Raw genomic sequence first — 209,707 nt, 5'->3', positions numbered from 1 at the left:
TACCATACGCTTACATTGTTTTAGTTACCAACTATTATGCAAGTGACTCAACTCTGACATTTGTTTACTGAATGCCTACTGTGTGCTAGCATGCCTACCGTGTGCTAGGCATTCAGTGATGAATAAAACAGACGTGATTCCTGATGTATCTTACAGGTTCTTTCTGCAGCCCAAGGATTTTTTGTAAGCACCATAACTATGGACATCTACCTGCACCTTAATTTTCCAGAGGTACCTTAAACTCAACAAATCCCCAAGTCTATTCCTTTCTCCCCCTCTTTATTATTTTAATAGGTACCACATAAAATACGCCGTAGGCAACTGCATGGCCTCAGTTATTGGTCTATTTCACTTTTTAAATCTCTAAAATTTGACTGCTATTTTCCATCTCCACTGCCAGACAGCTAGTTTAGGGCTCACCTAGATTATTCAAAGCCTACAATTGCCTCTCCACTACCAATCTCCTCATAACTCATTCTTCATAATTAAAATGATCTTTCAAAAAGGCACACCTGATTATGTCAACTCACCAAGTCCCATCGTGCTTAATATTCTTCAGAGGCTCCTCGTTGCCCTCAGTGAAAGCCCCAAACCCTTTAACATGACTTTCAAACCCCTCTGCTTGAAAAGGACCCTGCTCATTTCTCCAGCTCAGTATTTTACTACTACAACTTACATTCTATTCCAGACTCTATTCCAGCCAAACTGAACTTTTCAGGTCCTGGAACACATAGATGTTCTCTTTCATTTTTAGGCTTCTGTATATTTATTCTCTTTTCCTTTTCTCTTTTACCTGGTCCTATTTTTTATGAGTGAGAGAGATCACTTCCCTGACCAACAAAATTTGGGGTTAGATCCTTTCCTATGTGTTAATCCCTATCATAGCACTCATCATTCTCCAACAGAGTCTAAACACGTGAGGGAAGGGACTGTATTTTATCTTGTTCATGACAATATCTCCAGTGCCTCGCATAGAGTATAAATTTTTAAAATAAATTTAAATGATTAAGTCTCAACTCAAAGAGGAAGAAAAAAAAAGAAATTCATTTGAAAACTTTTTCAATTTTCTAATTTAATAGAAATAACCAAAACAATGTGGCTTTCAAACAAAGCTTTAAACTAATCTAATACAACTTCTACAACACATTCCAGAGCATTATAACAAGAAATATTTACAGGCAGCTAATGTATTAAATAACCATGAAAAGAAAATCTTGCTTTTATTACACACCAGCAAAAAACACAGGAACGGAACAATTAGAAACTGCAACCTTGTTTAAAAAAATTAAATATGATTATTTAGAGAATACAATACCACAGAAACAGCACTTTTTCTTTCAGAATCATATTGACGGGTAGTTAACTATGTGCAAAAATAATAGTAATTGTAATATTAGTAATAATAATAATGAGGGGAGAAGTGTTGAAATACTGGAAGCAAGGAACTAGTAAGGATGTGAATTTAACCCTTTCGTGTGTAGGTATGTCTACATAGAAAATCAACAGGCTTTCAGATTGCACAAATCTTTTTGTTATAGGCTTATATACATGTTTCACTGTGATTTAAAACATAGTTAATACCTACATTTTTCAGACCAGGAGCAGACATGCATTTCGTTCTTAAGATTGAAATTTAGGCCACACTTGAAAGGGAGTATTGCAGTGGCACTTACAAAATCATTTCAGTGCCTTCCCACATACAAATTTGGTGAATTTAAAAGAACAGCATTTTTAATTTTAAAGATCACTTGCTTTCTAGAAAAGGGCTAAACTTAATTTTGTACATTTTGTAGTTTGATCATAACAAATATATCCAAATTGACTTATTTTCGAAGATAATTTTGTTTCTCAGATACAATAAAAAATATATAAAAGACCACGAAGGCAAACACAAGGAACTAAATGGAAGAAATGCTATACATGCATTTTGACCAAGTAAAAGAAACCATTATATCCAAGAGTACATGTTGAAATCTGAAAGGTCTATGTAAACTGTGGCATATAAATTTTTTTCTTAAAAAAGTACCTTCAATTCTTTTACTCAAATGCCTACTTTTAAAAAAATATGCAACTTTCCCCAATTTTTAAAATAAAATGCCACAATATATTGTCATTAGCTCCAGCATACATTTAAATTCCTTAATTTTTAAAAGATAGACTGGGTGATATGCATACAAACTTTCCTATAAAATCACCATCCAGGAGAGAATTATGACATGCTATTAGGCAACAGACTTAAAGCAGTGTTATTGCTTTATCAAGGAGGAGATAACTGTGAGAGAAATAAAACATCCAGGTCTGGTATATGATCAAGCTGTAATACACCTTAAACCTTGGATCACCTCCAGCAGATTATTAATATAGATGGTATAAGAATTCATGGTATGAATTAAGAACTTGATTGTTTTAACTAGGGAAGTTGGGGAGGTTGGATTTTATAAAACTACTCACTGATCCAAAGTTAAGTATGCAAATAAGCTGTGCTGACCTCAAGTAATGAGATTTTTATACTTCATGTGTTGTATGTGAGTGGGCATGGGTAAGGGACCTTAAAAGGCCAAGAGACAGGGGGCCACAGCATCTACTCCCATTTTGAATACTAAGAGACTGTTCAATAACGTATGGTAGGCCACAACCCAGGAGCATAGTCAGAAAATCTAAGTCTACTGGCTTATTAAAACTAATCACTAATAGTTACATGGCAGGATACCTGCTGAGGTAATTGGTACATCTATAATTTGCACACCATAAACCTTTTGCTTCTATTTAAAAGCATTATTTCTTTGGATTAACTAAAAATCTCAAAGTGTTACAACAAAAAATTAGAATTAACTAACTTTAAAATTTATTTAAAATTCCCTTATATAAGAATAGAAGTCAGAAAGTACCTTGTTGATTCCAAAAAGAATAATTTCAACAGTGGATTCAATGCCTTAACCTTTCTCTGTGGTAATGATTTGATGTTTCAATATAGAGCATGACCTACAATTTAACCATACTTTGGAACACATACATGCTTCACCTTGCAAAGCAACTCCTTCACTCGGTGCTAAAAAAAAGACAAATTTAAGCCAGAGGAACAGACTGAGGAACACTTTGTTCTTAGTGAAAATGAAAAATGAACTGTGGTGAAAGTTTGCAAGCTTTTAAGGAAACATTTAACATCTACAAATCAAAAATACTGCCTTTTAAGAAAGAATACAAATGTAAGGGAGTATCAAAACAAACTGCCTTCAGGGATCAATATTCAATGTTTGCCTTTTTAAAACATAAATGAATAGGAAAACATGTAAGATATCTGAATATCAATTTAAATTTTTATACTTTTTTACAGTCATATTAGTGCTGAACAAATCAGCTTAGAAACACAATGATAAATGTGCAAGAAAAAAGCTTTAATGAAATCTAAAGTGAATACCTTCACTTAAACGTGGTTTGTTGCTAGCTATATAATTTAATAGTAATTCCTCAGCCATATGAACTACCTTCTGTTAACAGAAATGAAGCCTGTTAAATGCTGGCAATAAGTAGCTCTTTAAGAACTAATCTTAAATTAAAAGAAAACAAAAACCCAAAACACCATCTAACATGGAAATGTTTTGAATGAAACACATTACCATTTAAGGCCCCAAATATCAAGAAATAAATATTTACTTAAAATTTTTGTTTCTGCCCCCGTTGGTAGAACCTATTATCTAAGACTCGTGAAAAGGATTCATATGAAGAGCAAGCATAAAATATTAGAACTCAGTGGCTTGGCAAAATGAAGTTATACCGTTACTCATCACTTTCCAAAAATGTGCCCTTCGGTAAGTCTCCTAATAAACTGAAATCATAAATGTTGTGGGAAAGAGGAAAATGCACACAGATAAAGGCATTTTTAAACAATTTTCTCCTTTTTATAAGAAACCTGTTCTTAAGAACTTAAAATTTGTGTAAAATGATAAAACAGTTTGGTATATGTTTTGAAGTTTAACTTATAACGACACTGAAAAAGCAGCTAAAAGAAAGCCACAGAATGAAGTCAATAGCAATAATAAAACCAATATACCATCAGAAGGCTTGAATCATATTCATTTTTACCCCCGCCACTTGTTAAGAAAAGAAAAACAACCCAAAGAAATCTGTATAATAACTTCTTTAGAGCACTTTATTTGATTCAATACGCACTAAAAAATATTTACCTCTTAGACAATTATGTCAAATAATTTTTTCTGAGTAGTCTACTGTCTGAACTGTTCAAGCTGAATTTTTAAAAAGGCAAATGATTTGCGACAAATCTGCTGATGTCTGAAAAATATCTAATGGCAAGTCTTCTATTTTGGTCACTTTACATTCTAACATGTCCATACAAAAGTAGGACTAAAATTTTTAACTCAACAGAAGAGAAGCCTGTACACAGTCTAGAACACGCATCTTGGATCTGAGCATCACAAATGAAGAGAAGAAAAATGAAACAGAGCCAAGGTGGTTTATCTGCCTCGGGTGCTAAAATCAGAGTAGTAAAGGTGGGTTTACTCCAGTAGCCATTCAAGTGGGGATTGATTGGCTCATTTTCAGGATATACTTACAGGTCTCTTCTACGTCCTTTAAGCCCCCAGTCCATGCAAATGTCCCACTTGGTGGACGGATGAGTACTCTAACCCCACCGGGTTTATTTCAATATTTTGTTATTTTAATAATAAGCTGCTTCTGAAGATTTTCTGAGAAGTCTGTTCTCTATTAAAATAAGATAGAACCTCAAAATATGAATGTGAACATTAGAAATAGACAGCATATATTACAAATCCATTCTTGATAGGAACATTAGTAAGAATACATATTAGCTTAAAAAACAGGCTCAGCAAATGTTGCTGATCTGCCAGAAGTTTTAGTTCACTATTTACAAATAAGACAAAGTGAAATACAGAAAATTTTACACATTTGGTAGTTGACAGATTACTGTTTGCCAATAGTGGTCTATCAGAAAACCGATATGAAGGAAGACTGGATAAGAGCCAGCTGTCACCTTCTCAATCAAATTTTAAATGTACAGAAAACTAGATTAATTTTCAAACAAACATTCTACCTTTCACGGGAATAGCTATGATCAGATGATTTGATTTGGAAGTGCAATTCTGTGGAAGTGTCTTCTGGAAATGACTACTGTAAATGATCTGCTACTGAAAAGTTAACATATTTATTTCAGTAGAACATTAAAGTTGATTACATGATGATCAATGGTCATGTTTCCTAGACTCTTAAGTATGAACAGAAAATAAACTACTGTTGAGTCCTTTAAACCAATATAAAACTAAGGCCCAACAGCATAAAAATGAGAGAAAATATAACAGCATGATGCAATGCACATCTGCACTGACATCAAAGTGGAATCTGAGCAACTTTGATTTTTAACTAGAAAATAAGCCAGTATGTATATGTGTGGAGGGGGAGGCATAAAAGTTGGTTTAATAATTGTGCACTCTACTCCAAAGAGACAATTTAACCAGTGACATGACCCTTAAGTACCTGAACACTCAGTATCCTGCACCAATCAATACCAAGTGATCATCAACATCTGCCCATTCTAACAATCAGAACCATTCTCTGTGGTAACAGAAATCTTCAAATCATTTTACTTTCGCTTTTGTTTTTACTTTCAAAGTTGCAAATAGAGTCCTTCCCCCTTTCTTGACAAGAATGTGTTTTCTGTCCATTATTTCAATCTAATACTGTGTAAAAGCTATCAGCTTCTTCAAGGAGGTGCCCACTGTAGGCAGGATATTCCAGCAACACTTAAATAAACGTTTTTCATTCTTTTCTTTTTTTAAACAATTGATTTAAGTTCATGTCATTTTACTTTATATGTACTGGTCTCTCATCTGACTTTAGGCGTTTTCTGCGGGGCTGTATAAAGTCTTCATCAGAGTCCTCAGTTACCTCACCATCATCCTCTTCCTGCTCAAACTCTGGCAAAGGTGCGAAGGTCCTGTCTGAGTAGATCTCTGTGAGTTTATCTTCAAAGTACAATGCAACTGCTTTCCCTGCCTGAGCTACTTCTGAATCAGCCTGCAAGCAAAAGATAGGAATATTCACCTATTGGTAATGCATATTCCTTCACCAAGTTTGCATGGTCTGAAAAGCTTACCTTCAAATTAATCTCTTGTGTTTCTGCATAAACTTGAACAACTTTCATCATCTAAAAAGGATACCAGAGTCAAAAAAAAAAAAGGGAAATTATAATCCTTTCTAAAGTTATAAGACTGCATAGGATTGGCGACGAAAGTCAGCCATACTAGGAGGAACAAATTGCTATGACCAGATCAAGTGCTTTCTAAAATTATACAGAACATGGACCCCCTTTCTTAACAAAGCTATTACTAAAGCTACTGCAAAATTGTCTCAATTTCTGAATTAGTGAGGTCAACCTGAGTAGGAGTTGGTTTGAATACATCAATATATTTAAGAGAAAAATATTTGTGAAAAAAATGATATAAGAAATATTTTTTTAAAAACTGCCAAACTTTCAACAACCCCTAAGTCAGAATTCTATCTGTATGGCAATTTGTTAATCATAATTTAGTTAACTATTATTAAAGCAGATAAAACGAGTCTTCTTCCTGGCAAATGTCAGCTATGGTTCATGAAAGTATACTTATTTGAAAATAATCTAACTGAATTAGAAAATAAGACAAGCAACTTGGGACTGTATTAATTTAACTTCGAGTGAGTAAGGTTTTACTATATTCTCTGTGGCACACTGCTATAAAGGTGACCAGAACTTGTCACCTAATAAGAAAATTTTTTTTTTTATTTTAAAAAGTCACCTAGATGCTTCCAGAGGCAACTATGAGTACACTTTAAATGATTCAATTTTATTTTTTAGTAACATTCATATGGCACCCAAATTTTATCAGCAATAAAGATTTTAGTAGTAGAAGATTTTGTGGATTCTCATCCATTTTCTTCTCTTATAATAATGAAAATATTCCTCAACAATAAGAGACTTGAGCTTCCCAAAGATAACAAAAATTTCCTTGAAGGAAGTAAATATCTATCACATTTCTTCTAAAGGTATGGATAGCTCATCTTTATTCTCAAAAAAAAACATAACCAAAGTTAATGAAAGTCACATTGCTGAGATCAGATAACTCAACATTATACACTCTGGGCTACTATTCAAGATGAGCCACGTGAGTTTATAATTTTAAGGTTCTACATTTATATGGTCAATAACAAAATCAAAGGACACTGGCACAAATGCCTTTCCTAAATGTACCCAAAATGTAGGCTTGTCTGTATTCATTTCCCACAAAATATACTTAACTACAGACTATCTTCTATACTTATCTCAACCCTCAACATGTACAGAAAGGGATATCCAATAATATTCTTAATTTATTACATTATATTTAAGTATATACTTCAAATTATACACAGTAAACTTTCTTCTTTGGAGCTGTGGACGCAATCAAATTTTACTTTTGACAGAACTGAAGCAGAATAAATTTAAAAAATCAACTTAGAAAAATCTCTTGGCAGGAAAAACAAAATCCAATAACCAAGTAAGCAAACAAATAAAAACTACTAATCCAAGACTCTATAGTTTGGAAGCTAACATACTTCATTAAACCTTTCACAGTTCTTGAAGATCAAACGAACATCAGCCACAAAGTCATCTGGGATTTGGTAGTGTTGGGAATGTTTTTTCTGAAGCTTCTTTTTCACGGTGGATAAATCCATAGGTTTCTTTATAATTTTATAGTAGTTTGGTATCTAAAGAAACAAATAAGGATAGATAAAGATTCTCAAAAAAATGCCGAAGTGTTTAATTTGAAAATGCAAAGCATATTAATTTTAGAGAAAAACATGTGTAGATCGAGCCAGCTGCATGCAAATTTTGAGTATAATGAATTGTACTTTAAATCTTCTGCCAGAAGCAGCACATCATGAAAATCAAATCATATTCAGAATATGTGGCAGTGTCCATGGTTAGTGAAGGACCCAAAGTTCTATCTTTAATAAGAAAATTTGGAAAAAAAAGCAATCAGCAAGGGTAGCCAACCAGTAGTGTTAAGGACAAATCTAGCCCATCAGAATTGTATGACTCCTGTTTTTTTTTAAAAAAGGGAAAAAGATTACAAAATGTATTGTTATTATTAGAATACGGTATCTTTTAGAGGATAAAACCTTGTATCACAGAGAACTCTGGACATAGCAATAGAGGGGAAAAGACTGTAGTAACACAAGATATATTTTTATTAATCATTTAGGATTATACATGGGAGTTCTGGCTGCAACTCTTGGCCAAAAATTTGTATCCTTGCAAAATAACTGCACATGGAGAAACTATTTAAATAGTTCATGAAAAGAAAACATTGGAAAGTAATCTTCTACTGTAAAGTCCCTAAACTTGAAGAACAGACAGACTTCCTGGTATCAGATGATTACTATCTGAACAAAACATCTTCCTTGTATCTAGACCTTTTGTACTTTAAAATCCATTCCTGAGCCTACCCAGTAAACAAATTACTATTCAATACTCTACAACAGGCCTGGTATTCAATATTATCTTAATTCAACAACTGATGGCAAGTAAATATGTGTTGCATATTCTTATCCCATTTATAAGGCACTGAGCATCCCTGATACTCCCTTTTACTATGGAATTTTAGAGCCTTTACTCCTTACAAAAATCTCCTGTAAGATAAACAAAGGGCATTGGCTTGCAAATTTTCCCACAGTCTTCTCTTAATCTTGAATGTTCATAAAAGAGGGCTTATGAAGCAGAACCAGTGAGCAAGGTTCAACTTTACACTTTTATTCAAATTAATACTTATATAGAGTTATTTTCTCCCTAAGATATAGATCCTAGAATCAATCATAGGACTGGAACCTTAGAAATAATTTAGTTCAATATTCCCACTGTACAGTTAAAAAAGTAGAGGCAGAAAATTACGTAATTTCCCCAGTTATAAGGCTGGTTAATGGCAGAACTAGGAAAAGTTAAGTCTTCTGATTCCTAGTTCAAGACTCTTTCCATTGTACCTGTACCTGTATCCTTTATGTCCATTTTAAAAGTATTGGGTTGTAACATCTTATGGAAAAACCCAAATGAACTTTTTGGCCAACCCAATAAAAGAGGAAGTGGAAATTAAATTCATTAAGTTTTTATCACAGCAACAGTCTTTAAAAACAAACTGCAATTTTAACAAGTGAATCTCATAGCCATTTAGCCCTAATAACATCACAAGTACTTCTTATTACTCAGAAATTTTATCAGGTACTATGCTAAAACATTTTACACAAGTTATTGTACAGAATCCTTGAAATAACCCAATGAGGGAAGGAACAGTATTAGAAAAGAGAATTTGAGCACCTTGGTTGAGGAGATTATTCAAGACTGAGTTTTAACATTAGCAGTCTACGGCCAGAGCCCATACTCTTAAGTATTATACTAAAACTTCTTCAACAGCAAGGTACTAAGGTAAACAACTCACCGAAGCAGGAACTGGCTCCTGGAATTCAATACTTAATTCATGGCAATAGAGGTAAAGCAGGAGACGTTCACATTTCTGGCCCAAGAAAAGAAAGGAAAACCCATGAAATGTTTTCCCTCTAAAAAGATATTCTTAAGAATGAGAATTTTATCAGTACAAAGTATTATTACAACACACTGAAGATAAGCCTCTTACATACTAGCTATCCAACTAAATATATACCCAAAGAAAACTACCTTGTTTTCTATTTAGGTTTGAGACTATGACTATCTTCTGTCCTACTTTAAGTGAACTTATCAAAGACAGAGTGCCTTTGTTCTTATCTGATAACTCAGGTAATTTACCTACTATTACCTCTTAACTATTTATACAAATAGAAAGGAGTCATTAAAGCAACATACAGCATTTTGTACAACAATTTATGATTGTTGCTACTCATATTAATTCCCTGAGGCAGGCAAGACACATGCTATTATTCCCTTTCTTGAAAAGATTCTGCTCAGGCTCAAAATTAAGTAAAAACTGTCTGTGTCTTCTCAGTCCAATTCTAGAATTTTGTTATACAATCAGAAGTAAATTGATATGCATTTTTACATTTACAGTGTTTATATGCTTAAACTTCTTATTAATATCTGTTTGTATACTCTAAACACATACCTTCTCCTCAAAGAGAGTGGAAGATGGATTTTGCAAGTTTATACATTAGATCAAAGCCAAACATAACTGTAATGACCACAGAAGTATGTGAAAGATATTTTGTCTTTGGAGATCAGACTATAGACCAGATCAGCAGAAATCTGAGTGAAATGAGAGGATTTTGGATTTCATTCTTAATATGATGGGATGTTATTAGAAGATTTTAAGCAAGGAAGTGATAGACTTGTTTACATATTTAAAAAAGAACACTATGTACTGCGTAGAAAATGGACTGTAAGGGGGCAAGAGTAGAATCCGGGAGTTCAGCGAAGAGATATTACAATAGTGCAGATGAAAAATTATGATGGCTGTCTCAGAAGGTAATGGTGGAGAAAGTGAGAAAATGGTATTATAGTCATTCCTGATTCTTCTATTTCTAACAGATTTCTGGCTTGAGCAACAGAGATGACCGGTGGTACCATTTGATGATGGGAATTACTGAGAGAGGGATGCAGGTTTTTATGTCGTTATTTTCTTGCTTTTATTGCTTTTGCTTTTTAAAAAAAAAAAAATAAAAATAAATAAATAAATAAGTATATTTATTTATTTATTTTTGTCCGCATTGGGTTTTCGTTACTGTGCGCGGGCTTTCTCTAGTTGTGGCGAGCAGGGGCTACTCTTTGTTTCGGTGCACAGGCTTCTCATTGGGGTGGCATGTCTTTGTTGCAGAGCACGGGCTCTAGGCATGTGGGCTTCAGTAGTTGTGGCTCACAGGCTCTAGAGTGCAGGTTCAGTAGTTGTGGCGCACGGGCTTAGTTGCTCCACAGCATGTGGGATCTTCCCGGACCAGGGCTTGAACCCGTGTCCCCTGCACTGGCAGGTGGATTCTTAACCACTGCACCACCAGGGAAGTCCCCTGCTTTTGCTTTTTGAAGGAGAGGATTAGAAATCAAGATTTTGGCTGGGAAATGTTAAGTATGAGGAAGCTAGATATAAGAGCCTAGAGCTGAGGGCTACAGATAGAGATTTCAGAAATTATGAACATACCATCAGATAATGAGATTAAAAAATGAAAATTTAGCAGGTTATATGTATATTACACTGAAGAAAAAAAAAAAAGATGTATAGCCACACAACTACAGAATCCCTAATAATAAATCAACTTATTTGACACTTACCCTTTGGTCCACGGGGCTTAACCCCTGTGCAGTTTTCCCCTTCTTACTATGTTGCAAATTATCACAATCATATTCAACTTCTGGTTTCCCAATATCTCTGCAAAATGTGCATATCCAGTCCCCACTAAAGAAGGAAATAGGCAATTAGTCCATGTAATTATAACAAAACCCACTCTAGGGAAGCTAGTTCCCTAGAGGTAAGTCTCCAGTTTCTTTGTTTTCTTTCCTTTCCAGTTTTTGTGGAAAAGAGAGGTACTATTTTTGCCACATCTCATAAAGTGAAGTTATGTGATAAAAGCTTCCCCAAATGTTTCCATTCTTCAACTGATTACCTTCTGGAAAGCAATATAACCAACCCCACTATCTCTATTCAAAAGGGGTCTGTCTCTTCATAGCACAAAGCTGATGATCAGCACTTGCAGCGTAAGACCAATTCGCAATACCCCAGTATGACCATGACAGTGACCTCATATGCATGAAGAAAGGAGTACACGATACAGTCCCTCAGGTATCTTGTACTGTTTTGGCATGTATAAAAGATGCCAAAAATATAACAATTACTTTTTCATGGCCAGTCTTTTAAATCTGCTCAGTCAATAGTTTTTTGTATCAGGATTTCTATCAAACCATAAACTCCAATTTGATTACTTCAAATGCATTCTCCCCTTTCTCTCCCCCATCATATATATATTCTAAGTCTAGGGATTATACTAAAACTGTGTCAACAGTTTCAATTCCTTCCAAAGCATCTGCCTTTGAGAGAAAGCTTTCAGTGGCAAAATTCTAACGTTCCAGCAGATGTTACTATCCAACGGAAACAAAAATATGAAAAGCCTTAATTTCAAGACCAAAATGCCAATGTTTTTTTCTAAAAGAGTAAAGAAAAAGAAGGTCCTTAATACATCTGTGGCAAAGGACTACACCTTCTAAGATTTAGGTAAGAATTACAATGCTTCAGAAAAATATTCTGGCACTGTTCATATATCCACTACTTTTCTAATACTAAAGGCTGAATTTTTCAGAAAGGGTAGCATTAATCAACTAAAATCATTACTTCTCAGGAATCTGAGAAAAAATGTGAATCTTTCATCTATAGGCAGAAAGAAGCTGGGTTTTCCCAAGGACACTGGTTTACTTTCACTTAAAAAACCAGGGGGTTAGGGTAGGGGAAGAAGGAAGGCTTAAAGAAATAAGTATGATTCTACTATTTTATGGTCTCTGAAATCAATTGGAGACGAAATACCACGAACATAAATATGTTAAATGGAAGGGAAGAAAAAGAGCTCTTCTAATCCAAACTCTACTACTCGTAGATGCAGAAACTAATCCCTGAAAATCAGTGAACCGTCCAAGCTAATTAAGTTAGTTCACTACAGAATTACAACCAGACTACAGGTATCGTAACCCAGCCCAGCACATTTGTTCTGTTGTATTAGCTGGAATCATCAGCTTGCACTGGATGCTCATCAATGAATGTTTTAATGCTTGAAATCAGACTTAGCCGCCAAGGGGGTCATATAGTCTGAGGACAATGCTCATATGTTGCCCCAATCTTTATCTTTACCGTACGATCTTCTCTTCTAAATAACGAATTCAGTAACTGTCCATTCCAAAGTTAATGACTAAAAGACATTCCAACTAGGAAAAGTTGAGAAAGTTGAGAAATCTGCACACTGTGCTTCAGGCAGGCGCTACCAACTAACAGCTTCCAGTGGTCAAGATGAAGCTATTCCTCAAAAAATTCAAGACATTAAAGGTATTTTTACAAAGTACTTGTTTTTTTTTTCTTTAAAATGCCTTTCAAGAGCTTTCAAACATTAGAAAAGTAAGTTTTTGGTAAGATCCAATAGAGTTGCCTCAAACTGAATACTATTCATAAATAAAGCCATTATTATAGACCCTATTAAAATTGATGGCAATAGATTAAAAAATTATCTTCAAGAGGAAATCAACTAAGTTTCTCTTGCACCTCATAATTTACAGGTTTATCTAATTTGCTTATATTAAGTATAAACTGAAGGCCAGGAAATAGTCTATTTTTTTTTTTTTTAACATTAATGCACAACTTAGATCTTGGACATTTCTTCATTCAGCTGTTAATTTCTCTAGAAGGTAATGGAGTAATAGGCAGTCATTAAGAAGGCTATCTGCCCTGAATAATTTTGTTACTTCTTTAGCTTATAAAAATAAACAACAAAAAATCAGTTATTTCACTTGTACCTTGGAAAGCTAAGAAGTGTTGGAACATGACAAGTTAGATGAAAGACCTTTGGACATTTTTCACAGCACAAGAGATCCCCTCCATTTTGGCAGACAGCACACCAATCTTCATTTGGGTCATCATCTTTGCTGCTGCCATCTCCTCCAATCCTTGCCGACCTGTGCATGAGACTTCGAACTGGGGACTTTCCATTAACAAGGCTGTTGAGCCCTGACTGTTTGCAGCTTTCATTCACATCTGCAGGTTCAGTTTTCACGTGGTTTTCCAGGCCTGCTAATGCGTCCAACTCACTCTCTAGATGCAGGCTAGTTGAAAGAGGTGGTGTCAAGCTACTCTCAGGACTGCTCAACTAAAACAAAGCAAGGACAAATTCTAGAACAATCATTTAATCCATACTGTTTGCAGTGTGTGTGTGCATGCATGTGTGTCTCTGTGTGTTTAAAGTTTTGTCAACATGTATAAACAACATGATATACTGACATAACTTAAAATTATTTTGGAATTTACTATTATTTATTATAAAATTATTTGAAATCATATTAGTAACATAAAAGAATGAAAATAACCCCAAAGTTATTCAGGCATGTTAATGTATGATTTTAGGGAGCAATCTCTGTAATATTGGTTCACTTGGATAATAAAGGAATTAATTAAACTGTTAAGCACATTGATTGTGAAGTGAGCATAGGGTTATACTTTTCCTGTAGAGAGCTGACTATGATACACTATTTTTCACTCAACAATCTGTCTCATAGCTTTTTCTTCCCCTTTATATTGGGTTTTTTAACCATTTCTTTTAATTGAAGTATAGTTAATTCACAATGTTATGTTAGATACAGGTGTACAGCAAATTGATTCAGTTATATATATATATGTGTGTGTGTATATATATGTGTGTATATATATACACACACACACTTTTTCAGATTCTTTTCCATTATAGCTTATTACAAGATATTGAATATAGTTCACTGTACTACACAGTAGGTCCTTATTGTCACATAGCTTTTGAAAAGCATTTTGAAATGTTCTTCCGCCCACTTATCATTCTACCAATATAGGAAGATTGTGACAATGTTAAATCTTTCACCACCATTTTGCACTGTTTTTGGGGGGTACTTTCCAAACCAAGTTCTGAGTGAAGAGATTATGTAGATCAGTACTCTCTAAATCTACATAGAGTTGAAATTTCTATGTGCCAACCATGTAGAAAATGAGACATAAGCGTAGGTAGGAAGAAAAAACCAAGATCAAAATTTCTAAATAAAGAGGGACTTGGGCCTTCCTTCATTCTATACTATAAATTTTATAAAATGTTCTACCTGAGGAATTCTAAAATGGTTAATAATTCATAAGCCAAAGGCAATCTTCTCATCACAAAACTCTGTGAGCATTAAACTTCTTTCATGTCAGCAGTCGTAATCCCGAGCTCACCGGTCCAGGGAAAATAGCCAAGGATTTTTGTGGCTTGAGTCTCAATGTGACTACTGAAATTATTAATAAATTTAGAACAAGCTAGAACCCAATTTAGAATCATGGCAAAAATAATGACCGATTATAAACTAAAATTTGAAACGAGTCCTTAATACAAGTAAGTCTTTTCTCATCAATTACAGTTGACACTTAGATGAAAAAATTCAGTTAGAAAAAGAGATATCTGGGTTATACCATGCATAAAAATTCAGAAATGAATACAGGTCCACAGGACCACTAACCAGACTAATACATGCAGAGATGGAAGAATCAGTGAAGTGACCTCCTTAAATCCCTGACAAGATTCCACTGGGAACTTACCATGCAGGCACTCCTCCTGCCATCCTCTGTCTTTTCCTGTTTCACAGCTCCTGAAAAGCTACATATTTCATCTTCAGTGCCAGGTTCTTGCTTGACCTTCACTTGATCAGACTTGAAACTAAGACTTGTCTTCTCAGCAGTTCTTCCTGACGACCCACAGCTAACAAAAACAACAAATAAAGGTCACACATGTTTGTCTGTATGGTGTACATAAAAACAATTATATGAAAAGCTTGTTAAGTTATATGAAATGTTCATTAAACTGAAAACAATTTATTAACTTTATAGCAGATAAGGATACTTCATAATGCAATTAAGAGGAGTGTATTATAAACTTGGCTTCAAATTTTTAAAAAACATAGGTCAAACTTTCAGAGGACCTGAAAAATACATTTTATGGTCTGAGGCACTTATATTACATCATTTAAGGAATCTAGTAAACAATCATTTGTCTAGGCTATTAGTATAGTGATTGCTTCTCTCTATAATAAAAGAAGTTTAAATTCTTCTCTACCCCCAAACATCTGAAGGAAACCTCAATAACAGTGGTTCATGAAGTGTCCTCAAAGGAATCACTGTTTCAGCTTTTGAGTCCTTATCTGAATTAATGGGATAATAGGCTAAGAGGACAGGTACATGACTAATTGTTTCTATCTAGTCCACAAACCAAAACCACTGGCAAGAGAGTGAATAACTAAGACTGTATTACTGTCGAAAATGAAAATCTTTTTCACTCAATTTGTACTTTTCTTCTAAAAGTACTGATTATTTAAAGTATAATTTAAAAGCCAAGCAAGTATATAATATAGAACCAGTCTTCAAAATGCATATACACATATATATACAAATACAAAACATTCATATATCTGAAATAAAATCTTTCTTACATTGCACTGAATTATTCAAACTAAAGAATAAAAGTCAGTCGACATTTATTACATTTACCTTTAACACACACACACACTCTTCCACACTACCATTTCTTTTTCTTAATTCTTTTTTTTTAAAAAAGATTTATTTATTATTTATTTATTTAATTTATTTTTGGCTTCCTTGGGTGTTAGCTGCGGTACACGGGATCTTTCGTTGTGGTGAGCGGGCTCTTCGTTGCGGTGCATGGGCTTCTCCCTAGTTGGGGCACGCAGGCTTCAGGACACGTAGGCTCTGTAGTTTGCAGCACACAGGCTCTCTAGTTGAAGCACACAAACTCAGTAGTTGCGGCACGCGGGCTTAGTTACCCCACGGCATGTGGGATCTTAGTTCCCTGACCAGGGATCAAACCCACGTCCCCTGCATTGTAAGGCAGATTCTTTACCATTGGACCACCAGGGAAATCCCCCACACTACCATTTCTTAGCTCTCTGTCCACCAAAAAGGCGTAAGAAACCATGAACAATTCAGTAGCAGTGAGTGCCCCTAGTACCCAGAAGATTGTCTTGAAGCACCATTTCCCCACTAACATGACCAGGATTTCCTAGAGAAATCTCTGATTTCAGGCCTGAGGCAAGAAATGTAAAAGATGAACCTGGAACATCAGGACAGGAAACAAGAATGCTTTCAACAACTACTGGGGTTATAGCAAAAGAACTATGAAGCCAACTTGGAAAGGTTCTGATAGGACAAATATGGAACAATTTAAGCATCAATAAAAATAACAACTACAATTTTAGAACATATAAGGTATGTTTAAATATATAAGCCCATAAAGTTAATAACATTCATTGGTCACTGTTGGAGGGTGCTGGGAATCAACTCATTATTATAAAAATAGGTAAATAAAGAGAAAGAAACAATTTATTCTGCCTTTCCCATAATCAAATAGCTGATGGCAGAAAATTTCTCTTTACAGAAGTATTCTAAACTAATAAACAAAGAAGGTATGATACCATAATTAAAATATCATTTTTAAACTAGTAAAAAAAAAAAAAAAAAAAAGAGCTAAGGCAATGATCATTAATGGGTGCTATCACAAAAAAAATCAACAAAAGTGACCATTTTGTGACCCTGAAAGAAGTACACATCACCACAATGAAGTATTCTCCCTACCCCTTTCCCTCAAATCAAACCTGAATCTAATCAAACCTCCTGATCTAAATACCAATATAGAGAAAAAAACAGAAGGTAGTGTATTTAAATGACAAGATGGGGAAATGAGGAAAACTCTGTAAGAAAAACAATACATTTCTTCAACAAATACACTGAGTTTGACCTCAACATATGTGTTGATGGCAATGTATAGCAGCGCCTATCTGAATCTGATTCAAAGAAACAAAAAAAAAAAGCATTTATGAGAAAAACTGGGAAATTTGAACATTAACTAGAGCTCTACTGATGTTAGAGAGTTAGCTATTAAATTTTTTTTTTAGGTGTGATAATGGTTCCATAGTTATAAAACTTTTAAATCCTTACCTTTAAGTGATATATACTGAAACAATCACAAGTAAAATGATAAAATGTCTGAGATTTATCTCAAAATAATTTAGAATGGGGGGAATGGGTAGGAGTATAGAAGAAATAAGACTGGCCATAACTTGATCATTGTTGAAGATGGGTGAAAAGTATACGGGAGTTCATTATAATAGTCTACTTTTTAGAATACGTATTTGAAATTTTTCTCGATAAAAAGAAAAAATAAAGCTATTAATAATGTAAATACTCACCTGCCTCGACTACCAGTACTAGAAGTACTAGGGGGTCTCACAGGTGTGTGAGAATTGGATAAACCTGAAAAATAATAAGTCAAAATGAATAACTATGCAGGTAAGAAAATCCAGAATTCTACCTACTAATTACAGAATTCAAGTATCATCATAAGGCAATTCAGCAATTCCTGGAAAATCAGCCCTTGTCTTAGTCTCTAAGTCAAGGATTTCATGTGTTATTGTTGGCAGCTATCAATCAGTTTCTCTCAGCTGAGCCCAGATACCATTCTCAGAATCCTCTCAGAGCAACACTATTCAATCAACGGAAACTACCGTATCAAGAGAAAGCTATTTGCCATCCCACGCATTTGGTAAATATCTTACCTAGATTCCTATTAATTATTCTTCCTTTTAAAAGTCCTGGAATACTTATATTAAACCTCAAAAATAATACGATGCAAAAAATGTATTAATGATGCATCTCATGAAAAACCCACATTTAGAGTTGAACTACTCTTACTGTAGAAATAATGAGGTGGTATGTTTCAGTAAGAAACCATGAATATATCCCATAACCACTTCTGCACTGTCAATCTATTTGGAGATGCTTTAATCACTCATTCATGTAATAGGGTTAATAAAACTGGGATTTTGGAAGAGATCTATAGCTCAGGACCTGATTAGTCACATTTTAATAGTTGCCAGTAAATTTTAAGTTTTTAACTGCAAATTGAAAATTCACTTGCCCTTCCTCAATTCTTGCTTTTTAAACAAATTTTCAATTTTTTCATTATTTAACAAAGTGTTTTAAACTTGGATTTAAACCAAAGAATTCTTCAACTGACAACCTGTATTGTAAAATAGAAGACACAGAAATTAAATTCATCTACAAATCCAGCAAAAACATGAATACAACTGGGGGTTGAGGGAGGGGTACATTAGAGCTCTGAACAGTGTACACTACAGATATATATTATTATTTCAGTTCGCTGAAGCTTGCCCACAGTATTGAAAGAAAAATAATTAGAACAATCAGGAATAAAAAAATGTTACTGTGATGGTTAAGTTTATGTCTCAACTTGGCTAGAGTATGGTACCCAGTTGTTTGGCCAGCAGCATCCACATGCTGCTGCAATGGTATTTTTTAGATGTCACTGACATTTAAATCAGTAGACTCTGAGTAAAACATAATGAGGATGGGCCTCTAATTAGTTGAAGACCTTAAGAGAAAAGACTGAGGTCCCGAGAGCAAGAAGGAATTTTGCCTCGATTCAAGACTAGCATCAATTCTTCCCTGTGTCTCCACTCTGCTAACTGCCCTGCAGGTTTCAGACTTGCCAGCCCTAACAATCAAGTGGACCAATTAATTCCTTAACCTCTGTCTCCTCTCTCTCTCTCCACACACACCCCTCTCCTATTGGTGCCATTTCTCTGGAGAACCCTAATACATATACTGAGAGATACTTTTTTAAGGTGTTGAAGAAATGAGACAGTACCTCAGTTGACTTTACCTGATGATCCTGGTGATAGGGCAGAGGGTCCTGGGGAGGGATTCATGGTGCTTGTGGGCTGTGGGGGTAGGTGACTGCCTGAGATGTATCTACTTAGTAGATTATCTAAACTACTTGAACCAGCATCTTCCAACTAAAGAAAAAGAACAAAAAGATAAATTTGCTTTGATTAAAGCAGAGGAGAAGTTATTAATTTCATTAGTATAATCATTTATGCTCACAGTTTACTAATGAACAGATTACCTTATATCAAACTTGGCTTAACTGTTGCTTCCTTATGCTCCCTCGAGGACCCAAATAGTATATAGTTTATGTGAATACAGCTATAATTAATATGCTTCAATAAATGATTGGGAGCTCAAGACAAAACCCAATAACCCACTAAATCCTTTGTGTTTTACTATGAAAATACCTCTGACACACTCTTACATTTTTGCCTTTCTTCAAGGTTGATGCAGGATCCTGTTTTCAGCATCCTGCCCCTAGTATCAATATCCATGGTCCTGCCAGAATCATTCAACTAAACAGGTATCGAATCATGTCAGTACCTAATTTAAAAGCTTTGAAATGTCTGTATACTCAACAGAAAGCCTTTAGCCTGGGATATAAGTTCCCTTATTACACACAAAAAAGCCAGCAGTCAACAGGAAAACTGAGCCTTTTTCGCACTTTATATGCAGAAGGTTAAAGCCAGAGGAGCTCGCACTGTGACTGTGAGCTGGTTCCCAATTTGAATATCAGTCCCCTATTTTTAAACATCCCACCCACAATGAAGAACTGTGATGATGAAATGAGAAAATATTTATGTAAGAAATAGTAACAAACACTACTTAATTATGAAAATTACCTTAAGAAAAATTTTACACTATTCCATATCAGAGATAGTTAAACTACTCTTACTTAAGTGACTGCTTATCTTCTTGCTTACTGATCTACTTTTACCCACACCTGCCTCTTTTAATCTTCTACTAGAGGCAAGATTACTTTGTAGGCAAATGTACTTCTCATTCAAAACAGAAAACTGGGGGACTTCCCGAGTGGTCCAGTGGTTAAGAATCCATCTTGCAATACAGAGGACACCAGTTCGACACCTGGTTGGGGAACTAAGATCCCACATGGCATGTGGCAACTAAGCCTGCGCACCGCAACTACAGAGCCCATGAGCTCTGGAGCCCACGTGCCACAACTAGAGAGCCTGCGTGCCGCAACTACTGAGCCAGTGCACTCTGGAGCCCAAGCGTCACAACTAGAGAGAAGCCCGCGAACCACAACGGAAGATCCCACATGCCCCAACTAAGACCCAATGCATCCAAAAATTAAATAAATAAATAAATATTTAAAAAAAAAAACAAAAACAGAAAACTGAACATATACATTTACTTCTCACTCTCCTCTCAAAATCACACTAATTTTCAAGGCTATAAAACAGGAAAGAATGGCATCAAAGTAGAAACTTTGAAGAAAACTATAGATACAAACCAAGGTAGGATTGGATTGATATAAAAATGATCAGAATAAAGCAGCTCACAACACATTACAGGCAAGGGAAGACTCTCCTAAAGTAAATAGTTTTCATCATAAATATAAGTTGACCCTATCAACAAAGTGGGTACAGAGGGAATGTACCTCAATATAATAAGGGCCATTTATGATAAGCCCACAGCTAACATCACACCTAACAGTGAAAAGCTGAAGAAGTGAAAGCTTCTCCTGCAAGATCAGGAACAAGACAAGGATGCCCACTCTCACCACTTTTATTCAACATAGTATTAGAAGTCCTAGCCAGAGAATTAGACAAGAAAAAGAAATAAAAGGCATCCAAATTGGAAAGAAAGAAATCAAACTGTCACTATTTGCAGATGACATGATATCATATACAGAAAATCCTAAAGATGCCACCAAAAAACTGTAAGAATAAATGAATTCAGTAAAGTTGCAAGACACAAAATCAATATATGAAAATCTGCTGCATTTCTATACACTAATAATGAACTATCAGAAAGAGAAATTAAGAAAACAATCCCAGGAGAGTTCCCTGGTGGCCTAGTGGTTAGGATGCCAGGCTTTCACTACCAGGCCCAGGTTCAACCTCTGGTCAGGGAAATGAGATTCTGCAAGCCACGTGGTGTGGCCAAATAAATAAAGTGCATCATACACACACACACAGAAAAAGAGAAAGAAAAAAAGAAAACAATCCCATTTAAAATCACATGAAAAAGCATAAACTACCCAGAAATAAATCTAACCAAGGAGGTCAAAGATATCTACACTGAAAACTGTGAAACACTGATAAAAGAAACTGAAGAAGACACAAATAAATGTAAAGATACTCTGGGCTCATGGATTAGAAGAATTAATATTGTTAAAATGTTCATAGTACCCAAAGCAATCTACAAATTCAATGCAATCCCTATCAAAATTCCAACGGCATTTTTCACAGAAATAGAACAATCCTACAATTTCTATGGAACCACAAAAAAAACCAAATAGCCAAAGAAATCTTGAGAAAGAAGAAAGCTGGAGGCATCACAGGCCAGGATTTCAAACTATATTACACAGCTACAGTAATCAAAACAGTATGGTGTTGGCATAAAACCAGACATACAGATCAAAGGAACAAAATAAAGAGGCCAGAAATAAACCCACACCTATATGGTTAATTTAAGACAAAGGAGCCAAGAATATACAAAGGGGAAAGGACAGTCTCTTCAATAAACAATGTTGGACAGTTGGAAAACTGGACAGCCACATGCAAAAGAATGGAATCAGACTACTATCTTACACCATACACAGAAATCAACTCAAAATGGATTAAAGAACTGAAATGTAAGACCTGAAACCATATAACTTCTAGAAGAAAACATAGGCAGTAAGCTCCTGGACGCTGATCTTGGCAATCATCTTTTGGATCTGATTCCAAAAGCAAAAATAAACAAGTGGGACTACATCAAACTAAAGAGCTTCTGCACAGCAAAGGAAACCATCAACAAAATGAAAAGGAAACTTACTGAATGAGAGAAAATATTCACAAATCATGTATCTGATAAAGGGTTAATCATACAACTCAATAGCAAAAAAATCAAACAATCCAGGGACTTCCCTGGAATCCAGTGGTTAAGACTCCATGCTTCCACTGCAGAAGGTGTGGATTTGACCCCTGGCTGGGGAACTAAGATCCTGCATGCCGCAAGGCACAGCCAAAAAAAAAAAAAAAAAAAAAAACGAAAACAAAAAACCCCCCAAACAATCCAATCAAAAATTGGGCAGAGGGACTTCCCTGGTGGTCCAGTGGTAAAGAATCTGCCTTCCACTGCAGGGGACGCAGGTTCGATCCCTGGTCGGGGAACTAAGATTCCACATGCCGTGGAGCAACTAAGCCCACGCGACACAATCACTGAGCTCACGCACCTCAACGAGAGAGCGGGCATGCCGCCATCTACAGAGCCCTGGCACTCTGGATCCTGCGCATCACAAGTACAGAGCCCACGTGCCCTGGAGCCCGCACGTCACAACTAGAGAGAGAAAACCTGCATGCCACAACGAAGAACCTGCGCCACAACAAAAGACCCCGTGTGCCACAACTAAGACCCAACGCAGCCAAAAAAAAAAAAAAAAAAAATTGGGCAGAGAATCTGAATAGACATTTTTCTAAAGAAGACATAGAGATGACCAACAGGTACATGCAAAGGTGCACAACATCACTAATCATCAGGGAAATGCAAATCAAAACCACAACAAGCTATCACCTGATGCCAGTTAGAATAGCTATTAAAAAGACAAGAGATAACAAGTGTTGGTAAGGATGTAGAGAAAAGGGAACCTTGTGCACTGTAGTGGTAATGTAAATTGGTACATCCACTATGGAAAACAGTATAGAAATTTCTTAAAAAATTAAAAATAGAACTATCATATGATCCAGCAATTCCACTCCTGGGTATTTATATGAAGGAAAAAGAAAAACAACACACTAATTAAAAAAAAAATTTTATGTTTCTGGCTGCACTGCACAGCACGCAGGATCTTAGTTCCCAGACCAAAGATCGAACCCACGCCCCCTGCAGTGGACGTACAGAGTCTTACCCACTGGGCCGCCAGGGAAGTTCCCCAAACACAAATTTGAAACATATATGCACCCCCATGTTCACTGCAACATTATTTATAATAACAAAGTTATGGAAGCAACCTAAATGTCCATCAACAGATGAACAGATAAAGCTACAGATGAATGAATAAAGAAGATGTGCTATATCTAAATAAACAATGGAATATTAGACATTAAAAAAAAAGGAAATCTTGTCACTTGTGACAATATGGATGGACCTGAAGGCATTAAGCTAAGTGAGATAAGTCAGACAGAGAAAGACAAATACCATATGATCTCAGTTATATGTGGAATTTAAAAACAAACAAACAAACATAGAATCAAGCTCGTAAATAGAGAGATAGATCTGTGGTTGTCAGAGTTGGTAGGTGGGTGAAATGGGTGAAAGGGATCGAAAGGTACAAACTTCTAGTTATAAAATAAATCATGGGGAGGTAATGTACAGCATGATGACTATAATTAATACTCTACTGTATATCTGAAAGTTGCTAAGAGAGAAAATCTTCAAAGTCCTCATCTCACACAAAATTTTTACACTATGTATGGTGACTGATGTTAACTAGAATTATTGTGATAATCATTTTGCAATGTATACAAATATCAAATTACTATGTTGTACAACTGAAACTAATATATGTTACATGTCAATTATAACTCAATTTTAAAAAAGGTAAATAGGCCTTTCTCAGAAAAGCCCTTTAAAAATCTCATCTCAAAGACATAAAAGGCTAAAGGTGAGAGTTTGCTGTGGGCTAGCTAGAGGGACGATTAAGAGATATTAGGAGTTGCGCCTGCTCAGTGGTCAGAGCTATTGGCCAAGGATTCACTTGTAAGCTGTAACTACAGGAAAATCCCTAGCTGCAACTAGAGTTAACTAGAGGATTTGTGAAGAGGGGCAGTTCCTAACATGGGCCACAAAACAGACATGAAAGTCGCAAGTTACCTACTTCTACTCCCACTCCTTTTATACTCTCCCACCTGCGATTTATATCTCTGGCCAGAGAGACAACCTTAAGGCTAGAAGAGTGGAAAGATTAGGAAGAGGCAAACCGCCAAGTACATAAAAGGGCTTCCCTGATGCCACTACAGCACCAACATGGAAATGCTAGCTGAAGTATTTACCTCGATATTTCACCAGACATGGATGAAGAGTCACTATAAATAAAGTTAGAAGTCTAACGGGAAAAATATTAATTCACGTATTCATTAAACCAATGTTTTTTAAGCATCCTTAAATAACTGCATGGAATAGGTAAGTGTTATATAAATAATTTCTATGAATTCAAAGGAAAAAGACAATCCACAAAAAAATTCAAATAATCAATGAACCTGAGAAAAGATTAACAAACCACATGAATAAAAGAAATATAAATGAAATAACCAAACATCATTTTTACCTATCATATTGGTAAAGATGGAAGACAGCCAGTACTTGGAACACAATACAGAAATGGGTATTCTATAACATTTAAATTTACATGTGAATATCTGAAAGACACACATGGTTTTCCCAAGACTTCATATTATCCAGTATAGTATCCAGATAAATTAAGTACATATTTTCCAAATATGGAAAATTGTTTACAAAGAATTTAATATATCATTAGAATATGACATCTATTAATTATAATCTAATCTGAACAGATTCTAATATTCATTTAGCTATTCAAAAAGTATTCAGGTTCATCATGTATCCCCTCAAGGTCAAAATTACTACCACATATTATAACTCCGCTGGAGATGGATAGTAGAGTGAAATAAAAAATAATTCAAGTTGAGAGAATTCTATTTAAATCAACTTCTACTCTATACTGGATAGCTGTAACGATCAGTATTAAGATATATCAACAAATACCTGAAATTGTTTTGTATTTATTTCCTGTCTGCGTTGCACAGTTAATGCTACTTTGTCTGCTTCCTGTGTAACCTCCCCCAGGATTCTTTTCTTTTCACTATACCACGGAAACTACAGGATAGGAGAAAAAGTAGATGATTCTTCAAGAGATGATAGGTTTGCTTCCTTTTCTGTTTTTGATTAATACGGTTAACTACTTCTTACTGTGGTTGTACTTTTGTGGTACCCACCTCTAATTGCTCTTAAAAGCAGGTGACAATAATGACTGTTGGCAAGGATGTGGAAAAATTGAAATCCTCATACACTGACACTGTTGGTGGGAATGTAACATGGTGCACCCACTGTGGAAAAGAGTTTGGCAGTTCCTCAAAAACTTAAACATACAATATGACCCTGAAATTCCACTTCTAGAAATTTACATAGAGAATTGGTAACCTACAAGTTCACAAAAACTTACACACAAAAGTTCATAGCAGCATTATTCCTAGTAGCCAAGAAGTGGAAACCCAAATATCCATCAACTGATGGATGGATGAACAAATGTGGTATATTCACAGAACGGAATATTCAGCCATAAGAAGGAATTAAGTACTGATACATGCTTCAACATGTTTGGACCTGATAAACATTATGCTAAGAGAAAGAAGCCAGACACAAAAGGCCACATATTGCATCATTCCATTCATACAAAATGTCCAGAATAGGCAAATCCATAAAAACAAAGTAAATTTGTGATTTCCAAGGGCTGGGAAAGAGGGAAATGGAGAGTGGACTGCAAATGGGTAGTTTCTTTCGGGGTGATGAAAATGTTCTGGAATTAGACAGTGGTGATAGTTGCACAATCTTGTGAATATACTAAGAACCACTGACTGAATTGTAAGTACATTTTTTAAAGTTGGATTTTATGGTATGTGAACTATATCTCAGTTTTTTAAAGCAGTCAATACTTGAATAAATCAGTAAATAAAAATAAGGTTAGGCATTATGTCTGCAAGGAAGAGGAGGTTCATAAGAGAAGGTATGGATTCTGCTCCTTCTACCCCACCTTAAAAAACTAAAGATGGGAGGGGATATATTCTGGAGCTTCTTGTCTTGATTTCAAAGTTCTTCTGCAAAAGATGACAAGGAAAATCTAATAAGGACCCATTTCCCTTATGATGCCCAGCTTTTCAAAGATGTGGAGCATCCATCCTTCCTCTACCTGCTCTCTGTGAGAGTGGCCCTTGCAGATTATGTTAAGTTTGACATAAGCAACCTTTCTTTTCCCTTTGAAAGTTTCTTAAGAATTGGAACAAAGTCTTGTTTCTTTTTATCTTCGATGCCCAGGCACTTCAGCATGGAGTGCTTAGTAAAACTTAAACGACTCCTTTAATACTGTACCTACCTCTCTCTGGCTGCCCAAAGGCCCTTAATACTCTACCTTTCCAGGCCTACGATCTCAAACCACCTCCTTGCTATCTCTATGGACAGAAGTGGGGAGAGAACTGGACTTTCTCAGTTTAGTAATCAGGAGCTGGGCTTTGAATTTCAACTTACCCATTCACTGGGTGACACTGAGAAAGTCACTAACCACCCTTACTCTCTTCCATGAAATAGGGATATTATATATCATATGAGATGATTTCAAACATTAAACTGAAAGTTTATAAATTATAAGCTTACAACTTATAAATTTTACTTTTTATTGATATATTCCAAATTTCCCATTCTATACAGTAGTCCAGTACTCTCAACACCACTACAGGGACTTCCCTGGTGGCACAGTGGTTAAGAATCTGCCTGCATTGGCAGGGGACACGTGTTCGATCCCTGGTCCGGGAAGATCCCACATACCACAGAGCAAGTAAGCCCGTGTGCCACAACTACTGAAGCCCACGCGTGCCGCCAACTACTGAAGCCCGTGAACCTAGAGCCCGTGCTCCGAAACAAGAGAAGCCACTGCAGTGAGAAGCCTCCACACCGCAACGAAGAGTAGAGAGTCATGGGTCCTAGTGTCTTGGTAATTTCACTGCTCCTTGCTCCCATGGTGACCCGACTCTGAATAACTCATACGATGCTTGAAATGACCCAGTACAACCTTCAAGTTTTATATTTACATTTAAAAATAAAATGCTTCTAATTCAAATGAATTTATGAAATTTCCGAAGGCACTGAATGATATTTTTCTTCAGGAAAACGCTACAGGTGAAAGGGACAAAACAGCTCAGAGGCCTTTCCCATTCCATCTTCTACTCCTCATTATTACTTCCTCTCTCAGTATACACCCCCCCTTCCCCCTCCGCCACATGCCTAATATCTAGACCTTCCAACCTCTTCCTTTCTCAGTCCAACCTGTTTGCACCCGGGGTTGACTATCCCTTTTGCACCTAACAGAAGACTGACAAAAATTTAACTGTATTTTGGTACTGGGCCTCCTCTCTGGATCTAAACCTACATCAGAAGTGTTTCATTTAACACAAAGTTTGCCTGCTAGCAGATGACAGAAAGATCAGCAAAGCTGACACTCTGTAGCTTTAAAATACTGAGGAGTGCTAGTTTTAGTACACAGAACTTTTTAAAATTCAAATTATTTATACTCTACTTTTTGGAAATTTCAAAAAAAATATTGCTCCTGAATTAAAAAAAACAAAAACAACCAGAAATATATACTCTAAGTCCCTAATTAACACAAGGTTTTAAATCTCTCACTCAACTTAAATACAAACCTGTATGGGTGGAATATCTGGCAGAGACGGAAGGTTTTCTGGATTGGTAACTGAGGGAATTAGTTCTATTGCTGTAACAGATGGGCTGGTGGGACCTCGATTTGCATTTGCCATAGTAGCTGTAGTAGGGCTGGTTGGATTGACTGGGTTGTTGTGCACCGACACAACAGGAAAGGGTCCAGCATGCCCTGGGTTTGAGTGCTGTTAGGAAAAAAGATGTTATCATTACTTGATCTGCCAGGATATCCAAATATGAACAATACCTTGACAACAAGTTTCAGTTTAGGAAGGATACACAAGTTCAGAGTTTGATACCTGTGGCTGAGAGACAAAGAAGTAGGCCCTCTCAAACTTATGCAGGAAAAATAAAATTCAAACTTATCATTTTTCTATTCATTTTTGTGTAGTATTTAGAAAAAAAATAGACTTGCCAATAATTGTACCCTGTCAGACTGGTGATATGATTTTACTTCATAACAAAGATATATATAAATAGATGATCTGGAAGCCCCTGAAGTTTTCAAACATCAGACCAGGAAAGCCACTCTTCTGCCTATATTTTACTTTGACACTTCTGCCTTTTTAAAATAAAGATAATTAATTGTATAATTGTGTATTATGTAACTGATATGGTAGAAAGAACAAGGAATTTACAAATGGAAACGTGGTATCAATTCCTGACTCTTAATACTACGTGATTTTAGGCCAAATCACAATCTTGGTAATTTAGAAATGTGGATAATGATGAATGAAAATGGATACCTGTCTTTATGAGGAGTGTTATAAGGATCATTTAAGATAGTACATAGATTAAAATATTTGGGAAATAAATTACTATACACATATAAATCATTTGAAGTATTTAAAAACTTAAAATTCTAACATTCAGTGATTTCTGTAGGGGCCCAAAAGTCTAAGGACAATGTTCTGAGATGGTTGGTTAATCCGATTATGTAGCTTCTGCACCTTTCCAAAGGGTGTACCTGCCCCCTGGTAATACTTGAAGGCTTTCCAAGTACACTAAGGGGTACATGGGTATGTGAATATTTTTAAGGAAATTAAAGTCTAGATAGTCGACCTTCATATATACTTTTTTCCTGAAGAAAACCCAATTTACCTATGAATGTGCCATGGTCTGTGAGTTCTTTTTTCCAACTACTTCTTTCACAACTGCCCTTCTCCTCCAAAAACAAAATACAAAACAGCGTATCTCTAACTCATTCCCAATCTTATCTAGCATATTGCCCCAGGGTGAAAAACAAAACAAACAAAAAATCTCCTGAAGAGACAGACAAAGGTACAGTTGAAAATAAAGGTGTCAAGTTGCTGACAAAGTGCCTGACTCTGAAACCTGGATAATCTCTGAGTGGGTTCTGATACTTGGTGATCAACAAAAACAAAGAAAGACCTGAAGAAGTTGTCAACTGATAAAAAAAGATTTTAAAACTCGTTTTGAATTCCCAGATACATATTTTTGTGAACAAGTTTCCTGAGCATCACATGAAAACAACAACAACAAAAAAACTAGTAATAAAAATCGGCGTTGAATTCCGACTTACTCTATTACTGTTACAAGGTAACAGACATACAAACGTGCATAAATGAAGGAAGGGGCAAGGCTCCATGTATCTAATAAAGAAATGTATATTTAAAAGAATTTTATTTTTGTTTCCTAATAATCTTAAACCATGTAAATATATTGTTTAAACAACTGTATAGGAGTAACTGTAATGAAAATTTGGTCTAAAGAAAAAGTTTTAAAGCTTAATAACTGCATTATAAACTGGAAATTTAAGAATTTTCAAATTGCAACAGACATCTTTCCAGCAGAAAATTACAACAAACTGATTCACAAGTCTATCAGATTTGTGAATATCTTAAATCTATATCTTAAATATATTAAGATAAAATTCTGTAAAAGTAGAAAAGAAATTCAAGTCCATGGGGAAAAGGGAGTATATAATTTTGACTTTCAAAAAAGAACTTGCCTCTGTATTTGGGACTCCAGTGGATCCACTTACAAGAAAAATGTAAGGGTTTTACTTTATAATGTCAATATTTACAATATGCTAAACAGTACGTCCTTTGCAACTATTTAAACTTAAACTTGTAATGGAAGTTTTAAATGTCAACCTTCAAATGTGAGGGAGTGTGTATTTTTCAAAAGTCTTTCTGGAGGTAATTGGGCCAAAAAGTTGAAGGATCGCTGATCTAGGACTTCAGTATGCAGATCGATCTGAGTCAGTAAAAGTTCACATATTTATGAGTACTCTCCTCCTGGAAATTTTGATTCAGTGGATATGGTTCAGAATCTGTTTCAGACATGGTACCCCAGTCATTCTGATGGTCTTTAAATCATGCTTTGAGAAACATCACTCTGACAATTATAAAATGACCTTTATTTTTTATGTAACTAGAAATCCTATGCAAAAGTAGCCTCAATTTTATACTCATACCTCCTATACAAATATAATCTACTATTCAAGCAAAGATTAGAAAACATGCCTCTAAACACACTTATTTTTAAGAGTAGGTATATCTATCCTAAAAGGAACAATACTGAGTGAAGAGAAAAAAAAAAAAGTCAAAATGTCACATTAAAAGAGCAGAGGAACAATTTTAGGAAATTAAAGTTTTAATCTTAATTCTACCATTGTCTCTTATGATTGTGGGTACATAACAAGCTCCTTTGTTTTTCACTTCTGTAAAATGAATTGGTTGGACTAGATCAGAGATTCTCAACCCAAAGTATACAATGGGTTTAATGACATCAAAGAAACTGTTAAAATTTAATAAAAATTTAGACATTTCTCCTAAGAAGACATACGGATTGCCAACAAACACATGAAAAGATGCTCAACATCACTAATCATTAGAGAAATGCCAATCAAAACCACAATGAGGTATCACCTCACACTGGTCAGAATGGCCATCATCAAAAAATCTACAAACAATAAATGCTGGAAAGGGTGTGGAGAAAAGGGAACCCTCCTGTACTGTTGGTGGGAATGTAAAGAGATACAGCCACTATGGAGAAGAGTAGGGAGGTTCCTTAAAAAACTAAAAATAGAATTACCATATGACCCAGCAATCCCACTACTGGGCATATACCCTGAGAAAACCATAATTCAAAAAGAGTCATGTACCACAATGTTCACTGCAGCACTATTTACAATAGCCAGGACATGGAAGCAACCTAAATGTCCATCGACAGATGAATAGATAAAGAAGATGTGGCACACACATACAATGGAATATTACTCAGCCATAAAAAGGAATGAAATTGAGTTATTTGTAGTGAGGTGGATGAAGTCTGTATGAGTCTGTTGTACAGAGTGAAGTAAGTCAGAAAGAGAAAAACAAATAGCATATGCTAACACATACATATGGAACCTAAAAAAACGGTACTGACGAACCTAGTGGCAGGGCAGGAATAAAGATGCAGATGTAGAGAATGGACCTGAGGACACGGCAGGGTTGGGGGTGGGAAGCTGGGATGAAGTGAGAGAGTAGCACTGACATATATACACTACCACATGCAAAATGGATGGCTAGTGGGAAGCTGCTGCATAGCACAGGGAGATCAGCTCAGTGCTTTGTGACGACCTAGAAGGGTGGGATAGGAAGGGTGGGAGGGAGGCTCAAGAGGACGGGATATGGAGATATATGTATACATATAGCTGATTCACTGTGTTGTACAGCAGAAACTAACACAACATTGTAAAGCAATTATCCAATAAAGATGTGAAAAAAAAATTTAATAAAAATTTTATGTGTATTTTTCTGGGACAAGAAGATACATAGCATTAATCAAATTCTCAAACGTATCAATGACCACCCCTCCCTCCACCCCACAACTGATTAAGAAAACTGTTGTCTTTTAGTTTTAAAATTATATGATTCTTACAAATGGAACTCTAGGCATACTTGTCTTTGGAGGTGTGGCTGCATCATGGAATACTGAGGGCCACTGTGCCTGGGTATCCCTGGTATTCGGGCAGCATTCTGAGCCAATCTCATCTGATGGGCTTGGAAAGCTCCACAGTTCATGTTGCCTCTTTGCATTGCTTGCACACTGATCAATCTTGGAGGCTGCAAAAGGCAGAAATTGCATTTATGTAATAATATTTATAAATTTATCTTTCAATTATAAAACGTTATGATAAGAATAATTTTGTCAGGATAGAAGGGCATAAAGTAAAAAGTGTAAGTCATTTTCCTCATCTCTTGCCCCAATCTCCTTCTCTCAGTATATGTGTGTTTTAAAGCCTATCAGCATTAACTTAATCAACCCTGGATTAATAGTTTTGATTTGGATGGGAGAGAGCAGGAAAGATACAGGGATGGGAATGATTTGAACAAAAGCCTAAAGAACGTGTCAGATCTCAGGAGGAAACAACATGGCTCTTTGGCCCAAAACCACGTTTAAACAAAAAAGATCTGGTATAGAGGGATAAAAACGTGTATACCTCCACAGTACTAGTGAGTTAATTTTGTTTCCCATCATAAGTATTTACTTCTTGTCCTTCCTCACACCTCCCCCACATCCCTGCCATACCCAAGGGCAAATGTTTAAACTGACCTTTGAGCTCTGTCCCCATCAGTAACTTTGAAATGTGTAACTCATCTATATAGGACAGAGTGTAGTCTCGAGGTCTTCATAATTTGTATCAATAGTGCAGTGATATAATAATACTCGCCTGTTGTTGTAACATCTGAGGGGCTGCTTGTCTAGGGTGCTGCTGTGTTGTTGCTGTTGTTGTTGGTACAGGTGCAGGTGGCTGCTGCATCCTCATCTGCTGCAACTGCTGATGTTTCTGTGCATACACTTGTTGTTGCATGTGCTGGAGTCGAAGCTGTGCTAAGTTAATCTGTCCAGGGGTTTTACTAATGTGGTTTGTCCCTGGCGGAACTTGCCCAACTACAACATTAGGAGTATAACCAGGAGTTGGTTTACTCTCTATTACTAGATTACCTGAAGGATTTAAAAAATGAGAATAATTTGCATGTAATCAACTAACATCTACTTTGTGGGTTAATCATTATATTTTCCTCTTTCCTCTGACAACTATCACCACTCAAATTTTCCAACAGAACAGCAGGGATGGGAGCTAGGTTTAAAGATGATGAAGATCAGAAACCTAATATAGTCCAAAGCCAATTAACTGACTTTTGATTACTCAGAATAATATATTATCTGCCCTTATTTTTGACACAGATGTACAGAAAATTAAAGAGCTGAAAGAGACAGTATTAGAGGAGGCCCATCTAGGCAGTCTAAATCATCTCTCCCCTGAGAAGATTCAAGGATACTCAAGATTGCTAATACTGATTCCACCTGCCTTTGGATGGTCAAAATGTGCAGGGCAGAGTACTATATTGCTACAAAACTGTCTTCTGTGGAAATGTTGAATGTTTTAAACTACTTATACCCTTGGAGATGACAAATTCTCCTTCCTTTTTACAGAGCCAGGTACTTTCTAGAGATAGAAGGCAAATTTTAGTAAGGTTTGGTCTAAGGTAGAGTTCGCAAACCTTTTTCCTGTAAGAAGCTAGATACTTTAGGCTTTGCAGGCCACATAAAATCTGTCATATACTCTTTGTTTTTAACTTGTTTGCTTTTACAACCCTTTAAAACGTAAAAACCAAACTTAGGTACCACGTCACACAAAAATAGTTTGCCGATGCCTGATCTAAAGGTATAGCCAAACGAATATACACAAAGATTACATTTTTTTACAAAAGGCCACCCACCTCTGCTTTTACAGCTTCCAATGGTGAGGACTTGGAGTATTCTGAAAATGAGTTTAATCAATCTGTAGACAGCTCTAATTGTTGGTTAGTTTTGGGAGGTTTTGTTTTACTTTAAATTGAGCTGGTTTTGTATGCCTATCTGTAACTTTCACCTAAGGCCCTTAGGTCCACACTGTGGAGTAACAAATGCAAAGACCATTTGTCTTCCATGTGAAAAGAGCTGCTCTTATCTTTCAAACATTCCTCAGAACATGGCATTCGGACACACCAGCATACTGGATGGAGGTCCTCCTCAAGTGGGCAATTTTGTACAATTAATACATAAGCTACTAAGCATGTAAGAAATTCTTCCAAAGACTAAAGACCCATTTGGTAAGTTTCTCATATTTAACAGTCAATATCAATTTTAAAAGATGTGGGGAAAAAGTTAGAAATGATACATAATTTAAAAAACTATACAGAGGAGACCCTCAACATTCTTAAAGATGTAATGAACATAGCTGAAGTAAGTTTCCAATGAAGAACATATTTTCCAAAAAGTTTACATGTTAGAATGAAGTTTAAAAACTTTAAGTATCTAAAATTTGTTGTAGATACTTTCTCCTCCTAATTCAGTGTTCCAAGTTATAGCCATAAAACGAATTATTTCTCACCTAAATTGACTACGTTCTTTGCCCAGAAGGTGGGATCACAATGGAAACGTATTGCTCCATTAGCAGCAGGGACAGGATCACACCGTGCTTTCAAAATATGGCGCAATTGAAAAGTAATCTAAAAGGGAAAAAATTCACATTAGTCTTAAAATTAAATATCACTTGAGAAAACATACAAGATAAAGACATGAAAGCTCATGTAGCCCCACAGTGTCCATCTCAGATGAGATAGTATCAGTGTTTAAAAAACGATATTAGCAATCGAAGGCACATGCTTGAACTTCTGCCATTTCTGGTGATAAACTACATTATACTACTAGGTAGCTCCAAAACCTATGATTGACTCAAGACTTACTGTATGATTCCATTTATATGAAATTCTAGAAAATGAGAGAAATCAGACTAATGGTTGCCCAAGGCCAGGGATAGAGAAAAATAAGAAAACTTTTGTGGGTGACGGAAATTTTCTGTATTTTGATGTGATGGTGATAACTTTTACTAAAATTCAAAGTCTATACTTTAAACAGGTGCAGTTCACTGAATGTAAATAATATCTTAATAAAGTCAATTTAAAGAAAAATAAGATACTATGTGTCTCACCAGTCGCTTGCTGTACAGTAGTGCCGTGCTGCTACCACTAGCAATTGCCCAGTTTGTAAAGTTCATAACATGCTTCACCTGCCGGGAAAGGCCTGTGATGTCGTTCTGTTGCTGTAGTAACTTCATCTGTCTTTCTTTTGTAACATTCTGAAACAGAACAAGAGGTTCACTGAAGAATTCTGTATAAAAAAATCAACTCATAATTTCTATTGCAAGTGAACACAATACCTGTATTTCTTTTTAAAAATGGGATAACTTAATAAGTTCATTATTTAATGAGTCTATGATCAAGGAAAAAGTCACTAACAAAAGTGGGACCAAAAGTTAGTTCTATAGTCCAAAGTAGACATTCCACATACAGAAATTAATGTTAGTGATATCTCCCCTTTCCTTCAGAAGATGAAGAGCCTTTGTTAAAAATAGTGTCTATTAGGCTAATCTAATATATAGAGCCTATGACATATGAGCTGACCTTTAGAAATAATTTTATATGATCTTAACACACTTCTCAGGCCAAAGAAAATTCTGTGGTGCATGGCATGAGGCTGGAGTTAAAATCTCTTATTTTCAACATTTAAGACAAAAGGAGAAAGATGAATTCCAGAGCTCTAAGAGTAGAGCTAGGGAAGCTTCTTATATGACAAAAGTTCATAAAGAACAAGGGAGTAAGCGAGGGTGGAAGGAAAGTGCTGCAAAGGAAAAATAAACTGCTTTCTGGGAACAAAAATTCCCAGAAGGGACAGGTGATATCCTATGTCCTTTGACATTCAGCATACTGAACAACTTGCCTCTTCATTCTTAACCACTTTCTTACAAAACTGACTCAACTGGGTTTACTGAACAATTTTTTCCCTAAGGAAATAAGTTACTCATTTTATAATGTAAATCAATGGATAAAAATATTCAAATGACAGAAGTTTCATTTACAACTTCCCTGGAAATCATCCCTTTTATAAAGCTTATAGGAAAACCTCTATCTTACAAAGTTTAGAAACACAGTGCACTAGAAAACATCTACTGCTTAAATCATTAGCATGTTAGAAATATGTGGCAGATTTATCAGTAGGTATTTGTGTATATTTTAGCATTAAGAGGCATCTTTTAATTCAAAAGTTCTTGAAATGGTTTCAGAACATTACTTTAGACCTATAATTAAAATGTATTTACTGTAAATTAAAAGGTATCAAAAATAATTGCTTGCTCATGCTCTCCATTTACAAGGTCCTTCTGAAAACAAAAATCTATTAGGGTTAACTGCAACTCGGCTGGATATACAACAGTAGCAAGAGACCTCAAAATTTAACAATATGTGTGAGAGTACTTTTAATTTCACAATTGTGTCTCAATGGCAAGATGTATTTCAAAAGACAGAAATTCAGAAATAATTCTCTGTTGACATTTATTTTATTTATATATAACTGTGTCTAGTATTTCAACAATTTTCTATGAAGGAATGGAACAGAAAAAAAATCTCCTATGAAAAATTTGAGATTAATAGTAATTAAATGTTAAATAATCAAATATTCATGTAATTTAAATTGTTACTATTCAATGGTGCTTTAAACGTAACCCCGTATCATCGAAGCCAACTTAAAAGCACAAAATTTTGAGAACCAGCCAACTATGGTCAGTAGAGTCTTTGATTAATACTTAATTTAGATTTCACAAATTGACTGGATTCTCATCTAGAAATTTACATTCACATATTAATCTCAATATACAACACAAAGACCTAATATAACAAAATTATGAGTAAATTTAAAGTTTAAGTTTCAAAATGAGCAACATTTTTAGCAAAACTATGGAACATTTAAAAAATAAAGTGAAGAACACACATGAGTCAGTAAGACTCCCAATATACATTCATATGTAAAAGTTAAATTGAGGACCTATCCTGTGGGGAGGAGAAGAGGGAATGTGGCAGGTCAGCTTTGTCTTCATTTATATCACATTTTAGTAATAATTCTTTCATTCCTAAGAGAACAACACTATCTCCTAATTGATACATCTAAAGTGTTAAATTGGGCTGCAAAGTAACTAACTTGAAAAAGGCCTATTTTCCAACAAAAAACACACAAAAAAATTTTTTTAATTGACTTTACTTTCATACCCACCCCCAACCAATCTAAAAGAGCTTTCAATAAACATTAGAAACAGCTAAAGAGCAAGAGAAGCAGTTTTTGTTTTATTTTGGCTTTGAACCATACCTCTAGCTGCTGTAACAGAGATTTTCCTTTCTTATTAATTTCATTGATTAGGGTGAAAATGGCCACTTTAATTTCCTGTTCTACTCGTTTGTTAGTCTCATTTACTTCTTTTATCCTGAATAAGAGAAATGCATCATTAGGTTATAGACTTATCCTATGTCTCTGAATTACCAACTGTTACAGAAATTCATCCAACTGGGCACTTAACCGAGTAAAATTAAACCTTTGTCAAATGTACAACTTATATTTTGGCAGACCTGACCACTCAGTTTGGTCCAAACAAGGTATGTATGTAGACAAAGAATGGATTAAATATTTATTAATTTTAAATTAAGTTCATAAAGGACAGTTTATTAATCTAGATGGTAATCTCCTTTAGTTTCTATGACATGAATGTGATACACAAACAACTGACATCAGTGATTGCTGGTTAGTGTCAAATATGGCACATTGTTCTTGAGAAGCATTAAGATTAAACAGAACCAATGTGCAAAAAAAAATGCTGCAACCAATACTATTATTATCTTTTGAAACAAGAGGAAGCTTAGACGCATTTAGTTTCACTAAAACTACTTCAAATGTGAATTCAGATACACCCCTTCCATAGGTTCTTCTCAAAATGATTTCCTACTGTATATGGTTAAGGGAATAAAACATTTTCATTCCTTTTTTAAAAACAGCTGTTAGATGTTTTAGAAACAGGTATAAGCTCCCATGTAGTTATGAAAGTTTTGGTTGTAAATATGAAATAGCCAATACCTTGCTATTTATAAAATAGGAAGAGAAGAATTCTACTAGTATAAATACATATAATGTTAACAAACAATCATAAGATGGTAATCTTAAACTTTTATACATTCTACTTCTGTACAAACTATAACTGACACTTTCAACTGCTAAAACTGCCTTTCATTTACCAAATTCAAATTTGAATAACTTGAATACACCGGGTCAAAAATGTAGTTTTCCCTCCTTTGTGCTTCAGGCACTGATTTAAAAATTTTACTCAATTTTGTCCTTATCTTATTAAAATGAGTGGAAGACATTTTTAAAAATGAGAATGCTGATCACTAGTGGTAAGAACACACGACCTTAAAACGATTCAGCCAAAGGTTGAAACCATTAAGCATGCTGAAAGCAGAGTCAAACTCCCCTGGATTTAAGCATGTATAATATATGTTCAATTGTGAAGGCAGCAAAAAAAATGAAGGTACATTAAAGAATGGAGAAAGGTCATCGAAGAATCTGTCTAACAGGAGAAGTATAGACATTTTATTACTTTAATACTTTTTTTTTTTTTTTAAGCTTTCTGGAGATGAAATAATCTCCCCAACCCTTCTCAGTCTTGTAATACATAAACTTCACTTCTCTACACAGATTCAGGAACATATATACAAAATATATGTATAAAAATATGGGATTGCCATATGAGTTATCTCACTACCCTTTCTCTGGAAAGAACATCCATCTGTAATTTATGAGAAGACAGTTATCCTCTCCAATATCATCTACAATATATCAGCAATATAAAAAACATCCTGACATATCCACGAGAACTAACCATGACTAGTGTATATCTATATATTTACATATTATCTACAACCTCTTGAGGAGCCTTTATTTTCCTCTGGTATCACTTTTTAAGATGAAAGTTATAAATTCTTACTAATGTCTAATGTACTATTTTCTAATGTATCAATAATATACAATGTACTATTCATTCATTCATCTTCAATACTTTTTGAGTATTTACTATGTGTCATTTTAAATCATCATAAATTAATTTAAATATTCTAGAAGTCTCAATATTTGTGAATCTGAAGAATAAATACATATCAACCCTATTCATACCTCTAGGAACATATATGGGTTTTAATTATGCCAGCTCCAAGTGTTTGTCTTTAAGGACTCCTTTAAGAGTCCTAATCTTCTTAACCTACTCACTATAGAACTTAGTCCCACTTTGCGGCATGCAGGATCTTAGTTCCCCCACCAGGGATCGAACCCGTGCCCCCTGCAGTGGAAGCATGGAGTCTTAACCACTGAACAGCCAGGGAAGTCCCAGTCCCCCTTGCTTTATGAATAAATTTAGTTTATTCAGAAATGAACGAAAATAGGATTTTTAAAAACTGATAGTGTTATTGATAAAAATAACAACAGCTACAATTTGAGGGTTTACTATATGCCAGAAACTGTGTTCTCATAATAATACCAGTAAGATAAGTACTGTTTTTAATGTTTGTTTTACAGATGGAAAATTAATTTGTCCACCACTGTTCATACTCTCTCCTGTCTTCCACACAGTCTCTAGTTAAAATTTTATAATTCAACTCTCTACACATTAATTGGTTTTTCTACATTTAACTAAGGCTGACAAAGACTAGAGTCATATTAATTTTAAAACAGTCAAAGATGTATCCTAAAAGAGTATTCACAATTTGAAGCAATTAAATTCTCTTTAATTAACAATTATCATAATCCAAACTCAAACATACCATTTACCCCTCCAAAAGAATGTTTTCTATATATGCTTAATATACTACAGAAGGAAAACAAATTTAAACTGGACCCATCGTGTTTAATAATCCTTAAACAGAAATTATGGTTTTAAGGAAACACACTTACCTATTCTGCACCTGAGTAGCTGCAAAATGAACATAATTCTTCTTCTCAAGAAGCTTAGCCAGTAGATTCTCAATTGCACCTTTCTGGTTTTGAAAAGCTTCTTCTAAAAATTGATACCTTTAAAACAAAAACAACAATTACATTTAATGGAAAATTTACGATTACGATTTGGAAATGAAAAACTGCTGCATGAGTCAATCTGGAAACCTTACTTAAATGATCAACATTCTATGCTGGCCACACACCCCCTATGTTACCAGCAACTTTTAACTACCAATCCCCCTTCCCTCTTAACCTGACACTGTGAAGCCACTATTAAGACAAAAAAAATTACTCAAAACTGTTCAAGTGCTCTTAAATTAGAGTTTTGATTCAGGATTGCATTTTTATAAAAATCTAAATACTGGTGTAAGTTGTATACATATTAAATCATAAAGTACAACCACATTACACAAAATACTTTCAAGGTGGGAAAACCACCAACAGTTCCAACAACATAAAATCATTGCTACTATTGTAATATCTAGTTCCTTAGTCTTTTCAGTCACAATGTATGTGCAACTCTGCATCTGACTTTATTCTTTATCTTGTCTTTGCAATCACCACTTGAAATAATTTTTCAGTTCTAGACTGTAAATATTGTCAAACTTTTCCAAAAGGGTTATATCAATTAAAAATATGACCAACACCAGTTTTATTTTAACTCTGTCAACAAAGTGGTATATGTTAAGATTTGCTAATATTAAAATAGTGAAAATTAGACAGTAAAAGACTACAGTTCTTTGTTTGCTAGGAAGGCAGAATGGTTTTCTTTGCTAGTTTTATTACCTCTGTGTAAATTGCTCATTAAGTCAACAAGTATTTTAGGGCTTCTTCTATATGCTAGGGATACATGGGTAAAAAAAAATCCATTATTGTTCATATTTTCATAATAAATAGGCACAAATATGAAATGATACTACACTGTGAAATGAGCTATACTGGAGGCATACATAGTCTGCAATAAGAACACAGTGTCTCTGATGAAAGAAATCAAAGACAATACAAACAGATGGAGAGATATACCATGACTATACTACCCAAAACAACCTACAGATTCAATGTGATCCCTATCAAATTAGCAATGGCATTTTTCACAGAACTAGAACAAAAATTTTTTACAATTTGTATGAAAACACAAAAGACCCCGAAGAGTCAAAGCAATCTTGAGAAAGAAAAACAGAGCTGGAGGAATCAGGCTCCCTGACTTCAGACTATACTACAAAGCTACAGTAATCAAGACAGTATGGTACTGGCACAAAAAGAGAAATATAGATCAATGGAACACAATAGAAAGCCCAGATATAAACCCACACACATATGGTCACCTTATCTTTGATAAAGGAGGCAAGAATATACAATGGAGAAAAGACAGCCACTTCAATAAGTGGTGCTGGGAAAACTGGACAGCTACATGTAAAAGAATGAAATGAGAACACTCCTGAACACCATACACAAAAATAAACTCAAAATGGATTAAAGACCTAAATGTAAGACCAGACACTATAAAACTCTTAGAGGAAAACATAGGCAGAACACTCTATGATGTAAATCACAGCAAGATCCTTTTGACCCACCTCCTAGAGAAATGGAAATAAAAACATAAATAAACAAATGGGACCTAATGAAACTTAAAAGCTTTTGCACAGCAAAGGAAACCATAAAAAAGATGAAAAAACAACCCTCAGAATAGAAGAAAATATTTTCAAACGAAGCAACTGACAAAGGATTAATCTCCAGAATATACAAACAGCTCATGTACCTCAGTATCAAAAAAACAAACAAACCAATCCAAAAATGGGCAGAAGACCTAAACAGACCTTTCTCCAAGGAAGACATACAGACTGCCAACAAACACATGAAAAGATGCTTAACATCACTAATCATTAGAGAAATGCAAATCAACACCACAATGAGGTATCATCTCACACCAGTCAGAATGACCATCACCAAAAAATCTACAAATGATAAATGCTGGAGAGGGTGTGGAGAAAAGGGAACCCTCCTGCACCGTTGGTGGGAATGTAAATGGATACAGCCACTATGGAGAACAGTATGGAGATTCCTTAAAAAACTAAAAAGATAACTACCATATGACCCAGCAATCCCACTACTGGGCATATACCCTGAGAAAACCATAATTCAAAAGGAGTCATGTACCACAGTGTTCATTGCAGCTCTATTTACAATAGGCAGGACATGGAAGCAGCCTAAGTGTCCATCGACAGATGAATGGATAAAGAAGACGTGGCACGTATATACAATGGAATATTACTCAGCCATAAAAGGGAACAAAATTGAGTTATTTGTAGTGAGGTGGATGGACCTAGAGTCTGTCATACAGAGTGAAGGAAGTCAGAAAGAGAAAAACAAATACCGTATGCTAACGTATATATATGGAATCTAGAAAAACGATACTGATGATCCTAGGGGCAGGACAGGAATAAAGATGCAGACGTAGAGAATGGACCTGAGGACACGGAAACGGGGAAGGGTAAGCTGGAACAGAGTGAGAGAGTGGCATGGACATATATACACTACCAAATGTAAAATAGATAGCTAGTGAAAAGCAGCCACATAGCACAGGGAGATCAGCCTGGTGCTTTGTGACAACCTAGAGGGGTGGGATAGGGAGGTTGGGAGGGAGGCTCAAGAGGGAGGGGATATGGGGATATATGTATACATATAGCTGATTCACTTTGTTGTACAGCAGAAACTAACACAACACTGTAAAGCAATTATACGCCAATAAAGATGTATTAAAAAAAAACACAGTGTCTAAATCTGCCTCAACACCAAGGAATGCTTCACAGAGAAGTCAGAACAGAATTATCCTATGCTAACTGCAGAGGCATATTTGGAGAACAACAAATACTTCAACATACCTAGAGAAAGCCATGCAAAGATCAGAATGTGAGAGAATAATAAAATCCAGAACCAGACTGTGAAGAGCTGGGTATACCATGCTAATTTTTGGATTTTCGTTTTTCAGTAACAGGAAACCCTTGAAGAAGTCCAACCAAGATGTAATAATCAGATTTACATTCCAGGAAAATCATCAGAGAGAAATATAAAAGATCTGAAGAAGAGAGATGGGGAAGACTAGCTGGAACTCTAAGACAGTAGCTCAGATGAGTTATCAGGGTATGGTACTAATTGGTATAGCTGAATAAACAAACTTGAACAATGGACTCTGTCACAGAGATCAGCATCTTTGGTGATTCGAGAGTTTAACTGGAGCCATATAAAGTAACATCCATGGTATAACCTAAAAACTGAATGCCTAGCTAAGGCAGAGTCAAGAAAAGATCACCGGAAATGAGATGCTCAAGGTACTGACAAAGTTATAATTGTCTTTGTGGACACAAATCATTAACGTAAAAGCAGAAATTGAGATGAAGAGGAAAGCTATGAGCATCTAGTGTTTGGGCCTTCAGTGAAGGTCTCAGTTAAGGTAAATACAGGAGGAAAGGCTATGAAGTTGTTAACAAAAGGAAAGTTTGCTAAATGGAGGGGTTCAAGAGGTAAAGGAAAAACTGAGAGAATTAGAAGGCAAAGTTTAGAGCGACAGGGGGATTGTTGTTATAGAGAACAGCTGGCTAATGAGGTTTTTATTTTGTGTATTAAGAATTTTTTATTGTAGTAAAATACACATAACAAATCATTTTACGTTTTTAAGAATATTTTTAAAGCAAAAAAAAAAAACCTGTCTACTATGTAAAGTCTAGCACATTATAACTTGTATGATATATTAATTAAACAGCACAAAAGCATGTGAGTATTTTAATTTAAAAGGCTCTTAAAAGAGGTTCTACTGTTACATAGGTGAGCAAAGACTATTCCTTCATTGAAGAAACACTGAAGGAATAACATTTGATTTATTTCCTATACCATAAATTCTCTGTGTCCAAAATGAAATACTTTGTTTCATCTGTACAGATGAAGCAGGAATATGAGATTACCATGCTAACCCTTTTGACATAAGCTTTACCTTGTGAGGAAGAAAAGATCTTCTGACCCAGAGTTTAATTATGTCAGCAAATAAGAAGACATTTGGCAGAAAGGTCAACTAGTATCATAACTCACAAAATTTTAATTCATAAAATTTAACCCTGCACAATTTTATTTCTTTTCTCAACTCAAAATAAATGTTTCAGAGTCCTGTTTCTAGAAATGCCTTGTTGTATTCATATGAACAAGTAGCAAGCAAACACACCATGATACACCTAGGTGAAAGTATGTGTCTGTCCTTTCCTCCCCTCATACAGGAGTTGACATCTGCACTGGATGTCAAAGGATGAGTAAGAGCTTTCTCGGTAAACAAACTTGGGAGGAAGGTAAGAGCTTTCACTGGGGGAAAAAATCTGAATGTACAAAAGAACACAGTTCTGAGGCCACCTGTCATTTTCAGGGCTAAGGAAAAGAAGACAAAGCTGGAAGAGTAGGGGAGGTACCAAATGTTAAAGAGCACTGTACATTTTGCTGAAGCTGGACTCAGATAATAAATAATAGTGAACCATCAAGAGACTGATAAAACAGTGATAATCAGGCTTGTTTCTTTTCACTTGAATAAACTTCAACTGTATTATTAGAAGAAAGATACTAACTAGAGCTTGAAAAACAAAAGAACAATATGGAAGTAGTTTTGGCTACAAGCTACTTCTGATTCTCTTAGCTAAAAGAATAAACTAACACTGAATTTTCTTTTTTGAACTGATCAAAGTAATAGTTGAAATACTTCAGAAATGGGGGGAAAGAATAACCAATAAATGGATTAAGTATAATTTTGTTAATATGTAAATATATCAAGCAATTTCTAGATTTTAATCCTGCATATGAAGCAGTGATTCTTAACATGGAAGTCTTAGCCACATTGAGCTATTTTCAGTATTTCAAAATGTCTAGGTAAAAATTATGCACGCCCATGATTTACTTATGATGGGCCTTATAAGTAAGACTTTCTGTGCTTCTGGCTAGAATTATAGAAACTCAGTATAACATATATACCACTGATTATCATGTTTTGGAGAGAATCATCATGCTTATATATGTGTGTGTGTATGTGTGTATAATTTATTGAGAAATAAATTATTATTTAATGTAGTTTGCTAAAAAGTTTTTGAAGAGAGGGCTCTCATAAGTATGGGAAATGAATAAAAGGGTATTTTTTTTTCAAGTTGAGAATCACTTAGCTATTAACTGCAAACTGTAACTTTTAAATGCACATTTACAGTCTTATTAGGTTCTGAGTTGTACAAGGATGCTACTCTATTTGCCAAGTAATTACAGCATTATTCTTAGTAACTGTCAGAGTGTTTAACAATTGATAAGATTTTACTCTGGCACTTCTAGGGAAATATATCATCTTAGTTTGTATCCAAATTGACTATCTAGGGAAACATTTTTTAAAGCTGATATGTAGTAATTCTGACTCAGTTTCTTTCTTAATTCAGTTATTCCATAAAATTTCATAAATATGAATTACATAAAATTACATAAATTTTCAAGCATATATTAAACTACAGATTCAACCCCACTGAACCTATCATCCACTTGCAAAAAACATCCATCTATAGCCAATTTTGTCAATATACCCACCTACTCTATCCTCAAGATTACTCTTAAAAAATTCCAAACATCATATTTTATCTAAGCATTTATCAATCTAGAAATGACAGCAATTAGCCTGCTTTGAGAACTTACTGTTTTCAGGCACTTTGTGAAGTATCTGACATGGATTCTCTCATTAAATCTTTAGAAAGACTTAATGACTAGGTACTATTACTGTCTGCACAGTAATAGATGATTTGGACAACTTTCTATGTCTCAGTTTTTCAGAAAAATGTGTAATATTCATCGCATTTATCTTACAGGACTATTCCAAGAATTAAATTGATCAAAACAACACAAAGCACTTAATCAACATAAGTACTTTGCTCACTAAAGCACAGTAAGAGCTTAAAGCCAGTTATCACTGTTATTTTTAGCAATAATTTTAAATGATTTGCATTGTTAAAGTAAAAAACTTCAATCCTTCAACAACAAAAAGCCTACAATGTATATAAAGACCTCATAAGAGTGTTTTTGAGAATTTTTAAATGAGGCTATCTATGTTCCTCATTCAAGACAATATATGAAAGGGAGATGATTATGCCATAAAGGTTCAGCAAGAGCTGCAGAGAGCACGCACTCTGAGCAACCATGATGAGAACCAAAAGGGCAGAAATCTCAAGAAAGCTTCAGGAAGATATCAGGATTCTCACATAAATAGAACAAGAAACAAAAGCCAACTTTAATTAAATTTCAAAAGGAACACAGTGACATCAACTGATGTTTCAGTTACTTAAGACTTCATTAGTAGAACAGGCTGTTAACTTTATATTGCTGCCTTTCTTCAAATTCACTAATCTTTTCTTCTGTAACATCTAATCTGCTATTAATCCCATCTGAAATCAAACAGAGAAAAAAACTGGGGGGAGGGGACAAAAGAGGAACAGTGAGTTTTAGGACAACTGTAATAACACTAATATATGGATGAGTGGCATCCCCAAATGGGAATGGAGAGGGAACAGGGAAAAAATATTGGAAGAAATTATAACAATGGAGTAAAATTTCCCAAATTTGATGAAAACTATAAAACCTATATAGATCTAAGAAGCTCAACATCCTCCAAGCACAAGAAACATTAAGAAAATTACACAATGGTATATTATTTCCAAACTGCTTAAAGCCAATAATAAGGGAAAAAAAAATTTTAAGTTCGTAGAGGGAAAAAGATACATTAGAACAGAGGAATAAAGATAGAACAGTAGACTTCTCAATGGAAACAATGCAAGCCACAATAGAGTAGAGCAACATCTTTAAAGTACTGACAGAAAACTGTCAGCCTAGAATTGGTTACACAGCAAACACAGCTTTCATATATGAAGGTGAAACTTTTGGGAATGATAAATATGTTCATTATTTTGATTGTGATGATGGTTTCACAAGTGTATAACTATGCCACCATAAGGCAGAGATCTAAAGGAGCTATGAGCTCAATGTAAGGATGTAATAAGAGTAACCTGCTCCTCTACCAACTCTACAGGACTAAAAGAAAGTTACAATAATGCTGTGGAAGAAGAGAGGGAAGAACCCTTAGAAGTAGCAGTCATAAAGCACCCGATGTGGATTTTTAGACAAAGTGCACATCAACTGGTTGTCTGAAACAACTTCATTCTGGATATTTAATGGTCCCAACCTGGCAGTGCTTGTATGCACTGGCAAAAGGAAATTCAAACCTTTACTGAAGAAAGCATCGTAATTCTAGACAAAGTATGTGCATAAATAATTTTCAAGGAAAATGAGAAGTTCATAGTTTAAAATAGCCATATATATATAAAGAAACAAAGCACCCTGAGCAACAGAAAAACAAAGAGGAAGAGAAGACCCACTAACAAAAGCAAAATATCTCTACTTACTATATTTAAGGAATGAAACACAAGCTACAACTATTTTTAAATGGGGTAAAGAATACAGAGGACTTCTAACTTTTTTGGGCAACTCCCTGTGAATCTCAAAACAAAAAAAAATATCTCATATCTCAAAATATAATTTTTTTAAAAGGGGGAGTAACAGATTTAAATTTTTTTAAGTGCAATGAATGGATTTTAATGGAAGCTTAACATAACTAAAGAGAATATTCATAAACTGAGACTGTTCAGAAGAAAACGCCTGTTTTACATTTAGAACTAAAAAAAAAAAAAAAAAAAAATGGGAAATACGTAAGTTAAGAGACATGGAGAATGGTACAAGGGAGTCTAACATACAGATGTTAGAGTTCCAGAAGGAAAGACAAGAACACAACAGATGCATTACTTGGTGAGATTACTGATTGAAAGACACAGTCCAAAGATTGAGAAAACCAAATCAAAAGAGGTAATCCTAAAAAGCAGTCAGAAAATGAAGACAGGTTACCTTCAAAAGAATAACAGGTAGAATGTTTGCTGAACTCTTAAGGGCAAAAAGGCAATGTACTTGTACAACCAATGTGCTAATAACAAAAAAAAAAAAATTGACAACCTATACATAAAATGCTATACAAAGCAAAAATATATTTCAAAAAATGAAAGCAAAATGGAGATATTTTTAGACAAACTAAAACAAAATTCACTGCCAGGGGACGTTTAGTGAAGATTCTAAAAATAATAAACTTCAGGCAAGGAAGATGAATCAAGGTAGAAGGTCTGAGAAGGTGGAAGGAAAAAAACAGGAAGTGGGAAAAAAAGTGAAATAAGTCTGTGAAACACTATATTGTACACCTTTAACTTACACAATATTGTACATCAACTATACTTCAATTAAAAAACAATTTTAGAGAGTAAAAAAAAGTGAAATAAATCTAAAACACTATATAAAATCAATAATAGTGTATTCAACAGGGGTAAGAAAACAAAGAATTAAAATACATTATAATTACAAGGAGAGTAAAGGAGAGAGAGGAATAAAGTTTTTAAAAATTTTTTGACTGAGGTACAGTTGATGTACAATATTTTGTTTCAGGTGTACAACATAGTGATTCACAATTTTCAAAGGTTATATTCCCTTTAGTTATTATAAAATATTGGTTATACTCCCTGTGTTGTACAACATATCCTTGTAGCTTATTTCTTTTATACCTAGTAGTTTGTACCTCTTAATCCCCTACACCTAGATTACCTCTCCCCACTTCCCTCTTCTCACTGATAACCACTAGTTTGTTCTCTATACCTGTGAGTCTGTTTCTTTTTTGTTATATTCACTGGTCTGTTTTAATTTTTAGATTCCACATATAAGTGATATCATACAGTATTTGTCTTTCTCTGTTTGACCTACTTCACTTAGCATAATACCCTCCAAGTCTATCCATGTTGTTGAAAATCGCAAAATTTCATTCTTTATTATGGCTGAGTAATATTCCTCTGTGTGTGTGCGTGTATACACACACACACACACACACACACACAATTATATCTTTTTCCATTCATCTGTTGATGGACACTTAGGTTGCTTCCAAGTCTCTAGCAATTGTAAATAATGCTACTATGAATGCTGGGGTGCATGTATCTTTCCAAATTAGTGTTTCCATTTTCTTCAGATATATTCCCAGGAGTAGAACTGCTGTATCATATGGTAGTTCTATTTTTAGTTTTTTTGAGGAATCTCCATACTGTTTTCCAAAGTGGCTGCAGCAATTTACATGCCCACTAACAGTGTTAAGAGGGCTCCCTTTTCTCCACATGCTCACCAACATTTATTATTTGTAGTCTTTTTGATAATAGCCATTCTGACAGGTGTGAGGTGATATCTTATTGTGGTTTTGATTTGCATTTCTCTAATGATTAACGATGTTGAGCATCTTTTCATGTGCCTGTTGGTCATCTGTATGTCCTCTTTGGAAAAATGTCTATTCAGGTCTTCTGCCCATTTTTTAATCAGATTGCTTTTTTTTTTTTTTTTTTGATGTTGAGTGGTATGAGCTGTTTATATATTGGACATTAACCCCTTATCGGTCATATAACTTGCAAATATTTTCTTCCATTCAAGAGGTTGTCCTTTTGTTTTGTTGATGGTTTCCTTTGTTGTGTAAAAGCTTTTAAATTTAATTAGGTCCCATTTGTTTATTTTTGCTTTTGTTTCCTCTGCCTTAGGAGACAGATCCAAAGAAATACTGCTACAGTTTACAACAAAGAGTGTTCTGCCTATGTTTTGTTCTAGGAGTTCTATGGTTTTTGGTCTTACATTTAGGTCTTTAATCCATTTTGAGTTTATTTTTGTACATGGTGTTACAGAATGTTCTAATTTCATTCCTTTACATGTAGCTGTCCAGTTTTTCCCAGCACCACTTACTGAAGAGACGGTCTTTTCTCCATTGTATATTCTTGCCTGCTTTGTCGTAGATTAACTGACCATAAGTGTGTGGGTTGATTTCTGGGCTCGCCATTCTGTTCCATTGATCTGTGTCCGTTTTTGTGCTGCTTTGATTACTATAGCTTTGTAGTACACTCTGCAGTCAGGGAGTGTGATACCTCCAGCTCTGTTCTTTCTCAAGATTGTTTTGGCTATTCAAGGTCTTTTGTGTTTCCCTACAATTTTTAAAATTGTTTGTTCGAGTTAACTCTGTGGAAATTATCTTTGGTATTTTGATAGAGGTCGCACTGAATCTCTAGAGTGCCTTGGGTAGTATGGTCATTTTAACAGTACTGACTCTTCCAATCCATGAACATGGTATACCTTTCCACCTGTTTGTATCCTCTTCAATTTCTTTCACCAGTGCCTTATAGCAGGGTTTGGTCCCCAACCGGGCCGCACAGCAGGAGGTGAGTGGCAGGGGAGTGAGCAAAGTTTCATCTGTATTTACATCCGCTCCCCATGGCTCACATTACCACCTGAGCTCCACCTCCTGACAGATCAGCAGCAGCATTAGATTCTCACAGGAGCACGAACCCTACTGTGAACTACACATGTGAGGGATGTAGGTTGCGTGCTCCTTTTGAGAATCTAATGCCTGATGATCTGAGGTGGGGCTGAGGTGGTGATGCTAGCACTTGGGAGTGGCTGCAAATACAGATTATCATTAGCAGAGAGGTGTGACTGCACACAGACCATAATAAATCAATTGCTTGCAGACTCATATCAAAGCCCTATCAGTGAGTGGCAAGTGGCAAGTTGCATCTTAAAGAGTAGACTGGACATAAGCAACACACTTCAGGTGTCACTGTCTCCCATCACCCCCATATGGGACCATCTAGTTGCAGGAAAACAAGCTCAGAGCTCCCATTGATTCTGCATTACGGTGAGTTGTATAATTATTTCATTATATATTACAATGTAATAATAATAGAAATAAAGTACACAATAAATGTAATGGGCTTGAATCATCCCCAAACCATCACCCCACCCCCACCCCCGGCCCAGGATTGAGGAAAATTGTCTTCCATGAAACTGATCCCTGGTGCCAAAAAGGTTGGGGAATGCTGCCTTATAGCACGGGCCTTTTATCTCCTTAGTAGGCTTATTTCTAAATATTTTATTCTTTTTAATGTGATTATAAATGGGATTGTTTCCATAATTTCCCTTTCTGATAGTTCGTTGTTAGTGTATAGAAGTGCAACAGATTTCTTTTTTTTTTTTTTTTTTTTAAATTTTTTTAAGTCTTTATTGAATTTGTTACAATATTGCTTCTGTTTTATGTTTTGGTATTTTGGCCACGAGGCATGTGGGATCTTAGCTCCCCGACCAGGGATTGAACCCGCACCCTCTGCATTGGAAGGTGAAGTCTTAACCCGCTGGACCGCCAGGGAAGTCCCGCAACAGATTTCTGATATTAAATTTGTACCCTGCAACTTTACTGAACTCACTGATGGGCTCTAGTAGTTTTTTGGTGGGGAATGAAGTTTTAAAGTGGTCTGAAATTATTAGGCAGTGGGTGATCATATTAAGTACAGACTTTGATAAGTAACAATTAAGAGAAAAAAACAGTATGAATAACTTTGGAGCTAGTAAAATGGGGGGAATGGAATTATGAAAAATACTTAGCCAATCCAAAAGAAGAAAAAAAAAGAAGGAAAAATAAAATGGGAAGGAAAATAAGAAATGATGAAACAGTAGATTTAAATGAAAATATAAGTACAGTTGAACCTTGAATAATGCAGGAGTTAATCTGCGTATAACTTACAGTCAGCACTCCCAATTCAGTGTACCTCTGCATGCAGGGATTCAACCAACCAGACTGTGCAGTACTGTAGTATTTACTATTGAAAATATCCACGCATAAGCGGACCTATGCAGTTCAAACCCATGTTGTTCAATGGTCAACTGTACTTACATTACATTTAAGTCACTAAGTCAGCTAAAGGATAAAGATTCTTGGGCTTAATTTTGAAAAATCCAACCATATTCGTTCATAAGCAACAAATCCAGAACATAAGGATAACAGCAAAGTAGAAAGTAAAAATGAAAGGAAAAAGGTATACCATGCAATTCACTAACCAAAAGAAAGCTGGCAAACAAGACAAAATTCAAGGCTAACATAAGAGACAGGTCAACTCAAATGGCTCAATTCACCAGTAAAATCATTTTAAGTATGTTCCTGACAACATAGCTTAAATGTATAGAGAGCAAACAGTGATAAAACAAGAAGAATTTAAGAAACTGAGAATCATAATTGGAAATTTTAACACATCTCTTAGTAAAAGAACAAACAGAAGACCTGAGGCTATAGACAGAACACAACATACTTGAGGACTACTATACTTGAGTGTAGAACACTACCTGAAGTACAATATACATTCTTTTCAAATACACACAGAACCTTCAAAGAAAGCAATTTTATACTAGGCCAGAGGTCAGCAAACTTTTCGTGTAAAGGTCCAGACAGTACATATTTTTAAGTTTGCAGACTCTAAGGCCTCTATCACAACTGCTCATCTGCTCCTCTGCCTTCACAGTAAAGAGAGAAGCCATGGTAACATGATTGGATTTGGTCTATAGGTCATAGTTTACCAATGGGTGGGTGCACTAGCCCATAAAGTGTTAACAAATTTCAAAAGACTGAAATAATACAAGCCACATACTCTAACCACAATGAAATAAATTAAAACTCAAAGGAGGGGGGGAAAAGATAAGTTTTCCATGTGTTTGGAAGTTAAAAAACAAAAAACTATTCTATAACCAATCCACTGTTCAAAGAAGAAATTATAATGGAAACTAGAAAATATTTTGAATTAAACTGTCAAAATTCCATGTAACAAACTGTAAGATAGGACTATGGCAGTACTTAATAGGAAATTAACATTTATTAGGAAAAGGGATGATATTTAGTAAGCCAAGCATTCATCTCAAGAAGGGAGAAAATAGGGACTTCTCTGGTGGTGCAGTGGTTAAGAATCTGCCTGCCAATGCAGGCGACACGGGTTCTATCCCTGGTTTGAGAAGATCCCACACGTCGTGGGGCAACTAAGCCCATGCACCACAACTACTGAGCCTGCACTCTAGAGCCTGTGAGCCACAACTACTGAGCCCACGTGCTGCAACTACTGAAGCCCGCGGGCCTAGAGCCCATGCTCCACAACAAGAGAAGCCACCGCAATGAGAAGCCCGCACACCGAAACGAAGAGTAGCCCCTGCTCGCCACAACTAGAGAAAGACCGCACCCAGCAACAAAGACACAACGCAGCCAAAAATTAATTAATTAATTAACTATAAACAAAGAATGGAGAAAATAAACTTAAAAGCTTTTTCACAGCAAAGGAAACCGTAAACAAAACAAATAGACAACCCTCATAATGGGAGAAAATATTTGCAAACAAAGTCACTGACAAGGGATTAATCTCCAAAATCTACAAACAGCTCATGCAGCTCAGTATCAAAAAATACAAACAACCCAATCAAAAAATGGACAGAAGATCTAAACAGACACTGCTCCAAAGAAGACATACAGATGGCTAAAAAGCACAATGAAATGATGCTCAACATCACTATTAAAGAAATGCAAAAACTACAATGAGGTATCACTTCACACCGGTCAGAATGGCCATCATCAAAAAATCTACAAACAATAAATGCTGGAGAGGGTGTGGAGAAAAGGGAACCCGCCTACACTATTGTTGGGAATGTATAATAAATTGGTACAGCCACTATGGAGAACAGTATGGAGGTTCCTTAAATAATAAAAAATAGAGCTACCATGTGATCCAGCAATCCCACTCCTGGGCACATATCTGGACAAAACCATAATTCGAAAAGATACACGCACCCCAATGTTCACTGCAGCACTATTTACAGCAGTCAGGACATGGAAGTAACTTAAATGTCCATCAACAGAAGAATGGATAAAGAAGATGTGGTGTGTGTGTGTGTGTGTGTGTGTGTGTGTGTGTGTGTGTGTGTGTGTGTGTGTGTGTGTGTGTATAATGGAATATTACTCAGCCATAAAAAAGAACAAAATAATGCCATTTGCAGCAATATGGATGGACCTAGAGATTGTCATACTGAGTAAGCTGGACAAAGACAAATATCGTATGAAATCGTTTATATGTGGAATCTAAAAAAAATGGTACGAATGAACTTATTTACAAAACAGAAATAAAGTCACAGGTGTAGTAAACAAACTTATGATTACTGGGGGTAAGGGAGAGGAGGAATAAATTGGGAGATTGGGACTGACATATACACACTACTATATATAAAATAGATAACTAATAAGGACCACAACTACTGAGCCCATGTGCTGCAACTACTGAAGCCCGCGTGCCTAGAGCCCGTGCTCCACAAGAGAAGTCACCGCAATGAGAAGCCTGCGCACCTCAATGAAGAGTAGCCCCCGCTCGCCACAACTAGAGAAAGCCCTCACGCAGCAATGAAGACCCAACAGAGACAAAAATAAATAAACGAAATTTAAAAAATTTTTTAAAAGATATTAATAAAACCTGGTATCAAGAAATTTGAAATTTTAGACAAAATGGACAAATTTATAGAAAAATAACTTTGCAAAACTGATAGAAGAAACAGAAAACCTGAACCACAGAGAATCTGAATCTATGTTAAAAAATAAATATAACCACAAAATTCCTATCCAAAATACATATCCTAGAGAAACAAACACGCGTGTATCTCAGGAGACGGGAAGGAATGTTTTTATTTTTTATACTAGCCAAAACTAGAAACAACCCGAATTACTATCAATAAAAGAATGAATTAACTATAGCCAAGAGGTTCCCAAACTTTTTCAGATCATGATGCCATTTAGCATCTCAGCAGTTTTTTTTCACAGAACTAAAAGAAATACCTAACAAAAGTTCAGATTTTTAAAGATATTTTAGTTATTCTTTAAACCGTACTTTTAGATACTTTTCTGTGTGTGTGTGTACGTGTGTGTATATATACATATATATATATATATATATATATATATATATCTTGTGATTTTTAAAGACTTTTTAAAAGTATCCAGTCAATGAATTCTTCTATTTGCCCTAAGCATTCAAACGGTAGAAACACCACTGTAAACAAGACAAAATAGGGTCCCCTTCTTCATTTCCTTACATTCTAATTAATCAGAAAACCAAAACTTAAATAGACTGATGTGACAGAGAGGATATGGATGTTTAAAAATTCTAGATTGGGTATAGAGAAAAAGGTTCTTTAAGAGTGACATTTATGCTAAGATCTCAAAGATAAGAACTAGCCATACCGAGATCAGAGATGAACCATAAATGATGAGAGGCAGGTTTGCACTGCTGCAAAGAAAAGTGACCAACCAATACTTTTCTTACTTTTGTAATAATTTTACCAATTAACAACATTTTTACCAACAGACATCTCAACCTATCTGTCCCTTTGCCAAATGGATAATTGATGACTCTGAATGTTTCTTTCTCAAATCTTATCTCCCGATATGCCTCTTTTTCAACCTGTCTTAGCCATACCCAGTTCTTTTTCTAGTCATAAGCAATCAATCTGCCAGGTGACTGACTTACTGAGCCTATGCATTCCTCAGATAGTTTGATAGATCCACAAACTATGATATTAAAATTAACAAGGTTTTTTTCAGCAAAACCAAAATGAATTAACTGTTTTTGGAGGTAACTGCTGAAATGAACTACTATTGAACTATATACTCAGTCTCAAGTCTCATAAAGACTTTAAGACTCCCAAAACAGCAAGGACAGTCTCAGTTTTTGTATTACTGTACAGTCATCACCTAGCATGGTACCTGGTACATGGTGAGCACTCAAATACCTACTGAACAAATGAGTTGAATGAATACTGAACTTGAGTTCAATAAACAAGCTGCTTTTTCTCTGACAATAAATGCACCTCATGAAAACAATATGTTTGGATAGGAAATCTTGATTTGTTGCCATAGCCCTTCCTGAGAAGACTGATGGTAGATACGAATTTGTATGTCATTTCTACTAGCTAGTTGGTTCACATCTGAAAGGCTTTTTTGAACTTTAGGAGAATTTACAGCAAAACTAAAAACCCAGTTTGGCAAAAGTTCTTCTGAAGTAGTTCTCAATCTTCACTGAATAACAAAAACCATCTGGGATGATTTACCAGTATTCCTAATATACTGTAAAAAAAGTTTTGATACCCAGGATGTAATTTAAGATTCTTATTTAACCAGTCTAGAGCCAGACTAAGGCATCCGTATTTTTTTTAAAGCTCCATAGGTAGTTCTAATATTACATACAGGACTGAGAATATATTCTCTAAACCTAATCTATCCATTCATTTGTCCTCACATTTTTTTTTCCCCCCAGTACCAGTAAGTCTTTATTAATTGAATTTTCCCGGGGAAAAGAGGGGGAAGGGAAAAGGATCAGCATGTGCGTTACAAAATGATAGCAAATGGGAAACGAAGTATCTGGCACAGCAAAATCAACCATCAAATAGAACACTCCCCAGATGGAGTTGCCAAAGCTCAAACGGGCTCAGTCTCCTGCAGTTCAGGAATGTGGGGAAGGGATGAGGGAAAGAACAGACAGGTACGTGCTTTTCTACACTCCTTCCCTCCCCATAAATTCAAGATTTCACACAAAGCTTTGGTTTCTAGCAGTAAACATGGAATTACATTCATCCGTCTCCTATTAAACAATCTTGTGGCCACTTTACATAAGTTTCTTTCACCTGCATAAAAGTTCCTGAGTGACATGGATATACATTCATCTTTCCTTTTGTGGTCTCCCAACCCTACTTTCTACATGGAAGGCCCCCTCATTGTTTCTCTCTACCCTAGGATTAGAGATTAAAGTAGGTTTTAATCCATCCAAAGACAACAGTCTGTTTGGCATGAATCACATCAAGGAATGGTCATGATTCAAGAGACTGGGAACAAGGGATGGAGAGTTCTTACTTCAGGATTTGTGCACAAATCATTTAACTGCAGATACTACACAAATTAAATGTATGGTGTATGGGCTGTTTGTGGGGGGAGGAGGGGCATGACGGGGAAATAGAGGAGGGGGTAGGAATCTAGTTTTTAGGACAGAAGCTCGTGTTCGAAATAGGAGAAGGGGAACACAAAAGAAAGTGTGGTTCAAGACCCGCCCCCCCCCCCCACTTCAAGAAGAGAGGCCCCCAAGCTTATGTTTCAGATCTTTCTGCTTGGTGCAGAACCTTTTGTCAGAGATGCTTTGGCTATTTTTCTCAATATAAAAAGAAGTTTGTAAACAATAAAATCCCAAAAGAACATGGAAAAGATCAACACATTATATTTACACAAACTAGGCCACCTAGCAATCACCAAATCAGCTACTTGTGAAGTCCTACGAAGCCCAAATACAATAACTAGAGGGGGGCAGCAATTGGCGGAGACAAGAACCCAGGATCAGACGTACATCACCCAGTGAGTTCTACTGCATTTGCCCCGTTACAACAGTGAGGTGGGTTTGCAGTGATCTCACAGCACGTAAACGACACCCACTCTCCTTTAGCTACCATGACACTAATCACTGCTGCAGCAGGGCAGGACACTGGCTCTGGGAACCACAAAGAAGCCATCGCTGATGGTCTCTCTGGAAGCCAAGGAGGAAAGGTCCAGAATTGTTAAAGGTTAAGGATCTTGTCCTTGCTTCATATATCCATACCTGGGCAGCCCAAGATGAGTACAGAGGCATCGTTCTTAAAACCTATCCTTACCAACTCACATTTTTTTAGCAAAACACACACTTATACCCTGTTGTGCATATAGGCCTAGCCTAATCCAGTGAAGGATGGATCTAGTATGTAAAGCGAGTCCTGTGCCCTGGGATTAGAGGTCTGGAACAGGAGCCCTTTATCACACATACAGACGGGCCTTCGCCTAATCTTGGTTTCCCCTCTCTGCGCCTTTTACCTGGCCCAGCCTCTCCTAACCTCTCTGCACCACCTTTTCCTGTTCAGACCAATTTCCAGTCTTTCAGTAGAAGGAGACCAAGTCATGGGGCAACCCAGTTAAAACCTAGTCTCCCATGAAACACTTAAGGTGGAGGAGTTTCAAGAGGACACTATGGCAGAAAATCTAGCTCTAATTGGCAAAAATGAGGTAGCTCAATAGGCTATACACTCCAAATAGTTGTTCTCTCTGGTGATACAGTAACAAAAAGGATTCCTGCTGTGCAGACCCGGAGCTGCTGCCAACTTATCCCTGAGACTGCTCACATACCTCCTAAGAACACAGTGCAGGAATGAGGGCCTTAGATTAAAATACACAAAAATACAAAACTAGAATATTTGTATTATGGAAAAAAAAGTTAAATGCACAAGATACGTCATCCACAAACAGCTAGTGCAGTTGGCATCCTGGAGGAAGTGGGACACAAGGTACAGTCATCTGAGGGAGCAAATAAATAAAATTGTATTGGCCCAGAATGGGGTAGGAGTGAGCTTAGAAACAGCAGGTCTGCAGCTGTTCCCTCAACCACCCCTTTCACCTATCATCACACAACCCACTACTTGGGACAGTTCTCAGCACCCTATCCCAAGAGGGGGTTATGAGAGACAAGATGTGGAAAACCCTGCCTTACCCCTGAGATATTCCCTCCCAAAGAATGTAGTGGCTTGTGGTTTGGGTCCATCAATCTGGTCTCATGCTTAATCTTCTCACTTTGGCATGGGAAATATTATTCCATACCTTTCTTTAAGAGTACAACAACTTCCTTATCCAGGCCACTTTCAAAACCTGGAGATTCTGGGGGTGGAGACTCAGATAAAGCATGCAGGGAGGGTTACCAGATAAAACATGCAGGGAGGGTTACCCCGCAAAGCCCTCACGTGCATCTGGATAGAGCATGATTGGAGTTCCTTTGCCTCACCCCTTCCCCCCAACCAAGAGGGAAGAGGGGGTGATGTTGTGGACCCCGGCCTGAGATACATGGCAGTGCTAGCTGCCCCTACCCACCCTGTCCCCACTTTCTCCACTCTGCCAATTGATGCTTGCTCCTCAAAACTTCCTGATCACAAAACGTCCATCCATTTTTTTAAATTTAAAAGCCTAATTCCAAGAAAAGGTATTTCTTTAGGAAAATATTTTAGAGAAATTTCACTTATATAGTTCCAGTCAAGTGACCGTCACTATAAACTATACTTCTGTTACTCTTTAACAAAAATGTCTGATATTAGATTCTAAGCAACCACACTCTCTTAAACCATATTGATCCTCAAAAACAATCTACAAACACCCTTCTCTAACTATACAGAAAACTGCAATCAGGGATTAAAAAATATTAAGGTGGAACAAAGGTGACTTCCACTATTAACCATGACAGATTAACTGGCACCAGACTAGCCCTGCCACCAAAAACTATAAAATAAGACAGAAATACATGATACAACTATATTCAATCATTGGACTACATGCAGAAAAATTCTGCAGTTCCTTAGAGAGCACCTGTCTGTCTGTAGACAATTACATGATAACAGCACAGAGGGCTGGAGACCAAGCAGAACACAGAAGTCTCTCTGAGCTGAGGAGGCAGAAACTAGGGCTTGGGACAACCTGAGCCACTGGAATCCATGGAGCAAGGCACTAGAATGGAAGGAGCTGTGTGGGGTGAGGTTGGGGAGTGGGGGTGAAGGGAGAAGGAAAAGTGAATTCCTCCTTCCTCCCAAGTCCTTAGCCAACATCTGGGTTGTACATACACAGGATGAGATTATGCAAGGATTAACAGAGAGCAGCTGCTATAAAGTTGACACTGTAAGACAGAAACTAGAAGTCAAGCAGCTCTGGGAGACAGAATTCCAGCTGAGCCAGAGGAGGAATTGATTTTGTTCAACTCCGCAGGCATCTACCTGAGAAACCAGAAAGCCTACACATTAAATGAAAGGACTATACTTCGAATAATTTCTATCCTAGGCCTATCCTGTCCTAACAAAGCCTAAAATAAAGCCTTCACAAGATCTTCCAAGAAATAGATTTTAGAAGTTTAGAGGGGCTTGGGAAATACCTTGGCTTTCCACAGATCCTTCCTAACAAAGGATAAAACCAAGCTTACACATGATCAGCCAGTAATTTAACTGCCTGCTAGAACAACAATCAACAGTCTGCAGAGGAAGATAAAAGAATTCAGAGTTTCTATAATATATCATCCACAATGTCCAAATCTCAATTAAAAATCACTAGGTATTCCAAGAAACAGGAAAGTATGACTCAAAGTAAAGAAAAACATATTCAATAGGCACTGTCACCAAGATAGTCCAAATGCTATATTTAGCAAAGACCTCAAATGGGCTACTGGATATTTATTTAAAATTTAAATGAAAACAGGTTCTTAATGAATGAACTGATAATAAGTCCCAGCAGAGAAATAGAAAGTATTTTAAAAAATGGAAATTCTAGAAAAGTATAATAATTGAAATGAAATAACTCACTGGATGGGTCTGGTAGCAAATGGGAGATGACTGAAGAAAGGGTGAGTGAAAATGAACACATATGAAAAGTTATAAAATCTGAAGAAGGGAGAGAATAGACTGAAGGAAAATGAACAAAGCCTCAGGGACCTGTGTGACAAAATCAAGGGTCTAACATACGTGTAACTGGTGTCCCAGAAGACAGTAAGAATGTGGAGAGAAAAATTTTTTTAAATGGCCAACCTTCCAAATTTGATGAAAACCATAAACTTATAGATACAAGAAGTTCAGTGAAACACACACAGGATGAACAGAATGAAATACATACCTAAAAACATCATGGTTCAAATGGTGAAGACCAAAGAAAATCTTGAAAGCAGCCAGAGAACTGTCAAACAACATTCAGGCAAGAACAGTATGAATGATATAATTAAAAACAAAGATGGCCAGAATACAAAGTAATGACAGCTTTTAAATGTTGAAAGAAGAAACTGTCAATCCAGAATTCTGTAAACAGTGCAAATATCCCTCCAAACTGAGGATGTTCCAATGAATGGAAGCTAAGAGTATTCATTGCCAACAGACCTACAAAACAAGAAATGCTGAAGAATATTCTTCAGGACTAAGGAACATGATAAAAGATGTAGAGAAACAGAAATTGTAATAAATGGGTAAATATAAAAGACTGGGTTTTTATTTTCTCTCCTCATAATCTCCTTAAGAGTCTAAACATTAAAAAAAACACTGGAAGGTAGGGTTTATAATGCATTTATGAATAAATGATACAGCATTAGTACAAAGGATGAGGATTTGATAAATGGAATTATTCTTTTGTAAGGTTATTTGTGAAGTGAGAAATAGTACAATATTTTAAGTAGGCTTTAAGTTAAAGCTGCGTATCATTAGCCCTAGAGCAATCACTGAAAATAATAAAGAGGTACACCTTAAAAAGCCAAAAGTGAATACAAAATGAAATACCAAAAAAGTTTTAACTTAAAAGATGGCAGGAAAGAAACAACAGAACAAAACACAAGAGAAAATAAAAAACAAAAAGTTAAGCCTAACCTTATCACTAAATACATTAAATGTAACAGGATTAAACATTCCAATTAAAAGAGCAAGAGCTTCCAATTAAAAGAGAGAGCAAGGAGCCCTCAACTATTTATGCAATAAAAATACACAACATGGGCTTCCCTGGTGGCGCAGTGGTTGAGAATCTGCCTGCCAATGCAGGGGACACGGGTTTGAGCCCTGGTCTGGGAAGATCCCACATGCCGCGGAGCAACTAGGCCCGTGAGCCACAACTACTGAGCCTGCGTGTCTGGAGCCTGTGCTCCGCAACAAGAGAGGCTGCGATAGTGAGAGGCCCACGCACCGCGATGAAGAGTGGTCCCCGCTTGCCGCCACTAGAGAAAGCCCTCGCACAGAAACGAAGACCCAACACAGCCAAAAATTAAAAAAAAAAAAAAAATACACAACATATAATTGATAATTCCTATATTCAGGCAGCTCTACTACCTCTTTTTTTCCTCTATCTATATTAACAAATATTTGTTCAATAGATGAAATGTCTAAATTTGTGTCAAATACTGTTATAGGCTCCTGGGACTTAGTGAACAAAACAAAGACACCTACCCTCATGAAGCTTACATTCTAATGGGAAGAACACAAAAAATAAAAACAAGCTATAAATTATAGAATATGTTTAGAAGGTGATAAGTGCTCTATATAAAAAAATACAGAGCAGGATAAGGCAGATTAGGAGTGATGGGGCAAATTGCAATTTTAAATACAGTGATCAGAGTAGATCTCACTGGCAAAGTTACATTTAAACAGAGACTTGACGGATATATGAAAGTTAGCTATGCAAATGGGTGGAGCAAGAAAGTTCTAGTTAGAGAAAATAGGCAGGTAACAGCATCTCTGGCATGTTTTAGAATCAGCAAGAAAGCCAGTGTAGCTGTAGCAGAGTGAGAGGTAAGAATAGTAACAGATGAAATGCGTGTATATAGGCCTCTATAAGGAATCTGACTTTTACTCTTATTGAACAGGAGAACCACTACTTTTGGGCAGGAAAGTGACACAGTCTGATTTGAGATTCATTCTAGTGGTTCTGTTAAGAATAAACTGAAAAGGGACAATATGAGAAGCATGGGGATGGTTTAGGAGACTACTGTAGTAATCCATACAGGAAATGATGGTGGCTGAGACCAGGCTAGTAGCAATGGAGCTAACAGCAATGAGGTAGTAGAAGTTGTGGGATCTGGGGATATATTTTAAAGGTGGAGCCAAAAAGATGTTCTGATATGTTTGGGTTTGGGTTTGGGTATGAGAAAACAGTGGAGTCAAGGATGATGCCAAGATTTCTGGCCTATGCAACAGAAAAAATGCAATTGCAACAAATTGAAATGGGGCAAGGCTGCCAGGGAAAAAGGTTGGGAGAAGGTATCAGTTCAGTTTTGGATAAACAGTTGACCCGTGAACAATGCAGAGGTTAGAGACCCCAACTGACAGTGCAGTCGAAAATCCAAGTACTGACTTTGCAGTTGACCTTCTCATCCATGATTCCACATCTGCGGATTCAACCAACCTTGGATTGTGTAGCACTGTAGTATGTATTTAGTGAAAAAAATCCACATATAAGTGGACCCACACAATTCAAACCTGTGCTGTTAAATGGTTCACTGTATTATATGAGAAAGCAGACACTCATGTAGAGATGTTACAGTCTGTAGAACAGACAAATCTGAAAGTTCAGGAGAGAGTACTAAGCCAGAAATAGGAATTTGAACATCACCAGCATATGGATGGTATTTAAAGCCATAAGACTGTAGTTGTAGATCATGGAGTAAGGCCTGGCACATTCAAAATTAGGAATCCAGAAAAATGAGCAAATGAGACTAAGAAGTAATCAGCATGGTAAAAGGAAAACTGAAAGAATGTGGTCTCCTGGTAGCAAAGTAAATGAAATGTATTAAGGGAATGATCAGCCATGTCAAATGTTGCTGATATATAAGGTATTAAGATGATGACTGAGAAATGACCTCTAGGTTTGGTAATGCAATGGTTATTGGTGACCTTGAAAAGAACACTGTTGGGAAAATGCTGATAGTCAAATATGTATATTTAAGAGAATGGGACAGGAGAAAATGGAGACCATGGTTATAAGCAATACTTTCAAAAAGTTTTGCTGCAAAGAGCAACAGGGGCCGTTGCTAGCAGGGAAAGTAGGTTAAAGATAAATTCTTGTGTTTTCCTTCATTTTAAAGATGGAAGAAAAAATAGCAGAATATTGAAATACTGATGGGAGTGCTGCTAGAGACTGAACAAACTGAAACCGGCAGAGAAAAGGCCAAACTGCTGAAGCAATGTCCCTAGCTACATAAAATGAGATGGAATCTAAGTGTGTATTAATTGGAGCAACTGGCTTTATAGAGGAAGAGAGTTTAATTAAGATAAGACAGAAATGTAGAAATGTGGGTACAACTGTTTACAGAAAAGTAAATGTGGTAGAGGGAGTCTGCACAAGTACTCTTTTGATTGTTTCATTTTTCTCAATAAAGTAGGAAGCAATACGAATATTTGGGAGTGAGAATAGAGGGTGAAAGTTGGACATTTAAGACAGAAAAGGTGTGAATGCACAGTACGATTGCCAGGCAACATTAGGGTCTATCTGAGGTTAAGTGGTCATGAATTGAGAGTGAGGCCAGCTGGGGTCATTATGTGTTTTTTCTCCTGTGATATTCAACTGCATAAGCGAAGCATGATAGAAGTTGAGTTTAATCAGGATGGTGGTTTTGCCAAGGGAGTTCAACCAAGTGGGATATGGGAGTCAAGGCTAAAAGCAAGGGAGTGAAAATGATTAGCCATTAAATTAAACTGAAAATGGGTTAAGTGAGAATATAAAGAAATGAGGTAAAGTGAAAGGGTAGTACAATCAATGGATTAAAATAAGTCACTGTATGGTGAATAACTGCTGAAGTCTGGTACTGAGCAGAATGAGCTAGAATGATGGGATATGTGTTTACAAAGAGGAATGCTTAAAACTGAACATAATTATTGGAAATGTCAAGGTCTAGTATATGGTCTCAGGTGTGAGTGGCAATGTAGAGGGCATAAATCTTAGAAAGGAGTTCAAAAAACAAAGACCAGAGTGTCAGAAGGATCGAATCTAAGTATATTAAAATTGCCAGGAATTAAGACAATAATAGAATACCACAGATTGCCACTGCATTAGGAACTAAAATCTGTAAGAGATAAAGTGGAATGACCCAAGGGTTTTATGGGACAGTATCAATGAGGGACAGGAACGATGGCACTTGAGATTAACATTTAGAGATTTTTCAGGGAGGAAGGAGGAAGAATGGTCTAAAAAATAGCAAAGAGAAGACCTACCTCACATCTCCAGGCCTAGTAATACATGGGATGTCAAACAAAAAACAGCCACCAGTTAAAAATACTGCAGAGGAAGCAATGTCCTAGAGCCCTGTTTCCATTACAGCAAAGGAGGTACAGAAAGGGATCAAAAAAGAGGTTGAAGATATAGAAATCCTGCTGATGACAAACCATGAATCACAGAGAACAAAGTAGCAGAAACTGCCACGTGGGAGCCTTATGGGAATTAAAGCATGGCAGATGAGGGGAGACCTGGGAGTGTGGGGCTTTTCTTGGATGACAAATAGGGATAAAGAACATAATAATATTAGTCCTAGCAGATTTAAAGCAGAAAATAATGGAGAAATTGCAAATATTGGTGGTAAACAGGGGTGGGGCCTAGGGCTTTCTCTTTTAATCTGTTAATGGAGAAGAAATTCTAGTTCTAGCAAGTCAACCACATCTTCACTCCAGATGAGGATAGAAGAGTCAGAATTGTGTGGTCTTAGAATGTGAAGGTTTAGTCATGACCCTCATTTCGGGAGACGCAAACTCACTCCAAATGTATATGTTACATCTTGCCTCATGATGACAGAGTGAAGGGAACAGAGAAGTTCTGAGAAGGTACACTGAGTGTGAGGACCTTCTCCATTTGTGATGAGGGGGGCAGAAGGTCTATGGGATGCCTTCCAAAACGACAGGCCTTTACTAAATAGCTTTATCAATTAAACAGTTAAGAATTCAACACATACCACCATCCTCCCTACTTCTATCAAGCCCAATCTGAGTTTATCATAAAATAGTCAGTGTTTATATTACTACAAGGTCTCAAATTTAATATGGCCAAAACTTAACTATCAACTCCCTAAATACACCTAACAAACCATGTCTTCCCACAGTCTTCCACACCTCAGTAAATTCAATCCTAATCGTCCATTACTCTTGGTAAACTGAAAGCCAAAACTCTTGGTGTTATTGGTATCTCATACAACCCATATATCAGCAAATCCACATTATCATTTTCAGGCATCAAATCCAAGTTCAAAATATATTTAGAACTGGATTATATCTTAATATCTCCAGTGTTAGTCTAAAACACCATTATTTCTTGCCAAAATTATTGAGAACAACCTCCTATCTTAATCTCATGATTCTGTCCTTGCTGTTTCTTTAATCTCTCCTCACTAGAGCTAGTGCGATCCTTTTAAAACAATCAGTCAAATTATTCCACTGCTCAAAAGCCTGAGCATTTGACTCAGAGTGAAAAGCAACATTCTTACCATAACCTACAAAGCACTAAATAATTTGGCCCTTCCTGCCCCTGACCTCATCTGATAGCAATCTTCCCCTTGTTAACTGCACTCAGACCATACAGTTACTCAAAGATGTCAAATATGCTACTATCTCTGGCCCTTTGCCCTTGCTTTCTCTCTACTTGAAGCATGCTCCTCACTGCCAAATTTAAGCAAGTCCTGCTCCCATTCTTCCTTCAGTCTCTACTCAAATCCCACTTCATCACCGAAGCCTTTTGAAACCACCCTAATTTAAAACAAAAACCTACAAACCTGCATGCTCACATGCTCTGTTCCAAATTCCCAGCTTTATTTTTCTCTATGACAATTACCACCTGATATATTCACTATTTGTTTGACTCTACCATGAAAAATTAAGTCCTTGGGGACAGTGACTTCACTTTGTTCACTGAAATATACCATGCCTGGCACTCAATAAGCATGCAACTATTTGTTGAATTAATAAATGATTGTAAACATTGTCCAACGATGAGCCAAGGAGTATAATAAGAGTAATTTCTTTTCTTGAACTTTGTTTCTTTTGGAGTTGACTTAATTCTCAATGTACTGATTCCTAATGTTTCTCATGTTCCATCAGGTATGTCAAAAACTTGTCAATATTATTTTTCAAATGACCTAATATAACAAATTTAATAGAAGTGGTTCCATTTTTTTTCCTGGAGACATCCTTAATGGGGTCCTTAGTCCTCATGCTTCAGTCTAAACTAGCTCCTGCACAGCTGTCATTCTGGGCATTCCCATTCACTTTCTTGGTTTATTAACATTTCTGTGGATCACATTCTCTAATAGCTCTCCAGAAAGAGGTGTATGGGAGGCAGTTTCTGAATCCTTGCATGCTGAAGAATGTGTACATCTTACTCTCACATTGATTAATAGTTTAGATATAGAATTCTAGGTTGAAAATCTTTCCCTCTCACCCCACAACTTTTTTTTAAACATTTTTTTTTACCACCCCGCAACTTTTGAAGTTACAGTTCCAGCATCTTCTACCTCCTAGTATTACTATTTTTAAAGATCATATTTAGCTTTCCAATTCATTGCAGGTTACCTACTTCGATTCTTTGGAGACTCTGTTGATCTTCATTTTAAACCATAGCATATCGCCATTTTATGATGATAATACACAGCTTTGATAGAAGCCTTTTACTATCAGCATACTGGGCATTAAATGGGTCATTTCAGATTGGCAATTCTAGGTTCGTAGGAGAATTTCTTGAATTATTTATTTGATAATTTCTTTCATTTCTTTTTCTATAATTTGTACTAGCTGGCAGTTGATCTCTTGTAATTTTTAAATCTTTTTAAAATCTTTTTGTCTTATTTTCTAGGAGACTAAATAGAATTTATCTACCAAACCTATTGATTTTTTTCACCTATCATACTTCCAAGAGCTCTTTCTTATTTTAATTTTTTTTGGGGGGGGGGGTGCCGCATTGCTCGGCATGTGGGATCTTAGCTCCCTGAACAGGCATCAAACCCGACCAGGGATCGGACCTGTACCCCCTGAAGTAGAAGCAGAAGCGTGAAGTCTTAACCACCTGACCTCTGGGGAAGTCCCTTCAATTACTCCTTTTGTGGAGATTCTGTCCTTAATTTGTGACCAATAGCTTGCCATTTTTCAGAACATCATAATTTTTATTTCACACTTCCTTTTGCTCCTGTATTATGTTATGTCCTTTCATGTGGGCAGCTGTGTCAATCAGAAACATGTACAGCTGTAGGGACTAATAGTGGCTCATATAACAAGACCAAATGTAGGCAGTTGATGGTGTTAGTTTAACAACATCAAAGTTAGAATCACTGAGATGATCTTGGCTTTATCCTCATGAGTATATAATGGTGTCAGAATTCCAGGCATCCCATCCAAATTCAAGGAAGGAAAAAGGAGGAAGATGGATGACACCAGCAACATCTGTCCCTTTTGTCAGGAAGGTAAAAACTTTCAGAAAATCACCCTCTAAACAGAATTCTGTTTCTATTTTGGGGGCATAAACTGTGGATCAGAGGTACCCTAACGCCAGGAATGCTGAGGAAGGAAATACTTAGCTTTTATAGTCTCTATATTTGAAGCCAGACAAGAGATAGAGAAGTTGAGAATTCTCAACTATCCCACAATGGATGGCATATGACAGTGGCTCTCATCAAATGTCAGATGATCCTTCCATCCATTCATATCCTTTTATATTTAAATATACTTTAATATTTTAGTATTTACTTATTTATTTGGCTGCACTGGGTCTTAGTTGCGGCACACAGGATCTTCTTTTTTAAATACTTTTTAAAAAATATTTATTTATTTATTTTTAAAATTTTTGGCTGTGTTGGGTCTTCGTTTCTGTGCGAGGGCTTTCTCTAGTTGTGGCAAGCGGGGGCCACTCTTCATCGCGGTGCGCGGGCCTCTCACTATCGGCGGCACACAGGATCTTCGTTTCGACATGCAAACTCTTAGTTGAGGCATGTGGGATCTAGTTTCCTGATCAGGGATCAAACCCAGGCCCCCTGCACTGGGAATGGGAGTCTTAGCCACTGGATGACCAAGAAGTCCCTAAATATACTTTAAAACTGCTCAGAATCACTTGTGAAAGAGAGAGCAGAACTTATGAACTGATGGGCTTCACTGTAAGGCAATCTTTTTCATCAGAAATGAACCCCAAATGGCAACATTAGGAGGCCTCTTCTAATTATTCACTTTCTCCAGAGAGTGACAAAGCCTCTAATTCCAGAAAGCAGAGTAGGGAAGAATAGTAAAATGGAAAAGTTCACTACTGGCAATCTGGAAGCAAATCGAGGTAAGTGAACGTCTCAGTTTATTGTGCAGATTGATCCTTTAATCTCCCCAATTTCAGCCAAGTACCTCATCCCCACCCTCAATCTAGACCTAATATCCCCAAGTCCAGGGCCTCTGATTTTACTTATCCAGAGAATAAGCCCAACTTTTGTGATACCTATCACCTCTAGATCCTGAGCCACCATAGGTTTCTGGGAAATAAATCAAGTGGCTTCCTTTATATCTCATTCGCATGCCCTTGGGTTGTAGTTGGCTCAACTCTACTAGGTAAATTATCAGATCCAACGAATATTCAATCCATTTCCCTGGTTTTGAAAAATTAACTGAAACCTCTATTGGTGTCTCTTCTCTCATTCTTGTCCTTTATAAGTCTATACATTTTTTATTCATTTACTGTGAAGAGAATTACTAGAAGGAGGAGGGATAACATCATGGTTTAGCTAGAAACCATGAAGTGCTTTGAGGTACAAAATTTCATAAAGTTCTATAGATGCTTTCCTTTTTGAAAACAACTTACGAGGCCATAAAGAAAACCAAAGATCTCAATAAAGTGTTTTTTTTAAAAAGAAAAGAAATAGGGAATTCCCTGGTGGTCCAGTAGTTAGGACTCAGGGCTTCCACTGCTGAGGGCCCAGGTTCAATCCCTGGTCGGGGAATTCCCACAAGCCGCCCAGCATGGCCATAAATAAATGAAATGTAACAGACTATTATTGAGCCCTTACTGTGTTAAGCACTTTACAGGTACAATTCTCAACTCAGTCCTCACAGCCATCTTATAAGGAAGGTACTACATTTTCTCCGTTTGAAGATACACACTCGCACACACACACACACCAAAGTTTGTTATCTGTATCACTATACTATGCAACAATCACCTTTAAAAGGGTAGGTGGGTGGCAGGGGACCCAAAATTCTTATATAGAGTAGGTAAGTCAATAATGATTCTGGAATGAGGCTAAATTTTAATCAAAGAAAAATTCACGGGCTTCCCTGGTGGCTCAGCGGTTAAGAATCCTCCTGCCAATGCAGGGGACACAGGTTTGAGCCCTGGTCCGGGAAGATCCCACATGCCGCAGAGCAACTAAGCCCATGAGCCACAACTACTGAGCCTGCGCTCTAGAGGCCGCGAGCCACAACTACTGAGCCCACGTGCCACAACTACTGAAGCCTGTGTGCCTAGAGCCTGTGCTCTGCAACAAGAGAAGCCACTGCAATAAGAAGCCTACGCACCGCGACGAAGAGTAGCCCCTACTTGCCGCAACTAGAGAAAGCCTGTGCACAGCAATGAGACCCGATGCAGCAATAAATAAATAAATAGATAAATAAATAAATAAATGAAAAATTCACATCTTTTTGATAAAGTCAAGATTCAACATAAACTAAAAGAAGTACAACGAAATAAAGCTAAGCAAAGAATAAAAATAAAAGAGAACTCTGAGAGTTAGAATACTTAAAAAAAGAATAAACAATTTCAAAAACTGGATCACTAAAATGACCAATAGGGACTTCCCTGGGTCCAGTGGTTAAGAATTCACCTTTCAATGTAGGGGGTGCAGGTTCGATCCCTGGTCAGGGAGGTAAGATCCCACATGCCTCGTAGCCAGAAAACCAAAATATAAAACAGAGCAATATTGTAACAAATTCAGTAATGACTTTAAAAATGGTCCACAACAAAAAAATCTTAAAAAAATAAAATAAAATGACCAATAAGAGACTCAAATCTATGGCTAGGCTAATAAAGAATAAGGAAATAAACTCAGCTATTCAACATTATAAACAAGAAAGAGATAGAAACACAGATTTTTGTAAAATCTTTATGGTCTATTTCTAAGCAAGTATGTTTTTATTTTTTTTATTTTTATTTATTTTTAAACTTTTCTTAATGGCTTTTTTAAAAAAATTATTTATTTATTTTATTTATTTATTTTTGGCTGCATTGGGTCTTCGTTGCTGTGTGTGGGCTTTCTCTAGTTGCAGCGAGCGGGGGCTACTCTTCGTTGTGGTGGGTGGGCTCTAGGCGCATGGGCTTCAGTAGTTGCGGCACACGGGCTCAGTAGTTGTGCCTCGCGGGCCCTAGAGCACAGGCTCAGTAGTTGTGGCTCACGGGCTTAGTTGCTCCGCAGCACGTGGGATCTTCCCACACCAGGGCTCAAACCCGTGTCCCCTGCAATGGCAGGCGGATTCTTAACCACTGCAACATCAGCGAAGCCCGCAAGTATGTCTTTAAAACCTCTACTAAATGGTGGGGTTTTCTAAGAAAATATATATTATCATAATTGCATGAGTGACTCACGAAGAGGTGGGAAACCCAACTTGATCAATAAGCATGTGAGAAGCTAAGCCCCTTAAAGAACTAGCCCTAAAAGGCCTGAAGTCCAGACCGGGAAACGGGGTGGGTAAGATGGAACGAAAGTGTTAGGGAAGACAAGACACAGAAGTAAACTGGCTTTTAGAAATAGTTCTCCTGACAGTGTTCTGTAAGTTAAGAAATAGCATTTGTAAAGGCAGAGAAGTTTAAAACAGGGGGTTACATACTGTAAGAGTGCAAATAGGAGATAACAGATTGTGTACTAAAGAATTTAACCTTGCCCAAAGAGAAGTCTGGCCTTTGCCCTCAGCAGCTGGGAGGGCATCTCTAAGCCCTTGAAATGTACTGTCTGACAAAAGTATCTTTGTTTACTTGGGGCCTTAGGCCATATGCTAATGATATGATTTATGGTAGGGTCTTCAGGTCACACAGTATCAGCTCAACCTCAGAAGGGGCTGGAAACCAGTCAATCACGTGGCCAGTGAACTACATCTACATGACAGAGTTCCAAAAAAAATTCTGGACACCAAGGCTCATGCAAGCCTCCTTGGTTGGCAATATTCTCTTCATGCTGTCACACATCATTGCTAGGAGGAGTTAACTACATTAAGAATTCCACTGAGGGGGCTTCCCTGGTGGTCCAGTGGGTGGGACTCCCCACTCCCAGCACTGGAGTCCCGGGTTCAATCCCTGGTCAGGGAACTAGACCCTGCACGCATGCTGCAGCTAAGGGTTGGCATGCCACAACTGAAGATCCCATACGCCGCAGCTGGGACTCAGCGCAGCCAAAATAAATGGATGAATAAATAAATATTAAACAAAAAAAAAGAATTCCACTGAGAAGACACAACTGGGAGTTCCACATTTAGAACTCTCCTAGACTACTCTGCTCCATGTCTTTCCCTTGGATGATTTTAATCTGTATCCTTTCACTGTAATAAATGTTAACTGTCAGTATACATCTTTCAGTGAGTTCTAAGAAATGAATGAATCTGAGGGTAGTCTTAAGAAATCCTGAACTTGCAACTGGTGTCAGAAGTGAGAATGAATAAGATAAATTAAAAAAAAAAAACAAAAAGGAAGCGCGAATGGTTTTGGGGACCCCCAAATTCTGCAGTTGGTGTCAGAAGTGAGGGAGGACCCGTGAATTGTTCCCTAACTTCATAGTTGGCGTCAAAAGTGAGATTCACTAGAACCATCCTGACTCATTGAAACTTTTGGTTGGGAAGAGGAAGGAAAAGATGACAAGGGTTATGAACCTTTGATTCCTGGATGACTATCTAGTCACTCATGGTATGGAACTACAGCTGCAGTTATTAGAGGTAAAAGTTACCAACAGAAAGAACTTAGAAACTGTAGCTCCAACTCCCTAGGAGCTGACTCCCTGGATAAACAAGGAAATGCAAACTAATAAGAAACAAGGTAATTAAACAATTCCTTGGTTACTGTTATCTGTAGCAGCTAAAATGAAGAGTGTACTGGGACAGATCCTGACACTGGCAAAGTTTAGATTTCAGCCAGTCTGAGCTACAGCCACTAGCCTCAGGGCCATTCCAAAGGGAAAAATTATGCTGGGCAAATAGACAGCACCTCTATGACTTCCAGTCACAAAGTAGTCTGGTTGAGGAAAGACAAAATCAAGAAACTAATGAAACCAGAGTTTACAATGCTAAGGAATTATCTCATTTTGTGGATTGACATTGTATGCTTCCTGAAAAAAAACCTTTACTAAAATATTGTAAGAGTGACTGATTACTTAGAGGCAGTACTGTTGATTTTGAATGCTGCAGAATAGAACGGCAATGTTTGAGCTGATGCAGGACCCACAGCTCACTACGGAACCACAGATGGCTACACATAATCTAGACACACAGCAGGTGATTCCTAAGGGGACAGCTAGCTTGGTGGACTGGATAAAAGCCCCTGTGAAGTTTTTTTTACCCTCACAGGTGATTGCCCTTCTCCTATAAATGCCAAATAGAACTCCCCAGAAGAAGTGGCTGATATGCTTCTTACGCAAGCCAAGCCTGATTAGCATTATGCAGAGCAGGATGTTCCTCTACTGAGGATTAGCATTATGCAGAGCAGGACGTTCGTCTACTGAGTATGCCTCCTACTAAGGTCAAGGTAAATAATGTGATTAAGGGGGACCCTTGTACATGGGCACCCCCATGTAATTTTACTGCTGCAAAACCTAGCAATAATCTGAGAAGCCTTATTAGATTTGTCTCAGCTTTATGGGCCTTACAGATGTTAAGAAAACTATAGTGATTTATGAGAAAATAGGGAAAGACAAAGGGGAGAGTCAAGGGATTTACCCCAGCAGGATGGAAATCTTTAGGTGGCTGTTAAAAAGGGGGGGGGGGGGAGGGGAGGTGGTGAATAAAGCAGACAATGATGGGATTGAAACAAAGGTCTTAACGTAGCACTCTTGGAAGTTGGGTGGACCAATGGGAGCCACTGCTGGTCCCCAACATTAAAGGGCATTAAACAACTGTTGTATTTACCCCAGTATGAAGAAATTTTAAAAGCTGGGGGGCAAAGATGACAATGAGAAACCTGACCTTGTACTGCCTGGAGCAACGATTCCATGGATCAATCAACCTGAAAACTGAAGGAGAGGCCAGGATCTTCTGGCTCAAACCCCAGCTGGAAAACACAAGGCAATATGCACTTGTGTGGGTAAAATAGCCAGGGGGTGGATAAGAGACATTTCCGGGACTCCCTGACATGGGAGCCCAATGTGCTATGATTCTAAAACCTGCTGAAGACCTAATGGGAGCTAAGGTTAGACTGGGAGGAGAGGGATGGTTGATAGGATTAAGGTGATGAAAGTTGGAATATATGAACAGACTTTATGTGAAGTAGTTACATCTCTCCTTTATGTGACTATGTCATTGGAATGGATATTATGTCTGACTGGTACTGTAAAACAGAAGACATACAAGTTCACCTTCAGGTGAGTCTTGATTAGACATGGTACATGGAAACCACTAAAACTGTCCAAGTCCAGGGACTTCCCTGGTGGTCCGGTGGCTAAGACTCTGCGCTCCCAATGCAGGCAGCCTGGGTTTGATCCCTGGGTAAGGAACTAGATCCCACATGCCGCAACTAAGAGTTCGCATGCTGCTACTAAAGATCCCGCATGCTACAACTTGAAGATTCCCGCATGTCGCAACTTGGAAGATCCCACGTGCCACAACTAAGATCTGGCACAGCAAAATACATACATACATAAATATTTTTTTTAAACAAAAACTGTCCAAGTCCACAGAAGTTGTAGACCTGAGACAGTATAGGATACCTGATGGATAAAATGAGATTACAACTTTAATGACAAATTAGAAGCTGGAGTGCTAGTACCAATGAATTCTTTGTACAATAACCATGTGTAGCCTGTGAAAAAAGTAAATGTTTCATCAAGAGTAACAGCAGACTATTAAAGTTTGAATAAAGTAGTGCCACCATAGCATCAGCAGTCCTTGATATGGTTTCAACAATACAAAAAATATATACAGCAGACTAAAAAAGAGTGGCACTCAGTGACTGAACATGCAAATTTTTTTTTCTAACTCTGAAAAAGAGCCAACAGCAATTTTCCTTGATGTGGAAGGACCCTAATTTATGTTTACTATACTGCCACAGGGTTATTTCAATTCACCAGCTGACTGGTATGATTTGTTTAGAAGAGATTTAGACTTGATGCAGGTCCTGAGTGTAATAATATACTATTAATTTCATGATAATATCAGAAACTAAAGATGAAGGTAAGACTGACTCAGATGCAATGGCGACACACATGACCAACAGAGGCTGTTGCTAAATATAGCAAAAGTGCAAGGACCTGTCCAAACTGGTGAAATTCTTAGGAATAACCTAGGCAGGAGCCACCCATGACATTCCACAGGTGAAAAAAAATAAACTGCTTCTGCCACCTACCCCTAGAACTAAACAAGAAGCCAACATTTGGTTGGTATATTTGAATTTTGAAGAACACACACTCCATATCTGGGAATATTACCAGCACCAATCAATACAACTACCCAAAAGAAGGTCATATTTGAACGGGGGCCTAAACAAAGGCAGGCCACGTCTGAACTGCAAAAAAGCAGTCTTTCTCATGATGCTTTTGGGCCCCTGTGATCCACACTCGGACATGATTTTGGAAGTGTCAGCAACACGTACCTACGCAGACTGAAACTTATGGCAAAACCTCTCAGTGCCACTCAGCACAGACCCACCAGGATTTTGGACCAGAGAAGTTCTGGATACCATGGTAAAATATATGTCATTTAAGAGAAAATTACTAGCTTGCCATTCGGCACTGAGACTGACTCTATGATTGAAGGACACAAAATAACCATGAAACCTGAAATACTCATAATGTTTTGGGTGACAGGGGAACACTCTAATGAGGAAGGCAAGGCCCAGAAGCGTTCCACATAAACAGAGATGGTTTGTGCAGAACATGCGACCAGGAGGATGCAAAGAAGTATTTATTGTATGTATAAGCAGGTAGCTGGCCTCTTTTCCTCTAAATATAACTTTTGAACCACAGAGGAGCTGCTGAATGCTATGATCACATAGGTGGTGCTCTATAAAGTCTATTAACTAACAAAGAGCTGCTTGGTTTATGGATGGTGGTTCCAAGGTGAACAGAAAGCATCCTGTTTACAAGGCCACCACTCTAACTGAAGAAGGTATAAGTAATAACAAATCATATTAATGAGGTGGACTGCATGCTGTTATCCCCTATGTTTGGGTTTTTATTGAACTCTGCAGCTGGTATTAGAAGAGAGAGTGGTCTTGTGGACTGTTTCCTAACTTTTGTACAGATGATAAAGAGAAAGAATCTGGTAAGACTCAATAATGAAAACTTTGAACTTTGACTATGGGGTATCTTTGAAGGGTGTTTTTAAAGGGGGTGGGGTGGGTGGGGCTTAACTACATGTTAGCCAAATGATACTGGCAGCAATGTGGACAGAATGAATTTGACAATATAAAACTCAAAGTAGGGAGACTAGCTGTAAATGTGTTGTAGTAACAGGAACCTAAGCTTTTACGTCCAGTGCCATTGGTTCTGCCATAGTCTATCTAGGAAAACTACAGTGTGAACAAACGAAAGAAAAGGGAATAACATTCAAGAGATAATTAGGACTTGGATATGAGTAGTAAAGGAAAGTGGTGAAGGAAAGGGAAGAATGGATCATGGTTAAACTTTGAGAGGAGTGGTTGAAGCTATTCGTTCACAGGATATAGGATGTCATGTTCCTATTCTTTTTGTTTCGCACCATCAATGTAAAAAGCCATAAGAAATCTAAACGCTCAAAGATCTGACTGCAGCTGTGAGAAAGTAATTTAATGTCTTACTGAGATTACAAGACAAGGGTAACATTTGGACCTCAGGTGAAGGCATTCACAAGATTAGTCACCTCAAGCAAAACATTAGCCAATTCATAAGTAAGATGAGACATTTTGTAACAAAGGATACAAAAGTTTAAAGTAGCATTTCTACACAAATGTTCTGTAGAACAGTAAGAGGTGTCTTGAAAAAGAAAAAAGAGCATTACCTCTATGAGGTCAAGTTTGAAAGATTCCATACACTGTATTCTATATTCTGAATACCACATGGGAGAAAATGAGCATATGGGCTAAAATAGATCTAGAGTCCAAATGCCTGTGTTCAAAACCTGGCTCTACCACTTATGGGGACACCTTGTACAGATTACTAAAGCTTTCTGTGAGAACTCTCGTTCACCTTTAAAACAGTCAGGATATCAGTACCAACACTGCATGGGTGGTTGGTGTGAATTAAACAAACATGCACCATTAGGCAAACTGCCTGGCACAAACTACAGATGCAGTACTTGTTAGTGAACAGAATTAATGCATCCCCTTCTTTTAGAGGATTCCAAAAAATTCCAATGGCTCTAATGAACTAAAAGCTCTAAGACATCCTAGAGTTAAAAAACAAATATTTAAGTGTGGTTAATCAAACTTAACACCTGACTAGAAATTTCAGTACTTTCCAGAACAGTTCAGATATAACAGGCTGGTGATAAGTGAATACTATTGTATCCTGAGGGTAAAAGAAGGTTGAAATACAAAGCTATGTATTAATGAATTAGTAACTATGCTACTTAGATGCTTATAAATCCCTAGTTTTTCTACAAACTGTATATCCAATATGAAAGTATATTTATGCTTTGATGTTAAAATGGGTATCACTTAGCCACACGCATGGAAATATTACCTTTTAAGACGACAGCCCAGAGCCTAAATCCCATAGAACACTTGAAAAAAAGTATATCTGAACCAGAGGCATTGCATACAAAGAAATAATATAACTCCATTCTTGCAACCCAAATCCATGTACTTATACATTTTCAACAAATATCCATAAAACAATTAGATATGAATATGGAAACAATTAAATAATTTATCAAAAATATATCTTGCTCTAAGACATAAAACACACAAAACTGATAATTTTAAAATGCTAACAAAACTATAGAATAAATACTTGCTTTAAGAAAAATAATTTTACAAGAACTTTTTATAATATTTCTTGATAAGCAATTATGACTTCTGTACCTATGTTCTTTGTGTTCCAATAGCTGACAGTCTCTACATGTCAGCCTATCACATGTTTCACAGAAAAGTTTCAACTGTTCTTGTTTGTGTACAGGGCAGAAAACAGGGCGCTGACCAGATGCTCCAACAGACTCTGCAGTAAAATAAAACACATATTTTTAAACTAAACAAAATTTTTGTCTAACTTTCTAAATTCTTACTGATATTGGTATCAAAAGCTTATAAAGATAAGTAGAAATGCTATAGAGGCAAAAGAGGAAGATTAATAGTAATCATTAAAACTGCTTCTATCTTACCTGAGACATCTTCTTTCTTCCTGATCAAGTGATCTTTAGTGAATTTTACTCTTTGATGTGCTTCAATACATGTCTTACATAGCCACTCTCCACATTCTACACAAAAGCCAACTGCACTTGCATTGTCTTCACAACTAGTACATACCTAAAGGAGGAAATAAATACTAAGCTACATTAAATTTACAAAATACAGATCCACAAAATAAAAAGGTGAAAACTTTCTAACTTGCTCTCAAATATACTAATTCACTGTACCTAGAATAAAATTATTTTGTTATCCATTTCTCTTCAACAAAATCCTTTCCCATCCAGATCAAACATTCAGGTAGGTAAAAAAAAGTCTCAGAACACAAAATCTATACAAGATTTGAATCTTTAAGTAATGACTTTTAATCTCATTTAACCAGGTCTGAGGGTGTAGAATAAAGATATCCTTCATTTTCAATTTGAAAGATGAAACTAAGGCATAACTACCCTAAATTATGTAACAATTCAAGCATGTTTTCTTATAATTCATATTTTCATATCAAGATAGGAATATAAAGAAAAATTGAGAAGCATACCTGTTCTGATTTCTCATCAGAACTGCTAGGAGCTTCAGATGTATCTTTCACAAAATAATTATCCACAAGGTCTATCTGTCTGCATTCTTGGCGGCATACTGGGCACCGTATTACACCAACTACAACACAAAACAACAACATTAAGAAATATTCTTCAGAAAAAATAAGGAAATTGTACACGATGCCTACATGGGAACTACTCATTCATATATCATAGACAAGAACAAAGAAATGAGCATTAAGAGCTGAGTAAAATAAGTTATTCCACTAAGTTATTACATTGGGGAAAAATGATACCTTATTTAGGAAGATAAAATAAGCATTAATATGCAAAAAAACTTTAAGGTGCTTCGTTATTACAATATGTGGTTGCAATAACGGCCCCCAAAGATATCTAGGTCCTAATGCTTGGAAAACCTGTGTCACTTTATACAGCAAAGGAGATTTTGCGAGTGTGATTAAATTAAGGATCTTGAGATGGGTATGCTGTCCTGGATTATTTGATAGGCCATAAATGTCATCACAAGTGATCTAACAAGATGGAGGCAGAAGAAGATTAGACTACAGAAGAGGAGAAGGCAATTAACAATGAAAGCAGAGATTAGAGTAATGTGCTTTGGAGACAGAGACACAAGCCAAGGAATGCAGGTGGCTACTATAAGCTGGAAAAAAAGAAAAAGAAAAAGAAAATGGATTCTCTCCTCAGAGCCTCCAGAAGGAACAAGACCTGCCCACACTTTGACTCTAACACAGTAAAACTGGTTTCAAACTTCAGCTTTCAAGAACAGTAAGAAAATAAAATGTATGTTGTTTTAAGACACAAGTTTATGGCAATTCTGTTACAGCAGAAATAGAAATACACAATCTATCATCTTACAAATTGTGACTTTGTTCAAAACTACTTGAATTCATGCTAAAGTGGGAAGAAAGATCATCTGTGACTTAATCTGCTAGTGTTCTAGCATCTATCAGAATAAACCTGCTGAAGTTAACATATGGAAGTTAAACTTAAGAACTATAAAATAGCATCACAGTCAACACAACAAACTGACTACTATATGTCAGCCATAAAATTGAGAACATAGCATGACTCAATCCTTGCTTTTAAGAAAGGGTTCAAGACTAGGATATAATTTTTACAGTTTATACTATGCACAACTATAGAAAGCACCATACAAAGATAAGGATATAAACAGTCCAAAGAGCTGTGCCTACAGGAGGTACAGCTCAGTGGTAGTGAGACGTAGGTGGTGGGAAGAAGGAACTATATACTCTTCTTACTACTGTGTGTGTGCGTGTGTGTGTGTTTGTGTGGGCGTTCACATTTGTGTATGTAATCCACTCCATTTTCTTTGAAACTTCTAAAATTAAAATAAGGGAAAATTCCTCTATATGCAATGATAAAATTTCTGAAAATTTAGAAAATCAACAATTCTCCAGGCTCTCCACCTTGATTGATACTTGAGTTATGTGCTATATCTCCTTTGAAATCTTTGGTTATCAGTAGTTTTACTAAAATTTTGAATAATCCACTTTCACCTGCTTTCTGGATTTCTTAATATAGGTTCTTAAGACACAGCTTGTTGACAGCATAGTCTTTTTTTTTTTATTAATCAGACATCAATTTTATACACATCACTGTATACATGTCAAACCCAATCGCCCAATTCAGCACACCACCATCCCCACCCCACCGCAGTTTTCCCCCCTCGGTGTCCATACGTTTGTTTTCTACATCTGTGTCTCAACTTCTGAGCTGCAACCCGGTTCATCTGTACCATTTTTCTAGGTTCCACATACATGCATTAATTTACGATATTTGTTTTACTCTTTCTGACTTACTTCACTCTGTATAACAGTCTCTAGATCCATCCACATCTTGACAAATGACTCAATTTCGTTCCTTTTTATGGCTGAGTAATATTCCATTGTATATATGTACCACAACTTCTTTATCCATTCGTCTGTCGATGGGCATTTAGGTTGCTTCCATGACCTGGCAATTGTAAATAGTGCTGCAATGAACATTCGGGTGCATGTGTCTTTTTGAATTACGATTTTCTCTGGGTATATGCCCAGCAGTGGGATTGCTGGGTCATATGGTAATTCTGTTTTTATTTTTTAAGGAACCTCCATATTGTTCTCCATAGTGGCTGTATCAATTTACATTCCCACCAACAGTGCAAGAGGGTTCCCTTTTCTCCACACCCTCTCCAGCAACTGTTGTTTGTAGATTTTCTGATGATGCCCATTCTAACTGGTGTGAGGTGATACCTCATTGTAGTTTTGATTTGCATTTCTCTAATTATTAGTGATGTTGAGCATCTTTTCATGTGCTTCGTGGCCATCTGTATGTCTTCTTTGGAGAAATGTCTATTTAGGTCTTCTGCCCATTTTTGGATTAGGGTGTTTGTTTCTTCAATATTGAGCTGAATGAGCTGTTTACATATTTGGGAGATTAATCCTTTGTCCGTTGATTCATTTGCAAATATTTTCTCCCATTCTGAGGGTTGTCTTTTCGTCTTGTTTATGGTTTCCTTTGCTGTGCAAAAGCTTTGAAGTTTCATTAGGTCCCATTTGTTTATTTTTGTTTTTATTTCCATTACTCTAGGAGGTGGATCAAAAAAGATCTTGCTGTGATTTATGTCAAAGAGTGTTCTTCCTATGTTTTCCTCTAAGAGTTTTATAGTGTCCAGTCTTACATTTAGGTCTCTAATCCATTTTGGGTTGATTTTTGTGTATGGTGTTAGGGAGTATTCTAATTTCATTCTTTTACATGTAGCTGTCCAGTTTTCCCAGCACCACTTATTGAAGAGACTGTCTTTTCTTGTGTATCCTTGCCTCCTTTGTCATAGATTAGTTGACCAAAGGTGCGTGGGTTAATCTCTGGGCTTTCTATCTTGTTCCATTGATCTATGTTTCTGTTTTTCTGCCAGTACCATATTGTCTTGATTACTGTAGCTTTGTAGTATAGTCTGAAGTGAGGGAGTCTGATTCCTCCAGCTCCGTTTTTTTCCTTCAAGACTGCTGTGGCTATTCGGGGTCTTTTGTGTCTCCATACAAATTTTAAGATGATTTGTTCTAGTTCCGTAAAAAATGCTATTGGTAATTTGATAGGGATTGCATTGAATCTGTAGATTGCTTTGGGTAGTATAGTCATTTTCACAATATTGATTCTTCCAATCCAAGAATATGGTATATCTCTCCATCTGTTGGTATCATCTTTAATTTCTTTCATCAGTGTCTTATAGTTTTCTGCATACAGATCTTTTGTCTCCCTAGGTAGGTTTATTCCTAGGTATTTTATTCTTTTTGTTGCAATGGTAAATGGGGGTGTTTCCTTAATTTCTCTTTCAGATTTTTCATCATTAGTGTATAGGAATGCAAGAGATTTCTGTGCATTAATTTTGTATCCTGCAACTTTACCATATTCATTAATTAGCTCTAGCAGTTTTCTGGTGGCAGTTTTACAATTCTCTATGTATAATATCATGTCATCTGCAAACAGTGACAGTTTTACTTCTTCTTTTCCAATCTGTATTCCTTCTATTTCTTTTTCTTCTCTGATTGCCGTGGCTAGGACTTCCAGAACTATGTTGAAAAATAGTGGTGAGAGTGCACATCCTTGTCTCGTTCCTGATCTTAGAGGAAATGCTTTCAGTTTTTCATCGCTGAGAATGATGTTTGCTGTGGGCTTGTCATATATGGCCTTTATTATGTTGAGGTAGGTTCCCTCTATGCCCACTTTCTGGAGAGTTTTTATCATAAACGGGTGTTGAATTTTGTCAAAAGCTTTTTCTGCATCTACTGAGATGATCATATGGTTTTCATTCTTCAATTTGTTAATATGGTGTATCACATTGATTGATTTACATATATTGAAGAATCCTTGCATCCCTGGGATAAATCTCACTTGATCGTGGTGTATGATCCTTCTAATGTGTTGTTGGATTCTGTTTGCTAGTATTTTGTTGAGGATTTTTGCATCTATATTCATCAGTGATATTGGTTTGTAATTTTCTTTTTTTGTAGTGTCTTTGTCTGGTTTTGGTATCAGGGTGATGGTGGCCTCATAGAATAAGTTTGGGAGTGTTCCTTCCTCTGTAATTTTTTGGAAGAGTTTGAGAAGGATGGGTGTTAGCTCTTCTCTAAATGTTTGATAGAATTCACCTGTGAAGCCATCTGGTCCTGGACTTTTCTTTGTTGGAAGATTTTAAATCACAGTTTCAATTTCATTACTTGTGATTGGTCTGTTCATACTTTGTTTCTTCCTGGTTCAGTCTTGGAAGGTTATATACCTTTCTAAGAATTTGTCCATTTCTTCCAGGTTGTCTATTTTATTGGCATAGAGTTGCTTGTCGTAGTCTCTTAGGATGTTTTGTATTTCTGTGGTGTCTGTTGTAACTTCTCCTTTTTCATTTCTGATTTTATTGATCCTCTCCCTCTTTTTCTTGATGAGTCTGGCTAATGGCTTATCAATTTTGTTTATCTTCTCCAAGAACCAGCTTTAAGTTTTATTGATCTTTGCTACTGTTTTCTCTGTTTCTATTTCATTTATTTCCGCTCTGATCTTTATGATTTCTTTCCTTCTGCTAACTTTGGGTTTTGTTTGTTCTTCTTTCTCTAGCTTCTTTAGGTGTAAGGTTAGATTGTTTACTTGAGATTTCTCTTATTTCTTTAGGTAGGCTTGTATAGCTATAAACATCCCTCTTAGAACTGTTTTTGCTGCATCCCATAGGTTTTGGGTCGTCGTGTTTTCATTGTCATTTGTCTCCAGGTATTTTTTGATTTCTTCTTTGATTTCTTCAGTGATCTCTTGGTTATTTAGTAACGTATTGTTTATCCTCCATGCGTTAGTGTTTTTTACGTTTTTTTCCCTGTAATTCATTTGTAATCTCATAGCATTGTGGTCAGAAAAGATGCTTGATATGATTTTAATTTTCTTAAATTTACTGAGGCTTGATTTGTGACCCAAGATGTGATCTATCCTGGAGAATGTTCCGTGCGCACTTGAGAAGAACGTGTAATGTGCTGTTTTTGGATGGAATGTCCTATAAACCCCAGTTAAATCTATCTGGTCTAGTGTGTCATTTAAGCTTGTGTTTCCTTATTAATTTTCTGTTTGGATGATCTGTCCATTGGTGTAAGTGAGGTGTTAAAGTCCCCCACTATTATTGTGTTACTGTCGATTTCCTCTTTTATAGCTGTTAACAGTTGCCTTATGTATTGAGGTGTTCCTATGTTGGGTGCATATATATTTAAAATTGTTATATTTTCTTCTTGGATTGATCCCTTGATCATTATGTAGTGTCCTTCCTTGTCTCAACATTCTTTATTTTAAAGTCTATTTTATCTGATATGAGTATTGCTACTCCAGCTTTCTTTTGATTTCCATTTGCATGGAATATCTTTTTCCATCCCCTCACTTTCAGTCTGTATGTGTCCCTAGGGCTAAAGTGGGTCTCTTGTAGACAGTATATATATGGGTCTTGTTTTTGTATCCATTCAGCAAGCCTGTGTCTTTTGGTTGGAGCATTTAATCCATTCACGTTTAGGATAATTATTGATAGGTATGTTCCTATAACCATTTTCTTAATTGTTATGGGTTTGTTTTTGTAGGTCCTTTTCTTCTCTTGTGTTTCCCAATTAGAGAAGTTCCTTTAGCATTTGTTGTAGAGCTGGTTTGGTGGTGCTGAATTCTCTTAGCTTTTGCTTGTCTGTAAAGCTTTTGATTTCTCCATCAAATCTAAATGAGATCCTTGCCAGGTAGAGTAATCTTGATTGTAGGTTCTTCCTTTTCATCACTTTGTAAGTATATCATGCCACTCCCTTCTGGCTTGTAGAGTTTCTGCTGAGAAATCAGCTGTTAACCTTATGGGAGTTCGCTTGTATGTTATTTGTCGTTTTTCCCTTGCTGCTTTCAATAATTTTTCCTTGTCTTTAATTTTTGCCAATTTGATTACCATGTGTCTCGGCGTGTTTCTCTTTGGGTTTCTCCTGTATGGGACTCTCTGCACTTCCTGGACTTGGGTGGCTATTTCCTTTCCCATGTTAGGGAAGTTTTCAACTATAATCTCTTCAAATATTTTCTCTGGTCCTTTCTCTCTCTCTTCTCCTTCTGGGACCCCTATAATGCGAATGTTGTTGCGTTTAATGTTGTCCCAGAGGTCTCTTAGGCTGTCTTCATTTCTCTTCATTCTATTTTCTTTAGTCTGTTCAGCAGCAGTGAATTCCACCATTCTGTCTTCCAGGTCACTTATCCGTTCTTCTGCCCCAGTTATTCTGCTATTGATTCCTTCTAGTGTAGTTTTCATTTCAGTTATTGTATTGTTCATCTCTGTTTGTTCTTTAATTCTTCTAGGTCATTGTTAATCATTTCTTGCATCTTCTCAATCTTTGCCTCCATTCTTATTCTGAGGTCCTGGATCATGTTCACCATCATTATTCTGAATTCTTTTTCTGGAAGGTTGCCTATCTCCACTTCATTTAGTTGTTTTTCTAGGGTTTTTTCTTCTTCCTTCATCTGGTATATAGTCCTCTGCCTTTTCATCTTGTCTATCTTTCTGTAAATGTGGTTTTTGTTCCACAGGCTGCAGGTCTGTAGTTTTTCTTGCTTCTGCTGTCTGCCCTATGGTGGTTGAGGCTATCTAAGAGGCCTGATGCGTGGCTCTGGTGGTGGGTAGAGTTGACTGTTGCTGTGGTGGTCAGAGCTCAGTAAAACTTTAATCCACTTGACTGTTGGTGGGTGGGGCTGGGTTTCCTCCTTGTTGGTTGTTTTGCCTGAGGCAACCCAACACTGGAGCCTACCTGGGCTCTTTGGTGGGGCTAATGACAGACTCTGGGAGGGCTCACGCCAAGGAGTACTTCCCAGAACTTCTGCTGCCAGTGTCCTTGTCCCCACGGTGAAACAGAGCCACCCCCCGCCTCTGCAGGAGACTTTCCAACACTAGCAGGTAGGTCTGGTTTAGTCTCCCCCGGGGTCACTGCTCCTTCCCCTGGGTCCCGATGTGCACACTATTTTGTGTGCGCCCTCCAAAAGCGGGGTCTCTGTTTCCCCCAGTCCTGTCGAAGTCCTGCAATCAATTCCCACTAGGCTTCAAAGTCTGATTCTCTATGAATTCCTCCTCCCGTTGCCAGACCCCCAGGCTGGGAAGCCTGACGTGGGGCTCAGAACCTTCACTCCAGTGGGTGGACTTCTGTGGTGTAAGTGTTCACCAGTGTGTGAATCACCCACCCAGCAGTTATGGGATTTGATTTTACTCTGACTGCGCCCCTCCTACCATCTCATTTTGGCTTCTACTTTGTCTTTGGATGTGGAGTATCTTTTTTGGTGAGTTCCAGTGTCTTCCTGTCGATGTCTGTCCAGCAGCTAGTTGTGATTCTGGTGTTCTCACAAGAGGGCTGCAGCATAGTTTTTTAAATGCTGCAGGTTTGCAACCATTACCATTTCAAAGAGGTTTGAAAGAGGGAGCATTATTTCCTTGTTAAAACAGTTCCTGTTTCTATAGAAACTTCATTTTTAGATTAACCTGTGATGAATGCATTACCATAATTCAAGTATACAGTTCGTTTTTTTCTATCAACTACTCATTGTCACCCACTAGTAAAGACATTAAAGATGCAGCAAGCATCCAGAGGGCAGACAGCAGAAGCAAGAAAAACTACAATCCTGCAGCCTGTGGAACAAAAACCACATTCACAGAAAGACAGACGAGATGAAAAGGGAGAGGGCTATGTACCGGATGAAGGAACAAGATAAAACCCCAGAAAAACAACTAAATGGAGATAGGCAACCTTCCAGAAAAAGAATTCAGAATAATGATAGTGAAGATGATCCAGGACCTCAGAAAAAGAATGGAGACAAAGATCGAGAAGATGCAAAAAATTTTTAACAAAGACCTAGAAGAATTAAAGAACAACATACAAGAATTAAAGAACAAACAAACAGAGATGAACAATAACTAAAATGAAAAAAGCACTAGAAGGAATCAACAGCAGAATAAATGAAGCAGAAAAACGGATAAGTGACCTGGAAGACAAAATGATGGAATTTACTGCTGAGGAACAGAATAAAAAAAAAAGAATGAAAAGAAATGAAGACAGCCTAAGAGACCACTGGGACAACATTAAATGCAACAACATTCGCATTATAGAGGTCCCAGAAGGAGAAGAGAGAGAAAGGACCCAAGAAAATATTTCAAGAGATTATAGTCGAAAACTTCCCTAACATGGGAAAGGAAATAGCCACCCAAGTCTGGGAAGCACAGAGAGTCCCAGGCAGGATAAACCCAAGGAGAAACATGTCGAGACACATGGTAATCAAATTGATAAAAATTAAAGACAAAGAAAAATTACTGAAAGCAACAAGGGAAAAATGACAAATTACAAGGGAACTCCCATAAGCTTAACAGCTGATTTCTCAGCAGAAACTCTACAAGCCAGAAGGGAGTGGCATGACATACTTAAAGTGATGAAAGGGAAGAACCTACAACCAAGATTACTCTACCCTGCAAGGATCTCATTTATATTCGATAGAGTAAACAAAAGCTTTACAGACAAGCAAAAGCTCAGAGAATTCAGCACCACCAAACCAGCTTTATTACAACAAATGCTAAAGGAACTTCTCTAAGTGGGAAACACAAGAGAAGAAAAGGACCTACAAAAACAAACCCATAGGGCTTCCCTGGTGGCAGAGTGGTTGAGAGTCTGCCTGCCGATGCAGGGGACACGGGTTCGAGCCCTGCTCTGGGAAAATCCCACATGCCGCGGAGCAACTGGGCCCATGAGCCACAACTACTGAGCCTGCGCGTCTGGAGCCTGTGCTCCACAACAAGAGAGGCCACGAGTGAGAGGCCCGCACACCGGGATGAGGAGTGGGCCCCACTAGCCGCAACTGGAGAAATCCCTCGCACAGAAACGAAGACCCAACACAGCCAAAAATAAATAAAGAAATACATAATAATTTAAAAAAAAAAAACAAAAAAAAACAAACCCGTAACAATTAAGAAAATGGTAATAGGAACATACATATCGATAACTACCTTAAACATGAATGGATTAAATGCTCCAACCAAAAGACACAGGCTTGCTGAATGGATACAAAAATAAGACCCATATATATGCTGTCTACAAGAGACCCACTTCAGACCTAGCGACACATTCAGACCGAAAGTGAGGGGATGGAAAAAGATATTCCATGCAAATGGAAATCAAAGGAAAGCTGAAGTAGCAATACTCATATCAGATAAAATAGACTTTAAAATAAAGAATGTTACAAGAGACAAGGAAGGACACTACATAATGATCAAGGGATCAATCCAAGAAGAAGATAAAACAATTATATATGCACCCAACATAGGAGCATCTCAATACGTAAGGCAACTGCTAACAGCTATAAAAGAGGAAATCGACAGTAACACAATAATAGTGGGGGACTTTAACACCTCACTTACACCAATCGACAGATTATCCACCAATGGACAGCTCATCCAAAATGAAAATAAATAAGGAAACAGAAGCTTTAAATGACACAATAGACCAGACAGATTTAATTGATATTTATAGGACATTCCATCCAAAAACAGCAGATTACACGTTCTTCTCAAGTGCGCATGGAACATTCTCCAGGATAGATCACATCTTGGGTCACAAATCAAGCCTCAGTAAATTTAAGAAAATTAAAATCATATCAAGCATCTTTTCTGACCACAATGCTATGAGATTACAAATGAATTACAGGGAAAAAAACATAAAAAACACTAACACATGGAGGATAAACAATACGTTACTAAATAACCAAGAGATCACTGAAGAAATCAAAGAAGAAATCAAAAAATACCTGGAGACAAATGACAATGAAAACACGACGACCCAAAACCTATGGGATGCAGCAAAAGCAGTTCTAAGAGGGAAGTTTATAGCTATACAAGCCTACCTAAAGAAATAAGAAAAATCTCAAGTAAACAATCTAACCTTACACCTAAAGAAGCTAGAGAAAGAAGAACAAACAAAACCCAAAGTTAGCAGAAGGAAAGAAATCCTAAAGATCAGAGCAAAAGTAAGTGAAATAGAAACAAAGAAAACAATAGCAAAGATCAATAAAACTAAAAGCTGGTTCTTTGAGAAGATAAACAAAATCGATAAACCATTAGCCAGACTCATCAAGAAAAAGAGGGAGAGGACTCAAATAAAATCAATAAAATCAGAAATGAAAAAGGAGAAGTTACAACAGACACCACAGAAATACAAAGCATCCTAAGAGACTACTACAAGCCACTCTATGCCAGTAAAATGGACAACCTGGAAGAAACGGACAAATTCTTAGAAAGGTATAACCTTCCAAGACTGAACCAGGAAGAAAAAGAAACTATGAACAGACCTATCACAAGTAATGAAATTGAAACTGTGATTTAAAATCTTCCAACAAACAAAAGTCCAGACCAGATGGCTTCACAGGTGAATTCTATCAAACATTTAGAGAAGAGCTAACACCCATCCTTCTCAAACTCTTCAAAAAAATTACAGAGGAAGGAACACTCCCAAAGTCATTCTATGAGGCCACCATCATCCTGATACCAAAACCCGACAAAGACACTACAAAAACAGAAAATTACAAACCGTATCAGTGATGAATATAGATGCAAAAATCCTCAACACAATACTAGAAAACAGAATCCAACAACACAGTAAAAGGATCATACACCATGATCAAGTGGGATTTATCCCAGGGATGCAAGGATTCAATATATGCAAATCAATGTGATACACCATATTAACAAATTGGAGAATAAAAACCATATGATCATCTCAATAGATGTCCAGAAAGCTTTCGACAAAATTCAACACCCACTTGTGATAAAAACCCTCCAGAAAGTAGGCAGAGAGGGAACTTACCTCAACATAATAAAGGCCATATATGACAAACCCACAGCCAACATCGTTCTCAAAGGTGAAAAACTGAAACCATTTCTTCTAAGATCAGGAATAAGACAAGGTTGCCCACTCTTGCCACTATTATTCAACATAGCTTTGGAAGTTTTAGCCACGGCAATCAGAGAAGAAAAAGAAATAAAAGGAATCCAAATCGGAAAAGAAGAAGTAAAACTGTCATTCCTTGCAATGACATGATACTACACATAGAGATTCCTAAAGATGCTACCAGAAAACTACTAGCGCTAATCAATGAATTTGGTAAAGTTGTAGGATACAAAATGAATGCACAGAAATCTCTTGCATTGCTATACACTCATGATGAAAAATCTGAAAGAGAAATTAAGGAAACACTCCCATTTACCACTGCAACAAAAAGAATAAAATAGGAATAAACCTACCTAAGTAGACAAAAGACCTGTATGCAGAAAACTATAAGACACTGATGAAAGAAATTAAAGATCATACAAACAGATGGAGAGATATACCATGTTCTTTGATTGGAAGAATCAATATTGTGAAAATGACTACACTACCCAAAGCAATCTACAGATTCAATGCAATCCCTATCAAATTGCCAGTGGCATTTTTTACAGAACTAGAACAAAAAATCTTAAAATTTGTATGGAGACACAAAAGACCCCGAATAGCCAAAGCAGTCTTGAGGGAAAAAAAACAGAGCTGGAGGAATCAGACTCCCTGACTTCAGACTATACAAAGCTACAGTAATCAAGACAATATGGTATTGGCAGAAAAACAGAAATATAGATCAATGGAACAGGATAGAAAGCCCACAGATAAACCCACGCACCTATGGTCAACTAATCTATGACAAAGGAGGCAAGGATACACAAGAAAAGACAGTCTCTTCAATAAGTGGTGCTGGGAAAACTGGACAGCTACATGTAAAAGAATGAAATTAGAACACTCCCTAACACCATACACAAAAACAAACTCAAAATGGATTAGAGACCGAAATGTAAGACTGGACACTATAAAACTCTTAGAGGAAAACATAGGAAGAACACTCTTTGACATAAATCAAAACAAGATCTTTTTTGATCCACCTCCTAGAGAAATGGAAATAAAAACAAAAATAAACAAATGGGACCTAATGAAACTTCAAAGATTTTGCAAAACAAAAGAAATAAAAACAAGACGAAAAGACAACCCTCAGAATGGGAGAAAACATTTGCAAACGAATCAACGGACAAAGGATTAATATCCCAAATATCTAAACAGCTCATGCAGATCAATATTAAAAAAACAAACAACCCGATCAAAAAATGGGCAGAAGCCCTAAATAGACATCTCTCCAAAGAAGACAGACAGATGGCCAAGAAGCACATGAAAAGCTGCTCAACATCACTAATTATTAGAGAAATGCAAATCAAAACTACAATGAGGTATCACCTCACACCAGTTAGAATGGGCATCATCAGAAAATCTACAAACAACAAATGCTGGAGAGGGTGTGGAGAAAAGGGAACCCTCTTGCACTGTTGGTGGGAATGTAAATTGATACAGCCACTATGGAGAACAGTATGGAGGTTCCCTAAAAAACTAAAAATAGAATTACCATATGACCCAGCAATCCCACTACTGGGCATATACCCAGAGAAAACTATAATTCAAAAAGACACATGTACCCCAATATTCACTGCAGCACTATTTACCATAGCCAGGTCATGGAAGCAACCTAAATGCCCATCGATATGTCCAAATGGATAAAGAAGTTGTGGTACATATATACAACAGAATATTACTCAGCCATAAAAAGGAACGAAATTTGGTCATTTGTAGAGACGTGGATGGATCTAGAGGTCATACAGAATGAAGTTAACTCAGAAGGAGAAATACAAATATCGTATATTAAAGCATATATGTGGAACCTAGAAAAAAATGGTACAGATGAACTGGTTTGCAGGGCAGAAATAGAGACACAGATGTGGAGAACAAATGTATGGACACCAAGGGGGAAAGTGGTGGGGTGGGGGGTGGGGGGGTGATGAATTGGTCGATTGGGATTGACATGTATACACTAACATGTATAAAACGGATTACTAATAAGAACCTGCTGTATAAGAAAATAAATAAAATAAAATTCAAAAATTCAAAAAAAAAGATGCAGCAAGCTTATAAAGCATTATTTTCAAAATGAAATAGGCATTTTCGTATTTATTATTGCACTTTTGGTTACGCAAACACTTCGATGATATAAATGTTTATGTCCCCCATAAATCTGGTCAGGAATCACTTTAGATTTTGTTGATTAAGTTAAACAATCTACAGTAGGATAGAGTACTGGGTATAAGCAGTACAAACTAAAATAAAAGACTACAATAAAAATGCTAGATCTTAAAAAAGAAACTGGTTTATGCACTAAACGTTTTGTGCTTTGGTCTAATAACATGTGAGGACTTCCCTGGTGGTCCAGTGGTTAAGATTCTGGCTTCCACTGCAGGGATAATAGGTTTGATCCTGGTTAGGGAACTGAGATCAGTTCCCTGCATGCCGTGCTGCACGGCCAAAAATTTAAAAAATAAAAATAAAAATTCTGTCATTAAAAAAACGAGTTTATTATAAAAAAAAAAAAAACGAACAAACATGATGTCTGTGTAAAATGACAAAAAGAACCAGTGTTGAATCACGTTATATTTCTTGTCATTCTGCATTATCCCAGATTGCTAAATATGTTCTTTCCAAGAAGTTTGACTGAATTATTGTATACATTTACTGTCCTATGTGACAGTTCTGTCACTGTTAGAGATTTCAGTAATTAAGATGGGAAACAGAAGCTTAGGTTATTTTCCTTATCAAAACTATGTTCCCTGGAGCCACACTGTTATGATGGTTTTCATGCTCCTGTATACTGGATGTCTTAAGGTGAGTGCAGTTCAGGGGATCCTTTCTAATTACAGGAAGGTACTTCTTTCCTTCAACACTGTGATCTGACCTGTGACAAATCTGTACTATACACTATGTAAATGGCTAACAAGTCAATTGCAAACCAACTAAATGTACAAAATCTTAGTGCTGGTGCTGAAATCTCTTCAGAATAGTCATCATGAACTCAAAGTTTCAAAATTTGAAAGCATCAAGTGTCAATCAAAACTAAAGATGAAACACTAGTACATATTGAATTCTCATCCTTTAGGTGTACTTCCTTTTTAGATTTTTTGGTTCTCAGCTATTTCTACCACACTGTTTCATTTAAATTTCCTATATACTTTGTGCGACTGAAATAAAACTGCAGTATATTAAAAAAAAAAAGGGTTCAAGACTAGTATATGATTTTTATAGTTTATACCACACACAACTATAGGAAGCAGCATACAGAGACAAGGATATAAACAGTCCAAGAGTTGTACATATAGGAGGTATAGCTCAGTGGTAGAGCATTTGACTGCAAAGAGTTGTACATATACAAACTACAGTACCTTATATAGTAATTGTAATGAAAAATGAAAACAAAATGTCATGCTAAAAGCAGGAATATCAGTCCCTCAGCAGACATACGTACATTGGTAAAACAAACTCAAATTTACCATTACATATGAAAACAAAATATTGTTTTTATAATACAAAATGCATACAAAGATCCTGCTCAAAGGAAATGCATAAAAACAATTTTTCGAATCAAAGGTAAAAACAGTATGGTCAGGAGAAAGGGGAAAATGAATATAAATATTTTTACATCTAAGATGGCATGAATTAAAAACCATCGTAGAGCAACTTCCCTGGTGGGCCAGTGGTTAAGAATCTGCCTTCCAATGCAGGGGAAGCAGGTTCAATCCCTAGTTGGGAAACTAAGATCCCATGTGCCATGGGGCAACTAAGCCCGTGTGCCTCAACTACGGAGCCTGCAAGCCACAACTAGAGAGCCCGTGTGCCACAACTAGAGAGAAGTCTGCGCACCACAATGAAAGATCCTGCATGCCACAACTAAGACCCGATGCAGCCAGTAAATAAATAAATAAATAAACAAACAAACAAATAAATATTTTTTAAAAATCCTGGAAACATACAGCAAAACTACAGAGGAGATGAGGATAAGTAACTTAGGAGCAAAAATACGCGAGCAACTAACTTCTTACAGTGCATAACGTAAGTTTTCACTGAAGAGGTGACATTTATACATGGTCTTGAAGGATTAACATGCATTCACTAATGTGCAAGAAAGAGTATGCTTGGTTAGCCTGGGTTCATTAAACCCCGCGTATTCCTAAGGAAGGCCTTCAACACTAGCCCTTGATGGGCATATGGGAGATGGCCTTTGAACTCTTGGAATATTATGCCTGATAAAAGCATTTCTGTTTGCCTGAGGCCTTGGGCCATCTGTATTCAGTTTGACCTGTGGGGTCAGCTGGAGTCCAAGCAGGTGTTATCAGTTCTGTGGATGCTGCATCCCTATATGACTGAGTCTCCAATAAAAACCCCAGACAAGGGCTTCCCTGGTGGCGTAGTGGTTAAGAATCCAACTGCCAATGCAGGGGACACGGGTTCGACCCCTGGTCTGGCAAAATCCCACATGCCAGGGAGCAACTAAACCCGTGTGCCCCAACTACTGAGCCTGCACGCCTAGAGCCCGTGCTCCGTAACAAGAGAAGCCACCGCAATGAAAAGCCCGCACACAGCAACGAAGAATAGTCGCCACTCGCCAAAACTAGAGAAAACCCCACGCGCAGCAACGAAGACCCAACCAATGCAGCCAAAAAATCAAATAAATAAGTAAATTTATTAAAAAAAAAACCCAGACACAGAGGTTCATGTGAGCTTCCCTGGTTGGCAATACTCCTCCTGCATATTGTCATACATTGTAACTGGGAGAATTAAGAATCTCCCTGTGCAACTCCACTGAAAGGAGACACCTGGAAGCTTGCATCTGCTTTCTCCTGGATTTTACACCATGCACCTTTTCTCTTTGCTAATTTTAATCCGTATCCTTTCACTGCAATAAAATCAACCATGAGTATAAGAGCTTTTCTTAATTCTGTGAGTCCTTCCAGCAAATCACTGAACCTGAGGATGGTCTTGGGGACCCCCAACAAAACTAGGAAAGGAAGAAACAGCATGCAAACCAAGAAGAGCAGGTGCGAAGTTCACAAATGGAAAAAAAAATAGGAGTCTACAGATAGAAAACTATATGTATATATAACTATATGTATATATAATTATATATATGTAAAATATTGAGAAAGTTCTTAAGAAATTTGTAACATCTTAATGAAGGAATATCTCTGAAGGAATATCTCTGAAGAGACATTCTGTTCTGAGCAAGAAACATTCAATATATAAAAGTATCCATTATATACTTTTATGTATGATTTGATACAAGTCATACCAGGTTTTGTTTTTTGAACTCAATAAGCTGATTCTCAGATTCTTACAATTTCTACTTCTACCTGGCAAGCTGACATCACAGTTTGTGACTTTTTATCTTTTTCAAAAAATGTAGATGGCAAAAGGATACCTAAACACTGCAGAACAAATACAACCCAAAGCACAGGAGGAATAGAGGGATACATTTGAGAAAGACTCTTATTTGCCATAAAGGTTTTCAGAGAAGCTTGGAATTCAGAAATCTAAGGCATGAAAGAACCCCCAGTGAGACACAGGAAAATTTAAGTCTGCAGACATCAGCCAAACCCATTCCTATGCTGACTACTTACTTCTGTCAGATTACCCAGCAGCCAAGGTGTCTTACCACCAAAACAAAAAGAGTTGAAGCTTCTTTAGGGATCTTTCTGCTATTTACTTCTATATTTATAAATAAATTTTTAAATTATATAAATGTTTGTGTTGAAAATGTGAGTCATTTTCCATTTGAGTTTATGAGTAACAATGCCTTTGTAATTAGTGATGAGATGAGTGTGCTCCTGACTCAATCACTCAGTACTAGTTGTCATGTTGAGTTTTGATTACTATACAAAACTGAAACCCAAACTTCAAAGCCAAAGCTACTGACCAATTTTTACGCATAACGTCCCTAGAACTGATTTCATTACTTCAAAGTTCTGAGAGACTCATTCATACCTATTAGATTAATTTCTTTTAAGTGTCAATTTACTAAAATGTATAATTTATTGGGGGGGGTGTTTAAAGGCTAAAATAGACAAGTCTACAAACTAGTTTATCTCCACAGTGTTGTTAACTGGAATTTAGCTTCATTAAATTGGTGGACTTCCATTCAAGATGGATCACTAAGCAGATCTAAGACCACCTGACCCCCAACTCAAACACAGAAATGGCTAACATATAACAAATTAAAGGTCTAAAAATATATAACTGAGTCTACAACCAAGAAGTCAAAATTTGAAGTGCCAGAAACAAAAAAGGGCACTCAAAGCCTAAGTGGTAAGGCAGTGATGCAAATGGGCCACAGGGGTTATCGTTACCACCGTTGGGAATAGGAAGACAAAGCTTAAAAGTTGAAACTGAGCTCCCTCAATAAAGCCATAGGGCAGGCTTTAAGTACTCTAAAACCTAAAATCCTTGCCAGCCGTGGAGTCATCCACAAGAAGTCTGAACACAAACAAGCTTCCTGCATAGATACATAACCAAAGTGTGTACTATCTGCACAGTACATAGAAAGGCCAAGTCAAGAAACTAATAAGAAGCTTGTCTAGGAGTAGCTTCCAGGTTGGTGAACTTGGGGATATTCAGGAAGAGTGACATACTTAGTGAGCATGGAAGCTCCACACCTCTTCCCACATACCTTGGCCTATGCATCTCTTCCATCTCGTCCAGGCTGTTCCTGAGCTATATTCTTTTATAATAACTGGTAATCTATCCAATGCCGGATGACTTAGGGGAAGTTCATGTAGTGATGCAATCTCCAGCCCTGAACCTTCATGTCCTGGCACCAGTTTTTCTGAGATTTCAGAAACACTGAATGGAAAATTGGAAGTAAATCTATTATGAACCAGAAGGAACCCAAGGAAACCAGTCCATCATACTAGTCATCTTTCCCAAGGCTGAACTCAATGTTTCTCTTCTGTTCTCTATCCTAAGTTCAAGTTCTTATTTAAAATCTCCTTTTTAATCAACTCAGAACTCCAAACAAAATGTCCACGAAGCAGAAGTCATTATTTTTGCCTAACAGCTACTTTTTTCCTGGGATTCCTCTTTAGGTAAGTAAATTCACATATTCTTTCAACAACAACAAAAAGAAGCTTGTCTGGACCCTTACAAACACAAAACCATCTCATTAGAACTCCTCCCAACCCAAGGCACAAGTTGAACTCCCACTGAAGATAAGCTCATAAATAAAACTACAATGCATATGAAGAAATTTCAGTACTATTAGAGTCAACAAATACAATAAACCAAGAAGTAGAAACCTAATCCACAGAAGACAAATCAGTCTGATAAAGACTTCAAATATGTGTAAAATTTTTACAAAGTGACAAATGGGATCTATGAAAATGGGCAGATCTGGAAAAGAATCAAGAAAATAAAATTATTGAATAAACTCACAACACAAGTCAAATAAGTGATAACTGTAAAAAAAATTATCAAGGTAGAAGATAGATATGAAGAAATCACATAGAATTCAACACAGATAAGGAGAGATAGAAACCACAAAAGAGAAGAAGCAAGCTAAAGAACTGAATGAGCCTTTCTGGCGGTGACAACCTCCCCACAAGAACAAGCCTCTCACAAAGGATCTCCTTCATCCCTCTCCAGAAAAGAAGAAGAAACATAAGAAGAAGCACCTGGTGCAGAGCCCCAATTCCTATTTCATGAATGTGAAATGCTCAAGATGCTATAAAATCACCACTGTCTTTAGCCATGCACAAACATTTTTTTGTGTTGGCTGCTCTACTATCTTCTGCCAGCCTACAGGAGGAAAAAGCAAGGCTTACAGGAGGATGCTTCTTCAGACAGAAGCAGCACTAAAATCACCCTGAATCAAGATGAATGGGAAACCATCCTAATAAATACATTTTGGATACTAAAAAAAAAAGGGGGGGGGAACTGAATGAGAAACTCCAGCATGTGTCAAATAGAAGTTCTAAAAGTTCATGAAGGAGCTGAAGTAGAGATGCTAAAGAGATAATAGCTGGAAATTTCAGAACTAAAGAAATGAACCCTCAGATTGCAATCCAAGTCCTGAGCAGAGTAAATAAAAATAAATGTGCGCACATAAACATAGCAAAAATGAAGAACTTTTTTTTTTTTTTTTTTTTGGCCGTGCCGTGTGGCTTGCAGGACCTCAGTTCCCTGACCAGGGATTGAACTCAGGCCATGGCAGTGAAAAGCCCAGAATCCTAACCACTAGGCCACCAGGGAACTCCCGAAAAACACTCTTAATAACTACTAGTAATAGAAGAAAATCAGACTTACAGCTGACCTCATCAGTTAAAAAAAACTGTCAAAAGATAACAGGAATGTTTATCTTCAAAGCTGTTAGAGAAAATAACAGTCAACCAGCAATCTGTATCCTGATTAAGCTATTATTCAAGAATAAAAGCAAATCAAATTATCAGACATATAACAGTACTTATTCATTGCTGTAAGAATAAAGCATTAGACTGAACCATATAAAACTGCCAGTATTTGACCACTCGTGACCTGCAAATATGGCAATTTTATACAGTTCAACCTGATATTTAAGAACATGGAAAAATACTTAGAAGATGCAAAAATTAATTAGCAAAGGCATCAATAAAACATATTGATATCTAAATGCATGGGCTAAAAGTAAATATTATATAAAAGAGAGATTAAAAAATTAAATTAAAATAACAAAATATAATAATCTGTTCTATTATAATTAAACTTCAGCTTTAAAAAATCATTCTAATTACAATATGAAGGGAAAATTGAGATATGATTAAAATTATGTCAATTAAAATAAGGTAAAAACCTTGCCTTAACAAAATAAGCAAAGGCCTTGAAATTCAATCACACAAACCGGAGAGTCAAATTTCAGAAATTCCAGGCATCTCTATTAGTTGGCAGCTTTTTTTCCAGTCTGATTCACATAAATTGGCTCAGGAGACACTGGGGACACAGGAACTCTCTGCCACCCTACATTCCTTGTCAGATGTTTCCCAGCCCAACTTTGCTCTACCTTGTACTTCTGCCCTTATCCCAATAAGAATTTTAACCTGCCCATTTGAAAACAAAGGCTGTGTTGGGGACAGGAAATAATCAAATTATATCTGTATTTGCATTAGTACAAGGTTTCACTGTAAGATCAGGTAATATTTACTGGGAAATTTATATGTATTAGTTCATTCAGTCCTCATAACAGCTTTGTAAAGTAGGTTCAATTACTATCCCCACTTCAAAGGTGAAGAAATTGAGGTTCAGAGAGATTAGATAATGTTCTCAAGCTATATGACAATGTAAATGGAGGGGAGAGGAGACCACGGTCTGAAACCTAAATGTCTGAACCTACAGTCCATGCTCTTAAAACCTATGCTAAACTAGCCCCCTAATTAAAAGGCTGGTCTATTAGTAACAAAATAAGAGACCAAACTAAGGCAATCATAAGAGAAATGTAGATGATAAATTAGAGGCAGAACTGATTTACTTAATGAATGAATATGTGAAGATGGAGAGGTAACAGTTACAGCGAGGGAAAAAATTTGAAATTCTAGATGATTTGCAAGTTTCTGGCATGGGTAATTCATGGATAATTACACAATTACTCAAAATGAGGGAAAAGTAATTTTAGCCAGAATGTAATGAATAAGTTTCGGATAGACTGTTTAGCATAGTTCTAGAACTGAAGAGTGTGGACCACCAGCATATAAGTATTTCAAATCTGAACTGCAGTTATGATTAGTGAAGGGAGAATAGGATCAAGGACAATACCCCTTTGTACACCAATATTTATGGGTTAAGCAAAAGAAAAGGAGGTCTCAGATTTAGGAGACAAATTCCAAACATTTTCAACTGCAAATCACAGTAAGTACATTTTACATGAAACACATACATGTAGCTGAAATAAATGAGAATCAAACAAGGATCAACTACTTTTTCCATTAACCACTCATGATCCTCTCGTGCCTGTAGCAATTTACTTTTAGAATCACACACTATCCTTAAATATCAGCTGACTCTTGGCATAATCTAACAATCTTTTTATTCAGCCCTAGTTCTCTTTCCCATACCGTGGAGTAGTTAGTCCAAATCTTCAATCATCAATTCCCCTCCTTTCCCTTAGAAAGTAATTATGAATGAAAAAATACAGACATGTTTTTCAGGTGGAGAAGGGAGTGGAAGGGAATTTACACCTGTGGCCTCTAATTACCTAAGTGGGAGGCCAGATCAAGTGATGAGGGTGAGTCTTGTGAGTTGACTGTTGAAAGTTGGAATTGAATAATTCAGGGAACAGGAAAAAGAGGCTGGAGAGAATAAGATTAGTGGGTAGTGTCAAGAGCCCCAAATTTGAAAGATATAACCATTCCCAATGCTAATTCCTCCCTTCACCTTGCACCTATCTCCCGTTCATCTCTATTCCTTCCCTGTGTGCACACAATAGTAGGCACCTAGGAAGAAGTACATATTTGCTAAGAAGGAGGAAGGCAAAAAATAACTAGATTCTGAAGCAACAAGTCACTGATCTTTTCTACAGAAATTTTGTAACAGTGGAGGTAGCAGCACAAAGATTTGTATATGAATACGGGGGAGCTGGAAATATGGAATGTTAAATATGTTGCCCATTCTTACACAACAATCTGTCAATAAAGAGAGGGAAAAGAATGGAGAGGCAGAATAAAGTAGTATACTGCTTTATACAGGAAAAAATTGGAGATATAATACAGAAAATAACTAAATTAATTTATAATCAAATTGGCTTAACCCTACAAACTAATACCATACAGAATGTGTATTTAAATTATTATTAGTACGTATCCAGTAAGTCTGCACAAGTCAGTTTTACCACTGTGGTGATCAGTTTGTAATGTATAAAAATATTGAATCACTGTGTCGTACACCTGAAATTAATGTAATACTGTAAGTCAATTATGGAAAAAACTGAACACTCGTCATGTACAAAAGAATATTTATAACACATATGCAGGCTGAGCACAATAAAACAAAAACTCGAAAAGCCAAAAAACAATTTTTTTTACCACTAAATATAGAACTGGTTTAAGCTGAAGTCATAGTTATATATGACCACTTATGTGCACAAATGATCATATAAGACCTAACACTGATTATCAAACAAACAAAATATATTTAGGAAATACAGTAATTAAGCATGGATGTTATCATAAAGCTTCTTGGTATTATTTAAGCTTCCTAATTCTTAAAGATAGATCTCTAAATTAAAATTCAAAAACCTAACATACTCAGAAAATTATGAGGAAATTCAAAACCAAATATAGCAATCTAATTCCAGTACTCAGCATTGTTTGAAATAAGGTTGCCGAAGTTTGTTCAATATTAACAGAAACTTGTGTAAAAAATAACATACTTTTAAATTGGTAATGTGGGCAAGTTACAGCCTGCTAGCTACGAAAAAGCACAGTTTAAAAAATAATAAACAGTTCAGCCAATAACTTATTAAGAATGATTTTTATACTTCTAAAGGAAAAGAAGAAAGAAGGAAAAAGCTATAGAGATAGTATTTGTACTACAAAGCATAAAATATAAACCACCTGGTCCTTTACAGAAAAAGTACTGAACATCTAGTTTGAATGAATGATTTTTCACTAACTCACGAACTTCAAGATAGTTCTTGAATTCAAGTATTCAGATCCAAAACTACAGGAATTCTGAGTCTTCTTTGTGGATACAGCTCACAGGAGAGACGGCTTCAATCTGTGTATACATACATGTGCTTACTTGCATGCACCTAGGTTTTCTTTACTCTCTTTTCATGGGGGAAGGAGGCATGGAACTGAAAAGTCCCAGTGGAAACTGGAGCCTTGACTAGGAAGAGCCAGGATTCCATGGCTGCCTGGTTCACCACATCTACTTATTCATTGCCTCCTTTAGGAGGCCATCTGAATTTTGCACTGATAGGCTCAATCAGTCAGTCAGTCCCTGGACCGTGAGGACTGTTCCAACCCCAGCTGTAAAAGCTGAGCAGGGAAACAGTAAGGCTCTGCTACTCTTGGAATAAGGTAATTAATTTGAAAATGTATTCATTAAAGGGCAGCTGAAACAAAGTTTATCATGTCTTTCATGGTCTACTAGTTCACCACTGACCAATAAAACCATCCCCCACAAAACTGACCCTGTAAAGGGAGCCATACTCATGAATAGGCAAAGAATAAGTATATTCCATTTGAGGACGTTCAGTAACTTGAGGGAGACCAAGGTGAACAATCAGAACCACCTGACTGGCTCCTACTGAGGCAAAACTAGTGGAAGAAACAAAAGAGAACTTGACTAGAAAAAAAAAGCTTACTCAAGAGAAATGCAATTAGAATATACATTGCAAGTACAAAAAAAAGAGCTCTGCTAAAATTAAATAAACGTGATTTTCATTTATAAAAACAGAAGACCTGAAAACAGGTAACTTCTAAGAAGCAAATTAATCAAATTAAGAAACATACCTAAAACAAAAGAAAGGTTTAAAGAGAAAAGGATAAAGAAATAAATATCAGCAAATGGGGGTGGGTGGAAGGAGGTAGAACCAACCCAAAAAAAAAGAGGAAAAACAGTATAGCATTAGATAAGTCTTATTTGACCTCAAAAAGCATTAAATAGAACAAGGAGGAATTTTATTTAACAGTGAAGTATACAATCCATAACTGTCATAAACTTTTATGCAACAAACAGGATGGCAGCCACAAACAAAAAGTAAAAATATGTGAATATACACAAACCTAATGGTAAAACATAAAATTTAGTGGCTCTTGAACTCATATTTCCTTATCCAAATTCTCAAATCCAAAACATTTTGATGAAAGTTTAGTTTCAAAACACATTTAGGGAAAAAGACCTGACCTGAACTGGCATGAAACTATATCTTTATGTCCCTACTAAGTGTAAATACTGCAGCAAAATACTAAGGTATTTCATTACAAGGATACTACCACAGACCCTGCTGAAAGGTTAAGTACCATCTTTCCTCTCTAAAATGTGAAAATTTATGTATCCCAAAAGGCACTTGACGCCAAGCTGAATCCATGAATGGAATCTTTTAACATAAAAATAATAAAATATTTTTGTTTTCCTATGTCCATAAAACTTTAATCATGTAACCTGGCCATGATAAAAAAAAGTAAAAGGTTTTACTGACTATATATACGGACATAATCCAATAACTCTAAAAATAAATAAATAAATAAAAGTATGACCTCCCCACCCCACAAAAGAACTGAAATGATTCCTAAATAAGAAATGATATTCTGGCTCAAACAGGAAATTTTTAAGTGAAAAAAATTTTAAATTACCAAAATGAAAAATATTTTATAACTTTTTATTTTATAATAAATTATCACTCAGCAAAATACAAAGGGAGGAAAATATTTGTCCTTTGTGCCTTTTCTTGTAACAATTAATGAACATGAACTTATCTTTTAAAGATACACATAGTTACAGTTAAACTACTGAAGTCAAAGAAATTTTTGAAAGAAGAAAAAAGTGACTCCTGATGTACAAGGGAATGACAAGATTAACAGTAGACTTCGCAGAAACAACAGAGGCCAGAAAGCAAAGGGATTACATTATTCAAGTGGTGAAAGAAAAAATTACCAACCAAGAATTCTATACTCATCAAAACTAACCTACAAAAATGAAAATGAAATAAAGAAATCCTCATATAATCATGGGTTGAGAGAATTCATTTCAAGTTGACCTGCCTTAAAAGAAGATCCTCAGGTTGAAAGAAAGTGTCCTCAGACAGTAACTCAAATGCCTATAGAAATAAACAGCACAGGTAAGGTTAACTACGCTGGTAAATGTATTAAAGAATATAAATCTATTTGTTCTCTTCCCTTAACTGATTTTTTTAAAGTTGCATAAAACAATAATAGCACAAAGGAGGAGAGAGGAAATGGAGTCACACTGGCTAGCGCCAGGACATAACACCAAACCATAACCCAAACCCCCAAAGAAATTAAAGAGTACCAGAAATGGTAAATATATACAGGTTAATAGGAAAGACTATGTATTTTTTTCTTTCTTCTCTTAACTTCTTTAAAAATCATAAAAGTGTGTAAACTATGACTATAACAGTATTGCTGGGTTTATAGCATATAAATGGAACATATGTAACAACAGTAGCACAAAGGAAAGAAAAGGTAAAGAAGCCATACTGGAGAAAGTTTCTATATTTTACTGAAATCAAGTTAGTAGTAATCTAAAGTAGACTGTGATAAACTAAGAGACATACTGGAATCTCTAGAACAATCACTAACAAAGGAATTAAAATGGAACACTATGAAGTATCTATGTAATACAAAAGAAAGCAAATAAGGAAGAACCAAGGAACAAAAAAATACATTACATAGAAAACAACTAGCAAAACAACTAACACAGATTTGATCATATAAATAATGATAGTAAATGAGAATGAATTAAGCACTCCAATCAAAAGGTAAGATTGTCACACTAGATACCAAAAAAAAAAAAAGATTAGATATATGCTGCTTACAAGAGACACACTTTAGAGATCAAAGACATAAATAGGATGCAAGAAAAAAAGATGCAAAAAACATGTCATGGAAACTGTTACTATGCAAGAGCTGGAGTAGCTATACTAATATCAGATAAAATAGTTTTCAAGAAAAAAGTTACTAGACACAAGCTGAACATTTTATAATTATAAAAATGTCAATTCTAAGGAAGATAAAATTATAACCGTATGTGCACCTAACCAGACTGCTTCAAAATATATAAGAAAAACCTAGTAAAACTGAAGGGAGACAGACAAAACGAAGCACAAAGATGAACAAAAGAGTGGGGGAAAAAAACACATAGGCCCACTACCTGTGAAACATTATCAAGTGGTTTAATATATGTGTAACTGGAATTCCAGAGAGGCTATAAAAAAAGATCAGAAAATATTTTAAGAGAAAATGGCCAAATTTTCTCCAACTTTAACAAAAATAACCCCAAATTTAATAATCTCTGAGGATTATACCTCTAAATAAAACCATGCCAGGAATTCCCCAGCAGTCCAGTGGTTAAGACTCGGCGCTTCCAATGCAGGGGGTGTGGGTTCGATCCCTGTTCAGGGAACTAAGATCCCACATGCAGCATGGTGTGGCCCAAAAAAAAACAAAACAAAAAAACAAACAAAGAACAACCCACGCCAAAGCACATCATAAAATCAATTGCTAAAAACTAATAATAAAGAGTAAACCCTAACAGCAGAGTAGGGGGAAAAGACACATTACATACAAAGGAATAAAGATAACGATGACAGCACAACTTTCATTAGAAACTACAGAAGCCAGAAGTTGTTAATGGAATGCCATCTTCAAAGCAGTGAAAGCAAAGAAAACAGACACGTGAATAAACAAACCAACTGAAATTACAAGCTACAAGGGGGCAAACAAACAGCAGAGATTACAGACATAGAATTATTGTATAAATATAAAATGTTTAATGTAATAAAAACAAAATAGCATTAATTATGACCAAGGGAAAACAATACAAATATAGATTGAAAAAAACCCCCAGAAATTTAGAAACAAAAACAACTAAGTAATAAATTTAAAAGCATTAAAATGAATGGAGACCATGACAAAGATAAAAGTATAATGAAACTTTTCAGTATACTTCTGAATGGGATTTAAAAACAAAAACAAAAACAAGGAAGTAAATAACACAATACATTCTGGAATAAAAACATACGTCTTTAGTATTAGTGTAGAATACTGACAAAATTTAATCTTGTATTTAGTTACCAAAAACAGACAAGAAAAAAACTTCCAATTCAGAAGGTACTGATTTGTACAGTCCACATCTTGATTATGACCCAATAAAAATGTTTACAAAGTAAAAATAAATGAAATGGTCACATACACAAAACCCAAAAGAAAAATGGATTCCAGTTGGAAATACAAACTAAAATTACAAGCTCTCCAGATAACAGTGTAGCAGAAACAGCTAATACTCAAAGACATTAAATCTATCCTATCTTTCAACCTAAATGTCTATCAACAGGTGAATGGATAAAGAAGATGTAGTATATATATACAATGGAATATTATTCAGCCACAAATAATGAAATAATGCCTTTTGCAGCAACAGAGATGGACCTAGAGATTATATTAAGTGAAGTGAGACAAAGACAAATATCATACGATATCACTTATATGTGGAATCTAAAACAATGATACAAACTTATTTACAAAATAGAAATAGACTCACAGACATAGAAAACAAACTTATGGTTACCAAAGGGGATGGGGGGGGGTAAATTAGGAGTTTGGGATTAACATTACTATATATAAAACAGATAAACAATGGGAATTCCCTGGTGGCCTAGTGGTTAGGATTCTGGGCTTTCACTGCCATGGCCCAGGTTCAATCCCTGATCAGGGAACTAAGATCCTGCAAGCCACACACCATTTTTTAAATTTCCAAATCAAGATGGTTTTACAGAAGAGTAATGTTTAAATAACAGACCAGCATTCCATTATTATTTAAGCTAATCTAGAAAAAGAGTGAAAAAGGAAAAATCCCAATTCATTTTATAAAGTCCAACATTACTTTAACGTTAAAAGTTGGCAAAAACAATGCAAAAGAAGAAAATGGCAGACTATTCTAACGTATTGATTAAAATATTGAATAAAATATAAGTTGAGCATAATATTCTTTTGACAGATTACCAGATAGATTACTAAACTTCATATAGGAATTCAAGGATTATTCAACAGCAAAGATATTAACAAAATAATCATATTAAAACAACTAAAGGAGAAAACCATACGGTTATTTAAGTAGATGCTAAAGTGGCATATGATAAAATTCAGATAATAAAAACTCTAAGAAATAGAAGCAAACAACTTAAATATGAAAAGAATCATTTCCCCCAAACCATCAAATAGCATTCAAACATAGCAAAACATAAAAACCTTTTCAAGTCAGAAACTAAGCACGACTCATCAAAGAGGCAATACAACAAAATAATGCCCCAAACTCTGGAACCAGACTAATTAGGATTAAATTCCAAGCCCATCCCCTTCTGCACTGTGTGACTTTGGGTTAGCTCATTAACCTTGGAGTCTAGGTTTCCCATTTGTAAAATAAGGATCATAATAGTACCTATCTCAAGGGGTGTTGGAAGAGCACATGGATTAATAAATGTAAACTCCAACACACAGTGAGTACTCAGAAAATGGTAGCCATTATTATTAGTTACAATTTGTCTCAAAGATTTTACAGCATCCCTGTGTAACAGAACTTTCTATAATAATGGAAATGTGCTATATCTGCACTGTCCAGTGCAGCAGCCAATACAAGTGGCAACTGAGCACTTCAAAAGGTGCTCAGCGTAACTAACAAAATAAATTTCTTAATTTAATTTTAGTTAGCTAAAATTTAAATAACCACAAGTAACTAGTGGCAACGGTACAGGACAATTCAGACCTAGAAAAAATATCTGAGATATGACTTATTTTTTTTTAAAGACTAAAACTTATTCAATTTTTGAGAAAATAAAATTTAAAAAAAAATTGACAGCTAGCCAACTTCCACTAACGGAAGAATGAAAAGTGAATCCTCGGGACTTCCCTGGTGGCACAGTGGTTAAGAATCTGCCTGCTAATTAATGCAAGGGACACGGGTTCAATCCCTGGTCTGGGAAGATCTCACATGCTGTGGAGCAACTAAGTCTGTGCGCCGCAATTACTGAGGCTGCGCTCTAGAGCCCATGTGCCACAACTACTGAAACCCGCGCGCCTAGAGCCTGTGCTCTGCAACAAGAGAAGCCACCACAATGAAAAGCGCACACACCACAATGAAGAGTACTCCTCTGGCCGTAACTAGAGAAAGTCCATGCACGACAACGAAGACCCAACGCAGCCAAAAAAAAAAAAAAAGAGCGAATCCTCCCCTAAAACTTGACAAAACTGTCACACATGTCACACACAAAGAACCCACCTATTTCAAAGCACTGGGAAACAACCATTATGAGACAAAATGCAGTGCTTATTCTACAAAAAACTGCTAGAGTTTCTGGTAAAAACAGTGGAAGGCACTGGTCTTCTTGCCTGAGGATGATCCTAAAAACAGCAGCTTTGTTCCCGTACCATATACAAAAATAAACTCAAAATGCATTAAAGACCTAAGTGTAAGACCAGACACAATAAAACTCCTAAAACAAAACATACAACACTCTTTGACATAAATGGTAGCAATATTTTTTGGATCTGTCTCTTAAGGCAAAGGAAACAAAAGCAAAAATAAACAAATGGGACCTAATTAAACTTAAAAGCTTTTGCCCAGCAAAGGAAACCACCAACAAAACAAAAAGACAACCTACTGAATGTGAGAAAATATTTGTAAATGATATGATCGATAAGGGGTTAATATCCAAAATATATACACAGCTCATATAACTCAACATCAAAGGAAAAAAACCCAATTAAAAAAAATTGGCAGAAGACCTGAATAGACATTTTACCAAACAAGATATACAGATGGCTGACAGGCACATGAAAAGATGCTCAACATCACTAATCATGAGAGAAATGCATATCAAAACCACAGTGAGGTATCACCTCACATCTGTCAGAATGGCTATTGTGAAAAAGACCACAACAAATGTTGGTGAGAATGTGGAGAAAAGGGAACCCTCCTACACTGTTAGTGGGAATGTAAATTGCTGCAGTCACTTTGGAACACAGTATGGAAGTTCCTCAAAAAACTAAAAATAGAACTACTATATGATCCACCAATTCTCCTCCTGGGAATATATCTGAAGAAAATGAAAACACTAATTTGAAAAGATACATGCACTCCAATGTTCACAGCAGCATTATTCACAATGGCCAGGATATGGAAGCAACCTAACTGTCCATCAATGGATGAATGGATAAAGAAGAACTGGAATATATATATACACACACACACACACACACACACACACACACATACACACAATGGAATACTATTCAGCCATAAAAAAAGAAAAAAAAAGAATGAAATCCTGCCATTTGCAACAACATGGATGGACCTAGAATGTATTATGCTTAGTGAAATAAGTCAAACAGAGAAAGACAAATACTGTATGTTATCACTTACATGCTGAATCTAAAAAATAAAACAATGAATGGATATAACAAAACAGAAACAGACTCACAGATATGGAAAACGTATCAGTAGGGAGAGTGAAGGAGGAGGAGCAAGATAAAGGTAGGTAATTAGGAGGCACAAACTACTATGTATAAAATAAATAAGCTACAAGGAGATATTGTACAGCACAGAGAAAACAGCCAATATTTTATAACAACATTTTTGTTTTTTTTCTTCTTTCTTTTTCTTTGTATAATAACTTTGAATGGAGTACAATCTATAAAAATATTTATTCACTCTGTTGTATACCTGAAACTAATGTAACACTGTAAATCAACTATACTTCAATTAAAAAAAACAAAGCAAAATAGCAGCTTTGCTGCCATATGAAGCAGGATCAATTAGGTCAGGAGGGCAAATATGAACAGAACATTTGCCAGCTATAAGTAGGTATCCAAGTTAGGAAAGAACAGCTTCCCTATACTGTGGCAGCAGCCCATTCAGAAAATTAATATAAGACACTTAAAATGAGAGAGTCACAAAAGATCTAAGACAAACTCTCCACACATAGCTGGTTAACTAAAAGGGACACCCAAGAAAGCGAGCAAAAACGAAAGGCCAAGTGAGACTAAAAACTGGCTGCAACTTTTAGTGTGTTTCCCAAACTAAACAGAGGCGGATCATCAGTGGTGTGAGGCTGATAGGCTCAAGGTATTTGACCACAACTTCCACCCAAAGCACTGGCTGAACACCAAGCTATGCAGATACAGAAGCGAACCCTAGGAAGCCAGGCTAAAGATTAAAGTAAAAATACTGAAAAGGAGACATCAGTGGCTGTAAGCTGTACAGACTCCATACTTTAAGCAAGTTACTAAAAAATACCAACAACCCACAGAAAAATAAAGCAGAATTCATAGTTGCTACAATATAATATAATCTAATTGACAAAATATACAAAGAAACAGAAAAGTGTGACTGAACCTGATGGTGGGGGATGGGGGAGGGGTGGGGAATCAGTCAACTAATCAACTGAGTCCAGACATTGGAGTTCGAAGACAAAGATTTCAAAGCAGCTAAGAATAAAGGTACTAAATAAAATGCAATGGCAGTACTCAACATACAGGAAGTCTCAAGAGAGAATTAGGAACTATAATAACAATCCATAAGATGAAAAGTACAACATCCAAAATAAAAATTTCATCATACAGCTATGCTCAATAGTAGACCTGAGCGACTTCCCTGGTGGTCCAATGGCTAAGATTCCGCACTCCCAATGCAGGGGGCCCGGGTTCGATCCCTGGTCAAGGAACTAGGTCCCACATGCATGCCTCAACTAAGAGTTTGCATGCCGCAACTAAAGATCCTGCACATGGCAACGAAGATCCCACATGCCACAACTAAGACCCGGCGCAGCGAAATAAATAAGTAAATATATTTTTTAAAAACTGTTAGAAAAATTGCAGACTTGAGTGAGCCTGTAGACAGATGAAAGTATCCAGTCCTTAAAAGAGGGAAAAGACCAGAAAAAAAAAAAAAAAGGAAACGGCTTCTCAGAGACCAGGGAGACAACATCAAGAATCCCAACATAAATGTAGTGGAAGTCCCAGGAGATGAGAGTGAGGAGTAGGAAAAAGGTTTGAGGAAATAATGGGCCAAAAACATCCCAAACTTGATGAAATACATTAATCTGCAGAGTCAAAAGGTGGAAGAACTCTCAAGTATAATAAAACAGAGACTCAAACCTTGATTTATCATACTCAAACTGCTGAAAGGCAAAGACTTTCAAAGAAAATCTTGAAAGCAGCAAGAGAAAAACAATTCATCACACACAGAGAAACAATAATACTGACATCTGACTTTTCATCAGAAACAATGGAGACCAGAAAGCAATGAAATGACATATTTAAAGTAAGTGAAAGAGTGTAAAACCAAGAATTCTATATAAATCAAAAATATTCTTCAATATGAAAGCAAAATAAAGAAATCCTCAGATAAACAAAAATTAATAGAATGTCGCTAGCATATGTGTACCACAAAAAATACTAAATGAAGCCCATTCAGGCTGAAAAGAACTGAAATCAGACTATAACCTGAATCCACAGGATGGAAATGAGGAACATTAGAAATGGTAAACATGGAAAACATAAAAGACTATTTTTTCCTCTCAATTTCTTTAAAAAAAATACCCATAAGATTGTTTAAAGCAATAATCAGAATAATGTACTGATAGTTTTTAAACATACAAAAGAAATAATATGACAATAGTTACAAAGAAGAGGAATGGATCTATAGCAAAGTTGCTACGTTTTAACAAAATTAATACCGTATTACCTTGAAGTGGCTTGTATTAAATTAGACATATAATTGCTAGAGCTAAAACAAAAACAAAGTAGAAACAAAATGAGAGAAAAAATTAAAGAGCGTTGAAAATACTGGTGAACACGAAAGATTTAGTAAAAGGAACCAAAAACTGACATGACAAAGATAGAAAACAAACACCCTAAATCCAACCACATCATTACTTACATTAAATATAAATGAACTAGGCACTCCAATAAAAAGGCAGAGATTAGACTCGGTAAAACACAACTATGTGGCATCTTAAACATTCAGACCCAGAGACACAACAGGATGAAAGGGAAAAAAAAGGAAAAAGATATACCATGAAGATAATAACCATAAGAGAGGTGGAGTGGTTATATTAACATCAGGAAAAAGACTCTCAGATGAGACGTATTACTAGACACAAAGATAAACATTTTATATGCTAAAGGACCAATACATCAGAAATATCTAACAATTATACATGTATATGCACCTAAAAAATACACAAAGCAAAACTAATAGAATGCAGGAATTCCCTGGTGGTCCAGTGGTTAGGGCTCCGAGCTTCCAGTGCAGGCGGCACAGGTTTGATCTCCGGTTGGGGAACTAAGATCCCACATGCCGCACAGCGCAGCTAAAAAAAACCAAAACAAACCCAAAAAAACCTAACAGAATGAAAGGAGAAATGGACAATTCAACAATGTCAGATGGAGATTTCAATACTCATTTCTCAGAAACTGATAAAAGCAACTATCTTAGTAAGATATAAAAGCCTTGAACAACACTGTAACCAACTTGATGTAACTGATCTACACAAACACTCCACACAAAGACAGTACAATACAAATTCTACTAAAGCACAAATGAAACATTCTCAAGGACAGATCATGTATTAGTCTAAAGATGGGCACTAATATTAAGGCCCATGGGCCAAATCAAGCCGAGTCATTTTCTGTACGGCCCACAAGCTAAGCAGTAGTTTACATTTTTCAGAGTTCTGAGAGGTTTTTTATCTCCTGACACCAAATACCTGGTATCTTTTCTAACACCACTTCTCCAACTCTCTGACACCAACTGGGTGTCTTACAATTCAATTCAGTTCCGACCCTAACTACCCGTAGTTAGCATTAAACTCCACAAATGAAGGGCTGTCTCACAAGACTACCCCTACTACAGATGCCAGTCACAATTCCTAGGTTGACACCAGTACTTCTGACCAACCAGTGATAAAATTCAAAGGGTTTCCACAATCCCCTCTTCTGGTTCAATAACAAAATGACTCAGAACTCAGGAAAGTGCTTAACTTACTATTACTGATTTATTATAAAGGATACAACTCAGAAACAGTCAGATAAAAGAGATTCATAAGATAATGAATAGGGAGGAATGAGCACAGAGCTTCCGTGCCCTCTCCAGGCATACCACTTTACCAACCCCTGGATGTCTGCACCAGCCCAAAGCTCTCCAAACCCCATTGTTTAGGAGTTTTTTATGGAGGTTCCATTACATCAGCATGACTGACTAAATCACTGTCCATCTGTGACTGATCTCAATCTCCAGACTCTCTGCCCTCCCTAGAGGTCCAGGAATTTCAGCCCCACCCTCTAATCACATGGTTGGTTTCTCCTAGCAGCACTCATCCTGAAGCTATCTAGTAGGCCTACTTAGTTGTTTTCTTACCATAACTTCAGGTATGGTTAAAAGGGATTTTTATAAATAATGAAAGAAGCACCTATCCTCCTTATCACTCCATCTTAAGTTCTGTGTCAGGAACCAGGGTCAAAGCCCAAACATATTTTTTTTCTGTGGCCGCACAGCTTGTGGGATCTTAGATCCCCATCCAGGGATTGAACCTGTGCCCTCAGCAGTGAAAGTGCTGAGTCCTAACCACTGGACAACCAGGGAATTCCTACCAAGCACATAATTCAAATTGTCTGGGGGGAAGAGGAAGTAGGCCACAACAGAGACCTTGTATAGTATACAAAGCCTGAAATACGTATTATCTGGCCCTTTAAAGAAATACTTTGCCAACCCCTGTGCTGGTTAATAAGACAAATCTCAATAATTTGAAAGGGTTTGAAATCATTCATAGTATGTCCTCCTACCACAATTAAATTTAATTAGAGAGTAACAACAGAAAGAAATCTGGAGAGCCCAAATTTTTGAAAGCCTAACAACCAAATTCTAAATAACTCATGGGTAAAAGAAATCACAAGGACTATTACAAAATATACTAAATTGAATAAAACTTAAAATTAATATGTATAAATTCACAGGATGCAGTCAAAGCGCTACTTAAGAGTCCAACAGAAATTCTGGCAAATGTTCTATACCTGCAATGTCCAATGGGGTAGCCACTAGACACATGAGCTTAGTGAACACCTGAAATGTGACTAGAATGACTGAGGAACTCAATCTACTATTTTATTTAACTTTAATTTTAATATTAATAATCACGCATGGGTGTTAGCTAACACATTTGATGGCACAGGCTTAGAGAAAAATTTTTTTCATTCATTCATTTATTTATTTATGGCTGCGTTGGGTCTTTGTTGCTGCGTGCAGGTTTTCTCTAGTTGCGGCAAGTGGGGGCTACTCTTCATTGCGGTGCGCGGGCTTCTCACTGCGGTGGCTTCTCTTGTTGTGGAGCACGGGCTCTAGGTGTGTGGGCTTCAGGAGTTGTGGCTCGCGGGCTCTAGAGTGCAGGCTCAGTAATTACGGCGCACAGGCTTAGTTGCTCCACGGCATGTGGGATCTTCCCGGACCAGGGATCGAACCCGTGTCCCCTGCACTGGCAGGCGGATTCTTAACCACTGCGCCACCAGGGAAGTCCCGAGAGAAATTTATAGCTCTACAAATATACTAGAGGACTTCCCTGGTGGCAAAGTGGTTAAGAATATGCCTGCCAATGCAGAGGACAGGGGTTCAATCCCTGGTCTGGGAAGATCCCACATGCCATGGAGCAACTAAGCCCATGTGCCACAACTACTGAGCCTGCGCTCTACAGCCTGCAAGCCACAACTACTGAAGCCCGCGTGCCCTACAGCTGGAGTGCTGCAACTACTGAGCCTACGCGCTGCAACTACTGAAGCCCACACGCGTAGAGCCCGTGTTCCACAGCAAGAGAAGCCACCGCAATGAGAAGCCTGCGCACCACAATGAAGACTAGATCCCACTCACCGCAACTAAAGCCCACACGCAACAACGAAGACCCAACACAGGCAAAAAAAAAAAAAAAAAAAAACTAGAAAGGCAAAATAATTTTTAACCAATAATCTGAACATGTAAATCAGATTCTGCAAATCAACCCAAATTAAATAGACTGAAATAAAGATCAGAGTACCTATCAGTGGAGGGAAGGAGGATAAAACCAAAAGATGGTTCTTTGAAAAGATCAACAAAATTGATAATTAGCTGGATGGTGGGGATAAGGTGCAGGTAAGGAAAGAAAGGGAGAAAGGGAAGGGAAGAGAAGAAAAAGAGGGAGAGATTTGAGGTGCAGGTACAGAGACACACACTAACATAGATTGATTTAGAGCTAAAAATAAAAAAAAGAAAAAAGATTACCAAAATCAACAGTGTTACGAGTAAAACAGAGGAGTTAACAACAAACCCTACAGAAATGAAAAAAATTAAAGGCATATTATTAAAGTTTTTATACCAAGTTAGACAATTTAAATGAGTCAAATTTCTAGACAAATACAAACTAGCAAAACTGGCTCAAGAAAACCGAAAAACTGAATATACTAATATCAAATAAAGAAACTGGATTAGTAATTAAAATCTTCTAGAAAAGAAAGTCCAGGCCTGGTTGGTTGTTTCAATGGTAAATTTTCTTAAGGAAGAAATAATACAAACCTTACACAAACTCTTTAAGAAATAAAGGAGTCACAACTAGGGCACCTACCAGGCACCAGTGGGGGACCATGGACACCTTAGGAGATGGGAAGAACCCCCAGTGACCGGGTAGGACATGGGGCTTGGGGGGAGTGAAGGGGGAGGAGAAGTGGAGGCAGAAAGGGACTGGCGCACCTGAGGGGTGGGTGGTGGAGAGGAAGGGATCCCACGCCCAAAGGGGGAAATTGGGGAACCACTGGGAGGGCAGAAGATCAAAAGGGAGCATGGCCACGTTTCCCATGCCCACTTGGACCCCCAGGAACCTGCTGAGATCCCGAGCCTGATCCTCTGCCCACCTAGGCTCCCTACAGCCGCATGGGTCCTGAAGGAGTGGGGAGGGAAGAAGGAGCAAAAGTAAAGGTCAGAACTCCGGGACCGGCACCCCTGAGGGGTGGCTGGGGGAGGGAAGGAGTTCCTACACTCAGTGGGACCCACCCACGGTTAGGGGATCCAGCGGCCCAGGGGCAAAGGGAGACCCTGGGGGAGATGGTGGGGGACAGGTGAGAAGGAATGGAAGGGAACGGGGTCCGTGCTTTCCCTGTGCAATTAGGCACCAAGAAGGCTGTTGGGCTCCCAGACCTAATCCTCTTCCCTCGGAGCCATGCTCCTGCCATGTAGAGCCCAAGCCACACCACTACACCCCCACCAAGAGCCCTACCACTACACTAGGAGACCCCCTCCAAGGAACTGGGCCTAAACCCCACCCACACACCCTCACTCAGGGCCCTACCTCCAAACTCCAGAACACTACTCAAGGGGCCCTCCTTCCCATGTGCTACCTCTCCCCTTCTGGGCAGATCCTAAGGAGAGGCCCCGCCCCATGCTTGAACATCACCCTGCGCTAGGCCCCGCCCAGGCCCTGGCCTACACTCAAATGTCACCACCCCCACCCTGCCTAGGTCCCGCACCACTCAAAATCCCACCCCTGCCTAAGTTCTACACCCCCCTCTGCCTAAACTCCGCCCCCAAAGACAAGGTTTTTCTTTTTTCCTCTTTTAGATTGGGGTTTTGTTTTACCTTACTGATTCAACGTTGGTGATTCTTTTAAATTTTTATTTTTCCTAATAAATCTTTTATTTTTCTAATTTTATTTTATTCTTTATACTTTGTTAGTGGTCTCTCCTTTTGGCTTATCCCCCCTTTCTTTCTTTTTCTGTTGTGGTTTTATTTTACCTTGTTGAAATTGTTTCAATTATAGTTTTATTTTTCCTAATACATTTTTTATCTTTCTAACTTTATTTTGCTTTTTATTCTTTGATATCCTTTTTTTTCTTGCTTTCTTTCTTCTAATCTTGCGGGATCTCGGTTCCCAGGCCGGAGGTCAGACCCAAGCTCCTGTGGTGGAAGCTCCGAGTCCAAACCACTGGACTAACAGAGAACCTCAGACACCAGGGAACATCAATCAGAGTGAGGCCTCCTGGAGGTCCTCATCCCAGCATCAAGAACCGGCTCTATCCAACTGCCTGCAACCTCGAGTGCTGGACGTCTCAGGCCAAACAACCAGTAAGACAGAAATACAGTGCCACCCATAAAAAAAAAAAATTAAACAGCAAAATAATTTGTTACAGACGAATAAGCAAAGTAAAAACCTACGAAACCAAATAAATGAAGACGAAATAGGCTACCTACCTGAAGAAGAATTCAGAGTAATGATAGTAAAGATGATCCAAAATCTCGGTAACAGAATGGAGAAAATACAAGAAACATTTAAGAAGGATCTAAAAGAACTAAAGAGCAAACAAACAGTGATGAACAACACAATTACTGAAATTAAAAATACTCCAGAAGGAATCAATAAAAGAATAACTGAGGAAGAAGAACGGATAAGTGAGCTGGAAGATAAAATGGTGGAAATAACTGCCAGGGAGCAAAATAAGGAAAAAAGAATGAACAGAAAGGAGGACAGTCTCAGAGACCTCTGAAACAACATTAAACGCACCAACACTCAAATTACAGAGGTCCCACAAGAAGAATAGAGAAAGAAAGGGTCTGAGAAAATATTTGAAGAGATTATTGTCGAAAACTTTTCTAACATGGGAAAGGAAACAGTCAATCAAGTCCAGGAAGCACAGAGAGTACCATACAGGATAAACCCAAAGAGAAACATGCTGAAACACATATTAATTAAACTATCAAAAATTAAATACAAAGAAAAAATATTGAAAGCAGCAAGGGAAAAAGCAACAAATAACATAAAAGGGAATCCCCAAAAGGTTAACAACTGATCTTTGGGCAGAAACTCTGCAAGCCAGAAGGGAGTGGCAGGACATATTTAAAGTGAAACACCTACAACCAAGATTACTCGACCCAGCAAGGATCTCATTCAGATTCCACGGAGAAATTAAAACCTTTGCAAACAAAAGTTAAGAGAATTCAGCACCACCAAACCAGCTTTACAACAAATGCTAAAGGAACTTCTCTAGGCAGGAAACACAAGAGAAGGAAAAGACCTGCAATAACAAACCTAAAACAATTAAGAAAATGGTAACAGGAACATACATACCAATAACTACCTTAAATGTAAATGGATTAAATGCTCCAACCAAAATACATAGACTGGCTGAATGGATACAAAAACAAGGCCTGTACATATGCTGTCTACAAGAGACCCAAATCACACCTAGGGACACATGCAGACTGAAAGTGAAGGAATGGAAAAAGACATTCCCTGCAAGTGGAAATCAAAAGAAAGCTGGGGTCGCAATTCTCATATCAGATAAAATAGGCATTAAAATAAAGACTATTACAAGAGACAAAGGAGAACACTACATAATGATCAAGGGATCAATCCAAGAAAATGATATAACAATTGCAAATATTTATGCACCCAACATAGGAGCACCTCAATACATAAAGGAAATGCTAACACCCGTAAAAGGGGAAATCAACAGTAATACAACAATACTAGGGGACATTAACACCCCACTTTCACCAATGGACAGATCATCCAAGATGAAAAATAAGGAAACAGAAGCTTTAAATGATACATTAAACAAGATGGACTTAATTGATATTTACAGGACATTCCATTCAAAAATGACAGAATACACTTCCTTCTTAAGTGCTCATGGAACATTCTCCAGGTTAGACCATATCTTGGGTCACAAATCAAGCCTTGGTAAATGTAAGAAAATTGAAATCGTATCAAGCATCTTTTCCGACCACAACACTATGACACTAGATATCAATTACAGGGAAAAAAACTGTAAAAAAATACAAATACATGGAGGCTAAACAGTATGCTACTAAATAATCAAGAGATCAGTGAAGAAATCAAAGAGGAAACCAAAAAATACCCAGAAACAAATGACAATGAAAACACGACGACCCAAAACCTATGGGATGCAGCAAAAGCAGTTCTAAGAGGGAAATTTATAGCAATACAATCCTACCGAAAGAAACAAGAAAAATCTCAAACAACCTAACCTTACACCTAAAGCAGTTACAGAAAGAACAAAAAACACCCAAAGTTAGCAGAAGGAAAGATCAGATCAGAAAAAAATGAAAACCAAATAAAAGAAACAATAGCAAAGATCAATAAAACTAAAAGCTGGTTCTTTGAGAAGATAAACAAAATTGATCAACCATTGGTCAGACTCATCAAGAAAAAAGGGAGAAGACTCAAATCAACAGAATTAGAAATGAAAACGGAGAAGTAACAACTGACACTGTAGAAATACAAGGGATCATGAGAAATTACTGCAAGCAACTATATGCCAATAAAATGGATAACTTGGAAGAAATGGACAAATTCTTAGAAAAGCACAACCTTCCAAGACTGAACCAGGAAGAAATAGAAAATATAAACAGACCAATCACAAGCACAAGAAATTGAAACTGTGATTAAAAATCTTCCAACAAACAAAAGCCCAGGACCATGTGGCTTCACAGGCGAATTCTATCAAACATTTAGAGAAGAGCTAACACCTATCCTTCTCAAACTCTTGCAAAATATAGCAAAGGGGGGAACACTCCCAAACTCATTCTATAAAGCCACCATCACCTTGATACCAAAACCAAAGATGTCACAAAAAAAGAAAACTACAGGCCAATATCTCTGATGAACACACATGCAAAAATCCTCAACAAAATACTAGAAAACAGAATCCAACAGCACATTAAAAGGATCATACACCATGATCAGGTGGGGTTTATCCCAGGAATGCAAGGATTCCTCAATATACTCAAATCAATGTGATACAGCATATTAACAAATGGAAGGATAAAAACATGTGATAATCTCAATACATGCAAAAAAAGCTTTCAACAAAATTCAACACCCATTTAGGATAAAAACTCTCCAGAGAGTAGGCACAGAGAGAACCTATTAGGTAGAGAGCCTACATAATAAAGGTCATATATGACAAACCCACAACCAACATCATTCTCAACGGTGAAAAACTGAAACCATTTCTTCTAAGATCAGGAACAAGACAAGGTTGCCCACTCTTGCCACTATTATTCAACATAGTTTTGGACGTTTTAGCCACAGCAATCAGAGAACAAAAAGAAATAAAAGGAATCCAAATCAGAAAAAAAGATGTAAAATTGTCACTGTTTGCAGATGACATGATACTATACATAGAAAATCCTAAAGATGCTACCAGAAAACTACTAGTGCTAATCAATGAATTTGGTAAAGTTGTAGGATACAAAATGAATGCACAGAAATCTCTTGCATTGCTATACACTAATGATGAAAAATCTGAAACAGAAATTAAGGAAACACTCCCATTTACAACTGCAACAAAAAGAATAAAATACCTAGGAATAAACCTATCTATGGAGACAAAAGACCTGTGTGCAAAAAACTATAAGACAGTGATGAAAGAAATTTAACTTGATACAAACAGATGGAGAGATATACTATGTTCTCAGATTGGAAGAATCAACATTGTGAATATGACTATACTACCCAAAGCAATCTACAGATTCAATGCAATCCTATCAAACTACCAATGGCATTTTTCACAGAACTAGAACAAAAAATTTCACAATTTGTATGGAAACACAGAACACCCCGAAAAGCCAAAACAGTCTTGAGAAAGAAACACAGAGCTGGAGGAATCAGGCTCCCTAACTTCAAACTATACTACAAAGCTACAGTAATCAAGACAGTATGGTACTGGCACAAAAACAGTAATATAGATCAATGGAACAGGATAGAAAGCCCAGAGATAAACCCATGCACATATGGTCACCTTACCTTTGAGAAAGGAGGCAGGAGTATACAATGGAGAAAAGACAGCCTCTTCAATAAGTGGTGCTGGGAAAACTGGACAGCTACATGTAAAAGAATGAAATTAGAACACTCCCTAACACCATACACAAAAATAAACTCAAAGTGGATTAAAGATCTAAATATAAGGCCAGACACTATAAAACACTTAGACGAAAACATAAGCAGAACACTCAATGACATAAATCACAGCAATATCCTTTTTGACCCACCTCCTAGAGAAATGGAAACAAAATCAAAATTAAACAAATGGGACCTAATGAAACATAAAAGCTTTTACACAGCAAAGGAAACCATAAAAAAGACGAAAAGACAACCCTCAGAATAGGAGATAATACTTGCAAACCTAGCAACTGAGAAAGGATTAATCTACAAGCAGCTCATGCAGCTCAATATCAAAAAAACAAACAACCCAATCCAAAAGTGGGCAGAAGATTTAAACAGACATTTCTCCAAAGAAGATATACAGGTTGCCAACAAACACATGAAAAGATGCTCAACATCACTAATCATCAGAGAAATGTAAATCAAAACTACAATAAGGTATCACCTCACACTGGTCAGAATGGCCATAATCAAAAAATATACAAACAATGGTGGAGAGGGTGTGGAGAAAAGGGAACTCTCTTGCACTGTTGGTGGGAATGTAAATTGGTACAGCCACTATGGAGAACAGTTTGGAGATTCCTTAAAAAACTAAAAATAGAACTACCATACGACCCAGCAATCCCACTACTGGGCATATACCCTGAGAAAACCATAATTCAAAAAGAATCATGTACCACAATGTTCACTGCAGCACTATTTACAATAGCCAGGACTTGGAAACAACTTAAGTGTCCATCGACAGATGAATGGATAAAGATGTGGCACATACATACAATGGAATATTAGCCATAAAAAGAAACAAAATTGAGTTATTTGTAGTGAGGTGAGAGGACCCAGTAGAGTCTGTCATACACAGTGAAGTAAGTCAGAAAGAGAGAAACAAATACCGTATCCTAACACATACGTATGGAATCTTAAAAAAAAAAAAAAAAAAGGTTGTGATGAACCTAGAGGCAGGACAATAATAAAGACACAGATGTACAGAATGGACTTGAGAACATAGGGAAGGGGAAGGGTAAGGTGGGATGAAGTAAGAGAGTAACACTGACATATATACACTACCAAATGTAAAACAGATAGCTAGTGGGAAGCAGCTGCATTGCACAGGGAGATCAGCTCAGTGCTTTGCGATCATCTAGAGGGGTGGGATAAGGAGGGTGGGAGGGAGACGCAAGAGGGAGGGGATAGGGGGATATACGTATGCACATAGCTGATTCACTTTGTTATAAAGCAGAAACTAACACAACACTGTAAAGCAATTATACTCCAATAAAGATGGTAAAAATAAAAAAATAAAGGAGAAGAAAACAATTCATAATTCGTTTTAAGAGGCCATGTTATCAAAGACATAAGATGACAAAGACATCACAGACACTATATCCCCAGAAAATTAGACTGGAGAACAGAGATGTAATAGAAGAGGAGACAAGGATCATTCCCAAGTTTCTTGCTTAGGAATAAGAAGAATAAGAAAGGGCTTACAAGAGGAGATCGAAAAAATTTTGACACAAGTTCAATTTTAAATATGGTAAATCTGAAATGCATCTGGGTCATTCAAGAAAAGGCAGTTTTGTTAAAACTGTGCTTGAGTGAGATTGCATGATGATAATATAATGTTTTATTCTGAAGTAATGGCCTACCTAACAAGATTTCCTGTACTCTTAATAGCTTCTTGGCTAATATGTATTTTTACATTTCCTGGTAAAAATGATATAACTAGTATTTAATATGTTAGTAATTTGTGGGTTTAAATGAGCTACCATTATATAACCATTTATCTTGTTCAAAATTCTAATCATGTCTATGTTCTAGTATTTCAAAATAATTACAAAAGACGAAATGGTGGAAAAATATTATAGCCAAATACCCTTGACCAAGACTCTCTGACCTGTAAATTTTCCCATTTGCGAAAATAAATTATATCGGGAATTCCCTGGCGGGCCAGTAGTTAGGACTCCGAGCTCTCACTGCTGAGGGCCCGGGGTTTGATCACTGGTTGGGGAACTAAAATCCCACAATCCATGTGATGCAGCCAAAAAATAAATAAAAATAAAAATAAGTAAATAAATAATAAATTATATTGATCATCCCTTCAATTGTTAAAATTAAGTGCTTATTCAAGTCTCCCAAACCCAAACATGATACCCTGAGATCAGAAATCATCTAACACTGCCTTGCACAGAACAGGAATTGAAGCTAGAATTCAATGAGTCATGATTCTATAATTTCACACCTATAAAGTGTAAAATGTCAGGACCTAAAGAAATCCTCAATATATCCACTTCAACAAATAGTGTTGGGAAAACTGGATTGCCACATGCAAAAGAATGAAACTGGACCCCTGTCTTACACCATACACAAAAATCAACTCAAAGTGAATTAAAGATATAAATTTAAAATCAGAAACTATAAAACTCAAAACATAGGGGGTAATAAGTTCCTTGACATCAGTCTTGGCAATAGTTTTTTTTAGTTTGATGCCAAGAGCAAAAGCAACAAAACAAAAATAAACAAGTGGGACTACATCAAACTAAAAAGCTTCTGCACAGTAAAGAAAAATATCAAAATGAAAAGGCAACCTACAAAATGGAAGAAAATATTTGCTAATCATATCTGATAAGTTAATATCCAAAATATATAAAGAAGGCACACAACTCAATAGCTAAACTACAAATAATCCAATTTAAAAATGGGCAAAGAAACTGAACAGACATTTTTCCAAAGAAGACATAAAAATGGCCAACAGGTACATGCAAAGGTGCTCAACATCACTAACCATCAAGAAATGGAAATCAAAACCATAATGAGATATCTCAAATCTGTAAGAATGGCTTTCATCAAAAAGACAGATAAGTGTTAGTGAGGATGTGGAGAAAAGCAAACCCCTGTGCATTGATGGTGGGAATGTAAACTGGTACAGCCATTATGAAAAACAGTATGGAGGTTTCTCAAAAAATTAGAAACAGAACTACCATATGATCCAGCAATCCCACTTCTGGGTATATATCCAAAAAAAATAAAAAAGAAAACAGGATATCAAAGAGAAACCTGCACTCCCATCCATGTTCATGGAAGCATTATTCACAATAGCCAAGATAGGGAAACAACCTAAGTATCCATCATCAGATAAATGGCTAAAAAAAATGTGGCATGTGTGTATACATACATACATACATGCATACAAACAGTCTCACTCACACACAAAATGGAATAGTATTCAGCCACGAGAAAGAAGGAAATCCTGCCATTTGTGACAACATGGATAAACCTAAGTGAAATAAGCCAGACAAAGACAAATACTGCATGGTATCACTTATATATGGAAGCTAAAAAAAAAAAAAAAAAAAAAAATTGAAGTCAAACTCAAAGACAGTAGAAAAGTGGTTGCCAGAGCCCGGGGTGAAGAATACAGGAAGAGAGAGAGGTTGGTAAAAGGATACAAATTCTCTGCTCTAAGATGAATAAGAACTGAGAATCTAATGTACAACATGGTGACTATAGTTGCTAACACTGTATTATATAATTGAAATTTCCTTAGCAAACAGAACTTAAATATTCTCACCTATAAATATAAAAACATGAGGTGATGGATGTGTTATTACTGAATAGATGGGGAGGAATCCTTTCACGATATATATGTACATCAAATCATTATGATGTACATTCTAAATATCTTACAATTTTGTCAAATATACCTCAATAAAACTGAAAAAAAGGGAAAAAATCCTCATTATCTCCACTGTCGTGATCTTAAACAAACGACATTTTAGTTTAAGCAGATATTTTTTCTTACCTAAACTACTAAAAATAACTCCTACCCTCCATGTCAGAGGGCAGTAACAGGGAGCTGAACTTCTACCCCCACTTGGCAATATCAAGAAGGAATAAGACAGTGGAAGGGGAGGCAAGTCATCACTCTACTTCCAGTCTCTGCTAGGCTAAAGTCTCAGGGGAGTAGATGAGATTCCACCCTTACCCTGCAACAAAAAGGTGGTGTGAGTCAGCCCTATGCTTCCTCTTTCCCTTGTGTCAGTGGGGCTCAGTGGAATTGAGCAGACATGGCAACAAAGTTGTATGAGTTCATATCTCATTTTTGGGAACTGAAATTTCACCTCACCCATTTGCAACAAGGCAGTGAAAGTCAGCACTCCACTTTTGCTGGAATGGTGACAGTAGGGCCCAGTGAGAAGCTGAACATACACATCCATTTAATCATCGTGTCCTTCCACAGGAAGACTACCTGCTTAAAAAGATTAAATATGACCTTAAGTATCAGAATATAATATCCAAAACATCACAATACACTAAAAAATCAGTCAAACTAACAATGAGAAATACCCTAATTTAAATCAGAAAAGACAACTGATGTATGCTGCAGAGAATCAGATGCTAGAACTATGTGACAAAGAATTTAAAGATATCTTTAACATAAACACATCTTAAACATAAAAGGGCTTCAAAAAGCAATTACAAATTCTCTTGAAACATTTTAAAACAGACCAAAGAAACAGAAGTTATAGAAAGAGCCAAATGGTAATGATATAACTAAAACATACAATAACCAAAACTTGATAAACAGCCTAAATAGTAAAGTGAAAATGACAGAGAATAAAACCACTGAACTTCAGACCAAATCAATATAATTTACCCAAAATAGATGAAAAAACATTCAACAGTCTCGGGGCTTCCCTGGTGGCGCAGTTGTTGAGAATCTGCCTGCCAATGCAGGGGACATGGGTTCGAGCCCTGGTCTGGGAAGATCCCACATGCCACGGAGCAACTAGGCCCGTGAGCCACAACTACTGAGCCTGCGCGTCTGCAGCCTGTGCTCTGCAACAAGGCCGCGATAGTGAGAGGCCCGCACACCGCGATGAAGAGTGGCCCCCACTTGCCGCAACTAGAGAAAGCCTGCAGGCAGCAACAAAGACCCAACGCAGCCAAAAATAAATAAACAAATAAATAAATTTATTAAAGGAAAGAAAGAAAGAAACAACAGAGCAACCAGACCACGATTAGCAGAGCCTAACAGCTTGGTATGATATCAAGAGAGATAGAGAGCTTAACAGATCAAGAAAATAAAGAGTCCACCTAAAATCATGATATCCCAGGGTGACTACACATGAACAAGATTAAGCCCTCTGACAAGAGATAGCAGAGGCTTCACACTGTAGTGGAAAATAAAGTTGACTTCACTAAAACGAGTCACTAAACAAATAAACCAGTTGGCAGCCCTGGGGGTGAGGGAGATTAGTATCACAAAAGGCAGAAATGGAAAAATGGAAGAACAAAGGATATGAGAAAAAGCAAAATGGCAAGCATAAATCCAAGTATATCAACAGTAACATTAAGTGTAAATGGATTAAACAATCCAACCAAAAGACAGTGATTGTTAGGCTGGATTAAAAACAAAAACAAAAATAAGACCCAACTACACACTGTTTACAAAAGATACAATTTAGATTCAAATGCATAAGTAGGCTCAAAGTAGAAGGGTAAGAAAAGCTATCATACAAACAGCAACCATAAGAAAGATAATGGCTATACTAATTACAGTACTTCCTAATCCCCAGAATCTGTTGAAGAATGAAAGACCAATGTACAAAACTCAATTATATTTTTATGCAGTGAATGAATAAGGAATATGAAGTAACAGACAATTCAAAAAAAAAATGAAATCAAGAAGACAGTTTCACTTGCAAGAGCATTAGAAAGAACAGTTGACCCTGAACTGCATGGGTTTGAACGGCACTTATACATGGCTTTTTTTTTTAATTGTTTTAAAAAATTTTTTTGGCTGCATTGGGTCTTTGTTGCTGTACATGGGCTTTTTCTCTAGTTGTGGCGAGCAGGGGCTACTCTTCATTGCAGTGTGCGGGCTTCTCATTGCAATGGCTTCTCTTGTTGCGGAGCACGGGCTCTAGGCGCGTCGGCTTCTGTAGTTGTGGCTCACAGGCTCTAGAGCACAGGCTGAGTAGCTGTGGAGCACGGGCTTAGTTGCTCTGTGGCATGTGGGATCTTCCTGGACCAGGGCTCGAACCCGTGTCCCTGCATTGGCAGGCGGATTCTTAACCACTGCATCACCAGGGAAGCCCATGGATTTTTTTTCAGTAGTAAATACTACAGTACCACACAATTCATGGTTGGTTGAATCTACAGATGCAGAACCGTGGATATGGAGGAAACAAACTGCTTATACGGAGGGTCGACTGTAAGTTATACACAGATTTTTGCCTGCTCAGAGGATTGGCACCCCAACCCCCATAATGTTCAAGGGTAAACTGTACTTAGAAATAAATTTCTTAAAGCATAAAACCTGTATTCTGAAAACTATAACATATTGTTGAAAGAAATTACAGAAGACCTAAATACAGGCATACCTCGAGATATTGTGGGTTTGGTTCCAGACCATCACAGTAAAGTGAGTACCACAATAAAGCAAGTCACACAAATTTTTTGGTTTCCAGGTGTATATAAAAGTTATGTTTATACTATACTGTAGTCTATTAAGTGTGCAACAGCATTACGTATTTAAAAAAATGTACATACACATACCTTAATTTAATAATACTTTACTGCTGAAAATGCTAACCATCATCCGAGCCTTCAGCAAGTCATAATCTTTTTGCTGATGGAGGGTTTGAAATACTGCAAAAATTACCAAAATATGACAGATACACGAAGTGTGCAAATGCTGTTGGAAAAATGGTGCTGACTGACTTGTTTGATGCAGGGTTACCACAAAACTTCAATCTGTAAAAAAAAGCAGTATCTGCAAAGCACAACAAAGCAAGGTATGCCTGTAAATGTAAAGATGTCCCAGATTCATGAATCAAAAAACTTAATATTAAGATGGCAAAACTCCTCAAAACTGGCTTAAAAATTCAACACAATTTCTATCAAAATCCCAGATGACTTTTTTGTAGAAATCAACAGGCCAATATTTTTGACTTTCCAAATTTATATAGAAAGTCAAGGGACCTAGAATAGAACAGCTAAAATAATTTTGATAAAGAACAAAGATGGAGACTTACTACCAATTTCAAATCTTACTACAAAACTACAATGAGCAACACAATTTGGTTCAGGCATAAGGATGCACACAGTCATCCCCCAGTATTCATCGGGGATTGGTTCCAGGACCCTCATGGATACCAAAATCCACAGATGCTCAAGTTCCTTTTATAAAATGAAATGATATTTGTATATAACCTACACACATCCTTCCATATACTTTAAATCATCTTTTGATTTCTTATAATACCTAACACAATGTAAATGCTATGTAAATAGTTGTAAATACAATGTAAATGCTATGTAACTAGTTGCCAGGGTGATTTTGCTCTTTGCAACTTTCTGAAAATTTTTTTCCAAATGTTTTCTACCTACAGTTGGTTGAATCCATGGATGTGAAAGCTGCAGATATGGAGGACCAACTGTAGATGAATGCAATGGAATTGAGAGTCCCGAAATAAAAATTTACTTCTATGGGTGCTAAGACAATTCAACAGGGAAAGAATAGCCCTTTCAATAAATGGTACTGGGACAGGTGTTCCCTGATGGCCGAGTGGTTAGAATGCTTGGCTTTCACTGCTGTGGCCCAGGTTCAATCCCTGGTCGGGGAACTGAGATCCCACAAGCCTTGAGGTGTGGCCAAAAGATAAACTAATTAAAAAAAAAAAAAAGTACTGGGACTATGAATAAGCACATTAAAAAAAACTGAAGCTGGATCTTTATCTCACACACAAATTTTACATACAAAAATTATTCAAGTGCATCATGGATCCAAAAGTAAGAGATAGAACTGTAAAGTTCTTAAAGAAGAAAAAAAGTGTACATCTTCATGATCTTGGGTTAGGAAATGGTATTTTAGATACGACATCAAACACAAAAGCACAGGAAAAAAATATTAAATTGGACTTCAGCACAAAAGTTTTTGTGCTGCCAACACTATGAATGCAATTAATGCCAAAGAGTTGTACGCTTAATAATGGATAAAGTGGCAAATTTTGTTACATCTTTTTCCACAATAAAAAAGTTTAAAAAAATAGCAAGATGTTAAAAAAAAATTGTGTGGCAAATGGTATCATCGAAAAAGTGAAAGACAGAAGATACATGCAAGTCAGATATAAGGGTTTACTATCCAGAATATATAAAGAACTCTGACAACCTAATAACATCAAATAATCCAATTAAATAATGGGCAAAAGTCAGAACAGACATTTCCTCAAAGAAGATATACTAATACAGTAAGCACTTGAGAAGATGCTCAACATTATTAGCCATCAGGAAAATGCAAATCAAACCACGATGAGACACCACCTCACACCCACTGGGATGCCTCTAATAAAAAAAGACAGAATAACAACTGTTAGGAAGATTACGGGGAAAAAAAATGGAACCTTCACACATTGCTAATGGGATACTGCAAAATGTTAGACACTTTGGAAAACAGGCAGTTCCTCAAAAGATTAAGTATAGAGTTACAATATAACCCCAAAATTCCACTCCTAAATATATATGCAAGAAAAGTTGGGAATTTCCTGGTGGCACAGTGGTTAAGAATCCACCAGCCAATTCAGGGGACACAGGTTCGATCCCTGGTCCGGGAAGATCCCACATGCCGAGGAGCAACTAAGCCTGTGTGCCGACTGCTGAACCTGCGCTCTAGAGCCCACAAGCCGAAACTACTGAAGCCCAAGCGCCTAGAGCCCGTGCTCCACAACAAGAGAAGCCACCTCGATGAGAAGCCCGGCCTGCACACCACAACGAAGAGTAGCAGCCCACTCGCTGTAACTAGAGAAAGCTCACCCAGAGCAACAAAGACCCAATGCAGCCAAAAAAAAAAAAATCTGTTAACATTTAAAAATAAAAAAAGAGAGCTTCCCTGGTGGCGCAGTGGTTGAGAATCTGCCTGCCAATGCAGGGGACACGGGTTCGAACCCTGGTCTGGGAAGATCCCACATGCCGCGGAGCAACTAGGCCCGTGAGCCACAATTACTGAGCCTGCGTGTCTGGAGCCTGTGCTCCGCAACAAGAGAGGCCGCGATAATGAGAGGCCCGCGCGCTGCGATGAAGAGTGGCCCCCACTTGCCGCAATTAGAGAAAGCCCTCGCATAGAAACGAAGACCCAACAAGAAAGAAAGAAGGAAAGAAGGAAGGAAGGAAGGAAGGAAGGAAGGAAGGAAGGAAGGAAGGAAGGAAGGAAGGAAAGAAGGAAAGAAAAGTTAAAACAGGGACTTCCCTGGTAGCACAGTGGACAGGACTCCGAGCTCCCAATGCAGAGGGCCCAGGTTCAATCCCTGATCAGGGAACTAGATCCCACATGCATGCTGCAACTAAGAGTTTGCATGCTACAACTAAGGAGCCTGCGAGCCACAACTAAGGAGCCCGCCTGCTGCAACTAAGACCTGGGGCAACCAAATAAATAAATAAAATTTTTTTTAAGAAAAAAGGAAAAGTTAAAACATATGTTCATGCAAAAACTTGTACAAAAATGTTCACAGCAACATTATTCATAATAGTCCAAAAAGGGGAAGGAACTCAAATGTCCATCAACCGATAAATAAACAAAACACAGGACAGCCATAAAATGGAGTATTATTCAAGCCTAAAAAGAATAATGTGGGACTTCCCTGGTGGTCCAGTGGCTAAGACACTGCGCTCCCAATGCAGGGGGCTCTGGTCAGGGAACTAGATACAATACGCCACAACTAGAGATCCCACATGCCGTAACTAAAACTAAAAGATCCAGCTTAAATAGATAAGATAGACAGATATATTTTTTAAAATATTAAAAAAAAAAGAAAAGAAAATATTGTAAAAAAAAAAAACAGTAGGGAGTATGGAACAATAGGTAAATGATTGAATAAATTATACTCTAGGCCAGAACGCCATGAAATATTATGCAGTTATGCAGGTTTTTTTAAAATTATGATTCTAGAGACCTTGGTAAACATGAAAGAAAAAGTCATTATCCTAAGTGGAGGTAAAAGATATAAAATTATATACACAATATTTACAATTATACAATAGTCACAAACCAAAAATTTTTTAAAAGCATAATTTTTAAAAACTTTATTGAAGTATAGTTGAGTTAAAAAACAGAATTTTTAAAACTCTGAAGCAAATAAAAAATAAAACACTAAAAATATATTAACAATGGTTGCACTAGAGACTATTAAAAAAAAAAAAAAAAGAATAATGTGCTAACACTGCTACAGCATGTATGAATCTTAAAAGCTTTGTGCCAAATAAAAGAAGCAAGTTACAGGGATTCCCTGGCAGTCCAGTGGTTAGGACTTGGCACTCTCACTGCCAGGGCCCCGGGTTCAATCCCTGGTTGTGGAACTAAGATCCTGTAAGTCAAGGGACGCAGCCCAATTTAAAAAAAAAAAAAAAAAGCAGCAGCAGCCAGTCACACAAGACTATATACTCTATGATCCCATTTATATAAAATGTGCAGAACAGACAAATCTATAGACACAAAAAAGTAGATCAGTGGTTGTCTAGATCTGGGAGTGGGTATTATGGGTAAATGGGGAGTGACCATTAATGGGTACAGGGTTTCTTTTTAGGGTGATGAAAATGTTCTAAAATTGACTGAGGCGATGGTTACACAACTCTGTGAATACACTAAAAACCACTGAGCTGTACACTTCAAATGTATGAATCAGCGGGTTCCTCATCTGCAGATTCAACCAAACACGGATAAAAAACATTCAAAAAGAAAAAACTTCCAGAAAATTCCAAAAAGCAAAACTTTAATTTGCCACGTGCTGGCAACTATTTACATAGCATTTACATTGTGTTAGATGTTATAAGTAATCTAGAGATGATTTAAAGTACATAGAAGAACAGGTTACATGCAAATACTATTGATTTCAGAACAAAAACTAAAATATCTCCAAGATACAATTTTAAATGAAAAAATTGGGGACCTCCCTGGTGGTCCAGTGGGTTAAGACTCCGCACTCCTGATGCAGTGGGCCTGGGTTCGATCCCTGGTCGGGGAACGAGATCCCACATGGATGCCACAACTAAACATGCTGCATTGAAGATCCCGCGTGCCTCAACTAAGACCCGTCCCAGCCAAAATGAATAAATAAATCTTTTTTAAAAAGTAAATGAAAAATTTTAATGTTTCCATTTACATAAAACAGAAAAATGGGGCTTCCCTGGTGGCACAGTGGTTGAGAGTCTGCCTGCCAATGCAAGGGACACGGGTTCGAGCCCTGGTCTGGGAAGATCCCACATGCCACAGAGCAACTAGGCCCGTGAGCCACAACTACTGAGCCTGCGCGTCTGGAGCCTGTGCTCTGCAACAAGAGAGGCCGCGATAATGAGAGGCCCGCGCACCGCGATGAAGAGTGGCCCCCGCTCGCCACAACTAGAGAAAGCCCTCGCACAGAAATGAAGACCCAACACAGCCAAAAATAAATAAATAAATAAATAAATATTTAAAAAAAAAAAAACAGAAAAATGATTTTGGGTTTTGTTTTATTTTTTATTCTTTTTTTTTAACTTTTTATTTTATATTGGAGTATAGCCAATTAACAATGTTGTGATAGTTTCAGGTGCACAGCAAAGGGACTCAACCATACATATACACGTATCCATTCCCCCACAAACTCCCCTCCCATCCAGGCTGCCACATAATATTGAGCAAGTTTCCTGTGCTATACAGTAGGTCCTTTTTGGTTATCCATTTTAAACACAGCAGTGTGATTTTTATTTGTATTTACATAGGGTCAGGTCTCATTATTCACAATAATTATGTTTTATAAAGTTGCTACAAAAAGGAATTAGTGGATACTGAACCATCACTAGGAGAAACACAGGGTTAGGTTCCTGCGAGACTCTGGTCAGAAAATTTAAATCAACCAATCAATACACTACCTTGTTTTATGTGTATTTCTGTTTTATATACTTTAGTTAATATATTGGGTCTGCCAAAATGTTTGTTCGGTTTTTTCCATATGATGGCTCTAGTAGTACTTAGTTGTTTTTAACTTCATTCGAAACAGTTTTGTTAGACTGTATTGTGACAGCTGTCATATCAGCATGCATTTTAAAAAAACTTATCAAAATTGGTGCATTTTTCTGTAGCCATTTTAATATTGAAGATGGAAGAAAAAAGCAACATTTTTGGCCTATTATGCTTTATTATTTCAAGAAAGGTACAAACGCAACTGAAATGCAAAAAAAGATTTGTGCACTGTATAGAGAAGGTGCTGTGACTGACTGAATATGTCAAAAGTGGTTTGCGAAGTTTCATGCTGGAGATTTCTCGCTGGATGATGCTCCACGGTCGGGTAGACCAGTTGAAGTTGATAGCGATCAAATCAATACACTGAGAAACTCAACGTTATACCACGCGGGAGACAGCCGACATACTCAAAATATCCAAATCAAGTGTTGAAAATCATTTGCACCAGCTTGCTTATGTTAATCGCTTTGATGTTTGGGTTCCACATAAGTTTAGCGAAAAAAACCTTCATGACTGTATTTCTGCATGCAATTCTCTACTGAAACGTAACAAAAACTTTCCATTTTTAAAACAAATTGTGATGGGCAATGAAAAGTGGATACTGCACAATAATGTGGAATGGAAGAGATCGTGAGGCAAGTGAAATGAACCACCACAAACCACACCAAAGGCCGGTCTTCATCCAAAGAAGGTGATGTTGTATATATGGTGGGATTGGAAGAGAGTCCTCTATTATGAGCTCCTTCCGGAAAACCAAACGATTAATTCCAACAAGTACTGCTCCCAATTAAACCAACTGAAGGCAGCACTCGACGAAAAGCATCCGGAATTAGTCAACAAAACGCCATCAGGATGACGCAAGACCGCATGTTTCTTTGATGACCAGGCAAAAACTGTTACAGCTTGGCTGAGAAGTTCTGATTCATCTGCCATATTCACCAGACATTGCATCTTTGAACTTCCATTTATTTCGGTCTTTAAAAATTCTCTTAATGGAAAAAATTTCAATTCCCTGGAAGACTGTAAAAGGCATCTGGAAGATAAAAAGCATCTGGCTTAAAAAGATAAAAAAGTTTTGGGAACACAGAATTATGAAGTTGCCTGAAAAATGGCAGAAGGTAGTGGAACAAAATGATGAATATGTTGTTCAATAAAGTTCTTGATGAAAATGAAAAATGTGCCTTTTAAAAATATATTTATTTATTTATTTGGCTGCACCGGGTCTTAGTTGCAGCAGGTGGGCTCCTTAGTTGTGGCTCACAGGCTCCTTAGTTGTGGCATGCAAACTCTTAGTTGCAGCATGCATGTGGGATCTAGTTCCCTGACCAGCGATTGAACCCAGCCCCCTGCATTTGGAGCACAGAGTCTTAACCACTGTGCCACCAGGGAAGTCCCAAATGTGTCTTTTATTTTTACTTTAAAACCAAAGGAATTTTTTGGCCAACCCAATATAATCTTGGTTCATTAACACTGAATTCAAGCCAAAAGCACTTTAACTCCAATAATACTATAAATCTCTGAAAAAAGCTTATCTAGCATGTATTTTCTCAATAAAGCACACAGTCTTCTTGCACTTAAGAACACTAGAGAGGGAATTCCCTGGCAGTCAAGTGGTTAGGACTCTGTGCTTTCACCGTCAGGGCCCAGGTTCAATCCCTGGTCGGGGAACTAAGATCCCACAAGCTGGGGATGTGGAGTGCAGCAAAAAAAAACAAAAACAAAAACAAAAAACCCTCAAGAGCACTTCCCCTCTATGCTTGGGGGCCATTTTAAGCAGTGAAATCACCAACCAAAAAAGCACAAAAATGAGAAAAGCATGGCACAAAACAGACCACAAGAAGGACCGGAGTTTCCAGCATAAAAGCTGAAAAGAAGGCAGAATATTACCATGTTCTCCCTAAGCTTGGAACACGTGCATGGAACAACTGGAATTTTTTGCCACTTTGCACGTGTCACAAATGAGAAAGTGCCACAATTACTGATTTGGGGGTTACAAATAAATTTTAGTGAGTAGATAAATTCTAAAATACAGAATTCACAAATACTGAGAATTGAGTCTATACAGTTTTTAAATCTCTGGAAGGAAAAACAAACATTTTTAAAAGTACTTTTTTAATGTGGTAAAAATGCATATACATAAAGTTTGCCATTTTAACCATTTTCAGGTATCCAATTCTACAGCATTGAACTACATTCACAGTTATGTAACCATCTAACCATCACTGCCAAACTGTTTTCCACAGTGGCAGCACCACCTCACATTCCCACCAGCAATGTACAAGAGTTCTAATTTCTCCATATCCTTGCCAACACTTTGATTTCTTTATTAGACACACCCTAGTAGATGTGAAGTGGTATCTCATGATTTTGATTTACATCTCTAATGACTAATGATCTTGAGCATCTTTTCACGTGTTCATTGGCCACATGTCTTCTTTGGAGAACTGTCTATTCAGATCCTTTGCTCATTATTTAACTGAATTTTGTCTAAATTATTATGTTGTAAGCATTCTTTATATATTCCAGGTACTAGATTCTTATCTGAGTCTCCTATTCTTGTAGATTGCTTTTTCATCTTCTTGATAATGTCATTTGATGTACAAAATTTTAATTTTGATTAAGTCCAGTTTATCAACTTTTTCTTTTGTTGCTCGTGCTTTTGGTGTTATATTAAGAATCCACTACCAAATCCAAAGTCATGAAGATTTATCTCTATGTTTTCTTTTGAGAGTTTTATGGGTTTAGCTTTTTTAGGTTGTTGATCCATTTTGAGTTCATTTTTTTAATATGGTGGGAGGCAGGGGTCCAACTTCATTCTTTTGCATGTGGAAAATCCAGTTGTTCCAACATCATTTGTTGAAGAAACTATTCTTTCCCCCACTAAATGGATTTGGCACCCCTGTCAAAAATCATCTGGATGTACTGGGAGGACAAATAGACTATTACCACATGTTATATATTGGGGGAGATAGGAATTGGATGAGGACAAAGAGTGGAAAGAAGGCTTCTCACTATTTGGCTCTGTATACTTTTTAAACGTTTGAGCCATGTGAAAGTACTACTTATTCAAAAGCTAAAATAAATTCAAGTTTTAAAAATACAATTAAATAGGCAAGCCACAGAATAGGATGTATATCTGGCAAAGGACTCATGCTTGGAATATATAAAGAATTCCACAAAAGCATCTGGGAAAAGGCAGACAACCCATAGGAAAAAAAGTATGGGCACAACTTGAACAGGCATATCACAATAAAAGATATCCAAAGGCCAATAAACATAAAAAAGCGTGCTCGATTTTACAGTTTATCAGGGAAGTGCAAATTAAACTGCAATGCTATCCTACTATACTACACACCCACCAGAATGGCTAAAATGTCAAAGACAGATAATGTCACGTCTTAGTAAGAATATAAAGCAATTAATCTCAAACACTACTGGCAGAAGTGTAAACTGATATAACCACTTAAGAAAACTGTTTGGCAATATCTAGTAAAGCTGAACTCATGTGCAACTTATGACTCGACAAGTCCACGCTAAGATACGTAATCAACAGAATGTGTGCATGTTTCCCAAAAGACATGTTAAATGAACACATTCATAATAGTAAAAAACTATAAACTCAAATGTCCACCGACATTTGAATGGATGAATAAATTTTAGTATATTTATACAATGAATGCTGTGAAGACAATGAACAAACTACAATCATAAGCAATGTGAATAATCTCACAATGTTGAGCAAAAGCAGTCAGTCACAAACTAGTACATACTGTTTAGTCCTATTTAAATAAAATTTTAACACGGGCATATTAACCCATGGTGTTAGAAGTTAGTTAGGTTCATAGGTAGTAACGGGAAGGGGACACAAAGAGTACAGGCTTATAGGGTGCTAATAACGTACTTTCTCATTCTGGTTGCTAGATTTACAAATGTGTTTATGTGTACTTACTGAACTATATGCTTTTGATTTTTATACTTTCATTTATGTATATTTCAATAGCACATTTACTTTAAAAATTGCACACATCATTAAAAATAAACCAATATTTTAGTCTCCCATCACAAAACTACTCTGTATCAGCAAATCTGTTTACTACCTTGACCATGCTCTCTACTGAAAAGGCAAAGTTTTCATACAACTTTTCTTTGGCATGAGATTGCCTTTTCCCAAGCTTCTGCAAGGATTAAGCAAATTGTGTCATGTTTTATGTCACATTAAATGACCCACTGGACTCAACAGTTACATCAAACAGACATCAAATGGGCCATTGTAACAAAAATTAATTTCACACTGTTCAGAATCTGGCAGTAGACCTGTGAAGTGCTCAAGTGTAACATGCTGCTATGACACATCAACTGAGAACCATTCACCTAATTCCATTCTGAACATGTAAAAACTTGAGTGTTTTTAGAAGTGGGAAGAACAGGTAGGTAAATTTCAGAAGTATATTATAATATGGGTTTGGAACAGAATTAGTAAAATTCTGAAAGCACCTATACCATCAGTTAAACAGACTTCTGTGAACTTGCTAATCACCATTTTTCAGCATTTCAATCACTTTACCAAATTTGACTAGACAATTCTCTTACTTTTTTTGCTCTTACTAGTAAAAATATTAGTCATTCTAATGATGTTTAATTCTTTTTTTTTTTTTTAAGGCAAGGAATACGACTTTATTTGGGAAGCTGGCAGACCGAGAAGATGGCAGACTAGTGTCTCTGAAAAACCATCTAATGATGCTTAATTCTTACTAAAATATTACAATATCACTTACTGAAACACTCTAAAGGAAAAAGTTTACATAAATAGTTAAGCTTTCAAAACTATGACTTCTAACTAATTATAAATTAATTATATCCGACTCAAATAAAAGTAACTAATCAGATTCCAAATAAGGGCAAAGGTAGAAAACTGGCAGTCTGGTATCATCTGATCAGGAAGGAGTATTTTTTAAGTTTAAATTTTACTGCTTTTAGGCAAGGCAAGCTTTGATGCTCCGTAAGCCTTACACTAGCTGCCCCTGAAGGCATCTATCTGAGGCTGGTCTATTCTCTCCACACAGGAGAGCCACATTTAGGTGAAATTTTACCTCTCTGCCTCAGTTCATTTGTTTAAAAAACAAAAGAGAATAATATTACCTGAAAAAATTTTTATAAGCAAATAAAATAATGTAAAAAAAATTTAAACTGAAGCTGATATTATCCTACAGGTAAGGAACATGAAGTCTAGTCAGATTCAAATAAACGTACCCTTATCTAATTCTCTCCTGCCATTACTAATTCAGATACCCCACCCTGAAACCATACAACAAAGCAGGGAATGGAAAACAGAAAGAAAATTGGATAAAAGTTAAAACAGCCTGGATTACAGCCAAAAGCCTAAGAGCCAAAATCAGTCACATTGTATGCACATGAGAAGGGAGACCATCACCTGCCAATCAACATTAGGAGCGAAAGCTGTGAATTTCAGCCATGACTAATCTCTACTTCTGAGCCATATTTCAAAGTAAAAAACCATGGTTTCATTTTTTTATTTTTAAGAAATTCTGCCACGATGAGATATTTCATTCTAAATTTTCTAATTTCTCTGTCCATTGCTTTCCTGTGAATTGGGAATATCATGTCCCATACTTAGTCTGGTATTGTGCACATACGTTACACTTTTTTAGCAAAGCTATATGGTAAAAGTGCATAATAAAACACTTTGCCATTAAAGGAAAATAACCCACATTCCACTGTGTCTTAAAAGTGTGACATTTGAAATCCACATTTCTCTTTTCTTGTTTGAAAAGATAAGTATGCACTGGTAACAAATATTTTTGTAAATATCATGCTATACTTATACATATGCCTATCAAGTTAAAACTATTTCACTGCAATTTGTAGTGCACCAAAAGTCATTACAAAGCAATAAATACCACATACAGTCTTTGTCACAACTACTCATTTTGCCATTGTAGCATGCAAGCAGTCATACACAATACATAAACAAATGGGCTTAAGTGTGTCCCAAAATTTAACATGAAAACACATTTGAATTTCATAAAATTTTCACATCACAAAGTATTCTTCTTTTGATTTTTTTTCAATGATTTAAAAATGTAAAAATCATTCCTAGCCCATGAGTCATATAAAACCAGGCAGCAGGAAGGTGGTGTAATAGGAGGACGCGGAATTTGCGTCTCCTCACAACTAAGGCACCTACCAGGAACCGGTGGGGGACCACAGACTCCTAAGGGCACAGGAGGAACCCCCAGCGACTGGTTGTTTCAATCATAGTTTTACTTTTCCTAACCTATTTTTTATCTTTCTAATTTTATTTTGCTTTTTATTCTTTGATATTGTACTGCTTTTTTTCTTTCTTTTTTTTTTTTTTTTTTTTTAACCATGCCACGAAGCTTGTGGGATCGTGGTTCCCAGGCCAGAGGTCGGGCCCGAGCTCCCGTGGTGGGAGTTCCGAGTCCAAACCACTGGACTAACAGAGAACCTCAGAGGCCAGGGAATATCAGTTGGAGAAAGGCCTCCTGGAGGTCCTCATCTCAGCACCAAGACCCAGCTCTATCCAACTGCCTGCAAACTCCAGTGCTGGATGTCTCAAGCCAAACAACCAGTAAGACAGGACTACAGCACCACACATAAAAAAAAAAAAAAAAGTTACAGAGAAAGGACCAAGGTAAAAACCTACAAGACCAAATAAATGAAGACAAAATAGGCTACCTACCTGAAAAAGAATTCAGAGTAATGATAGTGAAGATGATCCAAAATATTGGAAACAGAATGGAGAAAATACACGAAACATTTAACAAGGATCTAGAAGAACTAAAGAGCAAACAAACAGTGATGAACAACACAATTACTGAAATTAAAAATACTCGAGTAGGAATCAATAAAAGAATAACTGAGGCAAAAGAACGGATAAGTGAGCTGGAAGATAAAATGGTGGAAATAACTGCCAGGGAGCAGAATAAAGAAAAAAAGAATGAACAGAAAGGAAGACAGTCTCAGAGACCTCTGGGACAACATTAACTGCACCAACACTCAAATTACAGAGATCCCAGAAGAAGAAGAGAAGAAGAAAGGGTCTGAGGAAATATTTGAAAAGATTATAGTCGAAAACTTCCCTAACATGGGAAAGGAAACAGTCAATCAAGTCCAGGAAGCACAGAGAGCACCATACAGGATAAACCCAAAGAGAAACATGCCAAGACACATATTAATCTAACTATCAAAAATTAAATACAAAGAAAAAATATTGAAAGCAGCAAGGGAAAAGCAACAAATAACATAAAAGGGAATCCCCAGAAGGTTAACAACTGATCTTTCGGCAGAAACTCTGCAAGCCAGAAGGGAGTGGCAAGACATATTTAAAGTGCTGAAAGGGAAAAACCTACAACCAAGATTACTCTACCCAGCAAGGATCTCATTCAGATTCCATGGAGAAATTATAACCTTTACAGACAAGCAAAAGTTAAGAGAATTCAGCACCACCAAACCAGCTTTACAACAAATGCTAAAGGAACTTCTCTAGGCAGGAAACACAAGAGAAGGAAAAGACCTACAATAACAAACCCAAAACAATTAAGAAAATGGTAACAGGAACATACATATCAATAACTACCTTAAATGTAAATGGATTAAATGCTCCAACCAAAAGACATAGACTGGCTGAATGGGTACAAAAACAAGGCCCGTACATACGCTGTCTACAAGAGACCCAAATCAGACCTAGGGACGCATAAGGAATGAAATTGAGGGCATGGAAAAAGATATTCCATGCAAATGGAAATCAAAAGAAAGCTGGAATAGCAATTCTCATATCAGACAAAATAGACACTAAAATAAAGACTACTGCAAGAGACAAAGAAGGACAATACATAACAATCAAGGAATCAATCCAAGAAAAAAACATAACAATTGTAAATATTTATGCAACCAATACAGGAGCATCTAAATACATAAAGCAAATGGTAACACCCATAAAAGGGGAAATCAACAGTAACACAATAATACTAAGGGACACTAACACCCCACTTTCACCAGTGGACAGATCATCCAAAATGAAAATAAATAAGGAAACACAAGCTTTAAAGGACACATTAAATAAAATGGACTTAATTGATATTTATAGGACATTCCATCCAAAAACAACAGAATACACTTTCTTGTCAAGTGTTCATGGAACATTCTCCAGGACAGACCGTATCTTGGGTCACAAATCAAGCCTTAGTAAATTTAAGAAAACTGTAATCGTATCAAGTATCTTTTCTGAACACAACACTATGAGGCTAAATATCAGTTACAGAAAGAAAACTGTAAAAAATACAAACACATGGAGGCTAAACAATACGCTACTAAATAACCAAGAGATCACTGAAGAAATCAAAGAGGAAATCAAAAAATACCCAGAAACAAATGACAATGAAAACACGATGACCCAAAACCTACAGGATGCAGCAAAAGCAGTTCTAAAAAGGAAGTTCATAGCAATACAATCCTACCTCAAGAAACAAAAAAAAAATCTCAAATAAACAACCTAACCTTACACCTAAAGCAATTAGAGAAAGAACAAAAAAACCCCAAAGTTAGCAGAAGGAAACATCATAAAGAACAAAACAGAAATAAATGAAAAAGAAATGAAAGAAACAATAGCAAAGATCGATAAAACTAAAAGCTGGTTCTTTGAGAAGATAAACAAAATTGATCAACCACTGGTCAGACTTATCAAGAAAAAAGGGAGAAGACTCAAATCAACAGAATTAGAAATGAAAAAGGAGAAGTAAAACTGACACTGCAGAAATACAAAGGATCATGAGAAATTACTACAAGCAACTATATGCCAATAAAATGGGTAACTTGGAAGAAATAAACAAATTCTTAGAAAAGTACAACCTTCTGAGACTGAACCAGGAAGAAATAGAAAATATAAACAGACCAATCACAAGCACTGAAATTGAAACTGTGATTAAAAATCTTCCAAAAAACAAAAGCCCAGGACCATATGGCTACACAGGCAAATTCTATCATTTAGAGAAGAGCTAACACCTATCCTTCTCAAACTCTTTCAAAATATAGCAGAGGGAGGAACACTCCCAAACTCATTCTATAAAGCCACCATGACCCTGATACCAAAACCAAAGATGTCACAAAAAAAGAAAACTACTGGCCAATATCTCTGATGAACATAGATGCAAAAATCCTCAACAAAATACTAGCAAACAGAATCCAACAGCACATTAAAAGGATCATACACCATGATCAAGTAGGGTTTATCCCAGGAATGCAAGGATTCTTCAATATATGCAAATTAATCAATGTGATACACCATATTAACAAACTGAAGGATAAAAACTATATGATAATCTCAATAGATGCAGGAAAAGCTTTCAACAAAATTCAACACCCATTTATGACAAAAACTCTCCAGAAAATAGGCATAGAGAGAACCAACCTCAACATAATAAAGGCCATATATGACAAACCCACAGCCAACATTGTTCTCAATGGTGAAAAACTGAAACCATTTCCTCTAAGATCAGGAACAAGACAAGGCTGCCCACTCTCACCACTACCGTTCAACGTAGTTTTGGAATTTTTAGCCACAGCAATCAGAGAAGAAAAAGAAATAAAAGGAATCCAAATCGGAAAAGAAGTAATTGTCACTGTTTGCAGATGACATGACACTATACATAGAGAATCCTAAAGATGCTACCAGAAAACTACTAGAACTAATCCATGAATTTGGTAAAGTAGCAGGATACAAAATGGATGCACAGAAATCTCTTGCATTCCTTTACACTAATGATGAAAAATCTGAAAGAGAAATTAAGGAAAAACTCCCATTTACCATTGCAACAAAAATAAAATACCTAAAAATAAACCTACCTAAGGAGAGAAAAGACCTGTATGCAGAAGCCTATAAGACACTGATGAAAGAAATTAAAGATGATACAAACAGATGAAGAGATATACTATGTTCTTGGATTGGAAGAATTAACATTGTGAAAATGACTATACTACCCAAACCTATCTACAGATTCAGTGCAATCCCTATCAAACTACCAATGGCATTTTTCACAGAACTAGAAAAAATTGCAAAATTTGTATGGAAACACAAAAGACCCTGAATAGCAAAAGCAATCTTGAGAAAGAAAAACGGAGCTGGAGGAATCAGGCTCCCGGACTTCAGATTATACTACAAAGCTACAGTAATCAAGACAGTATAGTACTGGCAGAAAAAGAGAAATATAGATCAATGGAACAGGATAGAAAGCCCAGAGATAAACCCACGCACATATGGTCACCTTATCTTTGATAAAGGAGGCAAGAGTATACAATTGAGAAAAGACAACTTCTTCAATAAGTGGTGCTGGGAAAACTGGACAGCTACATATAAAGGAATGAAATTAGAACACTTCCTAACACCAGACACAAAAATACTGAAAATGGATTAATGACATAAATATAAGGTTATAAAACTATAAAACTTAGAGGAAAACATAGGCAGAACACTCTATGACATAAATCACAGCAAAATCCTTTTTGACCCACCTCCTAGAGAAATGGAAATAAAAACAAAAATAAACAAATGGGATCTAATGAAACTTAAAAGCTTTTGCACAGCAAAGGAAACCATAAAAATAGATGAAAAGGCAACCCTCAGAATGGGAGAAAATATTTGCAAACGAAGCAACTGACAAAGGATTAATCTCCAAAATATCCAAGCACCTCATGCAGCGCAATATCAAAAAAACGAACAACCCAATCCAAAAATGGGCAGAAGAACTAAATAGCCATTTCTCCAAAGATACACAGATTGCCAACAAACACATAAAAAGATGCTCGACATCACTAATCATTAGAGAAATGCAAATCAAAACTACAGTGAGGTATCACCTCACACCGGTCAGAATGGCCATCATCAAAAAATCTACAAACAATAAATGTTGGAGAGGGTGTGGAGAAAAAGGAACCCTCTTGCACTGTTGGTGGGAATGTAAACTGATATAGCCACTATGGAGAACAGTATGGAGGTTCCTTAAAAAACTAAAAATAAGGGCTTCCCTGGTGGCGTAGCGGTTAAGAATCCACCTGCCAATGCAGGGGACATGGTTTTGAGCTCTGGTCTGGGAAGATCTCACATGCCACGGAGCAACTAAGCCCGTGTGCCACAACCACTGAAGCCCACACGCCTAGAGCCTGTGCTCCACAATGAGAAGCCACCACAATGAGAAGCCCGTGCACCGCAAGGAAGAGTAGCCCCCGCTGCTACAACTAGAGAAAGCCCACACGCAGCAACAAAGACCCAACTCAGCCATATATAAATAAATAAATAAATTTTTTTAGAAACTAAAAATAGAACTACCATATGACCCAGCAATCCCACTACTGGGCATATACCCTGAGAAAACCATAATTCAAAAAGTCATGTTCCACAATGTTCACTGCAGCACTATTTACAATTTCCAGGACACGGAAGCAACTTAAGTGTCCTTCAACAGTGGTATAGATAAGGAAGATGTGGCACATATATACGATGGAATATTACTCAGCCATAAAAAGAAACGAAATTGAGTTATCTGTAGTGAGGTGGATGGGCCTAGAGTCTGTCATACAGAGTGAAATATGACAAAGAGCAAAACAAATACCATATCCTAACACATATATATGGAATCTAAAAAAAAATGGTTCTGATGAACCTAGGGGCAGGACAGGAATAAAAATGCAGATGCAGAGAATAGACTTGAGGCCACGGGGAGGGGGGTGGGTAAAGCTGGGACGAAGTGAGAGAGTAACACTGACATACATACACTACCAAATGTAAAACAGATAGCTAGTGGGAAGTAGCAGCATCGCACAGGGAGATCAGCTCTGTGCTTTGCCACCACCTAGAGGGGTGGGATAAGGAGGGTGGGAGGGAGAAGCAAGGTGGGAGGATATGGGGATATACGTATGCATATAACGGATTCACTTTGTTACATAGCAGAAACTAACACATTGTAAAGCAATTATACTCCAATAAAGATGTTGAAAAACAACAACAACCAGGCAGCAGGCTAGATTTGGCCCATGGGCAGTATTTTGCCAACCCCTGATCTAAAGTAAGGTCCAACAATTAACAAGCACAGAACTTCCAATTAGAATTTTATTGCCTCACTCAAATAGGAAAAGAACCAAAGATTATCCACTGTTTAAGGAAGCCTTTGAGACAAGAAGAGAGAAAGATAAAAAGAAAAAAACAAAGTTAGAAAATAAAGTCAAGGACTTCCCTATTGGCGCAGTGGTTAAGACTCCATGCTCCCAATGCAGGGGGCCTGGGTTCGATCCCTGGTCAGGGAACTAGATCCCACATGCATGCTGCAACTAAGACCCAACACAACCAAATAAATAAATAAACCAATATTTTTTAAAAACAAAGAGAAAGGGAAGAAAGAAAATAAAGTCAAGGTGATCTTTCAGAATGTCAGTTGAATAAGAAAGTAAAGAGAAAGGGAATTCCCTGTCGGTCCAGTGGTTAAGACTTGGCACTTTCACTGCCGAGGGCCCCGGTTCCATCCCTGGTCAGGGAACTAAGATTCCACAAGAGGCGAGGTGAGGCCAGAAAAAAGAAAGAAAGAAAACAAAGAGAAGGAAAGCGTAAGAGAAAACGTAGCAGAGAGTATGAACCCAGGAGCTCCAACATTCAAATAGAAACAGTTCCAAAAAGAGTGAGGGAAAGGCGGGCTTGAAAGGGAAGGGCATAAAGAGAGAGGGTCCTTATGAAAAAATGTTTTAAGTTTAAACTTTTTCTTACTATAAATGAAAAGTAGAAGACTAACAGAAAAAGCACAGTGAACTTTTAAAAACGATGAAAGGAATAAAAACAGAAACCATCACTATATTCCAGAAAAGGATGAAGAAATATTAAAAGGTTCCAAGAAGAGGTAAATAAAACCCAATTGGGGTTGTACAAGGGAGCAAAATCAGACTAGCATAAGCAACGCTGACTACTTTAAAACACGGGAAGAGATACCTTCAAAGTTCTGAGAAAAAACAAATTTTAACCTGGAATTCCATATCCAGTCAAACTACCATTTAAATAGAAGAATAAAATAAAGAGCTTCAAAAATGCAAAGGCTCCAAAATTTTACTCTTAACGATTCTTTCTTAGTATGTACAAACAAGGGAGTAAACAAAGAATGGAAAAGCCTGTGTAAAATAATTAGAAGACTCTCCTCATAAGGCAGGCTTGAAAGATTACACCCTGAGTTAGCAGGGTGCATAAGCAAATAATAATGATAGTAAAACTTAAAAAAAAATAAATCAGATAATTAGCATAGAAAAAAAAAATGTCACTCCCTGGTTCCAGAGTGAGGGAAAAAATTTTCTCTTGAGAAGTTTCAAATACAGGTTAGCCTATAAGGTAAACTCTAAATCAACATCCGCCAGTTCTAAGAAATACCAAACTAAAAATTAACATCAGTGACTTTTCACTGGTGGTACCTGACAGAAGCAAGGGCAAAATACGCTTTGGAGGCTTGTTTCCAAAAACCAGGTCTGGCAGGGTTCATAGTTAAAGCCCTAGTAAACACACTCAAACTCCAAAACTATAAAACATTGGAGGACACCATCTACAATAATCAGGAATAGGCAGAAGCAACAAGTAATAGTAAAATAGGACCTCAAGAACTCTAGATAATGGAATTATCAAATATAAATATAAAATCAGTACACTTCAGATATTTAAAAAATAAAAAGTAAAATGAAAAACAAGAAAACAAAGCAAATACAGCTAAATGTAATTTAAGGAAAACCATTTATAGTAAAAACAAAATATAAAATATATCAGAATAACTCATAAAAGACGTGCAAGACTTTTCTAGGAAAAAAGCTATATAATATTCAAAAATAAAAGATTTAAGCAAATGGAAAGGCATGCAATGTTTCTGAACAGGCAGATACCATATTGTAAAGATAGCATTTTCTCCCAAATTAATCTATATATTCAAAGCAATTCCAACAAAAATGCTGACAAGTTTTTAAAATGAACTTTCACAACATGATTCTAATATGTTTAAGAGCTAAAAGCCAAGATCAGTCAAGATAATCTTTAAGAAGAACAAGGTATATGTGGAGGGGGATGAAATTATCTTAATGAATAACAAAGTTTACTATAGCTTTATAATAAGCAATAAAGGCAGAAAAGTGGGGGGAAAACTGATTTTTAAAAAACCTCTCATATATCAAAAGACAACTCTCTAAAGAGTAAAAAGTCAAGTGTATTAGTTTATTGCTGTGTAACAAATTACCCCAAAACTTAATGGGGTAAAACAATAATTCCTTATCTTTCAGTTTCTTTGAGTCAGGAATCTGGGAGTGATATGGCAAGTGGTTCTCTCTGAGCCTCTAATGAGGCTGCAGTCAGATGTCAGCCAGGACTGCAGTCATCTGAAAGCCTGACAATGCTGGAATATCCACCTCCAAAGTGGCTCATTCCCATGGCTGGGAAGTTGGTGCTGGATGTTAACAGACCCCAGTTCTTTACAGAACTGTAAGAGTGATAGTTGTTTTCGCCTAGAACAAGGAATCCAAAGAGTAAGGAAAAAGCTGTATACCTTTAATGAAGCCTCAGAAGTCACTGTTAATTCTGCTATACTCTCTTGGTCACCCAAACAAGCCCTGAGTCACTGTGAGCAGAGACTAAAGAAGGGTGTGAATACCAGAAGAGAAGAACACTGGGGCCACCTCAGAGGCTGGCTACCACACCAAGCCATAGTAGGCTAAGAATAAATCTTCAATTTACATAACCAACAAAGGATCAGTATGTAGAACTTACCAAGAATTCTTGTAAATCAAAACAAAAAAATGTTAGCAAACTAAAAAAATAGAAGACATGTGGACAAGTAATTCACAGAAGCAACAACATAAATCGAATGTAACAAGCATTCAAAAAGTATTTTTCCCTAGAACCACGTAATTCATGCTATTTACGTATCATAAAGGCATAGAATTTAAATATTTTTCTAAAAATGATGCATTTATGTTCATTCATCCTTGTTTTTTCCCACTTCCCCTTGAGACCAATGTCCATTCTAGAAGCTGGCTAAGGATGAAGGTACAACTTGTGGCCACAGAGGAGACACAGATTAATGTATCCAACACCATGATCCCAACCTCAGAACTTGTCCTCTGGAAAATAAAATGAAAGAACTCAGTCAACCAGTAATAAATATGAAAAAAAAAATCAGCAGATCTACAGCACACTATTTACAAAAGGTCAATTTTAGTTATTAAGTACTTTCTTCCTCTTTACATTTACATTTGGGGCAAGCTCTTTATGAACTGTGATGGGTACGAACTGTGATGGGTACCCCAAAATGAAGGACTATAAATGCATGAATCTTCCACCTTCTACTATTCCATGGTCTGACACTCTTCCTAATGACTTTACATTATCACTTGGTTATAGCCCCTTTAAAGAAGCAGGTCTCAAACTTTTTGGTCTCAGAATTCCTCTTACATTCTTAATCATCAAGGACCTAAAAAGCTTTTGTTCAGATGGGTTTTATCCATCCATGTGTACAGTATTAGAAATAAAAACTGAGGATTTTAAAATATTTTATTTAATATTGCAATAAATAATTGTTAATAGCAAATCAATAATCTGTTTCATTAAAATTAAATATTTTATTAACTCATTTAAAAATAAACACATTGCATGTTTAAATAACATTAACAGAAATAACTAATTTCCAAAACCAAAAAAATTTTTTAGTAAAGAGTGGCACTGATTTCACTTTTAAATCTCTTTAATGTTTAGTTTAATAGAAGATGTCTGTATATATACTTTTGCATTTAATCTGTTGTGAGAGATTGTTTTGTTTGAAGACTATAAAGAAAACTTGGCCTCATATAACCATCCATGTACTTAAGAAAAGGGAAGAGTATTTTAATAGTCTTTTCAGACAATCTGTGGATATTCTTCGATACATTCAAAAAATTTAAAGTGTTTTTATTTATTTCTTAAACATCAGTTGCAATGTGAAATTTCAAACTACGGTGATGAACTTTTACTACGCCCTTACATTAAAATCTATTGGTCTATTTTGCACTTTGAATCTTTTTCCTACGTCTGATTTTGTAACATGATGCATTGGTCATTTGGGAAATACCGGTTCACTATGTAGCTCTTCCAAACGCTGACATTTCATTGCATAATACCAAAAAAAAAAAGTGTTAATATCACTACCAATCTCATCAGAAAAGCCTTTAAATATTGAGAAGCTGTCAAGCTCATGGTGGCATATACAAGTTTCCCAAAAATCCTAATTTTCATTTAAAAGCTCCATTTTTACCATTGGCAACATATAATATCAGTTGTTTCTCTTGAAATGACAAGGCTCAATTCATTCATTTTTAAGAAAATATCTGCCAAATATCCATTCTTTTTTTTTTTTAAAGGCTCTTTGTTTACTTCTTGGTATTGCATTTTTTTTTAATTAATTATTTATTTACTTATGGCTGTGTTGGGTCTTCGTTTCTGTGCGAGGGCTTTCTCCAGTTGTGGCAAGTGGGGGCCACTCTTCATCGCAGTGCGCAGGCCTCTCACTATCGCGGCCTCTCTTGTTGCGGAGCACAGGCTCCAGACGCGCAGGCTCAGTAATTGTGGCTCACGGGCCTCGTTGCTCTGCGGCATGTGGGATCTTCCCAGACCAGGGCTCGAACCCGTGTCCCCTGTACTGGCAGGCAGATTCTCAACAACTGCACCACCAGGGAAACCCCCAAATATCCGTTCTTGAAAACCACAGTTTGTTACTCATTCTTTCAAGTAAAAATTATTTTCCAAGAAAAAAAGCAGCTAATTCAACTTGGAATTCAAACAACTGCACAAGTACTTTTCTTATTGCACTTCAGTCTGCAGCAGAAGCACTTTATGCATTATCCCATTTCATCGCACAGAATATTAAGCATAAAGATTTTAAAAATAGGGACGTCCCTGGTGGTCCAGTGGGTAAGACTCCATTCCCGATGCGTGGGGCCCGGGTTCAATCCCTGGTCGGGGAACTAGATCCCGCACGCCGCAACTAAGAAGTCCGCACACCACAACTAAGACCCGGTGCAGCCAAAATAAATAAATAAATAATTTTTAAAATTTTTATTTATTTATTTATGGCTGTGTTGGGTCTTCGTTTCTGTGTGAGGTCTTTCTCTAGTTGCAGCAAGTGGGGGCCACTCTTCATCACAGTGCGCGGGCCTCTCACTATCGCGGCCTCTCTTGTTGCGGAGCACAGGCTCCAGACGCGCAGGCTCAGTAATTGTGGCTCACGGGCCTAGTTGCTCCACGGCATGTGGGATCTTCCCAGACCAGGGCTCGAACCCGTGTCCCCTGCATTAGCAGGCAGATTCTCAACCACTGCGCCACCAGGGAAGCCCTTAAATAAATAATTTTTTTAAAAAAATATTTTAAAAACAATTTTCACTGCTTCATCAAGGACATAAAAGTAAAACTAACATAATTTTTGTTGGTGGTGGTGGTTTTACTCTAAGTATGTGATGGTAAAGTTACAATAACTTTTAGAGTGCTTCGGAGGCACTATCTTAATTCCTGCTAAGGCGCCAAGCAGTCTTACCCATCATTGCTTTTGTATTATTAATACAAACGTCAGGACAGTGAATAAGGCAAATAATGAATCAGTGTTACAATGAAAACAGTTTCAACTTTGCCAACACCTGAAAGGGTATCAGAGACAATCCCCCCCACTCCCCAACTCAGAGTTTCATGGACAACTTTGAGAATCTACTTTAAGGTACTATTCTCATTTAGTGTCAGCTAAGAGGCGTATATATAAGGAAATGAAAAGCAGTTAGAGTCCCCTAACTGAAATTTTTGGTGTACAGATATTAGACCTTGTAAAAACTTAGGATTTAGAACATTAGTTTACAAGTTTTAACACTAAGTTTTAGGCAGCTGAAGAGAGGTTTGGAACACAAATGACTTTGTTTGGTGTGCCATACTTCATTAGATGTCAGAAAAACCTAGAAAAACACCAACAATTTGCCTTCCTGCCTCTTCTTTTCTGCTTACTCTGAGATAGAGGTAATCACAAAGGCAACAGCAGTACAACTTATTGGGGGCTTACCAGGCGCCAGGCACTCTATGAAGCAATTTACAATGTATTAACTCATTTAATCCTCACAATTAACACTATGAAATAGGTATTATTATTATTACTCTCAACTTATGGATGTTAAGTAACATATCCACAGTCATTCTAGTAGCAAATAAAGCTCAAAAATGAATGCAGGCAGTTTGACTCCTGAATTGTGTGCATTTCACCAACCACCATGCCATAAAATATTAAAAAGTGTTTTTCTTTGATACGTCTTTAATGACTGATTGCTGATGACTATGTTATCATTCAAAAACTCAAGCATGTTTATGTCAAACAGAGCATTAGAGAAAGTAGGACCTAAAAAAATCCCGAAACAGATAAGCCACACCCAGAACTAGCAAACTGCCAAATATTACATGTACTCCTGGGACAAGAACTTCCAAGAGCTCAAACAGAAGATTCCCCTGCGTGGCTTGCCATGCTCAGTGATAAAACACAACCACTGTGAGGAGGTGCTCTTCACACTATACCCAGAGGTATTCCCTCCCACTTACCACATGACTGTTGCCATCTCAGACTTTTCACAAAAAGTTGAAGATTCATAAACAGAATCATTTTTCCACGTTGATTATTCCCCACAAAAGATAAGAATATTAAACTTATGTAGATGTAAAAAGTTAGCATAAAAGACAATAACAGAATCACACAGAATTTTACTGGATAGGAACTCAACTTCATATTGCAAACCTGGAGAGGCTGTCTAGGTGACTTGCCCAAGGCTACACAGCATATTAACAGCAGAACCCAATGCAAGTTACTCCCAATCCAGATAATCATCCACATCACCATGCTGTCTATGCCTTACTACAAAAGTCTTACCTCCTTCAAGAGTTCATTTGAAAGGTTGTTCAGATGCATCAATACATATTTGTATTTTTACTGATACATTATAGATTTGTACATACCCACTACTGATAGCTATTCTGACTGAATCTGAAATAAACCTAAAAAAATAAAAAATAAAAATCACAAAAGCACTTTAAAAAGCTCACAATTGAGATTCAACAAATATTAACTAAATTATCTATTTTGATTTTCCAAATATTCCAACAGCACATAAATCAGTCTTTCTCCTCAAAATATTTAAATCCATGTCTCTCAAAGTGTGGCAGGTTCCAGAATCAGAATCACATGATACTTATAAAAAATTCAAATCCTAGTGTCATCCCCAAGTCAATTGAAACAGTCTCTGAAACTCCCAAAATGGTATTTTAAAAAGCTCTCCAGATGATTCTTATTCATCCAAAAGCTATTTATTGAACATTCACTCTACAATATTCTAGTGGGAAACAAGGAACAAACGAGTACACAAAAACAAGTAAACATTCTGGATTTCAGCTGTCCTATGAAGAAATAAAGATAATATGTCAAAGAGTGACCTGGAAGACTACAACTGTCCCTCAGCAATCTCAGGGGATTGGTTCCAAAACCCCCATCAAATACAGAGAGCCAACTGTACCTTAAAAGGAGCAGCCAGACAGAATTTTCAGGGCAGTGAAAATACTATGTATGATATTACAATGACGAACACGTCATTATACATTTGTTCAAACCCTTAAACTGTACAACACTAATAGCGAACCCTAACATAAACTGTGGACTCTGAGTGATTATGATGTAGGGCCATCAACTCTAAAAAATGTACCACGCTAGTGACGGATGTTGATAATGGGAGAAGCTATGTAGGTCTGGGGAGAAGGGATATATGGGAAATCTCCATATCTTCCGTTTAATTTTGCTGTAAACCTAAAACTGCTCTTTAAAAATAAAGCCCTAAAAAAAAAAGTGATCAAGAGAAGGTCTTTCTGCAGAGGCAACATTTGAAGTGAGGAGCCCTTCACTTAAGAAAAGTGGTTCTCTTGGGGTTTCCCTGGTGGCGCAGTGGTTAAGAATCCGCCTGCCAATGCAGGGGACATGGGTTTTTAGCCCTGGTCCGGGAAGGTCCCACATGCCACAGAGCAACTAAGCCCCTGTGACACAACTACTGAGTCTGCACTCTAGAGCCCACGTGTCAGAACTACTGAGCCCACGTGCCGCAACTACTGAAGCCCGCATGCCTACAGCCCGTGCTCTGCAACAAGAGAAGCCACTGTAATGAGAAGCCCGCGCACCGCAACGAAGAGTAGCCCCCGCTCGCCGCCACGAAGACACAACACAGCCATAAATAAATAAATAAATAAATAAATAAATTTTATATATTAAAAAAAAAGAATAGTGGTTCTCAAACTTAGTGTGCATCAAAATCACCTGGAGGACTTAATAAAAATGATTTCTGGTTAGAAGGTCTTGAGTAGGGCCCAAGAATTTGCAGTCCTAACAAGACTGCAAATGATGCTGATGCTGCTAGTCCAGAAACCACACTTGGAGAATCATCGATCTAAAGGGAACAGCTAAAGGGTTTGAATAACTCTGGTGTGTTAGAGGAAGAGAAAAAAAGTCCATTAGAAGGGAGGGTAATGTCATTGTTTCGGGACCACTTAAGATGGTGAATTAAACTACCAACTATGGATACCCAGACCAGAAATGGAATCACAGGTTGTTCAATAATACCTTACATTTGCAAAGCTTTTCAGTTTATAAAAGCATTTTCACTTTCATTATTTAATATGATTTAGTGAGATATAAGTGAAGAACTATTAGCTACATTTAGAGATAAAGAAACTGAAGGACAGAAACATTATGAACCTGAGGGAACCAGAAAACAATTAAGGGGCAGAACTATGTCCCCTGACTCCAAATCCAGTGTTACTTCCAGAACAGCATGTTCGATTTTTTTAAACAGCAAAGCAAAGGATACATACAGGAGTTACTAATAAGTTACTTTCTAGACTCCCTGCCTAAAAACATGATGGCTTCCAGACTTAGTTTGTTTTAGATACCACTTAAAAAGCAACACTGCCTTAAGATTGACAGTATTTAGTCCCATCTACTTATTTCTCCTAGTTCAAAAACAAAAGATGGAGAAATGAGGAGGGAATTTACACACTATTATTCTCTCTCCTGCATAAGTAATACAGAGCTAATTTCATAACCTCAGTCCCTCAGCCACATCAATCAAACACAATTTTCATCTTGTGTTTACTCTAAATCTCTCACCTATTCCCGGTTCCCACAAGAACACTGAATCCTACATGTCTTACTATACTCAGTGAGGCCATGAGCAGTTAGTTATACACCCATTATCCACCCTCTATATACCCATTATCATTTAGAATCTTCTCCATCAATCAAACCGTTACTCTTAACATTCTTACCTGCAGATCTCAATAATACTTCAAACCCAAAACTGAAATCATTATATCCTCCCTCCACCCCACACACACCTGCTTCTGTACCTGAATTCTTTTATTTGCATTAATAACACTGCCACCCACCAAACAAGAAACCTGGAACTTGGCCTAGACACGTGTGTCTCTCTCACTCCAATCTCAATTAGCCTCTCATATCCATTCCCACAGCTACTTACAATTAGTTACCACTATTAATAAACTAGTTGCCATTTCACCAATAACTACCATGTACTAGTCACTTAACACACTTCATTCTATCAATAACTCTATGAGGTAGGTAATTTTGTCCTTGTAAAATTAATCTGTCCAAGTAACAAGTAGGACGTGACAAAGTAGGCATCCAAACTCAAATGTTTCTCCCAAAGTCCATACCTTTTGCCCATACCAAAACACTTCCTTCTTTAACACCTTATATCACTCCTTTACTACCTACTCCAAATGCTAATTTCTCCCCTAGATTACTGCCAGGATTCTCCTAACTGGCCCTGCCTTGGGTCTTTTCTTCCCTTACCCTTCAATGTGCCCCCAAGTGATCTTTCTAGATCACAAATGTGATCCTTTTATCTTCCTGATACAAAAATCTGTTAGGGACTCCCTTTAATCTATCTACACTGTACAGGATACATTCTACAGGATGAATCCCAAACCCTTTAGTACAGGTCCACAATCCCTTCCCTACCTGAAGTTCCAAAATTCAAAAGCTTTGAAATTTTAAAGTTTTTTCATAACTCTGCAACAAAACCCACCCTGAATTGCAGGAGGTTATTGGTCTATCCCATTAGAATAATATTCACATGCTTCACTGCAGAAACATTAATATTTGATAATGAGCTGTTAACCCAGACCCCGCCGGAGTGTTAGAGACCTTACCAGGAAAAAGAAAAATTTCCAACCTATTCTGATGTCTAAAACACACCTGGTCCCAAGGGTTTCAGATAAGGCACTGCAGACCCCCTACCTATTCAGCCCATCAAACCAACCTAATTTCCACCAATCACCTTACACATCGCTTAGCTCCAGGGATGTGTAAGGTGCCCTGTGCCCTGAAAACTCTCCAACCCAGGGAGCTACTCACCCTTCAAGAAACCTACTCAAGGGTTTCCTTTTCAGTGAAGTTTCCTTGACCTTCTCTTGATTGTGCCACAACCACTGTACCAAGGACCCACCTCCACTGCTGTACCTTATATGTTTGTTTCCCCTATGCTGGACTATGAATGAGCTCCTCATTGAGTATTTTATCCAATTCTAGCACAATATCCAGAACACTAAGTGTTCATTAATGTACAAGGAACTGAAATTCATGCCCAGCTCTCCCTAACTCCCAATTCCCTTCAAAGTTCATTTCTCCTTCACCCCTAAACCTTAAGATTTTTCCCTATCCATGTAGGCCCCTCACAGCTATTTTGCTTCCAGAGTTCCTCCTTCTCAATGTCATCCTAAAACTACTCTCTACCAGACGCCTTCTCTTAGCCCCAAATTCTGTAATGCCCTTTAGCCTCCCTAGTCCTTCTTGCCCCTAGCTTTGAACAGATCAAATCCTCTCCCTCTAAGGCAATTCATCCTCACTGCCCTTATCTCTTAACTACTACCTCCTCAACACCTCTCGCGCCTGGGCCTTCCCTCCAAAATGCTTCTCACAAGCGGATTCCCAGACTCCCTCTTCTCTCACAGTCCGTTCCACCCGCTCCCGAACCTGCGCTTGGCCAGAGTCCACCCCTTCCCGGCCCGTATCCGCACATCGCGAACCTCCCCTGCAGCCGGTGTCCCCTCCCCCAGCCTCTCGCAGCCGGCACCCCTCCCTTCACCCTCCCCGTATCTCTGGAGGTCCAGCTTCTCGGGAAACTGTCCCAGGAGCCGTGTCTTTCACCTCAGACCCCTTAGGATTACGCCGGTCCGAGCAGCCCCGGGCTCGAGCACCTCCGTCCCCAGATCCTCCTCGGCACCGCAAACCCCCTTCGGCCCAGACCTCGGGCCAGGCCTCCCGCTCACCTTGCTGGATGTCGCCGTTGCTGCCCCCCGGGATGGGCACGTTGAGTTGGCGCTCGGGCTCCGGCAGACAGCGCAGGCAGAAAGAGTGAAGACAGGGCAGCAGCTTGGGCTCCGCCTCACGCCGGCTCTGCAGGCTCTGCTGACACACGGCGCAGGTGTCCAGGAGCGAGGCTGGCGGTCCAGGAGGCGGCCCCGCCGAGGGACCCGGAGCAGGAACCGAAGCCGGAGCTGGGGCCGGCGTCGATACCGCCCCCCCGGAAACTCCAGGGCCCACTGAGGCTGCAGGGGCTGAGGCAGCCGGGGCCGAGCCCGAGGAGGCCGCGGCCACCCCCCCGTCGTCGGGCCCGGCCGCGCCGCTCTCCGCGCCGGCCCTGCCGCCTTCCTCCTCCTCCTCCTCCACCAGCACCGCGGCGAGAGGCGGCTCCGCCTCCTGCGCCGCGGGCCCGGCGGCCCCGGCAGTTACCGGCGCGCTGCTGCTGCCCCCGCCGCCGCTCTCAGCCTCGCCACCGCCTTTGTTTTCCGCCATGTTTTCCTCTTTGAACCCGCCGGACCGCCCCGCGCCGCCCGCCGCCGCCGCCGCCCCCAGCCCCAGCCGCAGCCGCAGCGAGAGCGGCCGCCGAGAGCGAGCAGGCAAGCGAACGAAGGTACGAGAACGCGCGCGCACGCGGCGCCCCCACCCTCGCGTCGCGCGGTTGCAGGAGGGCGGGCACGGCGCGCGCACGTACGCACGGACGTCCTCCGGAGGGAGGCGGGAACTCGGGGCGTGGGCGCGTAGACGTCCTGGCCGCCCTTCCTGACCTCCGTGGCCGGCGTGTGGAGTCCGCCCCGTTGCAGTGCGGCTCGCAGTGAGCGTTTAAAGTCAGAGGCTCTTGACGCTGAACTACCTTTGGTCGGGGTGGTTAAGAGCTCGGCCGCGGCGATGGTGCGGGGAAGAGCAGGCAAGGGTGGAAGCCCGGGGCTGGTTCCTGCGGAGTGAGTGTCTCTCGGGCGGCGAGGTCCCCAGAGGCGGGCGCGTCTCCTCCGGAACCTCACTCGGCGCGGGGTCAGACGCCTTGGCCTCCTGGCTCCGAGGTGCCGACCTCCTGGGTCTCTGTGCTTTAACTGGCCGCGTTCCTTTGGATGGTTGTGTCTCAGGGGAGCAGTAAAGTGAGGATTTTTGGTTTTAACTGGTGGCGTACCAGAAATAGGCTGAAAAGACCCAGTGAGGAAAAACAGCTATTTTAACAGCTATTTTTAGCTTCTTAAGGTGATTGATTCTCTGACGTTGCTACGCTTCAGAAAACCAATCAACTGAGAAGCTTTTTCAAAGCAGAGCTGTTCCAGGACCACACCCCAGACCTACATCAGGAAGTGGGGGAGAGCTGATGAATGTTGAAAGCGCTTTGGCTGATTCTGACGTGCGTCAGTTTGGGGAGTCACGATCTAACCAATATTATGTCCTGAGAGTCTCACTTAGTGCCCTGGCGGGAGTTGGGTTGCAAATGCCTTAACAGTGTCGGTAATAGAAGCTTTCAGGAAGAGTCTTTATTGAGAAACAAGTACTACGGCTGTTTTAATGTTAGGATTGTGAAGTGCTTTTCTCTTCTGACAGTGTTCCCAAGAAACCGTTATTCTTGAGCTGGTAAAAGTCCTTAAAATAAACCACCTCGAAACATTTTTCATTTATTCGTTCAAAAATAGTGACCTCTTACTATGAGTCAGGTAGTGTTTTAGAGATGCTAGGATTACAGCAAAGAACAAAGGAGATCCTTACTTTCAAGGAGTTTGCAATCTGGAGGAAGATTGACATAAATATATGGAGAGAGTGATAAATGCTATGAAGAAAAAAAAGCAGAGTAAAAGAGATTAGAGATGATTGGGGAAGGCCTCAGCTGATAGGTGAACAAGCTTGTGGTTCTCTTGCCGAAGAGTGTTCCAGGCAGAGGGACGAACAGTAAGTACAAAGGGCCTGAGGCAGTCTTGGCTTGTAAGTGGAACAGCAAAGAGTCTGTGTGGCTGGAGTGGCTTGAAGGGGGAAAGAGTAGTAGAATATGACATAATAGAATTAAAGGAACCAGGTCATATACAGAAATGGCCTTCAACTTTTTAAACTTCTGTGCCCTGGAAAAGAACTTTGAAAAACTATTTTCTCCCTCGAACATTATAAGTTGACTCTTAACATTTTTCGTCAGGAGTGTAAATAGTTGCAAAGATTGCCATTTCTGACATTTTGAAATACCAACATTTTTTAATTGTCACATTACTTTTAAATCTATCCAATAGAAAGGTAAACAAGTAGTTTAACAAACATCGTCATCCATTTTAAAAGTACATGATCAAAAATGTTCTATTTCATTAAATAAATATTAAACATGAAAAGTAAAATGTTAATTGGGACTGTCTTAATGAGATGACGTAGTTTTTTTTAGTTTGTGTAGACATGGATGTATATAACATTACTAGGAAGAGATAAAGTCCTGTATCAATTCCATTTTTCATTTTTATTGACATAAGCACTGCATTAAAAAATGCATGTATACATATGTGTATATATATGAATTAATATAAAATTAAATCTCTTAAAACTATCCTTGTGTACCCTTTGGAAAAATTTCCTCCATTGTAGTACCCGAATACTCATACTCCAGTTTTAAGATGCTGAGTGAGATAGGAAATCTTGGATGAGTTTTGATCCAAGACTCAAAGTTGTTAAAAGAGTCACTGTGGCTGTTTACTGTAGAAATCACTTGTCGGGGGTCAGAGTGGAAGAAGGAAGACCAGTTAGACTGCTAATAAAATAATATTTCAGCCAAGGAACAATGGTGGATTGAACCAGGGTGGTATCTGTACAGGTGGTGAAAAATAAGGTGTATATATAATAAAGATCAAATAAAGACTTTTCTCCAAATTCACTTCAAAAAAACAAATTAGTGGGCCAAATTTCTCAACCAAAATCTTTGTTTCCTTGCATTTTTCTTAACCTTTTGATGCCTGCTACCACTTGCCTTTATTAAAATCTAGTACAAGGGAATTCCCTGATGGTCCAGTGGTTAGGACTCCACGCTTCCATTACAGGGAGCATGGGTTCGGCACATGCCACGCAGCACAGCCAAAAAAAAAAAAAAACTATAAAAATCTAGTATAAAAGTGCTTGGTTTTTTTTAACACTTTTTAAAAAATTTTATTTATTTACCTATTTATTTTTGGCAGCATTGGGTCTTCATTGCTGTGCACAGGCTTTCTCTAGTTGCGGTGAGCGGGGGCAACTCTTAATTGTGGTGCGCGGGCTTCTCATTGCAGTGGCTTCTCTTGTGGAGCACGGGCTCTAGGCACGTGGGCTTCAGTAGTTGTGGCACACGGGCTCAGTAGTTGTGGCTCACAGGCTCTAGAGCGCAGGCTTAGTAGTTGTGGCGCACAGGCTTAGTTGCTCTGCAGCAAGTGGGATCTTCCCGGACCAGAGCTCGAACCCGTGTCCTCTGCATTGGCAGGCGGATTCTTAACCACTGCACCACCAGGGAAGCCCAAAAGTGTTGTTTTTGAAAACGATATAATTTTATAGAGAGCAAACTGTCCCCCCACCAATATAATTTACTGTGCTCTGAGAATGCAGTGCCTGGAATTAAATTGTCATGGAGTACTTGGGGACATTGAATCAGCTGCATTCTCGATTTGCAATGGGAACCCAGAAATCTTGCAGGAGAAATTGTGAAATTGAAAGACTGACGTATGATATGGACAAACCTGTCTGATGGAGAGACTGCACTGCATGGAGGTTGAGCCTGTGCTGGAGCCAGAATGTCTAGTTTGAAGCCTCGTTCCACCACCTACTAGCTGTGTGATTTGGGGTAACTTACTTAGCTTGCCTCAGTTTCCTCATTTGTAAAAGGGCTTTTTTTTTTTTTAAACTTTGTTCTCATAGAATTTTTTTTTTTTTAATTAATTTTTGGCTGTGTTGGGTCTTTGTTTCTGTGTGAGGGCTTTCTCCAGTTGCGGTGAGCGGGGGCCAGTCTTCATCGCGGTGCGCGGGCCTCTCACTGTCGCGGCCTCTCTTGTTGCAGAGCACGTGCTCCAGACGCGCAGGCTCAGTAGTTGTGGCTCACGGGCTTAGTTGCTCCGCGGCATGTGGGATCCTCCCAGACCAGGCCTCGAACCCGTGTCCCCTGCACTGGCAGGCAGACTCTCAACCACTGCGCCACCAGGGAAGCCCCTGTAAAAGGGCTTTTGTTACCAGTAGGATCTACTTCAAGGTTGACAATTAAATATTTGTAAAGTGCTAACCGTACCTGGCGCATGGTAGACATGAAATGAATGTAAAAGTAGACAGACCTAAAGGTTCATGAAGGGAACAGAACTGGAGGCAGAAACAAAGATACCTCAGAGAAAAATCTCAAGAAGAGAAACCATGCTGTGGGCTGAACTGAGCAGCGAGTGTAAGGATCCAGCCATTTCCCTAACCTAAGCTATCTTTTACCCCTGACCCACTTGCCCAAACATTATAAGAAAAACACAGAAAAAAAAAGAAAAGAAAAGAAAAGAAAAACACAGTTCTGAAATAAAGGAGAGCTATCAGTAGATGCCTAGTAGCTCTGCTGTGGAGAAAACTGCCCTGATATTGCTGGTAACCAGAAGTGAAAAGAACTTTACAGTTGTCCAGAAAAGAGAAGGAGCACTGGGAATGACATAGCTAAGTGAGCAATGGTGAGAGCACAGCAGGTTGGCAACAGTGAGGCAGAGTAGCCCAAGAATAGCATGAAGGTTTGCAATGGCTGGTTCTGCCACTCTTGGACAGAGCAACTACAGTCATCAGCAGGAGTGGAAGAGGTCATGAGGACCAGCAGAGGAATGCTGAGCTGCAGTTAAGATTTGGGGCGTTTCTGGGGAATTCCAGTGGTTAAGACTCCACGCTTTCACTGCCAAGGGCTCAGGTTCAATCCCTGGTCAGAAAATTAAGATCCTACAAGCCACGTGGCGCAACCAAAAAAAAAAAAAAAAAAAGATTTGGGGAATTTCTGTTAATGTGCCGTATTAGCAATCATGAGTGGGTAAGGCCAGGGGATATAAAGGGGACATCTTGTGATTTAAAGTTCACTTCTCTAAACACAGGTACATAAGCACATGTACCTTGGATTAGCATATCCTTGGACTTAGCAGGAAGTCCAACTTCAGAGCAAGGACCTTCCTAAAGCACATGTCAAAAAACCAAAATTAAAATGGGTGATGTGGAGAAGAGCAAGATTTTTGTCCAGAAATATGCCCAGTGCCACACTGTGGAAAAGAAAGGCAAGCATAATAAATGGTCCTGGATGGAAGACAGGTCAGGACCCTGGGATTCTCTTACACTGATGCCAACGAGAACAAGGGCATCACCTGGGGAGAAATATATTTGGAGAATCCTAAGAAGTATATCCCTGGAAAAAAATGATCTTTGCTGGCATTAAGAAGAAGACAGAAAGGGCAGACTTGATAGCTTATCTCAAAGCTTCTAATGAGTAATAGTTGGCCCACTGCCTTATTTTCTTACAAAACAGAAATGTCTAAACTTCTTTTATGTGTAAGATATTTAAATTGATCTCATATACCAGAATTCAGATCATGAGTGGCTGACAGAATATTTTTTTGGACAGTCCTGATTTAAATAAGATTGGCTGTGGTTAAATTAATGTGATCAGCTTTTTGAATTTTGACAGTAATTCCAGTTCAGCAAGTACTGTCACTGTTTCCCTCTTCTACAGATATAATTAGACTTGACTGTTAATATCAAACTTTTCACAAAGACGGTGAATGCCATCTCAAAACCTATAGAATATTGGTTTTAATTTGGGTTTATAGAACTGATTATATGAGTATAACATTTAGATACTGGGAAAATCACTTTGTCTCATACAATTGAGCAAGACTCACCTGCATTTCAGTTTGCGTTCATTAGGCTGTAAAGGGCTGAAGACAAGGTAGAAATATCCATTTTATCTTTTTGGTCTTAACTATGCCAATCCAAAATTCCCTGTATCCAAAATGTTGCCTTTTGGGAATTCCCTGGCAGTCCAGTGGTTAGGATTCCGCACTCTCACTGCCGAGGGCCCAGGTTCAGTCCCTGGTCTGGGAACTAAGACTCCACAAGCCACGCAGTGCGTCCAAAAAGAAAAGAGAAAAATAAGTAAAAATAAATAAGTAAAATGTTGCCTTTTACTTAATGAAAGGCATTTTAGTGTGGTTTATGTAAAATATCAAAGAATATTTAACACTTCTCACATTTTATAGATGATCTATAAGGTCAGAGGCTTTTAAAAGTCAGTGTGACAAGATATAATAGCAAGTTAAACTTTGCTTTTAAATCCTTTACTATCTGAGTGAGATTAAGTTATAATTCAGGATTGTCTTTAAACAGCTATTCAAAACGACATGAAACTATAAAACTCCTGTATATATGTGATTGGTAATGGTGTCTTTGCAAACTCATTAGAGGATTAAAGTAGAGGAGATACACTATCAGCACAAATTTGTAGATTTTGTGACCATAAGGCTTAAGATAATTAAAAACAAGATCTTAGAAAAAATAAAGTTCACTTCTCAGCATTTCATGATGTTGTGCAAAGCGCTCTTTGACTTCCAGGTGCCATGTTATCTGAGTTTGAGAACCACTAGTACCAAGAAAAGGGGGACAAATGGCAGAGTTCTGAGTCTAATTGCTAGCTCTTTGGCTTTTCTATGTTTCTAAGGCCTTCCAGGAGCACATTGTTAATCCCAGTAATAAACAGGACATTTGAACAGCAGTTTACAATTTACAAAGTGATTTCACACACATTATCTCTAATTCTTGCAACCAGTAAGATACATTCCAATTTAGACAATAAACAGACTTCTTAATGTGAGTGTACTGTAATATATTAGCTGTCTGTTCTTACACAATAAGGTTGTTTTCAACTTTTTGCTATTATAAGCAATACTGTGATAAGCATTGTGATGGATAATACTTTGCATGTCTTTAGTTATTTTTTATGACTATTTCTAAAGATAGAATTGCTGATTCAACAAGTATACCCATTGTAAAAAATTTTAATATATAAATTCAAAGCGTTCTTATTAGGTTATTAAATAACTAGATTATGTTTGATGTATTTTGCTACTATAAATAAAGGTAAATTAACCTGTAATCTTTTTCTTCAAATTTGTTTCTCTGTGTAAAGTTCTCTGCTTCCTCACATCCCACTTATTCCTCAATCTACTCTGGCCTGGCTTCCATTTCCATCACTCTACTAAAACAGCTCTTGCTAAGGTCATCAAGGACCTCCATGTTTTTTAAATCCAGTAGACATATTTTATTCCTAACCTTACTTGTTTTCTCCATGGGATTTCACACCTTTGACAATTCCCTCTTCTGGAATCACTTACTTCCATGGCTTTCATGACACCATACTCTGGTGGTTTTCTTCCTACCTCTTGGACTGCTGTTTTTCTTTTACATACTGTGTCAGGGTCCCCAAGAACAGACTAGAAGAACTCACAGAACTCAGAAAAGTTGGTATGCTCATGGTTATGGTGTATTACAGTGAAATGATACAGATTAAAATCAGCAAAGGTAAAAGTTCCATGGAGAAAATTCCAGAAGAAAACAGGCACAAGGTTCCAGGTGTCTCCTCCCAGTGGAGTTGCACAGGCAGTAATTCTCCCGGCAATGATGTGTGACAACACCTTTGTGCAGTGTTGCCAAACAGGGAAGTCCACCCAAGCCTTGGTATACAGGGTTTTTATTTTGGGGGAAGGTCTGTCCCATACGCATGGATCACCCACATAACTGACCTCAGCTGCTCAAATTCCAGCCCACAGAGGTCAAACTGATATATCATGGTCCAAGGCCTCAGGCATACTAAAACAGATGTTCAGCATAAATCACATTGATAGCTTAAACTATTCAGTCAAAGTGATACAGTGTGGCGCAAGGCCTCAGGCATACAAACCATTCTTATTAGGCAGAGTATTCCAAGGGCTCAGAGGTTATCATCTCCCAGGAGTCAGTCAAGAACAGTTCTAAAAACAAGCCTTTCTTTGGAATATGCATGGTTTGATCAATACAGGCCTACAAAGTTAGCACTTTGCTGTACTCAGACTTATTCAATGTTGGGCTTTCTGAAATATCAGCGCTAGACCCCCTTCTCGTCTCAATCAATTTTCTTCCCCTAGGCAAACTCATCCATGCTTCAGCTTCATTTGCCGTCCATACAATGATAACTCCCAAGTGTATGACTTTAGCCCAGGTCAATTAATATCTCCACGTGAATGTCTCAAAGGCACTGCAAAGTCAGCATGTCCAAGACTCAGTAATCTTTTCCCCAAACCTCTTCATCTTCTTCCACATTCCCTATCTCAATAAATGGTGTTTTGGGCTAGAAAGAAAGATATTTAGAAGATACATTAACTGATTTTATTGACAGATTACATACAGGAGGGGGCCGTCCTTAAAACCTAACAACTTCTTACCACTCATATCTAATCTTTTACCCAGTCCTGTCAATTTGACTTTCTAAATATTTCTCCACATCCCTCCATTTGTCTCCATTTCCACTGTCACCACCCTAAGTCAGCTTACCACCCTCAAGATATCACAAGCCTCATCTCCATATGTACTGTGACTCCCCTATAATTCACTGTCTAAACTGGAGTTGAGTAATCTTTTCAAAGGAAACTGATCCCTGCTTCCCCAATCCTTATCTTCATGGCTTTCTCTTACTCTTAGGATGAAAAACAAAATCCCTAAGGGCCACTAAGGCCCCGTTTCATCTGGCCTAGACTACCTCTCTAGCCATATAATGTCTCACTTTTCCCTTGCTTTCTACATTCTGGCTACATTGGCCTTTCAATTTCTTCACTGTGCCATGCTCCCTCTTGCCTCAGGGCCTTTGCACGTTCTGCCCTCTAGGTGAAATGATTGCTTCTCCTACCACCACTACCACCTACTTTGCAGAGTTAATGCCTACTCAAACTTGAGGTCTGAGCTCAAGCAGTACTTCCTCAGAAAGCTCCTGTCTAGATCAGTTTTCTTTGTTGTATATCCTCATTGATCCCTCTTTCTGGGACTTCCCTGGTGGCGCAGTGGTTAAGAATCCGCCTGCCAATGCAGGGGACACAGGTTTGAGCCCTGGTCCGGGAAGATGCCGCGGAGCAGCTAAGCCCGTGTGCCACAACTACTGAGCCTGCGCTCTAGAGCCCGCGAGCCTAGAGCCCGTGCTCTGCAACAAGAGAAGCCACCACAGTGAGAAGCCCACACACTGCAACGAAGAGTAGCCCCCGCTCACTGCAACTAGAGAAAGCCTGTGAGCAGCAACGAAGACTCAAGGCAGCGAAAAATAAAAAATAAAGTAAAACTAAAAAAAGATTCCTCGGGCTTCCCTGGTGGTGCAGTGGTTGAGAATCCTCCTGCCAGTGCAGGGGACACGGGTTCGAGCCCTGGTCCGGGAAGATCCCACATGCCGCGGAGCAGCTAAGCCTGTGTGCCACAACTACTGAACCTGCACTCTAGAGCCCACGAGCCACAACTACAGAGCCCACGTGCCACAACTACTGAAGCCTGTGCTCCTAAAGCCCGTGCTCTGCAACAAGAGAAGCCACCACAAGAAGCCCGCACACCGCAACGAAGAGTAGCCCCTGCTCGCCGCAACTAGAGAAAGCCCGTGCGCAGCAACAAAGACCCAACGCAGCCAGGAACAATAAATAAATAAAATTTTTTTAAAAATTAAAAAAAAAGATCCCTCTTCATAGCTACTTGTGAGGACCAGTATAGCATAATGGTTAAGAGCAGGGGCCAGACTATTTGGGTTTGAATTCCAACTCTATCACTTATTGGCTGTATGACCTTGGACAAGTTACTTAACCTCTCTCTGACTCAGTTTCATTTCTGCAAGTGCGTATAATAGTGGTGGGCATAATAAAACTATATACATATTATAGTGCATATAATACATTATTTATGATTAAATTAATGCATGGAAAGAGTTTGGAATAGGGACCAACAAATATGAGTACATAATATTTCATTTTATCATTAAGGTCTCAATTTGCAGTAATGCATTCATTAGTGTGATTATCTGATTGATATTTGTCTCATTAACCTCCATGAAATCAGGGATGATATCTGTTTCTGCTTATCATTTTATTAATGGTACCTGGCACATGGGTGCTTATAAATATTCAATAAGTTAATAAGTGATTTTTTTAAATTAATTAATTTATTTTGGCTGTGCTGGGTCTTCGTTGCAGCGTGCAGGCTTCTCTAGTTGCGACACACAGGCTTAGTTGCAGTATGTGGCATCTTAGTTCCCCAACCAGGGATCTAACCTAGGCCCCCTGCACTGGGAGTGTGGAGTCTTAACCACTGGACCACCAGGGAAGTCCCAATAAGTGATTTTTAGAAGTAGAATTACATTGGATCCAAAAAAATGTACATATTAAATGTTTTCTAATCAGAGGAAGGTTTATCTTTGTTTATAAGAAGGGAGAGACTTGGCCATTTTTCTGCTTAAAGAAAAGAACTAATAATAATCCAGAATTTGAAAATAAAGGAAATAAAGGAAACTTTTACCAAAGCAGACTCCCTAAGAATCTGGGAGAAAATAGGAATATAGAACACATGATGGGTAAATTAGCCTTGGAATAAGAGAAAGAATATCACTGCCTGGAAATTATGGGAAAGAAGATAGAGTACTGTGGAGATGTAGGTAATTTTGTGCCTTAGGGGATGTGGATAGAAGAGTAGGAAAAGCCTGTGTAGCCTCTGAGAAAGAAGCAAGGCTGTATGCTGAGAGAGGGGCATCAGTAAGGTTAGTTGGGCAGTTAGAATTCTTCTGGCTGCAAGTAACAAAAGATGGTGGAAAGAAGGGTTATTGTGAAGGCAATCAGCATTGTCTATTATAACTGATAAATATTAAAAATAGTCACTGAGCTCTTCTTCTTACCTGTTTCTTTTCCCTTCCCCAGCGATTCTGCCCAGAAGCCATTAAGCGGGATCAACAATGTGGGTATTTGTGCCTGAGAGGGAGAGCAGCTGTGCTCCAGGGCAGAGTCAGAGACTAAGCAGGGTTTCCCCCTGGGGAGAGGGGTCAGCCTCTGCAGGATGAAGAGAGAGGCTTCTACATCGGAGGGTGGGCCATCAGGAGTTTGGAGAACAAGCAGGGTGAAGAGTGTGTCCTTGCAGGGGATTATCACCCAGCACAGACAGTCAAAGCCAGAGAAGAGTGGGGGCACCCAGCATGGGACATCAGAGCCAGCACAGGGTGAGGAGGGTGGCCAGCACAGGGGGATGGCCTGGCCCTGGCATCAGAGCCCATGATGGATGGGGAAGGCATCTGTGTAGAAGGAAGGCCCGGTGTAGGGCTTTGGTCTCTGAGCAGGGTAAGGAAGACATCCAATGGGAGAACAGCTTTGCATGGGCAGGGGTTAGCCCAGCATAGGGTAGTCTGAGAGGGTTAAGAAGGGCATCAGTGCAGGAATGGAACCCGTCATAATGTGTCAGAGCCTTGGTGGGGTGAGGACATCCTCCTCAGTTACAAATATGGAAAGAGAAAACTAGAATAAACTCTGCAATGCTGGGTTGGAATTGTGGTATCTGTGTCCTCATGGGTGTCAACATATAGAGATAGTTATAGAAATAAATACATAAATGAGACATAAATGTATAATTGTATATGTATGTATATATAATGGAAGCAAAAATTTTACCTCTACCCTCTTAAGGTCTCTGGCTGGGCCTGAGAATTAAATTGACATAAGACAGATTAAGGGACTTCCCTGGTGGTCCAGTGGGTAAGACTCCATGCTCCTAATGCAGGGGGCCCGGGTTCAATCCCTGGTTGGGGAACTAGATCCCGCATGCATGCCACAACTAAGAGTTTGCATGCCGCAACTAAGAGTCCACATGCTGCAACTGAGTCTGCATGCCACAACTAAGAAGTAAAGATCCTGCATGCCGCAACGAAGACCTGGGGCAGCCTAAATAAATAAATAAATACATATTTTTTTAAAAAACATTAAGAGGAGAAAAGCATACAGATTTATGTAATATAAGTTTTACGTGACTTGGGAGCCCTCATAAGGAAATGAAGACCCAAAGCAATGACAAAACCTAAGGGCTTATATATTAAGTTGAACAAAGAGGCAATTGTGGAAGAGTAACTAAAATATATGGGGAGACTAAAGGAAGATAAGAGTTATTTTAACAAGATCTGTTGTATACAATTTTCTCAGCGTCGACTCCCTATCTCTGGTGATAAGAATGTGTCTTTCCTCCTGGTATAAGGAATACATCTTTTACATGGGGGTTTCATCTCCTGCTTTCAGGTAGAAAAGGGGAAGTCAGAACACCCTTCCTGCACCTGCTGTTTTTTAAGAACATTTTGTTCAAAATAATCCTTAGGCCATAGTAGCACATTTTGGGGTGGCATATTCTGCCACCCTTTACATATTTATGTGGATGTATATGTGTGTACAAAGAACATATATTCCTTAGGTCTCCACTGAGAGGCTTGAGAGCAACAATACCCCAATAACAACAAATACACCTAGCACATATTGTACATCAACAATACTTCAGGAAAAAAATTAAATTAAAAAAATAAAATTAAAGTAGATGTTACAGATTCACAGCCCCTCATTTACAATTCTAAAACTTCACAGGTTTTAAAAATCAGAAGTTTTTTGTTTTTGTAATTTTTGGCAGTAAAACCTGAAGTCTGCTAAAAATAATAATAATAATAATAATAATACACCTAGCACCCAGATCCTAGCTCTTAAATACTCTTCTCTTTTAAAAAGAACTAGAGCCCTTTGGTGAAATAGCTGATTCCAAGCCTACAGCAGAGAAAACAGAAGATGAGCCTGGAATATTTTATTGTTGCAGGTAAGGAAGTCTTCATAAAATGATGGTAACATGTTAAAAGGTAAGAAAAGCCAGCTTTAATGAGTTTTGAGTAGCCAAATCTGGAACAATTTGAGCATCAAAATAAGTAATGATAGGAACAGATTATAACACACAATAAAATAGGAAACCATGAATCCAAACTGATGAAAAGAAATAAATCGAAAGTTTGTTGAGGAAATTTTATTAACATAGCCTCAAAGTTTACATATTTGCATAATTTAGTATCTCATTTATATACTTAACGTAGTGTCAAAATATTACTCACAAAATATTTATTAATTACAAAGAAAAAAGGAGTAACTTTTTAGTGGAGAAGAGTAGCAGACACTACCTTAATCACGAATTGAATTTAAGCCACCAGTAATGAGACAAATCAAAAGTATATTAGGATGGCATGAGAACACAGAACACAATTCTTTTACATTCCTGCTAAAATTGTATAACCTGCATCTAGTCATGAGGAAACATCAGATAAACACAAACTGAGAGATATTCTACAAAACAGCATGTCTCCAATCTTCAAAATTTCAAGGTCATTTGGAAACCACGTTAAGAAGATGGCAAAGCTGCAAGATGGAAGAAGCATGGGATCTTGAATCACTATCTACTGATCAGAACCACTGGTTTTGGAATTTATGGGAGTGATAATTAAACTTCTGCTTGAGCCACCATTCACTTGGAGGACCAAAAGAAAAACTATCAAGGTCACAAACATCAAGGAGAGACTGAGGAACTATTCCAGATTGAAGGAGATTAAAAAGACTGACAAAATGGAAATCAAAACCACAATGAGATACCACTTCACATACATTAGGATGGCTATTATCAAAAGAAAAGAGAAGAAAAAAAGAAAAGAACAAGTGTTGGCTTTTACGTAGAGAAATTGGAACCCTTGTGCATTGCTGATGGGAAAGTGAAAAGGTGCAGCCACTCTGGAAAACAATATGGCACTTCCTCAAAAAATTATGCTTAGAATTACCATGCGATCCAGCACTACCACTTCTGGGTATACACCCAAAAGAACTGAAAGCAGGAACTTGAAAAGATATTTGTACATCAATGTTCATAGCAGCATTATTCAGAATACCTAAAAGTTGGAAACATTTCGTGTCCACTGATAAATGAATGTATAAACAAAATGTGGTATATACATACCATGGAATATTATTTAGCCTCAAGAAGAAAGGAAACTCTGACACATGCAACAACATGGATGGAACTTGAAGACATTATGCTAAGTGAAAAAAGCCAAACACAAAAAGACAAATATTGTATGATTCCACTTAAGTGAAGTACCTAGAATAGTCAAATTCATAGAAACAGAAAGCAGAATGGTGGTTGCCGTGGTATGGGAAGGAAAAAAAATGGAGAATTATTGCTTCATCGGTATGAAGTTTCATTTTGGAAAGATGGAAAAGTTCTGGAGATAGATGGTGGCAGTGGTTGCACAAAATGTGAATGTATTCATGCCACTGAGCTGTATATTTTTAAATGGTTAAAATGATAAATTTGTTTTGATACAAAGGACATTTCTGAATCGACTGGTAAAACTTAAATGGGTCTGAGGTAGTAGTGATGTATGGTCTTTATAGTTGTGCTGTGGCTACTTAGGAAAATATCATTTGTAGGAAATACATGAAAATGTTTGAGAATGATGGGGCATCTCTGTTTGCTCTCAAATGATCCAGGAAAAGAAAAATACATTTTTCTGCTGTGCTTATCTTATAACTCTTTAACATACTTAAGATTATTTCCCAAAAAAATTTAAAGGTAAAATTAAAAGTGGAAATTAGCAGTGGTCTGTTAAATAGTTGAGAATAATGAATCCTGGGTTAGTTTTAGCATCAGGATTTAAGCACAGGTCTCCTAGATTATAGCCTTGGACCACTTTCACATAAAGTCAGTACGATGTTAATATAATAAAGACTCCATTGTAGTATGTATTTTTGTATATATGGTGTTTTATTTGTTAAAGGTTGGCTTTTTCTAACTACCTAGCACATTATTGCGTTATGAATCACCATTCTCCAGACAATGTATCCTTAGGAAAGATAGCCATAAGTTAATAATAAGGAAAAGAGAATGGAAATAGGAAACCAAGGCTGATGGACAAAAAATTGTGTCTGTATTCTAAAACTAACTACAAATGATTAAAAATTTTTTTTTTGTTATTTTGTATTATACTTGTCATAGAAATGTGTGGGTTTACTAGAGGAAGTTAGTTACAACTAACTTCCCTTAGTTGTAAGTATACTATGGTCAATAGAAAGTGCTGCCTACTTTTATATTTTATTTGGCCTTAAAAAGGTTGTCTTTTATTATGTAAATATACAAATTAATCACTGAAAGGAATGGTCCAGGGATTGGACCATTTGGAATTGGAATAGAATTGCTAAGTATATTGATGGCTAATGTTACTGAAAAAGCAGGGAAGAATTGGGATCCGGAAATGGCCTTGGATAGGTGGGATGCTCTGGGGGCAATTCTTCTCAAGTTAATGGACAGAGGGAAGATGTCAAAGGTCAGGGGCCAAATCTGGCCTGCTTTTGCATGGTCCCAGAAGGTAAGAATGATTTTAATGGATTAATATTTGCAACTGATCAGAGCCCCCAATTAATTAATGTTATTCCTAAAAAAAAAAATCATTCTTCTCATTGGTAGACCTTTTATATAAAAACCCATGTAATATCCTTGATTTTGCCTCTTGGCCTTCAAAGTCTAAAATATTTACTATCTGCCCCTTTACAGAAATGTTTGCTGAGCCTTGTTCTAGAGGTAGAAAATGGTCTATGTTCATGTGAAGAATGGAGTTGCAGCAAAAGTTGGAATTCTTGACAGACTCAATTATTTGTGAAGAGGTGTCTGCTGAGAGTGATGGAAAAGTGGCTGATAGGGAATAAAATAGTTGAAAAGTTTTGAAATAATTGCTGTGGGAAGTGCCCACATATGATAAAGGGACAGTTCAAATCATGGGGAAGAGTTAGATCTTAAGTGATGTTTGTGCAACTGGCTAGTCATACACAGCAAAAAGAAAATTAGGTCGTTACCTCACTCCTTTGCCAAATAACTGTGGATAGATGAAAATTAGAAATGTGAAAGAATGAAAACATTAAAGTACCAAAAGGAAGTTTGGGTAAATGTCTTTTATAAATGTGGTATGAGAAATGTCTTTTGAATCTTGATGAATATTTAAGAAATAAAAGTTGAGGCCATACCTTTGACTACATAAAAAATTTAAAACAGATATAGTCCTCCTCCCTTAAAAAAAAAAAAAGATATTCAAGGCTAAAAAGCAATTCACAAATGGAAAAATATGTACACAACATACATGATAAAGGGTTAAGATCATATCTCTTAACAGTATTTTTTATTGTTTATTTTTAAAATTTTAATCAGATGAAGTTGATATTCTTTGTTCTATGAAGGCTGTCTTAGTTATGCAAATGTAATTGGTGAAGGCACCCACTGTCCTGCAAGAAGATTCTAACAAAACTTTTTGGTATGTTGGACTTACCTGGTGGCGCAGTGGTTAAGAATCCGCCTGCCAATGCAGGGGAAACGGGTTCAAGCCCTGGTCCGGGAAGATCCCCCATGCCACAGAGTAACTAAGCCCATGTGCCACAACTACTGAGCCCGGGTGCTGCAACTACTGAAGCCCACGCACCTGGAGCCCGTGCTCTGCAACAAGAGAAGCCACCGCAATGAGAAGCCCGCACACCGCAACGAAGAGTAGCCCTTGCTCGCCGCAACTAGAGAAAGCCCGCGTGCAGCAACAAAGACCCAACACAGCCATAAATAAATAAATTAAATTTAAAAAAAAACAACTTTTTGGTGTGTGTGTGTGTGTGTTTCTTTCCAATTAGCAGCTGCCTCACCTTAGTTTTACCTAGTGGGTCACTGGAGAGGACGTGACTCAGTTTGCCTTAGAAGCCTAGTACCCATAGGGAAGAGGAGACCAAAAACCCTTTATGCTCACCAAGATCTGAAGTTAAGGAAAATTTATGTGGATGTGCAAAGACTCAGTGGCACAGGAGGACTGAGTAGACACCAGTTCTAGTTCTCTCTGTATTTGGCTATTAAAAGAGGAATCTATTGCCCTTTGGGCTGAGTAAGCCCCCCTCAGTATTCTTGGACAATCAGTGGAGACAAGGGAAAACCACAATGGAGAAAACTAGACTTTCTTCTAATAGGGCATGTGGCAGGCCTTGAAAATTAATGGATGTACTTGACCACATTTGTACCTTGAGTTTGTGGAGCAGATCATACTAGTTACACTAGTATAGAAGGAACTCTTTTAAAAATCAAGAATAAAGGTCCTACTGAATAGCACAGGGAACTATATTCAATATCCTGTGATAAACCATAATGGAAAAGAATATAAAAAAAAGATGTCTAAAATAAAAAAAAAAAAGCTACTGAACCACCCCCCCAAAAAAAAACCAAGAAGAAAAAAGTATTCAATATAGAATAAACAAAAAGCATGACCAACCAATCATATGAGAATAAAAATAAATGCATATTAAGTGCATGAAAATGTTAAAGGTGCACTGGTAATCAAAAGAACTATACAAATAAAAAGTGACATTATTTGTCACAGATCAGATGGTTCAAGAAAATATTATTCAGTGTTGTAGATGTGAAAAAATATATATATTCCCATGTACTGTAAGTTAAGCGGTGTAACACATTGTCATTATGTATTAAAAAATAATATGTATATTTGTTTAATTTTAGAAAATAAATAGAAGAGGGATTTCTAAGGAAATAATTGGGCAAGCACCCAAAGATATGAGAACATTTGTTGTAGAGTTGTTAGATAATACATACAATTCATGAGTACAATAAACTAATTTGTGCCTCGGAGTAGAGTTCAGTAAAAGAGATTGGTGCAATGCCTTCCAAATTTATAGGAGTCCTACGATTTCCCTTTTTTTTAATGTCTGTATTATTGAAAGCTCATTCACTGCCCTCCACTACCAAGTCCTACCCCCAACTATGCCTAAGTTGCTGGAAATTCTGTCAGCTATTCTTAACAAGAACAAAAGAAAGCAGTATCAAAGTTGAATGAGAAGGAAAGAAAAAGAGGGTGAAACCGAGAGTAACCATCAGATCCATTAAACTATAACTTGCTTAAAAATAGTAAACTGTAACCTGCTTTCACTGATCAAGCTTGCTTTGTTTTTACAAAAACTTGCATATCCTCCAAGCGTCATGTAGCCTAAACAATGTCACAAATCTTAAGATGTTTGCCCAAGTTGTTTTTCAGGAATTAGTCAGCTGTTGTCCATTTCGAGGTGGTTAAGACTTGCTGGGACCATGGACCCTCCAACTGGACACGCACAACTGTCCAGTTGATGACCTTTTGACATCAGAGAGCCAAAAACTCCACCCTCAGCACATGGCTAATGCCGCCATTTTCTAAAAATGTGTCCAGGCTTCCCTGGTGGCGCAGTGGTTAAGAATCTGCCTGCCAATGCAGGGGACACAGGTTTGAGCCCTGATCCGGGAAGATCCCACATGCCGCGGAGCAACTAAGCCCGTGCGCCACAACTACTGAGCCTTTGCTCTAGAGCCCACGAGCCACCACTACTGAGCCCGTGTGCCACAACTACTGAAGCCCGAATGCCTAGAGCCCATGTTCCGCAACAAGATAAGCCACAGCAATGAGAAGCCCGCGCACCACAACAAAGTGTAGCCCCTGCTCGCCACAACTAGAGAAAGCCCGTGCACAGCACCAAAGACCCAAAACAGCCATAAATAAATAAATATAAATAAATTATTTTAAATAAATAATAATGTGTCCAATGAAGAAGCATGTAGCTTAGTTTCGCCTGTGTGAAACTTTACCTCATCTTTTCCTTATTTCCAGTCGCAGTGTTTGGCTTGCTGTGTGTCAGGCAAAGGAACTTGGCCTGGTAACAGGAAGTACTGGGATTTCCCAGTCTACAAAAATTTTGACTTTGTCTATGGCTATAAGGAACTGAAGGATGCCTCCTGGTCTTTTGTATTAGCACGAGGGAAATCCTAGTGGGCTTCACATGAAATGTAAATATGATTTAATCATTTCTAGAAAGCAGACTATTTACCGACCCTTTCCAGGTCATTACTAACAGCTCCACTTGGACCAATTCATATGCACTTGTTCTTTATGTATAATGGAAACCATATAACTTATCATCTAAACCAAAATGCTTGAGAATGAAAGGGGATGCTGTTAATAATTATGCTGCAATTGTCCTAGGAAAACCAGGGCAAACAGTCACCCTATTTACATACCATATGATTTTGCCATGCTGCAGGGGGAAAACAGATCTAATTGAGTTCAGATATTAGTAGATGTAAATTGAAGTAAATTGAAACACAAATCAGATAGATAGCTACCTAGCTAGAAAAATAGATACTGATTTGTGAAAGATGTAGAGACACATGGCACAATGATTTTAATAGATATCCATTTTGTAGTATAATACAGTCCACTAAATTTTCTTTTTACCTGGCTTCTGCTTCACAAATATGCTGATTTTATTACAACGACTTTAACAATTTTGAAAAATGCTGTTGCTAGTTCTTTAAACAGTATTTTTTTTTAATCCTCTTGGGCTTTGTTTTTGTTTTTTTTTATAAATGTATTTATTTATTTATTTATTTTTGGCTGTGTTGGGTCTTCGTTTCTGTGCAAGGGCTTTCTCCAGTTGCGGCAAGTGGGGGCCACTCTTCATTGCGGTGTGTGGGCCTCTCACTGTCGCGGCCTCTCCCGTTTCAGAGCACAAGCTCCAGACGCGCAGGCTCAGTAGTTGTGGTTCATGGGCTTAGTTGCTCCGTGGCATGTGGAATCTTCCCAGACCAGGGCTCGAACCCGTGTCCCCTGCATTGGCAGGCAGACTCTAAACCACTGTGCCACCAGGGAAGCCCCTGTTGCTAGTTCTTTAGACTCTTGTCCTTTTGTTACCGAACCAGGTTCACTTGCCCCATAGACGCCAAGGTTTGCAGCAGAGATAGGGTTTATTCATGAGACAGCCAAGCACGGAGACAGGAGAGCAAATCTCAAATCCAGCTCTCCCAAAGGCGAGGGGGTTTGAACATTTATGGGTAAAGGGCATAGAGTGGTCAGAGGTGCAGGGGAAGGTGACTGGAGGTAAGAAAAGAAGAAGTGAGGTAAGTGTTGCTCTGTGCAGGTGCAACTGGGCTTCATGCTCCTTTGTAGGATGTATGTTCAGAAAATGGCGGTGTTAGCATGATCTAAGGGTAGAATTTTTGGCCCTCTGACTCAAAAGGTCACCTATGGAACACCCGAGCAGGCCTGGTTAATGGGTCCATGGTCTCAACCGGCTTGATGTGGACAAGAGCTGACTCAGTTCCTGAAAAACAGTTTGAGCACACATCTTAAGACTCACATCAGAGATGCTATCTATAAGGGGGTGGTGAAGGGAGTCTTGTGATACATTGTCTAAGCTACGTGAAGCTTGAAGGGCATGCAGTTTTGCAAGCTTGATCAGTGAAGACAGATTACAGTTTAGTATTTACTAGACCAGGAAGTTAGTTTAATGGATATAACTAATGACCATCCTCAGTTTCACTTTTACATATTTTAAAATCGAAAAGGTAAGGAGTGGCAGATACAATAGATAGGCTCATTCAGCCTTCATTTCAAACCCTTTTTTGCTTACCTTAATCTACCATAGAGGCTTGTGCTCCCAGACCCTCTTGTTGCTAAGTGTGACCATGTGACTCAATTCAGGCTAATGAGAGTTAAGTGGAAGTCTGCTGCTGCTTATTCCTTTTCCTTCTTCCTGTTTGGAATGTATAAAATATTTGATGCACAGCATCCATTAGCAAGAAAGCAGAACAGGACTGCTAACGAACTGGTTTCTTCTTACTGTATGTGTGTGTTGGGTTTTTTTTGGAAAAAATGTGTACATATTTGTATTTCTCCTTTTTTATTATACAAAACTCAGCACACCATATATATTATTTTGTGGCTTACAATTTCACTCCTCATTAGTACACAGAGATCTTCCTTCTTCTTTTTAATGGCCACATAGTATTCCATTCTGTGAATTTTAAAATCAAACCTCAAATTTGAATAAAAAGAAAAACAAATAAACTTCCAGTCCTTCCCTCCCCACCCCCAGAAGGACTATGAGTTTGGGATTAGCAGATGCAAACTATTATATATAGGATGGATAAACAACAGGTCCTACAGTATATAGCACAGGGAACTATATTCAATATCCTGTGATAAACCATGATGGAAAAGGATATGAAAAAGAATATATGTATGTATAACTGAGTCACTTTGCTGTACAGAAGAAATTAAACACAATATTATAAATCAACTATACTTCAATAAAATTAAAAAAAGAAAAACAAATAAACTTAATTGTATATAAAATGATATAACCTCAGGGACTTCCCTGGTGGCGCAGTGGTTAAGAATCCACCTGCCAACACAGGGGACACATGTTCGATCCCTGGTCCGGGAAGATCCCACATGCCGTGGAGCAACTAAGCCCATGCGCCACAACTACTGAAGCCCACGCACCTAGAGCACGTGCTCTGCAACAAGAGAAGCCACCGCAATGAGAAGCCCACGCACCACAACAAAGAGTAGCCCCCGCTCGCCGCAAGTAGAGAAAGCCCATGTGCAGCAACAAAGACCCAATGCAGCCAAAAATAAATAAATAAAATAAATAAATTTTTTAAATGCTTAAAAAAATACTTTATAAAATGATATAACCTCAGAGAGAAAAATAATTAATTCAAATAATTTTGAGTACAGGTTTCTCCAGTACTGTACACATTTAGTGGGGTATGATTTGAAGACAAACAGAACTAAAATGAAATCTTAAAATTCTACTTAGGAAATTTGTTGTTGGTAGTGATATTGGTGTTGCAACTCTGAAACTCTTGTGCATAATATAGGGAAGAGCAAATAATTGATATTGAGACCCGGGGTTTTCTCTGTGGGAGAAGGAAAATAAAATATAGAATGGTGGAAAGTGAGGAAAGACCTTGTGATGTTTGATTTGAATTGGAGGGGTCACTGTATACTGATGGTTTTTGTTTTGTTTTATTTTTAAGTGCATTTCCTAGCTTTGTCCACTGAAAAGGCCTAGAAGCAATGACAACCCAGAACAATTTCTAAATATTATTCTTCACTATAAAGAATCAGAACTCCTTAAAGAAATGGCTGAAACCAGCTCTGGGGCAGAGAAAGCACAAGGTAAGCCTGCAGTGTTTGGCTGTGCCAGAAAGCAAGGAACTGTTCAAAGACTATTGGGAACAAAAGGACAAAGGAGCCAATGTGAAGGGTCTCCCACTGTCCAAATTTGAGACAATATGGGAATCAAACAGCATAATGATGGTAAAGGATTATAACATGCTGGGATTTTTTTTTTTTAATTCCACAAGTTCACAGTGACATCAGAGAGACAGGGAGAGAAGCAGATGCTGTTGATGCCTTTTTCCACATTACCCTCAACCCACTTGAATTCTTTTCTATCCACAGTTCCCATCATTCTGACAGATGCCCACCTTCCTGCTCTGCCTGAGGTCTTTCTCAGGAACCACTTAGAGTGTATGGCTGCTGAGGGAGGCAATGGGAAAGTGCAGAGGGTTAGGAAGCGGGAGGATAGTTAATACATCCAGGGCAGCTCTTAACTAACAGATGTTGGGATTAGCAGCACAATTCTAAGGAATTCAACATCGTTTCTCAGTGGGACTGAGGTCCAATTATCCACAGCAGAACTGTTCACTGATAAACCGTTTACTGGCTTTTCCTCCTTGCCCTGTCTAACTTTCCCCATTTCCTCTGTTCCTCTGGTATCATCTCCCAAATAAACTACCCACAACCAGGTTTCTGTGTCAGGGTCTACTTTGGAAGGACAAAAAGTAAGAGTTAAAGAGACTAGATAAAGGGGGAAAGGGTAAGCTTGTATTATAGAAGAATGCCAGCTAATACATATAAAAGGAATGATAGACTTGGGAAAATCACCATTTTGCAACCTCGAATTAAAATTTGATTCAGGCAAGAACTATTAATTTATGCTAAAATTATAATGAAAGGTTAATGGGAAACAAGATATTCACATGGTCTCAAAGTATCACCCACCCCTCAGATTACTTAATGATTACAAGGAGATATACATGTTAAGTGGAAAGACTGGTCACCACCTCTGCCAAGTTGTATTAGTCAGCTCGGGCTGCTATAACAAAATACCATAGATTGGGTGGCTTCAATAACAGGAATTTATCTTCACAGTTCTGGAGGCTGGGAAGTCAAGATCAAGGTCCTGGCCAATCTGGTTCCTGGTGAGAGCTCTTTTCCTGACTTGCAGATGGTCACCTGCTTGCTGTATCCTCACATGACAGAGAGAGAGAGAGAGGCAAACTCTTTGGTGTTTCTTTTTTTAAGGACACTAATCCCACAATAAGGACTTCATCTTCATGACCTTATCTAAACCTAATTACCTCCCAAAGGCTTCATCTTCAAATACCATCATTTTGGGGGTTAGGGCTTTAACTTATGAATTTTGGTGGGACACAGTTCAGTTCATAACACCAGAGATCACAATTAACATCACAATAATTGGGTAACCTAACATTATGTGCCTTCTGATTTTATGCAAAAAAAGTGTACAACATGTATTTTTGCTAAAATATTTCATTTATTGCACTAATGGAGAAACAAAGGAATAAATCCTGGGACTTCCCTGGTGGTCTACTGGTTAAGACTCTGCGCTCCCAATGCAGGGGGACGGGTTCCATCCCTGGTCAGGGAACTAGATCCCACATGCTGCAACTAAGACCCGGCACAGCCAAATAAAAATAAATAAATAAATATTTTTTAAAAAAAGAAAGAAAGAAATCCTGAATGTGGAACATTCTACAAGAAAACTGCCCCAGACTCTTCAAACAGCATAATTAAACATTTTTAAAAAGCCAGGAGAACTGTTCTAAAAATTTAAAAGAGTAAAGAGACATAACACCAAATGTAAATTGTGAACCTTGAAAAAAAAAGCAACTATAAAAAAGAAAGACATTTTGCAGACAATTGGGAACATTTAAATATGAACCTAATATTAGATGATTAGACATTATTGTTGATTTTCCTAGATATGATAAAAGTAATGTGGTGGTAGGAGAATATCCTTATTCTCAGGACAAGCATGCTTTACCCCATTTACTTAGGGGTAAAGTAATATAATATCTGCAACTTACTTCCAAAAGGTTTAGCAATAATAAATGAAGTAATAAACAGTTTAAAAAATAATAAATAGATCAAAAATTTAAAAATAAGGCAAGTGTGACAAAATGTTAGCAACTGGTGAATCTAGGTGAAAAATGTTCATTGTGCTATTCTTTTAAGTTTTCTATAGGTTTGAAATTTTTTAAAAAACTGAAAAAACGTAAATATTATATAGAAGCCATATAAATGTTGTTTTTGTTGCCAAAGTGGAAAAATGCATCCTTGTGAATGCCTTTATTCCAAGTCTCCCAGGCCAATGTGTCATCTCTTTCATGCTCTATGATGCTGAATTCTAGGGCTTCAATAAAAAGCTTCTCTGGGACTTCCCTGGTGGTGCAGTGGTTAAGAATCCGCCTGCTGAATCAGGGGATAAGAGTTTGAGCCCTGGCCGGGGAATATCCCACATGCTGCGGAGCAACTGAGCCCGTGCGCCACAATTACTGAGCCTGCACACCTAGAGCCCATGCTCCGCAATGAGAAGCCACCGCAATGAGAAATGAGAAGCCCACACCGCAACGAAGAGTAGCCCGCGCTCACTGCAACTAGAGAAAGCCCGCGTGCAGCAACAAAGATCTAATGCAGCCAAAAATTAATTAATTAATTAATTAATTTTTTTAAAAAAGCTTCTCTAACTCTTGACCACTCCCCTTAAAAGGTACTAGGTCATTTCTAATGTTTCAGTATTATGAATATATTTTACGTATTATTCCTTTTATATCCTTAAATACTTGCTTAGAATATCTGCCATTAATCCTAAGAATCCTTAATTAAATGATAGTTTCTACTTCAGAAGGCAATCACTACCACAGGTCCATGGTTACCAGTTACATGGTTCCTTCTAGACCTGGTTCTGTGCAGATTCATGTTACCCAACTTCAAGTTCACTTTCCCTGCTATTCAGCAGTTCTCTAGTCAGCTCCTTTTAACTTACTGTAAAGCAAACAATATGTTTTTTTAAGACATCAGTTTCTTAAGCCCTCATTACACAACTATGCCTACCTTTTCCTAAAATTAATATTTATTGACAAGTAATACAAGAACATGTTATCTTTATAAAATGGTGGAACATTGCAAGTTTAACTGACTTGTGACCATTTATATCTTCTGCTTATTCTGTGCTAGGCACTGTTCTAGTAATAAATAAAAAAGACAAAAATCCTTGCTCTCATGGAATTTACATGCTAACATGGGGAAGCCAGACCCCAGATTATTTAAAATATATAACTCATGATTGTTCTAAGAGCTATAAAGAAAATAAGGCAGGGAAGAGGAAAAGGGACTGCAGAAGAGATTATTTTGTGCAGTGTTCTGTAGTTTCGCCTTTCACCTCTTTGGTTAAATTTATTCCTAGGAATTTTATCCTTTTGGATGGTATTATAAATGAAATTGTTTTCTTAGTTTTCTTTTCAGATTGTTTGTTGCTAATATATAGAAACACAACTGATTTTTGTGTATTGATCTTGTATCCTGCAACTTTACTGAATTCGTTTATTAGCTCTAATAGTTTTTCTGTGGATACTTTAGGGTTGTCTACGTATAAGATCATGTCATCTGCAAATACAGATAGTTTTACGTCTTCCTTTCCAATTTGGATGACTTTTATTTCTTATTCTTGCCTAATTTCTTTGGCTGGAACTTCCAGTACAAGGGTGAAGTGACAAAAACAACTATCCTTGACTTGTTCCTGATCTTAGAGGGAAAAGCTTTCAGTCTTTACCATTGAGTATGATGCTAGATCTCACACTTTTATAAATGTCCTTTATTAGGCTGAGGAAATTCCCTTCTATTGGTAATGTATGCTCTTGAGTTGGATTATTTTGTTATAAAGTATATTATTGGGACAATTGGTAAAACTTGAATGGGGTTTGAGGTTTACATAGTGTTAATTTTCTGATTTTGATGATTGTAATGTAGTTATATAGGAGAACAACCTGTTTGTAGGAATCACACACCAAACTATTCAGAAGAGTTGTGCATCATATGCTCAAATGAAAGTTCTCTGTACTATTCTTGTTATATATCTTGAAATATATTTTTCTGTGAGTTCAAAATTACTTCAAAATAAGTATATTTCTTAAGTAAACATTTTTGTTCAAAGAAATCCACCATAGACAAAGTTTAACAAATGACTGAATGAGATATTTGCAATCTAAATTCAATAAGGGATTAATATCTAGAATACAAGTAAACTCTGGTATATTAACAGGGAAAAAAAATCAGCAACCCCTGCAGAAGAATGAACAAAGGATATGAAGAGATAATTTAGAGAAGAAGAAACTCAAAAAGCTACCAAGCATATGAAGAAATGCTCAGATTCATTGATAATCGGACACATTTAATTTGGAACAAAACTGATATGTCATTTTAGTTACTGTATTAACTGGGAACCTTCATGCCCTGCTAGTGGGGAATGTAGCCAGGTGCACCCTTGTGGAAAGCACGTTTGCTCAAATTAGTCAAACTAAAGGTAACCGTCCTCTATGTCTGACAGTTTCCCTCCTGGGTATATATCTCAAATTCTCCCATGGGCCTATGCAAGGAAATATATAAGGATATTCACTGCAGTGTTATTTGTGATCATGAATAACTGGAGGCTGTCTGGGTGTCCCTGCCTGGGAGAGGGGGTACTCACCATGGAAATCCATGCAGAAGTTGGTAGCAACAGACTAGTTATACAGCTAGCAACATGGATGGTTCTTAAAAACATGTTTTTAAGTAAAAATCATAAGAAAATGATACTGTACATTTTAAAATGGTGAAGACAGTAAATTTTCTGGGGTTTTTTTTTTACCACAATAAAAAAAAAAACCAAATGAGAGGTATTACAAAACATGATTTTCCATCTTTGTTAACTAAAAATAAGTCATACTAAAAAGCTGTATACATTTTGTAAGAACAAATACAAATAAAAAGATGTACTTTTTAAAATAATTATTTAAATTATTTATCATCTGTTTTAATTCCTCTGCTTCCTTTTATAGATGTGATTTCCTCCCCTACTTTTTCTTCCTTTTTGGCTAGTTCTACTCTCTTTACTTTAACCCGCGAGTGCATGTTTCCCTGGGTGTGGTGGCCAGTCTTTTGGGCACTGCCTATTGGGGAAGGTTGGAAAGCCAGACCATAGTCTTTGTCAACCCAGAGAAATTTAAGTAGAGAGAAGGGGAGGAGTCCTAGGTGCTACAAAACTAGTGAAGCACACCACCTCCCCTTGCTCTAAGCAGCAATTCAGCATTTGGACTTCACTGTCAAACCCTCTGGGAGAAGAACCACTAGGAGGAAGTACTCCCTGGATCGTCATCTACCAGCCATGGTGGTTTGGAGAGTAAGAGAGCAGGAGTAGTGCCCATGGCTAGCCCACCCCCACTGCTTTCCTAACCCTTCACTCTAGCAGGGTTTTGTACTGCGGTAAATTCATCCCTGGACCGGAAATACTGGACAGTAGAGATTTCTGCAATAAAGGTTGGCAATGATTGTTCCAATGCCAAGGGGATGGACAGGCAAGAGGAATGTAAGTTGTTTTTCTCCAAGTTACCCTCTTAGAGCCAAGACAACACTCTCTGTTCTAGGATGCACCAGCACTACCACCTAGATCCCCCCAACACACACATATACTATTTCAAAATAACCTTTTATCTGCTCAGGGGGTTCTTATGGTTTGCTTGTTATTTCCTGGAAACCTATAGTTTCTCCAAGGTTAATCTCAAGGGGAGGAGCCAGCAGCCTATCTATTTCACCATATTGGTCAAAAGATGCCATTAAACACATTAGAATGGGAAAGAAAGGGAGTTGGGACTGGGCAATGGAGTTAAAAGGGAATGAATGAATAAACAAACAGGAGAGGGGCCCTGAATGGGGCAAAAAGCCACATAGTATTCACGGTTTTATTATAAAATATAATTATAAAAAATAGTAATTCCTTGCCCCATCACACTCTACTCTGATTTCCACAACCCCAAACATTCAACTCTTTCAGATTTTTCTTTTGGTACTTATCTTGTATTTCTAAATAAAGTTTTTAAACTCTTCTTTCTTTCTTTTTTTTAGAAATTCTTTTTTTTAGGGGGGGGGGGGCGCCACGCTGTGAGGCTTGCATTATCTTATTTCCCCAACCCGGCCCTTTGGCAGTGAAAGCGTGGAATCCTAACCACTGGACTGCCAAGGAATTCCCTAAACTCTTATTGCTTGATTTTCCAATTTTAGATAGTTTCCATTGACCATAGAGGGAGATTTTTTGTGAAACTAACACGGCTTGTGTTTCAGAGTCCCTCACTTTCACAGGCCCTTTTCAAGGCCCCATTCTTAACTTCAAACACATAACTTTGTATTACTTTTCTTAAAGACCATCCCTCGAATCATATGTTCCTCTGGCCCTACAAAACTCGAATCCATCCCTGATTTACTACCGAATTTGCACAATGAGGACTTAGCTAAGTTATAGCCCACTCCCTTCAACACACACCAAAACACATACTTTTCCCTTCCTCAATCTCACACAATTATATTATGTTTTTAAATTTTAGGCCATCTACCATGTTTTAACCCACAGATGCTCTTCCTTGTTATCTTTTCCACATTATCTTATTTTGTCTTATGGGTGTGAAACCGAGCAGGTCCTGGTGGGGCTCCTGGGCACGGAAGCCTTTCCGTGTCCCCCGTTCCTTGTTTGTAGGGAACAGACTCCAGCCTCCATGACCTTCCCTGAGTTCCAAAGGGCAGATTCGAACAGTTGCTAATCAGGGAAGGGAGGGGATGCAGAGACAAGGGAGGAGCAGCCAAGAAACAATAGTGCAGCCTTGAGGCAGCGTCCTGGTTCCCCCTCAAGTAATACACATAATATCTTTGAGCTCTTTATAGAACTAAAACCCAACAAATGGAAGTTGTCAGCATTCTTCCTACCAGAGAAGACCACCTGAGGCCAGATTAAAGGAACCAGAGAAGCTCATCAAGAGATTATCTGAGACCAGATTAAAGGAGTGCAGCAGGCCCAGTACACACCCTAATCTTGTCAGCAACCCCACACTTGTACTATTGCTATACAACTCCTCACCAAATCCTCCCAGGTTGGGACACAACAGTTTATGAGGACAGGAACCTGCTGTGTCCCCTTTTGCCTGGCAAAGCAATAAAGCTATTCTTTTCTACTTCACCCAAAACTCTGTCTCCAAGATTCGATTTGGCACTGGTGCACAGAGGCTGAGTTTTCGGCATCAGATGCGATATTTTTATCTCTCTAGTAATATTGCAGGGTTTGTTTTGTTTTGTTGGTTAGTTGGTTGGTTGGTTTTATAGTTTAGTTTAGTTTAGTGTAATTCCCTAAACTGTCTCTGTTTCCTCTAAGTTCCTTCTTTCTTCATGGTCTGTTTAGCCCTCTCTCTTACACTGTAGACTTCTCTTAAATGGGCGGTAATCCAATCAGATTTAAGAGTGAGGTACTTAAAAACTGATCAGGAACTCAGATGGGGGAAGTTTTGTAAATGGTGGGTGTGGTAGGCAGGCTCTAAAATGGCTCCTCGTGATCCTCAGCTCCCAGTAGTCATGCCTTTGCAGTGAAGGATTATTCCAAAGAGAGGCTGGTCTTTGCCCTCAGTTCCTGGGAGGTCAGTTCTAAGCCCTTGGAATATTCTGCCTGATGAGGGTATCTTATGTACTTGGAGGCCTAGGGCCACGCGAGGTAGTCTGTGCTAACAATGTGATTTATGGTGGTGGCTCTGGACCACACAGGAACGGCTCATCCTCCAGAGGGGCTACAGACTAAGGTTAGCCAGGCAGGCAGTCAACCATGTCTACATGCCTAAGCCCCAGTACAAATTCTGGACACCAAGGCTGGGGAAAGCTTCCCCAGTTGGCAATATTACATGTGTATTGTCACACATCGTTGCTATAAGAAGTAAGCACTTCTTGCACAACTCCTTGGGGAGAGGAAGACTGGATGTTCCGCACTTAAGCTCTCCTGGACACTGCCTTATGTTCCTCTTCCCTTGGGTGATTTTGATCTGTATTTTTTCACTATAATAAACCTTAACCATGAATATGACCACTTTTAGTGAGGACTGTGATTCCCAGGAAATTATCAAACCTGAGGGTGGTCTTCAGGACCCCTACGTTTGCAATGCCTTTGTGTAATCCTTTCCCTTTGAATGTGGGCTGGACTTACTGACTCACTTCAAGCCAACAAAATATGACTGAAGTGATGGGATGTCGCTTCTGAGATTAGTTTATAAATAGGCTGAGGCTTCCATCTTGGGTACTGTAGACAGTAGCCTCTTGTATTGCTTGCCCAGGGAGAAGACAGCTGTCATGCCCTGAGCCAGCTCCATGGAGAGGCCCACTTGGCAAGAGTCCAGCAACCACATAAATGTGCTTGTAAGTGGATCTCACTTCAGTTGAATCTTCAGATGAAACTGCAGCCCTGGCTGACAGCTTGCCTGCAATCCCACAAGAGACCTTGAGCCAGAGGTACTCAGCTAAGCCATGATTCTTAACTTAGAAACTGTGAGATAATAAATGTTTGCTGTTTTAAGCCACTAAGTTTTGGAGCAATTTGTTACACAGTGGGCTACAATGTAAGGTGATTAGGAGGATCCTATGTATTGAGTATCCAGAATTGTTTTTATCTGTAGGTATTTTTCCTGAGGCCATTCAATTCCTTTGAAGAAGAACTCTCCAATCTCCCAGAGAATATATGCCTGGCTGCCTGAGTTGAGGGGCCAGAGCTGGAAAAGGGACCAAACTTTCACTTATTCCCTCCATTTTTAGCCCCAAGGCAAACCCCTGCCCTCTAGTGTGTTTGGTGTGCCTAATTCTGAAGCCTTTCCCTTGTCATCTGTCTGGAGAAGTTGTTGTAGCTACACCCAGGTGGAGAAGGGGCCTGGTGGGGCTAACGGCTCTGTATGTAGACTTTCAAAATTTTTCCTTGTTTTCAGCCCAGATCCTTATTCTCACCTTTTAAAGTAACTAGTGTCATTCACAAAAATCAACCCCACAAGAGTTACGGATCTACCATGAAAAACAAAACTATAAAACTTTTAGGAGATAATATAGAGGAATATAATACCTTTATGACCTCAGGAAAGAGAAAAATACCTTAATATAGCTTTAAAAAATATAAATTATAAAGGAAAAATATTATAAATTGGTCTATATGAAATATAGAATTTTGTTCATCCAGAAACACCATAAAAAGAGTAGAAAGACAAGACATATATAGTTACAACACATATGATCCACAAGAGGCTTATAACCTAACTATATAAAGCTATCTTAAAAATCAGTAAGAAAACAAAGGCAACCCACTGCAAAAATATGGGCAAAAAGCCCTGAACAGGCAATTCGCAAATAAGGACATTAACAAACATATGAATAAGTGCTTAATGTGGTTAGTAATTGATGAAATGCAAATAAAAACCTAAGTGAGGTACCACGACACATCCATTGTACACAATGCAAATATCTATGAGCAGAAGTGTGATTAGTAAATTGTTGTTATGTTCAGACAATAGAATACTATCCTTCCAAGAAGATGCACAAACTAAAGATACATGTAACATAATGAATGAATCTTGAAACACATTTTTAAATAAAAGAAGCAAGATATGAAAGGATAAATATAGTAAGATTTTATTTATATAAAGTCCCAAATCAGGCAAAACTAGGAATGTCTACATAGATTGTAAAACTACATATATATTTTATGTATATATAAAATATATATACAGGCATACCTCAGAGATATTGCAGGTTTAGTTCCAGACCACCACAATAAATTAAATATCACAATAAAGCGAGTCACATGAATTTTTTTGGTCTCCCAGTTATATAAAAGTTATGTTTACACTATACAGTAGTCTATTAAGTGTGCAATAGCATTATGTCTAAAAAAAGTACATACCTTAATTAAAAAATACTTTATTGCTAAAAAATGCTATCATCTGTGCCTTCTGTGAGTCATAGTTGTAACATGAAAGATCACTGATCACAGATCACCATGACAAATATATTGTGAGAATTGCCAAAATGTGATACAGAGACACAAAGTGGGCAAATGCTTTTGGAAAAATGGGGCTGAGACATTTGCAACAACACAGACATGGAGGGTATTATGCTAACTGAAATAAGTCAGACAAAGACAAATACCATATGACTCCACTTATATGTGGAATCTAAAAAAACAAAACAAATGAACAAACGTAACAAAACAGAAACATAGTCAGATACAGAAAACAAACAAGTGGTTGCCAGAGGGGAAGGGGATGAGGAGAAGAGAGAAATAAGTGAGGGAGATTAAGAGATACAAACTTCCAGTGGGCTTCCCTGGTGGCGCAGTGGTTGAGAGTCAGCCTGCTAATGCAGGGGACATGGGTTCGAGCCCTGGTCTGGGAAGATCCCACATGCCACGGAGCAACTAGGCCTGTGAGCCACAACTACTGAGCCTGCGCGTCTGGAGCCTGTGCTCCGCAACAAGAGAGGCCACAATGGTGAGAGGCCCATGCACCGCAATGAAGGGTGGCCCCCGCTTGCCGCAACTAGAGAAAGCCCTAGCACAGAAACAAAGACCCAACATAGCAATCAATCAATCAATCAATCAATCAATCAATCTTTAAAAAAAAAATGAGTCATAGGTATAAAATGTACAATGGGGGGAATATAGTCAATAATTATGTAATATCTTTGCATGGTGACATATTGTAACAGGTGATCATTTTGAAACATATAGAAATGTCGAATCACTATGTTGTGTTACAGGAACTAACATAGTGTTGTAGATCAATTATACTTCAGAAACAAGCAAACTCAGAAAAAGAGATCAGATTTGTGGTTACCAGAGGTTGGGGGAAGGGGAAGTGGATGAAGGCAGTCAAAAGGTACAAACTTCCAGTTAGAAGATAAACAAGTCCTAGGGATGCAATTTATGACATGATAAATTAACACTGCTGTATGTTATATATAAAAGTTGTTAAGAGAATAAATCTTGAGTTTTCACCACAAGGAAAAAACATTTTATCTATTTCTTCAATTCTGTATCTATATGAGATGATGGATGTTCACTAAACTCACGGTGGTCATCACTTCATGATGTAGGTAAGTCAAATCATTGTGCTGCATGCCTTAAATTTATACAGTGCTGTATATCAATTATATCTCGATAAAGCTGGAAGAAAAATTTTAAAATAAATAAATAAATAAAATGAGGAGGAAAAAAATGGGGCTGATGAACTTGCTCAACACAGGGTTGCCACAAACCTTCACTTTGTAAAAAACGCAATATCGATGAACCACAGTAAAGTGAAGTGCAATAAAATGAGGTATTCCTGTGGAAAAAGGCATGTAATTACCATAAAAGTCAGGATAGTGGTTATCTGCGTGGGAAAGAGATTATGATCAGGAAGGAATGCTAGTAATGTTGCATTTCCCGACATGGGGAGTGTTTAAGGAGCGTGTGCTTTATAGTGATTGGTTATTCTGTATATTTTATATATTTTTCTGTAGGTCTGTTATACTCAGTAACCAAAAGTTTAATTCTTTTTTTTTTGTCTTCTCTACACTTTTTGTTACTGTAGTTCTGCTATTTAAAATGCTCTGTTTTATTTTTCTCAAGGTTACCTTTATAATTACACCTTTATATACTATCTTTTCCCCCTTTTTGTTTAAGCAATATTTATTACTTTCCTGCCATGCACAACGTGAGCCTGTATCTTCTTCCTCCTCTCTCACCTCCTTCTCTTCATCCAATTTCAATCAGTAACATTACATGACTCAGGGCATATTTGTGTGCCATTAAACATGCTTATCCTATTCCTACTTGATTTGTCACCCTTAAATGATACCTTTTGATTTTGAGCTCTTACAGATGAAGTTTTTCAAAACTTATTCTACTTCCAAAGTGTTTCTCTCCTCCCATTTTCTGATGGTTCTAGTTTTCTTACACTGTCAGAGCCTGTAACATCGTGTCACCCTCAATCACACATTTATTTTTCTTACCTGTACCCTTATTTTTGCTTATTTGTTTTATATCTTAATTGACTCTCACTGCCAGCCCTTTAGCTAAAGTTTGCCCACGTTCTCTGCTGGCTGCTGTTAGTTCTTGAGCAGTTTCCTCAAGAAAGATTTGTATAATCAATGTCTTTTGGGTTCTTGCTGACTTAAAACTGTTCATCTGTAACCTTTATGTGTGAAGAACAGTTTGGCTGAATAAAAAATAATCTCTGGCTTTCTTTACTTGAGTATATTGTATGTATCGCTTTTGTGTTTTCTGGCATTAAATTTTGCTGTTTTGGGAAGTCTACGCCAATTTGTTTTTCTTTCCTTTTAAATGACTTTATCATTCTACCTGGCTCACCAAATAATTCTTCCTTGAAATTTGGATAAATTCACTTTTTACTTGAATTTGCTTACTGATCGTTGGTTCTAGTAGTTCTTCTGATAGCCACTGAAATGACTGGACAAAGGTTATGCCAAGAACAAAGACAGAGGCCAAGGGCTTTCTTTAAGCAGTATTATCACCCTGGTCAAAAGTAATCCTGCCCCTGTTAACTCTATTTTTCTAGACCTTTGATAGGTAGCAACAAGAAAAAAAAAAAAAAGAGGTATAATTCACATGCAATAAATGCACATATTTAAAGTGGACTATTTGATGAGTTTTAACATAGACAGTTTTGGAATACATAGGCACCCTAGGTTTGGCTCCCAGAGTGTGTGAATACACATGATCCTCCTTGACAGCCTGATTTGACCACTAACTCTCTGAGAAGAAAAAGAAATTTCAACCTTCCTCCAAAGGAAAACTAAACAATACACACAAAAGGATGCTAAAATCCCCCAAACACCAGCCTGAGGTTTTGCCTAAATTTTCTTTAAAGTCTTTTTTTTTTTCATTTTTTTAAAATAAATTTATTTATTTTATTTATTTATTTTTGGTTGCATTGGGTCTTCATTGCTGCGTGCGGGCTTTCTCTAGTTGCAGCAAGTGGGGGCTACTCTTCGTTGCGGCACGCGGACTTTTTTTGCTGCAGTGGCTTCTCTTGTTGCGGAGCACAGGCTCTAGGCATGTGGGCTTCAGTAGTTGTGGCACATGGGCTCAGTAGTTGTGGCTCATGGGCTCTAGAGCGTAGGCTCAGTAGTTGCGGCGCACAGGCTTAGTTGCTCCGCGGCATGTGTGATCTTCCCGGACCAGGGCTCAAACCTGTGTCCCCTGCATTGGCAAGCGGATTCTTAGCCACTGCACCACCAAGGAAGTCCCTCTTTAAAGTCTTTTTTTGGGGGACACTAGTGTCTTTACTTGTATTTCATCCCAAACACCTTTCTTTTGAAATATTAATTTGTTTAAATTAATTTGTTTAAAGTGTTTGGATAAATAATATATAATTATTATTAACATATGTTAATCATTTATTGTGTGATTACCAGATAGTCCAAAAGGCTCTTTAAGAATTCAGAAAATACAACCCACCACAATGATAAAATAATCATTACCATCCTTTAAAACTGTGCATAGGGCTTCCCTGGTGGCGCAGTGGTTGAGAATCTGCCTGCCAATGCAGGGGACACGGGTTCGAGCCCTGGTCTGGGAAGATCCCACATGCCACGGAGCAACTGGGCCCGTGAGCCACAACTACTGAGCCTGCACGTCTGGAGCCTGTGCTCTGCAACAAGAGAGGCCGTGATAGTGAGAGGCCCGCGTGCCGCGATGAAGAGTGGCCCACGCTCGCCGCAACTAGAGAAAGCCCTCGTACAGAAACGAAGACCCAACACAGCCAAAAATAAATAAATTAATTAAAAAACAAAACAAAACAAAACTGTGCATATATATATATTTTTTATAAAGGACCTGAACTTCAGTAAGTCCTGAGACTTAACTGTGCAGTTTCAGTGGGAAGATTGTGGGTTCGAGTCCCATATGCGGTGTGGTTTTGAGACAGGAGGGAAGGGGGCAGGGCACAACCTTTTTTTTTTTTTTTTAAAATAAACTTATTTATTTTATTTATTTATTTTTGGCCGCATTGGGTCTTCACTGCTGCGCGGGCTTTCTCTAGTTGTGGCAAGCGGGGGTCACTCTTTGCTACGATGCGCAGGCTTCTCATTGCAGTGGCCTCTCCCATTGCGGAGCATGGGCTCTAGGCGTGTGCGCTTCAGTAATTGTAGCACATGGGCTCAGTAGTTGCAGATCGCGGGCTCCAGAGCGCAGGCCCAGCAGCTGTGGCACACGTGCCCAGCTGCTCCGTGGCATGTGGGATCCTCCCAGACCAGGGCTCGAACCCGCGTCCAAGGCATTGGCAGGCGGACTCTCAACCACTGCGCCACCAGGGAAGCCCTAGACCCATGTTTTTATAATGTTAGTGTCTAGTTTCTGAAAGAACCAGCTCATAAAAGCTACAGCATATAAATTATACTACATCTAAGTTATAATTTTATGTTCACATTACATACAGATATTCCCCAATATATTCATAAGTGATTCCCAGACATTTTTGGTTCATCACTAAGGTTTTTATCCTCTTACAAAACAAATACTTTATAGTGGAGAATCCTGGCAGATACCAAGTGATCAAGGTTAACATCACCAGTAATATAGAAACATCATGTTGTACCCCTGAAATGATGCACTAAGAAGGGTACATCACCTTGTAGTAGCCTTCCCAATAATGTAGAACCTCAATAATTACAGGAAAACATCAGATAATTGTGGGATAATTGTCCCAATTGTGGGATAGCCTATAAAATAACTGTCCAGTATTCTTCAAAAGAGTCAAGCTTTGGGAATTCCCTGGCGGTCCAGTGGTTAGGACTCTGTGCTTTCACTGCCAAGGGCCTGGGTTCAATCCCTAGTCATGGAACTAAGATCCTGCAAGCCATGCGGCATGGCCGAAAAAAAAGGATGTCCAGTTTTGCATGTTCATTATTTTTAAGAGTTGTAATATATTTAATAGTATGAATGTTCCATAAATTACTTAATCAGTTCTCCATTAACACACACTTAGGATAGTTTTTCACTACTACAAACAATACTTCTGTGAATACTATTCTACATGTATTTTTGGGTCCTTTTGCAAATAAAACTGTAGAGTTCATTCTTGGATCAAAGAGTATATGCATTCAGAAAAAAATTACAGGTATTATCAAATTTCCTTCTTAAACAGCTATAATGGGACTTCCCTGGTGGTGCAGTGGTTAAGAATCCACGTGCCAGTGCAGGGGACACGGGTTCAAGCCCTGGTCCAGGAAGACCCCACATGCCTCAGAGCAACTAAGCCCATGTGCTACCACTACTGAGCCTGTGCTCTAGGGCCCTCAAGCCACAACTACTGAGCCCACGTGCCACAACTACTGAAGCCCAAGTGCCTAGAGCCTGTGCTCTGCAACAAGAGAAGCCACCACAATGAGAAGCCCGTGCAGCACACTGAAGAGCAGCCCCTGCTCGCCACAACTAGATAAAGCCCACAAGCAGCAAGGAAGACCCAATGCAGACAAAAAAAAAAAATAGGCTATAATAATTTATAATACGTTTTGTTCCAACCTTGCCCTCAACATTATGAAAGTTCCTTTTCCCCCAAATCATCTGCAACACTATTATCAATTATTATTATTTTTTTTTTTTTAAGCCAGCATTTTATTTATTTATTTATTTATTTATGGCTGTGCTGGGTCCTCGCTTCTGTGCGAGGGCTTTCTCCAGTTGCGGCAAGCGGGGCCACTCTTCATCACAGTGTGCAGGCCTCTCACCGTCGCGGCCTCTCTTGTTGCGGGGCACAGGCTCCAGACGCGCAGGCTCAGTAGTTGTGGCTCACGGGCCCAGTTGCTCCGCGGCATATGGGATCCTCCCAGACCAGGGCGCGAACCCGCATCCCCTGCCCTGGCAGGCAGACTCTCAATCACTGCACCACCAGGGAAGCCCCAATTATTTTTATATTGACCAATTTTTTTTTTTTTTTACTACACCACACAGCTTGTGGGATCTTAGTTCCCCAACCAGGGATGAACCTGGGCACTCAGCAGTGAAAGCGCAGAGTCCTAACCAATGGACTGCCAGGGAATTCCCTATATTGACCAATTTAATAGAATAAAAAGTGATGTATTGGAAGGAGGATTCTGGGAAGATAGTGAAATACAAAGCACCAGAAATCTGTCTCCCTACCTACACAACAATTGCACTGGCAAAATCTGTCTGGCGTAGCTACTTTGGAACTCTGGCATCTATAGGAAGTCTCACAATTTCCAGGGGAAGGCTTGGACAGTAAATTGTGGTTAATTTTGGTCAATTTAAGCTCTTAGCTCAGTAGCAGCTAGTTATCCCCTATATCCCAGTCCCATAGTAGGCAGCTGTGCAGGTGTTTCAGGAGCAATGTGTGGAGCCTGTGGGAGCCAAGGCGGGCAATAAGGACCTTGTCCTCTAAATACTGGGGATCTGTGTTCTGATTGATGATTGCTGCTTCTGATCATGGAAGTTCAGACACAGATATGGGCAGCAATTGTTACGCCCTGCCCCACATTGTTACAAGCCTCTCCAGCTCTGCCTGAAATGACTTCCAAGGTATTTAAAGGACTGATGCCTTTTTTCCTTACTCTTTATTTTTTCTTGTTTCACTTTTGGGAGCCAGACTAGGACATTTAAGGACTAGGATATTCCAAAACAACCACATATACAAAGTCATTGTGCATGCCGAGGGGAAGGTGCAGGCTCAGAAAAGACTTGAGAAAACCCTAAGTTTACACTTCAGGTTTATTCCTAGCACAGAGATATCTAAAATAATCAAAAATAAAAATAAAAACAAAAGCAAAAAACAGCAAACCCTGGGGAAGAAGGAGAATCTGATTTCTAGAGTTCCCATATTACTAGTTTCAAAAGTTCAGTTTTCAACAAAAAATCACAAAACATATAAAGAAACAGTAAAGTATGGCCCACTGAAAGGAAAGAGAGAAATCAACAGAAAGTGTCCCTGAGAAGGACAAAATGGCAGACCTATTAGACAAAGACTTTAAAATAACTGTCTGAAAGATGTCCAAGGAGATACAAAGTATAAAATGAAACCAAAAAGAAATTCTGAAGCCAAAAGTTACAATAAATTAAATGAAACATTCACTAGAGGAATTCAATAGCAGATTTGACCAGGCAGAGGAAAGAATCAATGAATTTGAAGATAGGATAATGGAAATTATGATGTCTGAGGAATAGAAAGAAAAAGAAGAAAACTGAACAGAATCTAAGGGACCTAGCTGACAACATCAAATGGACCAATATAAACATTGTGGGAATCCAAGAAGAGAGAGAAGAAGGCAGAGATATTATTTGAAGAAATAATGGCCCCAAACTTCTCAAATTTGAAAGACATAAATATAAACATCCAAAAAGCTCAATGAATCCAAGTACAATGAACTCAAAGAGACCCACACCAAAGTACAATTATAATCAAACCGTCAAAAGATAAAGACAAAGAACGAATGTTGAAAGCAGCAAAAAGAAGTGACTTGTCCCAAAGGGTCCTCAATAAGATTATTAGCATATTTCTCATCAGAAACTTTGGAGATCAGAAGGCAATGGGCCAATATATTCAAAGTGCCAAAAGGAAAAAACCGTAAACCAAGAATCCCATACCTCACAAAACTGTCCTTCAAATGTGAGGGAGAAGTTAAAACACTTCCAGATTTAACAAACAAACAAACAAACAAACAAACAAAATACTGAGGGAGTTTGTTATCACTAGACCTACTATAAGAAATGCCAGAGGGGGTCCCACAGGTTGAAATGAATGGACAGTAGACAGTAACTTGAAGCTGTATGAGAAAGAAAGTTCTCAGTAAAAGTAAATACACGAGCAATTATAAAAGCTAGTTATCATTGTAACTTTGATTTGTAACTTCACTTTTTGTTTTCTACATGATTTAAGAGACTTTTTAAAAAAATTAATTTATTTATTTATTTATTTTTGGCTGCATTGGGTCTTCGTTGCTGTGCGCGTGTTTTCTCTAGTTGCAGCGAGTGGGGGCTACTCTTCGTTGCGGCATGCAGGCTTCTCATTGTGGTGGCTTCTCTTGTTGCGGAGCATGGCTCTAGGTGCATGGGCTTCAGTAGTTGTGGCATGTGGCTCAGTAGTTGTGGCTTGTGGGCTCTAGAGCACAGGCTCAGTAGTTGTGGCGCACACGCTTAGTTGCTCCATGGCATATGGGATCTTCCTGGACCAGGGCTTGAACCTGTGTCCCCTGCACTGGTAGGTGGATTCTAAACCACTGTGCCACCAGCGAAGTCCCTTAAGAGACATTTTAAAGAAAAAACAATTACTTGCCTAAAAGCTAGTATAAGTGTAACTTTGGTTTGTAACACCCCAAGTTTTTAAGTAGTTTGATTTATTACTATTTACCTTTATGACTTGTGGGTTTTTAGATGTGCCTTTTAACAAAGCATTCATCACTCCAAGAAGTTAAAATAATTCACCCATAGTGGTGATCATTTTGTAAAGTATAGAAATATCAAAACACTATGTTGTGCAGCTGGAACTAACATAGTGTTGTAGGTCAATTACACTTCAATAATTTCTTAAAAATCACCTATACTTTCTTCTAGTGCTTTTATTCTTTACATTATAATTTTTAATTTATCTAGAATTTATGGTTATACAAAGAATAAAGAAGAAATTTGGTATGCATATAATTTTTTTTCAAAATGGCCTTACAATTTTGAGTAATCTATCTTTCCCCACTGATGTGAAAAAAATAAGTTAATGCATACTAAATTTTACATGTATTTCAGTCTATTTTTTCTACTTTCAGTATTTTCCTTTGATCCAATTTAGGTCCCTTTCTGCATCAGTACCAATATGCTTAAATTACTATAGCTTTATAATAGGATTTATTATCTGGTTATTTGGTATGGCTAGCCACCTGTTATTCATCTTTGTCAGATGATACCTGGCTCTTCTCAAACATTTATTCTTCTAGATAAACTTATCATTTCATGAAATTCTAACCAAGTAAGCAAATAAACACAAACCAATTAGTATCTGGGTTTGGAGCTACATTGAAATTACAGATTGATTTTGTGAAGAACTGGTATACTTATAATCTATTTTAGTCTTCCTAGCCAAAAACATTTAAAAATTTTATTCCATTAAAATATATTTCATTTTAATAAATAACTCTTGAATGCCCAATATGCATTAGATGCTCTACTAGGCATCAGGGAAACAAAAATTAAGACATGGTCGGGAGTTCCCTGGTGACCTAGTGATTAGGATTCCAGGTTTTCACAGCTGTGGCTGGGTTCAATCCCTGGTCGGGGAACTGAGATCCTGCAAGCCTCGCGGCGTGGCCAAAAAAAAAAAAAAAAAAAAAGACATGGCCTCTAGGAGCTCATATCCTGGCTGGGAGGACTGACAAGTAAACAAGTAGTTCTAACATAATGTGTGATAAGTAAATATAAAAGTGTGTCTACAGCTTAGAGAACAGATACAGAAGAACATAACTGTCACTTGGAGAAGGGTATCAGGGAAGGCTGCCAGGAGGCTATGACCCTTACCTGCTCCTTGAAGGATGAACATAAATTCATCAGCAGCAAATTGGGGAAGGTATTCTAAGGAGAGGACAAAGCATATGAAAAGGGACAAAGTAATGAAAGGGTATGTCATGATAGGTTTGGAGAATTATGAGAATTTCACTACGGCTTAAGAATTGCATTCAGATAATGAATTGGCAGATGAGCCATAAAATATAACTTGTCTTAAATTTAGAAACTGTAGCAGGACTTAATATGTGCCATATAGTGTTCTATGCATTCTATACACTTTACGTGTGTTAATTCACGTATTCCTTACAACAACTCTCTCAGACAGGTTCAATTGTTGTGCATATTTTTCACATGGGAAACAGACACAAGGAATAAATAAACTTGCCTGAGGTCACATAGCTATAGGTGACAATCAAAATTTACTCCTGGAAGTCTGACTGAACCACTAGGCTCACTATCTGCCTCTCTCTGAAAAGCTTTGTATGCCATGGTAAAAAGTTTAGCTTTTAATTATAGGTAACAAAGAGCCAACAAAGAATTTTAAAGAAAGTAATGACTTATTAGGTTAATTTTGGGAGGAAGATTACTTTGGTAGCAGCTTTGAGGGTGAGTAGTAGGAAAAGATGGTTACAAGGAGAACAGGGAAGAAGCTATTCCTATCATTCAGAGATAAGGAGGACCTGAATTCATGACAAATGGCAGTGAATACAGAAGAGATCAGGATTAGTATGACATGTCCAAAATAAATGAATAGGATTGGGTGGTCAATTGGATATACGGATTAGAGAGGTATCAACACCTCCCTTGCAAAATATCTAGGTGGAGTTGTCTAAAGACTGCTGGGGAGAGGGAATTCCCTGGTGGTCCAGTGGTTAGGACTCAGTGCTTTCACTGCTGGGGCCTGGGTTCAATCCTTGGTTGGGGAACTAAGATCCCACAAGCTGCACGGCATGGCCAAAGAAAAAAAAACCTGCTGGGGACAGAGTCAGGCTAAAGATACAGATTGAGTCATCCAGATTATTGGTGGTAATTGAAGCCTATGGGACTAGAAACCCCAGGTAAAACAACCAAACAGAGCTTTAGGGAATACCAGCATGTAAGCAATGAGCAGAAGAAGAGAAGTAGCCTCTAAAAATAACAGATAAAGACCTGTAAAACAGGTAGGAAGATAATTAACAAAAAATAGAAAGCAACAAATACTGTAAAAGAGGTACAAGCAAATTAGTTTGGGAGTTCAGAGGAGGATTACAACTTAATCTTTCTGAGCCTCTGTTAAGTCATCTGTAAAATTAAGTTGGACTAAGTGGTCCCTGAAGTCTCTTTTGTCTCTAAACCTCTGAATCTATTCAGTGTCTATCATATGCCCACTAACAGAGGAGATGGTATGAGAAGATGCAAGGCACAAACCCTGCTCTGGAGGAGCTTTCAATCTACTGGAGACCCTGGCCTCCTCCCCCTCCCCACCACACACTAAATAAACACTGGAGATGAAGATCATTTATTTATAATTAAGGGGTGAATTTTGTGGCATAGCCTGTGGGATGCAAATTCAGAGATGAGAGTAAGATAATATGTACATAAAAGTTTAATGGAAAAAGAGAGTGGAATTGGGCTGGATTTAGATAGAGAAGAGGAGAAGGATGGAGAGAAATAAAGATGTGAGTCCACTTGCTTGACTGAACTTGAAGATCTCAGTTGGGAGTTCATGGGAAGTAGGGTTTTACTAGGTAGTACAAGGTCAGATTATGGTGGTTCTTACAAACCAGAGAATGGGGTTTAGAATTGACCTGGAGTGAGCAGAGAGCTATTATAGATCCTTGGGCAGGGTTGGGATATATTTAAAGTACAGGACATAGGTAATTTGATCGATCTCAGATAATTTTACCCCACAAAATATTTACTGCTATATTATACTTTATCCCACTGCCAATTTCAGTGTTGTGGATGCTGCGGTGTGCTGCCTAAATCACCCTCCTCAGGTCTGAAGCACTCTAGCTTCTGGGAGAGTAGACAGCTGGCAACTCTCAGCTAAGTCCTTGTCTGGAACTTGCCTTGGGCTGAAGACAGCCACCTTGTCCAATGTCATGCTACCTCACCAGGAGCAGCCTACTTTCAACAGTACTTACAAAGGCCCAGCCAAGCCATCCCAGTTCAGAAAAGCTGAAAAGTGTCATCCCAGTTCCAGAGTTCCCAGTAGGGATTGATCCAGGCCTTTCCTGCAACTGTATCACAGTTCAGCTTCCCCTCCAGCCCACTCCTTCTTCTTTCCCTCCTCCACAGGTGTTGATCCCAAGAACACTTCCCTAAGAAACGTTTTGCATGCTAATTTCCGCCTCGGATTTTTTTTCCTGGTGAACCAAATTGCAACACCCAAGACAATAATATTTTCACTCAACTCTTCATCTATTCTACTTGACAATTTAACTGAAGAAAATTTGTGAACCCAGATTTTGGTTTGAGCAGTTTTCCTCAATAATGTTGACATTTGTAGTTTAGAACACCAAGATCTACCTTTTATAAAACCTGTAATATCTAAGATCACATAACTTTTTTGGCAATATACATCACTTCAGTTTACGAAGAGAGTACAGCTACAAACAGCTAAGCATAAATAATGAATACCGATCAAAAGGAAATACTGAGTTGGTGGTAACCGTGGCTTGGCAGGCTAATGGAGCACATTGCTGGGTGTCTTGTATAGTAATATACTTGCAAGTCACAGGTGTTCCGCAGAGGTGGTCCATAGCTGAAGATTTTACAGAGTGCTGTTTCAGGTCATGAAGAATCATGACACCGTCTGATTTTTTTTTTTTTTTTTTTGCAGTTGTCCAAAATATCTTACTTTTATATATTTTGCACTTAGCACTACTTAAAAAAAAAAATCACCAACAATTATACTACCAGATGGCTCTCAGCTAAGCACATTACTGTCTTGAAAACACCTTGAACAAAGTTCAGAAATTTAATACTTGGAATAAAAATGGGTAACAAAATATTACCATCCTAAAATTGGTGGTAAAGTGGTTACCACTGTTACAATGGTTGCCTCAAAGAGTCCACAGCATCAAAGTGCCTGTGAAAAATATCTTGCTAAGACAATGACTGGTCTGGCAGCTTTTTTTTTTTTTTGGCCACCCCGCACAGCTTGTGGGATCTTAGTTCCCCGACCAGGGATTGAACCCTGGGCCCACAGCAGTGAAAGAACAGATTCCTAACCACTGGACCACCAGGGAATTCCAGGTCTGGCAGCTTTTGAGGGAAGGAAGTGGTATGGAAAAGGGATGGAGAGATTGGCCATCTATATTGCTGATGGGCTACGGCCACTTTTTTGTCCTTATGATGCCTTGTTTTTCAAAATGTCCTTTTCTCAACAAGATTAATAGATGTAGTTTAGAAATAAGTAACACTCAGTGCTCACTGAAATTATCAAGTTTTTAACCCTGAAGTAAATAGGCTTACACTGCACTCTTTATAATACATACAAATTCAGTAAAGGGAAACATCCATTGAAAATGCTGGGCCTGCAATTGACATATTGCCAAAGAATAAATTATATCCTGTGCTGTAATTATGTATTCAGAAATAATGAATACTAGGAGAAAATAGCAAAGTAGTAATTATGCCAATTACAATTGATTAGTTGGTATTAACATTTAAAAATGTGCTCATTTTATTATACTCTCTTATGCCACATGAAGGCTCTGATACATGAAGATATCTCATTCCTCTTTAAAATCCCTTTTTATAATTGATTAAATTCAGTGAACTCAGAAGAATACTGGGAATTTGTATTATTACCCATGATGAAATTTTATTTAGTTATGCTACAATTTTCATTGTTTTATGTTACTCTGTTTTCTAATTTTCTAATCTGTTTCTCCTGTGCTATTGGAATACTATCATTGAATTTTTTTAATCATTGCATTTTTATATAGAACAAAATAATGCAAAAGAACTGTAACAAGTGGAGTACCTCAATATCCACTGTTGTTTACTTTTTGTTAGAAATTGAGATTAAATGTGGCAAAGTGATTGCCATTCTATATAAAGTAGAGCTCTGTTTCTCTGCAGATCTACAAAGTATGAATTTGTTTAGCAGGACAAGATGATAATCCAGTGAGTTGGGCGCCCTTCATAGTTTTAACACTGAAAGTGAAGTCTACTTGAAATTAAATTTAACCTCTGAAAAAAACAGAAGGATCCTTCAATATGTGAAACATCAGAGTAAATTAATTATCTCCGTTTTCTCAAGTCATGAAATGGAGAGCAGACAGGTATTACGAATTGCTGCATAGGTAATTTACTTAACTTTTTATGACCTTGTGCCCTCTATGGTCAGACAAGAATACTACAAGAAATAAGCGGTTCCTCTCTTAAAGTAAGAGAGCATAACAGAATGTGAATTGAAGGAAAGATCTTCAAACTTAGTGAAAAGTACAAGACAAAATAAGGCAAGGAATATTTACGTGTGGCTAGATAGATGTTCTTAGGACCAATTTTAGTGAGTGGTTAAGATTTAATTATAGTGGGACTTCCCTGGTGGCTCAGTGGTTAAGACTCCACGCTCCCAATGCAGGAGGCCAGGGTTCGATCCCTGGTCGGGGAACTAGATCCCACGTGCATGCCGCAACTAAGAGTTCGCATGCCACAACTAAGGAGCCCACATGCCGCTACTAAGAAGCCTGTCTGCTGCAACTAAGACCCAGCGCAACCAAATAAATAAATAAATAAATAAAGATTTAATTACAGCTATAAGCAAAAGCTTAACATATATGGTCATTAACAGAATTCAATTTAAGAAAGTTATTTCCTAAGCTGTACACACTTCTTTCCTTTGAAAGAATTTGATTGCATAGTATGGAGGATAAAAGGAAGACTGAGGGAAAATGAAGCTGAGGGTTTTTTTTTCTCTTTTTAATTGAAGTATAGTTGATTCACAATGTTGTGCTAATCTCTGCTGTACAGTGACTCAGTTATACACATATAGACATTCTTTCTTCATATTCTTTTCCATTATGGTTTATCACAGGATATTGAATATAGTTCCCTGTGCTATACTTTAGGACCTTGTTGTTTATCCATTCTAAATGTAATAGTTTGCATCTACCAACCCAAACTCCCACTCCATCCCTCTCCCTCCCCCCTCCCCCTTGGCAACCACAAGTCTGTTCTCTATGTCTATGAGAGTGTTTCTGTTTTGTAGATAGGTTCATTTGTACCATATTTCAGATTACACATATAAGGGATATCATATGCTATTTGTCTTTCTCTTTCTGACTTACTTCACTAAGTATGGTAATCTCTAGTTGTATCCATGTTGCTGCAAATGGCATTATTTCATTCTTTTTTATGGCTGAGTAGTATTCCATTGTATATAGGTACCACGTCTTCTTTATCCACTCATCTGTTGATGGACATTCAAGTTGTTTCCATGTTTTGGCTATTGTGAATAGTGCTGCTATTAACATAGGGGTGCATGCATCTTTTTGAATTATAGTTTTGTCCAGGTATATCCCAGGAGTGGGATTGCTGGATCATATGGTAATCCTATTTTTAGTTTTCTGAGGAACTGCCATACTGTTTTCCATAGTGACTACCAACTTACATTCCCACCAACAGTGTAGGAGGGTTCCCTTTTCTTCACACCCTCTCCAGCATTTGTTATTTGTAGACTTTTTAATGATGGCCATTCTGACTGGTGTGAGGTGGTACTTCATTGTAGTTTTGATTTGCATTTCTCTAATAATTAGTGATGTTGAACATCTTTTCATGTGCCTACTGGCCATCTGTATCTCTTCTTTGGAGAAATGTCTATTAAGGTCTTCTGCCCATTTTTCGATTGGATTGTTTGTTTTTTTGTTGTTGAGTTGTATGAGCTGTTTGTATATTCTGGAGATTAAGCCCTTGTCTATAGCATCATTTGCAAATGTTTTCTCCCATTCTGTAGGTTGTCTTTTCGTGTTTCTTTTTTTTTTTTTTATGGTTTCCTTTGCTGTGCAAAAGCCTATAAGTTTGATTAGGTCCCATTTTTTTTTTTTTTTCTTTTCCTATTTCCTTGGGAGACTGACCTAAGAAAACACTGGGGGACTTCCCTGGTGGTCCAGTGGCTAAGACTCCCAATGCAGGGGGCCTGGGTTCGATCCCTGGTCAGGGAACTAGATCCCACATGCCACAACTAAGAGTTTGCATGCTGCAACCAAGAGTTCTCATGCTGCAACTAAAGATCCCACACGCCACAACTGAAGATCCCACACACCACAATTAAGATCCCACACATGGCAACGAAGATCCCATGTGCTTCAATTAAGACCCAGCACAGCCAAATAAATAAATAAATATTAAAAAAAAATAAGGTCATGTTACAACATACTACATACATTAAAAAAAAGAAAACATTGGTATGATTTATGTCAGAGAATGTTTTGCCTATGCCCTCTTCTAGGAGTTTTATGGTGTCATGTCCTATGTTTAACTCTTTAAGCCATTTTGAGTTTATTTTTGTGCATGGTGTGAGGGTGTGTTCTAACTTCATTGATTTATATGCAGCTGTCCAACTTTCCCAGCACCACTTGCTGAAGAGACTGTCTTTTCTCCATTTTATATTCTTGCCTCCGTTGTCTAAGATTAATTGACTGTAGGTGTGTGGGTTTATTTCTGGGCTCTCCATTCTGTTCCATTGATCCATATGCCTGTTTTTGTACCAATACCACACTGTTTTGATTACTGTAGCTTTGTAGTATTGTCTGAAGTCTGGGAGAGTTATGCCTCCTGCTTTTTGGGGTTTTTTTTCCCCCCTCAGGATTGCTCTGGCAATTCTGGGTCTTTTATGGTTCCATGTAAATTTTTGGATTATTTGTTCTAGTTCTGTGAAAAATGTCATGGGTGGTTTGATAGGGATCACATTAACTCTGTGAAGCTGAGCTTTTTACTGTCCTGAATTATGTAACCTTAAACTCCATACCCAAATTACTTGACCAAAAATTTTTAAGATCTAGAGAGAGAAAATTTTATATGAGGGTATTAACACCCCTCCTTCTCCTACTGTATTTCTTTTCACTTACTGAGATATATGGGACATTTGGAGTACCATCCATTTTATTTCTAGGTTCTGCAGAGTGAGATTATATATTCACATGAACAAAATTTGGTTGTAACAAAATGCTGATGCCCATTTTAAAGGCATTTTTATCTGTAGCAAACTGTATATAAATTAATATTACTAGCATACTTCTTTCTTTTCTCTTCAATTGGTTTGACATTCTCTTGAAATTAATTTTTTAAATGATGGTGCAAAATCAGCTTTGGGAAAACCAAAGTATAACTGAAGGTAACTCAAAACATTGCAGTTGATGATAATGGTTTTTATTATACAGTAAAATCCCATTTTAATGATATGCATTGCCATGTTGTATCCAAATCTCATTAAAATGGAAATTTCCTGCTACTGTGCACAGACTATTTAACCATTTAAGTAAAATAAGTACTAAGCATATTGTTCACATCATATCAGCACAGAATTCTCCTTCCTCATTTGTATACCACCCTTTCTTCTAATGTAGCTTGACAGTAATTTATGCTATGAAGTTAGATAAGTCATCACTGTCCAGGTGTAAGATTCTTGGTTGGTAAAATGTGGAAATTAAGAGCATGACTTGCACCAACAAGGACCTACTGTATAGCACAGGGAACTATATTCAACATTTTATAATAACTTATATGGGAAAAGAATCTGAAAAAGAATATATATATCACTGTGCTGTACACCTGAAACTAACATGAGATTGCAAGTCAACTACACTTAAAAAAAACCCCACGGATTGAAGAAAAAAAAAAAAGAAAAAAAAAAAAAAGGGCATGACTTGCAAGTTGCAGACGTCACTTCAGTTCCTATCTCACTGAACACAACCTAGTCACGTGGCATATGCACATGATTGGATGGGAAATTGGGAAATTAGTTTTTAGTTGAGCAGCCATGTGCCCAGCTAAAACTTCTATTATAGGAGGGGATAACATATACCAGAAGGACAAGTTGTAGTCTAGGCTACGGTAAGTCACTGAGAGAGTAAGCTGAGTTTACCCCTTTCCCTCTCAAAAGACATAAGAATCCAATCAAGTCAGATAGACATTATAGGGGTAATCTTGAATTTGTATAATATACTTAAAAGACAGTTATTTAAAACTTCAGATACTGACCTACTGTTAATAACAAATTCCTTATCTGTCATCTCTCAACAAATCACTACAGCAAGGTTATGAGCTGTTGACTTTTATGGCTATTTTCCAGCCCAAACTATATAATAGACCAGTAAAAACATCTCAAATTTTCCACTGCTGGGAGTTCCCTGGTGGCTTAGTGGTTAGGATTCAGCACTTTCACTGCAGAGGCCCGGGTCCAAGCCCTGGTGGGGGAACCATCCAGCATGCCGCTTGGTGCAGCCAAAAAAAAAAAAAATTTCTCCACTACTAAAATTATATAATAAATATGTCTATTACATTTTTCTCGATAAAGAAAAACATCGGTACTTCCCTAGTGGTCCAGTGGTAAAGAATCCACCTTCCAATGCAGGGGACACAGGTTCGATCCCTGATTGGGGAACTAAGATCCCACATGCGGTGGGTCAACTAAGCTGGTGGGTCAACTAAGCCCCTGCGCCACAACTACTGAGCTCGCACACCTCAACAAGACAGCCCACAAACTACAGAGCCCGCACGCCACAATGAGAGAAAACCCGCACACCACAACCAGAGAGAAGCCCGCGCACCACAACAAAAGATCCTGCATGCCTCAATGAAGATCCCGCGTGCTGCAACTAAGACCCAACACAGCCAAAAAAAAAAAAAAAAAAGAAAAGAAAAACATCATGGGGAGTAGGTGGGCGAAAACTTTATCATAGTGGGCAGCTAAGTCAAAGGGGTTATCTTTTAACCTAGGGAAGATTCAAAGTGTAACAGGTTATTTTTGTTTACCCAACTTCTTTCTCTCCTGATGGTGGAAGCACCATCCCCATCTTACTTTGAGGAATTATCACTCCAATCCAATCAACTGCCAACTATAGTACCCTACCACAAGACCACACGTATATGACCACAGCCTGGCCAATCATACTACCCCAAATCCCTGGCCATACCTCTGAGTCCAAGGATTGAACATGGAATCCAGACGTGGTCAATCAGAACTCTTCTCTGGAATTATATATACTGATACACTTGCTTTCCTCTGAGATTGCTGAAGTGGGATGGTGTAAGTCTGTAGCTGCCTTGTACAGAGGAAGCCTATCTGTAGGAGGAGAGAATAAGGCCAGAAAAGGAGAGAGAAAAAAGAGATGAAAAACAATTAGGATGACATAAAATCCCTGCATTTAGCTGACCCTGCAGTCAGCTCCACCTCTGTCCTCACCAGTTAAATGAGCCAATAAAGACCCTTTTACTGCTTAAGATAGTTTTAGTTAGCTTTCTGTCACTTGCAGATAGAGTTCCAATATGCAGAAATACATTCTAAGGATGGAGGAAGCAAAGAGGATATAATGTAATAAATGTTAGTCCTTAGGGTAGAAAATAGGGTAAAATATATACATCCATTCATAAATGTTTACAAGGTGTCCCATTAGTTTATCTTATTCATTTTCGATTCTATGTATTGAAATTAAATGAAATTTGGGGTTTCTATCTGTGACCATGTGCTCTTCTGGCATTAAATTAAAATAGTACCTTCTAATACATAGAGTGGCTATCTTTGAGTGGTGGGTTTATGAATAATTTTCATTTACTTCTTTTTTGCCTGCATTTTCTGAATTGCCTATGATAACCATTTTTTTTTACCATTTTAATCAAACAGTTATTTTTATTATTTACTACTGTATTAGTTTCCTATTGCTGCTGTAGCAAATTACTGCAAACAGTAGCTTAAAGCAAAACAAATTTATTATTTTATCGTTCTGGAGGTTAGACGTCTAAAACTGATCTATAAGACTGAGTTTCTCTGGGAGAAGAACATTCTAGGGGCAGTTTGTTTCCTTTTCTTTTCCAGTTTCAAGAAGCTATGTACATTCCTTAGCTCATAGTCCCTTTCCTTCATCTTCAAATCCAGCAGTTTAGCATCCTCTCTCCTCTCTGATCTCCTACTTCCCTACTATAAGGATGCTTGTGATTACACTGGGCCATCCAGATAATCCAGGATAATCTCCCCATTTCAAGAACCTTAACTTAATCACATCTGCAAAATTCCTTTTGCCAAGGAAAGTAACACACTTATAGGTGCCAGGGATTAGGACATCTCTGGGGGCCATTATTCAGCCTACCACAATTAGCTACATGTAAATAAACGTGAAAGGTAATTAACATCAAAACTGAGAAGCATAACCTAGCTATGTAAAGAGAAGGTATCTTAGTCCATTTGGGCTGCTATAACAGAAATACCATAGACTGTGTCGATTAAACAACAAACATTGATTTCTCACATTTCTGAAGGCAGGAAATCCAAGATTAAGGTATTAGCAGATTTGGTGTCTGGTGACAGCCTACTTCCTGGTTCATAGACAGCAGTCTTCTCACTGTGTCCTCATACAGCAGAAGGTGGGAGGGAGCTCTTTGGGGTCGCTTTTATAAGGTTACTAATCCCATTCATGGGGGCTCCATCCTCCTGACCTAATCACCCCCCAAAGGCCCCATCCTCACATACCACCACACTGGAGATTAGGTTTCAACATATGAATTTGGCGGAAGGCACAAATATTTGGTCTAGAGCAGAAGGCAATATTTCCATGGGTTGGATGAAGACCCCTGGGAGAAAATAAGCTGAACAATCTCTGGGTCACGGCCTGGCTTTAGCTTCCCTAACAGCTACAAGAGCCTCTTCTGGGGAAGTTAGGCAACAAGGCTATAAGTGAATCCTGGGAGACGAAAGACTCATCAGCGTTGTTGGGCTTTCTGGGAAAGCTGGAATATAGGCTAGGGGCTGCACCTTTGGTAGGAATATGTTCAGGAGATGAACTCCTATGAATTTTCTACTTCTAAGCTCTCCAGAAGTAGGATATAGCAGAACACTTCCAGCAGGTCAAGGAGGGGAGAACAGGAACTTCATCAGGACAGAGAGCAAGCCAAGTGTAGGTCAGCAACGTGGGCCAGCTCACCTGCGCATCCTGCTCCTCAGGGTATAAGGATGGCACCACCGTAGTGGGCACCCTTGTCATGAGAGCTCTCAAAATGTTAGTCTCTTGAGTCATACTATTCCAACCTGAACTAGCTGCCCTCTATTGAGTGTACAGATATAATCCTGGGATCCTCTTTCACCAATCTCTTTGGAAGAGTCCCTTTACCTTTTCCCTGTATTGGGTCAGAAGAGCACATCCTCCAGTAGCTCAAGATGCTCAGGAAGTAAATGTTTTCAAGATCTCACTTGACTGAAAATGTCTTTATTCTATCCCCACACTTAACTGTTAACTTGACTATACATAGTGTCCCAGGTTGGAAATTTTTCATAATTCTGAAGGCACTGCTCCGTCGGCTTTTTTTTTCTAAATTTATTTTGGGCTGTGTTGGGTCTTCGTTGCTGCATGCAGGCTTTCTCTAGTTGTGGTGAGCAGGGGCTACTCTTTGTTGCTATGCACAGGCTTCTCATTGCGGTGGCTTCTCTTGTTGCGGAGCATGGGCTCTAGGGTGCATGGGCTCAGTAGTTGTGGCGCATGGGCTTAGTTGCTCCGCGGCATGTGGGATCTTCTCGGACCAGGGCTCGAACCTGTGTCCCCTGCATTGACAGGCGGATTCTTAACCACTGTGCCACCAGGGAAGTCCCTCCGTTGTCTTCTTTCTAGCTTCCAGAGTTGATGTTGAGGAGTCTGAAGATATTTTGATTGATTTTTTCTATGTAGCCGGTCTCCTTTCCCCAGATCTTGCAGAATGGGCTTTGCTGTTGTTATATCATTAATCATAAACTTAACTCTGCAATCCAGCTAGACTTGTGATAAGGAAAACATGGAACCCAAAGAACTGCAGTAAGAACACAAAGGTTATAGGAGGTTGTGAGTAGATGGGGGTGGAGGGGTGCTCTCCTGAGCTACGGAAGAAATCGGCTGGTAGTTAAGATCAAACATGAGTCAAAATTTTTTTTTTTTTTGGCCACACCCTGCAGCTTGCAGGATCTTAGTTCCCCGACCAGGGACTGAACCTGTGCCCTTGCAGTGAAAGCATCGAGTCCTAACCACTGGACTACCAGGGAATTCCCTCAAACTTTTTAGTTGTCCACAGTCAGCAATAGTGAGCTTCCTGCCAGTATTGTTATTTATTATTCATGGACCCCAAACACTCCATGGCTTCCACAACATTCATATCCTCTTTTCACCTCGCCAAAGACCACATGTTTTCCATCTAACCATTCAGTCTTGGCAGTGCAGATGAAAACTGGAAACGATGGGCTTCTTATTC

At 37.7% G+C, this 209,707-nt stretch overlaps 1 protein-coding gene and 2 pseudogenes across 7 annotated transcripts; 2 read left to right on the top strand and 1 right to left on the bottom strand.

Annotated features, from left to right (window-relative positions):
* Nucleotides 1–1,052: 1,052 nt before the first annotated feature.
* TRIM33 (tripartite motif containing 33) lies at nt 1,053–156,297 on the bottom strand. Of its 5 annotated transcripts, XM_082368901.1 has the most exons (21): nt 155,663–156,296; nt 78,587–78,705; nt 78,024–78,168; nt 77,728–77,860; nt 39,963–40,079; nt 37,338–37,452; nt 35,131–35,277; nt 34,531–34,648; nt 32,824–33,098; nt 32,051–32,215; nt 28,124–28,324; nt 19,462–19,594; nt 17,969–18,032; nt 15,309–15,468; nt 13,514–13,863; nt 11,294–11,417; nt 9,480–9,554; nt 7,603–7,755; nt 6,128–6,178; nt 5,840–6,048; nt 1,053–4,719 (listed from the first exon to the last, which is right to left on the bottom strand). In XM_082368901.1, exons 1-21 carry the CDS (start codon nt 156,186–156,188, stop codon nt 4,671–4,673), a joined length of 3,429 nt encoding a protein of 1,142 aa, XP_082225027.1. In that variant the 5' UTR covers nt 156,189–156,296; the 3' UTR covers nt 1,053–4,670. The 5 variants fall into 5 exon arrangements, with proteins under 5 accessions (XP_082225027.1, XP_082225029.1, XP_082225031.1 ...); XM_082368903.1 differs by lacking the exon at nt 6,128–6,178 and having other exon boundaries at nt 155,663–156,297; XM_082368905.1 differs by lacking the exon at nt 28,124–28,324 and having other exon boundaries at nt 155,663–156,297.
* LOC309617500 (small ribosomal subunit protein eS27-like pseudogene) lies at nt 91,244–107,063 on the top strand (annotated as a pseudogene). The gene has a single exon. The product of its transcript is annotated as a small ribosomal subunit protein eS27-like pseudogene (transcript).
* A 1,304-nt stretch (nt 156,298–157,601) lies between the features above and the next one.
* Nucleotides 157,602–186,320, top strand: LOC309617494 (cytochrome c pseudogene; annotated as a pseudogene). Its single transcript, XR_014249660.1, has 4 exons — nt 157,602–167,434; nt 168,443–168,527; nt 177,630–177,771; nt 186,078–186,320. The product of XR_014249660.1 is annotated as a cytochrome c pseudogene (transcript).
* The last annotated feature ends 23,387 nt before the right edge of the window (nt 186,321–209,707 follow it).

Source organism: Balaenoptera borealis, assembly GCF_965194805.1.
Source record: "Balaenoptera borealis genome assembly, chromosome: 1".
Classification (NCBI taxonomy): domain Eukaryota; kingdom Metazoa; phylum Chordata; class Mammalia; order Artiodactyla; family Balaenopteridae; genus Balaenoptera; species Balaenoptera borealis.
The sequence above is the reverse complement of the archived record's forward strand: the minus strand, read 5'-3'. Positions and strand labels throughout refer to the sequence as shown.

Coding starts and splice junctions, on each gene's coding strand:
- TRIM33 (XM_082368901.1), bottom strand. CDS start 156,188: ATGGCGGAAAACAAAGGCGGTGGCGAGGCTGAGAGCGGCGGCGGGGGC. Junction 78,706..155,662: donor CAACGGCGACATCCAGCAAG/GTGAGCGGGAGG, acceptor TTTGTGTTGTAG/TTGGTGTAATACGGTGCCCA. Junction 4,720..5,839: donor GAGAGACCAGTACATATAAA/GTAAAATGACAT, acceptor TTATTTTAATAG/AGAACAGACTTCTCAGAAAA.